Here is a 285,158-nt window from a genome sequence, read left to right as displayed (position 1 = left end):
AGTAAATTTTATTTTTATTTTATGTATATGAGGGTTTGGCTGCATGTGTATCACGTGAGTGCCTGCTACCCATGGAGGCCAGAAGAGGGTGTCAGATCCCCTGGAACTGGAATTGCAGTGAGCCATCATGTGGGTGCTAGGAATTAAACCCGGCTCCTCAGGAAGAATAGCCAGTGCTCTTCATCACCAAGTCATCTCTCCAGCCCCTCAATATTTTTTTATACAGGAGGAGGACTGGCTAAGGTAATGTAGAGCTGGCACTCACCTTCCAGGTATGGCCACACCCACTGTCCCTGGAGTAGGCAATGAGTGTCTGCAGGACCCAGCAAGGGTAGTGTGGTAGCCATACTTCTGCTGCTGTTCACAGGTTGCGGGCTGGCAGCATTGCAAGTCTGTGTTTGCCTGGGCATGGCATGGGGATGGGTGCGAACTGCTCATACTTGCTTGGTCCAAGGTCACACACCTGCAAGGTAGCTGGCTCTTTGGGAGAGGGAACTAGGTACCTTGCCTTTGCTGTCACCCATCTGGCAATGATAGGCCCAGACTCTGAGGAAAGGAACAGGCTGTTTAGTAGGTTTGCCATGGGCCACAAGAGTCGCATAGGGCAATGCTCAGAACCTGTCTGTGTGCCCGATATTGCCTCTACTGGCACTGGGAACTCTGTTTGGAAGCCCAGATATTATTATAGAGGCCAATTACAGCCATTTTCTAGCTCAGACCTCTAGGGCAGGGAGGATGAAGGGAACTGAAGGGAAAGGCCCTGGGAAGTGCTTCTGCCTTTGTGCCAAAGTAGGACATGGAACTGAAGCGTTGCCTTGGACTCAGAAGGCTGGACCTAGTCTGAGCTCTGTCTGCCACAGTCAGGGTCAATGGTTATGGCTAAATCCGAGTCTTAGGGCTTCTTGGATACTCAGAGGGATGGAAACAGCGTTCTAAAAGGGGTGGGGTGGTGCATGGCTATCGCCCCAGGACTTGCGTGGTAGACGTGAAAGAAAATACTCGCTCTACCTACAGCATCCTCGAATTACAAAGATGAGGTAATGTGGCCTGGGGGTGTGGCTCGGTGGTGGAATACTTGCTTAGTGTCTGCAAAGCCCTGGAGTCCTGGCACCACCACACAAAAAGGAAAGGCTTTTTAAAAAGAATTACACTTATTGATTCTGCATGCATGTGGGTATGGGTGTGCACACACCACAGAGAGTGTGCAGAGGGCAGAGGAAAGCTTGCAAGGTTTGGTTCTCTCCTTTCACCAGGTGGGCCCTGGGATCTGGCCTGGCCCAGAAGGCTTGGTGGTAACTCTCACCAGCATAGCCTTTTGATTTTTGTGACAGTCTCATGTACCCAAGGCTGCCCTCAAACTCTCTAGATAGCCAAGGGAGACCTTGGATTCCCGACCCTCTCTGCCTACACTTCCCAAGTACTAGAATTACAGGCACGTGCCATTGTGCCAGGCTACAAAGCCATTTTAAAAAGTGATATGTATTGGGTACAATCAACAAAAGCATGCTTTAGCTGGAAGCTAACAGAGTTGAGACGACAGTGGGATCTTGGAGCCAGACTACCTAAGTTCAATGCCAGCTCTGTCGCTTTATGGTAGTGTGGCCTTTGCAAAGCCGTTAGCCCCCCTGGAGCCTCAGTTTCTCACTCGTTAGCTGAGCCTGATTAATTCCTATCCCACAGAGTTGCATTAAAGAGACAATGTCCATGGGAGGCTCTCTGCCTAGAAAGGATTACAAAGACACAGGGACACTTTGTGCTCTAGCCTCATGGCCCTGTGGTATATAAGGTTGACTCCAGGTTCAACCTATGTGCAGGGAGTTAACAGACAGGTGGGAAGCATTCCACCCACTTGAGGTGCCTTCTGCTAAAGAACCCCCCAGGTCCAAGGCTGAAGACTGTCCTGGTGTGATGGTCGAGCTGGGGAAATCCGCTTCTCCTAGCAGATGGCAACGACGGCCAAGGACAAGCTCGGGCACATCATCCTCCCGCGAGCCATTTGCTAACACAACAGCCCGCCTGTGTGTGAAGTGCCCTGGGCACAGGCGGGACGCTGCTGGCAGAGACCCACTTATGTGATATGGGAAGGTGAGATGGAGTGTCAAATGGGCTTGGAGAATGAGCAGAGCCCAGAAAAATAGAAGCAGGGGAGTCACAGCTTGCTGCAATCAGGGATCCCGGAGCTGCAAATGCATACAGAGGGGTCCTGAGCAGTTAGAGGGCAGAGGGGGACTCAGGAGGCGTTGGCCCTTCTAGCCCTTCAAAGAAGCTGTTCCAGATTCCCAGGTCTCCTTGCCAGCCAGCGTCTAATGATTACCTGCACCAGAGAACACAGGTATTATTACCCCACTCAGATAAGTACTGAGATTCAGGGGTTAGCGAGGTAATTGGTGTTGAGAGAGGAACCGGCCTGCATTGCTGAGGTCAGGGGATGGTGCCTGCCTAGCCATCACCCAGCCCTGGCACAGATCCAGAGTGCTGAAAATGGCAGACTCCGACACCAGACCCAGCTGCTGCCTTCTTTCCATCAGACTGCTAGGAACTCATTGGAAACAAACGGGAGTCTATTCAAGTACGCAAATCTGAATGGCAAGAAGCAGAAGAGGAGAAAGGTACCAAGCATTAGGGTGCAGGGCCAATTTCCCACAGTCTAGTATGGGCCCACTGTTACCTCATGGCATAAAAGAAGGCATTCCTTAGGAAATTAGGGTGTCTGGTCTAGAGTAACAGAGGAAGGTGTGGTACTGCCCTCGAGTGGCGACTTCCACTATGTGCCTAGCACAATGCTAAGAGCACAGAGTCCTAGCGACTGGGCTCAGTTCTCAGGGGCTTGCAATCCAGAAGGGAGAAGGTAGCACAGAGCAAAATCTTGGGCAGTGAACAAATGCTAAATTCCTTGGTGAGACCATCGCTGCCTTTGCCTCCTCGTTCTTCAGTCTTTCCTTCTGAGTAAGTCTTTGGAGAGCTCCTCCCAGCCCATACTGTATTGTCCACTGCTAGTCTCCATCAGTGCCCTCTGTTAGTGAGCAAACATGCATCTGCTTAGTCAGTACTGACTTGTGTGCCGCCTGTCTCAGGAACTCCACCGGGCAAGAGACTGAACCATGCTTGATTCACCAACATTTTCCTCACCTACCACACGTGATAAAACATGCCAAAAACACTGTTAAAAGGATAGATACATGGTGAGATGAAGAGTAAAAGCAAGAGAGATCTAGAGAGCTTAGGAAAGAAGTGTGCAAAGAAGTGACCTATAAGAATAGGGAGGAACATCTGGGCAGTGGTGGCACACGCCTTTAATCCCAGCACCCAGGAGGTAGAGGCAGGTGGACTTCTTGAGTTCCAGGCCAGTGAGTTTCAGAACATCCAGGGTTACCAAATAAATTGTTTCAAAAAAAAAAAAAACTAAATTAAAACTAAAACAAAAAAAACCAACAAACAAAACAGAATAGGCAGGACCAACTTTAATCCCAGCACTTAAGAGATGGAGGCAGGAGGATCTCTGTGAATTGCAGAAATGGCTCAGTGCACTTGCAGATCTGACTTTGGTTCCCAGCACCTATATGGTGGTGACTCTAATTCCAGGGGATCTGATGCCCTCTTCTGGCCTCCACTGTATCTGGTATGCACACGGTGAATATATTACATTCAGGCAAATACACATACATACATAAGTTAGTCTTTCAAAAAATTATTTATTTATTTACTTATTTATTGTGTATATAGTGCTCTGCCTGCATGTATGTCTGCAGGCCGGAAGAGAGCACCAGATCTTTCTATACATGGTTGGGAATCACTATGTGTGTGCTGGGAATTGAACTCAGGACCTCTGAAAGAGAAGTCAGTGCTCTTAGCTGCTGAGCCATCTCTCCAGCCCCATTAAGTTAGCCTTTAAAGAGATGGGGAGTAGGAGGAAAGTTGCAGAACATTCTAACCAACAGAGAAAAGTGCATAAACACAGAGTGTCTTTCACAATAACAAGCTGACTGGCCCCTTCCCGGCTACTGACTTCAACATTCAATGGCCAGAAGGGCAGCGAGGCCAAAGACCCCCCTCGGAGGACAGGCAATGAGAGACAGCTAGAGAGGGCACGCAACAGCACAACAGCTCACACAAGGCCTGTGATATAGTGAAGCATCTGAGCTCAACAGAGCAGGAAGACAGGGAGGGAAGGATGAGCCAGCCACATGTGAAGGTTCCTCATTGTCTACCACGGTGGTTTCTGGCCTGCGGTTACGGAGCACCAATGGGACCACCACGATGAGGCGGTGACAAGTTTATTTAATGAAATCGAGAACAGTGGCAAGCAGCTCATCTTGGGCAGGTCCAGAACACTGTGACTATACAGTGTTCTGAAAAACGGCCGCACTGCGCGGCTTGCAGCTTCTCTGAAGTTCTTTGGGTTCCAACCCACAACGGCCGAGTCTAACACAAATTTTACCCCATTTTGTATGTGATTCACGTGCACTTCAAAATCTAAGAAAAGGTGTTCTGGCTGAACTTACTCATCTAAACCTTCTGGGAACTTTTGTTGTTGTTGTTTATTTTTTATTTAATTTTATATCATGCACCTTAGTGTTTTGTCTGTGTCAGGTTCCCTGGAACTGGAGTTGCAGACAGTTGTGAGCTGCCATGTGAGTGCTGGGAATTGAACCCAGGTCCTCTGGAAGAGCAGCCAGTGCTCTTAATTGCTGAGCCATCTCTCCAGCCCCTTGGGAACTTTTACATCTATGGCTGTCAACCCATACCAGTTAAGACAGAAACTTTGGGTAATGGATTCTTGCCACTAAATTTCTAGAAAGTATCCCAGGTAACTAGCATGTTTTCCAAGCTTTCCTGTTCATGCCACCTGGGTGCTTGCTGAAGAACCAGGTGGCTCCTACGGGAGCAAAGCCTTCCGAGGGTTTAGGGATCAGATTCAAAGTGTCTCCTGGGTGCAGAACATGAAGGCTCCAGCAGATGGTCCTAGACCCATGCACATACAGACAGCAACAAGTGAACTCAGGGGGGTGAAAGAAAAAGAAAAGAGAAGAGAAGAAAAAAGAAAAAAAAGGGCAGATGAAGTTGGAAGGGAAGGTGGTAGGGGAATTGTAGGAGAGGGAATGGGAGGTGGATTTAATCAAAACACATGATATGCGTGCATGAAATTCTCAAGCAATGAAGCAGGGGACTTAAAAATGGGCTGGAAACATAGCTCAGCTGGCAGAGTGCTTGCCTAGAATGCACAAAGCCCTGGGCTCAATCCCTAACATGAACGAACTGATGATAGAACATGCCAGCCGAGATTACAGGCATGTGCCACCATGCCCAGTTTCACTCAGTTCAGAGAATCAAACCCAGGGCTTTGTGAATTCTGGGCAAGGGATCTACCTGCAGAGCTACACCCCAGCCCTACTCTGTACATTTCTTCCCCTCCACACCGCATGCCAAGCACCGTGTTAGACATCAGAAACAATTGGGCATTGTCACTTCCCAGAAGAAACCCACACCCAGCCAGGTGACAGATGGTTAATGCTGGGAAGCGCTGTGAGCAGCCACAGGAGGTGGGATGAGCTCAGCCTGGGGAAGGTCAGGATCCTTTCCTAAGAGGCAGTGCTCTCACAAAGTCGGGAGTTAGCCACAAAATGAGTTTAAAAGCACAACATTTATAAAGACAAAGCTGAGGTATGATGAGTGCCGGGAGTGCGTATACAGGTGAGGTGTTTATCACACCTGAAATTTCCATAATAGAGCAGGAGGGCTGAGAAATGACACACAATATGGATGAACCTGGAGACACACTTCTAGGTGAAATAAGCCAGCCACAAAAGAGCAGACACTGTAAGATTCTACTCACACGAGTTCCTAGTCAATTCAGAGAAACAGAAAATAAAAAAAAGTGGTTGCCAGGGACTGGGAGGAGGAGGAAATGGAGAACTGGCATTCACTGGGCAGACTTTAAGTTTGAGATTGTGACTGTTCAACACGCATAGCTCTGTGCATAAAGCACTCTACAGAAAAGTGTGCAGGCGTAACCCGTTGGCATAGAGGCAAGGAATTGCTGTCTGTGCACAGGGGACACCTGGAAGGAGACTCGATGATCTATGACGACTTCTCCTTCGGGGCTGGAGAAGAACTAGGTCTTTATTTGTATTTCAAGCAGATATGTACAGTTTTGTGGACTTTAAAAATAAGTATATGAAGCTAGGTGTGATGGCCACGCCTTCAATCCCAGAACTTGGGAGGGAGAGGCAGAGGGAGAGGCTGGTGGATCTCTGAGTTTGAGGCCAGCTTTGTCTACAGAGGGAGTTTCCCGGGGCCGGCCAGGGCTACACAGAGAAACCCTGCCTTGAAAACACAAAAATGAGCATACTGGGGGCTGGAAAGATGGCTCAGCAGTCTAGAGCATTTGTTGCCCTTGCAGAGGAACTGGATTCAATTCCCAGCTTCCACAACCATCCTCGCAACCATTCTCACTCCAGTCCAGAGGATCCAGTGCCCCTTTAGGCCTGCACAGGCACCAGGCACTCACGGATCATATATACGCAGAGGCAAAAAGTTCATACACAAAAACAAGTATAAAGTGCTGCTTTAAAATGAAAAATACAACAGAATACATCTGTCCCACAGATCATGCTGTTGACATATGAGTGTCTTGCATTCTCTGGCAAGAGCTGAGACCATAGCAGTGTCTGATTCGCCTTTGGCCCCATCCAGCACTCAGCAGGCACTCAATGCTAACGTGTTAAAGGCTTGATCAAATTATACAATGTTCTCTTTCCCCAAGCACTCAAAGAAGGCGAAGAAATTAATAGTAAGCAAAAACGGCAAGCGGAGAATATGGTCCTCAAGGCTTCCTTCACACAATCCCCTCGAGGCTGGAGATGGCTCAGCGGCTACAAGCGCCTGCTGCTCTTACAGAGGTCACAAGTGGGGTTCTGAGCACACAAATCAGTGAATCACAACTGCCTGTAACTTCAGCTCCGGGGGATCCAGCACCCTCTTCTGGCTTCTGCAGGTACACACACACACACACACACACACACACACACACACACACGGCACACGCACACGCACACACACACGCACATACACATGTAGTGGGAGGCTTTGCCGGGATTGGCTGTGGTTGTGTACCACTTTGGTTCTAGCACCCACACTGTGTGGTTCACAACTTAAAATCCATTAATTCCGGCTCCAGGGGATTGGTGCCCTTTCCTGGCCTCCACAGGCCCTGATATGCACTTTTACACAAGTGTGCCAGACACTCACACAGACACATACACATTAAAAAAAAATTCTTTAAATGGAAAGGAAAAGGGGTGGAGGGAAGAAGGCTGGTGTGCCTTTGCGGGGGGGGGGGGGAGAGGCTGGGGCCTAAGGCTCGACAAATGATCTTACCTCATCATATCCCAAGATTGCCGCATAGAAATTGTTTGTCATGAGGGCCATGTTCTTCTTTAGGAGATAGGAATTAATCTACAAAAACAAAGGTAAGAAAGTAAGGAAAAGCATGATGTCCTTAGCTGTCACAGGTGTGAAAGAGAAAGGGACTCAGTTTAAGCTGCCAGTCCATTTCAAGTCCCCAGCTGTCAGGATTTTCCACAATGAAACTGTCACTTCATTCAGGTTTTGATTCAAAACTATGTTCATTTTAATGACTCAACCTTCAAATACACAAGCGCTTTGCGTTAGTGCTGATCAGCACAAAGGATTAGAAACAGTCTGAGTACTGGACCACACAGCCCAGCATAGAAAAACAGGCCCACTCCTGTAACCCCTAGCGTTGTGTGTATGCAAGTATGCATGTTCAAGTTCAAGGTCATAACAAGGTCATACAGCCTGGACCAAATGCCACCTTGTCCCGAAAACAACAGAAGGGCCACTGAGATGGTTTGGCAGGCAAAGGTGCTTGCTACCAAGTCTGACAACTTAAGAGTTCGAGCCCCAGGACCCACACAATGGAAGGAGAAAAGTGACATCTACAGGTTGTTCTCTGACCTCCATATGCACACACACATCAGTAGGTAAATGTAATTTAAATTATTATTGTCTTATTAATATGTATATGTATGTAAAATACCTGAATGAAGTTACCTAAGGGAGGAAGGATTCATTTTGGTTCACAGTTCTAAGAGGACACAGTCCACTGAGCAATGGAAGATGTGGCTGTAGGCAAATGGTGGGGAGTGAGGCTGCTAGTTCACATCTTGGTGGGTTGGGAAGCAGAAAGCTTGGAGTAAAGGTGAGGCCCTACTGTACTCCTCAAAGTCTGGTCCCCTGCAATACTCCCCCCCTCCAGGTAGCTGCCATTTCAAGGGTTCCACAGCCTAACAGGTCCATCACCTAGAAACTAAGTGTCTAGACACATGAGCCTGTAGGGGGACAGTTTACATTCAAAGTATAACACATAATAAATCAAAGACCGAGTGACTTTTATCTTGGGGTTCATAACTGGTCTCTGGAGGTCAAAAAAGGCAAAAGAGTTTAGGTTTAGACTCAGAAAACCCGGATTCAAGTCCTAACTCCGGTATATATTTTGGATGCGGTCTTGAGCAAGCCAAGCTCTCTGAGGCTGTTTTGTCTTCTTAAATGCCCTGCACACAAAAACTGTTTTCAAGAGCACAGAAGTCCGTTTGCATTCATTCATTAAGTTAACAGCATACCCTGGAAGTCTTGGTAAATGGCAGCTAACTCTGCAAACACACGGAACTGTGAGTAAGACCTGCCTTGTTTACACAAAACTAAAACCAAAAGCAGTCCCAGTGCTTTACAGTCATGAACAATGTTCAGCAGTGAAGAGAAATTGTGAGGTTCGAGGCTGGAAAATATGAGATTGCTGGTAGCTGGGCGTGTAAGCCATGACCTTTCCTCCCCACCTTCAAGCCAGGCCACATTAGCCACTGCTCCTTTGTGCTTCCCCCCTGGGTATACAGTATGGTTGGAGCTGCTTATACATGTCTTTCCCACCAGTCTGGGAGCTACTCAAGCTTGGGTCAAAAGAAACAGGACTGAATCATTTTGGCACCCAAACACCTGGTCCAGGACAGGGGCTAAGACAGGCATAACATAATAAATCCGTGCAAGGTCACCACCCAGGGCTGGGGATGTAGCTTAGGGCTGAGTACTTTCCTAGCATGTGTGAGGCCGAGGGTTCAGCACCCCAAACAAACAAACAAAAGCAAAAAAGCAAGGGCCACTCATAGCATGCCCTCTCCAGTGACACAAATTCTTTTGTTTTTGCTAAAGAAGCACCTTCCCTGTTTCTGGAATTCCAGAAATATATACCACTGTATTTCTTCTTACTGCTTCATCTAGTGTGCCGCGGTGAGACTCAGAACAGGCCAGAGCTAGGAGTTCCTTCTGTCACGTGAGGACAAGAGGTCAGCTAGCCCTCTTAACACACTTGGGTTCTTCCTTACTTAGGGACTAGTTGTTCTTCTAAATGTGCAAGACGACCAGAGCCAAAAAAGCATGCCAGGGGCATCTAACATAAGGCAAGGCACCACTCCTAGGAAAACATTTACTCAAGCTGATCAGACGGCAGAGTTAGCTTACGTTCCGCATCATGCCAACTAGCGTTGAAGCTGAAAGGGCCTTCGGGGATCACCTGGACCAGTGACCCCCAGGAAATAAATGGTGAAATGAGGCTAGAACACGGAAAGACAGACCCAAGGCTACACAGCAAGCTACCATCAGAGCGGGGTTGAAGCGGAGCAAACAGTCCCACTTCACCACCTAAAGGGTATTGCCAAAGATCCCCCAAATATTATTCTGCAAAGCTTGGTTTTGTTCTCCAGAGAGGCCCAGATAGGGACAAATGCATCATCTCATGGGAAGATGGCTGGCTGCTAAGTGTCTGGGGAGAGCGAAATACAGCCAGGAGCTCACTGGTAGCCAGGTTCTACTCCAGTGCCCTCCTGTGAGCTCCCCATCACTTCTACAGAGAGAGGGCAAATCGCCACAGCTAGGAATGGCTTTCTAATGTCACCACCCAGGCTAGACTAGCTCACGAGAAGGTCTCTTTCTGGAAGCCAGTGCAAGCTTCTCCTGCAGCACAGGGTCACTATGTATATGTCTATGTATATGTCATATGTCATGGTGAAATGACAGCACAGAGTCACTAGGCTCACCTCACTAGGTCCTCGATGCTAGAGCTTCCCTCTGCCGAACCCCAATTCTCCTCCACCCCCTTCACTTAAGCATTTATCTGCTGGTGTGCGGGGTCCCTGTCTCCCCAATGCTGGATCACCCTAGATGGAGCATGTTGCTTATGAATACACGGATCCCCCCGCAGAAGATGGTGTTGGGCTGTTTGCTCATTAAAATCTTATCCTTGTCCATAATGCTTTGCTTTTTATAAAAACCCATACATACTGAGCCACCACATGGGAAAGGCTCCTTTATGTCAGTTACTCATAGTTTCCCATTTATTTAAGCTATTAAAATTCATGCAGATATTTTATAAGCCATCAGGATTCGATGACTGCTATTACTGAATGTTTAATAATAAACTAAACAGAAGAAATCAGAGGGTTAAATGATGACTGCAATTCCTGTAATGACTTAATTAAATTTTTATTGAGTACATAAACTATGATGTCACTTCTAGCCAACCATGGCCCTGCTTTCGCAGCATGTCACAGGGTGGGAGCGCTCAATAGGAGGCTAGGCTAAATGAGCAGCAGGTCTCTGCTCAAGTGGGGGAGGGAGCAAGGCTCATGTAACACACTCAATAAATTATCTGTTCATTTTTAAACAAAGTCCATGAGTTATAATATATTTGCCATGCACTTTTTATGACATAATAAAAATGTTACCTTAAGGATTACTTAACACATACTACAAATGTTACAGCAGAGGCAGGCACAAGGGGCAAAGAAAACAAACATGAACAGGCCAGGGACGGGTCCCGGAGTTTATGTCCCCGGGGGAACAGCACAGTATATTAAAAGGGGAATGCAAAAAACAGGGGGTGCAAGTGTTCGGGGTTACTAATCAGCAGGTTAATGAATGAGACAGCCGACAGGGAGCACGGGCAAGAAGGGATCTCACGGGCACACGCTTAATTAATGGGAGTATTCTCAGGAAGAGATGTGAGCTGTAGAGATGGCAGTTCATCCGAGGCCAGTTCTCTGCCCCGTCCCCTTCTCACTGCTGCAGCCCTTAAAGATGTTTACGCTTAACAGAGGACGAGACTGTGGTGCAGAGACTGACCGAGACCTTGGTTTAGCCTCCTGAGCACTGGAAGGGACTTCAGGATATTTTTCCTAGGTTATTTTTTTGACCCCACTCCCTTTGGTCTTCCCATGTTCATTTTAGGCCTTGATCGGAGTCAACCTTGCCACTTCTACGGCTGTGTCGTGCTCCCTTGTTCTTAGCCACACTAGCAGAAGTCCTTTTTGTGTTTACTAGTGGAAGGGATGCTGGTCTTGCCTCCAAAATACTTCTCCCCAATCTACAGGTACCATGAATGATTCAAGGTTGAGAACAGGTCACATAATTAGCTAAGTGTGCCACCAGCTTTATGCATATCAGCCCAACTCATCCTTCCTGATGAACTCTGAGAGGGGACCATTTTATCTCCATTTTTAAAATTCCAGTTTTGCTTACTGAGATCTCAATATTTAAAATCTAACTGGATAATGTATGAAAAGCAAGGTACATGGTTGGCAATGAGAACCGCAAAACCAGCAGCCTTAATTCCTGAATGGTCACATAGCAGACATTTCCTTAGGGTTGCTAAGAAGGAAATCAAGCAAGAAAAGACACGAGGTATGGCGGTACATGCTTTGTAATCCCAGTTCCTCGGAGGCTTTGGATTGCAGCTCGTTTGACAAGCTGCAAGCGTGGTCCCAAGAGAGGTGTCAGCGCTGGCTTGGTAAAGTCTGTGTTAACAATGGCCCTGCAGGGCAGAGCTCAAAAGGAATTGACTGGGAAGGTTTCCGTTTAAAATCTGTGCTGATAATGACTGATGGGAAAGGATTTCTACACATTACATCTAGTTTGAGGATGTCTTCATGTTTAGGTCGTCTCTGTACCTTATAGTCAGAACTCTGTCCACTTGTGGCTCCTCCAACCTAACTGACACTGTTGCATGAAGAATCAGACAAACAAAGCAAAGGTTGTTTGCTTCTGGACTCCGGATGTAGGGGTAAAATTGGAAACAACTCAAAATTAGTGGAGAAATTGTCACAAGAACAAGACAAGATTTGACAAGGTCAAAGCAGGGTCATTTGCCAAAATAAATAAGTAATGGAAGGAAAAGTTTGAGTGAGCAGAAACCAGAGTCAGGGCAAATCTCTGATCATAGAATAGCAAGCCAGAAATATGAATGAGGGCGGTGGTGCAGGCCTGTAACCCAAGTAATGTTGACACAAGAAGCTGAGGCGGAGAATCACTAGTTCAAGGGCTGCCTGTGCTACAGAGTGAGTTCAAGACCAGCCTGAGCAACTTTACTGTCTGTCTCCAAATAAAACACAGGCCAGGACAGTAGCACAGTAGGGCTCTGGGTTCAATATTCAGAACCACAAAAAAGAAAAAAACCAAACTCACGTTGGATGGTTAATCTTCGTGTCACTTGCCTGGATTTATAATCATCTTGTAGTTTCTGGGTAAGCTGAACTAAGGAGAGAAGACCCTTCTTGAACGTGTGTGTGCAGGTCCTGAATGTGCATGTGCATATGTGTGCACTTGCATGGGTGAGGTGTGTGTGTACGCATGTGCACACATGCCATACCCTGGGCTGGGGTCCAGGACCACAGGAAGGAGAAAGCAAGCCAAGCGCCACATACACCATCTTTTCCTAATTGCAGGTGCATAGACTGGTCATCTGGCTCCGGCTGCCATGCCTTCTTCACCTTTTTTACTAAGTTGCTTTGGTTGGGTATTCTCACAGCAAAAATGAAAGCAGCTAATACACTCCCAAACCCAGAAATATGACAACATAACCATAATTAGACAAATTCCTAAGAAAGCTACTATTACTCGAGTTAGACAGACAGCTCAGTGAATAAGAGCCTGGCGGGTCCTTTGGAGGACCTGGGTCTGAGTCTAGCTCATACTGTTAACGCCAATCTCAGGGGATGTGGTGCTCTCTTCTGTACTCCACAGGCACCAAGAACGCACAAATACACATGCAGGCAAAATACCCAAACAAATGAAATATTATTAAACTAATTATTATAAAAGAAAAAAGTTTTACTATCAGGTAAAGATAAACTTTTAGGGTTTTAGCAAGTTTTTTTTTTTAGCTTATCATACTTAAGAATGAATTTTATGGAAAAACCAGAGAAATATCAGTGACGAACAGATGCAGTGACAAAAGCTAAAACTGACAACTGGCTAGGGCACTGGAATGTGAGCAACAGAATCACTCAGCAGTTATTTCACAGACTGTCAGGGATGCTCCTTCATCATCCTATCTGAGGTGATGTTCTCTCTTGCTCACCTTTCCTTAGGTCCAAGAATCTACTTTGCTTTCAAAGTAGAAACACTGCAGATCCTGGAACCCTGGCCCCCCTTCAGGGATAGGCACACAGGCCAAGCGAATTTATCAAATTCTTTTTTCTAGGAACAAAAATAAAACTCTGCTATAGTTCATTGACCCGAAAGCTGCATAAGCTCCAGTCACAAGGTCCGTTGGCTGCGCGGAGTCTTTCCTTCCTGGGGTCTGTTGTTAGAACCCCAACGTCACCTTCCAGGGAATTCGCTTAAATGAGCCGAGGCTGGCGCTCAGTTGCTCATAATCTACGAGCATCATTTACCAACTCATTAAAACCAGGTGACTGGGCCGGGTTGGTGGTGGCACACACCTTTAATCCCAGCAGTCGGGAGGCAAAGGCAGGTGGGTCTCTGTGAGTCTGAGGCCAGCCTGGTATACAGAGCGAGTTCCAGGACAGGCTGGAACTCAGAGTTATACACAGAGAAACCCTGTCTTGAACCCCCCCCCCCAAAGAAACAAACCAAACCAAACAAACAAACAAATCAGATGACGAGGCATTTGTTGTCTCCTCCATCGCTGGCACTTGCTGGAGCTGCACCAGGAGCTCTCTCCAGACACCCGAGGTCACACAGAGCTTCTGTGAGAGAAGGACTCTCACGACTGTCAGCCACTCACGCACACAAAAAAGCCTGGAACTCTGGGAGGGCGCTATCAGTCTTTTACCTTTGCCTGCTCTCCAACAGAGAGAGCCACAAAAATGGCGTGAAGCTTCGCAAGCAGCGCTGGCTCATTCTTTCAGGTTTAGGAGAGAGTTTGTGCCCTGCTCACAAGCACTAGTGGAGAAACGTCTTGGGCAGGCTTTGGGGTTCTGCTGTGAAATACCGAGTTAGGAAACTGAAAACCGTTTACCGAGGATCACTATTCACAGTGATCAAGGTAGAACCGGTAATAAGCGAGACAACGACCTGAAGAGGAAGCAACAAATGACTCCATTCCCTTCTATACGGATGGCTAGAATTCAAAATACAAAGAAAAGAAGGTAAGTAGGAACCCTCACAAGAGAATGTGAATTGGTGCAACCACTGTGGAGAAGAGTTTGAGAGTTTCTCTAAAGGCTAAATATTGAACTACAGTGTGACCCAGCAAGTAAATCTACAAAGGAATGCAAACATGGACTGGACACACTTAAAATACCACATAAAATACGGCAATGGTGGTGTGGGGGCCGGAGGGCTTCTGAGATGTGCCATTCATCACACTATACTTCCGAGAGTGTGTGCAGGCATGCGCAGACAGGAAGGGTGGGCATGCAGGGCCACAGGGAGGAGAGCAAGGACAGCGTTTTCAAAGCAAAGTAGACCAGGTTGGCCTCAAACTCAGTGAACCTTCTGTCTGCCTCCTGAGGGCTGGGCTTAGTGTTGTTGTTGTTTTGTTTTCTGAGACAGAGTTTCTCTGTGTAACCCTGGCTGTCCTGGAACTCACTCTGTAGACCAGGCTGGCCTCAGACTCACAGAGATCCACCTGCCTCTGCCTCCCACGTACTGGGATTAAAGGTGTGCGCCACCACCACCCAGTGAGGACTGGGGTTTTAAAGGCATGTGGTCACACGTTCACCTTCAGAGTAAAGTCTGTAACAACAACGAAAAACTATATTGGGGGGCTGACAAGATGGTTGAGAGGGGAAAAGCTCTTGCCACCAAACTGTCATCTGACTTTCATGTGTGCCATGATGCCATGATGCATGTGGTATGCATGGGTGTGCATGTGTGTGCGCGTGTGCGTGCAAACAAAACCTCATAGGGGGCAGAAGCAGAAACGCAAAGTCTTTATTATCTGTAAATGGCCCTGAATGCCACACCAAGACAGGAAGCTGCATGGATACGTTTATTTTTTTTATATTAATTAATTTATTTATTATGTATACAATATTCTGTCTGTGTGTATGCCTGCAGGCCAGAAGAGGGCACCAGACCCCATTACAGATGGTTGTGAGCCACCACGTGGTGGCTGGGAATTGAACTAAGGACCTTTGGAAGAGGAGGCAATGCTCTTAACCTCTGAGCCATCTCTCCAGCCCCTGGATACATTTATTTTCTCACGGTATGGACAATAGAGTTGGGCAGATGACAAGAGGCAGAAATTACAGAGGCCACTGTGTACCAGCCCAGGTGAATAAGGACCTCAGTCAATGTAAGCTGAAGCAGGAAGATAAAGGGAGGCCCTGAAGAGCAATGTCAGGCTGGGTGTAGTGGCACATGCCTATAATCTGAGCACTCGGGAGGCAGAGACAGGGGTATCCGAAATTCAAAGTTAGCCTCTGCTACATAATGAGTTCAAGGCTAGCTCAGGCTAGGTGAGATCCCACCTCAAAGGAGGAGGGTCTGTATAGTACAGGATCAACCGGATCAGGTTATCGATCAGTGAGGCAGGAAGGGTGAGGCCATAGCTTGCAGGAGGGAAGGGAGATGAAAGGCAACCACCAAACAGAGCCACACACTGGTGACTTTCCAACCCTGGCAGCACTAGGTGTAGACAGCCAGCCTTGCAGGGTTCTAGCGATCACTGTGCCCTTAATGTCTTCTATGCTGTGGTAATGGAAAATCTTACTTGGATAAGATGTAATGTGAGCAAGATGTGTATTTAGCTTGAGCCCAGCAGGCGTCTCCAGGGGAGTAGGGGTACAGCACAGCTTTAGGAGCCTGAGCTTCCTGTTCAGTCATTTGTTCGCTGTCCGTCCATAGATGTCATTCCTCTGGTCCTCTGTATCCAATCTGTGGCCACAAGACCTGGTGACTGTCAGCCAGAAGATGCTAACACACGTGGGTTTCCAGAGACATGCACAGACTCCTAATTGTACCCTGGGCCTCATGACTACGTTTATGAGTACAGAAAGCTATAGGCACAACTTTGCTTCCTTAATGATTTTCTATTAAACATGGACTGACACAGTGCAGTGGAAAACTACAAGACGCTGGCTGCCTATCGCAGTTAGTCACTCCAAATACACAAATGTGCTCTAGTAGGTAAAACAGTCAACAATTCAGCCACCTCTTAGCTAAGAAAGCCAAGCTAATGGGTGGTGGGGCCAAAACAGCGTGGAGGACCTAAAGGGTGTGCTGAGGTCACTGGCCTCAGCTCTTGTCCCGCTCAGCAACCCTCAGGTCCACGACACTGCACAGCAGTGCTTGCTTAGAGGGGCCACTACCCAGCCCCTTGTCACGCTAACAAGGTCCTAGCTGCATCATCCAACTGCCCTGCCTTCCTCTTCAGGTAGTGAAGTGGGGATGTCCCCAGTGAACAGAGTTACACAGTTTAACTGGTGACTCCACCTGGGCCCAGACTAGAGTCTACAGACTAAACAGTAAAGCAGACATTTCCATTGGCCACAGCATGTTTCTTTTTTACCACTGTGTCCTTATTGTTTACCAAAGTTCAGAGTTAACATTTTCCAAGTGACCAACCCAGTGGTAATCTGAGAAAGAGGTCATTGCCCAATGGAGAGATGAGGAAACAAAGACTTGTCCAGTTATCGCAGCCCAACTTGTTTGTGAGGGACAAGGTCTCACTGCATTGCTCCAGAACTGCTGGGCTCAGGTGCTGCTCTTGCCTGAGTCTCTCTTATTTTGGCACAATGTTTCTTTTAAGGGTCATTCAACTGATGGCTTATAGACTCCTATAGCAGCCTGGAGAAGGCTAAACTGGATCAAGTGTACAAATAAGATCACTTCCACTCAGAGTGGCCTAGAGGAACAAGCTGTGGATGTCCTTAAAATGGAGCTGGCACCTGGTCTTGTGAGTTCTGCGAGCAGTTCTCTCTCTCTCTCTCTCTCTCTCTCTCTAAAGAGTATTGTTGTCTTTTTAAAAAAATTATATCGCTATTTAATTTTATTGTATGAATGTTTTGCCTACATGTGCGTCTGTTGGCCATGTATGTACCTGGCTTCTGAGGAGGTCAGAAGGTCTCAGATCCCCTGGAGCAGGAATTACAGTGAACCGCTGTGTTGGTGCTGAGAACTGAGCCCAGGTCCTCTGCCAGGGCAGCTAGTGCTCTTAACCTGTGAACCATCCCTCCAATCCCTCCAGTTCCTTTTTTTTTTCTTTTTAGTAAGCAAAATGTTCTTTAAAGGGTATTTTATTCAAAGGAAGAAAACACCTTGAAAAGAATGCTTTGTCTCATAAGGAAATCTCTTCGGTGGTCTGCATTCAAGACAACAGAGAAATTACACTGTTATCTGAGCAAAGTTCCAGCAGCCCAGTTCCCTGCTCTGTTCAATCTGGAAACAAACATCACTGCAGGCCTCAGTTTTTCATCAAAACTATGTCTAACTGCCTTCTCTCATATTACAATAATTCTCATATTAACATGTGGGTAAAATATTTAACAATAAGTAATGAAATAATGATTTCCCAGCCCTGTGCCAAGGGCCTCACATGTGGCAGATCCTCCTCTCGACTCTCACAACACTATAGTTAGGGTATCGCTGTCTTCTTTTTCACAGGTGGGAAACTGAAGCACAGAGATTATGCACCTTGACCACATGGCTAGGGGCAGCATACGAGCAATCCAGTCCAGCTTGTGAAACGCCACTCTCAACCACTCTGTGATGTGCCTCAGGAAGGAAGTTTCAAAGCCAACCTATTGGCTTACCTGGAGGAGGCTTTGCCTCTCTCACCCGCCCATCCTCCCTTCATTCACACTCTGTCTACTTGCCGCAAAAGCAAAACCAAACAGCAGGTGAGCTCGTATCTCTCTTGTTTATCTATTTAGTTTGGAACTTAACCAGGAGAGAGCAATTTATCTTCCTAGCATTAAACAGCTTGTAAACCCTGTATGGTCACTTTTCCCTGAAAAGCTCTTAGCCAACAGTATTCAAGGGTTAGCACATGGTAAGGAACGAACAAAGGTTTTCCTACAGTAATAAATAAAACTTTCTTTTCTTTTTTCTTTTGTCTTTTTGAGACAGGGCCTCATACAGCACAGGCTGTTGTGGAATTCAACAGCAGTGGAGACTCCATCTCGCAAGTGATGGGGTCACAGGTGTTTGTCACCATGCCCAGCTGTGTGGGAGAAAGTAATGATGTCGGCCAGGAGGGGCAGCAAGGAGAAAGAGCACTGACTGCTACGGGGGCAATGTCAGGCGTCTTCCTGGCTGCTCTCCACCTCTTCTGTTCTGCTTTGTTTGGTTTTTAGATTTATTTATTTTATGTGCACTGGTGTTTTGTTTGCATCTATATCTGTGTGAGGGGATCAGATGCTCTGGAACTGGACTTACAGACAGTTATGAGCTCCATATGGGTGCTGGGAATTGAACCCGGGTCCTCTGGAAGAGCAGTTGGCTCTTAACCACTGCCAGCCCCTGCTTTGCTTTTTTTGAGACAGGGTCCCTTGCTTACTGGCTTGGCAACATTGGCTGGTCAGCAAACCTCGGGGACCTGCCTCTTCCTCCCTGGTGTCAGGATTGTGGAGACTTCCCTACGTCCACCTTTTTACATGGATGCAGGGATTTAAGCTGGGGTCCTTACACTTGTGTGACAAGGGCTTTACTGACTGAACCAGTCCAAGAGAACTCTTCATGGTGGTGGAGGCTTCTGGAACAGAGAGGGACGGAGTCTAGGGAGCCAAGGCCTCCACAAGCTCCACAGGCCCCTACATGTTCCAAGCTAGATGAGACAGGGCAAGGCCGGCCCTCCTTTCCCCAGAGAGAGGCTTCTTTTGGCAAGCGATTCACTTGGGGACTAAAGCACAGCAGACAATACACAGCTCCAGGCTCTGAAAGAGAAAGCTGTGCATCTCTACTCAGAATGCCAAAGACAATGGTTTATTTGAAATCCCAAGAATCTAGCAAAGGGCTGGCCTAGCTTGCAAAAGGGAGTGGGCATACAGAAAGCCACTAGACACTCGGGAGGAGTCATCCTTTATCCCCGGCCCCAGCCACTCACGAGCCCGTGGCCTAGAAAAGGAGCGGCAGATAGTTTACACCTTTAATTATTCCAATAGAAACGTGTCTCCTGGGAGCAGCCAGGGGTCAAAAGTCCAGCACCAAAACTGTATATCTTTATTAAGTCTTGAGCAAAAAAGCATTACAGCAGACAGTTATTAAAAGAAAAAAAAAAAAGCCCCGGTGACCAGCCGAGTAGGAGGTGTCAGAAAACTCACTCCAGATAATTTATTCCCTGAGAACCACAGAGGGCTTTCCCAAGAACAGCAAAAGCACCGTTAATTTCCCCAGGACCCTCCCTTTCAAAGAGCTCCAAACACCACACATTTCATATTAAATTGTCCTCAAAGGCTCCAAAAGAAGGGGTTACTATTTCCCTAAGTACAGATGTCGAAACTGAAGCCTTCATGCCCACCATGCCCTGCCCAGGCCACGCTAAGGGAGTGAGGCTGCTTGTGCCTGATCCAGGCCTCCTGGTAGAGGGTTACAAAGGCCAAAAATACCACCTCCATCCCCCACAAAGATGAAAAACGGGCTCTCTATCCTCCAGAGTCCAGTAGTGCCCGGCAGATGCACATATATCCCCGTATGATTATGTGGAATGCTACTGAAAAGGCCCACACGCAGCCTGAGAGCTGGTAAGCGCCCACTTACCAGTGCCTAACACATTCCGAGCACTGTACTACGTTATATTACGTCGTCCAGCAATGTGTGACCAATGCAAGAGGAACGGAGGCAAGAAGAGTAAAGAGATTTGCTGAGGGACCTTAGGCTACCTGGGGCAGAGACATGATTAGAACCCAGATCCATCCAGTGAGGAAGTCCTGGAGCTGCAAAGTGACTGATTAGGAAACTAGAAACTGACCTGTGGGCTTTTCAGCACGCACACAGAGAGGGGTGCCCTGCATGGGGGGGCCTGTTGCCAGGTCCAGAACACAGATGCATACATTAATAGAGTCTTTCCATCGTGGGGACAGCTCCAGTGTCTTTCCAAAGGGAACAGAACACTCTCTGGGCAAAGAAGATCTGAGAAGTCCTGAGCCCTTCTTGTTCTTTTGTGGGCACTGTAATGGACCAAGAATGTCTTCAAACGGGTGGCCAGCTGTAAAGGCCTCTGCTCGGAGACAGACTCCTGCTGGGGCAGGGCCCTTTGTTGGCCATCCCTGAAGAAGGGCACAGGGTGGTGACAGCGCTGCAGGATTTGCCTAATAGCTGTAAGCTCCACCAAGAAAGAAGTGGCAGACTTGGAGGAAAGAGAGCAGCAGGCCACAGTCCCCAAGCCAGAAAGACTACTGAAAACCATGGCCAGTCATGAGGACTGGCTGAATCCTAATAACAGGGAGACAGATGAAGGAAGGAGTTTTAAAACCATAATCTCAACCTAACAAAACCCTAGGTGGAACCAGCCCGCACTTAACACCAGCAGCTTGCTCTGCAATCTTAGGATCCGTTCGTATAGCCATCAGCATACACTATGACTCATTCGCTCGCTCTATTATCACTTCTGTTGTACCTACTTCCAGGAGAAGTTCGACTTAACTTAAAATGCCTAGAGGATAGCTAAAAGGACAGAGGTCTTGAAGCAGACAGATCTGGCCTGTGACTCTAGTGGCCACAGGCACATGGTTTCTCGTCTGCCTTGGCTCAGCTCAGCTGTAAGCCACGGATGGATTCAAGGCTACCCAAGCTCGTCTGCAGGATAAGAGACCACAATGACTGCAAACTGCCCGGCAAACGGTATACATCTAACAAAACAAACGCCAAAGAGGTAAGGAAAAGAGTGTGCAAGAGAAAGGGACCAGTGACCAGTCCAATCCACGTATCTAAATAAGGGAAGCTCTGGATTCCTGGGAGTCACAGGAAAAGCGAAGCAGGATTATTACGCCGTTCTTGTCGTTAATGAAGGAAGCCTGTAACTCATCAGGACAGAGAAAGTGCGGAGGTTCTGTACTCTCAAGTAAATGCAAATGTGTGTGCATATTCCCACATGCACACAGACACACACACACACATACCCCTTCTCTCCAGCAGGAAGAGGGTGAATGGCTCCCCAGAGCCCTGCTGCCCCTCTGACACCACACAGCTGTTGCCGCTAGTGAAGTACTGCAATAGTTAAAACATTTTTGTGCCAATATTTTAAGAGTGCAGAAGGTTCCAAATTACATGTAAAATAAACAATGCCAGACTGTGAAAACTCTTGGCTACAACGCTCTCTGATGTTAACAAGAGTTCCTTTATTACTGTAACCTTTCAGAAGAGAATAAAAACCATTTCTCTGCCCTAGTTTTGCCCTCCAGTAAAAGTGGAGGGAGCAGTGACCATGGAAAGAGCTGTACAGTGACCCCTCCTGAAGGCTGGGGGCTGGGAAGGGGCAACTGAAAACAAAGCCTTCCATATAGATTTCTTTTCCAAAGTAAAAAAAAAAAAAAGCTTTTTTTTTTTTTGAGGGTGTGTATGCATATGTAGAGGTCAGTGAACAACTTGCAGAGAACTTAGGTTCTCTCCTTCCACCATGTGGGTCCCAAGGACAGAACTCAGGTCGTTAAGGCTGGTAGCCAGTGCCTTTATTCACTGACCCATTTCACCAACCCTGCCTTCCATATATTTTCTAGCCAGTTGTTAAACATTTAGTTTGGGCTGTGGATCATATTGTACAAGTCACATTGCTAACTTTTGTATGTGACATGAAGAGGCACAACAGAGCCTTTGGGGAAGCCCAAACCAAGCTAATACTATGAAGAAAATTAAGATCTAACCAAGACTCCTCAAACATTCAGTGACTCTCCTTACTCAGAAACTGAGTCTGATGTGCTCTCAAAACAAAGAAGAGGCCAGATGTGGTGGTGCACATCTGTAGTCCCAGCACTGGAAAGGCAGAGGTGGCAGATTGCTCTAAGTTTGAGGCCAGCCTGGTCCACGTAGAGTCCAGGTCAGCCAGGCCTACAGAAAGAGACCCTTTCTCAAGACAAATAAAACCCCAAACAAGGAAGAGGGTTTGTGTGTGGCCAGTACTCAGGACAAAACACAGTAGTGTACAGACCCTGAGTCAGTGAGTGTGTAAATATCAGACAGAGGGATCAAAACAGCTGGATAAAGGGAAGTTGCTTTCCCCGCCACAGGAAAAGAAGGAAGGACAACAAATGAAGTCAAACACTGCCCTCTCAGGCCACTCTGCAACACTAACTCACCCAAATGTCATCTGAGCGGTCTCCTCTGGCATTCTCATAACCATTGTAATTTCTCGGTATTATAACTGTGTTTATGTTTGTCCTCTGCCAGACTAGGAAGTCTTAGTCATTCTTTTATCTCTGTGTTAACATAGTAGCTGGAAGCTAGCAGGTCACAATACAATCAATAGATAAGGAAAATTTTGTGTTTGATAAACTGCTGTTGAAAACAACAACAACAAAAAGCAGAACATAAGCTCTGGGCCACAACACAGGCAAGCTTTGTAGTCCTCTCAAAAGCAGAAGGTTGGGTCTGGAAAAGAATGTAGAGATTACCTAACTCACCTCAGAGACTCGAGGGGACCGGACTTACTCAGGCTGTACGCGGACAGTGACCAGGCTGGCTAGACCGCCCTCCTTCAACCGCACCCACACCACCCCTTCATTAGCCTGAAATGGTAGTATACATGTTCATTTGCTGGGAGGATGAGAAACATGATTAAAACAGCATATTCTGGGAACGCAATCTCATTATAAGTAAATGGGGTCACAGCAAGGGTTCAAAGGCCAAGAGGAACGAGTGTGTGTACTATTCTTGAAGAGGACCCAAGATCAAGTCCCGGCACCACAGCCATCTGTGACTACAGTTGCAAGGGCATCCGACACCCTCTTCTGGCCTCTTTTGGCACTGCACTTAAATGTACACAAACACAGACACATAATTCAAACTAAAAAATAATATATAAACAAACTATGGATATCATGCTAGGAATTGATTCACTTGATATAACAGTATTGGGTTCCCACTAAAGCTGTCAGACAGTTAGCACTGGAACAAGTTAATTCCAAGAAAACAGAAACATGTTCAGACAAAAACTCAGCCCAAATGTCCAATGTGAACAACTGTCCAAAAACAGAAAAAGCAAAGCATGCTACAACACAAACGGACCTTGAAAACATACTCAGTACAAAGAGGCAAACGTCAAAGGCTGCATATTACATTACATTCTGCCGACAGTGTGCTGAGATGAAAAGCTCAGAATTGGTGCACCCGAAGACACAAAGACGGCAAAGGGGCGGTGGGGGAGGGGCAGAGAATGATGCCTATGAGCACAGGGGTTCTTTCTGAGGTGAGGGGAACATTCTGGAATTAGACAGTGCTGCGGGCATGTAACACTGTGAGTTAAGTAAAACCACTACCTATTCATTGTGCATGCGTGTAGTGAGCATGTGCCACAGCTACATGTGGCTTGCAGAGGTCAGAGGCTGACTTGTGGGAGTCAGTTCTCTCCTTCTCCTACACGTGTGCCCAGGGTCAATGCTCAGATCATCAGGCTCAGTGGCTGAGCCACCTCATCAGCTAAAAAAAAAACCACATTCAAAATGTTGAATGTTGGAAGAATTGTGCATCCATTTTTTTGTTTAATGAAAAAATGGGGGGCTGGAGAGATGGCTCAGTGGTTAAGAGCATTGCCTGCTCTTCCAAAGGTCCTGAGTTCAATTCCCAGCAACCACATGGTGGCTCACAACCATCTGTAAAGAGGTCTGGCGCCCTCTTCTGGCCTTCAGGCATACAGACAGAATATTGTATACATAATAAATAAATATTTAAAAAAAAAAAAAAAGAAAAATGGAATTCCTCCTTCTAGGAGTTAACAACCTAATGGGAGGAGACAGGAGCAGTGATGCATAAGGATGCATCAGGACCAGTTGCTCCAGTGCCATGTGACGTGAGTTCTGGAAGTCAGAGAAGGAAGCAAATGATAGTGGTCATCTTGAAGCCAACCTAAAGCTGTAACTGTCAACAGTGGCCTTGTCAGGTGGCACAAGCAGTGATCAGGGAAGGGCCAAGCTGGGGGTGGGGAAGCTCCTGCTTGTGACCATGGCACTTGGGAAGCCGTGAGACATTGGAGGTTAAGTACGGTAAGTTTCCGGGTTTCCATGCAGACTTCGTTGCTGTGGAACAATGGTCTGTACCCTGTCACTTGTACTTTAAATAAATGCTGATTGGCCAGTAGCCAGGCAGGAAGTAAAGGCGAAGCAAGGAGAACAGGAGAATTCTGTTGGTTGTTACCTAAATGGAGAACAGTCTTCCAGAAGACTCCTGAGACCTCATTCCTGGAACCTGTGGATGTTACTTTACACGGTAGATAGATAGATAGATAGATAGATAGATAGATAGATAGATAGATAGATAGATAGATAAATCTGTAGGCCTGATTAAGACTTTGAAGATGTAGAATCAGTTGAAATATCTGGAAAGGCCCTAAATGCAATTCCATACATCCTTCCAAGAGATTAGGCTAAGGGAGATTTGAACCAGAGAGATGAGACCAGAGGTAGACTGGAGATGCAGCCACCGTCAGGGGATGTTGGCAGTCAGCAAGGCTAGAAGGGGAAGAAATAGATCCTCCCCCAGAACCACCAGAAGGAGCACAGGTCAAGCAACATTTTGATCTCAGCCCAGAGAAATTGGTGTTTTCTCTTCTAGGTCCTAGAGTCTAGGACTATGAGAGAATAAATTTGTTGTTTCAGGCTACCAAGTTTGTGATAATAGCTGCTACCAGAAACAAATACACTCTTTTCCCTGGTCTCTAGTTTCCTAGTCTGTAATATGAGGGTGGGATGCTATCTTGCAGATAGACAGGTTTAAGAGGGCAAAGCCAGACAGCTCTCATAAAGTGCCCGGTGAAGAGAAAGTGCTGAAGGAATGCGGCTGCCACCACTGCACAGGTTCTCAACCATCACGTGGTGTGAGCCCATACCTAACCCCCGACCCCAGCAAAAAAAGCTCTAAGAACCGACAAGCAGACAGCCTGGGTTCCCCAGTCAGTTTCTGATTTAGACTCATCTCTCTGGCTCTCCTTTAGGTAAAAGACAGGGTCAGATCAGGGGCACCAGTTTTGAAACATAAGGGTGGCTTGCTTTAAAAATAAAAATCCTGTTGGGCCCTGTATTAGCTACTTATTACTGTGATAAAGCAGTGACCAACTCAACTTAAGGAAGAAACTGGGCTTATGTGTCCACGATGGCGGGGTAGAGGCAGCAGGCAGCAGGCACAGTGGCTGGATTAGCTGAGGGCTCACATCCTGAACATCCTGATCCGCAAAGAGGGAGCAAACCTGGAATGGCAGGTGCTTTGAAACATCAAAGACTGCCCATAATGACATACTTCCTCCAGTAAGGCCACACCTCCTAAACTACCCAAACAGTGCCACCAACCAGGGACCAAGTATTCAAACATCTGAGCAAACAAGGGACAGACTCAGTTACACTACCACAGGCCCTACTCACAGAGTTTCTCATTCAGCTGACTCTTAAAAAATCCCCAAGTGATGTTGAGGCTTCGGGTATAGGAATAAAAATCTCAGACTCTTTGGGCTAGTTAGTTCAAAATTCCTTTTTAGGTGGAAGTCTAAGATTCCCAGGGACTCAGGCAATAACCCACGGCTGCACACGCTGAAACAGCCAGGGATGAACTCCTTCCCCTAAAGAGGGAAGGTCCGGCAGGGCGACTATGAAGAACATGGTGCAGGTTAGTTTTTAACTTTCCAACTGTGTAGAACAAGAAGTTTGACCCTCTTATCCAGCAGGCTGGCCCCATTTTAATTTATCTTAATCCCACCTTTCTGCTTCTCCACCAGACCCCTCCCCGCATGCCCTCCTCTAGAAACACATCTAGGTGTCTCTTGAATTCATTTATTGGCCTTGCCAGGAGCAGCATAATGCTGCTTTTGTTAGTCTCCTGGCCCAGCCCTCAAGCCGTGCTCAGCCTCCGAGTTCTGCTCCTCTTAAAAAAAACATAACTGAGGAGTCTCTGGAAAAGAACCGTGAGATCAACCGAGGCAAATTCACAAGATGGAGAGACACTCAACGTTAATGCGGGAAGAACAGAGTCTCACCAGCACTGGCATCAGCTGCACCTGCTTTCTGTCCCCTTAGTCTCTATTAGTTCCGAGTAGGAAATCTCTGCGGTACTGGATTAGAAATTCCACATAAAAAGGGATTTCAGGCTTGAGTCTTTCTAAGAAGCGGGTATTTCCAGATTCAAGAAAAGCCCTTGGTCTCTGGTAACAAGACAGATGGAGAGATGGAATTTTGGGGCTGGTATCAGGGAATACCAGGAAGAGGAACGCCACAACTGTGGTCCTCATGCTTCTGTGTGCTACCTGGATGATCTGGGGCAAACCACTGAACACTGCTAAACCTTAGTTTCCTCACCATGAAATGGGAAGAAACTGATCTGGATCCGGGGCATTTGAGCAGCAATATACACAGTCTTCGTGGATTGGAAAATCAGGGTTACAGTATCTCCCAGGCTCATACCTGCCAGTCTGAGTCTGAGGCCCAATTTCCTATAAAGTAGATCCAGAGCATAACCACAGAACTCAAGAGGCAGGGTGGGGAGAGAATAGTGGACCTCTTGCTGGTGACGCTGCTGGTAGGGAGAAGAGCCACAAGGGAAAAGAAAAACGCAGGTGTGATCAGAGATGATTGCTAACCAGATGGTACTGGTAATATCCATCATAACCAGACGGTACTGGTACGATCCATCATAACCAGACGGTACTGGTACGATCCATCATAACCAGATGGTACTGGCACGATCCATCATCTGCGTTCGGCAGCAAGCACACTGCTGCACAGAGCACCAGGGACACCAGGGTCATTAGCCCACCTAATGTGGGTTACTTGTACAAATCCATATGGCACACCACAGAATGTTCTAGCTCATAAATTTGTACAAGGGGTGCTATGGAGATGGCTTAGCAGGTTAAGACCACTGGCTGCTCTTGAGGAGGACCTGGGTTCAATTCCCAGCACCCACATGGAGGCTCACAAGCATCCACAGCTCCAGGTCCAGGGGATCTGATGGCCTCTTCTGGCGTTCTCAGGCAACAGGCACACACAGGTAAAATATATTTAAAATAAATTTTAAAAATCTAAATTTTTTTTTAAAAGATCTGTATAGGGAGCCGGGCGGTGGTGGCGCTCGCCTTTAATCCCAGCACTTGGGAGGCAGAGGCAGGCGGATTTCTATGAGTTCGAGACCAGCCTGGTCTACAAGAGCTAGTTCCAGGACAGGCTCCAAAACCACAGAGAAACCCTGTCTCGAAAAAACAAACAAACAAACAAAAAAATATCTGTATAGGGGCCAGGAGATGACTCAGTCAGTAAAGTGCTTGCCATTCAAGCCAAAGGGCCTGAGTTTGGATTCCCAGCACCTACATTTAGATTTAAACATTTTTTTTATTTTGTTAAATCATTTGATAAGCTGCTGATATCAACACATTCTAAGGAATCTAGAAGGAAATAATATATTTTAATTTTTAAAAACTGCAAAGAAAATATTTAAACAATTTAATATTTTAGAAACATCTAAACAGTTCAATGTTTTATTTTTAAAAAAAAGACAGCACTCAGGAGACAGAGGCAGGAGGATCTCTGTGAGTTTGAGGCCAGCCTGATCTATGCAGGGAGTTCCAAGACAGCCACGGCTACAAATGAGACTGTCTCAAAAGAAAAGAACACATTGGCTTATTATGTACCTACAAAAGGCTCTATACACACCACCAAGATGTTTAAATTTGTCCCGTGTGACAAGAGCACACAGAGCTTTCCAGCATAAAGGGGACACAATCAGTTGGATGCAGGGCTTAGGACGAAGGCCTCTGGCAATCATAGGTAGGAAGGCTGCCTGGAATGGGAATAGCCAAGAATTCCTTCAGAAGTGACTGCAATAAAGCAGGGCTGATGTCTGAAGTGAAGCAGCGGATCAGTGAGACCGAGACCAGAGGTATGGGAAACATGTAACCGACAAGCCGACTAGACGCAGAGAATGAGGTAGAAATCGAGGATGACTAAGAATTCTCCTTAGGAGGCTCAACTGATGGTGGTGACATAAGATGCGAGGCAGGAAGGATGGTTTCATGAGCTATTTGTCCTCTGACTTATTTGTAAGGGGCACTGGCAGCTCCTGAAAGGTGAGCTGGAAAATGACTCCGGCTGGCTATATCCGTCGTGAGCACGTGCGCCATGCGCTCACCTCTAGCCATGTTATGACCATGGAGCAGGGGATATCAAATGAAACCAGGCAAAAGAAACAAGGACCAGAGGGGGAGCCTGTTCCCCTGAGAGGAGAGCTAAGCGAGGAGCATTTAGCGTGAGGAGCGTTAGAGGAAGGGGGGCTTTGTGGAGTGCGAGCACCCTGAAGCAGCCGAGCACCTCCCCCCATGTGTGTCTATCATGGCCTCCATGTAGGAGACAGTTCTCTCCTTCTACCTTGTGGGTCTCGGGGTTAGAACTCAAATTGTCTGGCTTGGCACCAAGTGTCCTTGCTTGCTGAGCCATCTTCTCACTGATTCCCAGCAAGGGCTTTGGAAAAAAATGGGATAAAGTCACTGTTCCTTCTATAAATTCTATGAGGTAGGGGCATCCAGATAAATACATGTAATTAAAAGGAAGGGGGAAGAAAGAACCTATTTTGGTGCACTGAGAACAGCAAAGGGATGATTCATGTTTTCCCAGTTGGTGAAGAGCCTGTTGCTGAATGTCTCAATAGACAGAGTTCCCTTGCTTGCTTGCTTTCTTCCCTTTCTTTCTTTTTTTCTTTTTCAGTTTTTGGTTTTTTGAGACAAGTTTTCTCTGTGTAGCCTTGGCTATCTTGAAACTCACTCTGTAGACCAGGCTGTCTTCCAACTCAGAGATCCGCCTGTCTCTGCCTCCCAAGTGCTGGGATTAAAGGTGTGCGCCACCACCACCCAGCTTAGATTCTGCTTCTGATGCTTTAGAAATACTAAGAGCCCAGGAACTCTCAATCTGTAACTGAATGGAAATCTAGCACTAGAGATAAACAACCAAGAGCACAGGGAGCCTCACGCTGCAATTCATTTCAAAGACAGAAATTCTTTTGAGGACCCTGGTAAAATCAAGTAGGACGGTTCAGGCAGAGCCTGGTGGTACAAGCTCCTCCAGAGGCTGAGGCAGGAGGACCAAAGTTCAAGGTCTGTCTGGGCTATGGAAGAAGTTTAAGGCCAATCTGGGCAACACAGCAAGGCCCTGTTATAAAAACAAAAAGCAAAAAGGAAAGCTGGGGACCTAGATAGACTCATTTAACATGCTTGAGGTACTAGATCGGATCCCTAGCACTGAGGGGTGGAGAGTGAACCAGAGAGCCACTTAGAAGGAAAAGTGACAGCCATCAGACTAGTGCTCTGGGTGCAGGAGCCAAGCGGGTTGGCCACTGTCTGGACAGCTCCATGAATGCCCCCTGTTGACTTAGGACTGGAGGCTGAAACTCATGTGGACAGAGAATGTGCCTCCAGGGGACACCCTCTGTGGATTCAGCTCAAATTCATGAACCAACCCCCAATTAAAAAAAAAAAAAACTACTTTGCCATCTAAGAATTTAACTTTGGGGCTGGAGAGATGGCTCGACAGTTAAGAGTGCCCTTGCTCTTCCAAAGGACCTGGGTTCAGTTCCCAGCATCCTGTCAGGTGGCTCACAACCACCCGGAACTGCAGCTTCAGGGAATCTGACACTCTCTTCTGGTCTCTGTGGACACACCTGGCACACTAACCCCCAACTCACACACAAACTCTTAAAATCTAAAATTTTTTCTTAATATCTACCCTAATATCTAGTACCCAACTCCAATAGTTCAGGCCATTTGAAAACCTTCAAGGGAGTTACTGATATGGAAGAACAAACACATATTCTGATTTTCATGGCCTCCAGCCCAAAGCATTCCTTATTCACACTCACGTCATTCATATCTATGGTTTAAAAAAATTATCTTTAACACAGCTCCTTCAAAACCTTTGACACCGAGTTTTAATCCTGACCTGGAGATGCAAAGCACAGCAGAGTAAAACAGGAGTTCAAGATATTTCTTCTTTTTTTTTAAGCACTAGGGATTGCACTTAACTCCACATGGTGCTAAGCAAACATCCTACCACTGAGTGTCCTCTCTCTCCATCCCTGGGCCTCTCTGGAGATCTTTATGGAAGATGGGGGAGGAGAGTTCCAGAAAATCTAAAAGCCTTGTTAATATCCAAATCCCACTTTTGAAGCATAAAATGCCCTACTATAAGCTGGGCTTAAAAAAAAAAACCCAATCAATTCCATTAGAAAATAGAAAAGCACAGAAAATACAAACATAAAAGTTGACAGTAGGAGTCGGGTAAGATGGCTCAGCAGTAAGAGCCCTTGCTGCCATGCCTGATGACCTACCTGCTCAGTTCCCCAGGACCTACGTGCACAGTGGGAGAGCGGAGTCCTGCAGGTTGTCCTCTGCCCTCCACACACACCCTGTGGTGGGCATGTGCACACCTGTACACATATGCATGGGTGCTCATGCAAATAAATGTAACTTTAAAAAAACAACAGTAATCATTTTTTTCTCCCCAAAACTAACACAGGAGACAAACATCCTCAGACCACAAAGGGTATCTTCGCACCCCATTTTCCTCAATACCTATCCCAGGCCTCCAGAACTGTCTGCTTTCTTTCTTCAGATAGTTACCATCCAGCCAACAGGTAATTATAAGCACTCTGGAGACTACAAAGAGGGATACATGTGGTCGTGAACCTCTGGGATTCATCTAGAAGATAGTCAACATGCATGGACAACTATGACATAAGAGAGAAAGAATAAAAGCCCAAAGAAGGCTACATAAATTATTAAGGTACTTGCAGCAAGGGAGAACTGGACTAACCCCATTCCTGTAAAGGCGCTGGAGATGGAGTATGTGGACAGTCTAAGTGTCCACACCGAATGGAGAGAAGACACAAGACAGGAACTACAAGAATGGAATGTGAGTCTCACTGAGTGCTCAGGAAATGCCAGGCATGTGTGCTAGAAGCTTCCCGCACTTAAGGTGCAAAAACACCGCAGGGAGTGAGTGGAGCAGTAGACACAGAGAGGACTTTGCAATGCAGGACGCTGGGACTGATGAGCAAAGCAGAAGAGAGCAGTGTGTGCCAGGGCTCTCTACCAGCTCTCCCCTCTGTACCACGAGAGCAGAGGACCCGGTAGCGAAAGGAGGTTCCTTCCTACTTTGGAATACCACTGGCAAGAAGACATCTATCGAAGCCTTCCTGGGACGACCTGAGTGTAGGGGCCACTGATGAGAATGAACTAATTCCTTAACTACAGCCTATCCCCGCCTCTTCCCACCTTGGCCTGGAAAGTGTAAACCTGCTCATTGTAAGCCATAAGGAGGCATGGCTGGCAGAGCAGAAATGACAGGAAGTCATTTCACCAGCCTAAGGTTACCATTAACACTCTGAGCCACTGCCTTGAGCTAATTCTTGTTTGTTTTTGAAGTTTGGTTGAAATGTCACAAATGGAAAATTTCAGTAAAGCACCCAGTTAGCCCCAAGACTGGACACACCTGGTGCGGACCCGGCAAAAGAAACGACTTCATTAGTAGGAGAGGCAAGGGCGAAATTTACCTCTGAAATCCGCCTGCAGCAGGAGAAAGCACTGAGGCCAAAGGGCTGTCTGTTTTTACAGCTGTGTCAAGTCCTGGTTCTCCTCCCAACACTCAGGAGCGGGCGAGGGCCCAACGAGAAATGGTCTCCAGCTCCTCAGCTGCAGCTCGGCCCACAAAGGTTTTTAAGAACCAGTTAATGAAATAAAACAAGACCAGATGAGGTGGGATAATGAACTCTATTTCCACAGCTAATTTATATGTTTAAATCCCAAATATTGAAATATTGGTGCTTTTTTTTCCTTTTAAAAAGTCGGAACACTAAATTATCGATGTGATTTTTGTAACCTCAAATTTAATAGTTGCTTTTTGTCCTGGCTGCACCAATGACACACGCGTCTGTGCCGTGTGCCACCACAGCTGGGCTCTGAGAAGCCGATGAAAGGCAAAATTTCCCCTTGTATGAGACCAGAACTCCAATACCAAATGAGCTCTTGATTGGAATTCTAGTTTCAAAGGAATTCTTGATTAAAATTTCTGACTCGTCATCAGTTTGCAAGAGACACTTTTGGCTCTCGATCTTTGCCACACCCATCCACTCAAAGTAATGGCTTCTAAGAATTCTTTGGCATGAGAAAAACCACCACAACATTGACTGGCTTTTACTTTTTTCTGTGACTTTCCTTACAGAGGTATACCTGGAACGCCAAATAACACAGAAAGATTTGCAAATTACCACCTTCAAATTTGGATGTTTTTCAAAGCTGAAAAGAAACTCGGCAGCCATGCAGTCAGCGCCTTGGACCTGCTTCTGTGTCCACTGGAGCGCGGGAAGTCAAGACTGGTCCACTGCGGGAGAACCAGGCCAGGCTCTATCCATGCCATCTACTGCCTTTCCCAAGCCACGTGTCCCAGTGCTGAGGCTGTACGCTAAAACTGAGAGCCCCCATACCTGCACACTCTCAAAACACATGGGGTCAATACACACTGCCTTTCCTATAGAAAAGCTGCCTGTTTACACCACCAAGTTAGGAAGGAGAGTGTCAAATATAATAAAAAGCAACAACAGTAATTACCCAATTCTTCTAAATTTCTATTTTTAAAACACCATCTTTCATTTATAGTTTTGTAACTAAGCCAGAGCTTGGGCATTTCTCTACTTGAAGGCAATTTAGGAGCCTATATTAGGGGAACCACCGACACTGACAGCCCTATTAACACAGGCATAACCTGGAAGTTGTTGGAAGAGTAGACACCCTGAACTGGATGTGGTGGTGGATACCTGGAATCCCAGAACTTGGGATATGGAAGCAAAACGAGGATGACCAGAGATCCAAGGTCATCCTTGGCTATACAGTGAGGTCAAGGTCAGTCTGGGTTACACGAGATCCTGTGGGGAAAGAGACGAGAGAGGAAAACTTCTCAGGACCGAGGACACAGCTCAGCTGAGGAGTGCTTGTCTAACACCCTGGGTTCATTCCCAGCACAAAGAAAAACGGGATAATGGTGCACACCTACAATCTCAGCATCTGGGAGGTTAAAGGTCATAATGGGTTACACAGTGAGTTCAAGGCCAGCCTGGGATGCTCCAGAAAAGAGAGACAGAGAGAAAGGAAAGAAGAAATGGAGGGAGGTAAGGAAGGAGGAAAAGCAGAGTCCCTGTCCCTGTCAGAAACTCACTGAATCACAAGTGTACTCTTTCAAGGTCACCAGATCAACTGTAGGTACGCTACACCACCTTCGAGGATGGCACACCATCTACACCACCTTAGAGGATGGCACACCATCTACACCACCTTAGAGGATGGCACACCATCTACACCACCTTAGAGGATGGCACACCATCTACACCACCTTAGAGGATAGGATGGCACACCATCTACACCACCTTAGAGGATGGCACACCATCTACACCACCTTAGAGGATGGCACACCATCTACACCACCTTAGAGGATGGCACACCATCTACAACAATCCAAACGCACAAACAGAGGAGAAAAAATTAAAAGACTCCTGTAAGACTGTACCAGAGAGGAATGAATCAAGTACTATTTATCTAATAAGTTACCTTAAAACAGGGTATACTAGCATCATGCTGCACACCTTTAATCCCAGCACTTGAGAGGCAACATAGGTGAATCTCTACAAGTTAAGAGGCCAGCCTGGTCTACATAGTAAGTTCTAGGCCAGTTAGAGTTATCTAAGGAGAACTTGTCTCAAACAAACAAACAAACAAACAGAATATAGCAGAAGCTGAAGTTTACTTTATGCTCCCATTCAACTCATCCTACTTATCCATTTGATGTCACCAAAAATAGAATAAGACAGTTTCCTGCTTTCACAAAGCTTACGATGGAGGAGGAGGGAGATTACACACAAAGCACACGGAGCAGGCGCAAAGTGCCAGCTGCTGTTATGTATGGACGAGAAAAATCAGTGGGAGCGGGTGTAATTAAAAAATTCCTGTGGTCCAGAAGTCAGCGATTTCTGGATTATTAGGCTATTTAGGACAGGACAGCTGTGGCTCACATGGTTCTAGTGGCCCCACTGCCAGCAGAGATCAGTCAACAAGAGATAAGCCAAACAGGTTCATGTAATGGAAGAGCCACTAAGGCTAAAGCAACACCTGGCAGTCTGCGCAGGCTTTGGCTAGCCAGAGGGTATTACTGGCCATCACTAAGAGGGTGGGTTGAGATGCCAACTCCAGCCTAAGTCCAATGTGTGCTGCCACAGAACTGAGTAGTAAACACTTGAGAACGTAGAAAATCCAGCTGAATGAGTCGCTTAGTCTGCTGACCGCCCTCTCAACTGCAAAGAAAGCCAGCAGGCACGACGGTGGGAGAAAGGAAACAAGATCCAAGGAGGACAGCCACAAAAACAGCTCAGTAAGGCACCCGAGGGATGGCTCAGTGGTTAAGAGCACCACTTGTTCTTGAAGAGTACCTGGGTTTAGTTCCCAGCACCCACAGAGTGGCTCACAACTGTGTAATTAAAGGCATTAGGGGGTCCGGCACTCTCGTCTGACTACCTTGGGCTCCTGCATCTATGTGGCACACATACATTCACCCAGGAATATATACACATGAAAGAGAGAGAGCTCATGACTTCAAGACGGGATGATAAAACGTACAACTGATGTTTCATTTTCTCAGAATGAGCAGAAATGCCAATGTCATACTGTCCCCACAGGGTGTCATGTAAATGTCCATAAAGATACTTAAAGGCAAACCCATGTTTACGGTGCGTCCTACACAACAGTTACTTCAAAGACCTAAGAAAACCCTCAACCCAGGATCCCAAAAGGAAGCCATCACCTACATACAAGGTATAAGTCTCAAAGATTGCAATTTAACACAAAGAAAAAGTACATGGGGTTGAGACAATAGCGTAAGAGTGTGTGACAACGGGCACAATAAAGGTCAGCTGTGACCGAACACCCGTGCAGCAGGGAAAGACTTCCAAAACAATGCTGGGCAAAGAGAGAGATGCATGAGAGTACATAAACAATGAGATCATGGATAATAAAACACACACACGCCTAAAACCAAGTACCACATATTTTCTAAAGGTATCAGTCATTTTACACACACACACATGCACACGCACACACACATACACACACACACACATGCACACAAATGTTAAGTTCTATATTCTCCTCTCTCAGGCTAATTACTGAATTTACTAAGAGATTTATTTTCAATGGGTATTTTCCCACAATCTTCTAGATTGCCAGTGACCAAAGTTTTCTTTAGTTCCTAGGACCACAGGCCCCATACCAGATCTTCCCCTAAGGACTAACTGAGAGAGTCAGGTATGGTGGTGCAAGTTTATAATCCTAGCATTTAGGAAGTGGGGGCAGGAGGATCAGGAGTTCAAAGCCACCCTTCACTATACAGCAAATCCATGGCCAGCATACAGGAGTCCAGGTCTCAAAAAATCAAAACCAATCAAGCAATCAACCAAAGAACTTAAAAAGGGAACTAACTCAACACTGAAATAATGGCAAAGACAGCGAGCATCCTTAAACTAGACTAACATCTGTTTCCCCATCCCACCCTCCCTATCACCATATCCTATCTTCTTCTGTATACAAGACATCCTCATACCAACCAACCACAGTAATGTGCACAGACTCATCAAGTATCCATGGTATGTCAGGCTCCCAAGAGGCAAAAAAAGAGACCAAAGCTCAACTGCCTTGTTGACATTAGGCAACACGGCACAGAGATCTCAAAGCAGAGCCATCCTGAAGAGAGCGCTCAGACTCAGCACAGACATTCTTTCATCACGGCTGTCCAGCACTGGCCTCTGCAGCCAAGCTTACCCCCATCACTCTGCCTCGCTGCTCCACGTCTTCCCACATAAAGTGAACTATGATCCGGCACATGTATTTTCCAGTGCGGCCTTCCTGCTTCATTCGGACCAGACACATCCTGAGTGGAAGCAAAAGAGAGTCACTGGAGGAGCGCATTTCTATTGCATAGCTCACAGAAGAGGGATTTTAGCACCGCACACCGAGTCAGCATTCAGGAGTGACTTCATGGTCTCTAACACAGCTGTATCACAGCACTATATATATATATATATACATATATATATATATATATATATATATATATATATTCCATCTGAAGTGTGCAGTTGAAAAAAGCTTGCTCTGGGCAGTGGTGGCACACACCTTTAATCCCAGTACTCAGGAAGCAGAGGCAGGTGGACCTCTGTGAGTTCCAGGACAGCCTGGTCTACATAGCTAGTTCCAGGACAGATGGGGCTACACAGAGAAACTCTGTCTCAAGAAAAAAACAAAAACAAATAATAATAATAATAATAATAATAATAATAATAATAAAACCTTGCATATTATAATTGGATCCTTCCTGGATATTACATAAGATAATGTAAGCGCTATGAACCATGAAGACAGGGATACCTCGAAAGCCTCCCTCACACATGGAAGAAATCATAGGTGGTTGTTAGAAGATAATCAAGCCTGAATTCTCCATTCAATTGAGAATTATTGTTCGCTACTATAGAATTTTTTCAACATGGGCAAAAGAATTTTCCGGTCAGTATAGTAGCCACTAGCTACTAGTAACTACTTTAAATATGGTTACTCCAAGGATTTCAAAGATATAGTAAGGAAAAGAATCACATTTCAAATATTGCTGTCACATTGAATTTGTTTTCATATACATTTAAATAATAACTATTACTGATTAATTTCAGGGGTTGGGAGATGGCTTGGTAGGTAAGAGCACTTGATCTACAAACATAAAGAGTGGAATTATAATCCCAGCACCCACATAAAAGGAAACATGTGGTTGGGCATCCCTGTAACTGTCACATTAGGGGCTGGACATAGGTGGGCATGGCTGTGGCTGTAACACTGGGGGCTAGAGACAGGTGGACGTGCCTGTAACTGTAACATTGGAGGTTGGAGACAGGTGGGTATGCCTGTAACTGTAACATTGGAGGTTGGAGACAGGTGGGTATGCCTGTAACTGTAACATTGGAGGTTGGAGACAGGTGGACATGGACGTAACTGGGGGCTGGAAACAGGTGGCTCCTGAGAGTTTCCTGGTCAGCCAACTTAGCCCAAACAGTGAGCTTCAGGTACAGAACAATAGAAACATAACATCTTCATCTGCCCTCCCACATAGTACATGTACCACCTGCACCCCCTACCACCCTCCCACATACATACATACCCCACATATTAAAAATTAACATTCTTTTCAAAACCACTTTCACGTGTTTTTACTTTAAAATATAACTAGAAATGTGGAAAATTTTCTGTTACATTTGCAGCTTGCCTTTTACTTTTCTTGACTAATATCTGTTTGGCGTATAGATCACTGAGAATACTACAATCACATAGACCAGGCTGGTCTCGAACTCACAGAGATCCACCTGCCTCTGCCTCCCAAGTGCTGGGATTAAAGGTGTGCGCCACCACCGCCTGACCAACATTTTTATAATTATCAAATTGTTCTCCCACTAGATGTAAATTCCATTGAAGGCAAAGATCAAGTTTGTTTTTGTTTATTTGTTTTGTTACTGTTGTTGTTTTGAGACAGGGTCTCAGTATGTAGCTCTGACTCTCCCAAACTCATTCTATAGACCAGGCAGGCCTCAAACTCAAAAGACCAACCTGCCTCTGCCTCCTGAGTGCTAGGACTAAAGGTGAACACCACCACACCCAGCAAGAATTGTGCTATTTTTACTAATTTAAAAATATTTTATTTAGGAGTTAGGAGAGATGGTTCAATGGTTAAGAGCACATACTACTCTTCCAGAGGACCCAAGTTTGGTTCCCAGCACCCACATCACAACTACTTATAATTCAAGCTCCAGGGGATCTGAGGCTTCTGGCTTTCTCATATACCAACACTCACATGTACAAATCCACACACAGATGCACATGCATATACATAATTAAAAATAAAAGTATTTTAAAAATATTATATTTAATTATACAAAAGAATATAACCAAAGTTACTAACTGATTTTTCAAAGTGGTTCCTAATGCTATTCTTTTACTTACTTAATTATTTATTTTGGTTTTCTGAGATAGCGTTTCTCTGTGTAAGCACTCTCGCTTGTCCTGAAACTAGCTCTCACAGACCAGGCTGGCCTCAAACTCACAGAGATCTGCCTGCCAACGTTGAGTGGCTCACAGTGGCCTGTAACTGTAGCTCCAAGGGATCTTACGCCCTCTTCTGGCTTCCTTGGACACACACACACACAAATAAATCTTTAGGAAAAAAAACTAGCCAGGAGTAGTGGCATCTGTCTTAAGTCCCAGCAGAGAATCTCTGTAAGTTCAAGGCCAGCCTAGTCTACAGATCAAGATCCTGTCTTAAAGAAAAGAAAAGAAAGTCAGTGAATAGGTTTCTGTTTAGAGCAGACTATGAGGACACACAGATGCACATCCAGTACACAGGAGAGAGGCAAGGGGATTGCAAATACAAGGCCAGCTCAAGCCACAGAGCAGGACCCTGTCTCACTACGTTCCTCTGTAAAAGAAGAATCTACAAGCAACAATGGAATGATTCTATCTGACTTGCCTCAACATCTCTGTGAATGACTAAACTGGAAAAAGAAAACATACTTATCAAATGGGCAGATGACAAGCTGGGCAAGAGAACAAATATGCTACATGACCCAACCATGAACCAAAAATACCTCCACAAGTCTGTCTCAATGGGCTGCACCTTACAAGAATTGGAATAGGAAAAAAAAATTTTTAAAAATTCACTGGAGTCCAGGAGACAAAACTCCAGAGGTCCATAATATACGAATCACACCCACCAACATAAAAAGCCTTTAAAAATGAAGGCAATAGAACATGGTCAATGCAGGTCAAGAGGATAATGATGCTGACCCCAAATGAGTGTGCTTTTAGATACAACTGAAATATGTCTCCATGTGCAAAGCAAGACTCTAAATCTGCTTGGAATAGCAGCATCTACTGGTTCTAATCTTGAGCATCAGACCTAAAGAGACGAGGTTGCAGTCATATTAAAGAGTAAGTTCTGTTCCACTGCACAGCAGGGAGACTAAGAACAATAATATCATATATTAGAAAGTGGCTAGAAGAAAGAATTTTAAATATTCTTACTTAACAGAAACGATATGAGATGATGGGTACGTTAATGACCCTGGTTTGATTATAACACGATGTATGTACGTGTCAAAATATTGTATAATCTATAAATATGTAATAACAATGGGCCAATTAAAAATAAAATCAAAATTAAGAAGATGAGGAAGAGAAAAAAGATGAGCAAGGAGGCTGGCAAAGTGGATCATCAGTAAAAGTACTTACCAAAGAACCCTGAGGGCCTGCCCAGCAGGGAAGTACCTAAAGATTTAAGTCTTTGAAAAGACAACTTCAAAATGTAGAAAACTGGCTTGTTCACATAAGGAGAATAAATGTTTGGTGAACATGATGCTTATTTTAATATTATCTATAGGCAGTTGTGAGCAGCCCAAGTTGAGTGCTGGGAAACAAATTCAGGTCCTTTGTAAAAGTTGTAGCTCCCTTAACCACCGAGCATCTCCAGATCCCGAGCAGTACCTCCCTTAACCACCGAGCATCTCCAGACCCCGAGCAGTACCTCCCTGTTAACCACCGAGCATCTCTGGACCCTGAGCAGTATCTCCCTTAACCACGGAGCATCTCCAGACCCCGAGCAGTACCTCCCTTAACCACCGAGCATCTCTGGACCCCAAGCAGTATCTCAACCACCGAGCATCTCTGGACCCTGAGCAGTACCTCCCTTAACTACCAAGCATCTCTAGACCCCGAGGAGTATCTCCCTTAACCACCGAGCATCTCTGGACCCCGAGCAGTACCTCCCTTAACCACTGAGCATCTCCAGACCCCGAGCAGTACCTCCCTTAACCACTGAGCATCTCTGGACCCCGAGCAGTACCTCCCTTAACCACTGAGCATCTCCAGACCCCTGAGCAGTACCTCCCTTAACCACCGAGCATCTCCAGACCCCAAGGAGTATCTCCCTTAACCACTGAGCATCTCTAGACCCCGAGGAGCATCTCCCTTAACCACTGAGCATCTCTGGACCCCGAGCAGTATCTCCCGTAACCACCGAGCATCTCTGGACCCCAAGCAGTATCTCAACCACCGAGCATCTCTGGACCCTGAGCAGTACCTCCCTTAACTACCAAGCATCTCTAGACCCCGAGGAGTATCTCCCTTAACCACCGAGCATCTCTGGACCCCGAGCAATACCTCCCTTAACCACTGAGCATCTCTGGACCCCGAGCAGTATCTCCCTTAACCACTGAGCATCTCCAGACCCCTGAGCAGTACCTCCCTTAACCACCGAGCATCTCAGGACCCCGAGCATGCAGCTTCATCGCTGATCTCAAGCAGATTTATTGATATTTTCATTCTAATTTTTAGCCTCTGAACCCAAATATAAGACTTTGAGACAATAATGAAAAAGACTGGACTACAGTATACAATAGAGAGCATATTTCAAAGTAGAAACGCACTGAGGAACGTTTTACAGCACCTTCTTTATAAGACTTTTCTAAAAGTTAATTAAATTGTTCTTGCCAGCCTCTCACCTGAAAAGACGCAATGTATTTTGATGCTTAAGTGTCATAGGAGGCCAATTCATCAACAGCAATAGTGAGGTAATGGAATTCTTCATTTATTTGAAAATTCTGTAGTCTGTTAATACACCTGCCCTCTGGGGTTTAAAACACACAGATTTTTTCAGACCATAAACTTTCTAACTATATCAACATGAAGGGAGGCATCTGGGATTTCACAGCACGGCCTGTTCTATAGCTATTATAAGACAATGGTCAGCTCAATGGTCATCTGGGCTAAAAAGGAATATGACATGAAGGTACTCTCAAGCTGACGGACAGTTTACCCAATGAATAGAAACTGAGCTCCTCCTGTATGTAGGTGATGGTTGAATGACTAGGTATTACAGTGATGGCAGACATGAGTCTGGCTTTCAAGCCATGTGTCTCCTAGGAGAAGCAAAACAAAGCACATATAAACAACAACAAAAAAGGACTGGCAAGATGGCTCAGTGGGTAAGGGCACTTGCTCAAGCCTGACTCCCTTGAACCCACATGGTAGAAGGGGAGAATCAACTCCCAAGAGCTGTCCTCTGAACTACATGCACACCATGGCACATATGCACAGATGTGTACATACATATACAGAATAAATAGATAAAAACATGTAAAACAAAAGAAGGCAGTATCAAGAAAAATAAACGTTGGAGATTGAAGGATTACTTTGGGATGTATGGGATCTGAGAAAGTTTGATGGGAAAGGAAACATATCTGAGGCTTGGAAGGATGGGTTGAAATGAGACAGAAAAAAGGGCAAAAGGGCTTTCCAGAAGACAGAACGAGAAGAGCAAAGGCAGGGCCATGGAAGAAGTCAGCGCATGTTAAAAGAACAATGACTACTAAAGTTGTGATGAGGTAGGGTATGAAGCAGGAAAGTGAAGCCAGAGGAATCCTGAGTGGCTTTGAAATGTCAGGCTCAGAAAAGTCTGAGCCATTCTGGGCTCAGCAGCCAATGACGAGCCACTGGGAAGAAAAGATGTAACGAGATCACCATGTTGGCACTCAGAGCAGGTGAGTCATTGAGAAGCTAGCTCTTCCTCCAGTCTTAGCCTGCCTGCAACTACACATCTACATCACCAAGGCTGGAGAGTGAGAAAGTGGAGGAAGTCTTTCTTCTGTGCAACCGAGGTCACTGTCTGGAAATACCAGACTGCCCTGCCTTTTGAAAGAAATATAAACAGTGGTGTTTGTTAGACACCGCTATCTAACTTTGGTGTTCCCAAAAGTTTAGGAAATAATTTAGTTCAAAAAAACTCCTAAAATACTGCATTAAATTAGTTCAGTGGATACGTGGCCGATGCAAAGCATTTTATGATATAAAGTTCAACAGCAAATATCTACTTAGAAAACCAAGAGTCAGTTTTCCTCTCAGCAAATGTACTAAAGGCTCCTGTGTTGTCAGGAAAATGGAAGATTATTTATTAAAAATAAAAAAAAGTCTAAAATCCAAAATGAAAAAAGCACATTGGAAGGGAAAGATGCCTAAACTGATACAAACCTACCTAGAAAATCAAAAACCACTCTTGAAAAGGAAGAAACTAAATTCTACTAAAGATAAATACAGACCCAGGCATGATGTTGCAAGCCTGTAACTCAGGCACTGGAGAGACTGAGGCAAACACATAGTAACACCCGAAATTTGAGGGCAGTCTAGGGTGCACAGGGAAAACCCTGCCTCAAAAAGCAAAAAGGTAGATGAACCTCCAACCACACTCCAAGAAACCAAATAATGGTAAAGAGAACAGAATAAAACTACCAAGCATGATTCAAAGACAAAAATACAAGTTGGGAAGTAAAAGCAAAATTAATCAAACAAATTCGAAATGGCTCATCTAAGACTAAATGGATCCTAGGACCTGCAATAAAACAAAGCTAACGTGCCCGACCTGCACTGTACATACAAGTCATTATGAGCTAGTCAACTTCCAGAATACTACCTTTACACAAAAGAACCAACAGCTCAACTCTGCTGCTTAGCTGACCCTGAGTGTATGCATTCCTCATACTCAATGTTCATGTTGACGGTTTTTTGTTTTTTAGACAGAGTTGTTTGTTTGGCTGGTTGGTTGGTTTGGCTTGGTTTTTTTGAGACAGAGTTTCTCTGTGTAAGTTCCTGTCTGTTCTAGAACTTACTCTGTCGACCAGGCTAACCTTGAAGTCACAGAGATCCACCTGCTTCTGCCCCCCCCCCCCCAGTGATAGAATTAAAGGCGTGTGCCTCCAGGCTTCTTAGACAGGGTTTACACAGCTCAGGCTAGTCTTGAACTTCTTGATCCTGTACCACCACACCCAGATCTTATGCTAAATGTTCAAAAGGGCTCTCTGAGGAAGGAAAGCCTGAAGACCAAAACAAAAAATACCTTTATGAATGCAAAGTAAACATTTTTAAAAGGTAATAATAAAAATTCTTGTATTAATTAATCACTTGCTTCACAAGTTCTTAGAGCACCCACTGTGAACACGGGCTGACCGAGTGTGAGACACACCGCTCTACAGCAATCCTCCATGCTCCTGCTGTGAACACGGGCTGACCGAGTGTGAGACACACCGCTCTACAGCAATCCTCCATGCTCCTGCTGTGAACACGGGCTGACCGAGTGTGAGACACACTGCTCTACAGCAATCCTCCATGCTCCTCCCACTGTGAACACTGGCTGACGGAGTGTGAGACACACCGCTCTACAGCAATCCTCCATGCTCCTCCCGTAGTTGCTGATGTTCTCAAACCCACAATTTATTATTGAGGTTTTAAGCTTCAGCACTATCCTGTCTCTCAGTGATTCCAGTGGCCCATAAATAATCCTGACTCTTTTACATATAAGGAAGGCAAATAACCCAGCTAGCAAAGTAAAGAAGAAAAAAAAAGAAGTGCTCAAGCCTTCCTGACGGCTCCCCAATCTCTGTAAAAGGCCAGCCCAGAGAGGCCAAAGGAAGAAAAGCTCACTGAGCAGGATAAAAGACTAAAGGCGCTGACTGTTAAGTTCTGCAATGCAAGACTTGATGCATCCTGACTCATCATCTCCCTTTATCTACACAATTGTGCATCTCATAAGCTCTTTGCATTTCACAGAAAACAAAGATGCTTAAGTAACTTAAGGTTGGAAAAGAGAGGAGCTGAACATAGCTAGAGCTTCCCCCAAGCCAGTGTCTCTACATCACTCCCTCAATTCAGTGCCGGTCCAGCACCAGCAGTCTCTTCCTGCCAGCACGACATCCCCCGTCTGCACAGTCAAAAGCAACAAGAGCCTCTCCTCTCAAACCATGGAACAAGGCCACAGCTCTTCTTGGCATCCATCTAGAGGGCAGGATTCTTGGGATTCTTGATGCTGGCTTCCTGCCACACTTGGGCAAAACAGCCTGTTTCACTCATCCATGTTTAGGATTTGCCCCTGTTTGACCACACAAGCTGCTTTTCGGGGGATCTGATCCTGAATTCATATTAGTGGCATGTGAGCAGGTCGGTCACTCTGGCTGCAATGAAAGAAACTCAAAGGGAACTTTCATAGAGCTTACTCGCTTTACTTCAGCATCAGCTGGGCTCGTGCCCCTTAGATTGCTGATGAATGGTTTATTTATTGGTGAGCCGGCACACTGACCTCTTCCTAGAGCTATCTCTACCAATTTCCTAAACTTCCTTCCTGTGAAGTCTAAGCCTTCTAGGGGAAGCATAGGAGCCACCAGACTTTTGTCTGTGGCAAAAGACAAGTGGGGCAAAATGCTTCCCGAAACCATCTCACCTGCCGTGAACTACCACTAAGCATACAACATATAACTAGAATCCATTGTAAAGACCAAGGTCTTGGCTGGCAAGTACCAGGGCGCTAAAGATAAAAGGCAGTTGCATGGGCCTTTGGTTTGAACAGAAACAAAACACAGCAATCTACACTTGAGGATGTGTGAACAGAGACTCTGGTTGAGGGTAGGCGAAAGAAGATGTGCTCATGGTCAGGGCACACCATATATAGCAGGTCTCAAGCCACCGGAACCCAGCAAAAGTCAGGATGCCCTACAGCTACACGAAAACTGCAAGGGTGGCTTTAGAGCCCCCTGCAAACGCTGCCAGTGCTTGCCAGGCTGTTGTCTGGCTGCACTGTGATGGGGGCAGAATGCTCTCCAAACCCTTTCCCTGCACTGTGGTGGGGACAGAATGCTCTCCAAACCCTTTCCCTGCACTGTGGTGGGGACAGAATGCTCTCCAAACCCTTTCCCACCCACAGTTTAGTTTCTTGTCTTCCTTAGAAGTCTTCTTATCTGACTTCTCAAATGTTCATTCCCTACCTTTCTTTGGAACTTGAAACTTTACAGGTTACTTCTTCCTCTTCTCTCTGCTCAGGCCACCCTCTGGCTCCGGACCCAAGAAGGCCAACAACCGCTGTCCTTAACCATCTACCACAACCAGGGCTTTACCAGGACACAGACACAGAATGCCAAGAAAAGCAGTGCTCGCTGTGTTCTGTCGTCAACAGGTGATTTCTATTGCTGTTCATATTCAGAACATGAGATCCATCCCCTTGGGACAGTAAGGGATCAACCATTAACACAGTCAGCTCTGTCTGTCTCAGATTCTCACTGCTGATGCGGCACATGAAGTGACCTGTTGTAAAATCACCGAAACTACCTCTCCTTGTGTAAGACAAGGGGTTTACCTACATATGAGGTTTTTGAAACTGCCTACTGGGTTACCACAAAGCTACATTTGGGTTCCTTTTCTGCAGGTATGTTATACAGATAAGGAGTGACCAGGTCATTCCCACATCCTTCAGTCTACGTAGCAATCCGCTCACGCATTTACACAGTATGGCTGAGGATGAGATTTACTGTGTGTGTGTGCGCACGTGCACAGGGTTTGGCATTAAGAGTGCATACCAATCTTGCAGAGGACCTCAGTTACAGAAGTTCAAAAAAATTTACAATGAAATAACAAACGATGAGATTTATAACTTGAATCTAATTTAAACATTATAAAATGATGGGGGCAGGGAGAGAGGTTGAGACTAGAGAGATGGCTCAGCAGGTTAGCACCATGTACAGACAGACACACACATATATTGGTTTGGTTTTTTGTTGTTGTTGTTTACACAGACAAGGTTTCTTTGTGTAGCCCTGGCTGTCCTGGAAATTGCTCTGAAGGCCAGGCTAGCTTCAAACTCAAAGATCCACCTACTTCTGCCTCCAGAGTGCTGGGATTAAAGATGTGCACCATACCCGCCCAGCTTGGGTACTGTCTTAGTTAGTGTTTCTATATCTGTGAAGAGACACCATGAAGGAAAACATTTAATTGAGGTGGAAGCTTAGAGTTTCAGTGGTTTGGTCCATTATCATCACGGCAGTGTGCAGGCAAACATGGTGCAGGAGGATTCTACATCTTGATAGGCAAGAAACACTAAGTGGTCTCAGACACTGGATGTGGCTTGAGCATATATGAGACCTCAGAGCCCACCACCACAGTGACACATTTCTCCAAAAAGGCCACACCTACTCCAACAAAGCCACACCTCCTAATAGTGCCATTCCCTTGGGAGTCATTTTCTTTCAAACCACTACAGTTATTATAATATTATTAAGACAAAGAGTAATAAAGCAGGACATCCAACACTCTCTTTTGGCTTCTGCACACAAAAGCACGTGCAGACAGACACAAACACATGCACAAATGCAAATTATATAATGTACATATCTATGTATCAAAATATTACACAGCACTCCATTAATATGTATAATTTTTATGTTTAAGTACCCATAAATTTTCAAAACCTTAAAATGTGAGCAGGGCAGTGATGGTTCACGCCTTTAATCCCAGCACTTGGGAGGCAGAGGCAGGCGGATCTCTGTGAGTTTGAGGCCAGCCTGGTCTACAAGAGCTAGTTCCAGGACAGGCTCCAAAGCTACAGAGAAACCCTATCTCAAAAAAAAAAATTTAAAATAGGAAGAAAAAGCAAAGGGTCACAGAACTGCCTTCAGAGGAAGGAAAGGCTTATGGTGAAAATAATGGCTTAATCAGGTATGGAGGGAAGAACAAGAGTCTGTACAACAGTAAGAAGGATAAACACCTGAGACTCCACAGAAGAGCAGCAGACAACAGAAGTAAAAGCATCTTTACTGCTGGCTGCATCTCATAGCACATGAACAGCACACTAAGAAACTTGAGAGCCGAGGTGGGAATCCAGCAATGAAATGAATTCAGCGGCAGAAACCTTCAACTTCTGTTTAAAATTAGCTCAAATAGAACAGAAGTATCAGATATTTACTGATATTGTAAAGACAAGATTTATTTAATGTTTGCATCCAATACAAGCATGCACACTGGGTTACAAAGTAAAACTCGTTTGTTTCTGTTAGGTCAGGGTCAAGGGTTTGAGCTCAGTAACTAATGACTACTGACCAGGTTAAACAAATGAAGGACACAGCAAGAGAAGCTCCCAGGTTTCTGGTACAGGAACCTGAATGGACTCACAGTGGATGGCTGCACTTAAATTAGGAGGGCTGCTTTACTAAGCCCGTGTCGGGATGCTGGGTATCTCCAACAGCATCTTTTTCAGCAGCTACACTCAATACTGACCTTGTTAAACAAAGCCAATGGACACATGATCAGTGCCACTGCAAGCCCACTGAACAGACAACTAACAAAGGTCTTCTAGAAAAAGAGGGGTCTGTAGTCTTAAATCTCAACCCACCGAGAAACTATGGCACCAGAAAGAGCATACAGAAGTATAACATCATCAGTAAACACACAGGACTGTTCAGTATCCTGTTCCTGTCCCAACTACAATAAGGATCCATTACCTCCCGGACCCAGGCTACTTTCATGTCCTAGGAGTCTGTCTGGCTTTGTTTTGTCTTTCTTTGTGACTCCCCTCCTCTTTCACAGTTCTTATTCCAAGAACTGTTTCAATTCTTATTTCTCCAATGGCTCGGCTTACTGTGCTCTCTGAATTTGAGATTGGCTGTCCTTCAATTTATACTCTTGAATCTTCAGGAAGAGAGAACAGGACTAGAAGATAGAAGAGTCTTACTTTTCTATAGACTTGGGGTGGATCCGTCCCTCTCCCAGCTGTTCTACCCCTTAGGAGAGGGGGTTCCTGATTCTGGGAAGATTACTGCACAACTGGGCCCAAAACTACTTCTTTTGTTTGTCTGCTTTTTGTTTTTATTTTTGTAAACAAGGTTTCTCTGTGTTGCCCTGGCTGTCCTGAAACTTACTCTGTAGACCAAGCTGGCCTTGAACTCACAGAGATCTGCCTGCCTCTGCCTCCCAAACACCGGAATTAAAGGTGCTTGACAATGATGCCGCTGACACCACCTGGCTTTTTATTTCCCATAACTACCTTTCTGGTGACCTTCAGACTACATTCCTCTACAAACCTGCCCCCCAACACTTCAGCCACTGGCTGCTTTCAAGAACTTGATGTTCTGTAGGTGGTCTTTCCCTCCGGTTGCCCTTCAATGTACTTTCCCTTCAGGATGTCCCTCAAACGTTACCTCTGCCCTACGCCATCCTCACTTCCACCTTTGTGCTTCCACAGCATCCCTTCGGGCTTTGCGGCAAACGTTTCATCATCATCTGTTTCAGACAACAGCACTCAAAAGTCCGTTTCCACCACGATGTCTTGAATGTGTGGACCGTACCATAGCCTTCTCTCCAGTACCCCATGGTCCCGAACACACAGTAGGTCCTTGACAAGGATTTACTGGTTCAATAAAAAGGCGGCGGCTGAGCCCTTCACGGATCATGGCAATTATAGCACAGAAGGGGCCAGGCAGTGGTGGCCCATGTCTTTAATCCCCCCAGCACTCAGGAGGCAGAGGCAGGTTGATCTCTGTGAGTTTGAGGCCAGCCTGGCCTACATCTACAAAGCAAATTCCAAGATAGCCAAAGCTATACAGAGAGACCCTGTCTCAAAAAACTTTAAAAAAAAAAAAAAGAGCAAGGAAGAGACTAGATAAAGACAAAGAATAGATGGTCCCCATTTTCTACCTAGCTGGTGGTGGTACACCCCACTCCTCACTTAGCTGCTGGTGGGAAACTCCATTCCTCTGAAAACTTAACTTCAGCAAGAAAGGTCGGGTAGACGTTTGGAAAGTTTAAAGAAATATAAATAATTTCAAGGCTCTCCCCGCTATTAGTCAAGGACTGACCTTGGGATGTGGTCACAGGGATTAGATATTTCATGTTGCCGTCCACTCTCTCTACCACTCTGATGCCTCCAGCTCTACGGGCAATAACGAGTCTTTCATACAGGCTCTGAATATTACCTTTGAGCTCCTCTGGGAACAGCTTCGCTGTCTCTCAACCCTCCCACCTTTCCAATGAACAATTCTCCCATACAGTCCTCAGCTCTTAAAAAAGTACTTTCCCTCTCAGCGTATCCAGTTTCCCTCTCTGCACCCCCACCATGGACACCAGAGGCAGACAGTGTGCCTTCTTAGCTGCCTGACAAGGAGCCATGGTATGTATCTCAGAGTACAGAGTTAGGAAGGGATAACGCTTGCAGCGCCCTCTTCAGTCCTGTAGGCATCGTTTACATTGTCCCAGAACTTAGGAGCCCCGTTTGTAACTGCCCATTTATGAGTCCTATCTCCCTCACTAAAACGAGGCTTCTTGAGAACTAGCCCTAGTTCCCAGCAGAGGCCCAGGACACAGTGTGCCATCTATAAACTACTGGTTTAGAGGGTTTAAAAAAAAAATCCATAAAATAAACTGCCCCTTCAGGCTCCTTAGCCAAGCGCAGTGACGATGTGAATTTGGAAGAAGAAACGCTTCAGAGGTGATCATAACTAAAACATCTTTATATAATAGCCAGGTCTGTGATGTAAGCTCAGCTAAAGACAGTCTCAAACAAGGGCCCTTTGACAGACAGCCATTCCCACGTAGTGAACCCACTTCTCTGGAGTTGACTTTCTCCAGACCCGGTAGCTCGCCCACCCCCACTTCAGCGATCCCTAGATTCCCTTTGACCTTTAATGCTGTGTAAGAGTGGATGAAAAATGGATTTTTTTTTAGGCTGCTTTACACTGAAGAAAAAATATACTGTTTAAGGTGTTAAATATTTCCACATGCAACAAATCTGGCTTGACTCTAACCTGTGCGCACACTTAGAGGCACAGGCATAAATGTCAGTGGTATAATTTGTTATAGGTTTCTAATGACCAGAGATGGAAATGACCACGGAGTCTCACAATTCAAACCACTTTTACGTAAACGTGAACTTTCCTAAAACAGCCAAGGGAGAAAACTTTCCACCCTACCTCAGAGAGTCTCTTAGAGATACTGATAGTGTATTATTCCTGGGGTTACGTGTTCTTTGAAAAAAAATATATTACAAATATTAGTTTCTTTTTGGGTTTATGCTTTGACCTTTAATAAAAATATGCTTCAAGGCACCAGTTATGAAAATGAAAGGAGCAGGTTTTCATGCTTGAACAAGTGTGACGTCATAGACTCAGACCTGAGGACATCTGTGCCTTACAACGCACGTGCACACACACATACACACACACACACACACACACAGGCATTTGGTGACCTCACTTAAAATGGCTCACTTACCAGACGTGAAGCAGGGTTATAAGAAACCATGAGTTGAATGTATCAGGCATCTGACACCCTAGAAAATGACAATAAAGTGTAAATACGAGAAGGTATAGAAGAGGCACGCTGTGTTAGCCCCTGGTGGGAATCTGTCAACTAAAATGAAAGGCGGTACAATATTCCTGACTATGCTTTGCAGAAAAGATCAGCAAAAGCACAATGGAAGACCATGGGCTAGAGCACGCAGCCAGACAACCTTCCAATTCCAGTCTTGGGCAAACTGCGCCTTCCCTCTGAGTCTCAAATCTCCCTCTCTCTCTCTCTCTCTCTCTCTCTCTCTCTCTCTCTCTCATTTTACAGAATGTGGCAGAGATGATTTCTTATGGCTCTAAGCTAGTTTCCCTTTCTAGGCTTGAAGTATATAAAGAGCTAAGTGAATACAGCTCCCCTGCTCCCTCAGCACCAACTGAGCCCAACTGAAAAGGTTAAGCCCTTCTGGTCTCCCTTTCCAATTTTTGTTTGTCTGTCGGATTTTGTTTTTTGAGACAGGGTTTCTCTGTGTAGCCCTGACTGTCTCTGGAACTTGCTCTGTAGATCAGGTTGGCCTCAGACTCACAGAGATCCAGCTGCTTCTGCCTCCCAAGTGCTGGGATTAAAGGTGTGTGCCACCACTGCCCGGTTATTTTCCAATTTTTTAAAAGACAAGCCACTGTGGTATGGCCATGAGTGTGCCAAATGATCTACTCAAATAACCAGGAGGGATAAAAGTAGAACTCTTAGGAGCTAGGGCTGAATCAGGAAGTGAGCTGCACCCACTGAAAGGCCAGTCCTTGGTTACAGGGACAACACTCACTGAACAGGACCTCTTAATTTCAGATCCTGAACATCAGATCTCAGCTCAGACATCCATGCCTCTCCATTCTCAGATTTCTACAAAATCCTTCAGTTGGCTGAGGGATCCCCACTACGTGTACCCTCCTTATCACATGACAAAGAGAAAAGTTTGACAAGGAGTAGGAAGGATAAAAGGGAGAAAATTAGTGGGGAGCATAAGCCCTTATGGTAGGACCAATCTTTTGGAGCAATGACTCAAAACGAAGAATTAAGGCATGGTAGCACCTGCCTAGATTCCAACACACATCCCATGATCTTGTGAGGCAGCAGGGTTGCAAAATCCAAGCTAGCGAGGGCTATATATAATCTGCATGCAAAACAAAAAACTCAAAAGTATCCCCTGCCAATCAACATTCAGGGAGGTAATGGTTAACAATGACAATCACTAGGAGTGAAAACCCACGGCAGGACCCCAGGAAACTATAACCCACACTAATAAGGGAGCCCTAGCTGGGCTCCTAACACACCAGATATAACAAGTGCTTCACAGCCATTAGCTCAGTGCATCTGTCCAACAACCCTAGTAGGTTGGTATTCATATATCCCTAACTGACAGTGTCATCAAGACAATTGCTCAGGCTCCAAAACCACAACACTAAGAACGAGACACATGGGATTAAATTCAGACTTTCTTGATTCTCTGTGCAGCGGGCGGACTGCTACTTCAGTACCTCTCTAATGCTAAGATGTGGACACTCTGAGAAAGGGCTGTGCTCCACGCCTGGCCTACCGCTAATCATCTTAATACAGTATTCCTCCCAACCCTTACTTTCTCTGGGAAAGAAGCACTAGCGCCTACTCTAGGGGTAACGAGGGAGAGTCAAAAAGGTCAAGTAACCACGGGCAAGCCACCACGTTAAACCAGTGGCAAGGCTGGGGTTTGAATCCAGGTCTGTCACAAAGGACACCAAAAAACTCGGGTGAGCTTACTGGGTGGTGCCTAGCAGCTGTCAAGTGGACTTCCTCTCTGAGCCCAGCAGGAGGGAGCTGGAGGCTGGCCTCACCAGCCATCCAGCTATTAAGACCAATGCCATCTGAGAACGAGCCAGCTGCTCCCTGTCTAGAACAAGAATAGCCCCGAGAAACTCTCAAGCCCAGATCTCAAGTTGGGTCTTTTTTTGAATGTTACAACAAAACATTTAAAAAAAAAGTTTTCTTGGAAGTCTGTCTTTCAGTCTGGAGAATGAAATCTGGCTGCTTCAGCAGGACAGGCTGCCCAACTGCACCTCTACATCAAAGATTCCCAGCAGCCTCCAGGAGCCTGTCCAGTTTCCTCAGAGGTGGAACCAGTTCTTGGGCTGGAAAGCACAGACAAACAGGTCAGCAGCTGGCCCTGGGTCACAGTTTTCTCTTCTGGGGGTCAGCTCAGGGCTGATGAGAAAAGAGCTGGCACATGAGCAAGTCCCTGTGCCCACGGAGGTCAGAACAGAAACCCACAGAGTAAACCTCAAAAATATCAAACCAGCGACTGAATGTTGACTATGAGCAACACAAAAATACAATTCTTAGCTCAACGAAATGTGTTTATAAACTGCAGGGCTAAACCCTGGGACACTCCGTCATGATCACACTCTTGCTCCAATACACACGCAGCATATTCTTTTCTGAGGCTAGACTCTTGACACCAGGTTCAGTAAAACAAAATAATTCCATTACTGTCATCGGAGAGTCCTACTATCATATTTTAATATGAGGTCAGACTACTTAATTTAATTAATTTAGTTTAATTTAAGTGGATCTAGGTAAAGTTTCTGAATTTCTCAGAGGCCCAGTCTCCTTCTGTCTATATGTCAGTGAGCAGAACAAGAACCTTAGAGTTTCTATGATGATAAACAAGAGACCAACGACCTGTAAAAGCTTAGTAAAGCCAGGTATGGTGGGACAAGACTTTAGCCTCAGCACCAGCCCTTGGGAGGCAAAAGAAGGTAGATGTCTGTGAGTTAGAAACCATCCGACATACGTAGACATAGTGAGTTCTAGGCCAACCAGAGCTATGGTGATAGTGAGATCCTCTGGGGGAAAAAGCTTAACAAACAAAATGATTGCCATTTAAAATAGCAACTCAATATTCATCATTGTTGTTTCCACTGAATCAAATAAGAGGATCCGAATTATCTTTGAAAAACATCATCAGTTAAAATTGTGTCACAAAGTAGAAACCTCAACTACTGACTCCGAATTTCTTCCTTAAGGAGCCCCTCCTCTCCAAATAATCAGTGTCTTAGAGGGAAAAAGAGTCACAGACGAGAATGCAGCCATGTTCATTACGACAGGCAAGGGTATTACCAGAGCATGCCAGAAACAGCAGCTGCCAAAGTGTCTGGCCACACAGAAGCACCGAGAGTTCTAGATCTCAGCCTTAAACACGCTGGCTCTGAGGTGACTCGGGCCTATGCCTGGCAGCTTAGGGAGGACTGTCCAAGAAGCTGAAGGCCCAGCATGCTGTGACCCAACAACTCGCTCACACACGGTGGTCGAGAAGCGCCATCAGCCTCCTTTCGCTGGGGAAACATGGCACCAGACGTCCACGCTTTCTGTCCTCAGGACTCTCACAATCAAGACCTATACCAAAGATCTAAATGGCCCGGCCACTTTAAGGTATAATCTTAGGAAGCAATACATAAATTCCCTCATTTTACTCCAGTCCCCACTAACCTCCTTAGAATACAAACCACAAGAAAGTCAGCCTCATTATCGTACAGATATTTTTTTAATCTCTTGCCTCCAAATGGTACTTTCCAAACCTGCTCTTTGTTCACTAGCCACTTTGGTTTAATTCTAAGATGTAAACCTAGCCCCCCCAAAAAAGAAAGATAAAGAGCCACAGCAGAACAAATAAAATTAAAAAACATAGGTTGGTTTGTTTGTGACAGGGTTTCACAACATAGGCCTGGCTAGCCTACTCAGTGTATAGAACAAGTTTACCTTAAGTTTACAGCAATCCTCATGCCCCTGTCTTCTGAGTACTGGAATTACAGGCATGTGCCCCTATGCCAGCTTAGCTATCGGTCTTTATGGTGTTTTTTGTTTTGAAAGATGGTCTTTTTATGCAGTCTTGGCTGGCCTGGAGCTCGCTATGTGGAACAGACTGGCCTGAACTCAGAGATCTGCCCGTCTCTGCCTCCCAAGTGCTAACACGCCTGGCCTGTGCCATAGGTTTTAATAGGCAACTGCTTAATTAAGTCTTAAAAAATCTAAAGGGAGGGGCTGGAGAGATGGCTCAGAGGTTAAGAGCATTGCCTGCTATTCCAAAGGTCCCGAGTTCAATTCCCAGCAACCACATGGTGGCTCACAACCATCTGTAATGGGGTCTGGTGCCCTCTTCTGACCTGCAGGCATACACACAGACGGAATATTGTAAACATAATATATATATATATATTTAAAATATATATATATTTTAAAAAAAGAAAATCTAAAGGGAGAGTGTGATCACTAGAAAACTCACTGCCCCTTTTCCTGAAGGACAAAGTCGGGAAAAACTCACCAAGATATGTATAAACATCATTGTCCAATACTAACACAACACCTCACAAAGGGAACTCTCATCAAAATAAAATAAATCCGAGTTATAAAGCTGCATTACAGTTCCCAGTCTGTGGTTACGTTCCCTCGCACAAAGCATGCTACAGTGGGAAAACCCCAGAGGTGTAAGCCAGACAACACAGGTGCCGGGCTTGGCCAGGCAACCTCGGGCAAGTCACTGAGATGCTCTAAGCCTCAACTGTTCCTAAACACAAAACAAAAATAAACAATAATACAAGCACTTACTATCCCACAAGACTGTGAAATTCCTAAAGGGGACAAACATGACAGACAACAAATGTGCGTTAACAATATGTAATTATAACTTTCTGAAGTTTTTCTTAAATTGGTAATCTGCAAGCTATGCTTGAAATATATTCATATTAACTATCTATGTAATAACAGTCTTTTTTGTTTTGTTTTTTGAGACAGGGTTTCTCTACGTAGCCCTGGCTGTCCTGGAACTTGCTATGTAGGCCAAGGTGGCCTCGAACTCACAGAGATTCGCCTGTTTCTGCCTCTCAAGGACTGGGATTAAAAGCATGTGCCACCACTGCCCAGCATAATAACAGTCTTTAACTTGAATGTATAGTATTAATAAAACTCAAGAACCTTCAGCAGGATGTTGAGAAATATTATTTTTAGATGTGTTACATTTGTTTATGCTGTGAAACATTTGTTTAATGATGCAAAGATGTGTTGCATTCTTTTATGCTACATTTGTTTAATTCTGTGATTCTTTGCCTGTCTAAAATACCTAATGGTCTAATAAAGAGCTGAATGGACAAACGCAAGGCAGGAGAAAGGATAGGCAGGGCTGGCAGACAGAATAAACAGAATGAGAAATCTGGCAAGAAAGAGAAGGACATCAGAGGCCAGCCCCCAGTCCCCAGCCCCCCAACTGCTCCCCAGCCCCCCAGCCAGTCAACAAGTAAGAGTAAAGATATACAGCAGTAAGAAAAGAAAAAAGCCCAGAGGAGTCGAGATAATTTAAGTTAAGAAAAGCTGGCAAGAAAGAAGTCAAGCTAAGGCTGGGCATTTATAACTAAGAATAAGCCTCCGTGTGCAATTTATTTGGGAGCTGGGTGGCGGCCCCCACAAAAGAGCCAAAAGAGTAAGGAGGGAAAAAAACAGCAACGTTTTGGCTTTCCAAATGGGATTAGAGTGAAAGAAAATCCAGCAACAGTAGGGGCCTAGAGAGATGTGTCAGCGGTTAAAAGCTTTACTGCTCTTACAGAAGACTCACGTTCCCAGCACCCACAGGGCAGCTCACAACTGTTTGGAACTGCAGTTCTAAGGTTTCCAATGCCCCTTCTGGCCTCTGTGGGCACAGACTGCATGTGGTACACATACACACATACATATCAAACACTCATACATATAAACTAAAACTTTAAAAAAGAGGAACCTTTAATGAGTGAAAACAAGTAAGCATTCATGTAAAATAATTATAATAAATATGAACCAAGTATTAAATATCTGATGATAAACTTTAGTTTTTTCTTTTGTGTGTATGTTATATTTATGTGTATGGTATATGCACATGAGTGTTTGAGTGTACACATACATGTGCATACAGAGTGCAGAAGTGTAAACAGGGGTTTCTCTGTCTAGTCCTGCCCCGCAACCATTTCTAAATAATCACTCAGAGGCTTAATATTAACTATAAACTTCTTGGCCTATAGTTCAGGGCTATTATAACTACATCTTACATTCAAATTAACCCATTTCTATTAACCTATGCATTGCCACATGATCATGGCTTTTACTGGTCTGATGGCATCTTGCTTCTTTCTTTTTCCCTGTATTCAGTTTGGCTTTCCCATCTAGCTATATTCTACCTTGCTATAGGCCAGAGAGTTATTATCAACTAATGGAAGCAACATATATCCAGAGTACAGAAGGGTTATCCCACAGCACAGAGACTATCAAGTGTCTTCCCCTATGGCTCTCTACCTTATTCCTTTGACAGGGAGAGCTCACTATTCTGAATGACCAGCAAGCTCCCAGGATCTACAAGTTGTCATCTCCCTCCCCCAGTGCCGAGCTTACAGGCTTCCCTGGCTACTGCATCCTTGCATGGCCCAAGGGACTTGACCTGTCTGGGGGGTAGTGAAATAATGAAGAAAAGACAGACACATGGACACAGACAAAAATGCTGAGTTCAGTTGGACTGGAGTCTTAGAGAGATCACAACACTCCAATAGCCCAGCTTGCTTATTACATAGATTTAGCAGAGACGGGTTACAGCGTACAGCGGAACAAGGAAGTAGAGTTTAAGGCAAGAGTGGCTAATTATAGTGGGAATAGTGTCTGCATCGGAGCAGCCATTAAGGAAGATATGGCGGACATTTTCTACACACAATGTTAACACTTACACTTGGACCCCCAAGGAAAGCTCTGCCACTCCCCTGAGCCTCATCCTATGAGGCTTTGTCATCTTCCCATCAGTCTGAGACTACGAGGTCCTTAACATGGCCGTGCCCATCTCAACGACACACATTCCCTGAGAACTTCACTCACTCAGGGTTTCCTCCACTCCTGACAAGGGGCCATGCACAGTTTTTCCAATGGGTGCCGATTCAAACTCAGGCCCTTATGCTTGCACAGCAAGGGATCTTACTCCCCGAGCCATCTCCCTAGCCTTGAGGATAAGGCTTCTATGAGAAGATATGGTGGAGAAGACCATTATTCTCATCTGTAAGATCCCTGGAACTGTAAGCATAGACAACAAGATAAGGTGGACATGTTAATTTAGTGTGTTTGTTTTTCAGACTGTTTTTGTTTTACATGCATGGGTGTTTTACCTACATGTATGTCTATGTATCACACGCGTGCTATGCACACAAAGGCCAGAATTGGAGTTACAAACGATTGGGAGCCATCATGTGACTGCTGCGAACCAAACTTAGGTCCTCTGGAGGAACAGCCGGTGCTCTGAATTTCTGAGCATCTCTCCAGCTCCAGATACCGCTCTTTGTTTGCATGTTTGCCTGTTTGGGGAGGTTGTTTTTTAATGTTACTTCCTAAATTAAAATTATACTAAAAAAATCAAGTAAACTAATAAAATAAGAAGGGCAGGGTGAGATGTACATGGATTTAAGAAAGAAACTCAATATTTCTTTATTGTTTGAAGAAAGTATTTTTTTATTTTGGACTAATTTCTTGTATGATAAGGAATAGTTTTGGACTGGCAAGATGGCTCAGGAGATAAGATGTTTGCCACCAACCTGACAACCTGAATATGATCCCAGAACCCACATGGTAGAGAGAACTAGCATTCATAAGTTGACCTCTGACCTCTACATGGGCCCCACGGTATATATGCTTATACATATGTGCAAACACACACACACATACATTACAGCAATAAATGTTTTTAATTAAATAATAAAAGAATTCCTTGTTTACAAAGAAGCAGGGAAACTGTCTTTTCTGATGAACAAGAAAATAGAAAATAGGGACTGGAGAGATGGCTCAGAGGTTAAGAGCACTGACTGCTCTTCCAGAGGTCCTGAGTTCAATTCCCAGCAACCACCTGTAATGCGATCTGGTGCCCTCTTTTGTTCTGCAGGTGTACATGGAGGCAAAATACTGTATACATGATTGATAAATAAATAAATAAATCTTTAAAAAAAAGAAAAAGAAAATAGAAAATAAAAAATAAATTAGAATTATAACTCAGTATAGCATTTTAAGTCCCTAATATTAATATGCTGAAATAGTGAAGTAGCCAAAACAACTTATATTTGAGTTTTAAGTGACCAAAATAGTTATTAAGAAATCAAAACTGCATAATAAACGCTCTTTGCTAACTTCACTGAGTACAGATATTTGCTGCAAGAGAAAGCATCAGCTATACGAACTTGTTAGGCGCCAGGCTCTTTAAGGGGACAGCTGTTGCTGTAAGTGCCCATAGTGCAGGTTCCCTTCTACAGTCTGGGGACTTATTTTTCCAATGACCTTACAAATACTTATTTTAGCTAACCATGCTAATTAATAATTATAATTTACAGTAAAATCCTTCTGGAAAACAATTTATCAATGGGCTGTAAGTAATAAAATCGTATAAACTTTTGAGACCAACAGCCCTCTAATAAAAAAGAATCACAGTTGTGGAATATTTGTACACGTGTGAAGAAGTGTTGCTATGACTGGTGTAATAAAAAGCTAATCAACCAATAGCTAGGCAGGTGGTATAGGTGGGACTTCTGGGCAGAGAGATGAAGAGGAGATAATCGAGATGCTGAATCAATCAGACACACAGAATGGGAGAGAGGTAAAACTCATGTGGTAGAACATAGATTAATTAAAAATATAAGTTAATTTAAGTTATAAGAGCTAGTGAGACAAGCCTAAGTTTTCATAATTAATAAGTGAACTGGCAACCCGAAGGAAAAGTCAGACTACAAATCGTGAAATTTATTTCAATATTAACTAAAACAGTCAAAATAGAAACGACTGACAAAAAGTCCATGTCAAAATGCTAAGAGAGGGCACAGTAACACAAGCCTGTAAACCCAGCCCTTCAGAGACAGACAGAGGATCAAGAATGCAAGGTCACCCTTAGGTGCACAGCCAGGAGAGAATATCTCAAGGGCTGGGAGGTGACTCAGTCTGTGAAGTGCTTGCCATGCAAGCATGATCCCTAGAACCTATATAAAAATACGGGGTTCAGTGGCCTGTGCTTGTGATCCCAGCGATGGGGAGGCAGAGACAGGAGGCTCACTGGAGCTCACCAATCATCAAGTGTGGCCTAACTAGAGAGCTCCAAGCCAATAAAGGGCCCTGTCTCAAAGGAGGTAGACAGTGTTTCAGGGGATAACTGCACGGTAGACCTCTGCGCTATACACACATGGATAAACATGTACAACATACCCACACAAAACAAATGTTTAAAAAAACTTAAAACACACAGGCACAAAAATGAACAGAAAAGCTGAGAGTCACTTACTCAGAAAGAACTCCTCGAAGTCCGTCTTCTCCACACAGCTCGTGTACATGCGTAGGGCTGCAATCTTAATCTTCTAGACAAAGAGAACAAAACCAAACTCAAGACAGGACCAAGAGGATGTGCTAGCATCGTTACATATGGACTGCATGCAGATCTCATGGTTCTTGAGCTAGCAGGAGGGGTACAAACCTATCTGCGGGCAGGGTACTTTATTTTGTTTTGGGGACAAGACCTCAAGCAGCCCATGTTAACTGGGAACTGGCTTTGTAGTTCAGCTCCCCATCTCTACCTTTAAAAATAAATAAATAAAACTTGAAAAATTTTAAGCCCCTGAAATCCTTTAATTTTTGCTGAGGGGTTCTACTAATTAGTCTATGATTGTGGGGGAGGGGAGCATGTATTTTCTTCAGACTCACAGAATCTGTGTACACAAACAAAATTCTCTAATAAATATGAAAGACTTCCACTATGCCTCAAAGCATTAAAATGAAGTACTCAGCCTACAGTATTATGGAATTTCTTCGTGGGCTGGAAAAGGCTCAGCGGTTAAGAGCACTCACTACTCTGCTCTTGCATAGGACCATCACCCACACTGAGGTTCACAGTCCTCAGTAATTCCCGTCCAGGAGATCCGATGTCCTATTCTGGCCTCCAGAGGCAACAGGCATTCATGTGGTACATATACATACATACACACAAGCAAAATGTTCATACACATAAGAATAAATCAAGCTTTTAAAAGAAAAGTTTTAATTCCCTCGGATCTTAATGAGTGGAGCTGTTACTAAGCTCTGTGCTAACGTATTGTGTTTAATTGTGATCTTAGTGAGTGGAGCTGTTACTAAGCTCTGTGCTAACGTATTGTATTTTGTGTATGGAAACTACGTCTTGAGATCATATCTAAAAACTAAAAAAAGCACTTTTCTGTTTTGTTTTTTGGGTTTTTTTTGTTTTGTTTTGTTTTGGTTTGGTTTGGTTTTTTTCAAGAAAGGGTTTCTCTGTTGCTTGTCCTGGAACTAGCTCTTGTACACCAGGGTGGTCTCGAACTCACAGAGATCCACCTGCCTCTGCCTCCCAAGTGCTGGGATTAAAGGTATGCGCCACCACCGCCTGGCTTAAAAACCACTTCTTAAAGAGTTAACTTAGTCTGAAGAACAGGTGCATGAATGACTTTCAAAGCTAAATAAACCAGTTTATCAACAAAAAAACTTATACAGGTTTCTTTTTCTTTCTTAAAATGACAGGGCAAGCTGAACAGTGGCCCACACCTTCCCAGCTCTCAAAGAGTTCAAGGTCAGTCTTATCTACAGAGCAGGTTCCAAGCCAGTCTGGACTACAGTGTGAGAAGCAGTCTCAAAAACAAAGCAAAACAAACAAACAAAAAGAAAATAACTAAAACAGGGGCTGGAGAGATGGCTCAGCAATTAAGAGCACTGGCTGCTCCTGCAAAGGACCCAGGTTCAATTCCCAGCACCCACATGGAGGCTCACAACCACCTGTAACTCCAGTTCCAGGGTATCCAATGCCCTCTTCTGGCCTCCACAGGCACCAGGCACACAAGTGGTGCACAGAAACACAATCATACACACAGACAGGTGAGTATTTATATACATAACAAAAATAAGAGAAACAAAAGCAAAACAAAGAGAAAAATTAAACAGGTATGCTGGCTCATACTTGAATGTCCAGCACTTGGGAGGCTGAGATGGATCAGAAGTTCAAATTTATCTACATGATATCCTATCTCCAAAATAAAAAACAATAGAGCCCATCAAGAGTTCAGATACAAAACAGCACAATCAAAGAGATTTATGCAGAAATGCAAAGTTAAACCCAATACTGCCAAATTGCAGAAGAGAGGAGAGAGGAGGAGCTGCCTTTCAAAGTGCATCAAGAACTATGATTCAGCCAAGCCTGTCAGCACACACCATTATTCCCAGCAGAGGCAGTGGATTTCTATGAGTTCAAGGTCACCCTTGTCTACAAGAGAGAGAGAGAGAGAGAAAGAAAGAAAGAAAAAAAAGAAACAAAAAAAAAAAAACCAAGTTCAATTTTACTAATTTTTACTAAAATTCCTAGTTACTTAATTTTTGCCTCTCCCACCACGCTTGTAGTTCCCTTCTGGATCTTCTGTATGAACTCCTCTCAGGTCACAACTCATCATTCTGCCCTAGGAAAGGCAGCCTTGTCTCCAGGCCCAGGGCTCCAAACACATCCATGCAAAAGCACTTATTACAAATAATGGCTGCTTGACCAGACTAGCCAGCATCACCACACAATGCTCACACCGTGGCAATCAGAAACATTTTACAGGTCTTCGCTTTTCTTGTAGCAAAGCCAAACCTTTATTCTTGGGTGAGCCACTTTCCTGGACAAATCTCTGAAGCCAGTCCCTGAGGACTATCATGTAGGGACTGGAAATAACAGCTGGAAAGACGCTCTTTGAGAACCGCGCTAATGCGAGTGAGGGAAGGAGGCAGACTAAATTTCCACTCGGTCAATACAAGCTGTTCCGGTCCTTGGATGGCTTCATGTTTATTTCACTCTCGCTTAAGAAGACCTTGCCATGTTACTTGGCTATGACAGGAACACCTAGGCCTGCTCTCCCACCTGCTGGGTCATGTGTACCCTCCTGCAAGATGAGGAGTGGACGGAGGGAGAAGACTGCGCTGAGGGCTGTTGAGCTGCACAGGAATTTTTTTTTTTTTTTGGTCACTTGAACCTCCTTCCTATTCTGTGCTGGAATTCTCTTTATGACATTCTTGATTCATGTTCAACAAACTGAGCCCCTATTCAAACAAAAACAACCTTGTAAGGCTGCCTATAAGACTTTCATTACCCACTACTCTGAGGACCGCAGGTAACACGTCTTCATCCATTTTTCGTTGATTTGCCCCTCAGTACTGCGAGACTCACAGTGCCTTCTCCTTTCTATACTAAGCATTCTATTTCTTTCAACTATTCTTCTATTTTTTTTTGGTGGGGGGAGGTCTGTGTTCCCCAAGCTAGTCTAAAACTATCTATGCAGACCAGGCTGGCCTCAAACTCACAGAGATCTGCCCGTCTTTGCCACACAAATGCTAGAATTAAAGACCTATGGTTCGAGACCAGCCTGGTCTACAGAGCTAGTTCCAGGACAGGCTCCAAAGCCACAGAGAAACCCTGTCTCGAAAAACCAAAAAAAAAAAAAAAAAAAAGACCTATGCCACCATTCCTGGTTTTCTTCAAGTGCCCTTTAGTTCTTACATGATACTGCTATAGAAGCAATAGGGAACGGCTATTTCAGAGCTGGCCACGGTGGGGCACATCTATAATTACTTTCACACTTGAGAATCAGAGGCAGGCAGATCTCTGTGTTCAGCCTGATCTACATAGCAAGTTCCAGGCCAGTCAGGGCAACACAGAAACACCCTGCTTCAAACAAAACAAAACAAAGAAAAAATGTTATTTCAGAATGCTCAGCTAAGTAAGGAAAAGCTACATTTGACATCTTAAATATATCCTAGGGACACTGCTCTATGATTGACTAGCCTGAGAAAGACCCCAAGCTAGATCCTAGCAGCAATAAAACCTAAACATGATTCTGTAGGAATCTACATATGAAAACATTCAAGAAAAATACAGAGAAGGCAGGTCATAAGCAGCAGTAGACATGTAAACATTTTGTTCTCTTACCAAATCCATGTGAAAATACAAACAACGCATTTTCCCGGTGTAAGCCAACGCAAATGTCTGGCCACACTTCTGAGTTAACAGTGCTAAAAAGGGCTCACCTATACGCCTTCTAAAATGGAAGGTCCTAACTATGCTTTCCCACCAAAATCATACCAGAATGTCATACTGGTATGTGATATTTTCATGTGACGGATTTTAAAATAAAGGCTATAAAAACTGCCACATCATAAAAGAGTTTTTTAATACAAGCATTTAGTTAAGGTAACAAAGAGAACCAAGAAAAATCAGAAGTTAACTCAGCTCTAAAAGTAAGAATTCTCTCACTGGTCTCATAATCCTTCAAATGGTGGCCAATTTGCCCTCTGGAATCATTTAAAAACAGAAGAAAAACATAAGACTAGACAAAGCATATGGAAGCAACCAAGCGGAACCCAATCACTAAGAGATGAATAACACAGCTACTTTCCCTCTATTCTTTCCTGCTTCCACTGCACTCTTCATTTTTTCTTTTGGGGGTGAGCGGACAGGCAGAGGAGCGCACGCCTTTATTCCCAGCCCTTGGGGAGGCAGAGGGAGGAGGATCTCTGAGTTTGAGGCCATTTTTGTCTAGAACTCACAGAGATCCATTTAGATTAAAGGCATGTGTCACCACTCCTGACTTAATTTCTACTTTCAAACAACACATATTTTTTTATATTACAAATGTCATAATCACAACTTCTTTTTCAATAGAGGGGAGGGCCAACAAGATGGCTCAGAGAATAAAGGCGTTTGCCACCAAGATTTCTGATCTATGCCCAGGACCCACACGGTGGAAGGAGAGGACTGTCTTATGACCTCCGTAATTCTCCAGGGCACACATGCAGCTGTATATATACACACATGCTCATGCGCACATGCACACACACACACACATGAACACATGCACGTACAAATAAATGTAATTTTAAAAATTATAAATGGGCCAGAGGTGGTGGCGCACACCTTTAATTCCAGTACTTGGGAGGCAGAGGCAGGTAGATCTCTGAGTTTGAGAACAGCCTGGTCTAAAGAGCTACTTCCAAGACAGTCAGGACTACAAAGAGAAACGCTGCCAGGAAAAAAAAAAACAATAAAAAATATATGGAGGAACATCTAGGCAGGATAGTTTACACCTATAATCCCAACAACTGGGGAGCTGAGGCTGAGGACTGCTATGGGTCCTAGGACAGCCTGGGCGACAGGATGATGTCATGTCTCAATAGAAAAAAAAAACTAAAATTTAAGACAGAGAGAAAGGGTCTAGTTAGTAATCAAATATATCAACAAATCATCAACTGTTAAGAATTTTACACACATTAAAAAAAAAAAAAACTTTAACCAAAATAACTATTTCCTTGAAGATTTAGGAGAGACTGCAGGATCACTTAGCATTTGTAGCCTCTTCGTATACTGGAAAGCTTTTATCAACAAAGTGTGCAATCATGGGGACATCTCAGAATCTGTGTACAAAAGCTTGCAGACAGAAACCTGTGTTTGCTGTTATGAAAATTGCTGAAAAAATGAACTAACTTTAGAAAGCAAATGTAGCCAGGCAATGTTGCACTCCTGCAATTCCAACACGTTGTGGGGCAGAAGCATAGGGATCTCTGTGAGCTCGAGGCCAGCCTGGCCCACCAGAGTGAGTTCCAGGAGAGCCAGGGCTACACAGAGAAACCCTGTCTTGGAATGCGCCCCACCGGATTGCCCTTTAAACTCATCTAGATGATTTTCCCATGTCATAAAGCAAGGGCCTGAAAACTTCTGCCTCGTTGCCCTGACAACAACTACAGACACTTCCAAGGAATTGGGCTGAAGGAGTACTTTGGTCTTACCTATACATAAATCTGACTAGAGGGTAGAGGGATGGATGCATTCTGAAGAAATTCTCAAAAGAATGTATGAATTTCTCAAAGCAGAAGCTTTAAAATAAATCTGTGAGCCACAGGAAGGACACAGACCCAAAGGAACATAGAAGTCTTTACCCATTTACTGTACTTCAAAGGTCCAGTGAACCCCATGGCTTCTATTATCTTCGTGAAGGGACCAACCTTCTCCTCAACAGGCTTCGGGAAATCTTGGGTAGTAGGAAGCTACTTAACCAAAGAGAAAAAAGTCAAAATTAGTTACAAGAAATTTTCTAAACAGAATGCTGTTATTTATTCATTCTAAGGACATTTTTATGGCTTATATTTCTTTTTACTTTGATTTTTTTTTTTCTGCCTGATCTCTTGATTTCTTTTTAATGATTTTGGGGACTTTGCTTGCTTTCTTGCTTGCTTTGAGTGTCCTGTTCTGTTTTAGTTCAGTCCTAGAGATCAAACCCAGGGATTCACACAAGCTAGGCAAGTGCTCCCTCACTGAGCCAGACTCAGAGCCCTCACCTAGGTACGCAGGTACCTAACAGACATAAAGCAGGACACACCCATCTCAGTAACCACATACCTGTGGTCCCGTGACTAGGAAAGGTTGGACTAGAGGCATTAAGAGTAAAGGAGACATGAGAAAGAGTGAGATGGCCCAGAGGCTACCCTGGCTGCTCTTCCAGAGGACGTGGGTCAATCCCAGCACCCCCACTAAAGCTAACAACTGTCTGTAACTCTAGCTCTAAGGGATCTGATGCCTTCTGTCCTCTGAGAGCACCAGGCTCACACATGGTACACAGACATACAGGCAGGTAAAACAGAAGGGAACGGGATAGGGGTGGGGGAAGGGAATGAGGGGAGGGGACAAGGAAAGAAAGAAGAGAAAGGGGGGAGAAAGGACAGAGAAAGGAGGAAGGAAAGGGGAAAAAAAATCCCAGGAAACTCTGCTCCAGTGCCTCAATAAGGAAAGGTAGCTATTCCATCCAATAAGAAATCCTTGCACGGTTTATGACTGTCTTAAACCTGTACAAGGTCCATAAAAATTGTTTTTCTCTAAAACAATTTTTAATTTCTAGACAAGGGCCTACAGTGGAAGAAGCAGAATACAAGCTCACAAGCTAGGCTTCACAGTCAACTAGCTTGTCACTTACCACCCTCTGTAAACTTCAGAAAATCCCTTCAAACCCCCGAACCTCACCTTCCAGTCACATAAGCCAGGCTACAGCAGAGGACACACTCACTGTACACTCACGTAAGCCAGGCTACAGCAGAGCACACACTCACTGTACACTCACGTAAGCCAGGCTACAGCAGAGGACACACTCACATAAGCCAGGCTACAGCAGAGGACACACTCACATAAGCCAGGCTACAGCAGAGGACACACTCACATAAGCCAGGCTACAGCAGAGGACACACTCACATAAGCCAGGCTACAGCAGAGGACACACTCACATAAGCCAGGCTACAGCAGAGGACACACTCACTGTACACTCACGTAAGCCAGGCTACAGCAGAGCACACACTCACTGTACACTCACGTAAGCCAGGCTACAGCAGAGGACACACTCACGTAAGCCAGGCTACAGCAGAGGACACACTCACTGTACACTCACGTAAGCCAGGCTACAGCAGAGCACACACTCACTGTACACTCACGTAAGCTAGGCTACAGCAGAGGACACACTCACATAAGCCAGGCTACAGCAGAGGACACACTCACTGTACACTCACGTAAGCCAGGCTACAGCAGAGGACACACTCACATAAGCCAGGCTACAGCAGAGGACACACTCACGTAAGCCAGGCTACAGCAGAGGACACACTCACTGTACACTCACGTAAGCCAGGCTATAGCAGAGGACACACTCACATAAGCCAGGCTACAGCAGAGCACACACTCACCTTACTTGTGATGTGGTATTTCCGACTCTGTTGTGTGCCCACCCCAGCAGTTTGTTCTGGTTCTATCCAGATTCGAGACGGGCTCATCTGTGGGCTCTGGAGGAGGAACAGACAGATGTAGTGACATTGAGCATTACATATCAAAGCTAGCCAAACGGGAGCTGCTCTGGCGGTTTGACCCAACCTTGCCTGCCCAGCTACCGCTGAAAGACCACTGAGAGGACCAAAGATCAGCAGTCAGAGTGGTGTCTGGTACATGGCAGGTGCTCAACAAATATCTATTAAATACATGAAGCTGGATGTAATGGCTCACACGTGCAATCTCTGGAAGGCTGAGGCAGGAGAACTGTCATGAGTTCAGTACCAGTCCAGAACACAGCGAGAGACAGTCCCAAACAAAATAAAACCCCCAAATTCATTAATTCTTGAAGAAATAAAAGGATTCAGCCCTAGGAATATCACCTGAATCTGAGTCAACTCAGAGAAATCAAAATGTAATAGGAGAGAGAACTGCAGTAGTTTCCATGTAAATTCTGACAACACTTGATGTGTGGAGGAGGGAGCATCAATTTAAAGTTTAAAACTTGCTACTGCTGGCAGGCAACTCTCTATGAGATTGAGGCTAGCCTGGTCTACAGAATGAATTCCAGGATAGCCAGGGCTACATCAAGAAACTCTGTCTCAAGAGAAAAAAAATAAATAAAAAAATAAAAAAAACTTGGGGCAGCCAGGCCATGGTGGCACACGCCTTTAATCCCAGCACATGGGAGGCAGAGGCAGGTGGGTCTCTGCCAATTTGAGGCCAACCTGGTATACACTATGAGTTCCAGGACAGCCAGGGCTACACAGAGAAACCCTGTCTCAAAAAAATCGAAAAACCAAAAACGACAACAACAACAAAAAACTTGGGGTTGGAGGGATGGCTGCTCTTCTGGAGGACCCAGGTTCAATTCCTAGCACCCACATGGAAGCTCACAACTGTCTGTAACTCCAGCTCCAGAAAATCCAACAACCTCACACAGGCACACAAACAGACAATACACCCAAAAGCTCAGTGCCCATTGACAACTTGCTGCACTTCGGACACAGTGAGGCTTGAATGGGGAAAGTGTGGGAAGTGCATCTCACAAACAGGTATTTAAACAAATCACAGTCACCACCAGGTCACACTGCCTCTAACAACAGTGTGGTACTACAGCAGCCAATTATGACCACTGACCAGGGCTACGCTAAATGCAACCCAAATTCCCTCCTTAATCCACCTACAACTGTTTGGCTAGTGTTGCTATAATCAAGAATATAGTCTGGGAAATAAACTTCTCAGGAGAAGCTATACATAAGCACTACACGAATGGAGACAGAAATATCCAGTGAGGGGCAGTAAATTAAGGTATAAGCACTTGCAAAATCAAATAATTAAGGATTTTGCAAAATCAAATAATTAAGGATTGAACCCAGAGCCTTGTAATTGTAAGGCAACCATTTTGCCTCTGGATTTAATTTTCAAAATCTGATTTTTTTTTTTTTTTGACGACTTGGGGTCTTGCAATTTTGTCCAGCCTGTGCTACGACACCCCACTGATATTTTACTTTACTTCTTTTAAATTATTTTTAGGGTGAGTCTCATGCAAACCATACTAGCCTCTAATTCACCATGTAGCTGAGGCTGGCCTCTTCCTACCTCTGCTTCCCAAGTGCTGAGATTACAGTATTTTGCTGTTATTGAGAAAGGGTCTCACTAGGCACTCTGGTTGTCCTGGCCTTGAACTAAGTGGAATCTGCCTGCCTCTCTGTCCTGGGATTAGAGACACAGGCCACCACACCTGGTTTAAGCAGAAAGCACAGGGTTCCCATACACACTGTTCTCCTTTTCCACACAGCCTCTGCCACGTCAGCATCCTCCCCCCCCACAAAGCACTAATTTATTAGAATGACCCTATCCACCCAAAGTCCATAGTTTATACTAGCGATTAACATGAAAAACACGGTATTTTAAAAATTTTTAATTTTAAAAACATAGGTAAAATCACAAACAGAACATGAATGATGTGGGTAAATCTAGGATGTAACAAACAGAAATGAAGGGTTATTTGGTTAAATTGGAATTGTGGGTAGCAGATTAGGGATGTACCTCAACAGTAGAACACTGCCTAAAATGGACAAGACCGTGGGTCTGATCTCCTATACCAGAAAAGAGGGTGGGCAAGGAGGGAAAGGAAGAATGAATGGGTAAGTTTGGGAATTCAGTGTACAAATTCCCAGTAATTTTTTAACTGTCTTAAATTAACTAAAAGGGAGGGGGTAGGAGCTGGGCATGGAGGCACATGACTTTAACTTAATCCCAGGACTGAGGAGACAAAGGCGGGTGGATCTCTGAGTTTGAGGCCAATCTGGTCTACAGAGTGAGTTCTACCCAGGACAGTCTCAGGACAGAGAGTTAGTCCTTCAATTCTGGTTTATTCCAAAAAGAGGAGGGATAGATGGGATTAACAATGATCTTACTGTTTCATCTTAATAAAGGAAAAATAGTTCCTCATTGTGGAATGGTACTGTCCGTATTTCTTTCCAAACAAGGACATTAAACGATTAGTCAGAGCTCCTCTGCAGTCCCGGGACACTTATGCTTTGATTCTCAAGTACCAAGCAGGCTTTGTGAAATACAGACTAAACACAGGACACCTCCCATGACATCACATACATCAGCGTAATGGCCCATCTAGAACACAAAGCACTTAAACTGCCTCCAAGAATGCCGCGTAGCCTGAGCGAGTGTGCTGGGCCTCTCTGCTGGTGTTAGCTCAGACACCTTTCTCTGTGCCCAGAGCTCCACAGCTGTCATATTTCCCTCCACCGTACTTCACTCAACTGCGAAGCACCAGGGCAACACCCCTCTGCTCATCCATAAACACACAAGTACTTTGCAGGCCACCCTCCTTGCCTTTGCTTCTTTCAAAAGGGCCTTTGAACACCTTGATTTTTCATCTTTTCAAACTGAAGAGACAGCAACAAACAAAATTGCCCAAAACAGCTCAAGTATTACTTTGTCAAAGAGACCTTTCTCTTCTTTTGGTTTTTGTTTTCTTGGATAGTTTCCTTTTGCTTTGTTCTGAGGCAGGGTCTCATGTGGTCTAGGCTTCCCCTGCACCACTCTGTAGCGGAGGAAAATCTTGGTTCCTCCAGCTTCCACCTCGCGGGAGCTGAAAGGACAGTGCCCAACTTCCTGAGGTGCTGGGATCCAATGCAGGACTTGGGACACGATGGACAAGCACCAACTGAGCTTCACCCCAGTCCTTGAAGAGGCCTTCCCTAACTACCTTATCAAAAACCACTCCTTCACAACCCATTATTCTCTCCAAACAGTAGCCAAGTCACCTCCTCCACGGTACTCATTATATGCTCAATTAAATATTCACGTATTTGTTTTTTTTCCATCACCACAGTCAAAAAAACACAAGATGGTAAGAACTGCACCTCTCATCAGCGCGTGGCACGTGGGAGACACGTAAATAGTTGCTGAAACAAATCTTCTTTTGCACAATGTTTAATCACCCACCCCCATCATCTTTGACCACATAGATACCACAGACACACGCTTCATTTATCCGAGCTCCATTAAATGCTCAAGATAAACTAGCCCTCATACAAGTTTTGGGATAGAAGTCAGTCTGTGTCCTCTGGGAGCTCATAGTCTTACAAAGCAAAGAAAACAAAAAGGAATTTAACATAAAAAAGCCAGAACCAAGAACCACAATGAAAATGTCACTCACCAGAAGCAAAACACCCCAGTGTCAGGAAGGATGGGGGGCACCCAGAACACTTAGTGACACAAGGCTCATGTGAGGACAAAGAGCAAGCACCACTGGAAAATGTATTTGGTCACATCTAGTTAAGATTAATGGCCAGCAAGCAAGGCTCAGGAAGTCTACATCCTTACCTCAACAGAAGTGTGTGCATGCGCTCACAGGTGCAGTGTCAGGTAAAGCCCCCAAGGAGACACACCCCAAACCAGCAGAAGAGCTTATGAATCAAGGCATGGCCATATAACGAAATACTGTGCACTTAAGCCCCAGGACCAAAAAAGTAAATATGAGAATTGTCAACCATCACTACAAAGAACAGATTTATTAAATCTCTCAAACAAGGCTGAATGACAGCGGACGAGAGACTGCACAAAGGGTGTTTGAAGGGCAAAAGAATCTATAGGACACAAGATAAAGCTTTGTTAACCTTGGTGTGGGTGGTGACGAAAGGGAATCAAGGAGACTTTTGCAAATCTTTTTGTTTTGTTTTGCTTCTGTTTCTCTGTGTGACACTCCTAGCTGTCCTAGAACTGGCTTTGTAGACCAGGCAGGCCTTGAACTCAAAGAGATCTTCCTGCCTTTGCCTCGGGAATGCAGGGATTAAAGGTGTGTGCCACCACTATACAGCAAGACTTCTGCCATCTTGGGAATGTGCTGTTTTGCTGCAGGACAGTCTCCTGTAGCCCAGGCTGGCCTCAGGTGCACTATGTAGCTGAAGATAACCTTCCGAGCCTCCTGCTTCCACTTCCCAAGTGCTAGGACTAGTGGCATGAGACACCACACCTGGTTTATGTGCCACTGTGAACTGAGCACAGAGGTCATGAATGTTAGTCACTCTACCAGCTGACTTACGTGCTCAGCTCTTGTTCTACCCTTGACCTGGATGCTGGGTACAGTTACACTGTAATAATTCACTGAGCTGTACACTCGTGATTTGTGCCTATTCTTCCATTTCTCTCTCTCTCTCTCTCTCTCTCTCTTGGATTTTCGAGACAGGGTTTCACTGTAGTTTTTTTAGAGCCTGTCCTGGAACTAGCTCATGTAGACCAGGCTGGCCTCAAACTCACGGAGATCCACCTGCCTCTGCCTCCCGGCACTCAGCCAAGGTGGGAGCAGGCAAAGCAGCAGCAGTTCAAGGTCATCCTCACCTTGGTGGTAATTTAAGACCAGGCTGGGACACAGGAGTCAACAAATAATATTTAAGTAAATAGTTAAAACAATCACCACCCAAAGGTCTTGAAAGTGAAGAGGCTGCCGTGATGGGAAGGAGGGGTGGGACAGAGACAGCCTCAAACAGTTCTCGAATGCTGCGGGCACATGTGTCTCACTGGTCAGCAAAACTGTAAGCTCCACCAGGGCACAGCCCACTCACACTCCTTTTATTCTCTGCCCCAGCGCTCAACACCATTCTGGGCATGGAATCAGTACTCAATAAAACTAGGTAGAGTTTTTATTCTTCAGCTTTGTTCAAAGAGAAGGACAACCTGGAGGAGGTCCAAAAAAGAACCACAGACTGATCAAAGGGAGGAATAAAAGGTCCTGGAGGAAAGGTTAAAATGAACTCAAGTTGTTTGGCTTGGAGAAAAAGCAACCGGAGAATTAAGGAGTAACTTAGAACAACACGGGGCTGGAAGCCATTGCAGGGGTCTCCCAGGCCAAGGTTTGCACTTCATAGATGAGGAGACTGAGATCAAGGGAGAGGGTGTAACTTGGGGAAGGTAGCTTAGGGAATTTTTTTTTATTTTTGCTTTATAGTGAGGATTAAATTTACTCAAGCAGTATGAGTTTATATGGTAATAAAAATAGCAACTACAGACTGGGTGTGGCGTCACACACCTCTAATCCCAGCACCGAAGAGGCAGAGGCAGGCGGAGCTCTGAGTTGAAGGTTAGCCTGGCCTATAAAGTAAGATCCTGTTTCAATAAATAAATCCTCAGTCACTAAATGTAAGACAGAAAGAGGAAATCAACACAGGCAATACCACTGAAATGATTATTAGTAAGAACCATCAAGAGGATCATATCTAGCTGTCCAATTTGGACACATATCCAAAAGCCGGATCTCAGACCTTTGCACACCAGTGTCTCCATAAAGTTATTCACAAAAAACAAGAGATGGAAGCAATCCAAACATCCAATGAATCACGTGGATAAAAAAGTATGGGATACTATGCAATGGAACATTAGGCCAGGCCTCACAAGAAGAAATCTTGTCACATGCTACAATATGAATGGACAAAGAAGATCTTAAGTTAAGTGAAGCGAGATGATTGCACTTATATTCGATAATTAGGGTGATCAAACTCCCTATTAAAAATAAGGAAAAAGTCTGCTGGATGTGGTGGTGCACTCTCCTGATCTCGGTACTGGGAGGCAAGAGGAGCTTAGTCAAGGCCAGCCTGGTCTATAGAGCTAGATCTGGGAATGCTAAGAAAATTAGAAAATTAGAGCCTATAATGCCAAAAAAGGAAATAATTTACAATTTATGTATTTACAATTTCAATAACAAAAATAAAAACTATCTAAACATGAATAGCATCTGTTCCAGTAAATGAAAAGGCACCAGATATAATTCTATGTATATTTTATATTTGTTAAGGTACTATTTCTTTTTTTTTTTCCAGTGCTAAAGACTGAACCCAGTCTCTCATGCATGCAAAGAACCGACCTATACCCCAGCCCTGGCAGAACACTATGGAAAAAATTAATATGCACACATTTCCATAAAGACTGGAAGGGAACCAGCAGAGATGAAAACACTGACATTTTCAGATTTGAAGTCCCAGGTGATTTTTATTTTCTTTATCACTAAAGTATCATATAATTAAGCAGGATGGGGATGCACGCCTTTAATGCTAGTACTTGGGAGGAAGAGGAAGGCGGATCTCTGTGAGTTCAAGGGCAGCCTGGTCTAGAGTGAGGTCCAGGACAGTCAGGGCTACACAGAAACCCTATCTCAAAAACCAAACTAACAAAAATTGTATGACTTAAAAAGAATTAAGAAACTAAAATCCTTTAAAGAGGCTCCAACATGGTCTACTAAATCCACGTAAAACCTGAGAAAGCTTAAAAAGGAATTCTAGACACACACACACAAAAAAAAAAAAAATTAAGAATTTTCTCGGGTGGACTCTGCTTGCTAAAAGCAAGCAGAGGCACGATTCTTTTAAGAGAAAGTTTCCTGACTCAGTGGTAGCAGCAAAAACTGTGCAGTTTCAAAACAGTGGCTTCCTGGTTCCTCAGAGCAAATGGCTCTGACTCTTTCGGGAGGTTCGACAACAGAACACTTGAATGGGGTTTGTAGGCTCAGGTGATTGTATGCACGCTTGGGGTTAGGAGGAAAGTAGTCAGGCAGTGGGATCAGGTCTGCTAGGATTGCACAGGCAGGAGAGTATGGTGGATTCCCACCACCATACACTTCTAGAAATATTCCAGGCCGTGCACTGTGCTACATGGCAGATTTAGCTTTTACTCAGATAAAAAGGGTTTATATGCTGCACACTGCTTCCCAGAGTTGAGATGGTGAGGATGGCTCCCACTCGGCAGTCTCAGAGGCAGTGAACCATATTAGTCTGGGCGGAGCAAGCAGGCAGGGCCATGTTTGCCCTAGGAATGCCCTCGTTTAGGTTTTTAAGAAGCACTTAGCATTTTAAGAAGCTGTCCTAGTCAGAAAAATATTACAGATAAGCAATAAGGACAGATTCAGACATAAAAAGCCTCTAAATAAGACACAGTATATATTTTTTTTAAGTATGTAGGCTTGGGAGAGAGAAGAAAAAGAGTATTAAGAGTTATAAAAAGAAGTACATATTTAAAAAAAAAATAAAACAGTCTTTAAAGAGACAGAGTACAGACAATCATAGATTAAAGGAGTAAAGACAATAAAATTAATAATAAAAAGTAATAGACTAAAAACAAGCCACATAAAGATGGAATATACATAGAGTCTGGCTTATGTATATTATCGTGTTTTCTTTTAATTATTTGGCTGTGAAGGAACTAAGTACAAAGAGACACTTCATTGTATGGGCTGCTAAAGATAAATCAACATAAAGGTATCTTGACTTCAAAATTTGGGTCTAAGGATTTGTTGCTTTGGAAAAGAGGTTCTGCTTTTGTTTCCACAGAATATGAGAACCTGTGTATTAATACTAGACTAATGTGGTTTGACACCCCTTGCAAAGGCTGCCATGAACATCTACCAAAAATACTTCACCCAACAAAAAGCAGGAAGCAGTTTGGAGAGAACTACACCCAAATTCCCAAATACTGTTTATAAATGTTGGTTTATATTTAAAGAGGGATATGCTATAGAGATTTACATTGGTATAAATCTTGGTTTATTGATACAAATTTAAGGTCATTTTGTTATATGTACATTTCTGCTCTTGATTAAGGTATTGTGTTTGTACAGCTCATTTAAAAATTATGCACAATTTTTAAAGTATAAGTGTAAAATTAAATATAAATACATTAAAATTAAATTACATATAAATTAAAATGTAATGTATAATTAAGAAATATAAGTTAAGTGGAGACAGAGTGGGCTCTCTTTTTGTGGTGGTGGCCAGTTTGCTGAAAATGAACTCTGCTTGAAGGTATACTGCACTCCTTGATTAATACATTCCAAGGCTCACCAAACTAGAGAAATACATTGAAGTGACTGTGACTCTGAATTAGACCAGACTGCTGGAGGCAGGAAAGCTGGCTGTAAAGTGTCAATAATGGGCAGGCAGGTGGAATGTCATTCTTTACAACTGCAGTTCTAAAACAGCTCGTGTATTCATCCATGGAATTGCTACCAAGTGTCTCACAGACAGACTTCGGATCAATCTGTAAGGAACTGACATCAGAGGTGACTGCTTTGAAACTGATAAAGCAAGTTGCTCAACAATGGAACATTTCTCTTTTAGTAAAAAATTAATTAATTAATAAAAAGAAATATAAGTTAATAGATAATCACTTATAATAGTCAACTTTCTAGTCATGATAGTTAGGTTTTCTTTTTTTTTTTGTTTTTTTTGTTTTTTTTAAGATTTATTTATTATGTATACAGTATTCTCAGTACTCTGCCTGCAGGCCAGAAGAGGGCACCAGATCTCATTCCAGATGGTTGTGAGCCACCATGTGGTTGCTGGGAATTGAACTCAGGACCTTTGGAAGAGCAGGTGGTGCTCTTAACCACTGAGCCATCTCTCCAGCCCCCGATAGTTAGGTTTTCTAGAAATATAGAGATATACTTCAGTTAGATATTCTTCAAATCTTTCAGAGACCTTCAGAATGTGGCATTTAAAATGTTTTAATAACTTAGGACTTTTCATGACATGAGACACATCTGCTCCTGGCAGCACCAATTACTTCAACAGGATGATGGGCATCGAAGAGGATACTTATAGAGTTTGTTAGCCATTTGGTCAAGAAACTGTTCTTGCCGGGACTGCTTGATGTTATGCTGTATGAACTGGAAATGCAGGACCCACAGAGACATGACTACTAAACTTGCCTAAAGGTGAGACGATTCTTCGGGGTTCCTGCTACACAAAAAAGTCTGTCAGACATTCTGCAGGACACAGAAGAAAGTAACTGATGGACGTTGGCATTACAAGGCAGAACAGATCTTCAAATTTCCTGCTTCATGCAAAAGTCTGCTAGATACTATAGCTCTGTATGCTGAAGATGGATGCCCCAATGATACAGAAGAAGTTTGGGTGACTGTCCAGGCAGCACGATGTCTCTGTCAACTATAGAGTTTTAGAAGTTGCTGACAATGCACTTCCTGTTTACTTAGGTAATATGATATCCTTCTAGAGTCTTTGCTAAGAGTTGAAAAATAGATATAGTTTTCTTTAGTTACGATAAAAGATAAAGTAGATATAAATATTGCAACTGTAATTCTTGCTTGATACCTGTTTTGTTATATGTAATTTTACTATGTTAAAGTAAAAACCTTCTTTTTTATTTAAACAGAAGAGAGGAAATGATGTGGAAAGTCCTTCTGTATATGTGTTGCTTTAACTGGTTAATAAAGAAACTGCCTCGGCCTGTTGATAGGGCAGAGTAGAACTAAGTGGGAAAAACTAAACTGAATGCTGGGAGAAAGAAGGTGGAGTGAAGGAGGAGCCATGGAGCTGCCAGCTGGAACCTTGTCGGTAGGCCACAAGCCTCATGGTAAAATAAAAACTAATAGAAATAGGTTAATTTAAATAAATTAAAAAAAAAAGAAATAGGTTAATTTAAGATATGAGTTAGCCAGAAAGACACTTAAGCTATTGGCTAAACATTATTGCAAATAATAAAGTTTCTATGTGGTTATTTTGGGGCTGAGCAGCCGGGAACTAATTGGTGGTCTCATACAACAGTCCAGGGTTCAAGACATCACAACAAACCATCTGTCAAAGGTAAACTAAGGCCTTAAATAACCGTGCCTTGGACTTTAAGTTCATAAAGAAAAAGAAGTATGAGAGCTGGAGAGATGGCTCAGTAGTTAAGAGCACTGACTACTCTTCTAGAGGTCCTGAGTTTAATTCCCAGCAACCACATGGTGACTCACAACCATCTGTCATTAGATCTGATGTCCTCTTCTGGTGTGCAGGCACACATAATAAATAAATAAATTCTAAAAAACAAAGAAAGAAAAAGAGAAAAAAAAGAAAAGGAAATATTTTGTCACCCAAAGAAAAGTAGCATAAAATAACTCTACAATGAATAACTGGAAAAGGTCCCTAACAGTAAAAAAACCATCAGGCTGTGACATGGTATCCCAAGCTAAGTTCTTGAACCAACACCATAGAGACCCAGAGGGGTCTCACGGGCTTTTCCATCAGTGTGGTTTGCACATAAATAAGGTTTCATACCAACCAAAAGAACAAACTTTACCTGGGAAGTGCTGGAGAGAGTCCTGTCCCACTGTCTTGGGGTAGGAGATACTGATACCAGGTGGCTGCATATTGGAACCCACTGGGAGATGCTAGTCTGGTTCCTCTAGAAAAGAAAAATGCTATCAGGAATCGTGGAATACACCTAGGTGGAGAATCTTCTAAGGCCAGTCAGACTGACATAGGAAATTCCAGGCCAACCTGGGCTACATAGTGAGACCTTTTTCTCAAAAGGGTTCGGGGAGAAGAAATACATATTCCGCCTTCAAGTTTGGGTCCTAGCAAGAGCTCCTAAACCTCCTGGGATTCAGATATGAGTGTCTTGTCCTTCCTAACAAGTACTTTCAAACTTTATGCCGATGACTTGACTCTAAGGACAGGACTGGTTGGGTGAAGAAACCAATCTCTTAAAGCTTACAATTGCCAGAGTGCCACTGAGTAAGCTAAGTATATTGTTACTATCCTATTCATACAAAAAAAAAATGTGTATCAACAACTCCCCCAATGTTACCAAGTTAATAAATGACAGCTTTAGTATTAATACTGGAACCCAGGTAGCTACCTCCAGAACCCATGCACATTTTTTTAAAGATTTATTTATTTATTATGTATACAACATTCTGCCTCCATGTATGCCCACATGCCAGAAGAGGGCACCGGATCTCATTACAGATGGTTGTGAGCCACTATGCGGTTGCTGGGAATTGAACTCACAACCTCTGGAAGAACAGCCAGTGCTCTTAACCACTGAGCCATCTCTCCAGCCCCAACCCAGGCACATTTAAGAAACCAAAAGAGAACAGTTTACCTTGAAGTCCTTCTAATTCAAATCTGGAGGTAGAACTATTAGTAAAGTTTCAAACCAATTAAAACAGCATATTGGGGGTGAGGGGGTACTGGGGTGGCACTAAAGAGACAATTCAGTGGTTCAGAGCACTGGGTGTTCAAACACTTCTAGGGGTCGATTCTCAGCACCCACATGGTGGCTCAGAACAGCCTGTAACTCCAGTTCCAGGAGATCTAATGCCCTCTTCTGGCCTCTGCTGGCACTTGTACTCCCCCATGTACTTACACATGAATATTTAAAAAAAAAATCTTAAAAAAATATATCATATTTGAGCTGGCACTATGACTTGCTGCCATGCCTCCTGAGTGGGGTACCCTAGCCCCTTTGGCGGAAGCAGAGCTAACCCCTTTGAGTACTCTTCTGACCTCTCCACCATGGTGTGCATGCTCACAAACATGAAATTAAGCACGTAAGCAAATAAATATAATAAGGTCTAGAGTCATCCTTTAAAAAATTAAAATTAGCCGGGTGATGGTGGCGCACGCCTTTAATCCCAGCACTCAGGAGGCAGAGGCTGGGGATCTCTGTGAGTTCGAGGCCAGCCTGGTCTACAAGAGCTAGTTCCAGGACAGGCTCCAGAGCGACAGAAAAACCCTGTCTTGAAAAAACAAAACAAAAAAAAAATTAAAATAAATTTAAAAAAGGCAGGCATTGATGGTACATGTCTTTAATCCCAGCACTAAGGCAGCAAAGGCAGGCAGATCTCTGTGAGTTCAAGCCTGGTCTACAGAGTGAGTTCCAGGACAGCTAGAGCTACACAGAGAAATCCTGTCTTGAAAAACAATAAAGAATGTGTAAACTACAAACAGAACTTCCAAAAACTATTCCTTCAGAATAAAATGAAAGGATGCTAAATGGGCTGACAAGCTGGCTTAATGGTTAGAAGCACTTGTTCTTGCAGAGAAACTGGGTTCAGTTCCCAGCGCTCACATGGCAGCTCATGGCTGGCTGTAATTCTGGTCCCAGACTTCCACTCCTAGCACCATATAAACCAGACATAGTGGAGCACGCCTATAATCCCAGCACTGGAGAGGCGAAGGAGGATCTGAGTTGTAGGTTATACCCAAGTTCAAGTTCAGCCTGAGGCACTTAAGACACTGTCTCAAAAGAGAAGAAATCATCACCATAGAAACATAGTTCTTATTAATTCTTGACCAAATCTAACAAAATCACTAATTTTAAAAATTTGGGGCCAGTGAGATGACTCACTGGGAAAGGGCAACCAGAAGGCCTGAATTTTAGCCCCGGGACACACAAGTTAGGAGACAACACCCACAGTTGTCATTTGACCTCCCCCTCCAGGGCAGCGTGAGTGCAGTCACACACACACACAAATAAATCAGACCTCTGAGGTCAAGGTTAACCTAGTTTAAAGGGCAAGTTGTAGCCAAACCTACACAGAGAAACTCTGTCTCGAAAAACCAAAAAAGGGAACAGAGGAAGGAAGGAAGGAAGGAAGGGAGGGAGGGAGGGAGGGAGGAAAGAAAGAGAAAGAGAAAAGAGAAAAAAAAGAAAAAGAAAATCTGAGGCACCAGGCAGTGGTGGCACACGAATATAATCCTAGTACTCAGGAGGCAGAGGCAGGAGGATCGCTAAGATCAAGGCCAGCCTGGTCTACAGAACAAGTTCCAGGACGGCCAAAGCTACACACACACACACACACACACACACACACACACACGACTCAAAAAAAAAAAAAAACAAGAATGAAAATCTGAGGCTCAGAGAAGTCAGATGCTTACTCAAGATTCCGCCTATTGCAGGTGGTGGAACCAAAACTCCCCTGCTACTTTCCAGATCCTTAAGAGGTTCACTTGTGCGGATTTGTGAAGGCCTTTCCAATTGCAGTGCCCAAGCCAAATCCCCCACCCAACCCTGTGAGCAATAAACACCTACTACAGATTTCCACTTTGAACTAGCCCTAGGAGAATTATCATAGTGCATCAAGCTCTGTTACAATGTACAAGAAAACCTAAAGAGATTTTCTTTTGTTTTTGTTTGTTTTGTTTTTCAAGACAGGATTTCTCTGTGTAACAGTCCTGGCTGTCCTGAAACTTGCTTTGTAGTTCAAGCCTGCACCTGCCTCTGCCTCCCAAGTGCTGTGATTAAAGGTGGGCACCACCACAGCCTGGCTCTAAAGAGATCTTCTTTATTTAACATTGCATTTTTGTTCCAAGAAAGATAAATAGGAAATAAAGAAGCCCAACTAATAGAGGGCAGTTGAGAGGTGGGTTTTGTGGATGCTGTTAACAAAGAAGAAATGAGCCTGTAATAATTCCTATGCTCAGGAACAAGAAATTTAAGAGAGCTGGGCACAAATTTCCAAGGCAAATCAAGGTGTACATTTCAGGTCTCCAGCCCAATAAATTTTTGTTTTCTATTTCCCCAAATTATCTGTCTCCAAAACTAATTTAGGGCTCAACAGTAAATTCCTTATCTAGCATGCGTGAGACCTTGGGTTTAACCCTCAACATACACACACAATTTCTAATAGAACAATTGCCATTCCCTCAGCCATTCTCAGATCTTAATTCAGCTTCTGTCTCAGCATCTGGAATTACTTCAGCAAATGAATCCTTCTAAGGCAACAGGAAGACACCTCAAACTAAATTTCCTGAGCAGCAACTTTGCACTTTGCTAGGGCGGCAAGGAATGCAAGTAGAGAATGTGGTTATTCACATATAAATTACTAAAAACATATAAAATAACAATTCAAAAGATAGCCAAAGGCGGGACTGCTACATCAAACAGTGCCTTGACCACGTTTTGCAAATACCTGACGAAAATTACAAACTGGCCCATGCCTTGGTGACTAGGAACTCTGTTGTCATGTTCTTGAACCGTACTGGAGTCAGGAATGACTTTCTCAAGAGGATTTAAGGCCAAATCTCAGGAGGGACGTGAGCTCCCCATAAAGATTAGAAGGAGTCTAGAAATCTTTCTTTTTCTTCATTCATTCATTCAACCAGTGTTACGTTGTACCAAATATTATCTGTACTAGACAGTGAAAGTTCCAGGGCCGTTTCTCCTGAAGCTTTTGCTCTGATAACTATGCATTCCACCGAACTATACGAGAATTCATTTAAAGTCTCTGAAACAAACCTAAAAAAAAAGCCCGTCATACAGTTCATGAACCGGGCAAGGGGCTAGAGATTGAAACACAAAAAGACTCACAGAGACAGAGACACAGGTCATCCTTGAAACAGGAATGCCCCCCAAGAATGCCCCCTTTATTGTGTCCAGGGGCAGCTTAGACAGGGACAGCCACGCCCCAGGCAAACGCACCAGAAACCATTCCCCGGCCATCAGGAACTCCTGAGGGTCTCATGCTCAGAGCAACTGTAGGCACTCAGATAGGGAAAAACAAGTTGTTTACGAGAAATTCTGGATCTTGGAGGTTCGCAGCTCCCAACAGACAAGGAGACCCATGTCATTTTTCACGTGGACCTGGAACCCCCAGTATCTCATACTCAAGGTCACATTGTGACAGGCGTGGACTAGACGCCCCCCAGTCCCCCGCGACTCCAGTAAGTGCTCCCCGCGCTCTTCTCCCAGAGAGTGATCCTCATCGCATAAAGATCCGAGGTCACTACCTTCTAAAAAAAAAGCGGAGAAGCCAAGGCCAAATGAGGGAAAGAAGAGTGGGAAACTGTGGAAAGGCGGCCACGCAACCGAGCTGTGGCACAGACTCCCCCACTTCTCCCCTGCTCTCCCGCCCCGCCCTCTCCAATCCCAACCTGGAGACGGGTGAGCGTCTATATAAAAGTATTCCTGCACTCACAAGGGCTCGCACCAGCAACGCCATGTTCCCCCGCGATCATTTCCGGGTGAAGGGTGGGCTTCCGGAATCCCGGTTGTCACCACCCCCTCAGGACGCTGCCCTCTTGCTAAAGGTAGTCGGGCGCCCGCAGCGCAGGCGTAGACGTCGCACTGCGCACCCGCGGTTTTCCCGCCCTGGATCTGAATGGGTTCCAGGGCGCGCGTCTCCTCGCGGGTCTTATGTCCCGGCTGTGCGTCACAAGGGTTCAAGTTCTTCCCCCACACCGCCTCCTGGACCCCGGCCCCACATCCCACTCACCCTTCGGTAACCCCTTGACAGCCCTTCCTTCCCTGACTCCACCCTCAGGAGACGACCAGGCTGCAGGGGACAGGACCTCGGGCGTCCCAGTAGTTTAAAAAAGCCCAGAAGTCTGAGAACCTAAGAGCACAGTCCTGGTAAGCCTGGAAAGGAGGTTGTCACTTGCCAGACCTGACGCCAGGCAGAAGAGGGACTTGGGGCTCGTGGTTGGCTAATTAAAAGGAGCGTCTTTGAATATTGATAGGAAAAAATTAGTGAAAGAATAGCCTGGCGGTGATGGCCCACGCCTTTTATTCTAGCACTCGGGAGGCAGAGGCTAGCGGATCTCTTGAGTTCAGGGCCAGCCTGGTCCTCATTGGGGCTACTCAGAGAAACCCTGTCTGGGGCGTGGAGGCAGAATTAGTAAATGAATAGACCCGGAGGCGAAGAGCTAGCGGTTCAAGCACTTCCTCTCCACTCTGTCAATATAGAGCCACTGAGTGTTCCGTATGTACTGGACACCGTCCCGTGCCTGGTAACGCTGTGGCTCTCATGAGCTGGTGGGGGAAAGTACGGGTAGGTTTGTCCAGGCAACTCCTAAGAAAAATAAAAACTGATAAATAGCTAGTAAAAACAATAATACGTGCAACTACTTGCCCTACTTCGCCAGGAAAAGCCTATCTGAGGAAGTGACATAGAAAATGGGATTCGGGATGATACTTTTTTTTCTTTTAAACAAAATTTCTTGTAGCCCAGGCTGACCTCAGGCTCTCTATACCGGAGGCTGGCCTTGAAGTCCTGACCCTCCCCTGCCTCTGCCTCCCAAGTGCTAGGATTACAGGCTATGAATGACACTGTGCCCAGCCGGCAAATTTGCTTTGGTTTTTGGAGCAGGTCTCACTATGTAGCTGTGGCAAGCCTGGAACTCACTGAGAACCAACTACCCCTGCCTCCCGACTGCCTCCACATCTGGCAAAATTCTGTATATTTATCAAGTTTGTTTTTAAATGTTTACATGCAGAATGACTAAATTAAGTTTATGACAGGGCAATACAAAGCAAAGTTTCCTCCATCTTGTTTTCAGTCTTTTTGTTTTTTGAGACAGGGTTTCTCTGTGTGACAGCCCTCCCTGTCCTGGAACTCACTTTGTAGACCAAACTGGCCTGCAACACACAGAGATATGCCTTCCTCTACCTCCCAAGTGTTGGGAGTAAAGGCCTAAGCCACCACTCCCTGCAATCCATCTTGTATTCTTGCTGAGACCATTTCAGGTTTAACTATAATTTGATCTCCTAGGACTGTACAGTAAATGCTTTATATGCACTAAACTATCTTACTGGCCTCACTATATTGTTTGTTTGTTTTTTGAGTCAGGGTCTCTCTGTGTAGCCCTGGCTCTCCTAAAATTGTCTATGTAAACCAGGCTGTTCTCAAACTCACAGAGATCCTTCTGCCATTGCCTCCCTGGTGCTGGGATTAAAGGTATGCACCATTACTACCAAGTCTCTCTCTCTCTCTCTTTCTCTCTTTCTTAGATTCATTTATTTATTATGTACGTAATTGTCTGTATGCATGTTTACCTGCAAGCCAGAAGAAGGTATCAAATCTCATTATAGATGGTTGTGAACCACCATATCGTTGCTGAGAATTAAACTCAGGACCTCTGGAAGAACAATCAATGCTCTTAACCTCTGAGCCATCTCTCCAGCCCTGAACCTGAAGGTTACTAATTTGGCTAGACTGGCTGGCTAAAATGCTCCAGTGGAGACTGTGTATGATTGGTTTTCACATGGATGCTCGAGTCCAAACTCGGGTCTGTGCTAACTCCCCAGCCACCTTACCCAGGCCATTCTTCCAGGTCTTCTGTATGTATAGATATATTTTTTCTCTTAGAAAATGTACCAGTTTTCCTTAGTTATGATAAAAGATAAAGTAGATATAAATATTAATTCTTATATTAATAAGAATAATAATAATAAGTAATTCTTGCTTGATACCTGTTTTGTTATATATAATTTTACTATGTTAAAGTGAAAACCTTTTTTATTTAAACAGAAAAGGGGAAATGGTGTGGGAGGTCCTTCTGTATATGTATTGCTTTTATTGGTTAATGAATAAAGAAACTGGCTTGGCCTGATAGGGCAGAGTAGAGATAGGTGGGAAAACTAAAGTGAATGCTGGGAGAAGGAAGGCGGAGTGAATTGCTGCCAGAAACAGAATGCCAGAACCTTGCCAGTAGACCACGAGCCTTGTGCTAAAATATAAAATAATGGAAATGGGTTAAATTAATATGTAACAGCTAACCAATAAGAAGTTAGAGCTAATAGGCTAAGCAGTGATTTAATTAATACAGTATCTGTATTTTGGAAGTCTGCGTGACCGGGAAACAAACAAGCAACCTCTCCTACAACAAAAGTCTTACAGATTCAACACAATGCCCATCAAAATCCCAGCAAAATTCTTCACAGAGCTCAAAAGAATGGTACTCAACTTTATATGGAAAAGTAAAAAACTCAGGATAGCTAAAATAATCCTGTATAATAACAGAACTCTGGAAGTATCACAATCCCTGACTTCAAACTCTACTACAGAGCTAAAGTACTGAAAACAGCCTGGTACTGGCATAAGAACAGACAGGAGGACCGATGGAACCAAATAGAAGACCCGGATATCAATCACTCATCTTCAAACACCTTATTTTTGACAAGGAAGCAAAAAATATCAAATGGAAAAGAGAAAGCATATTTAACAAGTGGTGCTGGCATAACTGGATATCATCAACATGCAGAAGAATGAAAATAGACCCATATCTATCACCATGCACAAAACTCAAGTCCAAATGGATCAAAGACCTCAACATAAAGCCAGTCACACTGAACCTTATAGAAGAGAAAGTAGGAAGTACACTTGAATGCATTGGCACAGGAGACCACTTCCTAAATAGAACCCCAGCAGCACAGACACTAAGAGAAACAATAAATGGGACCTTCTGAAACTGAAAAGCTTCTGTAAAGCAAAGGACATGGTCAACAAGACAAAAAACAGCCTACAGAATAGGAAAAGATCTTCACTAACCCCACATCAGACAGAGGTCTGATCTCCAAAATATACAAAGAACTCAAGAAATTGGACACCAAAAGATCACATAATCCAATAAAAAAATGGAGTACAGACCTAAACAGAGAACTCTCAGCAGAGGAATCTAAAATGGCTGAAAGACACTTAAGGAAATGTTCAACATCCTTAGTTGTCAGAGAAATGCAAATCAAAACAACTCTGAGATTCCATCTTAACACCTGTAAGAATGGCCAAGATCAAAAACACTGATGACAACTTATGCTGGAAAGGTTGTGCGGAAAAGCGAACACTCCTGCATTGCTGGTGGGAATGTTAAGTTGGTACAACCCCTTTGGATGTCAGTGTGGTGATTTCTCAGAAAATTAGGAAACAACCTTTCTCAAGACCCAATAATACCACTTTGGGGTATATATCCAAAGGATGCACAATTGTGCCACAAAGACATGTGCTCAACCATGTTCATAGCAGCTTTGTTTGTCATAGCCAGAACCTGGAAACAACCTAAATGCCCCTTGACCGAAGAATGGATAAGGAAAATGTGGTATATTTACACAATGGAGTATACACAGCAGAAAAAAATAATGACAGCTTGAATTTTGCAGGAAAATGGATGGAGCTAGAAAACATTATTTTGAGTGAGGTATCCCAGACACAGAAAGACAATTATCACATGTACTCACTCACAGGTGGTTTTTAAACATAAAGCAAAGAAAACCAGCCTACAAACCACAAACCCAGAGAATTTAGACAACAATGCGGACACTAAGAGAGACTTACATAGATCTAATCTACAAGGAAAGTAGAAAGTAGAAAAAGACAATATCTCCTGAGTAAATTGGGAGCATGGAGATCTTGAGGGAGGGTTGAACAGGGGAGGGGAAAGGCAAGGAGGGGAGCAGAGAAAAATGTAGAGCTCAAAAATCAATAAAACAAAACAAAACCTCAAAGGTCTCTAAAACAAAACCAGGTATAGTGACATATAATAGATAATGAGCACTTTTTTTGTCCACTTTTATTTTTTCTTTTTCTTGCAGGGTTAGGGTACAATCCCAGAGTCTTGCACATGCTAGACAAGCCAGTATACCTCTGAACTATGAACTGTCCCAGTCCTGAAGTTCTTATATCATACTTGTTATAGCATTCAGGAAGCCATATTACATTCCATCAATTCCATAGCCTTCACAGCCACCTACAATGTCGTGTTCTTCCCATCTGAAGTTGGTGAAACCACGTTTTTCATATCCCATACTTACTGATGGAGTTGGTATCATGGATTTAAATGGATAGAGCGTTTCTTACTTTTCTATTTCATCTACTCTCTTCAAGCCTTCCTTATCCCAACATGATTTAGGTTCTTTGTTTTCTTTTTCACTCATGCATGAACCTTAAGAACATTATAAGTATGAAACTTCCCATAAAGAGTTAAATACAGGAACCTGGCACATGGAAAGCCTTTGATAAACACATGCAATACTTCTATCATTATCCTAGCAATCAGTATAGCGTCTGTGCCTGATTAGACCTTTGGCAACTGTTCATTAGTCAATGAATGAATGACTAGATCAAAGAGTCATTCATTGATGAAATTGCTTAGTACCCTCATATTCTGAATGTAAGGGTTTATAATTTTTCAAGACCTTTACATTTATATATTGGTTTTTCAAGATAGGATTTTTCTGTGCAACAGTCCTAGCTGTCCTGGAACTCACTTTGTAAATTAGGCTGACCTCAAATTCACAGAGATCTGCCTGCCTCTGCCTTCCAAGTGCTAGGACTAAAGGCATACACCACCACTGCCCAATGATTTATATGTTTTATTTCATGTTTCTGAGTGTTTCCCTGTGTGTAGGTATGTGTGGCACATGGATGGATGGTGCCCACAGAGACCAGAAAGGATGCTGGCTCCTCTGGACCTGGAGTTACTGGTGATTGTGAGCTGCTGTGTGGGTATAGGGAACCAAACATAGTAGGCCTTCTACAGGAACAGCAAGTGCTTTTAACAACTGACTCATCTCTCAAGCCCCAGATTTGTAACTTTTATATTGTCCATTGTTTTACAGTCAAGGAAACTGAGGCTTGGAGAGGTTAACTAACTTAGCCTGGACCACTTAGCTGGAACTCGCCGATTCCCGCTTGTGTGACTAGCCCAGCCCTACTGTGCTTCCTTACGTGTGTGCTCAAATCAGGAGAGCCAGCTGAGTCGGAATGAGAGCTGTAAGTCTTCCCAAGGTTATATGTCCCAGCCCTGGAGACGCTGTTCCTCCTGTTGTGACCCTGGGACACAGGATGTGGAAAGGGCCCAGCGATCAGGAGCAGAGTGCTGGAAGCCTCCCTTCTTTCCTCCCCTCTGGGCCTCTCATGTTTCCTGCCCTAAACTCTGCTCCGCTATTTTTCCCAAGGAACTAACAGCATGGCGTGTCCCTAAGGAGAGATAGTTTTGGGGCCAGGGAGTCAAGCCAGGGAGGTGACTCCATTGCTAGCCAAGACAGGGGTCAGTGGACTCAGGGGCCCAGAAGAGTGGGTATAGGAATGAGGAGATCTACAGGAGACATGTGGTTGCCACTCTGCCACTCCTCTGGGAAAAAAAAACAAACAGAAGTCAATGGTCCTCTTAGGAGCTAGATGTGGTGGCGCACACCTTTAATCCCAGCACTAGGGAGGCAGAGAGGCAGGTGGATCTCTGTGAGTTCGAGGCCAGCCTGGTCAACATTGAGAGTTCCAGGACAACCAGTGCTACACTGTGAGGACTACACACACACAGCTGCCACTTGGGGCGGGGGAGCTCCCACACACACCTAGTCCTCATACTACTTATTATTAGGACAATCTGAGTGACAATAAAGGCAAACTCTAGTGCTTACTGAGTGCCATCTTCACGCCACTCACTCTACTAGGTTGAGTGTCTTTCATGTTCTCACAGCTCGCTTCATGAAATAGGTAATCAATATGATGTTTACCACCTCCCTTTCTATTTCATTTCCCTCTTTTTGCCATTTACTTCTCTCCTTTCTCAAATGAGGACTCAAGTCGAACCAAGTGGTACATACCTGCAATCTCAGAAGAGTAAGGACCAGCCTCGGATACATAGTGAGTCATGGGGCAGCCTGGCCACATGGCAGTACCCATGTCTTGTTCAAAGCCTGTAACTTTTTCTTAAAATGTACTTTTGTTTGCATGCATGTGCGTGTGCATGCACACTCATTATATGCATCATCAGTTGTGTATGAGGGTACCCACAGAGGCCAGAAGAGGCCTCATATCCCCTGGAGCCGGAATCACAGGTGCTTATTACCTCCTGATGTGGGTGCTGGGAACTGAACTCGGGTCCTCAGCAAGGACAGCAAGCACTCCAAACTGCTGAGCCCTTTCTGCAGCCCCCAAGGCCTTTAACTGACAGAAGACAAAACTGAAGTTTGAAACTACACAGGTCTTTGAACCCTTCAGAGCTGGGGGACTATGGAGTAGAATAGAAGCCCTATGCTGTTGGGGGGGGGGGTTATGTCTTTATGTGCATATGAGCATCCAAGTACACATGTACGTATGTGTGTATGTGTGCTATGTGTATTCATGTAGAGGCCACAGGTTGATGTCAGGTGTCTTCCTCAACTGCTCTCCACCTTGTGTTTTGAGATAAGGTCTCCCACACTGAACCTGGAGCTCAAAGATTTGGCTAGGCTGGCTGGCCAGCACGCTCCAGGGATCTGCTATCTCTGCCTCTCAAGCAGTGGGATTACAACCCGGGGAATAAATACTTGGGGTGGCCAATGCCACACTGGGATTACGGTACTGCTGTTGTCTGATTTTTATGTGGGTGCTGGGAATCAAAACGCAGGTCCTCACACTGTATGGTAAGTACTCTATCAATGAGTCATCACCTGAGCCCAGAAAGTTCTCTACTCTTTGAGCAAGAATGCAGTACATAGGAATGCAGCTTCCCGTGGCTGTGGGCAGTGTGGTGCTGGGAAGGAGAGCTCCCCAAAGAGGCCATTGCCCTGATCTGAAGGTGGAGACGGAAGGACTCTTGCCACTCCTGGTGGCCAGACAGGATCCCTAGGGCTGAATGTAGGGGCCACAAAGTCTGGATTGTTCCTTTGAGAAAAAGAACTCCAGGGCAGGCTGGAGTGAGAAAGAAAGCTTCAGGGGTGTCCAGCCAGCACTATGACCATTCACTCAAAGCCGAGTCCTTCAACAGGAAGAGCTCTGTGAGTCGGGTTACCCTCTGCTGGCACTAAGGCACGGAGAACTTTTCAAGAAACAAAAGATACACAACCCAGGAAATAAGTACTTGAGAGGGGCCAGTGCCACCTGTGACCCCTTCGTGCTGTCTCTCTCTGCCAGTGGGTTCGAGCCACCTCGCTCCTACACTGCTCTCTCTGTATCCACTGCTGTCTCCTTGGCCTCACTGGCACCTTCCTCTGGGCTTGTTCTCCTCTCACACACCAGGCCTCTGTCTGCTGTGGCAGCTCTTTTGTTTACTTCCAGAGCTCCTGGGCTCACTACTAGCCAAGCACAACGAAGCCAAGCCAGAGAGAACTCAGTTCCAGACTCAATCTGGCCCCTCTGGGACAGGTAATGGCCTCCAAACCAAGGAGGCAGCTCAAACGAAGGCTGCCCCCTGCACTGGGCTCTTGCTTCAGGTCCTGACAACCCAAAGGGAAAGGACACAAGACCTGCCCATTGTTGGGCAGAGATCCCTACTCTTGAGACAGCTTTGGCTGGCAGCCCTGGGAATCAAAGCCCCAGCTGGAGGGAGGTGGGGAAAATTCTGAGGCCCTCTGGGTGGGAACCAGAGTCTCCTGGCTCTTGTGTCTCTCTGTAGCCAGGTAGAATCTGGCCTTGAGCCCTCCACTCTGGGATCCAGGTGCCTCAATTTCCCTACCAGCGGACTGTCCTCTCTGAAAGTTCACATCCCATACCTCCCCAAAGATTCTAGCAAAGGGAAGGAAGTGAGCATTTACTGTGGGCCAAGTTCCAAGCAGGAAGCATTGTGGGGCTGGGCCTGGCATTGTCTGTCTGAGGTCAGCAGGGAGATGAGTGACTCGTGTGTAATTATGACTTGTAGAATGTAAAGAGAGGAGCTGCGGGAACAGCGAAGTGCTGTGGTCGGTCACACAGAGCAAGAGAGCAGCAGTGGGGTCGCAAGCCGGACCATACTGGACCATGCCAGAACAATGGTGAATGGCAGAAAGGAGATGCCGCCATAGGGAGGAGGAGACCCTTGGCGGGCAGGGGAATAAAGTGAGGCTCAGTCAACTCCGTGATTCTGGAAACAGGGAGCCTGGACTGGGCAGGTGCTGGTGAACGAGGTGGAGACGAATTTAAAGGCAATCAAGCTCCTTCCCTCTCCTAAGGCTTCATTCTGGAGACAGCAAACTGACTAAGGAATGTAAAACTCTTATTTTCTGCTAGGCCCCAATGGAACAGAAGGAGCTGGGGACCAATAGGCCTTTGGAAGGATCAGGAATGGGGTAAGAGGTGAGCACTGGCCCTGACCAGCTGTACTCTGCCCCATCTGCTTCAGTTCCCAGGCGTGGGGGTGGGGTCCAAGACAGAGAAACAGTTTTTACCTGAGGCAACCTACCTTCCCGCTCAGGGTCAGCAACTCTTTAAGGGGTCTGGGTCCCCTGGAGTAAACAAGAAATCTGCCACAACGTTAGGAATGAGGATTCAGCTTTTTATCTCAGCAATGTACATTTCAGTCTGACAATCTAATAGGCTCATACTCTTCGCCCCTACACTTCATCCCTACCCATGTCCCCTGCTCGACCAGCCCGGACAGTGAGCATCTCCTCTGCCCTAAGGGTGGAAAGTCACAGGCACAAAGGTGACTCAAGGAGGGGATAGCGCTGTGACTGTCCCATGAAGGGCTTAGGATAGCACCAGCTCCTCTGGAGAGTCTGGAGACAGAGGAGGCCCAGGCAGGGGAGATGGAGACCGAGCCTCATTTCCTGGGTCTCAGTCCCACTCAGTCTGTTCTTTGGGCCCCATTGCTGCCTGTCAGAGAAGCAGAAGGGCAGGAATCCTCAGGTGAGGGACTCGTTAGCCCAGACCACACCCAGAGAGAAGGCCTGCTGAAATCCCCTTTCTTGCAGGTTTTCAGGATACTTCCGGCTGCAGCTTCACAACCCCTCTGTGATTCCGGGGGCATGTGGAGGGGTTCTCTCTGGATGCACCACCCTGTAAGACAGAGGGCCAGTGCTGCTACCTGCAGCCACAAGATTCTACGACCATGTCCTCGTACTGTTTATACACCACGTTGTTGGCGGAGTCAATGAAGAGTATGCTAATGGGACTCAGCCGTGTGGGCACACAACAGGTGGGTGGTGTGGACTCGGGGTCCATGGAATTCATGAGGGTCTGGATGACCGCGTGGTTTGTGGGTTCCAAGTGGGAGCGCAAGGGGAACTCACACAGTCCTTCGCAATGGAAGGCCTCATACTCAAGGGGCGCAATGATCCAGTCGTCCCAGCCCATGTCCTTGAAGTTGACATGCAAAGCCTTACGGCTGCAGCGAGCCTTGAGGTTCTTGCTGGGTCGTTTGCCCTGGCGGTTGGCCAGCGGGGCCCGCCGTTTCCGCCGCTGGCTAAACAGGTATTCATACACAGTCTTGTCATCCTGGCCAGAACGGGCCTTAATCTCGTTAAAGAATAGGTCCCGTTTCTTCGTACGACCAAATACCAGGAACAGGGCCTTCTCGTGGACCTGTCGGGCAGCGCGTTCAAAGCCCAGGCCACGGAGGTCCACAGCCCGGCCCCGTTCCCAGGCCTCCAGCTCCAGGCACAGCTGCGCTGAGTTCTTAAAATTTCGGAAGAGTTTCCAGATGTCGAACACCTCCCAGCCAGACCCATCCAGGCCTGGCACGGAGCGCACATCCAGCAAGGCTGCAGGCTGCCGGCCGCTGGGGCAGCTGGACAGCTTCAGCTGGGCAGCCCGCCCGCTACTGGGGACCGCTGGCTTGGCCATGTCCAAGGGCTTCTTCCGTAAGATCCGCAGTTCAGCCCCCAACAGCCCATCCTTCTCCAGAGCACTGATGTCAAACACATACCTCTGCTTCCTGACCACAGGGCCTCGATCATCTGGAGAAAACAGCCAACAGTCAATGTCTGTCACTTCCTGGAGACAGCCTGCCACCTCTGGGCCTCCAGGGAGGACCTAACTTTCTCCCACTCAAAAGAGATTTCTTTAACCTCTTCCCCACTATGGCCAAAGCCAACACCCAAATCACCAAGAGCCCTTTTCCAAATGGAGGTAGGTGTGGCGCTTTGTGTGATCTGAGTGTCCCTGCTGCGTGCTGATGATATATATATATATATGTTAGAGTCACAGCCTAGAACTGCCTTCTCCCAGTGCCCACCCCATCCACGAGCCAGCGTGATGGTCTCCCATGTGGAAGACAGGTAGCATGTGCATGTGATACCCCCTCTTCCAGAGGAGGAGCCGGAAGCGCCGAGTAAATGAGGGGACTCATTCAGTGTCATCTGGCTAGGGGGACATGGAAAGAGAACTGTAGCCTAGAACTTCAACACTCTGAGCTTCTTCCACCTTAAGGATCTTAGCCTTCTTGTACGAGTGGGCGAGGCACAGAGCTGGGGATTAAACCGATGTAGGTAACACAACAAATTAATAGCAAGGCCAATCTGAAACTCAACTTCCCTAGTTCCCAGCCTAACAATTTTGTGTGCATGAGTGTTCCAGTGTGTGTGTGTGTGTGTGTGTGTGTGTGTGTGTGTGCGTGTGTGTGTGTATGTGTGCAATTGGGCTCATGAGTGAGTATAAGGTAATACATATGCTATTGGCATAAGTAAGTACAGTCAGGCTTCTATGAATACTTGAAAAATGTTATATATGTGTATGCATGTATGTGATTCATTTACCAGGCTCTCTCTCTCTCTCTCTCCTCTCTCTCTCTCTCTCTCTCTCTCTCTCTCTCTCTCTGTGTGTGTGTGTGTGTGTGTGTGTGTGTAAAACTCAGTGGTATCTCTGAATCAGCATGCCCTCCTTCCTAAATGCCAATATGCCATTAGGGAATATTCAAATATTGCTCTAGAAAGTAACTAATTAGGCCTTTAAACTCTCTCCATCTCCCCCTCCCCAAACCCCCTTAGTGCTGGGGGAGGACACAAGGACTTATTTTATGAGCCCTAGAGGGGTCACAGCTTTCCCTGGCTGGGCAGGCAGCCAGGCCACCTCCCCCACCTCTGCCAGACCTGCTGCCTCTGTACCTCCCCCACCCCTGTCATTCCCCTACAGACCAGCTCTAATGAGGAGCCTCTCCCATTCTCTGGCCCCTCCCCCACCCTGCCAGCCAAAGTCCCAGGACTCAGAACCAGAGCCTCTGAACTGCAAGGCACCTCACTAACTGCCAGCGGCCCAGCTAGCTCTGCACTGTGCGAACCTGAGGCTCTACGAAGGGAAGGGATTTGCTGAGAACACACAGCAAGTTGAGAGGAAGCGTTGAGCCCGTAACACTAGGTGGGCAGACCTCCAGAGAAGCAAGAAAGACAAGTGTTCTCCCAGGTTACTGATGAACGCTGCATATTAGGATAGGACGCGAGGCGTTCGCATTCACAGGGCTCGGATATCACCCAAGCCGATGCCCGTGCAGTAGACATACAGGAAAACAGACCCCAGGGAAGAAGGGACTTCTAGGGTCACAGTGTGAGTTAGTCCCTAGGTCAGCTGCGACTCCAAGATGATAGACACGCTTTGGGTCTTCACATATCCTACCCTTTGCCACCTCTCTGAGGGTAAAGTTGAAGACCCACAGGGACCTAAAGTTGCTTTCTCTTTGCTATCTGAGGAAAATCTGGGGTGTAAAAACTTTAGTGTTGCAACCCACACCAAAGTGTGACCCAGTAATCAAGAGTGGATCTTGGAGTCTAGTGTCCAGCTGCAGATCTTAGCTCCTCTCTGTACTCTCGTGCCTATTTGGCATGGTGATCCCTAGGCGCTCCTAGTACCGCGCTTGTATAAACTCCAGACTCCCACCCTAGACTGGAGCTACACACTGACCCCACCTGCACACGCCAGGACTTTGCAGGTCCTGGGTCTGTACAAATGCCCCTCCCTGCCACCCCACCCCCTCACCTTGCCCTTTGTCAATAAAGCTGGTGATGGTGTTGGCCAGGCCAGCCTCCAACTTCACGCTGCTGTTGCGTCCCTTTCTGTCAGCATCGGACAGCGTCCTGTACAGCGAGAGCATGTATTCATGGGGTGTGATGGGGGGTGGGCGGAACGGCTCCTTGGGCTCTCGAGGGGTCCCAGGCTCCCTGGTCTTCTTCAGCAGGAAGGAGCTGGGGGCAGATCCTGTTTTTGAGGATGCTTTGCCCCCAGGAAGCTGTCCTTTTGGGGTTACAGTCCGTGCTGCAGGCTGCCTAGTCTGAGGAAGGGGTCCTGACTTGGTTTCAGGCCCACCTGATCTGGGGGGCATTTTTCTGGGCTCATCCTTCTTGGCCTGTGTCTGCCCAGAGCTTCCCTTTGCCCTGGCATTGGTGGCCCCCCCACCATAGCTGTGACCCCCTGGCCTAAAGATGTTCCGGGCCAAGGGTGGCCTCTCCTTGGCCTCTGCTTTGGCCAACCCTGGCCTGGCCCCTGGGGGTCTCTGGCCTAAGTCGGGGGCACCCAACACAGTGCAGATCAATTCCAGGTCCAGCCAAGCCAGGTGCCAAAGCAAAAAAGTAAGGAGTTTGGGGAGTCTCATCCTCTGGCCAACCGCTGACTGACACCACAGAAAAAGGCAGCGAAGGTGTCTCTGGCTTGGCAGGAAAAAACACGGAAGGAGTGGGTCTTCTGGAGCAGCGGCGGCGGCAGCAGCAGTAACAGCAGCAGGCAGGGCTTTCTCCTCAGTCTGAGCGTCTTGAAGTCCGCCGGGCGTGTGTCTGTATCCAGTCCCATAGTGGAAATGCTCCCGTATCCAGACGTGCACCGTCTCCAGTCAGCAGCTGAAAATAACTCGTTCTTGAAAGGAGAAAGCCGACCGCCCCCTTTCTCCCGCACAACTGACTGAGGGCTTGAAGGAGGCTTGTATAAGGCTGAGGGATTTTTCCAAGAAGGAAGAATGGCGTAATGCTGCCTGTGCGCTCCAGTTTTTTTTTCCTCTAATTTTGAATCCTTTCCAGTGAAAATACTTATACACACACACACACACACACACACACAAACCTGCAGGTGCTCCGAAAAATCTTTTACAAACCTGAACTCAGGAATTGGAAACGGAATTCCAACCCAAACCAATTTAATTACTCTCTGATGTCATGCTGTCTAAATTCATTTAAGTGCGATATATTTATGTGAAAAAAATCACCGCTGCCCTTCGGAGGCCACGGCTCACGGGGGCTCTTGGCTCAGAGCCCCACAGCGGGACTCAGGCTTAGGGGGCCTCCCCATCCCAGAGCAGACTCAGGGGTCTTCACCTCCACCTCCCTGAGTAGCCCACCCCTCCATCCTGAGCAGAGATGCTGAGCGAGCGAGTTGCAGCAATCTGCAGGCATTGCGTATGTGAGCTAGGTTTTCAGTGAAGTCCTCGTCCTAGGAGTTGTCTGTAAAACAGTTTCAATCCCTCTGTCTAGTCTGGGACCCGGAGTGTGTGTGTGTGGGGGGGGGGGGGGCAGCACAGATGGCAGCATTTACCCATAGTTTCTTTTATTTTAATAAACTTGTGACCCAAAAACAGAAAAAAAAAACAGTGCCCACTCTATCACCCCCACCAAATGCCATTGGCTAAGCACTGCCATCCTGTAGCCCCCTTGGCTGAAAACAGGTCCAGGATGTGTGTGTACTCAGCCTTTGCCCAGGCAAAGACCGCCAGTTTTCTTAGAAGAAACTGGCTGAGACCAGAGGCAGTAGCCCCAGCCTAAGGCAGCAGCGACCCCTGCAGGAAGTTAGAAAAGCGAGTTCTCATGGGCTGCTTAGAAAACTGAATACTTGCCCAACTCCATTGTGCCCCTCTCCTTCCTTTTCCTCTTTAGACAAGGTCTCATGTAACCCAAGCTGGCCTCAGATTCACTGTGTGTCCAAGGCTGGCCTTGAACTCCTGATCCTACACCTACCAGATCCTGAGATTACAGGCTTGTATCACCACCTGGCTTCAAGGGTTTCCATAAAGTACCTTGCTAAAGTACGTAAACACCCTTCCTTTGGAGAATCCGTTGTTCTCCATGAGCAACTTACTCAGGGTCATGGAGCAGGGGGAGCAGCTTCTGTGGAAGAGCTTCACACACTGAGTATAGCGGTGATAGGGATCAAATCACAGGCCTCTCAAGCATAGTAGGGAGACTCTATGCTGCAGACCCCCTGCCCCCCGAGTCCAGAGTCTTTTCCTTTCCTTTTTTTGAGAGAGAGTCTCCAGCAGTGTGAAAGTTAGCTGAGGCTGCCCTTGAAGTCCTGATCCCCCTACCTCCTTGGTTACAGTGCGGGATTAGAGAACTGTACCACCTATTCTAGCCACCCTTATTAATCCTCCACTCTTGAAGCTGACCTAACAGATCCGTTCATATGCTAAAGTTGGTTTCTCTAAACTCTCTGCTGGAGACTGGGCGTATAAGTCAGTAGTCCGGAGCATGGTTAGTGTGCACAAAGCCCTCACCAGGACAACAAGCAAAGTCTTCACTCTGAATCTCTGAGTGGCTGCAAAACTTTTTTCCTTTTAAAAGTATTTATTTTGTTTCTGTGTATGTGTGGAAAGAGGATGCCAGAGGAGACCAGAAAAGGCTATTTTGGCCTCTGGAGGTGGAGTGACTGGCAGCTGTACGCCACCCGGACATGGGTGCTGGGAGCAGAATTCTGTCCTCCCAAAGCAGAAAGCATTATTCTCTCCCAGTGTTGCATCCGGTTCACTTACTCTGCCACTCCAGGCCACTGACAGCTCGTAGGTCTGAAGACGCCCACTTCAAAGGACCGAGGCACCGCCTGCTCTCCTCAGGGAGTTAGGAGGACGCTTGAACTCATTACATCCCTCGGGCCATCCAGGCCCATCTCTCTTTGCTTCTGACTTGTCTTCTTTTATGGTCCTCTCCGGCATCTTCTCCGACAGTCCTCCGTCCTCCTTACCCTTTTACCTGCTACAATTCCCTTAGAAGTGACTTCTTGGTCTCCAGGCTCTCTCCATCCCAGCCCCGCCCCTACCTAAAGCCTGCCCACAGAACAAGAGCCGACCCATGCGCCAGCTGTTACACAAAGGCATCCTTTACTCCCCAGGAAAGGCACGAAGCTTCCCAACAGCCATCACATGCCTGCTGCTCTCCAAGTTCAAATCCACCGAAGTTTAGCCTCTGCCCCATCTCCAACGCAGGTCAGCCTTTCCAGTCTGTGTGCTTTTTTTCATAGTTTTGTTTTAACTGAATTCCTTATGCCTATCATAATTTATGTACATATCTGTCTATCCCATTAGATTATAACTACACTGTACCATATTTGTCTTTCAATTATTCCCAGGGCTTGGCACAGAGCCCAGCACATAGCAGATTCCTAGTGTGTGTTGTATGAATGACTCGCAGAATGGTCCTTTTAAAGAAACACTATCATTTTTTTCTATTATTTCTTTTTAAAAATTAGAATAATGAATGGGTTTCATTATGGTATTTTCATACGTGCATAATATTACACTTTGGTCAATTCACTCTCCTATCACCTCCCCTAACCTAGACCCCTTCTTCCAGCCACGTACCCTGTCTACTTTCCCGTTATCTCTCTTTATATTTAAATATATAACTTCTGCATAGGAAAGGAAATAATACGATGTTCGCGTCCCTCCCCCCGCCCTCGTTAGCTTCCTGTTCCCACGTCTCCCCATCGGTCCCTTCATCCTCCCAGTAGCACTCACTGGTCTTTCTTCTTCTTTCAGGCCATATGGATAAATCTAGATGCTAATGTAGGAAAAGGCATGTGCTATTTGTTTTGCTGAGTCCAAAAAGCCATCATTTTAAAACATATCCTGCCTTTTCTCCTGGACTTTGAGTCCCTGAAAGGGAGAGATGCTGTCGCTGTCTTGCCACTAAGTATTCTCTAAGCTCTATCCACTGGATGAACGAGTCGATGCAGACACCCCGTATGTGGTTTGATAAAGACTGAGGGTTCTGCAGACAGACCCGGATTGGAATCATGGTGGCTCTGCTATTGGTGCATTATGTGATCTAGAGCCTTCCAAAGGCCCTGCCGCTCAGAACGGGGGTAATAATGACAGGGCTGTCCCACAAAGAGCTCTTGTGGGTGAACATGGGATGAACTATTAAAAACCAGAGAAGATGGCTGGAGAGTTGGCTCAGTGGGTTAAAGGTGCCTGCCACCAAGCTGACAACCTGAGTTTGATCCCCAGATCCCACAAGAAGAGGGGAGAACAGATCCAATCTCACAAGATGTCCCACACTTCTCTGAACACAAACACACATACACCTAAAATAAATACTACGCAATCTAAAAACTAAACAAACTATCTTTTCTCATTTTACATACCAATTTCAGTTCCCACTCCTCCTCCCCACCCCCATGTACTCTTCAGTGAGGGTAAGGCTTCCCTTGGGGAGTCAACAAAGTCTAGCACATTGCTTTGAGGCAGGACTAAGGCCCTCCCCACTATGTCTAGGCTGAGCAAGGTATCCCTCCAGAAAGAATAGGTTCCAAAAAGCCAGTACAAGCAGTAGGGATAAAGCCTGGTCCCACTGCCAGTGGCCTCATAATCTGCCCCAGCCATGAAACTGTCATCTACATTCAGAGGGCCTAGTTTGGTCCTGTGCTGGTTCCTTCCCTGTCAGACCAGAGTTGGTAAGCTCCCATTAGCTCAGGTCAGCTGTTTCAGTGGGTGTCCTCATCCTGGTCTTGACCTCTTTGTTCATATTCCCACTCCTCCAACTCTTCAACTGGACTTTTGGGGCTTACTGTGCGATTTTTTAAAACTCCAATAAATGTTAATAACAGCTACCCCTTACTTCACAACCATGCCCCACTCTGAACAACTTTTGCTGAAGGTCTTTTTAGCTTCATTCCTTTGTTTTACAGATAAATAGATTAGTAGTTTAAGTTACTTTAAAAAAAATTATTTCTTCGTGTGTTCGTGCACACACGCATGTGTGTTTGGTGCCCTTGGAGGCCAGAAGAGGGCACTGGCTTCCCTGGAGCTCAGTTTGTAGGCATCTGTGAGACCGATGAGAACTGAACTCAGGCCCACTGCAAAAGCAGTAAGTGCTCCTAACTGCTGAGCCGCTCTTCAGCCCAACTTTAAAACTTAGTTGGTGTATTATGTATGTGCATGCGTGGGCACACGAGCCCCACCACACACAAGTTGTTTGTGGAACCCCTCTTCTCCTTTGGCCTTTGCTTGGGTTCAGGATTGAATTTAGGTCAAGCTTTTGTGGCAAGCTCCTTCAACCCCCCACACAAGTTGTCTCACTACCCCAAGTGACTTTTGAAGTACAGTTCCAGCTTTTCTGTTTGTTTGTTGGTTTTCTTTTTGTGTGTGGTTTTTTTGTTGTTTATTTTTTTTTTGTTTTGTTTTGATTTTTGAGACAGGGTTTCTCCGTAGCTTTTGGTTCCTGTCCTGGAACTAGCTCTTGTAGTCCAGGCTAGCCTCGAACTCACAGAGATCCGCCTGCCTCTGCCTCCCAAGTGCTGGGACTAAAGGCATGTGCCACAACTGCCTGGCTTGTTTTGTTTTTTTCAAGATAGAGTTTCTCTGTGTAGCTGTCCTGGAAGTCACTCTGTAGACCAGGTTGGTCTTGAACTCGGAAATCCACCTGCCTCTGCTTCTGGAGTGCTAGAATTAAAGGTGTGCGCCCCCACCTGGCAAACTTGATACCTGCCTCTGCTTCTGGAGTGCTAGAATTAAAGGTGTGCGCCCCCACCTGGCAAGCTTGAGCTTTGCTTCTCCTACTGAGATTGCATGTGTGCACACCACACCCATCCCTTCCCCAATATTTTAAAATTACATGTAAAATTCTTATTTCTCTCCTTTTCTTTCCCTTCCTTCCTTCCTTCCTTCCTTTCTTTTTTATTTTTTGAGACCAGATCTCACTATGTAGCACTGGCCGCCCTGTAACTCACTATGTAGACCAGCTTGGTGTTCTATCTTAGAAAGATCCACCTGCCTCTGCCTCCTGAGCACTGGGATCAAGGTCTAGCTTAAACTTTCCTCTCTATTTGCATGTAGTGGCCCATGGAGGTCAGAGGACAACCTGAGGAGGGATCAGGCTCTCTCCTTCCACCACGCGGGTCTCCAGGATCAAACACAGATCTTCGGATTGGCAGCAGCATCTTTATCCACTGAGCCATTCCAGGGGCCCTTCCCAACACGTTCTACCTAGAATCTCACTCCAGAATGAATGTGAACATAAGTGATAAGGTGGTGTGGTAGGGAATTCAACTTACAGCCAAGGGCTCACCCAGGGGTCTGTAACTTGGAGGACATGGAGGAGTCTCCGACAGGGGCTATTGTCTGAGGACCAGGAGAATCCCAGGAGTTGGGTAGGAGCAAGGGGAAAAAAAAACAAAAAAAACCCTCTGAATGTGGAAGGCCCTCTCCAGGGAGGAGCCCAGAGTTCCTGCCTGGCTCTTACTATAAAGGTGACTAATCACTTTGGTCCCCTCTGGTAATTGCAACCAGATGCTGCTGCTGGCTACGCTTCAGTCCCGACATGTTTAATTACTGGGACACAGAGTCTCTGGGTCCCCTGTGGCTCCCTCCCTCCCCCATTCCTGTCAGCAATATTAATGTCAAACCCAAGGTAGAGGATGGGAGCCCTGGGAAGCCACTGGCATGGAAATAATCTTTACAGGCCCCTCCACTATGCAAAGCCTTTAACGTCTTTAAATATCTCCCCATCCATTATCTCATTGGCACCTCACAAAACATCCTTATAAAGCCAGTAAGCCAAAGTATTACTAGACAGGCAAAGGGCGAACTGAAGAATAATAATCCCTTGTTTCAGGCTTCGGAAGTTTCAAAGGCATTTCATATTCCTTATGTTCTCAGCCTCCTGAGAGCTCGAGTCAAACCAACACAGCCCTGTAGCTGAGAGATGGACACGGGGACGGGAGAGCACAATTTGTGTCCCAGGTCTGCCACTTGCCGGTTGATCGCTTTTGTGTGTTCATCTGTCTATTCGCTTAATTATGAGCGCCTGTTATATAGCAATGAACAAGACATCAAAGTTTACGTTCAAACTCTGGTGAACGAGACAAATAAATGCACGGTCTGGGGGGATCCTAAGTGAGGGGCAGGAAATAGAACAGTTGAGATCGGGTCTGCTCTGGCAAGGAGAGTCTCGCTGAAAGGTGGCATTTCAGCAGAGACCCAGGTACCGAGGCCTACTGAGGCCTGGGAGGTGACCGTTCCAGATGCAGAGTGCAGAGAGTGCCAAGGCCCCAAGGTAAGACTGTGCTGGGCACAAGTGAGAAACCGAGGAAAGCTGGTGTTGCTGAAGCAGACGCAGCCAGGGGGTGAGTCACGTGGGAGAGCAAGTCAGACATGTCAGAACCATATCAGGGTGGCTTTGTAAGTCATCAGCAGTGAGTTCTGTTTTATTTGTAGTTCACTGGAGAATCTAGAGAAGAATTTAAGGCAGGATGTCACATAATAACTAATATGAAGCTACCAACCTTCAAATAAACCCCAGCGTCTCCATTCACCAACTGCATGATCTCAATTAAATTATTGTTATAATCTTTTAACAGATTTATTTATTTACTTATTATGAATACAGTGTTCTGCCCGCATATAGGCTTGTATGCCAGAAGAGGGCACCAGATCTCATTACAGATGGTTGTGAGCCACCGTGTGGCTGCTGGGAATTGAACTCAGAACCTCTGGGAGAACAGTCAGTGCTCTTAACATCTGAGCCATCTATCTGGCCCTCAGTTAAATTATTTAATCTCACTGTCCCTCAGTTTAGTAATATTATATGACAAAAATAATAATTAAAATATTTGGGGGGGGGTGGAGAAATAACTCAGCAGTTAAGAATGAGTATTGTCCTCCCAAAGAACCTGCATTCAGTTCCCAGCAACAACACGGGGTGCTTCATAAGTACCTATAACTCCAGCTCCAGAGGATCTGACACTCTTCTCTTGACTCCTCGGCTCATGCATTTAAACATGAACACACCACATAGAGACACACATATATACATAATTATAAATAAAATAAGTATTTTTTTAAAAAATGAAGTATGGCTGAACATGGTGGTATGTGCCTTTAATCCCAGTACTCAAGAGGCAGAGAGGCAGGTGGATCTCTGAGTTCAAGGTCAGCCTGGTCTATGTAGGAAGTTCCAGGATAGCAGCCAGGGCTACACAGAGAAAACATGTCTCAAAAACAAAAACAAGAAAATAATAAAGGAGGGAAGGACAGGAGGAAGAAGAGAAGGAAGTGTGGTGTGTGGTGCATGTGGCGACATCACACTTACATGTTATCAGTGGTCAAAGGGGTCAGAATCTGGGGCCTGTGTTCGTATGATCTTAGCATTTTTTTCTTAAGACAGAGTTTCTCTGTGTGTCCTGGAACTCGCTTTGTAGACCAGGCTGGCCTCGAACTCACAGAGGTCCACCTGCCTCTGTCTCCAGAGTACTGAGATTAAAGGTGTGCACCACCACCACCCGGTTGGAAGCACTTTCTTAATTGATGTGCCCTCCTCCGAGAGGATTTTAGATTGTGTCAATTTGATATAAAACTATCCAGCACATTCCCTATCACCACACAAACTGGTGTGTAGCCCTGGCTGCTCTGGAGCTTGCTATGTAGACCAGGCTGGTCTCAGATTTCCAGCAATTTGTCTGACTCTGTCTCCTGAGTGCTGGGATCAAAGTTGTATATTACCACACCCTGTGGTTCTTGACTTCTTACTCAAGGAGCTGAGATAAAGGCTCACAGCAGCTGCAAATGCAGCAAGAAAACTGTTTCAAACCAAGCATTAGAATAGGCCAAATACAGTGTCCAGAGTGATAGCTGGGGAGCTCTGAGATGGCTTAGTGATTAGTAAATTACCTGCTGAGCAAGCCCGAGTGCAGTGATACTTCGTTTGTAATCTAACAAATAAAGCTTGCCTGAAGATCAGAGTGCTGACCTAAGCCACTGTTTAGCCATGAAGGCCAGGCAATGGTGGCACACACTTTTAATCCCAGTACTTGAGAGATAGAGGCAGATGGATCTCTGTAAATTCAAGGCCATCCTAGGCTACAGGACATTTAATCTGTCTAAAAGAGAAACAGCTCACACAAAGATGGTCCCAGCACTTAGGATCACGTGCCTTTAATCCCAGCACTAGGGAGTTGGAGACAGGAGTGATAAGGCTGGGAGGAGAGAGGAATATAAGGTGGGAGGAGACAGGAGCTCATCCAGCATGCAGTCTGAGGATGTGCAGAGATAGGATCGCCCCTTCAGTCTGAGGATTCAGTAGAGGTAAAAGGTCCCCCTAGTGGCTGGCTGCACTGCTTCTCTGATCTCTCAGCTTTCACCCCCTAATTTCTGACTCCAAGTTTCTATTATTAAGACCAATTAGAATTCATACTACACCTGATAACTTGAGTTTGATTTCCAAAAACCTGCATAAATGTGAAAAGAGAGAACTGACTCCAACAAATTGTTCCGTGTCCTCCATATGGGCAGCTTAACACTCGAGCTCCCACCAACAACCGTATACACACACAGGTGTTATTCAAAGCCAGTGCACAGCAGGCTATATAAGACCTTGTCTCAAAAGAAAAGAGGGGGAGGGAAGGGAAGGAGGGAGAAGAGGGAGGGACAGAGAATGGCTCAGTGGTTAAGAACACTTACTGTTCTTTCAGAGGACCTGAGTTCTGTTCTAGGATATCCAGGTGCTGCCCAAGCTCCTATTGACTAATTCTTTTTTTTTTTTTTTTTTTTTTTGGTTTTTGGAGACAGGGTTTCTCTCTGGCTTTGGAGCCTGTCCTGGAACTAGCTTTGTAGACCAGGCTGGTCTCGAACTCACAGAGATCCACCTGCCTCTGCCTCCCGAGTGCTGGGATCAAAGGCGTGCGCCACCACCGCCCGGCCTTGACTAATTCTTTAAGGGATCTGGTGTCCTCTTCTGGCTTCCAAGGGTACTACACACGGGTAGTAGATGTACATAGACACACATGCATGCACACACAACCTTAACAACAAAAAAAATCAAATTATCCTGGCATAGTAGTGTGAGACAAGAGGATCCCAAACTGGAGAAGAGTCTATATAGTTGACATAGTGTTTTAAAGAAGGACAAAAAAAAATCCTACACCACCCCTCCAAGCTCTTAAAGCCTGAGGGGTAAAAGTTAGGCACCTGGAAACTTTCTTACTGTTTGGTTTATTTGAGAAAGGATATTGTGTATCCCAGACTGATCTCAAAATCACCATATTCAGCTTCTTGCAATTCTTGAACTCAGAAACCTCAGATTCTTGCTGAATATTCCATTTTTACCTCCCATCCCTACCATCCTCCTGCCATTCTTACCTCCCTTCATCTAAACTCGGGAAGCATTCAGGTCTAGGACACAAGGAGAACGCCGAGGCAGATCGTCCTTTGGAAGTAAAAGATTTAATACAAGAGTTATCTACGCCATGGACATATAGACAGCAGTATAGCAGGCCTCTAAGGAGAGCTCGGGCACACTATGTAGAGTGAGAGGGTCCCTAAGGTCTCAGAGGAAAGGAGGTTTCATAGCAGAAGCTGGCAGTTGGGATGTCTGTGATTCCTAGTGGCATGGGGGAGAAAGAGATGGGGAAGTGAGGAGGAGTACATCTAGTTGAGGTGTACCCATTGTATAAGTCAGGGCAAGTGTCACCACCGGCAACCTGGTCTGTGAACTTCCTTGGGGAGGTGAGAATGAACCAGTCAGACTCCTGGGATCAGGGCGACTGGTGAGTCTGTTTACAGACCCACAGACAGCAGGGATCCCGGAACCAACCACGAAGATGGAAACCGAGAGTGTTGTAGATAGGCACTAACCAGAGCACCATATGGTCAGGGATTCTGATGATTCTGTCTCTCAAATCAGGCATGGTGGTGCAAGCCTGTAATCCAAGCACTTGGGAAGAAGCAGAGGCAGGAAGATCATGACCTTAAGGTCAGCTTGAACTACATACTAAGACTATGTCTAAACAATAAAGCAAACGGGCTGGTGAGATGGCTCAGTGGGTAAAAGCGCATGCCACATAGCATGATGACTTTAATTCAATCCCTGGGACCCACAAAGAGCTGGATGTAGTGGCTAGAGTATGTAATCTCAGCACTCTCCACAAAGCTAGGAAGAGGAGACAGGAATCACTGCAAGCTCCCAGCCAGAGAGCCCACAATACACAGTACAGCAGCAGAGACACAAGAGACTCCGTCTCAGCGAGAAGAATGAGAGAATGAACCCCAGGAAAGCTGTGCTCTGACCTCTAAACAAACACCACAATATGCACCCAATTCCACCGCTGCACACATGCACACACATAAAGTAACTTAAAAATATACAGGCAAGTAAATTCTACCTTCCACATTACATATAAGAACCCTAGTAGAGGGGCTAGAGAGATGGATGAGGTTAAGAGCACTGGCTGCTCTTCTAGAGGTCCTGAATTCAAATCCTAGCAACCACAGGGGTGGCTCATAACCATCTATAACGAGATCTGGTGCCCTCTTCAGGTGCCCTCTTCTGGCGTGCAGGTATACATGCAAGCAGAACACTGTATACATTAGAAGAAGCAGAAGCAGAAGAAGAAGAGGAGAAGGAGGAGGAGGAGGAGGAGGAGGAGGAGGAGGAGAAATACCCAAATAGAAAGAAGCGTAAAACAAAAATACCAAGAACCCTTGTAGAGGGCAACAAGATGGCTCACAGATAAAGGCATTTTTTGTCAAGCCCGACATCCCAAGTTCAATTCCTGGAACCCATATAAAAGGAGAGAATTAACTCCTGGAAATTGTCAATAAATAAATAAATGTAAAACAAAACATAAAGCAAAGCAAAACAAATTCCAAACCCCAAGAACCCCATTTGCAGTTGATACGTAACAGATAAGAAGTTTAATAACTTATTCGCTGGGCAGTGGTGGCACACACCTGTAACACCCGATTTGGTGTTACACCCTCGGTACAGTTCACACGCCACTGTACCGAACGCGAGTAGAGCAAGGGCCTGGAGATTGAAAAGAACACACAGAGAGACCAGGGTCATCCTAAAGGAGATCAGCCGAAGGCCAGTTTTTCAGCATTGGAAGAGTCCTTATCTACCTAACTGCAGCACAAGGATCTCCGCCCAGGTAGGTGGGAAATTACCATATTAACAATGGAGTAAATGCCCTGTAACTAACCACCAGGCGGGGCAGGAATAGCACAGAAACACACAGGAAGCTTAGTTAGGTGATCATAAACTGTCCCCGCGAATGCACCCCAGGAATGAGGGAGACCAGGGCCCTACACACACCTTTAATCTCAGCACTCAAGAGGTAGAGGCAGGAGAATCACTGTGAATTCAAGACCAGCCTGGTCTACAGAGCAAGTTCCAGGACAGCCAGGGCTACATACTAAGCTCCTACCCCCAGAAAAGAAAAAAAAAAAAAAAAAAAAACTTTTTTTTTTTTAAAGTTTGGATAACCACAGTTTGGACAATCTGAATTTATGTAAAGCCAGATGTGGCAGCACAAATGGAAATCCAAAAGAATCCACAGAGAAATGAGAGACAGAAGCAGTGTGGGGAGGGGGGACGACGACAGGAGAGTCCCCAGAAACTTGCTGGCCAGCTAGTGGTGAGCCAGAGACCCTGTCACAAGACAGAGAAGATGTGGACTGACACCCAAGGTTGCTCTCTGACCTCCACAGCTGTGACACAGAGCAGTGCTCACACACCAACACACACAGACACACATAAATGCACATCTGAAAAAAACAGGGTTTCTCTCTGTGAAAGTGAGTTCTAGGACAGTCAGGGCTACACAGAGAAACCCTGTCTCAAAGAAAAAAGAATAGAAGAAAGAAAGAAACAAGATGGGTGGCTGTAGAGTCAGTTTTGGGCCTGCACGGAGGCGAATTCACAGAGATTTAGTTTAGGATGTAAAGGAAGACACACAGTTTACCTGAGGGGACCAGGGTTGGTTTTCTTTTATATCCATTTCTCTCTTTCTTTCCTCTCATTCCTCCTCCCCAGTCTGGCTACTGAGACTCTAGGTCCAATTTAATTTTATTTGGTGTCCCAAATGTTCCTTGCAGTTTGCAGGATGCCCAAAGGCTGATGTGCCTACTGTGTGCCTACCAATCCCCGAGGGACAGGGTCACCCATGATTTTACATCAGCAACTCCACTTTCTGCTCTGGCCCAGGTAGTTCCCGGTGGTATCACTTTATTGTATTTTCATAGAATTTCCAACAGGTTGTTAACACATTGTGTTATCATCTGATAGCAAAACATAACAACTGTCCAATAAAGAGCCTGCTGCGTAAATGGATAAAATAGTAAGGACATGAATGATCCCCCTTTACAAGGGTCAATGATTAATGATTACTGTTCAGTATTGATTTTCTACTTCAATGACCCCTTTTAGTGTTATATTTTGGTGATTGAAACCTATGTCTATTCCCTAAAGTAGGCTGGCAGTTTGCTGATGGATTTTCTGTTTTAATTTTTGGTTATTGAAACAGGATCTCACATAGTCCAGGCTCCTTTGAAACTCTTTATGTAGCTGAGAGTGACTCTGAGTGGCTGGGAATGACTTTGAACTTCTGATCTTCTTGCCTGCACTTCTCACATGCTGGGATACAGGACTGTCCACCATGCCCAGTTCCATCAGACCCAGGGCTTCACGAATGCTAGGCAGGCACAATAAACTGAGCCACACTCCCAGCACCTGCTGGTGGACTTTCGTCTCAGTAATTTTTTAATCCTAAGGATGATTTGACTTACTCAGGTCAATGGATACTTATTAAAAAACACTGTTTGGTCGGAAGGGTCACCTCAGCTCCCCAGCACCCCTTTACACAAAAAGTCTGGATTGTTTGCCTGGGGACTTCACCCCAGCTTCTGGCATAAGAGTTGTCTCTGTCCAAACCCCACCTCTGAGAAAGCCTGCCAAAAAGTGACCCCTCCCCATGGAGGGGCACAAAAACCCGGCCAAATGATGACCCCTCCCCAGGGAAGATCGGGACCACTTCCACAGGCTATTTAAACTGCTCCCCCAAAGAATGAACATGTGGTCTCCGGGTTCCCTGTGGTCTCCCCTTCTCTTTCTTCCTCTCTCCATGTTTTCCTGGGGCCACTCGAGAGTATTGTCATCCATTAAATATGGGCATCTTTTAATTCGGTCTGATTTGGTCTGATTGGGATTATTTGAGTCAGCGGAGAGATCTGTTAGCTAAGAAAATATTTAACACACACTTGTCAAACTATATAAGAAACCCTCAGAATAACTCATGCTCATAACTTCATGAAGCTTAAATTTCATAGGGGAAAAGTATGAAAATAGTAAGTCAGCAAATAAAAAATAGAATTACTATAAAAGAAACAAAGAACCATGATGGAAAATATAGGGTCTTACTTTTCAAAAATTATTTTAGCCGGGCGGTGGTGGCGCATGCCTTTAATCCCAGCACTCGGGAGGCAGAGGCAGGCGGATCTCTGTGAGTTCGAGACCAGCCTGGTCTACAAGAGCTAGTTCCAGGACAGACTCCAAAACCACAGAGAAACCCTGTCTCAAAAAACCAAAAAAAAAAATTATTTTATTAGGGCTTGTGTGTGTGTGTGTGCGTGCTCACACATGCAGAGGTGCACATGTGACTTGACATATGTGCAGAGGTCAGAAGGCAACTTTTGGGAGTCAGTACCTTCTTCTACCATAGGCGCCCAGGACACAGATGTTCAAGCTTATGTAGGCTCAACTCTTATCCATCTCAGCTGCTCGAATTTCACAGCAGAAATCATGCTGAGGGAACCTTTAGAAAAGGAGACAGCCTGGTAGTGCACGCCTTTAATGCTAGCACTCGGGAGGCAGAGGCAGGCAGATCTCTGTGAGTGAGTTCAAGGCTAGCCTGGTCTACAGAGCGAGTTCCAGGACAGCCAGGGCTACATAGTAAAATACTATATGAATGAATGCCAGTTAAGCCAACAGCTGAGAGAAAGAGGGGGGAGTAGTGGTTTAGGTCAAGGGCAAAATATATTAAAAGGCCTAGAGGTAGAAAAGATCGGGTATGTCTAACAGGTTGGTTTGTTTATCTTCATTCCAAATGCAGCAATGGAGAACATGCTTCCACGGGGCTTGAGGGATTGCTTTTCTGGGATGAGTCCTCACCAATTCTTTGCAGCTCTCTCTTGGTCGAAGGTGCCTCTTCTTCCTGCTCTACACAGCTTGTTTTTCAGAACCATTTGGTTTTTCGCTACTTCACCCCCTCCCCAATAACCATTAAAGGGCCTGCAAGATAGCTCAGAAGGTAAAGGCATTTACCACAGAGCCGGATGACCCCAGCTTGCTCTCTGGAACCCACAGACTGAAAGGAGAAAACCGACTCTAGCACTGTCTTTTCTGGCCTTCGCATGTGTACATTCATACACATATACACATAAAACAATTAAATCCAATGTAATAAACAGGGTTGAGCTGGACAGTGTGGACACACGCCTTTAATCCCAGTACTCAGGAGGCATAGGCAGGTGGATCCCAGAGTTCGAGGCCAGCCTGAACTACAGAGTGAGTTACAGAACAGCCAGGACTCCCAGGGCGTTGGTGGTGTACGCCTTTAATCCCAGCACTTGGGAGGCAGAGGCAAGTGGATCTCTGTGAGTTCAAGCCCAGCCTGGTCTATAAGAGCTAGTTCCAGTACAGGCTCAAAACAAAATAAAAAAACAGCCAGGACTCAAAGGAAAAACCCTAAATCAAAATCAAAAAAAATACCAAAACAAAACAAAAAAACCCAGACAAGCAAAAGGTTCTTTTTTTTTTTAAATTTATTTATTTATTAAAGATTTCTGTCTCTTCCCAGCCACCGCCTCCCATTTCCCTCCCCCTCCCCTAATTAAGTCCCCCCCCCTCAGCCCGAAAAGCAATCAGGGTTCCCTGTCCTGTGGGAAGTCCAAGGAACCCCCCACCTCCATCCAGGTCTAGTAAGGTGAGCATCCAAACTGCCTAGGCTCCTACAAAGCCAGTACGTGCAGTAGGATCAGAAACCCAGTGCCATTGTTCTTGAGTTCTCAGTAGTCCTCATTGTCCATTATGTTCAGAGAGTCCGGTTTTATCCCAGGCTTTTCCAGACCCAGGCCAGCTGGTCTTGGTGAGTTCCCAGTAGAACATCCCCATTGTCTCAGTGTGTGGGTGCACCCCTCACGGACCTGAGTTCCTTGCTCGTGCTCTCTCTCCTTCTGCTCCTGATTTGGACCTTGAGAATTCAGTCCTGTGCTCCAATGTGGGTCTCTGTCTCTGTCTCCTTTCATCGCTTGCTGAAGGTTAATATTCAGGAGGATGCCTATATGTTTTTCTTTGGGTTCTCCTTATTTAGCTTCTCTAGGATCACTAATTATAGGCTCAATGTCCTTGGTTTATGGCTAGAAACCAAATATGAGTGAGTACATCCCATGTTCCTCTTTTTGTGTCTGGCTTACCTCACTCAGGATAGTGTTTTCTATTTCCATCCATTTGTATGCAAAATTCAAGAAGTCCTTGTTTCTTACTGCTGAATAATACTCTAATATGTATATATTCCATACTTTCTTCATCCATTCTTCCATTGAAGGGCATCTAGGTTGTTTCCAGGTTCTGGCTATGACAAACAATGCTGCTATGAACATAGTAGAGCATATACTTTTGTTGTATGATAAGGCCTCTCTTGGGTATATTCCCAAGAGTGGTATTGCTGGGTCCAGTAGGTTGATCCCGAATTTCCTGAGAAACCGCCACACTGCTTTCCAAAGTGGTTGCACAAGTTTGCATTCCCACCAGCAATGGATGAGTGTACCCCTTTCTCCACAACCTCTCCAACAAAGGCTATCATTGGTGTTTTTGATTTTCGCCATTCTGACAGGTGTAAGATGGTATCTTAAAGTTGTCTTGATTTGCATTTCCCTGATCGCTAAGGAAGTTGAGCATGACCTTAAGTGTCTTTTGGCCATTTGAAGTTCTTCTGTTGAGAATTCTCTGTTCACCTCAATGCCCCATTTTATAATTGGGTTGGTTAGCCTGAACAAAAGGTTCTTATATAAGAGATTAGAATAGATGGCATCACAGATGCTTGTCCCCAAGCATGGACCTTCGTTCCAACAAAATCACTCAAATCACATAAAAAGCTGTGAGGTGCTTAACGGAGTCCCTTTGTGTGTTCTCTCTCCGTTTCTCAAGACAGGGTTTCTCTGTGTAGCCCTGGCTGTCCTAGAACTCTCTGTAGACCAGGCTGACCTCCAACCAGAGATCTGCCTACCTCTGCCTCCTGAGTGCTGGGATTAAGCGTGTGCCACCACCGCCCAGCCGACTTCTGTTGAGTACACACAGTTTGTACACTGGTTCTCTCAACACTTGCTGTTGTGCCAGCCCTTGTACTGGATGCTAGAGTCAGAGATGCTCAAAGATGGCCCTGTATCCTCAAGGTCAGTCTCATGTAGTGCCCATAGAGAAAAATCATCTGGTTTTTTGTTTTGTTTTTTTTCCAGACCTTTGTCTCGACTAAAACTAGAGACAACCAGGAGTCAGACAAATGAAATTTCTACGCTAAGAAAAAAGCGGAAAGCAGACGTCTAGAGGCAGTCATAACTGGACAAACTGCAGCCCTCCTGGCATTTAAACCGTTCCAGCAAAGCAATACTGTGCAAAGGCTTGTGGAGTACCGAGTATTCCAAACGACACTAAGTTGTTTGTAGATGCTGTGTTGCCCGAGGCTGCGTGGAGGACCCGGAAAGATGGAAAGTTGAGTCGCTCGCCCAGACTTAACCACAACTAGACCCTCTCACGCAGTCACTACTGTTAGTGCAACAGTGCGCAGGTGCCCCTAGATCTTGGTTTTACGCGTGCGCGTTATTTAACTCTGAAGCCGCGGGCGGAAGTCGGAGAGCGGGTGTTTCTTCTCCCCTCTGAACGTTCAGTGCTAGAATCCAGACACTGTGGCTGTGTCTATTTCTGGAGAGCGCTCGTGTGTCTCACTATACCCCCTTTTCCTTTTTGAGACTCTTTAGGAAGTTGGCTGCCAGTACCTAATATGGCGAGAGGCGCAGCCTCGGCGCGCCGGCTCCCGGCGCTCGGCTCCGCTGGGCCGTCCCCCAAGAAAGGGCGGGAGTTTGGGGGGCGGGGCCTGGCCGCCGGGCTGAGGGCCGCCCCGGGCCTGGCCGCCGGGTTGCTGTTTCGCTTCTGCGGTTGCTGAGGAGCACTCGGGGATTCCCGGGGACCGGCGCTGCAGAGGTGGGTCTGGGGCAGGCGGGAGGTGCCGAGTCTAACGGTCCAGAGCCCGGGTGCCCGCGGGAATCTCGCCTGGGCAGCGGCTGGGCAGGGGTCCAGGCCTGCCTGCCTGAGCTCCCTGCTGCAGCCACAGCTCCGGAGAACTGCACCCCAGGGTGGCCCACAGCCGTAGCCAGGGCTAACCGGCTAAGACGCTGCGTTCCCTGCAGATCTCACTTCATGCTCCCCCGAGCTTCGCAGCGCCCTGTGCCCCTTAGGCTTTGCACGTGATCTACCCCTTGAAAGTCCGGTCCCAGTCCTCTGCTCCCTCTCAGATTCCTAATTCCTCAGGACCCAGCTCGAAGACCACTTCCTCACTTCTTCAGAATCTTTCCTAGAGGCCTGCTCCAGGCACAGCTAATCTCGATTCTTGGGTTTTGCCATCTTTGCTCAAGTCAATGTTCTTCCCCTGGCTCATGTTTGGGGCTTGTTTATTAGAAGTCATGTCTTTTTTTCAGCTCTGTGTCCCACGATGATAGTAAAGTTACTGAATGGTCACAAGATGACAGCTCTGCTAAATGCGTTACCTGCAAAGGCCCCGTTAATTCACGCAGCGATCTACGATGTGGGTTCCATTTGTTCACATTTTATGCATGAAGAAATAAGCCCTCATAAATCAAGTTAGAGCTAGAATCTGCCAATGTAAATGATTGATAACTTAACTAGATTGTCTTTGAGTTGCTGTTTTTACTTTAGCCAGTAAGATACGGAGGCCAGGGTTAAAATTCACATTTTACTAAAAGGGCTTTTGTAATGGGAATTGGACCTAGGGTCTTTTGCGTGCTGACCAGTGTTCTGCCACTGAGCTAATCCAAGCCCTCTTTTTACTTTTTTATTTTGAGACAAGGTGTTACCAATTTACCAAGGCTTGATTTGAACTTGATGTCGTCTTGTCTTGGCCTCCTTAGAAGCTGAGATTTCAGGTCTTGGACATCCAAGGCCAGGCGCTGAGAAGGCTTATAAAGGAGAATTGATCTTACCAGATCAATAGAATTCATAACAAAAATAATCAAGATGAGATCTGGGTTGTCCTACTGATACACTGACAGCCCGTGTTCTTCCAGGAACATTCTTCTGTACTTTGCTCCTTCAACTCCAGAAAGCTTTAGACATGGATGCCATCGCTTCCTGCCCCATTGGGAAATGCTCCGTGGGGCTGTGATTTTAATTTTTGGCTTTGACAGCTAATGAGATGAGTGTAGAATCTGGAATCAGATTAGAATTTGGTTTCTACTTTGCCACTAACTAGTTGTGTTTCTTCCTTAAAAAAAAAAAAAAGGTGTGTGTGTGTGTGGAGTTGTGCCCTGATGTACACAGGGAGGCTAGAAGACAGCTTTGAGGAGTTGGGGCCTCCTTCCACCTTCATGGGGGGTCACACTCGAGTCATCAGGCCTCCCTTTCCCTGCTGAGCCATGCTCCCATTTCACTTTCCATCTAAAAATCATATTCACTTTTAATTTTGTATGTGGGGTGCACGTGAACTCTGAGGCCTTAGATCTGGAGCTGGAGTTAGAGGCAGCTGTCAGCTGCCCAGAGTGGGCGATGAAAATTGGATTTGGATCCCCTGCAAGATCAATATGGCTCTTAACCAAAGAACCATCTCCTGCCGGGCGGTGGTGGCGCACGCCTTTAATCCCAGCACTCGGGAGGCAGAGGCAGGCGGATCTCTGTGAGTTCGAGACCAGCCTGGTCTACAAGAGCTAGTTCCAGGACAGGCTCCAAAACCACAGAGAAACCCTGTCTCGAAAAACCAAAAAAAAAAAAAAAAAAAAAAAAAAGAACCATCTCCTTCATACTTCCGTATTTTGTTTTGTTTTGCTTTGTTTCATTGTTTGTTTGTTTTTTGAGACAGTGTCTCCACGTAGCTCTGGCTGTCCTGGAACTCATTCTTGTAGACCTGACTGGCCTCAAACTTAGAAATCCACCTGTTTCTGCCTCATGAGTGCTGAGATTAAAGACATGGGCTATGATACCCGCTCACACTAACATTTTTTAAAACACTGGTTTTCCTCCATTCTTTCTTCTTCTTCTTCTTCTTCTTCTTCTTCTTCTTCTTCTTCTTCTTCAGGATTTTATTTATTTTTATTTTGTATGTATGAGTGCTTTGCCTACATGTATGTATGCGCACCATCTGTGTGCCTGGTGCCATCAGAAGTCAGAAGAGGACCTCAAGCCCTCTGGAGCTGGACTTGCAGATGGTTGTTAGTCACTAGTGAGTGTTAAGAATGGAACCCAGCTCTTCAAGAACAAGTCTTCCTAATTGTGGAGCCCTGAATCTTAGTTTTCTTGATTGTAAAATGAGGATAGTAATTTTTTTTTTCAAGACAAGGTTTCTTTGTATCACAGCTCTGGCTATCCTGAAACTCATTTTGTAGCCAGGGTGACCTCAAATTCTCAGAGATGCTCCTGCCTCTGCCTCACAAGTGCTGGCATTAAAGGATGATCCACCACTGCCCAGCTGAGACAGTAATCCTATACTGCTAAGGTTTTTTGTTTGTTTGTTTGTTTTTGGTGTTTGTGTTCTTTTTTTTGATAATGAAGGTTGCAACTGATTATTTTGAGAGTTAAACACTGTACACACTATACATGATCTTACTTTTGCTTTATGAATGGTTATGGAGCTGCCAACACTTTGTAAAACATGAGGATCATGTTACTTAATGTTAGCTATCAGCCAGTCAGGTTTATTGGGCACTTCATACACACCAGGTCTATTTTAGGAGCTTGGAATACAGCATTTAGTGAAGTGATGTTAGCTGGGGTGACGGTACACATTTGTAATCTAAGTACTTGGAAGGCAGAAACTAGATTCACGAGTTCTAGGTCAGCCTGAGCCACTGTAGCAAGACACCGTCTCAAGCAAAGAGAAAACAGTATTCCTGTACTGGCGGGGTTTACATTTTGTAAGTTGTTGCACATAATAATTAGAGGCTGCTAGACATGGTAAGTAGAATTGCCAGTGCTTGTGTCTGGGAGTGGTGTCACTTTACACGACACAGCTTACTAAAAAAGTGACAGTTGATCGGAGACCTGGTTAGAGGTTTCACTAATACATGAGCGCGGCTCCTGCTGTGTTCTAAGCACAGGAGGGTGGCTGGCTATGTGGTCGGAGGCATGGCCAAGGAGGTGAGAGAGGATTAATTCATTTGGCTAAGATGGGTCAATTAGGACTCTACGGACGATTATAAAGATCTTTAACTGTAGTTGACTGTTACCTAGGGTTTGGGGGGTTTTGTTTTTTGAGACAGGGGGTCTATGTGTAGCCCAGGCTGCCTTCAAACTTACTACGTAGTCCATGGAAGACTCTAACTTTGACACTCCTTCTGCCTCAACCTCACAAGTGCCAGGATTTTAGGCATGTCCCACCATGCTTGGCTGCTTATGTTTTGTTTGTTTGTTTTATTTTGTGTGCTTGTGTGTGTGCAAGTGTGTGCTACAGTTCTCGGGTAGAGGTTAGAGAACAACTTTATGGGGCAATTCTCTCCTTCCACTCTGGGTTCTGTGGACTGAATTCAGGCCGTCGGGATGGTAACAAGTACTTTTACTCCCCGAGACACCTCAGCAGCCCTGTTGTGTTTTTAAAAGGATCCTGTAACTGTTCTGTTGAGGAAAAGCAAAACAAGACAGACTTTAGGAGGTATCACGAGCACCGAGGAAGCTTTGGCCGTGCTCCAGTTACAAGGAATTATCCTGAGTTTGGTATTAAGGGGCAGTTGTTTATGGTCTCACACAGCCACTGTGGGTCGGAAGTTGGAGCAGATTAGCTAGTGTTTCTGGCTTAGGAGACACAGGCAAGGCTGACAGTGATCTGAGGTTTCAACCAGAGGCTGGAAAATCTGCTTCCAAGATGCCTCACTCACAAGGCTGTTGGCAGAACTCCCAATGCTTTCTCCTGGGCCTCCTCAGAGGTACTTGTGTGTCCTCAGGACAGAGCAGGTTTTTCTCCAGAGAGTTGTTCAGAAGAGTAAGCGAGCAACAAGCCACAGTGCCTTCTGTGAGCTCATCTCAGAAGGCATTTCTACTTAAACATTCTTTTGTTTGTTTGTTTGTTTGGTTGGTTGGTTGGTTGGTTGATTTTCAAGACAGGGTTTCTCTGTAGCTTTGGAGCCTGTCCCAGAACTAGCTCTTGTAGACCAGGCTAGCTTCAAAATCAGAGAGATCCGCCTGCCTCTGCCTCCCAAGTGCTGGGATTAAAGGTGTGCACTACAACTACCCGGCATTACTTAAACATTTTTTAAAGATTTATTTTATTATTTTACGTGTATGGATGTTTTGCCTGCACGTATGTATGCGCATTACATATATGTCCTCAGAAGTCAGAAAAGGGTGTTGGAGCCCCGGGCGCTGGAGTTACAGATGGTAACTCCACCATCTGGGGGCTGAGACTGAACGCTGGTCTTCTGCAAGAACATCAAGTGCTCTTGGCTGATGAGCCACTGTCTAGTGTTAGTCGTTTCTACTTTAGTCATACTACACTCAAAGAGAAAAGTTGGTTTCCCATTTTAATTTTAGACTTGATTTGATGTAACCAGGTTAACCTTGAACTCACTATATAACTGAAAATGACTTTAACCACTAGATCCTTCTGCTTGACCTCCTGACTGCCCAAGCTGTACTACAGCCAAATTAGGCTCCTCTCATTTTCGGTGGTGGTAGTGGTGAGGATAGTAGTTGGGTGGGTTTTTTTTTGTTGTTGTTGTTTTCTTTTTCTGTTCTTGTTTTATGTGTGTAGTGTATGTGCAGGTGCATATCCACGTTCACTGTGCAGGAGCAGAGATTAATATTGAGTGTCTCCCCTGATTTTATTCCACCTTATATGTTGAGTCAGGGTCTTGTATTTGAATGCAGAACGCACCAATTTTAGCTAATGGAGATAGTCGTCAGTGCTACCTAGGAAGTGAGTGTATAGAGAGACTCAGGGCTGAGCCCTGGAACCCTCAGTCTTATTTATTTATTTATTTATTTATTTATTTATTTATTGTGTATACAACATTCTGCCTCCATGTATGCCCACACACTAGAAGAGGGCACCAGATCTCATTACAGATGGTTGTGAGCCACCATGTGGTTGCTGGGAATTGAACTCAGGACCTCTGGAAGAGCAGCCGGTGCTCTTAATCACTGAGCCATCTCTCCAGCCCCAACCCTCAGTCTTTAGATGATGGAGAGGCAGGAGATCTCGGGTCATGGCCTTGATTGTTAGTAGCCTGGTTATTCAGAAGAGCCAGAAAGGCTTATTGTGTGTGCGTCCTTTCGATCATGAATGTTGGCATCTGTTTTTGAATTTTTTAAATTTTTATGGAATAGTAGCACACACCTATAATTACAACACTTGGGAGGTAGAGGCAGGAGAGTCAGGAGTTTGAAGTCATCTTCAGCTACATACAAGTTTCAGGCCAACTTGGGCTGTATGAAACCCTATCTAAAAATAAAAGAAAGAAGAAGAGAAAAAGAGAGAGAGAAAGAGCCTGCAGGACACTAAATTTATAACCGTTGGACTAAGGTTGAGGCCTGCCGAGAGTGGGGCCCATACACGTTTCTTTAGTGTGTATGACTGACAACTGGCTGTGGCTAAAGTGAACTGGACAGTTGTTACTGTTGAGACACTCACACTTTGGTAGCAAAGACAGACAATTGCTGATGGCAAAGACGGGCAGACAGTGGTGGTGCACTCCTTTAATCCCAGCACGTGGGAGACAACCAGGGCCAATCAGAGAAAGCCTGTCTCAAAAGGTAGCATAGACATTAGAACACCTATTTTTGAATACAGTTAAATGTGTATGTGAGCAGGAGACTGTGAGTGTGTATGTGCACACATACACATGTATAACTGTCAAAATTTGACGTCTTCAAGGCTTCATCTGGGTGGGCAGGTAGGAGGTAGACTGAGCCATGACGTACTCATATTCTGGTACATGAAAAAGATTTGGCGTTCTAGAAACTTTTGTGTGTGCACATGCCACATTGAATTTAATTGTTGTGTCTTCGCCTTTGCCAAACTGACAGCACCTTCACGATTGATTCTACAGATTGCTGTGGGCCATGTGTCGGACAGAGGGTGCAGTGGCATAGCCGGGGCTCTTAGCTTCAGGTTGGGTCCCAAAGGCACACATGGAAGCGGGAGTCCTCTGACAGTGCCCATCATAGCTCCTCTTAAAGGGTAGGGTCCATCCTAGTCTTTTCAAAGTTCTGAAGAGGGGACTGGAGAGGTGGCTCGTTGGTTAAGAGCACTTGCTGATCTTGCAGAGGACACGGTTTTAGTTCCCAGTACCCACATGGTAGCTCACAACCATCTGTAACTCCAGTTCCTGGGTATTGATGTTCTTTTTGGCCTCTTCAGGTACCAAGACCACACATGATGCATATAAGTGCATTCTGGCAAAACACTCAACGCACATAAAAATAAATATTTAAAAAGGAAGCTCTGAGGAGTCCTGTAATAAAGGAACTTATTTACTTCATTCAGCCAGATTCACCCCACTTAATGTTTGCTGAGTAATTTTGAGAAACCTAGCCTTTTCGATTTTCTTGTATGTTTTGGTCTCTAGCTCAAGAGGAGATCTAAGACACATAGATCAATGGTTAGACTCCCTGCTGCAAGCAATCTGTAGCCACATAGGAACTGTGAGTCTGTTCTCGGATGCTCGCATGGAGACAGGAAGCCCCAGGTTGAACATGAAGCCCCAGCCATTGCAGCTGGTGCTAGAGGAGCAGGTGCTGGCACTGCAGCAGCAAATGGCAGAGAACCAGGCCGCCTCCTGGAGGAAGCTGAAGAACTCCCAAGATGCCCAGAAGAGGCAAGCCACCCTTGTGAGAAAGCTGCAAGCCAAGGTGAGGCAGCTGCCCCTCTGGGGAAGGGAAAACAAAGCCCCACACCAAGTTAAGTGCCAGAGTGGGGTGAGGGCTGGATGAGGGAGAGACCGTGGAGGGGAATGGACCAAACATCCTGGTGAGAAGGGCCCAGATATTCACCTTTCAACCATAGCCTCTCCTCTGATGGTCACACTATGCCAGGAAGTTGGTTTGTGTTCCTTTCAATCTGACATTCACAATAATTAGTTGTCTAGGTTTGTTCTGTTAGACTAGAGCAATGGCCCTCAGCCTTTCTAATGCTGAAACCCTTTTAATACAGCTCCTCGTGTTGTGGCGACCCCAACCATAAACTTGTTTTCTATGCTACTTCATAACTGTATTTTTGCAAATATCTGTGTTTTCTGATGGTCTTAGGTGACCTTTGTGAAAGGGTTGTTTGACTCTGTCACGGGGGTCACGACCCACAGGATGAGACCTGCTAGTCTAGAACTAAGCCCAAACTCAGTCTACAAGGCATATAGAAAATAAGTGTGAGTGAATACGGAAACAAGGGGTCACTGTTGGGTATCCTTGTCTATCACTCTTCACGCTATTGTGTATTGTATGCATATGTCTGTGTAAGTGTATCGTGTGTGTTGATGCCCTTGGGGGCTGGAGTTACAGGCAGTTGTGAGCCATGCATGGTGCTGGGTGCTGGGCACCAAATTTGGATCCTCTGAAAGAACAGCAAGCTTTTTTTTTTTAATATTTATTTATTTATTATGTATACAACATTCTGCCTCCATGTATGCCCGCACGCCAGAACAGGGCACCAGATCTCAGTACAGATGGTTGTGAGCCACCATGTGGTTGCTGGGAATTGAACTCAGGACCTCTGGAAGAGCAGCCAGTACTCTTAACCTCTGAGCCATCTCTCCAGCCCCCAACAGCAAGCTTTTAAGCACTGATCTGTCTTCAACCTCCACCACATTTTTAGGACAGGGTCTCTCTCTGAACTGGAGCTCATAGATTCTGCAGGCCGGCTGGCCAGGGAGCTCCAGGGAATCTGCTGCCTCAGCACTGGGATGGTGGCTTTTTATGCTGGGGATCTGAACTTGGGTCTTGATGCTTGCACAGTAAGCATTTTACTTTTGATTTATTTATTTATTTTACTTTTGAGTTAGGGTTTCTCTGTGTAGCTTTGGATGCCCTAGAACTAACTCTGTAGACCAGGCTGGCCTCAAACTCAGAGATCCACCTGCCTCTGCCTCCTGAGCTGGAATTAAAGGCGTGTGCCACCACCAACAGGCACATTTTACTGACCAAGCTATCTCACCAGCCCCTTGGAAATATTGATTTCAAAAAAGAAAAAAGTCCTTGTGTAAGTGGGGGAGTGTAAGCATGCACACACCTGACACGGGTCGAGGTCAGGGGCCATCTCCAGGTGTCCACCATGCTTCTACCCTGCTGAGAGAGGGTCTCTTTGTTTGCCACAGTGTGCCTCAGGTGAACTATCCAGTGAGCTCCGGAGATGCTCCTGTCTCTGCCTCCTGTCTTGCCAAAGGAGTGCTCGCCCAGAGACACACACTACACATCTGGCTGTACTTGAGTTCCGGGGATCTGAGTTCAGGCGTTAGGATGCTTGCACAGCAAGTGCTTCCCCACGGAGCCACCTCCCCGGAAAGTATTATTTAAACACTCAGCTGGATACTGTTAAGATACTTCACCGTCACCACCCGCTTCCCGTGTTCACAGCAGATTTGCCCACGAACCCTGGAGCCTTGGCTTGTGTTGTTTACACACGTGCTCAGGGCCTGCTCTTTTTGCTTTAGGTTTTACAGTACCGGAGCTGGTGTCAAGAGCTGGAGAAGCGCCTAGAAGCCACCGGAGTAAGTGAGGTTGAGTTCTGGACTTCCCCTGAGAAATTCCATCCCATGGTTTTCCTTTTATAAATGCAGATTCTGGGGACTTAACATAGTCGAATGGGCATGTAGACTCATAAGGGAAATTCATTTTTCACCCAGCAGGGGTCAGTGTTTATACGTTAGGAAGATGCACGCCTCTGCATGCCTCTAAGTGTGCCTGCAGTAGAGGGATATGTTTGTTCCCTGGGTAGGACTGGCTTTGAAAGACCCTTATGTCACTCTCTGTTCCAGCTTTCTTAGGCTTCTCCTCATTCCCTCTAGTAAACGTCTCAGAAGAAGGAAAACCAGAATGTGTTGAGCACCTTCTGTGCAGGCCAGGGCACCACTAGGCATTTTGTATTGTGTCACGGGGCTTGCAGACTCTCTGAGAAGAATGACAGCCACCTTCGCTTTGTGGTCTGGAGACGATGAGTAACTTCCCGAGGTCCAAATCAGTGGACTAGAAGTTAGGGCCATAGTGAAACATGCAGCTTACGCTCCTCGGGTTAGGTGCCGTTTGCCATAAGTTCCATCTTTTAGGGCTGGGGATTGGTTCACTCTGGAGAAGGAGTGCAGTGTGTTTGCTTTCATGACAGTGACTGAGAAAAGAAGCAAATTGCTCCCAAGAGAAAGAATAAGAAAGGAAGTGGGCTGCTGTCGAAGAAGGCATCAGGGAATTGTCTTGGGTGATGTTTTTGTGTGGTATTCTAAGGCCTGTCTCTGTCTCTTAAGGGACTGATCCCTCAGCGGTGGGAAGGTGCAGAAGAGCCAAACCTGGAACAGCTGCTGGTCCGGCTGGAGGAGGAGCAGCAGAGGTGATGGACCCCAGCCTTCCTGAGCTGACTGGTCATGCAGAGGGTGGAAAGGCTGACCATGTGGTGGAAAATGCTGGGCGTGGTGGTTCATGTGGGTAGTAGGGCAGGCAGAAAGCAAAAAGAGAGGGAGGGAGGAAAAGGGCGCTTGGGAACCTTGTGTTCTGAGGGCAAACAGGATTCCAGTCCTCTGGTTCCTGGTGATGGAAAGTTGTGTTCACTGTCTTAATCCCAGGAGCGAGGGTGGGACCAGACCTTTATTTCGTCCTTGCTCTTCTCAATTCCCAGTGCAGGTGTGAGAGTCTAGTGGAAGTGAACACGGAGCTTCGGCTGCACATGGAGAAAGCCGATGTGGTGAATAAGGCCCTTCAGGAAGATGTGGAGAAATTGACAGTGGACTGGAGTCGGGCCCGGGACGAGCTAGTGAGGAAAGAGAGCCAGTGGCGGATGGAGCAGGAGGTACGGGAAACAGGAGTGGTGTGTGCACTCTGGGTGCTATTCTAGGCAGCGCTGGAAAGGGTTAACTCTTAGACCTGGGTGGAAACTGATCTGTCATTGTTCCAGCCTCTGCTTAGCCTGCCCAGGCTGACAGCTGTGCCCTGTTTCAGCTTTCTTCCTAGTTCTGCCTACTCTGGGCTTTGCTGGCAGGTAGCAGAACACTCAGCTCTTGCAAACGCGAGTAGCCTAGCTTTCAAATGAATCTGAAAACTTACTGATTGCCCTTGTCTGGAGGTCTGCCTAGCTAGATGCTAAAAAGGTAGCTGCTGGATTAAATGGAAGAGAAAACATAGTTATGGACCTTGGGAAATTTTTCAGTCACAGCTATAGACGGCAAATGTTTCCTGAACCCTTGCTGGGTGCTGGGTCTGGGTGATTTACATGTATTAGATACCCAGTTCTCCTGCCAATGGTAATAACTCCCATTTGCCAAGCTGCCACTGCATGTCCTTTTCTGTTCTGGCCAAGTGGAAGGCCATTTTTCACACAGGGCCCTTTAACCTCTTGAACCTCACTGCCAACTTTAGCAAGCCCTTTGGTGTAGCCTGAATGTAGACACCCATTCATAAGCTGTCTCCTCGAAGTCCTTCCCTTCCGTCACCTTCACGCAGCAGCCATAAAGAATCTAGGACTCTTGTGTTGCTGCAGGGTCCCCTGCCCTTGGGTATGACTTGGGGTTTCTGAACACAGTTCTTCAAGGGCTATTTGAAAGGTGAACATGGCCGTCTGCTCAGTCTGTGGCGTGAGGTGGTGACCTTCCGACGTCACTTCCTGAAAATGAAGTCAGCTACTGACAGGTCAGTATGGGAATGAGAAGAGCTGAGCTGGACATAAGGCAGCAGGCTCTGTAGGAGAGGATCTGGGGGCAGTAGGCATGGGCTAAGAGGGTGAGCTGCTGTTACTAGATACAGATGACCCTCTCAGACCTGCCCCTTAGGCTTGCTGGGCCTTGTGGCCCAGCTCTCTCCCTTGCTTCCTTGGAGTCTTCATTGTTCCTTCCTGTGCTCAGAGATCTGACAGAGCTAAAGGCTGAACATGCCAGGCTTTCGGGGTCCCTGCTGACCTGTTGTCTGCGCATGACCGTGAGAGCTCAGTCTCGTGAATCCAGTGGCTCTGGGAGAACCGAGGAGAGTGAGCCGGCCCAGCTGCTACTGCTAGTAGCTAAGACCCAGGCGCTGGAGAAGGAAGCCCACGAGAAGAGCCAGGAGTTGAGACAGCTGAAGAGCCAAGGGGATCTGGAGAAGGCTGAGCTCCGGGACCGGTATGGCATCACGTGGTCCCAGGACGAATTTACTGAGGGAAAGCTGACTCCCTAAAGAGTTGTGGGTAGGCAGAAAAGATGTCAAGAACACACCCACCCTGAGAGGGGAAGGAAATGTGACCTCTGAGTCCCATTAGGAACCCAGTGTCTCAGTTGGGGTCTGTTACTGTCCCCCAGCTACCTTGCAGCTCAGTCCCTCTCCTGATAGTTTGTGCTGCTAGCTGTTCTCTGCCGACAGCATCTCCCCGCAGCCATGCTCCTCCACATGCTGTCTCCTCGTGTATGGCCTGAGGTTGGGATGCCTCCCTTCTTCCCTCTGCCTTGCCCTTTAAGGTGGAGTTCAATGTCCCCTCTCCTGTGACTTCTCTGACTTCAGTAGCTTTTAGTCCTGTGAGTTTTTTGGCTTGCCTGTTACAGCACTAATCTTCACTGTATCTCTTTAGTTCCTTTATTTCTTTGTATCCCTTCTTTCTTTTGGTGGTGGTGGGTGGGTAGCTTAGTTGTCTTTCTTGTGTTGGGGATTGAACTCGGGGCCTTGCATATCAAACTCTCTACCATTGAGCTATATCCTACCTTGGCTATTTTAACTTTTGGATTATAATAAGTTGGGGTTTTTAAAATAATAAGAAGGGAAGACATGAGTAAAGTGCCACTGACTATCAAGGCACAGTCTGTGTGTCATGGCTAGGGTTCTGTCCCTATCTATTGGTGGGACATAAGTTGGTGTGTACATAAACTGGGGACAATTTTGTTTTCTTTTTGCTTTTGGAAACATTAAGAACAAAGATCATATCTTACTAAGTTTGTATCTTTAATGTTTTGTACTTTATCTCTCATATAATAGATAATTATTTGTTGAATGACACAATATTTAAATAAAAGACAATAGAGTGATCTAGGCCCCCAGAGGTGATTCATGATTCATAATAAAATTATTAAGGTTTAAAATTTTCTTTTAGCCAGGTGTGGTAGTCATTACTTTTATTGTTTTTTGTTTTGTTTTGTTTTTGTTTTTGTTTTTGTTTTTTGTCCCAAGAAAGGGTTTCTCTGTGTAGCCCTGGCTGTCCTGGAACTCAGTCTATAGACCAGGCTGACCTCGAACTCAGAGACCTCCTGAGTTCTGGGATTAAAGGCACATGCCACTACTGCCTGACTGGTAGTTGTCACTTTTAATCCCAGCTCTTTAGAGTTATAAGCTGGCTTGAACTCTCTATAAGCCTGGTCTACACAGCAAATTCGAGGCCAACCAGGGCTATGTAGTGAGAGCTTGCCTCCAAAGTGAATAAATGAATGAGTGAATGAATAGATAAATAAAGACTCCTAGGTAACATTAATTTAAGACATATTTGTTAGCCAGGTGTCATGGCTCATGCCTACGATCCTAGTGCTCAGGAGGCTGAGGCAGGCGGATTTCTAGTTCAGGATTATCCTAGACTACATAGAGAATTTCAGGCAAGACTGGGCTACATAGTTAACAAAAACAAAGAGGAAAGAAAGGCATGAGTGTAATACTGCTCCCAAAGCTCTGAGATGCATTGTTAAATGATAGAGCTGCTGATAATTTTGCTGGGCATCATTAGCTATATTGTCTCCCAAGTCATCTGTCCTTTTTCCCTATCAGAGTCAAAACCTTGGGCTGGAGGGACCTTGGGACTATCCCCTGTGGTGTCAATTCTGATGTTCTTATTGGCTTCAGGGTGCTTGACTTCACAATCAAGCAAGGCCTGGAATGGCCTAGGCCAGGGCTTTCCTTCAGCTCTCGGGCCCACAAACGCGTGTTCCAGTCTTGAGATGTGGTAAATCCCTGCATGTGTCTGAGTGGCTTTTGGCTTTCCCCACCAGATCAGAACTCTAGAGTCAGATGTTATTCAGGGAGTAAAAGGACTGGGCATGCCCAAGGGATTCTGGGAGCTGCAGTGGGAGTGTCCGTGTGGGGCTGAGGTGTGTTACGTGTGACTTTGCCCGTGTCCTTGGGCTATCCAGGAGACAGTGCTATGCCTCTTTCCTCAGAGTAACAGAGCTCTCTGCTCTGCTGACCCAGTCTCAGAAGCAGAATGAAGATTATGAGAAGATGGTGAAGGGTCTGAGAGAGACGATGGAGATCCTGGTATGTGATCCTGGGTTGCAAAGGAGCTGCGTGGGTTGACAGGTTCCTTGTCCTTTGTGGACAGTAGTGAATGGCGCCCGTTAGATGGTCCTTGATGAATCCTCCAAAGCTGGAAAGTGAACTTTGGCCAAATCTGAAAATTAGTTAACTCATTCATTTTCCTGTTCAGTAAAACAACTGTCCACTATCCTGACTGTAATCCTGGGGAAACACAGTGGCATAGATATGAAATGTGTCCTGTCTGAGAGAGACTTGTCATAGTGAATTTGAGGCCAGTGTGAGCTACACGAGACCCTAAGGAAAGCTGAAGGGGTGGGAATGAGCAAGGTATCAAGGAAGGGATCTGTGGAGAGCTGAAAAACCAAGTCACATGGGAGACTGCTTACCCTGGAGCAAGGTAGGCTTACTGCCTTCACGTCTCTGAAAGGAGAGTCGATGGCGGAAAGCCATTCATGTTCTCCAGCGTAGAGCCATCACCAGCGGTGGAGGTTGCAGATGAGGTCGTAGGTTTTGGCTCAAGCTGGAGCTGTCACTGGAGTGGTGTGTGTCTTATGAAGAGTGTGGTTGTGCTCACTGACTTAAACGTCTGTCAGGATGTCACAGAAGTGCTGCTCCACCATGGGATGGCAGAGTCCCTGACTCAATTCCGAGTTGCCTTTCATCTCAGCACGTTTTCTGGTCATCGACTTTTGGCAGCTCTGCACCCCTATCCACATGTGTTCCCCTAGTCTCATCTGTGTTGGAGTCCACTAGAAGGCTGACTTGTGCCCCTTTAATTCCTTCTTAACAGGAATGTGCCAACACAGACATCCACAGGACTCAAGTAACAGAATGAGTTACATCAGAGTGCAGAGTTCTGGTTTTCCAAGGCTGTTGTAGTATTTCCCGCTGATAGAACAAGAACTTTAATCCAGGCAGTCATTTAGATTTCTGATCATTTATTCTGAGCCTTTTATTGCCATATTACATTGTTTTCAGACTCCTTGGGAAAGTGTGGTTGACGAAATAGAATATGTCTTGATGGATTTGTGGACAAGAATGGTGAATTCTCCTTGCAGAGTTTGGCTCTCAGACTCTCTTCTGTTCCTTTACCAGGAGACAAACCACGCAGAGCTAATGGAGCAAGAGGCCTCTCTCAGTAGGAGTGCTCAAGAGGAAAAGCTGTCTCTACAGCATGTGATCAAGGCTATAACTCAGGCGCTTGTGAGTGCTCTGTACCTGGACAGGGCCCCCTTCCCCGTGTCCTCTCTGCACCTGGACAGTGCCCCCTTCCCCATGTCCTCTCTGCACCTGGACAGTGCCCCCTTCCCCGTATCCTCTCTGCACCTGGACAGTGCCCCCTTCCCCGTGTCCTCTCTGCACCTGGACAGTGCCCCCTTCCCCGTGTCCTCTCTGCACCTGGACAGTGCCCCCTTCCCCGTGTCCTCTCTGCACCTGGACAGTGCCCCCTTCCCCGTATCCTCTCTGCACCTGGACAGTGCCCCCTTCCCCGTGTCCTCTCTGCACCTGGACAGTGCCCCCTCCCCCGTGTCCTCTCTGCACCTGGACAGTGCCCCCTTCCCCGTGTCCTCTCTGCACCTGGACAGTGCCCCCTCCCCCGTGTCCTCTCTGCACCTGGACAGTGCCCCCTCCCCCGTGTCCTCTCTGCACCTGGACAGTGCCCCCTTCCCCGTGTCCTCTCTGCACCTGGACAGTGCCCCCTTCCCCGTGTCCTCTCTGCACCTGGACAGTGCCCCCTTCCCCGTGTCCTCTCTGCACCTGGACAGCGCCCCCTTCCCCGTGTCCTCTCTGCACCTGGACAGTGCCCCCTTCCCCGTGTCCTCTCTGCTGCCTTGATTTCTAGACTGAGGTTTGGTTTGAGGGTCATCATGTAGGATAAGTTCTCTCAGGGACTTGAAGATTGGGACCCTGAGTATAGGTAAGCATTCATGTCCTGACCCTGTGTAGTGGAAAGGTCCTCTATCTTGTTTCTTGTTCTGGTTCTTAGGCCATAGGCTGAATTCTGTCTTTGTCATTGCAACAGCATTTTCTTTCCCTTCCCCTCACTTACTGCCCATAGACGATTGTAGTCTTATTGCTTGGGTGACCAAACATGAAGAGTTGAAGAGACCAGTCATTTTTTGCTCTTAGGGTTCCTGCCTCAGGAATAGGACCTGCAAAGGAAACCTTCAGGCTCCTCTGATCTGTAATGCAAGTCTCTTGGTGACACGTGGTTGCATTTCAGGCCTCAGTGGAAGAAGAGGACACTATGACCCAAAGCTCAGATCATGAGGGCTCATTGCAGTTGGACTGTAGCGGCTTCTCCCCGTTTGATCTCCAGGACCCAGACAAGGCTCTTACTCTGGTGCGCTCGGTGCTGACTCGGAGACAGCAGGCTGTACAGGTGAGAAGCTCCAGAGCTGCTCCTCGGCCCCAGGGACAGGTGCCCAGGGCATGTCTCTCGAGTCTGGAGTATCCCTTTCGGCTGGCACTCATACTGTGTTCGGTTGCACACTAATTTCTCTGTTTGCCCAGTGGTGCCTGTGACCTACAGGTGTCTGTATTGTCCACACCAGTTGCATGTATCTTTGAGTGCTACTAAGCAGAGTCCTGGGAGAGTGTAAATGTCCCCAACTCCAAGCAGCCCTTGCTGTCCCTTATGCTACTCTGTCTGAAGATGGTGGTCTCCAAGACTCTAGAGCCACAGAACCCAGGAACCCTTGGTTCTTTGACATCTCACTTGGCCACATTTCTGATCTCAGCTGGCTGTTGTTACTGTTTCCGGTCCCCTTGCCTTGGAGTCACTTGTTTGGTGTTGGTTCTTTGCTCTGCATCCCGTTTCTGTGGCTCTCCTTTCACAGGACCTCAGGCAGCAGCTTTCAGGCTGCCAGGAGACGATGAGCTTGTTGCAGCAGCAGCACAATCAGTGGAAGGAGGAGGGCAAAGCCCTGAGAGAAAAGCTACACAAGCTCACTGGAGAGCGGGATGCTCTGGCAGGGCAGACTGTGGACCTTCAGGGAGAGGTGGACTCTCTCAGCAAGTGAGTGAGCAGGCTGCTTGTTCCTCCCTTTCGTGTCTGGTTTTTGGAAAGCAAAGCCTTCGTAATTTTATTTTATTCCATGTCTGGTTTTACTGATGGTTTTGCAGGGCTGGGAATCAAACCCCGATCCTTAGTCTTGTTAGGAAAGCACTCTTATGACTGAACTGCATTCTTAGTTCTTAAGTGTCTAGTTCTAGTCCTCATTTAGCCACTTACCCAGCACTGTCCTGTCTTTGTCCCTGGATCCATTAATGATGCTTAAGGCTGCTTTAGTTTTTATTCTATCTTTTGTGGGAAAACCTTTTTGTGTTGGTGTCTTTAAAATCATATAATAAATGGTTTTCTGCTTGAAAAAAGCATTATATATTTTTATAAATGTTAAGAAACAAGCTTCTCTCACCTTTTGCTCTACTAGGTCTTTTTCCACCAGGATCTTTGATCCCCAGGCCTGGACATCTCCGATCTGTATTTCAGGGAGCGAGAACTGCTGCAGAAGGCCAGGGCAGAGCTGCAGCAGCAGCTGGAGGTGCTGGAGCAGGAAGCGTGGCGGCTGCGGAGAGCCAATGTGGAACTGCAGCTGCAGGGGGACTCTGCTCAGGGGGAGAAGCAGGAGCAGCAGGAGGAGCTGCATATGGCTGTCCGCGAGAAGGAACGTCTGTGAGTGTGACTGGGCCCCTGTCACCAGGGCCTGGCCTTCCTTACCCTATCCTTCTCTTAGGAAGTCGAGTGCACGTGGTTCACCTTAGCTCACTACTTCCTCCTTTGTAGGGAGCTGAGGTGGAAAGTCATCAGATGCTGCTGAGTCCCTGTAGGGTATGGGGCTGTGAGGGCCACAAAAACGAGTAAAGATGCTGGCCATGGTCTCGAGGATCTTGAAATCTAATGAGAAGTCGGACAGGCAGACAGCCATGACATGAAAGCTAGAAGACATACGCCGCACAAGAGCTCGAGCTTGGTGTTTTGGAAGAACAGGAGCAATAGTTAATATCGAGAGCCGGGACAACTTTATGGAGGAGGGGTAGACTTTGAGCAGGGCCCTGACCTGTTTTAATTTGTAGGAAAAAGGACCAAGGGGACAGAATAGCAAAGAAAAGGAATAGGAGTTGCGGTGTGTTCAGAGTTAGCTGGCTGTGGAAAGGTAAGACCGCTGGGAAGTGATAGGAAAGTCACTGGTCAGGAAGGGAAGCCAGGGTCATGACCCCAGCTAACCTGTAAAGTCCACTAGGTGATGCTGCAGAAAGGAACTGTAGAGCAGGACAAAGGCTTGGTGCAGATTATGGCTTTGCAGCCAGGATGGATTATTCTCTTGGCAAAATAGAGATGATATTTGAAGAGTTACTGGAAAAATGGGCAATACTTCACAAAATGCTAGCATAAGCTGTCAAGATGGCTCACAGTGAGTTCAGTCACTGACCCCATAGATTGTCCTTTGACCTCCATGTGTGCATTGTGGTTCCCTCCTCACACACAAGTAAATTTAATTAATTTCTTGTTTGTTTGAGACAGGGTCTCATCTGTAGTCCAGGCCAACTGTGAACTCATTTTTTAATGCCAGCAGAGCCCTGGTAGCAGCTCGTTCCTTGGCGTGGTCCCTTCCTGTGCCTTATTCCTTGCGTCTAGTTAGTAAACAGTGGAAGCTTGAGGAAGCTCGAAGGTCTGCCAAAGGGTAGGGTCATGCCGCATGTTCTGCACTGAGGGCACAGCAGACAATCCACACAGATACATATGTGTTTAAAATGTGATCTATCCTGGGTAGTGGTGGCGCATGCGTTTAATCCCAGCACTCGGGAAGGAGAGACAAGTGGGTCTCTGTGACTTCAAGTCAAACTTGGTCTACAGAGTGAGTTCTAGGATAGGCTCCAATGCTACAGAGAAACCCTGTCTCAGAAACAACAACAAAAAAATGTAATCTATCTGACTCGATATATAGTTAGATAATCAAAAGTTAAAGCTGTTTAAAAAGATACCAGGGTATATTGGCTCACACTTACAATCCCAACACTTGGGAAGATTGCTCTGAGTTCAAAGCCAGCTTGGGCTGCAGAGCAAGACCCTGTCACAATAAACAACAAAAATCCCACCTATTTAAGAAGATGCACATAGGGAGGTCTCCATCTTTGCTCGTTCCATCCTCCTCTCCTGTCTTCTGTTGGTCACCGGTTCAGTTAATTTCGTGTTTGTCTTTTTTTTTTTTAATTTTTTTATGGTTTATTTAAGACATTGGTGTGAAGTGTCAGATCCCCTGGAACTGGATCTTCAGACAGTTGTGAGCTGCCATGTGGGTGCTGGGAATTGAACCCAGGACCTCTGGAAGAGCAGTCAGTGCTCTTAACCACTAAGTCATCTCTCCAGCCCCTCGTGTTGGTCTTTCCAGTCCACTTCGTGCAGATAGTCTGCTTCCTCTCACTTTTGTACGAAAGGCAGTACACTAACACTGCTATGCGCTTTGCTCTTCTCACCTGCTGTGTCATTGAGAGCTTTCCTTATTAGTTTTTAGAAGATAATTCCCCATTTTTTTAATAGAAAAAATAATTAGACTCCCATGTCCTGTTGGGACACAAACACTCCCATACACTCCGTAACTCCCTCTCCTTCCTTCTTAGTCAGGAGACGCTGGTGAGCATGGAAGCCAAACAGTCAGAATCACTCAGTGAGCTGATTACTCTTCGAGAAGCCCTGGAGTCAAGCCGCCTAGAAGGAGAGTTACTGAGGCAAGAGCGAGTGGAAGTGACTGCAGCCTTGGCCAGGGTATGTCGGCCTTCTCCCTTGGAAAGTCGTGTTCCCAGTAGAAGGGCTGGATGGCTCATTTTTCACCCTTCAGACTTCAAATCTTCATCTATTTCTCTTCAATCGCTAGTGTGCTTCTGGGTCCTCCCCCTCCCAACATGCCCTCTACATGACATTCAGTCAGTTTTGTCAATGTGGTTGTGAGTCTCTTAAAGTTGCCCTGTGCGGGCTGGAGGCGCATACTGCTCTTGCAGAGGACCTGAGTCCACTTCCCAGCATCCACATCAGGCGCTCACAGCTGCCTGTCACTCCAGGAGACTCTGATGTCCTCTTCTCAACGTCATGGACATAACACTCATATTTATACATTTATTCATTCACAAGAAAAGAGACACAGAGACATATATAAACATGATTTAAAAATATAAGTCTTTATCAGAGTGGTGGTGGTGCATGCCTTTAATCCCAGCACTCAGAAGGTAGAGACAGTTGGATCTCTGTGAGTTCGAGCCAGCCTGATCTGCAGAGCGAGTTCTAGGACAGGCTCCAAAGCTACACAGAGAAATCCTGTCTTGAAAAAACAACCAACCAAACAAACAAGCTAATTAATTAATTAAAAAATATGTATATATGTCTTTAAAAAAATCAATGGCTTCTCAACTCTAGTACCACATTCAACACCCTTTGACATCTGCTTCAACTATTTCTGGCCTACCTGCGCGAGCCCCCCACACTCCAGGTATCCTTTCTCTTGCACAAAGCATCAGCTGCACTCTCGGGTCACCTTCCTTCATGACTAATACACTGGATACACGTTTCCGTCACCTTGACTCCCAAGCACCATCTCCCTGTCACTGTTCTTTGTCCCAAGCATTTTCTGCTCTCCCAAACTGAATGAATGCCTCCTTTGAGTTCTCAGTTGTGCTTATACTTTCTGTACTGTCGTGACAATTGTAGTTTGCACAGCTTTCTGTGTTTCTGTGCTGTGAGTGCCTTTCTCGTGAATAGATGGATGGATGGATGAATGAATGAATACCTTGTTTAGAATGGAAGGGAAGAGGTGGATGATATTTTACAAATGAAAGCAGGTATTGGGAGTGTGTACGGTTTACTGTTCTGTGAAAACTGAAAGCAGAAAGTACTAACCCTTTTGTTTTAGGCAGAACAGTCCATTGCAGATCTGTCAGCTTCCGAGAACAGCCTGAAGGCGGAGGTAGCTGATCTTAGAGCTGCAGCTGCCAAGCTTGGGGCCTTAAATGAGGCTTTGGCTTTAGATAAAGTGGGACTGAACCAGCAGCTTCTCCAGGTGAGCAAAGATTTGATTCCAGGAGGGGCTGGGCCTTACCTGATGATTAGCCATTAGCCCAAGTGCCCCCAAATCACCTCTGTTGGTTAAAAATTTAACCTCTCATTTTAGTAGGGAAAACTTCTTGTTTCCCGTTCTCCTGAGACCCAGAAATGTCCTTATTCTGGGTGTTTTGTTTGTTTGTTGAGACCCTGTTTCATGCTACCAAGGCTGTTCTGATCCTCCATCACTTCCCAAGTGTGGGGATCACAGACCTGCACCGCTACCCGGTGTTACTCTGAATTTTTTGGAAGCAAGAGTTCGCCTTTTCAATCTTAATCCCAGCATCAGGCCCATATGGTGCCTAGAATATAAACACCAGATCAAATGGCTGGGTCTCCCCTTCTCTTAAAAGCACTCTGTGCAGAGCTGCAGAAGCGCGGGGGAGCGAACTGTACCCACTTAGCTTTGGTGTGCTGCACTCCCTTCTCTTTCTGGCCAGTAGTTGGAGCAGGAGAACCAGTCTGTGTGCGGCAGAGTGGAGGCGGCTGAGCACCTGAGAAGTGCTCTGCAGGTGGACCTGGCGGAGGCAGAAAGGCGCAGGGAAGCCCTGTGGGAGACGAAAACTCAGCTGCAGGCTCAGCTGCAGAAGGCGGAGGAGACAGGGGCTGAACTACAGGCAGAACTGAAGAGTGTCCGAGAAGAAAAGGAAGAACTTAAAGAGAAGTTAAGCGAGGTGAGAGGACATCGTATTGTCAATGTACTGTCCCCACAGTGTGAAACACGCTCACTGTCAGCAGAAGGAGTGACTTAGTGTGAGTGAGGTATCAGAGTCCTTCACTGATCCCCCACTCCCTATTCCTGCATGGTCTTCCCTATAGTCTTCATACTCGGTTCAAACATCTACAGCTCTCATGCTGTGATTATTTGTTTGCTGTCCTAAAGGCCAGCTCTATTGTTTACTTGTTTATTTATTTTCGTCTTTTGAGACAGTCTAACTCTGCAGTCCTTACTGGCCTGGAGCTCGTTATGTAGACCAGGCAGGTTGCAGTGTCCACCTGCCTCTGCCTCCTGAGTGCTAAGATTATTAGCTACCATGTCCAGCTAAGGCTGTGTCTCTCTGTCTTTTTCTTGGTTTGGTTTTTGGCCCTCCCTAGTGGGAAAGCATGCCAGCAGATGTCTATATGGTGGCCAGGGTTTGTGGCAGCTACTTGCTTGCATCTTAGCCACCAGGAGGCAGAGAAGGGGAAATGAAGTGTCTGCTGGGCTTTTTCCTGTTGCCCTTTTAATTGAGTCTGAGACTCCACCCATGGGATGGTGCCATCCATATTCAGGTGGTTTTCCCTCTATTAATGCCCTCACAGACACACCCAGTGGTGTATCTCCTAGGTGAGTCTATGGTGGTCACGCACTTATATTTCTGGGTCTTCAGTCAGTTGTGAGCTGCCATGTGGGTGCTGGGAATTGAACCCAGGGCCTCTGGAAGAGAAGTCAGTTCTCTTAACTACTGAGCCATCTCTCCAGCCCTCTCCTAGGTGATTCTAAATCACCAAACTGACAATGAAAGTTAATGATGACAGTCTTGCTTTTCCTACCAAACCTCTCATTGTCCTAATACTTGAACATAATCCTTTCTTAAGAGTCCCTTCTCAGGGGCTGGAGAGATGGCTCAGAGGTTAAGAGCATTGACTGCTCTGCCAGAGGTCCTGAGTTCAATTCCCAGCAACCACATGGTGGCTCACAACCATCTATAATGAGATCTGGTGCCCTCTTCTGGGGAATAGGTATGCATGCAGGCAGAACACTGTATACATAATAAACAAACAAATAAATAAATAACTTTAAAGAGTCCCTTCTCAGATATTAATCAGGTTCTTGGTGTATATATGGGTTCTGCTGTCCTCAGCACAGAGTCTCACTCATAGGAGAGCATCCTTTTTGCCCTAGGCCTCTTGATCAAGGAAATAAACAAACACCAGTTATTCCTGAGTCAGCAATGTTCAGTGCTGAGTCCAGAATCTTCAAAAACCCCTCGCGCTGACCTGATGGCAGCAGCCCTGGGGTTCTGCCTCACTCTGTAGCTCATCGTTTTCCTCAGGTACATCACCAGCAAGAAGCAGCTACAGCTCAGCTAGAGCAGCTGCATCAGGATGCAGAGCGACAGGAAGAAACACTTGCTAGAGCAGTCCTGGAGAAAGAGGCCCTCGTACGGGAGAGGGCAGCTCTTGAGGTGCGCCTGCAGGCTGTGGAGCGGGACCGACATGACCTCACTGAACAAGTTCTGGGGCTCAGGTAGGGTCCACACTTAGCTCAGGCAAGCACAGAGAGCGTTGCAAGGCTAAGCAGAGCTCCCTGTCCTAAGAGTATGAATTCTCAATGAGCTGTAGACATGCAGTTGCCCCCATAACTTCTTGTAGCCTGTCCTGCTCCAGTCCCTCCTAAGAAAGGGTAAGGGGCTTGATGGGTTAGAACTCTTCCTAATTCCCAAATCTCAGGTCAGCCAAGGAACAGCTGGAGAGCAATCTTTTTGAAGCCCAACAGCAAAATTCTGTCATCGAGGTCACCAAGGGTCAATTGGAGATCCAGATTCAAACTATTACTCAAGCCAAGGAAGTCATTCAAGGTGAGAGCCCACTGGGATGGAGAGTATTGTTAGGTAAACAGAGTGGGGCAGAGGCTCAGAGGTGGTCTTGCCTGGCATCCTAGGGGAAGTGAAGTGCCTGAAACTGGAACTGGATGCCGAGAGGAGCCGGGCAGAGCAGGAGCGGGATGCAGTAGCCAGGCAGCTGGCCCAAGCTGAACAAGAGGGGCAGGCCGCTCTGGAGCGACAGAAGGTGGCCCATGAGGAGGAGGTGAACAGGCTCCAAGAGAAATGGGTAGGTGACGGACGTGGTTGGGGATAGGAGAGGCAGACGTGGCCCCCCTTCAGTGAGTCTGCCCTCTGATGTCTCTTGGTCCAGTTACTACTGCTTAGAAGAATGAAATTTGATCACCAAAGTATAAAATCCAGTTTTAGAATCCTCAATCCCAGAATACCTGTCTCTGTCTCTACTTCAGCGTCTCTTTTCTGAGACAGGGTACCTCCTCGTGGCCTAGTGGGCCTCAGACTTGAACAACTTCTAGCTATTAAGTAAATTAACATGAAAAATACTAAGACTGGTTCTTGGCATAGTGTGAGCCCTGTATCTATCTGTCTGTCTGTCTGTCTGTCTCTCTCTCTCTCTCTCTCTCTCTCTATGTGTGTTGCTTGTTTGTTTGATTGGTATGTATAAAGAATTAAGCGTGGACCATGGAAGTAGCCATAGCAGAGCCCAACTATAATCCCAGCTTTCAGAAGACAGGAGGCTTGTGGGTTTGTGGGTTCAAGGCTATCTGTGTTACCAAGGGATACCCTTTTTCAAAATGCAAAGAAACTTCCAGAAGTGATGGAGCACTCCTTTAATCCTAGCACTGGGGAGGCAGAGGCAGGTGGATCTCTGAGTTTGAGGCCAGCCTGGTTACAGAGTGAGTTCCAGGACAGGATTGCCTAGTGAGTCCCGCTCTAAAACTTTATTTAAGTTTGGGCTGGAGAGATGGCTCAGAGGTTAAGATCTCTGCTGCTCTTCCAGAGGTCCTGAGTTCAATTCTCAGCAACCACATGGTGGCTCACAACCACGTATAGTGAGATCTGGTGCCCTGTTATGGCATAAAGGCAGGACACTGTATACATAAACAATAAATCTTTAAGAAAATTATAATTTAAATTTAAAAAAAAGTTGTAAGAGAGCAATCTTCCTTTTAATCATCAGGAAGATTGTAAAGCCAGACAGTCAGAAGCGGGGATTATCTAAGTGTGGAAAGGAAAAGAGAAGGGACCACCATGACAGTTAGTCCTTCCAGGGAAACTGAGGCCATTAGCTCGTGAGAGGTTTATAATATCTTTTACTTTGGAGTTTTTAGTGGGTATTATGCTTGGTTCTTAGTAGAGGAACCTTGTAGACACTGTTCAACAATTGTTTTCAAGGCACATAATTCTAGAAGTGGGCGAACTTTTGCCTGCCATTTGCTAGCAAACCCGCCTTAAAGTCAAGGCGCTAGAGAGGTTCCTAGCACCCACTTCAGGTGATTCACAGTTGTCTGAAAGCCAGCTCTAGAGGTCCTAAAGCCTTCCCCGGCCCCTGCGCACACACACTTACATGGCATGCGTACACACAGAAAAATAAATACTTAAAGGCAAGTAACCAATAGTCAAAAGCCATATGTGGTACTTAGAGCATGTCTGTAATCCAGAACCCAGGAGGCAGTTCCTGTTCTTCAGTGGACCCATGTTTGGTTCCCAGCACCTACAAGATCAAGCCAGTTAAAAATCCCAGCGTGGAGGAGGTTGGGGCTCCTAAGGCCAAACTTCCAGCTTAGGGATTACTAGCACTTGATGGCTTTGAAAGTTGGTTCTCCTTCCAGTGTGGATTCTGAGGGTGGGACTCGAGTCCTCAAGCGGATGCAGCCAGTTCTTTTACTTTCTGAGCCATCTTGCTGTCCCAGAATGTGGCACTTTGAATAGCAAAATATTCTGGTCATAGTCTAACCAGCAGTGATAGACTACTGCTTCCTGTTTTGACATCACAGAATGGAGCAAATAGCTTAATTTTGTTCTAGGTTTTTTTAAGCATTTGTTACCATTAAAATTCATCTTTCATATATGTTTGCAGTTGGCTTTCTGAACCCAAATGTAAGGTTTGTCATTTACGATGGTTCTGTGATTGATATTCTATACTACTGTTCTACTTTTTTTGTTTTTGTTTAGTTTTTTTGAGAACAGGAATTATTTGTGTAACAGCCTGACTATCCTGGAACGCACTATGTAGACCAAGCTGACCTCGAACTCACGGAGTTCCACCTACCTCTGCCTCCTGAATGCTGGGATTAAAGGCGTGCGCCACCACTGTCTGGCCTATACATCATTTTTTAAAACACAAATCTCACTTGACCCTTGAGTTTTAGTGAGACTGATAAGGCAGGGATCACCAAGCCTCCCTTCAGAAATGTTCAGCTGTCCCTAAGTCACATGAGGCAGTGCAGAGATTTGAACTCCAAACAAGCTCTCCTGCCTCCTCTGCTCACCCTCTGCTTCTAACTGTGGCTTCCTTCACATGGTCAGGAGAAAGAGCGCTCCTTGCTTCAGCAGGAGTTGGATAAGACCCTGGAGACCCTAGAGAGGGAGAGAACAGAGCTGGAAGCGAGGCTGAGAGAGCAACAGACAGAAACCGAAGCTCTCCACGCCCAGAGGGAAGAGGAGCGAACCCAGGCTGACAGCGCCCTGTACCAAGTAAGCAGCTGGACTATTAGGATTGCCACCTGTGATTTCCCCAGTCTTCCCACTTTCCCGTTCCTAACAGCAGGCTTCAGCGGGGCTTCCTGAAGAGAGTGTAGCTACTGCTGCGCTGCTCATGAGTGGGCTAGTAGTAGTTAGCTGCAGCAGGCAGTATGTCATACTTCCTGAGGGAGGGCCAGCGTTTACCACATCCTGTGTGCTTGCAAACCAGTGGCAATCTTGGCACTTCCTGGTTCTATGTAAATGGTCTTAGACTTTCCTTTGCTCTGAGCCCCCATCCTATTTGTTGGAAGAACTTGGAACAGGTGTGATAGGCTTATGGCCTCCCAGGTCAGCATGATAATCCGGAGCCTTGAAACCCTTGCCCTTCCTGCCTGTCCACAGATGCAGCTGGAAACAGAGAAGGAGAGAGTGTCCCTCCTGGAGACGCTGCTGCAGACCCAGAAGGAGCTGGCAGATGCTACTCAGCAGTTGGAGAGGCTGAGGCAGGACATGAAGGTTCAGAAGTTACAGGAGCAGGTATGGAAGGTGTTCCTGGGTCTGGTCCTTCTGCCTCCTCCTAAACGCCAGGATTACGGGTGTGAACCACAAAACCCAGTTTTACGTATTGTTTAGGATCAAACCTCAGGGCTTACTAGGAGGAGGCGGTTTTAGTTGTTTTTTTTTTGTTGTTGTTCTGTGTATATGTGTATATGCGTGTGCATATGGCATGACATGCATGTAGGAGTTGGTTCCTTCCTTCCACCATATAGGACCCTGGCATTGACCTCAGGCTATTGCACTTGGCAGCAAGCACCTGTACCCACTGAGGGTAGTTTTTGAAGGACACAATATGCACATGATTTCACTGTCATAGGGCCCTGTAATAGACAGAAAGGGGCTTGGGAAATTCAAGGACAAAAAGATGTGCATGGCTCTAGTGGACAAACTTGGGGATAGTACAGGAGAGAGGGGAGGGGATGAGAGGGGCCTCTCTAGCCATAGCAGGAGCTCGGGTTTTGTTTTGAGGCCAGTGGAAAACTGGTGACTGGTATTTTAAGAGCAGGGAGAACACGTGATATTTTTTTTTTTAAGATTTATTTATTTTTATGTTATGTGTATGAGTGCTGTACTTGCATGTATGTATATATATACCATGTGCATGCCTGGTACTTGCAGAGGCCAGAAGAGAATGTCAGATCCCCTGTAACTGGAGTTACAGACAGTTAAGAGCCTCCATGTGGGTACTGGGAATTGAACCTAGGTATTCTACAAGAGAAAAGTACTCTTAACCAGTGACCATTTCTCCAATCCCCATGATACATCATTTTATATATTTCTATATACATATTTAAGTATTTATTCTTTTATTATCATTATCTTTCTGTAGTTCTGGGGATCAAGCCTGGAGCCTTGTACATGTTAGGCAAATGTTCAGCTACTAAATTACAATGCCAGCCTAGAATATATTTTTGAGGCATGGTCTCTGTATTATGTATCTGCCACCTGCCTCTGCCTCTCTAGTGCTGGCATTAAAGGCATGTGCCACCATGCCTAGTCAGGATATCTTTTAATACAGTACTTGACTAAATGGAAGTATGTGCACGCATGTATGCAATTAAATGGAAGGAGGGGTTTGTTTAGGAGGCTGTTAGGGGGTCTGGGTTAGTGTCAGTCACAAACTTGGGCTGAGCCCATACAGTCATGTGGAAGGAGAAATAGGGTGTGAAAATAGAGGGGGAAACTATGAATTGCTAGTTCCTGCCTCAGCTTTGCCAACTCAATAGGAGCGAACGGTGTTCATACACCGCAGATCTGGGGAGCCAGCTCCTGTGGAAGCTTTTCTGCACTCACTGAACCTTTCTCCTTTGCAGGAGACCACCAGCATGCTGCAGACCCAGCTCCAGGGAGCAAAGCAGGAGCTGAAGGAGGCTGCCCAGCAGCACAGGGAGGAGTGTGCCGCCTTCCAGAAGGACAGGGTAGATCTGCAGAAGCAGGTCTGTCCTTTCTACCTGCCCCACAGCCCTTCCCAGCACAGTCAACCCCTGCAGGTCAAGGACAGGCTACAGAAATAAGTGCAAGAGTTGAAGGGTGTTCAGAGCTGAGCATATGCCTCTCAGAGTTCTGGGATTGTATTATTAGCACTCCTTATCCACAGATTCTACCAACGGCCAACTGAAAATATTGGGAGGACATTGTACTGTAAATATACAGACCTTTTCTTATTCACTAAGTAATGTTTACATAGTGTTTACATTGCATTAGGTACTGTTTACATTGTATTCAATATGATAAGTAATATGGAGATTATTTAAAATATATAGGAGAATGTGAATAGGTTATAATCAAACACTATATAGTTTAATCCCAGCACTTAAGAGGTTGAGGCAGGAGAACTGTTGAGTTTGAAGTCAACCCAAACTGCATCGTGGGTCTCTGTCTCTAAAACAAGAACAGGCTAGGAAGCTGACTCAGTTGATTTGATATAGTGCCTGCCGCATGTACATAGGGGTCTGAGTTCAGATTCCCAGCCCCCATGTGAAAAGCTGGGTGCAGTGGCATGTGCTGAAAATACTGGGACTGAAGAGGCAGAGACAGGGTTCCCTGGAGTCCACCTACCATCAGGTTTAGGAAGAGGAAAACCCTGCCTCTAAAAAGAAGGGTGGGAATGATAGAGGAAGACTCACATTAACCTCTACCTCCATACACACACACATTTGCACATATGCACACGCGCACACACACACACACACACACACACACACACACACACCATATTTACAGAGCAAAGATACCGCTATATTTAATGGTTTATATAAACTTCTGCAAACTTGGATATCCAGAGGAGATGTCACAGGATACTGGGACCACTGTTATCTTTGGAGTGACCATAAGCAGACTTCTTAAGACAAGCCAGTGTCAGCTGTCCTTCCTGTCCTCACCTAAACCTGTATTACCACATGACTTTTGCTTCTCAGAGTCCAATAGCAGAGGATGTTCTGAGTTTTTATTTTTAAAAAAAGTATGTGTGTGTGTGTACGGTCACTGTGGTCTTGCCCATCACTTTGCCTTTTGGTATAGTTGTGTTCAGCCAAGATTCTTATTTGTGTCTGCATTTATATAGCATTTATAAGGCTGTGGAGACCAATAGGCTGAAGGGTCTGGGAGAAGAGAATGATTAAGAACGGGGTATGAGCCGGGCGGTGGTGGCGCATGCCTTTAATCCCAGCACTTGGGAGGCAGAGGCAGGCGGATCTCTGTGAGTTCGAGACCAGCCTGGTCTACAAGAGCTAGTTCCAGGACAGGCTCCAAAACCACAGAGAAACCCTGTCTTGAAAAACAAAACAAAACAAAAAAAAAAAAAAAAGAACGGGGTATGAAGCCAGCTTTTGGTGGCACCTTTGATCCCAGCACTCAGGAGGCAGAGGCAGGTGGATCTCTGAGTTTCAGGACGGCCTGATCTACAGAGCAAGTTCCAGGACAGCCAGACTATAAAGAGAAATCCTGTCTTTTTTTTTAAAAAAAAAAAAAAAAAAAAAAGGAAAGGAAAAGAATGGTGTGTGTGTGCATGCGTGCAGTTAGATAGTTCAGAACTATTGTCTACCAATTGTCTACTGACCTCCACTAGCATATCGTAGCATGTGTTTGAGTGTTTGCATACACAGTAAATGTTAAAAGAAAACAAGGTAGTGTAGGGACCAGTGAAATCTCCGGAATGTGGAGACAGGCCTCTGACTGGTGTAGGAGCCTAAAGCCCTAGGTGGAATCGTCTTCCCACCTGGCTCCCTGAGCTTTGCCATCTCAGCCTCTTGCTCATAACCTTCCAGGTAGAGGACTTGAAGTCTCAGCTGGTAACCCAGGATGACTCCCACAGACTGGTGAGACAGGAGATTCAAGAGAAGGTGAAAGAAGCTCAGGAGTGTAGTCGGATTCAGAAGGAACTGGAGAAAGAAAAAGCCAGGTAGGCTGGAAAGCCAGAGGGGTGGCTTGCCTTCCACACGGTGGTCACAGTGGCATTGGCTCTTCTGCACAAGGTTCCCTCCCCATGCCTCACTCTGGCTACACTTGGAGCCGTCGAGAGTGGACATGGTCTCTGCTTTAAATCTTACGCTTGTTTTATTTCATACATGTTTAGAGAAGACCTTTTATACACCATTGTCTATGACAATGTGGACCCTACCCCAATAGAAGTTATGTTCTATGGGGAAATTTTTAATCGAATAATTTTTTAAATAAGTTGTTACAGATTATTACATATGGTATGGAGGAAAGAGATAAGGTGCTACTAGAAAGAGAGAGAAAATTGCTTTAGAAAGGTATATGGAAAAAATCTTTCCCTGGAAATTTCATTTGAACTAAATGTGAAACCAGACATGGTGATGCACAGCTTTATCCACACAGGAGGCAGAGGCAGGCAGATCTCTGAGGCTGGCCACGGGTACAAAGTGAGTACTAGGACACCCTGAGCTACACAGAGAAACCCTATCTTAAAAAACAACAAAAAATTTTAAAAAATAAAAATAAATTGAATACTAGGGTTGGCGAGAAGGTTCAGCTGGTAAGGATGCTTGCTGCCAAGCCTGTGACCTGAGTCTGGTCTACAGGAGCCACACGATGGAAAGAGAGGACCCGCTCCTGAGAGTTGTCCTTTGACCTCCATATGCCCCCTCAACACACACAGTAAATAAACAAACAGAATGCTAAACAATGAAACAGAGCCACCCCTGCAATCAAAGAGAGTTCTGTTCAGGAAGAGCAGAAGGCCTGAGGCAAACACAAGCATTCAGTGTTTGGTGAAGCCACAGTGTGGTATGACCACGTTTGCTAAAGTCCATGGGAAGGAGCTTGTAGGCTACATTTAGCAAGAAACTGTAAGGATTTCAAGTAAGGAAACCAACATAGTCAGACTTCCAATGTGTTGGAAGAGACTGAAATGGCCTGAAACATGGAGCGGCATGAGCCCATTCAGAATGGGAAGCAGCATACACTCGGTGCCCCAGGGATCCGAGAAGGAAGGGATGATCTCTTTAATAGTGACAACTGTGTCCTAAAAACAAGTCAGGAGGCTGGTGTAGGTGTCCAAATGAGAGTTGGCAAGAAAGCAGAAGGGAAGGGAAGAAGAGAAGAGCTTAAGAAACATTATGGGGTTAATCCAATTATATACAGTTATAGATTGGATGTGGGTAGGATGAAGAGGAAACTGGAATGGTCATGGCTTCCATGCTGTGACTGTAAATGAAAGAGCCATTCCTAGAGCCAGGGGACAGAGAGAGATGATTGGGTCGGGGATTGAAAGCACAGAGGGATGGGAACATAGTGAATTTGAAATATGTGCATATATTTATCAGATATATATTTGAAATATGTGTATAATTTATCAGAGAAGAGTAAATTTGAGTGAAATGAGTCCTCATTTGTATGAAGTTCCTAGGAGCCCTTAGAGCCCTTAGTAGGTGTTAACTAGACAGTTTTTACTGACCCTCCGGTGAGCACTGCTGTTTGTGTTTAACAAGCCATGCCCATGCTCTCACCCCTACCTCTCTAACCTGTGTTTTCAGCCTGGCGCTGTCGCTGGTGGAAAAGGAAGGAAGGCTCCTGGTTTTACAAGAAGCCGACTCTGTTCGACAGCAGGAGCTAAGTTCCCTGCGCCAGGACATACAGGAGGCCCAGGAAGGGCAGAGAGAGCTCAGTGTACAGGTACCCCACTGAGCCCTGCTCTTAGAGGGGCTGGTTTTTTTTTTTTTTTTTTGTCCTAAGAACGGGATAGGCTAGGGACCTCAGCGTCCCCACCAGTAGGGGAAAAGTGAGGCTGGGCAGGCCAGTTGGGAACCTGACCCTACAGATAGATGAGCTATGTCCTCTGTGGGGAACCTGACATCTTGAACAGAACGTTCCCAGAATACCCAAGTGGGCCGAATTCTTGCACAATCACTTGCAAATGTGCTTTATCTGGCTGGCAAAATACAACAGGGGGGACTTGGAGGGCATCAGCAAATACCCCACCCAGATCGGGTAAACACCAGCAAGATGACTTCCATTCTCAATTTGCTCACTGAGACCCAAACCTGAGCCTGGAGGAGAGATGGAATTGGGAAGGAGAGAGAAGGGACTCGGGTCTGCCATCATGCAGTCTGACTAGCCCGTGCTGAGGTCTCAGCGCAGAGTTATAATCACTGCAGGGGCTGGCATATCTGTTTTCCTGGGAACATGGCCAGGGCCTGTTAGTATAGCCTGAGCCCTTGTGTCGAGTGTTGGTCACCCCCAGTTGTCAGAACTACTCATTTCAGGGCCCTTGCTACCTGCCGCAGAGCTGGGCCCAATGGACTCCTCCCTATCCGGGGTCAAGTGCGGGAGGATTGAGGAAAGGGTGCCACTTGCTTGCTCAGGGAGTCTACTTCCTCTGGCAGGTGGGACTACTGAGGCAGGAGGTGAAGGAAAAGGAGGCAAACTTTGTAGCCCGGGAAGCACAGCTGCTGGAGGAGCTGGAGGCCTCACGCATCACAGAGCAGCAGCTGCGTTCTTCTTTGTGGGCCCAGGAGGCCAAGGCAACCCAACTGCAGCTGCAGCTGCACAGTACTGAGAGCCAGCTGGAGGTACTGGCTGCAGAACGGCAGCCAGAGAAGCAGGCCCAGGCCCAGCTGGCTAGCCTCTACTCTGTTCTGCAGCAGACCCTGGGGTCTGCATGTGAGGGCCGGCCTGAGCTGAGTGGCGGGGGCGACTCTGCTCCTTCACTGTGGGGCCCTGAGAAAGGTGAGGAAGCCAGATGACAGCTAAGTCTTGTGGGCCGAAGCCCGGGGAAGGGAAGGGAATGTAGTTCCTCTTGTAAAATAGCATCAAGGTTAAGGTGGCAAATGCTGCAGCTGCTTCCAGGTAGCCTGAATCCCGGTCTGTCTGGTAGCAGGCAAACCATTTAACCTGACTGAACTTGATTTTCCTTGACTATAAAATGGAAGTGTTAAAAGTCCTACCTTAGAATTTTTTTTTTTTTTTTCGAGACAGGGTTTCTCTGTGGCTTTGGAGCCTGTCCTGGAACTAGCTCTGTAGACCAGGCTGGTCTCGAACTCACAGAGATCCGCCTGCCTCTGCCTCCCAAGTGCTGGGATTAAAGGCGTGCGCCACCACCGCCCGGCTAGGATTATAAACATAAAGAGCTAGGCCAAATGTGGGGTGCCTGCCTGGAACCCTAGCACTCAGGGCTCTGTAGGATTCTAAGTGCTCCCAGCCTGAGCTCCGTAGTGAGTTGCTGGGTGTCATGGTGCCTGCTCAGGTGGGGGTTGGAATAGGAGGATTAAGAGTGCAGAGTCATCCTCAAGTACTTAGTAAATTTCAGGCCAGCCTGGGCTCCATAAATCCTGTCTTTAAAACATGATAGAAGGGCTGGAGAGATGGCTCAGAGGTTAGGAGCATTGCCTGCTCTTCCAAAGATACTGCATTCAATTCCCAGCAACCACATGGTGGCTCACAACCATCTGTAATGAGGTCTGGTGCCCTCTTCTGGCCTGCAGCCATACACACAGACAGAATATTGTATACATAATAAATAAATAAATATTTTTTTAAAAAAAAACATGATAGAAAATTTTCAGCTTGCACTTGAAAGCATAGCGGCCAACAGCCAGCATTATCTAACACAGCAGTTCTCGGCCTGTGGGGGTTGAATGACCTTTCACTAGGGTCAAATACCAGACATCCTGCATATCAGATATTTACATCACAGTTCATAACAGTAGTAAAATTATAGTTATGAAGTAGCAACGAAACAATTGTATGGTTGGGGTCACCACGAGATGAAGAGCTGTATTAAATGGTCGCAGCATCAGGAAGGTTGAGAACCACTGGGCTAATGGAAAGTGTACGAACGAACCACCAAAAGGGATGCTTTGGAGAGAGGGGAGCCAGCAGGAAGGCCAAGGCCCTGTCTGGAGAGGGACAACTGCCTCTTATTGTGGCAGCCAGGTGAGAAGTATTTTCCTCTTTTCCTCAGATCAGAATGGAGCCAGGAGACTCTTTAAGAGAGGGCCCCTCCTGACCGCCCTGTCAGCCGAGGCTGTAGCATTGGCTCTCGAGAAGCTTCATCAAGACCTGTGGAAGGCTCAGCAGGCCCGGGTATGTCCTCGGATTTCCTCCTTCCTTTTCTTGACTTTCCCCGCGATGCTCAAAACAGACTGGTAACATGGAGGAAGATGGGTCAAAGGGTGCTGCTCATCCTGAGCTCTGCCTCTGTCACTCTGTGGGTTGCTTACTGCCTGACAGACGTAACTGAAGCATCTGGGTTTCTGGAGCCTTGTTTTCCCTTGGAAAGTGGGTGGATGATGCTTCCCTTCCCCTGCTGCCTCTGCCCTCACACAGCACTCCACACCCCACTGCTGGGAGTAGGGGTCTTAAAGGAGCCCTATGCACTGTAAACCCTTCAACACAACACATGGGTTTTATTTTGTATCATTTCTCTGTAGCAATAAGGGTGGCAGGGCTGCGTCCCCCACACCCGGCCGCCCACATGGCTAGCTTATGCCCAAAATAACAACACACAAACTGTATTCATTTAAACACTGCTTGGCCCATTCTCTTCTAGGCTAATTCTCACATATTAATTTAGCCCATTTCTAATCATCTGTGTATGGCACCCCAAGGTGCGCTTACCAGGAAGATTCTAGCCTAGTCCATCCTGGGTTGGAGCTTCATCCCGGGAGCGGGGCATGGCATCTCTCTCTGAAGCGTCTGCTCCTGAGAGAGCTGTGTAGTCTGACCTCACTTCCTCTTCCTCCCAGCATTCTGTTCTGTCTACTCCTCCCACCTATCTTTCAATCAATAAAATGGGCCAAGGCAGTTCCTTTATTAGCCAATGACCTTCCTCCATCATTTCCCCTTTTTTGGTTTAAACCAAAAAAAAAAAAAAAGGCTTTAACTTTAACATAGCAAAATTACGTATAACAAAACAGTTATCAAGTAAAAGTTACAATAATCTTTATCATAACTAAGGAAAACTATAACTATAACTAACTATTCTTAACTCCATCAAAGACTCCAGAAAGATACACTACTACCTAAGCAAACAAGAAAAAAGCAACTTGGGCTGGAGAGATGGCTCAGTGGTTAAGAGCATTGCCTGCTCTTCCAAAGGTCCTGAGTTCAATTCCCGGCAACCACATGGTGGCTCACAACCATCTGTAAAGAGGTCTGGTGCCCTCTTCTGGCCTGCAGACATACACACAGACAGAATATTGTATACTTAATAAATAAATAAATAAATATTTAAAAAAAAAAAAAGAAAAGAAAAAAGCAACTTTTAAAACTCTAGAAATGACAGAGACATCTCGCTGCCTGGACAGTCACCCAAAGTTCCTCTGTATCGTTGGGGCATCCATCTTCAGCCTTCGGGCCCATGGTATCCAGCAGACATTTCCATAAAGCAGGAAAATTCAAAGTCAGTTTAGTCACTATCTGTTGTGTCCTGCAGAATGTCTCGCAGACTCTTTCATGAATCAGGAACCCGGAAAGATCATCTCACCTTAGGCAAGTTCAGTAGTCCTCTCTCTGCGGGTTCTCTGTGTCCAGTTTATGCAGTAGTCCAGGCAAGAGCAGTTTCTTGCCCAAATGGCTATCAAACTCTATAAGGTGCCTCTTCGATGCCCATCTTCCTCTTGAAGTACATTGGTGCTGCCAGGAGCAGAGTGTCTCATTGTCATGAAAAGTCCTCAGTTATTAAAACATTAAATGTCCTATTCTGTAATCTTTGAAAGACATGAAGAATGTCTATCTAAAATATATCTCTGTATATCTAGAAAATCTAATTAACATGACTACAAGCTTTACTATTATCGATGGTTATCCATTAACAACCTATATTTCTTAATTATACAGTACATATTTAAATGAACTACACAATCACAATACCTTAATCAAAATCAGAAACACTTATACATAACAAAATTGACCTTAAATCTCTATCAATAAAGCAAAATCTATACTAATACAAATTATTCATATCTATATCATATCCCCCTTTAAATGTAAAAGAACGTTTATAAACCATATTTGGGAACATGGGCGCAGTTTTTTCTCTCCAAACTGCTTCCTGCTGAATGGGGGCGTCGTTAATTAGGTCTTTCACGGTATAACCTGTGTGCTAGTTTCATCTCAGTTGGCAGTTGAGCGAAGCAATTTTTTGAAGGTGTTCACACCAACCCTTCAGGAGGGCGTGGTCCATCATACCAAATCGGAATAGAAGAAATGAACAGCGTCTCATCCTCTGTGAAAACAAAATAAGAAACTCCTTTCCAAAGTATCATATCCTTAGATCCAAATTCAAAATATCTATGTTGGATTAGTTCAGCAGCATTTATAAATAAATATCTTTTAGCATCTGTTTCTCCTTCCTCAGCATTTAAACAATTCAAAGAGAGCATAATAGCATACAGTATCAAAATTCTCTGTCTATTTTCCATCTTTGTACAGCTTTGTTTTAACCTCTATTTTGTTTATTTTTACTTTTAACTTTTTGCTTTTTGAGACAGGTTCTCTGTATCTTTGACCTGAAGTAACTCTGTAGACCAGGCTGTCTTTGAACTCTCAGAGATCCGCCTGTCTCTGCCTCCCAGGCATTCGGGATTAAAGGTGTACACTACTACACCTTGTACTCACAGAGAACTGTTTGTCTCTGCCTTCTAGGCACTGGGATTAAAGGCGTGTGCTACCACACGCAACAACTCTCTTTCTTTTTTTGTTTTTTACTTTAAGAACTTCAACTTTTAGTCTGCATATATTTTTAACACACTGTAAACCATTTAAAAATTTTCTTTGTCTTTGAATCTCTCTTTACTGTATATCTCTCTTTTTCTGACCACAAGAGCCTTTAATTTACCAAGCAGTATCAGTAGGATTAAAGGCGTGGCTTTGCCAGCTAGATCCAGTCCATTCCTTAGCTTTCCAGCCTCATGGCTGAGGTACCGGCTGTAGGCATGTTTACTGCAACAACTCTATGGCATTTCAAGGTCCCTGCCAGCAAGTGAGCTACAACAGACAACACTCAAGTCCTCTCTCGGTAGCCGGCCCTCCTGCCTCAAACAGTCAGTTTGCCCTGGCAGGATGGCCCAGAAAGCCGGCATTTTTAAACGGCGCAGCTTTTTTCCTGCTACGGCTGAAAACCGAAAAGCATGCGTTCAGCTTTTCGTCAACACCGTTTAAGTGTTTCGTGGCAGGACCTCTTAATGAGCTGCAGGCTTTGCAGCTAAAGCTGAGTCAGGAAGCCTCTCTTAGATGAGGCACTTGCTTGCCTCTGGCAAGCAGAGTAGACCCGAGAACACAGCGAGTCTAGTTGCCATCAAACAAATTGTAGCACTTTACTCCAAATGCTCTATTCAAAAGCTCTGTCTCCTGTAGGAGCCAGACAGAGATCGCAATGGCGGCACAGCCCCAGGAAGTCGCGCTTTAAAATGACACAGCATTTTTTCTGCTACTGTTGCCGAATCAGGAAATCTCTCTACAGCATGCCACCAACAAACAGCAAAAATCTGTGTTAAACTCTCTCTCCCTTATTTTTAAGCCTTCTCAGGTTTTTTAAGTGGGTTTAGTCCATCACATTGGGCGTCAAAATGTAGCAATAAGGGTGGCAGGGCTGCGTCCCCCACACCCGGCCGCCCACATGGCTAGCTTATGCCCAAAATAACAACACACAAACTGTATTCATTTAAACACTGCTTGGCCCATTCTCTTCTAGGCTAATTCTCACATATTAATTTAGCCCATTTCTAATCATCTGTGTATGGCACCCCAAGGTGCGCTTACCAGGAAGATTCTAGCCTAGTCCATCCTGGGTCGGAGCTTCATCCCGGGAGCGGGGCATGGCGTCTCTCTCTGAGGCATCTGCTCCTGAGAGAGCTGTGTAGTCTGACCTCACTTCCTCTTCCTCCCAGCGTTCTGTTCTGTCTACTCCTCCCACCTATCTTTCAATTAATAAAATGGGCCAAGGCAGTTCCTTTATTAGCCAATGACCTTCCTCCATCATTTCTCGTCCAAGAATTTATGCATAGTACCAAGTCCTCTGAGAAGTCAGGTAAGCTGGGAGCATTGGAATTTGAAGTCAATGTTTACAAGAACATTCTAGACATAAGACTGAGCTAACTCCACCTCACTGTGCCTGCTAGTCAGTACTGAGAACTACCTGTGCACCAGCCACTCAGAGCTGCTGATACAGAATGTAAAGACCCAGCCCGCCTTCAAGAAGCCCTCCATGGGGAGCCCAGGCTTCACTCTGCCATGGAGCCAACAGAAGGACTGGCTCAGACATGGCTAGAGCATGTCAGGGGAGAGGTGACCGTGTTCTGAACTGTGAGGAGTTCCTAAGAGAGAAGGAGTGGCTGGAATAGGACACTGAGCAGTTACTTCAAAAGAAATAATTCAGGTGGGGTGGCAGAGGCCTGTGGTCCCAGCATTTGGGAGGCTGAGGCAGGAGGATGATCAGGCATTCAAGACAAGCCTAGACTTTGTGGTCACTTTAAGACCAGCCTGGGCTACGTGAGACTGTCTGAAATAATGACAAAACATAGGCCCAGGGGGTGCCCCTCAGGTTCACTCCGCCTTCAGGGGACTAAATAAATGCAGAAGGGTTTTGAGCAGTGGTTCTCAACCTGTGGGTCACAACCTTTTTGGGTGTTGAACGACCCTTTCACAGGGGTCAGATAGCAGATATTTATGTTACAATTCATAACAGTAGCAAAATTACAGTTATGAAGTAGCAACAAAATAATTTTATGGTTGGGGATCACCGTAACAAGAGGAACCATATTTAAGGGTCACAGTTTAGCAAGCTTAAGAACTGGTTTAGAGAGTAGGGTCATGGTGGCAGAGACTGCAGAGTATAGACAGTTTGAGCTCTACAGAGCAGGAGCTCAACCCCACCCTTCCTTTCCCAGGATGACCTGAGGGACCAGATCCTGAAGCTGACACAGCACCTGGCTGATACGGAGGCCCAGAAGAGCCAGGCCCACTCAGAGTTGCAGGAGCTGAAAAGACAGCTCTCACAGAGCCGGGAAGGTGAGATGCTCAGGGCAGCAGCATGACAGGAGGCAAGAGCAGGTGGTGACAGGGACAGGAGACTAGCTAAGGCACCTGTGAGGGGCGGTGAGCTTCTTCAACTCTAGTTCCCCTTTGCTTGGCCTTTGTGGGCATTCTGGAAAAAGGAGTTAGAAGGAACAGATCTGGGAATCTGATAGAAGTTGCTGCTTCGGCCGCTGTTAGTCTCTGCAGGGAGTTGTTTTTGGTTTTGCTTTTTAGTTTTTAAAATTACATTTATTGTGTGGTGTGCCATGGCACACTTGGAGGTCAGAGGGCAATTTATGGAAACCAGCTCTCTTCTACCTCACAGATTCCCCAGGCATCCTGCCCAAGTAGTCAGGTATAGTAGTGAGAACTTTTCCCTTCTGAGCCATCTCAGCCCATGCAAAGATTTTTTTTCTTTTCAAGCACAAAATCCTGGTGACCCTGGGCCGGAACTATCAGACCATAAAATTGTGTTTCTCATCATTTATCCATGTTTCTTATTTTTATCATTTCCCACTATGCCCTCAAAATTAGCCTTTGAGGACTAAAGGATTATTGTGAGAATAATTTACGTACTGTGAGAAAGGCCAGGCAGGGGAATCAGGAAGAACATGCTGTCCTGTCCCTCTGCCACAGACTTGGAGGGGTGGGTACCACCTGGAAAGGAAAGGAGCCTCAAGACTGTTCCCTCTTGACGTCCTATTGCAGAAGGAAATAGCTGAGCCTTTTTAGGGTTCTCTGAGGTCTGTACACACCACTGACCTGGGGTGTCTTCAGACTCAAACGCCTCTAGGAACCACCTACAAACTCATATGATTTGGGATTAGAAGTGGCCTTTGCTGTCATGACCACTGCCTCTCGTATCTAGAGAATGGATCTGAGGATCCCTGGGTGTTGAGGATAGGAAGTGTAGGACGGTTGGCAGGCCGTGCTGTGCCAGGGCTCACGGCTGACACGGTGCGAGGCTGGAAGCAGCTGCTGATAGACAGGCAAAGGCACAGGACACTGGGTGTCATTTTTTTCTCCTTGGCCGTGTTCCCCTGGGCTTCTGATCGCTGTCCTCCATCTGGTCTACACCCTTGTGTTCTCCCACCTGCGCCCATGCACCTGACTCCAGCACCTCTGCTCTTTTCAAAGAGAAATCCAAGTGGGAAGGGAAACAGAGCTCCCTGGAGTCTGAGCTGAGAGACCTGCACGAGACTGTGGCATCCTTACAGAGTCGCCTGCGGCAGGCAGAGCTGCAGAAAATGGAAGCTCAGGTAAAGTGCTGACCTGGGGAAGAGTGCCTCAGGAGTTGTGTTTAGAGTTCACAATCCTGCCTCTCAGACCCACCTTGGCCTGTGCTCACATGCCTGGCTTCCTTCAGCAAATCTCAAGGTTCCCTGACGCCTCCCACCTTCCCATTATGAAGATCATAGTGACCTTCATCTAATTACTTTTTCTGAATCAAGATTAGACTCTTTTTTTTTAAAATATTTATTTATTTATTATGTATATAATATTCTGTCTACATGTATGCCTGCAGACCAGAAGAGGGCACCAGACCTCACTACAGATGGTTGTGCGCCACCATGTGGTTGCTGGGAATTGAACTCAGGACCTTCGGAAGAGCAGGCAATACTCTTAACCACTGAGCCATCGCTCCAGCTCCAAGATTAGACTCTTATTCCTATTCCTTGCTCTGGAAGATCAGGGTCTAGAAAGCCTCTTTGCACCAAGCTATCTCCCCTGGACACAAAGGAGCCCTGAAAGATGGTAGGGACACTCCTGTATAGGATCTGCTTAAGTGGAACACATCACTTCAGTCCTTGCTAAGACCTGGTCACTGATGGTGCCATAAAATAAAAGGCCAATATCAGAGTGACAGTATCAAAAAAATAATCTTGGCCAGGCAGTGGTGGCACACATCTTTAATCTCTGCACAGATGCAAGCACATAGGCAGGCAGATCTCTGAGTTCGAGGCCAGCCTGGTCTGCAAAATGAGTTCCAGGATAGCCAGGCCTACACTGAGAAACCCTGTCTCAAAAGACCAAAATAAAAAGGAAATCATCTTGTCTTAAAGCATTTTGCCTCTTGTTTCCAGAATGAACAAGAGTTGCTTCAGGCGTCCAAGGAGAAGCTGACTGCCCAGGTTGAACATCTGCAAACATGTGTCGCAGAAGCCCGGGCTCAGGCAAGTGCAGCCGGTGTCCTGGAAGAAGATCTGCGAACGGCTCGCTCAGCACTGAAACTGAAAAACGAGGAGGTCGAGAGTGAGCGGGAGAGAGTCCAGGCTTTGCAAGAGCAGGGCGAGCTAAAAGTGGCCCAGGGGAAGGCTTTGCAGGAGAATCTAGCCCTGCTGGCCCAGACTCTGTCTAACAGAGAACGGGAGGTGGAGACGTTGCAGGCTGAGATCCAGGACTTGGAGAAGCAGCGGGAAATGCAGAAGGCAGCTCTGGAGCTGCTCTCCCTGGACCTGAAGCAGCGAAGTCAAGAGGTAGACCTGCAACAAGAACAGATTCAGGAGCTGGAGAAGTGCAGGTCTGTGTTAGAACACCTGCCCATGGCTGTCCAGGAGCGGGAGCAGAAGCTGTGCCTGCAGCGGGACCAGATCAGAGAACTGGAGAAAGACCGGGAGACCCAGAGGGGTGTCTTGGAACATCATCTCCTGGAACTGGAGAAGAAGGCTCAAGTGATTGAGTCCCAGAGGGGGCAGATCCAGGATCTGAAAAAGCAGCTGGTGACACTGGAATGCCTGGCCCTGGAACTGGAGGAAAGCCACCACAAAGTGGAGGGCCAGCAGCAAGTGATTGCGGAGCTGGAGGACCAGAGGGAAATGCAGAGGGTGGCTCTAACCCACCTTACCCTGGACCTGGAAGAAAAGAGCCAGGAGCTGCAGGCACAAAGCACCAAGCTCCATGATCTGGAGAACCACGGCACTCATCTGGCGAGAGAGCTGCAGGAGAGGGACCAGGAGGTGAAGGCTCAGCGCCAGCAGATTAAGGAACTGCAGAAACAGAAAGAGCAACTGACTCAAGACCTAGAGAGGAAGGGCCAGGAGCTGATGCTGCAGAAGGAGAGGATCCAGGTTCTGGAAGATCAGAGGACGCTGCAGACCAAGATCTTGGAGGAGGACCTGGAACAAATCAAGCATTCCTTGAGAGAGCGCGGGCAGGAGCTGGCCTCCCAGCGGCAGCTGATGCACGAGCGGGCAGACAATGGGAAGAGCCCTAGTAAAGCCCAGCGTGGGAGCCTGGAGCACTTGAAGCTGATTCTACGTGATAAGGAGAAGGAGGTTGAGTGCCAGCACGAGCGCATCCAGGAACTGCAGGAACACACCGGCCAGCTGGAGCAGCAGCTCCAAGGCCTGCACAGGAAGATGGGCGAGACTAGCCTGCTCCTGACCCATCGAGAACAGGAGATAGCGAGCCTGCAGCGGCACCTCCAGGAAGCCAAGGACCAAGGGGAGCTGAAAGAGCAGGCACTTCATGGTCAGCTGGAGGAGGCCCAGAGAGCTCTGACCCAGAAGGACCAAGAACTGGAGGCCCTTCGGCAAGAACAGCAGCAGACCCGGGATCAGGAGGAAAGCATGAAGCAAAGGGCAAGTGCTCTGCAGGCGTCGCTGGAGCAGGCCCAGGTGACACTGAAGGAGCGCCAGGGGGAGCTCGACGATCACAGGGAACAGGTGCAAAGGCTCCAGGAAGAGCTGGCAGCGGAGGGACGGCAGGTGCGGGCCCTGGAGGAGGTGCTGGGAGACCTAAGGGCTGAGTCTCTGGAGCACGAGAAAGCTGTGCTGGCCCTTCAACAGCGATGTGCTGAACAGGCACAGGAGCATGAGGCCGAAGCCAGGACCCTGCAGGACAGCTGGCTGCAGGCCCAGGCCACACTTACAGAACAAGAACAAGAGCTAGCAGCTCTGCGAGCAGAAAATCAGTATTCCCGTCATCAGGAGGAGGCTGCCTGGGGCCAGGCAGAAGCTCTGCAAGAGGCCCTCAGCAAGACCCAGGCTGCCCTGCAGGACAAAGAGCAGAGTCTCCTTGAGCAGGCTGAATTGAGCTGCACTCTGGAGGCCAGCACTACCACCTTGCAAGCTACCCTGGACACCTGCCAGGCACGTGCCCGGCAGCTGGAGGAGGCCCTGAGGAAGCGAGAAGGTGAGATCCAGGCCCAGGCTTTCCAACACCAAGAGGTTATGCAGCAGCTCCAACAGGCCCTTTCCCAGAAGGAAGAAGAGCTGAGGCAGCAGGAGGAGCAGGGGCAGCTGCTGGAAAAGGCTCTGGCCCAGAGAAGTCAAGAAAATGGGATCCAAGAGAAGCAAGGTCTGGAACGAGAAAGAGAAGAGGAGGCAGGGGACATTGTGGAAAGCCTAAGGGAACTACAGCTGACTCTAGCCCAAAAGGAAGAAGAAATTTTGATGCTGAGGGAGGCCCAGCAAAGGCAGAGTCTGGACGCTTCTTCCCCAAGCCTCAGAGCCTTCCCAGCAGAGAAGCCAGCTTCACTATCGCCCCCAACGCAACAGGAGCTGGAGCGGCTGCAGAATGCCCTGAGGCAGACAGAAGCGAGGGAGATCGAATGGAGGGAGAAGGCTCAGAACTTGGCACTGTCCCTGGCCCAGAGCAAGGCCAGCATCAGCAGTCTGCAGGAGATAGCCATGTTCCTACAAACCTCTGTCCTAGAGAGGGAGTCAGAACAGCAACGGCTACAGGTGAGTCACTGTGTGGAGAGACAGGCAGGGGGCAGAGTTTGTTAGCTGATTGCCTGCCTGTGGTACCTCAGACTGTGAGAAGGAGGTGGTGAGCCCTTCTATACCTCAGCTGGCAGAACAGATGAGCGACTGTAATCAGTGAGGACCATGCCGGATAGAGGAATTTCAGTGTGCTCTGAGCATGCTTCAGGGACACCCAGGCTTCCCAAGGGTGGCACCAAATGGCTTTCTGGTAAAAGTGGTGTTTAAGGTTAAGTTGGAAGGAACTGGAAGGGAACTAGCCAGGAACAGTGCAGGAGCAGCCCACGAAGATGAAGAAAAGTGGGACTGAGGACGGTGAACTCGGTTTGAAAGTAGAGCGAGGCACCGAGGGGACACAGGGACATTCAGCAGGCAGCTCAGTGAAGGGCCTGTAGGTCAGAGTGAGATGAGCGCCTGCAGAGTGTGGAGCTGGGCCTGTGATAGGAAGGGGTGAACTTGAAAGTAGGTGGTTGATTACAGACAGTGCTTCTCAACCTGTGGGTCCAGACCCCTTTGAGATCAAACAACCCTTTCACAGGGTTGCCCTAGACCATCAGAAATATCAGTGTTATGATTCATAAAATTATAGTTTTGAAGTAGCAATAAATCAATTTATTGTTGCAGGTCACCATATGAGGAACAGTCTTTTTTTTTTTTTATTGAGCTCTATATTTTTCTCTGCTCCCCTCCCTGCCTCTCCCTTCCCCCCTTCAGCCCTCCCGCAAGGTCCCCATGCTCCCAATTTACTCAGGAGATCTTGTCTTTTTCTACTTTCTACTTCCCATGTAGATTAGATCTATGTAGTGTCCGCATTGTTGTCTAAGTTCTCTGGGATTGTGGTTTGTAGGCTGGCTTTCTTTGCTTTATATTTAAAAACCACCTATGAGTGAGTACATGTGATAATTGTCTTTCTGTGTCTGGGTTACCTCACTTAAAATAATGTTTTCTAGCTCCATCCATTTTCCTGCAAAATTCAAGATGTCATTTTTTTCTTCTGTGTAGTACTTCATTGTGTAAATGTACCACATTTTCCTTATCCATTCTTCATGAAGATCTTTAGCCATTCTGTAGGCTGTCGTTTTGTCTTGTTGATCGTGTCCTTTGCTTTACAGAAGCTTCTCAGTTTCAGTAGGTCCCATTTATTGTTTCTCTCAGTGTTTGTGCTGCTGGGGTTCTATTTAGGAAGTGGTCTCCTGTGCCACTGTATTCAAGTGTACTTCCCACTTTCTCTTCTATAAGGTTCAATGTGGGTGGCTTTATGTTGAGGTCTTTGATCCATTTGGACTTGAGTTTTGTGCATGGTGATAGATATGGGTCTATTTTCATTCTTCTGCATGTTGATATCCAGTTATGCCAGCACCACTTGTTAAATATGCTTTCTCTTTTCCATTTGATATTTTTTTGCTTCTTTATCAAAGATCAGGTGTTCGAAAATGTGTGGATTGATATCTGGGTCTTCTATTTGGTTCCATTGGTTCTCCTGTCTGTTCTTATGCCAGTACCAGGCTGTTTTCAGTGCTGTAGCTCTGTAGTAGAGTTTGAAGTCATGGATTGTGATGCCTCCAGAAGTTCTTTTATTGTTCAGGATTGTTTTGGCTATCCTAGGTTTTTCGCTTTTCCATATGAAGTTGAGTACCATTCTTTCGAGGTCTTTGAAGAATTTTGCTGGGATTTTAATGGGCATTGTGTTGGATCTGTAGATTGCTTTTGGTTAAGATTGGCTTTTTGTTGTTGTTTGTTTGTTTGTTTTTGTTTTTCAAGACAGGTTTCTCTGTGTTGCTTTGTTGCTTGTCCTGGAACTAGCTCTTGTAGACCAGGCTGGCCTCGACCTCACAGAGCTCCGTCTACCTCTGCCTTCTGAGGGCTGGGGCTGAAGGTGTGGGCTCCCACTGCCTGGCTGTTGTTGTTAATGTGTTTGTACATATTTGTATGAGTGTGTGCTATGTGAATGTGCTATAGGTGGGTGTGTGTATGTGTAGGAGTGTGTGTGTGTGTAGGAGTGTGTGTGTGTGTGTGTGTGTGTGTGTGTGTGTGTGTATGTGTAGGTGCCTATGGAGGCCAGAAGAGGGCATTGGAGTCTGTGGAGCTAGAGTTAAAGACAATTGTGAGCTATGCCACAATTGGTGCTGGGAACCAAACTTGGATCCTCTGGAAAAGCAGCAGGTTCTCTTTACCACTTAGCATTTTACATATTTAAACATTTTTACATGCCAGGTTCCATTGTCCTCAGTTTTCACTACCCTCGAAGGAACTGATACTATGTCCATTTTATCGTTGAAAAATGGCAGTCAGGGACTTGAGCTTGTTCAAAGTCAGACATCTGGTTGAAGTGGTTAGCTCTGACAATCTGAGGAGGGCTCAGGGTTAGACCATGTGGCTCTTCCTTTCCCTGTGAGCTTATCTCTCTCTCTCTCTCTCTCTCTCTCTCTCTCTCTCTCTCTCTCTCTCACACACACACACACACACACACACACACACTCCCAAATCTGTCTTCCATCTTGAACATGGTCTGTTTATGAAGAGGATAGAGAAGGAGACAACTTGGATATGGGTTTGGCATAGAGTGGTTTTTGTCCTTGGCTCTGAACCTCAGGAGGAGTTGGTGCTCAGCAGACAGGCTCTGGAGGAGCAGCAGTCATGTGGCCCACGCTCAGCCAGCAGAGCAGACCAGGGGCCCAAAGCTGGACAAAACACACAGCCTGGAGAGGTGAGCTGGGCCCAGTGGTGCAGGAGGAGCCCGTCAGCAGCTTGTTCCCTCCTTTAGGAATGGGCCTCTGACCCCAAGCTGACAAATTGGTCCCTTTGCCCTCCATCTCTTCTCCCTGTCTGTCAGGCTGCCTGGATGAACATCCTGGGTCTCCCCTGCAGGTAGCTGTGGCTGAGCCTAGTCCTGGGGCGGAGGAGAAGGAGCAGTGGACACAAAGGCTGGAGCGTCTGCAGCAAGCAGTGGCGCAGCTGGAGTTTGACCGGAGCAAGCTGCAACACCACAACACACAGCTGCGGACTGCACTAGAGCAGGTCAGGAGCGTTTGCAGTCCCCCTCTGGGGCCCCAAATCTCCATTTCTTGTGCCCGTTTTTGAGTTTTATTAAGTTACAGCCGTGTTTGTGGAGCCTGCTGACCATGCTGAAGAGCAGATTAGCTGTGACAGTGGGAACAGCCCACGAACAACCCACACAGCCAGCCTGAGAGCCAGCCAGCCTCCTCTCTCTGTACCAGGAGCACTTCTGTATATCCTACCTTATGCCCCCCAGCCCAGGAGTCTCACTGCCCATGGCTTCCAGCTCTCCGCACTCACCCCTGCACATGTGCTGACTCCAAATCAAGATGTGTTTCTCTCTTGCATATTGGCAGGTGGAGCGAGAACGGAGGAAGCTGAAGAAGGAGTCCATACGTGCATCCCGAGCGGGGTCACTGGAGATGAGAGAAGCGATGGCTTCATCCCCTACACAGCAGGTTACCTGCTTTTCTTACCTGCCTCTTTCTTCCTGCCCCTATAGAGACTCAACCCTCTGTAGTGCATATCCCAGACCAGTGTAGACGTAGAGACAGCCACTCGAATCTAGAGAGCGCCCCCGCCTCCAGCTTGACTCTGTCCTCGGTCTGTCCTTGCCTTAGGAGGAGGTCTGACATCAGTGGTAACTGCAGTCAGGAACAGTGGGTTCAGATCCACTCACTCCCTGAGCAGTGCCTTAGGTTCTCCGGTTACCCAGAGTCCCCGGCGTCCAGTGGCTGTGTCGTGCTTTCCAGCCCAGGGCTTTGACCACAGCTCCACATCTACAAGCCCCTTAGTTCTAAGTTTACGTTAGGATTCTGATATGCCCTGGCACAGAGCCCATTTTCAGGGAAGGGTAAGCTGTTCCTGTCAGCATGGGCCGAGGAACTGCTTCTCCTCCTGAACATCTCCAGCTTCACCCCACTTTTAATGAACATTTCCCAAGGGCAGATACTTTCTTCGCCTTCATCCCAAGGCTGCCACAAAACAGATCCACCATGAATCCTTAATGTTAAATAAAAAGGTTCCTCACAGAAGATGCTGCCCATGCTGCTGCCATTGCCCTCTAGGGCCTCCCCTATGGAGCCATGCCCATATGCTTCATTCAGTTCAGGTACTCCTGGCCCTCAGGATGTTGCCACCTCCCGGGAGTGGGATGAGTTGAGCGCTGCCTGCTCAACAGATAGGCCCCTGGAAGCCTTGCTGGCCTTGGGCCAGGGGCAGAGGTGGGTGCTGTGGAAACTCCAGAGCAGACAGCCCATTCTGATAGGTCTGTTTTTATCTCCCTCAGGATGGAAGAGGAGGTCAGAGGGGTTCCTCGGATAGCATGCATATGGTTGAACTTCAGAGAGAGGTATGTTCTGGAAGGATCCATCTTCTATTCCCCCTTTCCCTCACTGTGCTCAGGCAGCAAATTTTGTGTCTGTATTTCCAGCTGAGAGGGAGAGTCTTCGACCCCAGAGAACTTTATCTCCATAGGAGGCAAATGTGATCCAGTCTCAGCTTCTCCTGCAGGGTGGCGGAAAGTCTGGGGCAGCCTCCAGGTCCGTCCTCACAGAGGGAGAGGAGACACAGAGGGTCAGGGCAGCCTCCAGGTCCGTCCTCACAGAGGGAGAGGAGACACAGAGGGTCTGGGGCAGAACAGGACAGGAAACATTGAGGCCTGGCCCTCAGCTATAGGCAGGCAGGACTTGGACAGTAGCAGAGGGACTCAGACATGGCCAGGCAAGCTGCCACATCCAGGAAACTAATGCCTCCTGCCTCCTATACCTTACCTAAAGGTCCCACATTCCTCTTTCTCCTCCCTCCTCCTCTCCACACCTTTCTCCTACCCCACCTAGGAGTAATGAAGAGATAGGATTCCTGAGCCTCTCTCAAAATCAGTATTTACTGTCGGCAGGCTGAGTCCAGCTGGACCTGGGCTGTGCTTTGTAGTTACATTTCTATGAAGCCCCTGACTCAGAGTCTGAGACAAGCCTTGGGACTTGCTTTTTTCCTGGTGTGTCTCTCAGAGCTGCCCTCTAAGGCCCTCCCCTCACCTTAGTTCTGGATGGTCCTCAAAGTCCGGTCACTTCACCGTTCCCATTCCCGTCTGAGGCATGGGAAGTTTAGTTGGAGATTCTCAACCTTGGCAGTATCTTAGAGCCACATTGGGGAGGAGTTTTGGAAAAACACTGATACTGGGGCCTCACCCCATTCTAGTTAAGTTGGAATATTTCCTCCCAAAGATGTGATGGAACTTGTGCCTGATCCAAGTGTTCAGTGGTTGATTAGGTTGTGGTTATGCCTGAGTACACACATTATTGAAATCATCAAAATTAAAACTCTGGGTATTTGAGCAAATGTAAATTTCCCTTGGTTGATGTTAGTGAGGGGCTGGAGAGATGGCTCAGTGGTTAAGAGGATCTAGGTTCAGCTGCCATCGCCAACATGGTAGCTCACAACCATCCCCAACTCCAATTTCAGGGCATCTGGTGCGCTTTTCTGGCCTGTAGGCACCAGATACACATGGTGCACATACATACGTGCGGGCAAAACAGTCATACAGTTTTTTTTTTAAAAAAAAAAAAGTAAATCTTGCCGGGTGGTGGTGGCGCACACCTTTATTCCCAGCACTCGGGAGGCAGAGGCAGGTGGATCTCTGTGAGTTCGAGACCAGCCTGGTCTACAAGAGCTAGTTCCAGGACAGGCTCCAAAGCCACAGAGAAACCCTGTCTCAAAAAACCAAAAAAAAAAAAAAAAAAGTAAATCTTTTAAAAATTAAAGAAAATAAAGTTGTTGAGTTTAATTATGCTGTAGCGCCCCATGTCATCTGTTGTCCTAGTTCACGATAAAATACCCTGATGACAGCCATGGACAGGAAAAGGGTTTGTTTTAGCTCTCACTTCCAGGTACCAGTCCATTGTAGCAGGGAAGTAGAGGCCGCCGGAAGTCAAAGCAGGTAGTGGCATCACAGTGAGCAGCCAGGGTGAATGCATGCATGCCTACTGCTTAGCTTACTACAGTGCAGGACCATAGCCAGGGAATGGTACCACCAGCATGATTTATGTAGGTAAGGCAGTCCCTTACAGACATGTCACAGGCCACCCTGATGTACGCAGTCCCTCACTGAGGTCTTCTCAGGTGCTAGATTGTGTTGACATTAAACCAGCCATCATAACTGGAGTCAGCATTGAGAATCACTGGATTTGGAGTCCATGGAACCCTTCTCCTAACACCAGAGCCTGATTCTGAGATTCATATACACGTTGGTTCCAGCGTGGAGCCGGAAGAGCACAGAGCAGAAGGGCCAGGACAGCTTCAGAGCCTTCAACTGCTCTCCTTCTTGGTTTTCCTGTCCACTAGGTAGCCCTGCTGCGAGCCCAGCTGGCATTGGAGCGGAAGCAGAGGCAGGAGTACATTGCGCGATCGGTGCAGACCAGCCGTGAGCTGGCAGGCCTCCATCACAGCCTGTCTCACTCCCTTCTCACAGTGGCCCAGGCCCCCGAGGCCACTGTTCTGGAGGCTGAGACCCGGAAGCTGGATGAGTCCCTGAGTCAGAGTCTGACATCCCCAGGGCCAGCCCTGCTACATCCCAGTCTGAACACTGTTCACACTACACCCAGGTAGCAGCCACAGCCAGGGGGCGCACATCAGATGACTGCAGAGGGGGGTCACAGCTTCCTGCAACAGCTGCGGGTTTGCCAAAGGCAAGATTTAGCTCTTACCCAGCTAGGAGGCCCAGGTCAGCTGATAGTCCCAGGAAGAAAATGGGAACCCTCCAGGCTGTAGGGGGTTGCAGCTCACATGGGAATGAGGCAAATCACATTTGCTTGCTAACCTACTGTTACCCAAGAAGTGCCTTGCCCTGCCCATGGGCATCTGTTGTCTTTCCCTGTTGAAGCAACCACAGTCTGTACTAAGCCTGAAGGCCCCGTTGGCACCAGCAGCATGTGGGTGTTCTGTCCTGGGCAGGAGCATCCTGAATGCATTGAGTGTAAGGAGTGTTCACTGCCTTCTTGGCTTCAGTGTCTCCCCCATCTTCCCCTTCACCAATAAATTCCAGGTCTCTGCATCTGTCCTGGGCTGCTGTCTCCACTTCTGTAACTGAGCGGAAGCAGGACATCAGGGGAATTAAGAAACATACTGCGCCGGGCAGTGGTGGCGCACACCTTTAATCCCAGGGAGGCAGAGGCAGGCGAATCTCTGTGAGTTCGAGATCTGCCGGGTCTACAAGAACTAGTTCCAGGACAGACTCCAAAGCAGCACAGAGAAACCCTGTCTTGGGGGCAGGGGCAGGGACAGGGGCTGGGGGAGAGAAACATACTGCATGAGATGCTGTCTAGCTGGGAAGGTTACAGAAGCCAAGCCTGGTCCAGCCTCAGGGGTGACTGATGAGAACCATGTAACAAGTCTGGTGAGATGCTTGGCACTTGCTGCCAATTCCTGACAACCTGAGTTCTATCCCGTCCTACACGATGGGAAGGAAAGTTACCCTCTGACCTCCACACATGTGCAATAGCACATACATGCCCATACATGTGCACGTACATGTAAATAATAAACAGAAGGAGAACCAGGTACACGTTAACAGTTTAGACAGTCCTGCATATGAGCAGAAGTCCTGTGGGAATTCTGAGGGAACGAGGGAGGCGCCCGAGAGTGCTGCTGAGCACACTGGTGGGGCTGGTCTATCTGTGTCTGTCTGTGTCTATCTGTGTCTGTCTGCCTATCTGTGTCTGTCTGTGTCTATCTGTGTCTGTCTGTGTCTATCTGTGTCTCTCTGCCTATCTGTGTCTGTCTGTGTCTGTCTGCCTGTCTGTGTCTGTCTGTGTCTGTCTGCCTATCTGTGTCTTGTCTGTGTCTGTCTGTGTCTATCTGTGTGTGTCTGTGTCTACCTGTGTCTATCTGTGTCTGTCTGCCTATCTGTGTCTGTCTGTGTCTGTCTGTGTCTGTCTGCCTATCTGTGTCTATCTGTGTCTGTCTGTGTCTATCTGTGTCTCTCTGCCTATCTGTGTCTGTCTGTGTCTATCTGTGTCTGTCTGTGTCTGTCTGCCTGTCTGTGTCTGTCTGTGTCTGTCTGCCTATCTGTGTCTTGTCTGTGTCTGTCTGTGTCTATCTGTGTGTGTCTGTGTCTACCTGTGTCTATCTGTGTCTGTCTGCCTATCTGTGTCTGTCTGTGTCTGTCTGTGTCTGTCTGCCTATCTGTGTCTGTCTGTGTCTATCTGTGTCTGTCTGTGTCTACCTGTGTCTATCTGTGTCTGTCTGCCTATCTGTGTCTGTCTGTGTCTATCTGTGTCTGTCTGTGTCTATCTGTGTCTGTCTGTGTCTACCTGTGTCTGTCTGCCTAATCTGTGTCTGTCTGTGTCTACCTGTGTCTGTCTGCCTATCTGTGTCTGTCTGTGTCTGTCTGTGTCTGTCTGTGTCTACCTGTGTCTGTGTCTGTCTGTGTCTACCTGTGTCTGTGTATGTGTCTATCTGTGTCTGTCTGTGTCTGTCTGTGGCAGAGGGTGGGACCAAGGTTAGAACCGGATTACAGCAGGCTTCTAGCTGCAACCCAGACAGTGAGTGTGTAACTGTTAACTCGATTCGTGAAATAACCAGGCCAGCTTGGTGATAAACAATTATATTTTTACTTATTATAAGGGGAAACTCATGCCACGAGAATGGGAAGTCCAAGCTCTTCTGTGTCCTGCAGGAATCACCCAGAGAGAGCGAGCACCTGGTCCATCCCAGTTTTTCTTCCTGGGCTGCAGGTAGCCATGCCTTAATTAGGTTCCACTTCTTAGAGGTGATCGGTTAACAAAGCTTCCCCCATCACCAGTCTTCTGTGCGTGAGCTGAGCACGCTGTGCATGTGCTCACACGCTTTGTATTTTTGACAATGAAGGCCTACATGTGAGTGCCTGTCCACACACACACCTACACACATGCAGGCAGGACCTTCGCGGCAGGGAGGGGGGGTGGGGGGGGCGGCTTTGGTCTGATTACCATAATGAAACCACTTACTTTGCTGTTCAGATTCAAATCCAGAGAGGGAGGCCACTTGCCCTGGCTATCCAGCTAGCTGCCCATGTTATAGTTGTACCCTGGCTAGCCTGAGTCCCTGCCCACTGCAGATCAGAGCCGCATCCTCTGTGCCTTATCCTGTCTCGTGCCTCTGAGGAAATCAGACCATCTCCCAAAATCTACAGTTGAGAAAAAACTGGAGATGGTGAAATTCCAGGAAGCTCTTGAGACCTAAGAAAATCCCTCAGACATCCCCATCAAGGCAGCAGAGATCCCCACATTCTTCCCTCCTCCTCAAGAACTCCCCGTACCTCCATGTTGAGAATGTCTAGCCTATCCCCACACTACCACCTGGTGCACCAGATCAGCAAGCTCTGGGAACCCCTGCTACCTCCAAGAACCCTGGTATTCCTGGGACAGGTGAAGGGTCCTGGGGTTTGGCTCCTTACACCTTCCTCAGAGCTGCGGGTAGTGCCCTGACTTATCCTGGGAACAAGGCAGAAACTGACAGAACCTGGGGCAAGCCTGACCTGGCCTACTACCTTCTTAGTAACTACTGAAATCCATGTTGATACTGCTGCGGCCAGAGTCGCCAGCATGACACAGGGTACACAGAGGAAATCAAAAAGGTGCACGAGGGGCCTGGGAATCACTTCTAATAGCTCCTTCCACACTTTTCCAAGCTCGCTTACTGAGCTCATGTCCTGGTAGCAGCAGAAAGAGAAGTTGGGGTTCTAGCACCAGCCATCAGTTCTGGGGGTGGGGGGTGAGCCCAGGGGCCAAGATTGGAGAGGGGAGAAGCACACAGAAGCCAAAGGATGGGGGATGAACTGGGCCTGGGGAGGAAAGTGAACAGCTCAGGGCCCAGTGCTGTCCACTGACCAGCCACCAGAGAGCTTGGTCCTCCTCAGGTACCCCACGGTCTTCTCATAACATGCCTCAAAACAGGTCCATCCTCCAACTGTATGGTGGCAGGTGGGGCAGTTGGGGGTCCTTGAAGGGCAGCCATGCTCCCCGAATTTGAAGCACAGCCAGTTACAGTGCCGTGGTACCATGTATGTCCATTCCTGCTGGGGTGCTGTTTCATGTGTCCAGTCCAGGTAGGGAGCCCTCAGCCACAAGACTCCATGGCTGGCCCAGACAAGGGCTCATGTGGCAGGCAGCAGACTGGCTTCTCGTCCTGGAAAGACATGGGGCTGAGGCCATGGACAGCACCAGCATTCCTCCACGCTGGCTCCAGCATCACCTTCCCCTCCTGTCCATTTTCCTGCCCCCAGGGAGTGCTCTGACTGGGCCTAGAGGGAAGATGTTGGAACAGACAGAGAGAGCATAGTTTTCTGCTGAGTGCACTCTGCAGAAGGGAAGCCTGGCTGTCAGTGAAGGGGAAATGAAGGTGCCTAACTGGGTACACTCGTGTGTGTGTGTGCATGTATGATAGAAATACATTTTATATATATATATATATATATATATATATATATATATATATATATATATGTATGAAGATGTTATAATGAAACCTATTATTGTGGATAACCAATATATGCTAACAAAAACATTTAAGCGCTCGGTGTGGCAGTACATGCTTGTAATCACAGCTCCCGGGAGGAAAAGGCAAGCAAATCTCTGTGAATACAAAACCAGCTAAGGCTACACAGTGACACCTTGTCTAAAATAAAATAAAACTTTGCTGGACAGTGGTGGCTCATGCCTTTAATCCCAGTACTTTAGAGACAGAGGCAGGTGGATCTCTGAATTCGAGGCTAGCCTGCTCTACAAAGTGAGTTCCAGGCCAGCCAGGGCTGCATAAGGAAACCCCTTCTCGAGAAAGAAAAAAAAAAACTTTGAAAAAAATCTTTAGGTGGAAGGGAAACCATTCACTATTATGGGTATATAACCACTAGACAGCATAACATGGGATTCCTAAAGCGAGATTTATGACCCAAAGCAGAAATTCTAAATCAAAACCTTTAAGCTTAGGGCTTAAGAAAGAGCTCAGCATGGTTGACCCTGGTTCAGTCCCTGGAACACACACACTGGATGGCTCACAACTGCCCCTAAGTCTAGCAGGGGATCCAATGCGCTCTGCTATCACCTGCTTCATAGAAACACATGCAGATACACGTACACAAAAATAAACCTTCAAAATAAAAACCTCCCATGAGATGCCGTGAGGCTGAGACCGGTGGTGTCCAGGAGTTCTGGGCCAGCCTGGACAGCACAAGAAGACCCTGTTTCAAAATAAAACTCAGGATCACTTCGTTTTAGTCAGCACAGCTGGATTAAGCCGAAGTCATTCCTCTACAGCCAGTGGGTCACAAGAGAATGCGAATAAGGGCTGGCTTACTCTCCACTCTATAGCCTAGGCCTGGAGGGGTGGAAAGGGTCGGTGAACTGCCCACGTTCTATACAATGATTTAGGATAACCCAGAAAGCACTGAGAGTAACGCTGGGGAGCTTTTGAGTTAAGAACCCAGGGTACTTTGAGGTCCAGTAGAACTGGGTTCCATTATTGATCAATTTGCACTTGAGAAAAATGAAAGCTAACTCCCACTTTCTTTTAAAAATAAGTTTTAAAAATATATTTACTTATTTGTATGTGGCCATGGGAGTGCCACGGCATTCGTGTGGAGGTCAGGAGGACATTTTGCAGGAATCAGGTCTCTCCTTCGGCCATGTGGGTCCTGGGGATCAAACTCAGGTGATCAAGATTGGCAGCAAGCGCCTTCACCCGCTGAGCCAACTCGCCACTTCTCAGGGCGGAGATTCTCGAGCCTTAACCGCGTTGGAAACACCTCGGAGCCACTTTTGGACTTTCCGATACGGTCGACGGGGGACAATTATTTGCACTTGGAACCAATTCGAACTGATGCTGCTGCAGCTACTGCAGGAGAATTGTCAGTAGCGCTGAACTAGCAGGTCGTAAGGTCCGACGAGAAGCGCTTAACACTGGGACAGTCGCTCAAGCTCCGTCCTCCCTGTTCTCGGCCCGCCCACCTCCGGGCCCTGCCCAATCCTCGCCAGGGAGCGGGACAACGCCCACAGGCCACACAGCCTGTAAGAAGGCGGGTAAGGGTGGCGCCCTCGTAGGCACTGCCGCGTCTGCGCGAGACAGCGAGGGGCGTGGCCCAAACCCCAGGCCGGAAGCGGGAGGCTAAAGGGGCGGGCCGGCTAGTGTCCCCTTTCCGGGCGGTCCCCATGGAGGCGCTGGGGAAGCTGAAGCAGTTCGATGCCTACCCCAAGACTCTGGAGGACTTCCGGATCAAGACCTGCGGGGGCGCCACGGGTAAGTCTCGGAGCGGGAGGGGTGGTGGAGAGGGAGCTGTCCCCGCGTTTGGCCCGGGCTCCCGGACTCTCCCTGGCCTGCTGGAGGCTGAGGGGTGGGACACAGGCCATTCCAAATCTCGCTCCCGCCTTGCAGTGACCATAGTCAGTGGCCTTCTCATGCTCCTGCTGTTCCTGTCCGAGTTGCAGTATTATCTCACCACTGAGGTAAGGGGCGTGCCCTAGAACGTGGGCGGGGCTTGGCGTTCTAAGGGTAGGACCCTTAAAGCGGGGTAGGGGGTAAGGCCCAATCTGACTGAGAGGGCGTCGCTGCAGGTGCATCCTGAGCTTTATGTGGACAAGTCTCGGGGAGATAAACTGAAGATCAACATCGATGTTCTTTTCCCGCACATGCCTTGTGCTTGTGAGTACCTGATTGTGGGTGGGAGTTGGACTCTTGGGTGTACCAGGTGGGCGTCCAGATTTACACTTAGATCCCGGAATGGGTGCCAGGTCATCCTCATGCCCCTAGTTCAGTTCTTCCACGAGATACTTCTTTCCTATCAAAGCTCCGATCTCCAGGTCCCTGGAGTCATACATAGTACCTCTCTCTTTCAAGATCTGAGCATCGATGCCATGGACGTGGCCGGGGAGCAGCAGCTGGATGTGGAGCACAACCTGTTCAAGAAACGACTAGATAAGGATGGAATCCCCGTGAGCTCAGAGGCGGAACGTCACGGTAACCAAGGTGGGGGTGGTGTGGGCAGGTCTCCAATCCTAGAGCTGGACACACACACACCGTCATCCAGAAGTGGACTGTTGCAGGCTCAGTGACACATTAGACAGAAGTCAGCTGGCTTGTCTAGGGTTCTTCAGCTGTTAAGAATCAAGACTGTTGAATCATGTTTCTTGTATTGGCACATTGAGTGGAATACCTTAGGGACTGGAGAGATGGCTCGGTGGTTATGAGCAGAACACTTTACTTGGTTTTCATACTCTCAAGATTGAGCAGGGGTCTTCCATATATAGAAGCTTGTCATGTGTTTGCTTTCCCAATGCATTGGCTAAAGGGCTTTCCCCCTTTGCAGTGCACGTGGCCTAAGGTTAAGGGTTTAAGTTCTTAAGTAGAATTTCCTGGGTTCAGATCCAGCGCCGTCCTGCATGCGGTCTCTGAGCATCAGCAATAAAGTAGTAAACTGTAGTATCTCATACAAGAGAGAAAGGCTCAGATGCGGGCAGGCGGTTCCCCACTTAGGATGTTCTGACTTTGTGAGGGTGTGAAAGCACCCATACAACCTTTCTGCTCCTCTTTCAGTAAAGGAGTCAGGAAGTTATTTGCAATACTTAGTACTTTGTTAGGAAATAGCCTCTGTGTCAGATGGGTTTGCCCAGCTGTAAGCTGTGTGTGTATCTGAGCATGTCTTAGGCGGGCTAGATTAAGCTATGACGTTCAGTATCTTAGATGTATTAAGTGCATTTTTTTGGGATATGATAGTTTATCCATATGTAACCCCCATCGTAAGTTGGGGATCACCAGTAATGTGTATGAAAGACCTTGGATAGCTAGCTCACTTTCACTTTCTGTTTCTAAGCAGCTGTCTCCATTACCCTCAGGTATATTTCTTTTTTTTTTTTTTTTGAACTCACAGAGATCCACCTGCCTCTGCCTCCTGAGTCCTGGGATTAAAGGTGTGCGCCACCATGCCCAGCTTCAACCCATTTTCACAATCTTATAGGAATGCAGTGAGACCTGGTAGAGTTACCTGTAGCAGCTGTGCTAGCTGAGTCCTACCTGTTCCTTATTAGCGCTCGGCGTATGTAAAGCGCTTAACTCCTGACCATCATACGTGTTGTATAAATATTAGATTTTGGTTTTCCTTTGGTTTTTTCCACCCCAGTGGTCAAAGGACTTGTGATGTCACTGTGTCTACTCATGTTGTTTGTGCTTTGCCTCTGCCCTCTCCTCAGAACTTGGGAAAGTCGAGGTGACAGTGTTTGACCCAGACTCGCTGGACCCCAACCGCTGTGAGAGCTGCTACGGGGCTGAATCAGAAGATATCAAGTGAGTGGAGCCCCGGGAAGGGAGTGGGTTCTCATTAGTCTTTCTGCTCAGCCTGGAAAGTCGGACTAAGAGTTTAGAGGGGTTAGGGTGTATGCCCTGTCACTGATCCTGGTTCAAATGATGAGGGCTAATAAGCAGGCCTGCCCTGACAGCTGTGGACCTCGGCAGACGGCAGGAGTGGTTGATTGTTGCTTCTCAGCCTGGAGAAGCAGCTCAAAGGAGATTCTGGAGTCTAGCTGCCAGCCTCTCAGTGCTTGTCCTCAGGCCAGGCCACATCACTTCTCCATCTGTTAATAAAGGAGGAGAGGAACACGTTCCTTGCAGTGGTCACGTAAGGATCGAGTGTATGTTATAGGTAAAGCCCTTAAGTACAAGGCCAAAGCTATGCTATTAAGCCTCTGTGCTAACAGCTGTGTGGTTTCCCCAGCCCTGACTTTTTTTTTTTTAAGATTTATTTATTGATTATGTATACAGAATTCCCAGTACTCTGCCTGTAGGCAAGAAGAGGACACCAGATTTCATTACAGATGGTTGTGAGCCACCATGTGGTTGGTGGGAATTGAACTCAGGACCTTTGGAAGAGCAGCCAGTGCTCTTAACCACTGAGCCATCTCTCCAGCCCCCCCCCCCCTTTTTTTTGTTTTTCAAGTCAGGGTTTCTCCGTGCCTTTCTGAGCCTGTCCTGGAACTAGGTCTTGTAGACCAGGTTGGCCTTGAACTCACAGAGATCCGCTTGCCTCTGCCTCGTGAGTGCTGGGATTAAAGGCATAGTGCCGCCACCACCCGACTTGATTTTTTTTTTTTTTTAGGGAAGAAATTGGGGGAAGTAAGGCTTGTGTTACAGTCAGTGGCAAACAAGCACAAGGCCCTGGAATCCACAGGCCTACACACACAGACAATAATAATAGTAGTAGTATGTGGAGCTGAAAGTTTGCATTTTAACCATCTTTGTGTGACAGTTCATTGGCATTAAGGACATCCAGTGCCTTTTCTCCTACGACAGGTCACAGCCCCAAGCAGCTTAGGGGTGTGCTCTGAATGTTCTGCTCACAGTGAGGAGACAGAGAGAAGCCTTGGCGGTCAGGGAGGAGGCTGACAGAGCCTCAGCAGCAGACAAACTGTTGGGGCTTTCCTTCCCAGAGTGCCAGCCTGGCCTCGCTCTCATCCCTCCTCCTTCCCTGCAGGTGCTGTAACAGTTGCGAGGATGTGCGGGAAGCGTACCGCCGTCGAGGCTGGGCCTTCAAGAACCCAGACACCATTGAGCAGTGTCGCCGAGAAGGCTTCAGCCAGAAGATGCAGGAGCAGAAGAATGAAGGCTGCCAGGTGTATGGCTTCTTGGAAGTCAACAAGGTACCAGGAGGGAAAAAGGCGAGGTGGCTGGACCAAGCCAGGCTGGGAGGACTCCACAGCTGAAGTGGAGAGTGAGAGGACATGTCCCTACAGGTGGCTGGAAACTTCCACTTTGCCCCAGGGAAGAGCTTCCAACAGTCCCATGTACACGGTGAGTGGTCCAGAACCAGCCTGGTGTCTAGCTGTCGGGTTCCCTCGTGCAGGTTGGCGTGCCCCTCGCTAGGCCAGTGTTCTTTAGGAGAGCAGTCAGCACAGTTGTGAGGAGTTTGGGGGCAGGGCTGTGCTCCGTCGGTAGAGAGCTCACCTGTCGTGCATGAAGCCCTGGATTTGACCCCCAGCCTGTGTGGTACAGGAGTGGGTGGTAGCACAGAGCCCAGGTTAATTGGTGGACCCCCCTCCCCAGTCAGGTGACTGCAGGTGAGGCTTTGGTTATGCAGAGCCGGATTGGAAGTCAGGTTCCGTACATTGAGCTGTGTTTATGCGTGCGTTCCTTAGATATCTGGTCATCACCCCCTGGGTACCATATGTTAGTCTAGATAGAAATATACAGCAGTCCATAAAGTCCCTGCACTCAGAATATTCACACAGACATCTGGGGATGGTCCACATACCTATAATCTCAGCACTTGGGAGGTAGAGACAGAAGGGGCAGTTCAAGGTCATCATCACTTACAGAGCAGATTTGAGACTAGCCTTAGCTACATGAGACCCTGCTTCAGCACCCTCTCTCCACAAAAAAGAAAAAAGGAAAAAAAAAACAATTATAAAATTCATGATATATCCTCTACTATTAAGTAATGTGGCCAAACTTTGCTTTGCCTGTTTAACAGAGAAATTCCCAGGACAGCCAGGGCTACACAGAGAAACCCTGTCTTGAAAAGCCACAAGGAAAAAGTAGTGTGGACCAAGTCAAGCATGGTGGTGCTCACCTTTAATTCTAGCAGTTGGCAGGCAGAGACAGACAGATCTCTGAGTTTGAGACCAGCCTGGTCTACATGGTTAGTTTTGGGCTAGCCAGGACTACATAGTGAGACCTGGTCTCAAAATTAAATAAATAAACAATAATGTGGACGAAAACAAGGCAGACTAGAGCTGAGGGACAAGTGTGTCTGCCGTTGTAGTTACGGTGACTTAGGAAAGACTATGGGTTACTCCTGCACACAGTGGAGGAGCATAGCAAGGAGAGAGAAGAACACCCATAGGTCCTGAAGGCCTGAGTGCGCTTGGCAAGTGCCTGGAGCAGTAAGAAAGGGGTTTCCAGGAACAGAGTGAGCAGAAGAGCGTGCTTGACTCAGGGTGAGAGGACACCCTCGTAGCGCAAGAGGCCCCAGGCTTCTGTGCTGTGTGAGATGCCAGGAAGGGTTTTCAGGGGGGGTGATCTGATTTCTCCTTAAAGGTAAAGTCAAACATGGTGGCGAGAACCTTTGATCTCAACACTCAAAAGCAGAGGCAGGGGGATCTCTGGTTCCAAGACAGCCTGAATCTACAGGCTACAAGGTCTACATAGCAAGACCTTGTCTCCAGAAGAGAAAGCTGAAGGCACATGGTAGGCAGCACTTGATGGCGTGTGCTGGAGGAGAGAGGACAGGACAGGAGAGGTCAGTGAGGAGGTCTTGATGGCAAGGCTGGAGGAGAGAGGACAGGACAGGAGAGGTCAGTGAGGAGGTTGGCAGTGAGCAGTCCTGGTGGAGCGATGGTGGTGGAGCTGGAGAAGAACTGGGTTCTAGTTGTGTCACAGGTGGAGCTCGGAAGCAGCTGATAGATGTGACAGAGAGGACAGAGGAGGCCAAGATAACTTCAGAGCTCATGCCCAAATAGTGGGAAGACTGGAACTCCCTTTTAGGAGACACGAGGAAGGCTCTGTAGAGCAATAGAATGACCATTTAGGAGACAAGGAGGACTCAGGGTGGTGCGCTTGTTTGAAGGTGTGAGTACAGAGAGATCCTCAGCTTCTGACACTTCAGACCAATAGGATTCTCATTCCGTAGGCCCTCGGGATATGAAGTAAGCGTTTGCCTGGAGTTCGAGGACAGAGACTAGCCAGGAGATAGACGTTGAGCCTCCCACAGATTTAAGGCTATGAGACTCCATGAATTCCCCGTGCAGGTGAAGTTTGTTGGAGAAGGGAACTCAGGGCTCTTGCATTAGAGGCCAGCGGTGTGGGGACTGAGGAGGAAACTGTAAGGCCGGCTGGTAAGATGGGAGCTTGAGCAAGGAGCGCGGCATCCTGAGAGCCAGGGGTGGGTGCTTCTGGATGCCGAGCAACAGCCGAGTGTGGGATGTTAGTGTAGTGGTCTCTGGTGGCCCGTGGAATGTGGGATGTTAGTGTAGTGGTCTCTGGTGGCCCTGGTAGGACACGGCCACGACTAGAGATGCGGAGAAGTGTTGGAGGATTGTGCTGGACAGATGTCATCGTTGCCATTGTCAGTCTAGAGCACTGGCTCTCAGCCTTCCTAACGCTGTGACCTTTAATACAGTTCCCTAACCATAAAGTTATTTTTGTTGCTACTTCATAACTGTCATTTTGCTACTGTTATGAATATATCTGTGTTTGGGTTGTTTGTTTTAGTTTTTCGAGACAGGGTTTCTCTGTGTAGCCCTAGTTGTCCTGGAACTAGCTCTTGTAGACCAGGCTGGCCTAAAACTCAGAGATCCACCTGCCTCTGCCTCCCAAGTGCTAGGGTTAAAGGCATGCGCCACCACCGCCCGGCTTAATATTTGTGATTGTTTTTTTTTTTTAATATTTATTTATTCATTATGTATACAATATTCTGTGTGTATGACTGCAGGCCAGAAGAGGGCACCAGATCTCATTACAGATGGTTGTCAGCCACCATGTGGTTGCTGGGAATTGAACTCAGGACCTTTGGAAGGGCAGGCAAAGCTCTTAACCGCTGAGCCATCTCTCCAGTCCCCTATCTGTGGTTTCTAATGGTTTTAGGCAATCCCTGTGAAAGGGTTGTTCAGCCCCAGAAGGGATCGCAAACCTCAGGTTGAGAATGACTGGTGTAGAGGGTAGCAGCAGACCGGTGACTAGGGAGTGGGGACACAGCTGAGGAGGACAGTACGTGTAGGCACTGGTGTGCTGGCTGTCACCTGTGGAAAGGGCAGAAGTGATGCTAGAGATAGCACCATTGTCCGTGCCGCAGCGGCTCTGACAGGGGAGCGGACTCCAGACATAGCAGGGGAGCAGGGCAATCGGAGACAGGGCAATGTCTCTTCTGGCTGCTCTAGCATAGGACGCAAGGTCATTAGCTGAAGGCTGAGGAGAGGGGAGTGGTGTGCTGGAGATCAGAGAGAGGCAACACCCATGGGGCTTTCTGGGTTTGGTGTTGCTCTCTGCTGCAAAGACAAGGGAGTCAGAAGTGTATAAAGAGGCCGTCATAGAGCTGGGCCGTGGGAAGAAAGCGAGGACTTGGGGTTTGGGGGCGGAGTGGAAGCCAGTGAGGAAGCATGACAGACTACCACAGGTACTGGAGGGAGGGGAGGAAGAGGAAGAATTTAGCAAGCCAGGAGTTGGAGCTTGGGCACTGTGGTTGCAGCTAGAGGGCACGTAGCTACTGCTAATGACAACAGCTGATAGTCTGGGAGGGCTGTCTAGGAACTGGGAGGGCAGGATGTTGGAAGGCTCGCCGTGTGTGTGACTTGGATACCATAAAGGATGGACAGCTAGTTGCTGAAACTGTCCTGGGGATGCCTGGTAGAATTTCATGTTTAACAAGTAGGAACTTTGAGAAGATCAGGGGACAGCGATCTGAAAATGGCAGTAAGGAGCTAGAGGGACCAAGTATGGGAGATCAAGTCGTAACTGAGATGATAGCATGGAGCTGGTGCCTGGAAGAGAAAGCCAGGCCATGGGTGAGGTGGAAGAGTGAAGGGCCTAGGTGGAGGCTGAGACAAGTGTTGCTGCTACCTGGTGGGTTGTAGGTGGGGTGGGAGTTAGGGTCACATTAGGGGACAGCTACTGGGTACGAGGGGTCCAAAGGACGAGCAGGACCTGGTGGTCCTGAGCTGCTCCACATGACTGAGCAGGCATGGGGTCCTACAGTTTCTTGTGTAGTCTGTGCCTGCAGTGGGGGAAAGGCACATGGAGAGGTAGGTGACTTGGAGGACCCTGCAGGCTCTGCAATCCCCGCCCCACCTTTACTCTGGAATTTGCCGAGTAGAGTGGATTTCCTGAGACTCTAGGAAGACATCCGTGTCATTGTGTAAAGCTGTGGGCTCCAGGCCTTGTGCACACTCGGGAGGTGGGGCTGGTGGGCAGCAGCACCTCTGCACCTCTGCACCTCTGCCTAGGTCTGTATTCGGGCCACGAGCCCCAGGGCAGCTGACTCTGAGTACAAGGATGCTCATTCACAAGCTGCAGTGGCCTGTGGCCAGGCATCTGCATGAGTCCGCAGTTCTAAGATCCTTGCTGACTGCAGGGTGACTGATGGGGTGTATACCATCTCGTGAGGCTGACCAGTAGCCACCTCTTTTAGGTCCTCAGGACAGCCCTTTGCAGAGAACACGGGCCAAGTGCTTTGCCCAGGTCACACAGCTAGGAGGCTCTCAGGCTGGCTATTTTAGTACTTAAGCCCTTTTTTATGCCTTTTTGGCCCTGGAAGAGGCCTTTTAGCTGGGGCTAGACCCTCATGCCGAAGCAGGACTATCTGTCCTCCCTCTTCCCATGGGTCTCGCTCCATAGATGTCACTGTGAAGCTCTGAATCTCTGTTCTCTTCCTCCTCTCTCCTCCCTCCCCTATGCTGCAGTTCATGCTGTGGAGAGTAAGTGGCCCTGCCCCCAGGGAGGCCCTCCCCCCACTTCTAAGGCAGCCTGCCCTCTTGGAATGGGAGGGAGATTTGGATGGGTCTGGGATGGAGCCTTCTCTGACCTGGCTGCTGGGTGACTCACCCCTAGGATGAGCCTTTGATGTGGGGTTCCTTACAGCGGGCAGTTGGGACTAGAAGGAGGGAAGAAATTGCTGGTTCAGGGAACCCATGAGACTCCCTTTGGGGAATTTTGAGGGTAGAAGCAAGGGAGTCCCGGGATTTGTCATTAACTCTGGTTAGGGAAAGCCCTGTCAATGGGTTTTGTTTCCTGAAATAAAAGCCCAGCTTGGAGTCAGTGCCTGGAGCTCCCTGTCTGTTCCGGGAGAGAGATTTGTGTTCCTGTCCACCCCAGTGGGAGGCTCTGAACTCTCACCCAGATCCAGGCAGGCCCTGGCCAGCTGTGCTGAAGCAGGACCAGAGGTACCAGGCTATGGGTGACCGGGGTCAGAGAGGAGATAGGTGCGTCATACCCCACAGGGAGGAGGACGGCCTGAGACAAGACCCAGGAGTAGCCAGGAACCTGGACCTGCCTGCTGGTGACTCTTTCTTCTTCTTTCCTAGTTCATGACTTGCAGAGCTTCGGCCTTGACAATGTACGTACTGGGCGGAAACCATGGAGGGCGGATGGCATGGAGACTGGGCCCTGCTCATGTCTGAAATGGGGAGAAATCACTCTGTTCTGCTGGTGTGCAGACTGAGGGCAGAGACAGTTGTATAGATGCATCCTCAACAGAGGGAAGCTCGGAGCAAAGCCAGGGTGAAGTGTGACATTTCTAGGAAACCACCAGGGTGGAGATAGATGGCCAAGGCTGGCACAGTTGGCAGGGCCAGAGACCCTGGGACTGGAGCCACACTAGGGAGTCCGCACTTTCAGCAGAGAGGGCAGCTGTTGGCTCTCCTTATCCAGGGGTGTGACTCAGCCAGATTTTCATTTCTAACTGTCCCTCAGGAAAGCTGGCAAATGGGGGCTTCTGGCTTAGGACTCCATCCCTTGAGGCACCTGGGTAGGACCAGAACCTGCTGTGCACTCGCTGGCTGTGAAGCTCTACCTTAAGCCCTCTAGCCCCAGGAACGTGTGGGCTGAGGAGGGAGCCCTCAGTAAAAACAGATGCCTGGTGTAGGCATTTCTTCCATTACAGCCATGGCCTCTCCCACCCTCCCCTCTGCCCAGCTGTGCTACGGGCTCAGGCAGCCCTCTCTGCTAGTCTAGACAGCTGTGCGTGGGTTGCGTGCTGTCAGGCCTCAGACACTGATGTTGCTTACAGATCAACATGACCCACTACATCAAGCACCTGTCATTCGGGGAGGACTACCCAGGCATTGTGAACCCCCTGGACCACACCAATGTCACTGCACCCCAAGGTACTGTCCTGGGAGGTAGCCCCCTCTGTCACAAAAGTCCTGCCTGGCACCTATGCCCTGTGGTTTCTTCTCCTCACAGCCTCCATGATGTTCCAGTACTTTGTGAAGGTGGTACCCACGGTGTACATGAAAGTGGATGGGGAGGTGAGTCGCGAGTAGAGCTGTCCACCTTTGTGGTTCCTCCAGCTGGGAGTGAGGTAGTGCGCTCACTCCCGTGTGATGGACGCAAAGCCGAGGCTCCAGGGCTAGTGATGCCCTCACTGAGATACAGGACAGACACTATTTGGTCTTCCTGCTTCCCACACTGCCTGCAGACAATCCTTGGGTGCCTACTGACCCCCATTGTCTGTGCTGGCATGGGGCTTGGCCAAGCCTCCCTGGGCCTGCTCGGTCTGTGGTCTGTGGAGCAGCGTGTCTGTGGAGTGGCATGGCAGGGCTGAGGGGAAGTGAGTCTCAGCCTTAGGGTACTGCCTACAAGAGTTTCTTCTCATCCCTGGACCACCTGAAAGCATCCATCAGTTGGAGGGAGGACAGATAAAAACCGTAAGATGGTGACCGGAAGGAAAACCAGGATAGCCAGAGGGGCCTGGGTGGCCCGCAGGCCTCGCGATGCTGGTTACCAGTGTGAAGCTGCTTCTGTCCCTTCATACAGTCTCGGCCTGACAAGGCTCAGCACAGCCCTGAGTCAGCTTGTAACTTCACTCTGCCTCTGCTTCTGTTCCTACCACAGGTGCTGAGGACAAACCAGTTTTCTGTGACCAGACATGAGAAGGTTGCTAATGGGCTGCTGGGGGACCAGGGCCTGCCAGGGGTCTTCGTGCTCTATGAACTCTCCCCCATGATGGTGAAGCTGACAGAAAAGCACAGGTGAGGGCAGGGAGTGGGAGCAGCCAAGACTCTGGGCCTGAGAGTAGGGTGCTGACCACGCCCTCCTGTTTTCCTGCAGGTCCTTCACCCACTTCCTAACAGGTGTGTGCGCCATCATTGGGGGCATGTTTACAGGTAAGTCCCAAGGTGCCTGTTTGGGCAGTGGGGGCCCCAAGCTTCCCAGTGCTGTGGATTTGGTCAGGTGTTCCCCTGCTGAGTGACATCCTCAGCAATGTCCCAGGCTTTGGTTGGGGAAGAGGGTACCTTCAGGGCCAGTGAAAATGCTAGCCTAGCCCGGCAGACGGCAGTGCGCGCGTGGTCTCTCCCCAGTGGCTGGGCTCATCGACTCGCTCATCTACCACTCCACCCGAGCCATCCAGAAGAAAATCGATCTAGGGAAGACAACGTAGTCCCCATCCTTCCCCGTCGTTCCTGTCCTCTGTCCCGTGTGATTATCCCGCAGCCTCTTTCCCTGCCCCATGCCTCCTCTCCAGCGTCAGCCCGGGGTGATAAATGTTGTGATAGTAATGTTGGTCTCAGTGTGGTTCTTGGGATCTGGCTGAAACCTACAACAGCCCCTCCTTGTGGTCATCTGCGGAAGTCCATCATGACTGACAGGCTGGGGCGAGCCCTTTGGGAGTCCCACACGTGCATCCCGTTTAATATGGCTACACAGCCATGTCCTCAGTCCCTTTTCTTCTGTGACCAGACAGACCTTTCTAGGGTAAATATCTTGTGAAGTAGAAGACACCAGTGCCATTATCCCAGAACTTCGAGTCCAGGCTAGAGTGTCCCTTTTGCAGTGATGGACAGCTAAAGCAGAGGGCCATGCGGTTCTGCTCCACCGATGTTTCTGCTCTTCGCCGAGCTCCGTAGTGTCTCGCACTGAGAGATTAGCGTGGACCTTTACAAAGTCCTTACGGGAACAACACTGAAGCAAGGCGGAGGAAGCTGGGACTGCCGTTCTGGAGCACAACCAGCACAACCCTTAGCTCAGGACCTAACCAGGGCTTCTTATTAGAGCCCTTATCTCTGTGTTTTTTTTTTTGTTTGTTTGTTTTGTTTTGTTTTGTTTTGTTTGGTTTGGTTTTTCAAGATAGGGTTTCTCTATAGCTTTGGAGCCTGTCCTGGAACCAGCTCTTGTAGACCAGGCTGGCCTCGAACTCACAGAGATCCGCCTGCCTCTGCTTCCCGAGTGCTGGGATTAAAGGCGTACGCCACCACCACCACCACCCCCACCCCACCCCCCACCCCCGGCGAGCCCTTATCTCTGTGTTGAGAATCATGATCCAGAGGCCTCAGTGCTCCACAGCCCAGGGAGCCAAGACAGTGGGCAGCAGGCAGTTCATCAGAGCATGTTCCCCTAAAGCTGTGGCAGGAAGCCAAGTACAGCAATGACAGCAGAGCCTTGGGGGTGCCTGAGGGCCAGGTGATTTGATTGTCCAGAGTTGTTCATCACCAAGCAGTCGGGGGTGTTGACCCGGGACTATTTCCCTTGTTAACTTGGGGTCCTTCTGGTAACCCACCTATCCTCTCAGCCTCTGTGGTTCAGGAGCAATATTGGTCTACCCCATGCTCTTAGGAAGGTCACCATCTGAGTACGCCAGCCACCAGCACCCATGGTAAGCCAGGCCCCTCCGGAGGAGGGAGGCAAGGGAGCTAGCTGCACAGTGATCTCCAGTTCCAGGGGGCCCTGCCTATCATAAACTACCCTCTGTGGGCAGCAGGGCTAAGCTAGGAGGCAGTAACAGCCAGTGATACATTTAAGACCTGTAACAAGCTACCTGAAGCCAGCCAACCAAGCCAATAATTTCCCTTTTTTGCTTAAGCCAATTTGGGTTGAGATTTCTTTCTTTTTCATATATATACAAAAAGCTTAGTTCCAGGACAGGAACCAAAAGCTACGGAGAAACCCTGTCTCGAAAAATCAAAAAAAAAAAAAAAAAAAAGCTTTAGTAGGCATCCTTGCTCTCGGGGTTGGCAAAAAGTTAACGGAACAAAATGCTTAGATGTCATGGAAGGCAGCACCATGAGCAGACAGAGGGACCCAGGCTCTGGCAGGAATACAAAGCAGGCTGTTGAGGGGCTGATCCAGATGACACAGCCCACTCAGCCATTAGGGCTTGTTCTTCCCCGGGGTCGCATGTGGGCCGTCTTCCATCCCTGTGCATTCTAGCAAATCCCTGAGAGCATTTGACCTTTACCACCTACAAAGACCAGGTCCGCAAAGACCTGGGTCTGCAGTGAGGTTTATTAAACTCAAGTACTGGACCCTAGAGCTCATGTTGGAAGAAAGGACTTCTGGAGCAGGGTTGGAAGATTGGCACCCTGAGGTGTGTCCCTGGTCCCTTGGACTAGTGTTTGAAGATGACCTCACTGATCTGTCCAGGGATTGTGTAGAAGACGAGGAGGAGAAAGACAGTGATGAGCGCCAGCAGCAGAAGCAGCACCAGGATGCGCCAGTAACGGCGCCAGATGAAGAAGACAAAAGTCTTCAGGGGGTTCACGAACCAGTTGAAGGAGGTTTTGGGGCGGCTGTTGGGGAAGGGTAGAGTCACATAACCAGGAAACCCCTGCCAGCGACCCCACCTCCCTAAGCTCGCACTACTTACTTGGGCTTCTCCAGAGGCTCGGGCTCTTTTCTTCCCTTCCCAACTGGCCGGTTCTCTGCCTCCTCTACAGTCAGCAGTTCAAATTCCGCCTCAACCTTCCCCTAGAAGACGGTGAGGCTGTCAGTGGACACAGTCCAGCCCTGAGCCAGCCTTAGCCACTACGCTACGCACCGTGAGGATGTAGACGTTGCCACCGGTGTCTGTGAACTCCAGGTCCTCTGGCCGTCCCTTCCTCCTCCTCTTCTGTTTCTTGCGACCCTGAGCTTCTCGGGCCTCTCGCTCCACATCTTCCACTTCCTTCATCTTCACTACTGGCCACCAGCCCCGCAATCGACGACAGCGAAACAGATTGCACCTCGGCCCAGCCCCACCAAGGGCTAGTCGAACAGAACAGTGCTCAGGGTCCCGGGCCCCCCTCACCATGTCTGGTAGCTGCAACTCCAGGGAGCCTGTGAGAGCACAATTCCCGAGGTGAGGGGTCAAAGAGGCAGCTCCCGAGTGTTGCCAAGTACCAAAAGGGAAAATACCGTGGTCAGGCCACAGCTATAGACTTCCTAACCAGTCAGCACCAGCCTGTCAGGTCCCAACCGAGGGACCATACTGCCAAAGCATCAAAGGCCACAAGAGAGGAGTTTGGGGGGAGGGGGAGAAGGGTGGGAGGAGGCGGATACTTTTTTTTCCTTTTATCAATAAAAAAAAAAAAAGCCACAACGGGAATGCAGAGTGACTCCAGAAGGATCCCGGGGAAAGACTTGAGCAGAGAGGAGGTTACTACATCATGCTCCCTGAACACCATGGTCAGGTAGAAAGCAATGGTTCAAGCCTGGGGTCTAAAATCATAGGACTCAAAGTTGAGTCGGAGTAGGAACCAAGGGACAGAAAAAACAGTGGAGGCAAGGAAAACGAGGACAAATCAAATGTAGGCTTGAGGCTAGGGAAGCTAAGTACCAAGGAAGTCGTTGGCGGAGATGCGGTCGTAGTCCCAAACCTGCATCACCAGCACAGCTGGCTGCCGGAACTCAGCCTCCTCCAGGGCGAAGGGTCCGGGCTTGCGCCGGACGCTCACCTCCCGCTCCGTAGGCAGGTAGTCAAAGCGAAACACGAAGCGCCAATTGAAGTTGCCCTCTCCAGTCAGGGAGTTGAAGTGGACGTCTGTCTCCTGTTTGTCATGCTCCAGCCCCTTTATCCAGCTACGTGAGAAAGGACACAGCCCAGGGCAAGATGGGCATTGGGGCTGGAGCCGCACCCACAACTCAGCTCCTGGCGCACAGAAGGCCTGGACACAGGGTCCCCATTTACAGTTCCCTTAGGACAACTGTTTGGACAGCCTACCTTTTCACATAGATGTCGCTTGACATCTCTCCTGTGAGCGGATTCACGTCATCCAGAACCACATCTTCCGTGTTCCAGATGACAACTCTGAGCTCATAACTGGGGACACAGTGGTTTCTGACTGTTGAGAAGGGTCCTGGGAGTGTCCGGCCTAACACACTACAGCCCCTGGTTTGGTTCCCCAGCAACTCTTAGACTGAGGTGGTGGCACACAGGACTGTAATCCCAACTGCTCCAGAGGTGGCAGCAGGAGCATCAGAGCTCAAGTTCATCTCTGAGGCTACATGAAACCTTGTCCTCAAACCATAACAGCCAGAAAATCTTTGATCATTGTTCAGTTGGTAGAGTGCTTGCCTAGTATGCATGAAGTCCTGGGTTCAGTCTCTAGCACACATGCATGGCAAGTGGTACATGCCTGTAATCCCAGCTATGGAGGGGGAGAGGCAGGAGGATCGAGAGAGTTCAAAGGCCATCCACCGCTGCACACCTAGTTAAGGACCTGCGGGGGCTACATGAGGCCTCCTCGTCACGAAAGACAAGAAGTGGAGGTAGTGTTGTGCGAACAGAAGGGAACTGGGTCAGATGTCACTGACCACGCCCCACTACAGCAATGGCAGCACCAGGCATCCCAGTTTTCCCTCTGACTCTGCCCAGCCACGCTGTCAGTCTATACGGTTCTGGTGAGATAGGCGTCTACCCGACTCTAGATTTGGGAGAACCACCCAGAACTGGCCAATCTGTGGTGTTCCAGCCTTGCCCATGGTGACAGCTTCAGAGAGGAGCATCTAACCCCCAGCAGACAATAGGAGGTGGCTCTCAGTTTTTGTCTAATAGGATTGGGTTTTATTTCTGCTCAGAAGGCCTAGCTGGTAAGAGATGAACCTGAAACTCTCAGAGGCTACTTTGTTCTACACTGCAAAAGGCTCTCGGAATGGCTGGAGATGACTCAGTGAAAAGAGCACTTGTTACTCTTCCCCAGGACTCAGGTTCAGTTCCTGGGATCCACAGTGTGGCTTATAACTATCTGTGGCTCCAGTTTAAAGGGATCTGGCGCCATCTACTGACCTGTGCAGGCCCTAAGCTTGAATGCATACAAGCATGCAGGCAAAAGAGCCATGCACGTGAAAAGAAAAAAAAAAAAAAAAAGGATCCTCCCTGAGAGGGACAGAGCCCTAGGTGGAAAAGGACATGTCTGACAGTCGCCAGGCATCTGGACCAGTGTCTGAGTGACGACACCCTCACAGAACTGCACTCGGGCTAGCTTGGGCTAGCTGGGGCAGGAACAGGGTGTACTGAAAGATACAGACGCCCAGAACTCACACCTGCCCATGAGCCTAAGTCAGAAGTCTTGGCTCAGTGGGGGCTCAGATTTTCAGAGAATAGAAGGGTCAAAATTCTTTCACCTGATTGGCTGCCGAGGCTTGATGTCAACTGGGGGTGGGGCAGGCACATCACTGGGGAAGATGTCAATCCACATATGAAGGGATCCCTAAGAGCACAAAAGCAGGCTGCAGGGTCTTGTTAGAAGAACCCCTTCCCCTACAGCCTTGAATCTGGTGGCTGCCCTGTCCCCAGGGGGAGAAGAGCCAGGGGCAGGAGTTACTGGGCAGACTGGGCAGATTTGGGAGTATTTAGATGAAGGCAGAGTCTGAAATGAGGGTCCCACAGCCAAGACTAGGTTTGGGTTCAGGGTGAGAAAACTGAGGTCAAGGGTAGGATGTGGTCTTGAGGCCCGAACCTTAGTGAGTGAGGAGGGAGGCCTGACCCTCATTGGCTCAGGGCTGGGGACCCCGTGGGACCAGAATTGGAGATAATAGGGTGTACAGCCCATGACAGGTTATCACTGACACCAGGAGCCAGGGTTAGCAGCAGTGTAGAGTGTGGCTTGGGAAAAGGGTCTCAGGAGTCATGTCCTTCACCTGCAGCAGCCCTGGGCTGCGGGGATGGTACAGGGGCCGTATTTCCACATGTTCGGGTACCAGCTGGATCCCGAGTCCTGGCATCTCCTGCCAATGCCGCAGCACGAGCAATGCTTGAGCCTCTTCAGAAGCCTCGTTTCTCACCTTGGGATCTCTGCTGTCTGAAACAGGGATGTAGCTGAGGCTAATGCTACACTCAATAAAGCCTGTGGCCTCTGCCAGGCATGGCGGCTCACACCTTTAATCCCAGCAGAGGCGGGAGGATCTCCAGGAGTTTGAGGCAAGCCTGGTCTACATAATGAGTTTCAGGAACAGAGCTATGTAGAGACCTCCTTAACAGCTATGTTCCCCCAACTCCCATCCCCACACCCCCAAAAATAACCCGTGGCCTGGGAGAGCAAGTCCACCATTCACAAAAAGCAAGAGCTGGGGGAGGTGCTGCTGCTAAAGCTACTACCGGTAAAGAGCCAGCCGTCACGATTGCTCAGATCCTGTTTAGAGACCAGACCACCAGCTGCTTGAAGTCTGAGCTCAATTCCATAACCACAGACTATATAGATCTCTGTAACCTGTGCACTGAGAGGTTTACTACCTAAGATCATTTTCTCCCTGCATCGAGGAACTGTGCCCTTAGCCAAATTCACAAACATCCCTGTGCCTGCTGCCATCAGTGGGCTCTCCTGGGCATACTAGCCTGGCACCTGCTGTATCCTGTGTCTTGGTCTGTCTCCCTGGTACTCTCTGTGGCCTGCCCAGCAGAGAGGGTCTGGTACCTGAAGGCAGGGCCTCAGACGGTGTCAGGAAGACTCTGTTGCCCACCTTGACAGCCCCAACTCGGTATTCTGGGGCAGGGAGGCCACAGCGCTGGCACAACCCCGCCAGAATCTGTGAAGGCCGGAAGGCATCGCGCCAGGCATTGTACCCATCCCTGCAGGCAGAAGAGGACAATACATGAACTAGAGCAGTGTATGGGCACAGTGGGCACAGTGGGGCTCAAAGAGGTCACATGACTTAGTACCAAAACCTCAGTACCCAAGCTCAAGTCTTGGCTACTGAGCTGAGATGACTTGCAAGGGATGAGAGACGTTTCCCTTCTGTAAGAACTGTAGCTTGGATACAAGAATGGGGCGGTGACAGTTGGGGAGATGCGATTGTTCAGCATGTAAAGGGTTTGTTGCATAAACATGAGGACCTGAGTTCAAATCCCCACAGCCCACATAAAAGTTGACACGTAGGGCAAGTATTCGTAATCCCAGTGCTCCCATGGGAGATGAAGGTGGAGACAGGAGATGCAGCCAGCTCATAAACCAGGTAGCCTGGCTCACAACAGTGATGAGACTCTCCCTCAAGATGGATGGAGAGCCGGGTGGTGGTGGTGCACGCCTTTAATCCCAGCACTCGGGAGGCAGAGGCAGGCGGATCTCTGTGAGTTCGAGGCCAGCCTGGTCTACAAAGGGAGTACCAGGACAGGCTCCAAAAGCTACAGAGAAACCCTGTCTTGAAAAAAAGATGGATGGAGAAGGGCTGGAGAGATGGCTCAGTGGTTAAGAGCATTGCTTGATCTTCCAAAGGTCCTGAGTTCAATTCCCACCAACCGCATGGTGGCTCACAACCATGTGTAATGAGGACTGGTGCCCTCTTCTGGTGTGCGGGCATACACACAGACAGAATATTGTATACATAATAAATAAATAAAAATTAAAAAAAAAAGATGGACAGAGAAGAGTAATGCCCAAGTCTGTCCTCAGACCCTCACATGCATGTTGTGGAACACGTGTCCCCAAATACTACTCGTGAAACATTCAAAATATAATAAGATTAAACACATTCTAAAGGGAACTGTGAACTTGAATGTGTTCGCTTCAGGAATGGGCCCTGCCAGACTCACACATCATACTGGGAGGCCAGCCCACAGTTGGCTCTGTGGTGGCTATAGAATCTATTTTCCAGGTCAATGTGGGTCTCCCCAATGAGGTCATCAGAGCCCACGAGGTCATGATCAAATATGGCCACAGTCAGCTCTGGCTCGGCTGGAAGAGAGACGTTCAACTCCAGCACCCTGGGCAGAAAAGAAAAGTGGCTAAGGACAGCTCCACGCCCTCCAGGGGGACCTGGGGTAGTGGTGTCCAGTTCCCCACCATCATCAAGTCAGCAGCCTGGGCAAGAGCCTGTGGAGCCCCATACCCCCCCCCCCTGCCCTCAAGCCCAGGGTCCAGCCTCACTCTCCAAAGACGGGGTGGAGTTGCTTGGGGATGTAGCGTTCCTTAGTGTCCCGCTGTTCCTTGCCAGCGCTCACCACCACATAGGGGTCTGCCTTGCCGTTGGGGTCCGCGGGAGTCAGGTTGGTAGCCTAGGGGGTAGAATTGAAATCAGTGGATTCAGGAGAAATACCATCCTTGAAACCAAAGCCCTTGTCGGACCCGATCACAGGATTTTGCAAGGTGCTGGAGGTCAAACCAGGGATTCCTCCGCACTGGTCAAGCACTCTATTGACTGAGCCACATCACCGCCCCGGCTTCTTCTCTGTTACAGTGTGAGAGCCATCAGCAGTATGAGGTGTGTTTAGAAATCACTGGGGAATCAGAGAAGCAGGTGGCACTAGGGCCCGTCTTCCCCAGTCAGCTGCTGGTGCCTATCCAACATTAACAGTTCAGCCAGGGATTGGAAAGTTAGAAAAACCTACTCTGCCACGCAAGCCATAGAATGCGCCAATAGGATGCTGTTTAGGGAGGGGACGATACCAGACATTGGGAAGACTGTACTGCCCTAAAGAGTGTAGTCAATGAGAACTGGAGGCTGGGGATGGAGGGCAGAGAAACGTGATAAGGGGTATAAAACTCACTACTTTTGCCAAATTGGCATGCCAGTCACTTTGCCTTTTGTCCAGGTTGGGGCCTGGCTTCCAAACTGGAAAATAAATCTGTCTTGTTTTGCTACACTGAGTCTCCAGGACTTTTATTATGAAGTGAAGGTCAGTGTTTCTCGCCTACATAAAAGAATACACTACTCATCTTCCTTCTCACTTTCCTATCTGGAAATTATTCAAGGACACAGAGATCTTCATTATTCATTTTTCAGCTGTATAATACTCTGTTGTTCACCCATTGTGTGACTGGGCACTTGTTTTTGTTTTTTTGTTTGTTTGTTTGTTTGTTTTGATTTTTTGAGACAGGGTTTCTCCGTAGCTTTTGGTTCCTGTCCTGGAACTAGCTCTCGTAGACCAGGCTGGCCTCGAACTCACAGAGATCCACCTGCCTCTGCCTCCCGAGTGCTGGGATTAAAGGCGTGCACCACCAACGCCCGGCTCTGGGCACTTGTTTTTACGGTAACTTTTTATTTTTAGAAATATGTGAGCCGGGCGGTGGTGGCGCACGCCTTTAATCCCAGCACTCGGGAGGCAGAGGCAGGTGGATCTCTGTGAGTTCGAGGCCAGCCTGGTCTACGAGAGCTAGTTCCAGGACAGGCTCCAAAGCTACAGAGAAACCCTGTCTCGGAAAAAAAAAAAAAAAAAAAAAAAAAAAAGAAAAAGAAATATGTGGGGTTTTTTTTCCTTCAAACTGTCCAGTCACCCCTTTTTCAGGACTGGAGATCAAACCCAGGATCCCCTGAATGCTAGGCAAAGGCTCTACCATACAGCCACATCCTCAGCTGCCTCTTTTCAAGTATTCCTGTGTGTGTGTGTGTGTGTGTGCGCGTGCGCGTGCGTGTGCATGTGTGTACACGCCTTCCTCAATCACTACCTTGTTTTTTGAGATTTGGTCTCTCACTGAACCAGGAGCTCACTGATCCAGCCATGCTAACTGGCAACAAATCTCAGTGGCCATCCTGACCTCACCTTCTCTGTGCCAGAATTATGGGTGTACACTGCCAAGCCCAACATTTTGCATAAGTGCCGGGGACGCAAAAGTCTTCACGCTGGCACAGCAAACACTTTACCAACTGAGTCATCTCCCAGTTCAATGCACTTCTGAGACAGTGTCAAATAGCGCAGGCTGCCCTCAAACTTGCTTTGTGGCAGAGGATGACTTTGAACTCCCGACCTTCTTGTCTTCACCTCCTGAGTACTGGGACTGCAGGCACGTGCACACCAGCTTTGTGTGATTGTGGAGTTTAAATTCAGGGCTTTGTGTATGTTGGGAAAGCTATGGCTCTAGTTCTGGACTGGCCTTGAACTCAGTCCTACCTTAGCCTCATGTGTGCACACATGAGGAGGTCCAAGATGACTCCGCAACCTCAGGTGTTGGTCCTCTGTGGCCATTTTTTTTTTCTGGTTTTGTTGCTGTTGTTTTTTGGTTTGTTTTTTGTTTTTGAGATGGCATCTCTCACAGGGGACTGGAACCAGCTAGATCGGCTAGCCTGGCTGACCAATGAGCCCAACTGACCTCTCTCCACCTCTCCAGCCATGGGATTACAGACGTGATCAGCCATACCAACTTGTTTGGCTCTTTATTTTTGCTTCCTTGTTTTTGGTTGGTTGACTCCTCTGACTTGGTAAAGGTTTTTGATTTAATTTTATTTTATGTGTATGGGTATTTTGCCTGCATGTATGTCTATGTAACACATGCATGTTTCAGGCGGCAGCCAGGCCAGGAGAGTGTCAGATCCTCTGGAACAGGAGTTCCAGATGCTCATGAGCTCCTGTAGGGTGCTGGGAATCCATCCCGGTCCTTTGGAAGAGCAGCCAGTGCTCATAACTGCTGAGCCATCTCTCGGGCTCTGGTTTGGTATTTTGATCCTCCTGCCTCCACTTCCCAAATTTTGGGATTACTGATGTGTACTACACCCAGTTATGGTTTGGGGTTGTTTGTTGTTTTTATTGATTTTTTTTGTTTTTGGTTTCACTATGTAGTCCAGGCTGGCTTCAAATTCACAGTAATCTTCCTAGCTCAGCTTCCTGAGAGCTGTGATTACAAATATGATCCTAAAATTGCTGTTTCCTCTGCCTAGTGCTGGGGATGGACCCCAAGGCTCAAGTGTTCTGAGCCAAACTTCAGCTCTCAGAACTGAGTTTTCTGAATTGAACAGATAATATAAATCTCAGTCTTAAATTGATGTGGGGGAGTCACACTAAAGACGCATTCCCCAGGAAGGCCCTGTTTCCTAAAATGGCTTCTTTTCCCTGCGGGCGAGCTGCCTCTCAGCAGCTTTCAAGGAGGTCCCGCTTCATGCAGGGTCTGGTTTCCATCCCTTCCTTTGCTCAGACTCTAAGAACCCAAGGTCAAGGTTCAGGTGTGGACAGTGTTGAGCTGTGGCCAGTGGTTGTCTTGAAACTACAGCCTCCTTGCTCAACGAAAAGGGAAATTCCCCTTTCGTCAATGCTTTGTGTTCATTAAAAAGACGTCTAACGTCTAACGTGTCTAGACGTACAAAGGCATCTATCTCAGAGCACCCTGTCTACCATAGTGCTAGACGACACAGTCAGGATGAGTTCACTACCTAGCCTTACCCTAGGAGGGTCAGATGGTAATGCAGAGTGTCTCTTCCAGTGATGCCTTAGAATCCCTAAGTCAGGTCATAGCATCTGCTCCAGTGACAGGGAGAGAGGGACAGAAACCTGCTTGTTCCCCATTTCTTCCCAAGACTCCTTTAAGAAACTTCCAGGGCTCTGCTGTCTGCATGACAGCCATACAATGGAAGGAGTTACAGGGCATTTGACCAAAAGGCATTCTGGGATTGGAGATTCCACACTACACCTTTTAGCCGCACCGTCCCTAGACCAAAGATGTGCGTAAGTCTTGCCACAGACAAGCTTTGTGAGGAGAAGAGGTACCCTGAAGGAGCGGCCTACCTCTGTTGCCATGGGGATGAGCCAGGAACTGAGGACACTCACCTTCACGACATACACTCTAACCAGAAGCTTGATGGGCCGGTTCTGGGGGATCCCCCTGGAGATCTGAGGCTCCAAGAAAGATGCTGCCTCTGACTCAGGGTAAATGAGGAAGGAGCCCTGAGGTGGAGGAGACAATTACATTAGATTTATATGTGAGTGCTTTGCCTGCATGTACATCTGTGAGCTTGGTCCCCGAGGTCAGAAGAGGGTGTCAGATTCCCCAGAACTGGAGTTAGGGAAGCACGCTGTGGTGCTGGGAATGGTCCTCAGCAAGAGCAGCCAGTGTTAACTGAGGAGCCACCTCTCCAGCCTGTAAGCTTTTCCAGTCCCTTCTCAGCCTCTCCTTCTTCCCCGAAGTATACCTTGAACTTGCCCACAAAGTGTCCAGATCCTTCCTCTCCATCTCCAGCCTGGCCGCCTTGCCCTTTGTACAGGGGGAACACATTCAGCCAGTCTTCAAAGTGGTTGAACTCCTCCTCTAAGGAGTTGTTGTAGATCTGAAAGGTGAGGGGTCTCAGTGACAACTCTGTACCCCAAGTCCAAGGGGCACCCTTCTCCCCAACACCCCATCACCTTCAAGGTAGCGATTGCTTTTTTCTGAGGTCCAGAAACTTTGGTATCAGTTCTCCCCTGCTCCTGGGCCTCCCTGTCCGCAGAAATGAGGTGGGTTCCGTCTGAAAACAGCAGTGAGGTAAGAACTGTGGGGACAGCCGGGCGGTGGTGGCGCACGCCTTCAATCCCAGCACTCAGAGGCAGAGGCAGGTGGGTCTCTGTGAGTTCGAGGCCAGCCTGGTCTACAGAGTGAGTTCCAGGACAGGCTACAAAGCCACACAGAGAAAACATCTCAGGGTGGGGGAAGAGAGAAAGAGAGAGAGAGAGAGAGAGAGAGAGAGAGAGAGAGAGAGAATATATGAATGTGAGTATGGGGATAGACCGAGAGCAAAAAGTCGCATCTCTCACCTGGGTCCCCAGCGTCCTCCATCTCATCCTCATCGAAGTTGGACTGAAATCAAAAGGCAGGTCAGAGACCCCCTCCCCTCCTTGGCCCACCCTCCCTCCAGCTACGCAATCACTTCTTTGTTAAAGTGGCCTTTACTGTCCAGTCCTGTGCTGTTGTAGTCAATCACCGCCACCCACTTAGGGTCACTGAGCCCTTGAAATGAGGTCAGTCTACACTGCAAGGTGCTGGGAGTTGAAACACATACCAGACTTCCTGGGAGATATAAAATAGCTTATTAATTTTTATGATAATTACTGGTTGGAACCTTATTTCATATATGTTAATAAAACATTATTAAAATTATTCTTATTTTCCCTTTTATTTTTTAATGTGGCTATTAATAAAATTTTTTTTAAAAAGCTGAGACAGAGTCTCATGTTGGTATAAGCTGGCTTTGAACTCCTGACCCTTCTGTTACTACCTTCCAGGTGCTCACTGGTGGGTGCTGAAGAGCTAGAATTCTGCACTCATTTTTTTATTTGTTTGTTTGTTTTTTTTTTTTAATTTTTTTTTTAATATTTATTTATTATGTATACAATATTCTGTCTGTGTGTATGCCTGAAGGCCAGAAGAGGGCACCAGACCTCATTAAAGATGGTTGTGAGCCACCATGTGGTTGCTGGGAATTGAACTCAGGACCTTTGGAAGAGCAGCCAATGCTCTTAACCTCTGAGCCATCTCTCCAGCCCCTATTTGTTTGTTTTTGAGCCAGGTCTCAGTTTGTGTCCCTGCCTGGCCTGGAACTAGCTATGTAGACCAGGCTGGCCTCGAACTCACAGGGATGGAATACAGGGATTAAGGATATGCACCATGCTGGGTTCACATTCTATTTTGTTAGACAACAGAGCGCTGGGAGGCAGAAGTACTAATGTCCAACTACTGAAATTATGCGAAAGAGAAGAGATGGCTGCAACCAAGAGCTCTGGAGCACACAGGGTCTGCTGGATGAGACTCCCCCGTCCTTTGCCCCTCCATTCCTGCGAGGCCCTGCTCCACCCACCTGCCCCTGGAGCTCCTGCAGCGAGGCGTAGTACTTGGACCACCAGTCCATCTCTTCTGGATCTGGGATGTCCTCCTCCAGCTCGGGGCCTTGACCCAGGAGCCCTAAGGTGAGCTTCAGAGGAGCCTAAGGTAGAGAGGCCCTTGCTGCTCTCAGCCAGTCCACCACAGACCCTGACACCCCTCTCTAGCCTCGGGAATCCCATCACCTTCAGGATCCGGCTGGATAGTCCTGCTTCAGCCCCGAAGGGGTCTCGAGACTGCTTTCCTGGGAGCAGGGAAGAGAGCCCATGAGTTTAGGCCAGTAGACACCAGACTCCAAGCCCCACTGGGTCTTCCACTGGAGCCACTGCACCAGGGCCCAGAGGGGCTTTGATCTGTGGCTCCTACAGAGAAAGACCCCTAACCTTGAGGGCCCTTTGGCACCAGGTCTCTTGTATCCTCCTCTGGTTCCTCCTCCTCAGGGGGATCCTCATGACCCTGGAGTGTGAACTGCAGCATGTTGGAGACAATATGGGAACCCACAAGGACAGTCCGGCCAAAGGCCCGGCGCTCAATCACCAGGATGCTGAGTGGGGGCTGCAGGTATGACTGTTCTGGCAAGTCCTAGAGACAGGAAAACGGGAAGTGATTCCCAGCCCCGGGAAGGAGGAAAGGAGCTCAAAGTGGTGGGGAACAGGGCATTCTGGGCTCAGCTCCGCCCCACTGTCAGTCGCTAGTGGCCTTCTGACTCTGTGCCCCAGCTGAAGAGGGGACACAGCCCTGGACTCACGGACTGTTTTAAGTACGGTGACTCAGCTGATATGAAGGGACTTTGTCACCTATGAAGTGTGACCAGAAACACAGGTTAGCGTTTTTCCTAGAGGATGAACGCTCAACCTGCAGATAGAGTCAGAACCATTAAAATATGTATGGATTTGACCAAGTGATTGCCTAACTATCCCTGGCACCCAAGGGGGACAAAGAAAGTGATGATACCACTAGTTAGGTCACTGACTCATTATATACAAAGAGGAAAAATAGAGCTACATCAGAGAAAAGCTTCTACCTTTCCCTGGAATTAAATTATTATTAGTTTTTAAAAAGTTTTAACTAGAGTCTTTGATACCCAAGGTGTGGTGGCACACACCTGTAATTCCAGTATTTGGGAGTCATGGGATGCATGACAAGTTTGAGGTCAGCTTGAGTTACATAGTGGGTCTTTGCCACTAAATATCAGGAACAGGATTGACTGTTTGGTTATGTGTTTAATTTTTGCAGTTCCTTATATTTCCTAGATATTAACCCCCATCTTGAGTAGATAGCTTGCAAAGATTTAAAAGAAAGAAAGAAGGAAAGAAAGAAAGAAAGAAAGAAAGAAAGAAAGAAAGAAAGAAAGGGCTAACAACAACAGAAACGTGAACGGCTATTTTGCCGGAATGTATGTCTGTGTAGCATGTGCATGCAGTGCCCAAAAAGGCCAGAAGAGGGCACTGGATTCCCTAGAACTGGAGTCCTAGTCAGTTGCTGAATCCAGGTCCTCTGAAAAAGTAGTCAGTGCTCTTAACTGCATAGCCATCTCTGCAGCCTCACAATAAAGTGTTCATCATTCTATGCCTACTGTCCACATGGTTGAAGGAAGATGGGACGTCCACATGTCCCACACGTGTGTATCCACAATGCATCCACAGTGCACACGTGAGAACACAAACACAATTTTAAAATGTAATGCGTTAAAAAAAAAAAAAAAGAAATTCTGGCAAGGATGTGGGGAAAGAGAAACCCTTGATGCTGGTAGGAATGCAAATGGGTACAGCCTCTACCCAGCCTCTATGGAAGCCAGTATGGAGATTTATCAAAAAGCTACAGTGCTGGCAAAATGGCCGAGTGGGCAAAGAGCAGTTGCTGTGTATTGATGATGGCTGAGACGCATGCAAAGGTGGAGGGGGAACTAACTCACAAAGTTGTCCTTGGCCTCCACCTGAGAGGGGAGGGGAGGGGAGGAGAGAAGAGAGGGCAGGAGAGAATAGAAAGGGAGGAAAATACTGCTTTGGACCTAAGCATGGGCTCACAGCTGTAATCCCAGTATACACAAAAGGCTACAGCAAGAAGATCTAAAGTTCTGCATAGTGAGAGCCTGGCTCAAACAGTAAATGAGTAACAAGAGAATAGAATAACATAAATAATTTGTGCATGGTAGCAGACATATTTAATCCCAACACTCAGGAGGCAGCGTTTGAGGCCTGCCTGGCCACATTGTGAGTTCCGGGTCAGTCAGGGCTACCATGTCTCAAAATAAAATAAACAAAACCAAAAGAACAAATTTGATGAGACCCTAAATTGTATTGCCAGAATTTGACCCCCAAACCCATCAATCATAATAGAGACCACACAGGGTGAGAAACAACCCAGTGGTGGGTGCTAGTCTCCACATGAGGGACAGTCCAGTGGGGTGCTGGTCTCCACGTGAGGGACAGTCCAGTGGGGTGCTGGTCTCCATGTGAGGGACAGTCCAGTGGGGTGCTAGTCTCCACGTGAGGGACAGTTCATTGTGGGGTGCTAGTCTCCACGTGAGGGAAAGCCAGTGGGGTGCTAAGGTCTCCACGTGAGGGACAGTTCATTGTGGGGTGCTAGTCTCCACGTGAGGGACAGTCCAGTGGGGTGCTGGTCTCCACGTGAGGGACAGTCCAGTGGGGTGCTGGTCTCCACGCGAGGGACAGTCCAGAGTGGGGTGCTAGTCTCCACGTGAGGGACAGTCCAGAGTGGGGTGCTAAGGTCTCCACGTGAGGGACAGTTCATTGTGAGGTGCTAATCTTCACGTGGAAGGTTCTGACTTCAGCACCTACCGCTCAAAAATCATTATTAAACTAAATCATTTTTTAAAATATACCGTATTTTTCATGCTTTAAATATTTATTTTAAACTATGTGTTTGTGTGTACATTTGTGTCTCTGTGGGGCATGTACACAAGACAGGTGCCCAGAGAGGTCAGCAGTGTCAGAGACCCTGTAGCTGCACTGATGTGGCTGCTAGGGACCTGTTTCCTCTGGAAGAGCAGCACTGGCTTTTAGTGGCTGAGCCGTCTCTGAAGCCCCAGAGTGTATTTCCCTTCTCATGCCTGTATTTCAGAGACTGGAGGGATTTTCTCTTATTTATCATTCATGACTTTGGCTAATCCTTCCATTCAACAGAGCCAAGAGAATGCTGCCGGTCTACAGGTTAATCCAGAGGTCAGGGAACCACAGCCATGTTCACGGCTCTCACTGCCAGCTTTTGTAGGTTTTATCAGAACACAGTCGTGGTCATTTCTACTCTGTCTATTGCTGTTTCCCTATAGCAGCGAAGCTGAACAGTTGCAGATAAGATCCCCAAACAGTTAGTCTTTAATGGAGAACGCTGCTCCTGATCAGTGCAGCACAGCCACGTGGACCTCACTACCTACTGCCCGCTCCACGCCTCTGCCCACAGCCCGTGTCCCAGCCTCTCCTCACCTGGTCCTCACTACCTACTGCCCGCTCCACGCCTCTGCCCACAGCCTGTGTCCCCGCCCCTCCTCACCACTGTCACATGCTGGACAAGTTCTGTGAAGTTAGGGTTCTCGCGGTAGCTGGCCAGAACTTCAGACTCCACGCGTCTCCCGGCCACTTCTAGAACAACCTGGGGCCTTTCCACCTCAAACAGGTGCACACGACCCAGGCCTCGCAGACCCCAGAACAGCACCTAAGGTTGGGAAGGGGGAGACTAAAGGGCTTGAAGCTGACATGGAGCCTCCAGGCTTGGGGAAGGGAAAGGAGGCCTTGCGTGCTTGTCTTTACCTCAATACGGAACTCCCTGAGCACAGGGCGCACGTGTGGAGGCAGGGCCAGGTGTCCCGAGATGGGCTGAACTAGGGATGACAGGTCCTGGGGCTCCACATCGCTAGGCACTGAGGGCTATAAGAAAAAACAAATCAGAATTCACGTCAAAACAGAGAAAGCCTAGGCTTAGGGATGGGTCATGGGTTTCTGTGGTGAGTTAAAAAAAAAAAATGGCCCCTAAAGAGAATGGCACTAATGAGAGGTGTGGCCTTGCTGTTGGAGGAGGTGTGTCACTGTGGAAGTGGACTTCAAGGTCTTCTATGCTTAAGCTACACCCAGTGAACAGTTCACTTCCTGTGGCCTGTGAGTTAAGAAGTAAGGACTCTCAGCTCCAGCACCACATCTGCCTGCATGCTGCCATGTCTCACCATGACGATAATGGACTAAAGCTCTGAAACTGTAAGGCACCCCATGAAATGTTTTCCTTTTTAAGAGCTGCCATGGTCATGGTGTCTCTTCACAGCATTGGAAACCCTCGCTAAGACAGTCTCTGTGAAGACTGTGCAGAGATGCAGGGCAGCCAGACAAGGCTGGATGTATAGGAAGGATTTCCCAGAAAGCAGACGTGTGTACAGAAAGTAGTGCGGGAACCTGAGGCATTCACGAAGGATAAACCCACGATGAACAGCAGTCTAGATTGTCTAGGGGTCGAATCCTGGCAAGATAAGCCTTGGATATGTCGATCTATAATTGTGGGGTCACCCCAAGAGAACCCTAGAGACACATTCTCTTGGGAAAGAGACTAGATGGTTACCCTTGGACACCCTGAGACTGCATGGTCTGATGAATAAGAATGTGTACATCCTGCTAGCCAGACCAGAGCACTCGAACCTCGAAGTGGCCACTGTAGTCCAGTTCAATGAGTTCAAAGGTAGCAATGACTTCTCCAGCCGTCTGTGATCCCTTCCTCAGCGGGAAGAACTGTAGCTCCGGGCGCTGATATGGGTCCTCTATCAGCTTTACCTTTGGGGCTGCAAGTGCCCTGCCCAGGAACACAGAAGGACCCTGTGGGAGCAAAGCAGGGAGGAAATAAAGGCGATATAACTGGTTGTGGTGGCTACATCTTTAATCCCAGCCCTTAGGAAACAAAGATGGTAACCTCTATGAGTTTCAGGCCAGCCAGGACTACATAGCGAGACCCTATCTCAAAAATAAATGTTGGGGGATGAAATGCACGGAAGTTAAAGGGGAGGCCTCAAGACAGTAGGGATGAAGAGGCTGGAAATGGGGTGCAGGGAGGGGACACACTTACAAACTTGTTGTGGTCAAAGACGTTGATGACCACTAGTGGAGGCTCCTCCTGCAAGTGTTCCCGCCTGCCATCTACAATCAGCTGGTCAAACACCAGGAGTTCATCCCACAGGGGGCTCAGTGTCTGCTCTAAGACCTTGAGAACCATGCAGAAAAAGAGATAAAGGCAGATCAGAAGGGGACCTCCTACACACGCCAGCAGACAGTCAAAGAGATACTTTAACTGCTTGCTACCGAAGGCATTGGTGTCCAGCTCTGGTGTCTCCCTGTGGTCATCTGCCATCCTCCTGCCGTAGCCCTAAAGTCAACACCAGGAAACAATGGTTTCCTGTTCTCCACTGTCTGAGTCAGAACCTGGTCCTACCTAGTGCCCTGTGCTGGACACCCAAAATGGAAAGAGAAACTTAGGGCCTTGGATAAGAGTGCTCCCCTCCGTCTGTGCCCCGGCCTGGCGCTCACCCGTGTGGTCTGGCACTGGGTAGAGATGAGGACACGTGCAAAGGGGTCCGAGAGGCCACTGTCATCTGCTGCCAGCACACCCCGGGCCTGGTACAGGTGAGCCCGCAGCTGGAAGTAACTAAAGTCTGGGATGAGGAAAAGGAAGGGGCCATGCTTGTTCAGGGGACCACTGGAGTTTCCCAACCCATGAGCCCCCATGGAGGACAAATAGCAAGGTTGACTGTCCCCTGGCCCTCTACTCACCGTCCCGGTAGAGGCTGTGAGGCAGCCCAGCTGAGGGTTCGGGCAGAAGATCTGGGGGCAGCTCAGAGGTGCAGGCCTTGGCTTGCTTGGCCAGTCCCAGCCACAGAAAGAGCTCCAGCTTGGCACAGACCTCCCCAGGGGCGGCCCCAGGTGCCTGTGCAGGATGGAGGCATGTTGGGCCTCCCAAAGCATTCCCCAAATCTCTCTGCCAAATGGTAACCCAAGCTCCCCAGTACAGGAAACAGGCCCTCTGTTTCTATCTTTCTTCATTCCCTCCATCCCAACACACACCTCACACTACCCTACTTCCTATACCCACAGCTCTAACCCCAGATTCTTAATATGTCCTCTCTCCTTTGTCCCCTCTATCCTCAACACATTTAAATTCTCTGTCCTTTACTTCAAAGGTCACTGGTGTAGGATTCCCCGTCTGTATGCTATGAATATATTTTATTGCCATTGGTTAATAAAGAATCTGCCTCGGCCTATGGTAGGGCAGAATATAGATAGGTGGGAAAACTAAACTGAATGCAGGGAGAAAGAAGGCAGAGCCAGAGAGACGCCATGTAACCACTTAAGAAGCAAGAGGTAACAAACCATGAGCCTCGTGGTAAAATATAAAATAATAGAAATAGGTTAATTTAAGATGTAAAAGCTAGCTAGAAATACACATGAGCCATCAGCCAAACAGTTGTAATTAATATAGGGTTTTTTTTTTTTTTTTTAGTTTTTCAAGACAGGGTTTCTCTGTAGCTTTGGGGCCTGTCCTGGCACTAGCTCTTGTAGACCAGGCTGGACTCGAACTCACAGAGATCCACCTGCCTCTGCCTCCCGAGTGCTGGGATTAAAGGCGTGCGCCACCACCGCCCGGCTAATATAGTTTTTGTGTGATTATTTTGTGTGGCCAGGAAATGAAAAGGCAGTTTCCATATGCAGGTCACAGCTTCTCTTTGTTAGAAACCTGCTTGAGTATCTTTTCCAGACACAGCTCATTTGGAAATTTTCTGTCTGTAATCCAGTTCTGCTTACAAGAATGGTCACTCTCCTTCCTCATTACCCTGTCTGTGTGTCAGCCTCGTTAGCCAAAGGGCCAGCATAGGCCCAGGGCAGACAAGTTTGCTGTTCAGCTGACCTGGACAAAGCCATAACCTCCTTTTGTCCTTTTGGACAGTGGGAAACAGTCAGGGAGCTCCTGCTTGGGAGCCACAGGCCACCACCTCTGATGCCCTGACCTGCTTATGACCCCCATTCTGTCACCAGCACCTCCACCCCAGACCCGCCTCACTGTGAGTAGAAGGCTCTGGATCTTCCCACAGTCCCGGCCTCGCTCCTCCTCAACCACGGAGAACAGCACATCCTGGGCAGGGATGCGGGCATAGGCCACACGGCGCTGGCCGCTGAACATCCAGACCAGCACATCAGGGAGGGGTGGCTGCGGCTGCAAGCGGAGGGCAGGGTTACCTGGGAGTTTGGAGCTGATACTCCCTGGGCCTTAAGCTTAGGCTGTATGGGTAGTTCAAATGGCCTGGCTTTCCTGAACCCCTGGCCCTGTGGTCACCTGCTCCTTGACCGCTCCTCCTGGAAGCACCAGGGGGCACCTCAGACTCTAAGACCACCTAATGTTTCCACACAGCATTCTGCATTCTGCCCGCATCATTTTGAAGTCTACAGTTCAACAGTGTTAAGGGCATTCACAGTTGTGCTGACAGCCGTGCATCTCCAGAACTCTTATCATCTCACAAAGCAGAAACTCAGCACCCACTGGACACGAACTTCCCATTTCCAACTGAGGGTCCAGTTCCCGATACCCGCAACGAAAACAATAATACAACACGTAACAACAAAGCTATGACTGGCGAGCAGGCTCAGGGCTGAGGACCTGGATTCTGTCTCCAGCACCCACATGGTGGCTCACATTCATCTGTAGCTCCAGTCCCAAGGGATCTGATGCCCTCTTGTGACCACAGACACCAAGCATGACCATGGTGCAAAAAAAACATACACACAGGCAAAGGATTCATACACGTAAAATTAATAAACTTTTTAAAAAAACAGTGAAACTAGACAGAATGCATATTCATATCCTCAAATGTCATTTGACAAAGGGAGGTTTTCATTACAAATTTTAAAGATGGGACAGGGGTGTGACTCAGTCAGTGGTAAAGCATGCTTACCATGAAACAAAGGAAAGGAAAGAGAGGGTGGGAGGGAAGGAGAGACAGATGGAGGGAAGAAGAGAGAGAGGGAGGGAAGGGGAAAAGAGGGAAAGAGAAAAAGAGGGAGGGAATGAGAGAGAGGGAGGGAAGGAGAGAGAGGGAGGGAAGGAGAGAGAGGGAGGGAAGGAGAGAGAGAGAGAGAAGGAGAAGAGGGAAGGAGGGAAAGCAGAGGATGGAAGGGAAGGGAGATTAATTTTGTTCTAAGATTCAGTTTAGTGACATTTCTCTCCTGCTCCTCCCTCCCATGCTGGGTTCCACCTGCCCAAACCTCCTAGCCCTGGGCATTTGCGCATGTGGGCATCCATCCTCTCTATCACACCAAATTCCAGCTATCAAATGTGCTTGGATTCCTACTGCAGCTTAACCAGCTGTGCCACAACGGAAGTCAGCCTCCATTATCTGCCTGTAAATGGCGCAGACCCTGCGCCCAAGGGGATAACTCAAGCAGGTGCTCGGCGCAGAACGTGTCCCAAAGCACTGTTTCTCCTCATCCATCCCAGCAGCTAGCCACTGTACCAAACAAATGAGGTCACATCCACGGCAAGTCGGTCAACTGTCCTTCAAACTCTGGATCCTGATTGATCCCTCACTTCCTCACCCTGACTTCCACATGAAGCAGGCAACATATTGGTACCAGACAAAAGACAACTGCCCCACATGTCCAAAGGTCTCCAGAACTAGAGGAGGGGGAGTTAATGTAGAGTAGGAAAGTGTGGTGGGCAAGACATCACCTCCTGAGTCAGGAAATGCAGTTTTGCCAGGAGCTTCTTGGCCAGGGACAACTTCCTTTGCATGTTGCTCTGCCTCAGGCCCCGTAAAAGCTGCAATCCTTGCTTTGCCATAAGATTCTGGAAGGGCAGGAAGAGAATATGAGTAGAAGAACTCAGCTAGGTGCCCTATTTCCTTCCCGTCCCCAGCCTGTACCAGGCTGTGTGACAGTAGTTTCCCTCGGCATCGATCCAGGGCGTTGGGTCGAGTCATCGTCCTGCGCTCAGCACCAAGGCAAAACTGTCTGCAGAGAGAAGCCAGTGACCAGATCAGGATGCCAGAATCACTTCCCTCAGGAAGTGCCTCCTATTTCCTGACCCTTACAGGCCTTCCTCAGAGAGCCTCATGCCCAAATGGCCAAGCGTAGGCTGGTGTTTGAACCCTGCGGCAGCCAATATTTAACATCTGCTGCCCTGGTTACTTCAGTTATGGCCACAGATCCTAGCCTGCCTACCCTCTGCGCGTTAGTTAGAAATGTCCACCAGTCCTGCCCCTCCACCCAAGGCCTACAGTGTCAGGCCCTACTTGTTTACCTTCTGGGAGAGTCCTATGCCCGCACTAAGTCAGAGAAGAATGGCTTTAGTCTCCACCAGCCCATCTAGAAGCTAACTGGACTTCCAGGTGAGGTGGTATATGACACCTTTAATTTCAGCACTTGGGAGGCAGAGATACATGGATCTCTGTGGGTCTGAGGCCAGCCTGCTCTACATAGAGAGTTCCAGAACAGCCAGGGGCTACATAGTGAGACCCTGTCTCAAAAAAAAAAAAAAAAAAAAAAAAAAAAAAAAAAAAAGAAAAGAAAGAAAGAAAGAAAGAAAAAAGAAAAAAAAAGAGCTGGAACATACCAACACCACACAAAATGCATGATTTCCAATGACCTCCTCCAACCAATACACACCAAAGCTGTGCTGTTGAGATGGCACAGGGGAAAGGACGCTGGTTGCCAAGCCTAACAATATGAGAAACCAACTCCTACAAATTGTCCTCTAAATTCCTTATCCTAGCATGGTATGAATGCACATGTATGCACACATACACACAAATGCATGCAATTAAAAATAAAATCTTTTTTTAAAAATGCAATTAAGGGTGTTTTTAAAAAACACATAGAAGTCAAACTTTCAATTGCTCTGTCATATTTTACCTTAATCTATTAGCAAATTATTTACATTCTTTCTTAAAAATCCAGAACCAGTGCTAGGAGATGGTGGTGCACACCTTTAATCCCAGCACTCAGGAGGCAGAGGGAGGCAGATCTCTGTGAGTTCAAGGCCAACCTGGTATACAAGAGCTAGTTCCAGGACAGGCTCCAAAGATCCAGAGAAACCCTGTCTCAGGGGAAGGGAGGAAGGTCTACCCCTAAGAAATCATGTATAAGCCCTGTATCAGTTCAGTTTGGAGCTGCGGTTTTCCACCCTGGCAGAGGCAGCCACTCTCCTGGATTCCTCCAATGGAATAAATCTCTTGATAAGGCTTGTGGTAACAACTTTCCCCAAGTGGAACAAAGATGTAGCAGCTCTTGCATCTGGAGCAGAGCAGAACTGACACATTTCTGCCATGAAACTACCTTAGCACGCAGAGCTCTAACAATTTTAACTGGAGCAGAGCAGAGCAGAGCTGTAACGCTTAGGCTGGGGAAACTTTCCTGTGCTGGAGCAGAATTGTTGTACTGCGGGGAAGAATTGTTATACTCGGGGGAAGCTGAGAGAACAGAGCAGAACTGTGACAACCCAGCTGGAGCAGAGTTGTTACACTTGCATTAGGGAGACCTTTCCTGGAGCCAGGATTGTAAAACTTTGCTGGGAAAACAGTCTCCCACTGGGACAGAGCTGTAGGTAATCCCTGGCTTCAGACTGCCAGGATAACTTTCCCTTCTGAGCTGTAACACTTGCAAGTAATCCTTTGCTTCCAACTGCCAGGATACCTTTCCATCCAGGGCTGTAATATTTCCATCATAGAGAGAACTTGCCTCAGGAAAAAAAATCCAGAATCAGGATAGGTATATGACTCAGCAATAGAATACATACTTAGCATGAATGAGGCTGAGTTTAATGTCCAGCACTACATGCATGTAATATGGTTGTATACACTAGCATCTGGCATCTGACCTCTTCTCCCTACTTCCTGCAGAATCACCTGGGCTAAGTGGTCATCATTTCCCACTCAGGCCGTCACTTCCTCACTGCACGGCTGCTGTTCTCACCCTCACGCCACAGAACATTCTCAGAAGCACCCAGAATGTTGTCAACCGTTTTCCATCTATTTTGTTCTACTGCAGCTGCTTCTCATCTAAGGGCAAAACACCAAACTCTAAAAATGGCCTAAAAGGTTCGGCACACCTGGTCCATTATCTCCATCCTCATTAAACACACCTTGCCCAGTGAAGAACAACCCGACTCACACTGGCCTCTTTGCTCCTCCATAAATCACAGAGAGTAACACATCTTTGTGCACACAGATAAGCTCTGAGGAAGCCAGGGAAAGTCAAACACATCACTTATCTCTTCAGCGGAATGAGGTTCTCAGCTGTAGTTTACAATCTGGTGATCCCTTGCTGTCTGATGCGCCAGGCTCTGTCTGTATCTCCTAGAATTTATATTTTACTTATCCCAGCCCTTTCCCCACTAAGACCTTGAGCATTGCTTGTAAGCCTTAAAACCCACCCTCATGAAAGATGTTACTTGTACTTTACAATAGCCTAAGTCACTTCTGTGTTATCTTAGGGCCAGACCAATCCTGATACCCACAGGCATGTTTATCCCAGTCAATCTCCCTAGATCCAAAATCTTGGGCACTCTCTCTGAGCCAACAGTACCCATCTTTATGAAAGAGGCCAGATGTACTTTGTAAACAATCTCATTGTAAACATGCCTTTTTAAAAATTTTCTTTTTCCAATTTTAAATTTATTTTATGAACATTAGTGTTTTGCCTGCATGTATATTTTTGTGTGGGAGTGTTGGGTCCCATGAAACTGGCATTACAGACAGTTGTGAGCTGCCATATGGGTGCTGGAAACTGAAAAGCAGTCAGTGCTCTTAAACTCAAAACCAACTCTCCAACCCCCCCCACACACACACACACTTTTTTTTTTCAAGACAGGATTTCTCTGTATAACCCTGGCTTTCCTGAAATTAGCACTGAAATCCAGGCTGGCTTTGAACTCACAGAGATCTCCTGTTTCTGCCTCCCAAGTGCTGGGATTACAGGTGTGCACTACCACTGTCCAGCTTAGGTTGGGTAAATTTATCTGGAATGACCCGCTAGAACTGTGGGTAGCACTGTCTCGTGGGCTGAGGTCCTGGGTTGAATAAAATGGAGAAGGTGAGCTGAGCCCCACGCGTTTGTCACCCCTGCTTCCTGACTGTAGATGCTGTTGGTCACCTGTGTCCTGCTCTTGCTAGAATGCCTTCCCTGCTGCAATGAATTGTACCCCCAACACTGTACCCCCAAAATAAATTCTTCTTTAAGTCATTTTGGAGAAATATTTTTTCACAGCAATGAGAAAAGTCACAGACACTGGACTAAGATCTGTGACTGAACATGTTTTTTTCCTCTTGTACATCTAGCCATGCTCTGCAAATGCCAACTGTAAACGCTTGGCTGTTTATGTTTTTTTTTTCTATAGACAATGACCTTGTGTATGTAACACTGGTCTCAAACTGAGGCTGACCTTGAACTTCTGATCCTCCTGCCTCTCCTTCCCAAGTGCTGGGGTTACAAACATGCACCACCATGCCTGGTTTCTGCAGTGCTGCGGATTGAACCCGGGGATCTGTGCATGCTGGGCAGGTGAGCTGCATGCCCAGCCTCCTTTGAATCTGTTTACCTCATTTCCATTGCACGGTTCCGTTCATCTCCTATCTCCTAAACTATTACTATTACAACGCCTTCTTTTTTTTTTTAATATTTATTTATTTATTATGTATACAGTATACAATATTCTGTCTGTGTGTATGTCTGCAGACCAGAAGAGGGCAGCAGACCTCATTACAGATGGTTGTGAGCCACCATGTGGTTGCCGGGAATTGAACTCATGACCTTTGGAAGAGCAGGCAATGCTCTTAACCACTGAGCCATCTCTCCAGCCCTACAACGCCTTCTTTAGCAATCCTGTCTTCTCTCACACCATCTCTCTCCCACTCATCCTTTCTAAAGTTATAAATTAGAATTTCAAGACCTTCAGTGGCTCCCTCCTGACACCCAGAGAAGAAACCATGGTCACTGCCATGGCATAGCAAGTGCCAGAAGTGTTTGCTGAATGAAGAGAAAACTCTTGAGAAAAGTGTCAGATAGGGGCTCAAGCGTCTGGGGCAAGTTATCAAATTCCTAGCAGTGTGGGTGAAAGGTGAAAACGACTAGAACTTGTTCATGTGGTTAGAACAACAACTAGTCAAACTGGGAAAGGACTAGTTAAGAATGAGGAGAGTCGGATGACAGCAGAACTAGTTAATGCAGGAGGTGAAGGAAGATTAAATCAGCATTACAGAGGGGCAACTGGGGAAGCAATGAGTCAGGAAGGACCAACAAATGGGCGCAGAAGCTGGCCAGGTATAGGCTGGATGGATGAGGGTAAGGTTTTCCCTTCTCAGGATATAGGAGAGGAGAGGAGCCTTATAAGACTGTAAGAGCCCAACACCCCGTGATCTCTATCACTCTCCATTGATACGGACACTTCTCGTTCTCTTTCATCTGTAGGTGCTGGGTAAATGCAGCTTGGTCTAGACAGCCACCTTGAGTCTCTTGCCCATCCCGAGACTGGCCAGGGATTGGCAGCCCCCGGGACTGACTCAGCTCAGCTCACCTGCTCCCAGCCACCAGCTCTTCCAGAGTCTGCTTGAGTCGTGTGCAGGCACCCAGCCTGGACCTGCGCTGCATCTTCTCAGCCTCCCGCAGGCCCTGGTCCTGTGTGGGTTCCAGCAGAAGTCAGGCTTGGGGGTCCCTGGCCCATACCCCACCCATTCATACCACTGGTCGGTTTCTCTAGCCCTTCTGTCTCCACTCCCGTCCATCACTCCACCCACCCCTCTCCAAGCTCCCACAATTTTGTTCCCCTCAGTTTGCCTAGAAACTCTGAGCCTTGTCCACCCATTTCCTGGTCCTACACCAACAAGGTGTGAGCTTCACCCCGTTCGTGTCTATTTTGGAGCCTTCCAAAGCTGAGTCTTGGGTGCCCTGTGGCTAGGCCTTTCCCTTCTGGGGCCACCTTGCTCTCACCAGCCTCTCCGCTACTTTGCGCACACTATTGCTGCAATGCAGGCGCCAAGTGTAATCCTCCCAGCGGCTCCATACATGCAGACAAGGCTTTCGGTGACGCAGAGGCAAGCAGAGGTATGGCCTGGGCCAAACAGAGAGAAGGGAGGGGTTTGGGGGCATCCTGAGTGCTTGGGGGCTCGTCTATACCCTCTGACAAGTCACTCAGATCACTCACCCATTGGCATCCACAGGCTCAGGCCACTGAGCAGGTGTCCCCAGCAGCTCTTCCTCCTCCTGCCCTGACCCTCTGTCCTCAGATCCCAGGAGAGGTTGAGCTTCCAGTGTGCTATCTTTAGTTTCGACAGTCCTTGACCTTTGGCCCAATTGCTCCTCTCTGCGTCCAGCATGACCTGGCCCCACAGAGGATCAAAGGTCAGAACTGAGGGTTAGATGCATTTCTCCTCCGCAGCCTCTCCCTCTGTAAGAGAACCCACCACTATCCCTGAAGCTGACCATTCCTCCTGTAGTCTAAAGACTGAAACAAGAGGGCCCACTCTCAATCCCATGACCTTCAGTGCCCATCTAGGTCACACACCAATAGAAATCTCCAAGCTGATGGGCTGCTTGGCCAGCGAAGGATCAATCATGGTGGCCTCAAAGACCACTGCAAAGAGTAGGAAATCTTCACAGGATGCCAGGGCATTCTAGGAACGAGAATTAGATCAGCTACCGCCCTCCCAAGGAGCAGTCGGCTCTTCACAATGCCCACAGAAAGATTCCAACTAAGGTCCCGGGGGCTCTGGGAGTGTCGTACCTCCCCCTTGGCCCCTGATAGCTCCCCCATATACTGGTCCAGGGGACTGATTCTCCCTGGCCCACTCCCTCTATATACGCCATGTATCACATCAGCACACATGTGCACATACACTAAATTCATATCCACGTTCCCAAACTGGAAACAGCATCATGATGTATCTAATGCTCAGAAGGGGATTTACGGGCCCAGAGCTGAGGGTCACCACCACCAACCCCCACCTCTGGCAGAGGCAGCAACTCCTCCACCTCCACCTCCATTGCACTGGGAATCTCAGGTGCATCCCCACTGGCGCCGGCATCCACAGGCTGCAGAACGGCAGCCGGTGTCTGATCCTGCTTGGTTTTCTTTTTTTTCTTCTTTCCAGCGAGTCGGGATAATCTGGAACCCTGTGTGGTCTGGGGGGACTTTGGTTCAACTCTGCCTTCCAACACCTCCATGGACACAGCTACCAGAAGTCGGCCCCGGAACCAAATGCCTTCCCCAATGCCTTCGTTGAGACTTTGAAGACCATCCCGGAACCTGCCACTGGGGAGCGAGCCATAGAGGGGCACCCAGGCTGGACCGAAAGTGGGCTTAAACCCCGCTGTGGAGGACAAGAACAGGTTTTGGAGGGGAGAACAGGGTAAATGAAGACTGCTCTGGACTGTATACCTTTGTATCCTCCAGGTGGGGGAGGGGGCGAGGGAGAAGGGCACGGACCTGTGACAAACAGTAGCAGACCGAGGACTTCTCTGGGCTTTAGGGAGAGCTGAGGCTGGGGCTGAACTACTTATGTGGTAATTGGGGTGCTGGATGGTGGATATTGAAGCCTCAGATTTCAGAGTGGTCCTTATACAGCAAGGCTTGACTGGAGCTGCCACTGTGTTTAAGCTTGTAAAACCAGGGGCGGGGTCATGGTCGGAAGGAGGAGCCTGGCTTAGAACAGTTCCTTCTGGGGAATAGATGGTTATGCCTAGGGGGCCTGTGTTCTAAGGATGGTCTTTGTTCTGAGGGGCTGATGTGAGCTAGGGCAGACGGTGCCCCACACGGGCCAGTCATGCTCACCCGCGCGGCCAGAGTTCGAGATCTGCCTCAGGTCCAGCACGTGCGTGGCGAGTGCCACATCCAGGAGCGGCGCGTCGTCACGCAGCTGCAGACGAAGGCCGTGCGTTAGTGGCGGGAAGAGTTCCATAAAGCTCAACTGCTCATTCCACTCGGGAGCCGCTTCTTCTCCACGCACCGAAGTCTCACCCTGAAGGAAAGTCGGGTGGAAGGGGTCAGTGAGGGTCCCAGAAGATGGTTCTGTAATGACCTGAGTTTGGTCCCCAGGTCCTACACGGTTGACCCTGCAGGTTGTCCTCTGATCTCCATACGTGTGCATGGCACTCAGTGCACCCTCACACATACACAGAACAAATTATAAAGGCTGGAGAGATGGCTCGGTGGTTAGTTAAGAATGACTGCTTTTCCAGGGAGCGTTTTTTTTTTTTTTTGTTTATTTGTTTGTTTGTTGGCTCCTAGTCCGCACATGGAGCAGTTCCAGTTCACAAGCATCTGTGACTCCAGCTGCAGGGGTCTGACACCCTCTTCAGGTCTTGGTGGGCACCTGTACTCAAGTGCACAGAACACCACACCGATAGCCCTGCGTGCACATAACTAAGAATAAAAATAGCCAGGCGCTGTGGCGCATGCCTGTAATCCTACCAAGTGGATCTCTGAATTCCAGGCCAGGTAGGGCTACATAGCAAAACCGTGTCTCAAAATGAGTAAATAAAGATATCTTTTCTTTTTTTCTTTCTCTCTTTTTCTCTTTCTTATTCTTTCAAAACGGGGTTTCTCTATAGCTTTGGTGCCTATCCTGAAACTAGCCTTTAGACCAGGCTGGCCTCAAACTCACAGAGATTGGCTTGTCTCTGCCTCCCAAGTGCTGGGATTAAAGACATGTGCCGCCACCGCCCCGCAAATGAAAATATCTTTAACAAATAATTTTTTTTAAAAACTCGAGGTGTAGCATAGGGGGACAGGAGTCACTTACCTGCTGTCCCAGGAAGCTCACCCGCACATAGGGGTCCAGGAGAACGTGCTGGTCATGCAGGGCACGGGCCAGACTGCCTAGCAGCCCCGTATGCACTGTGGGAAGACCCTCTGCACGATACACGCGTACCCGCAGGCGAGCCCATGGCCTTTCAGCCTGCACTCCGCGGGGCAGGAGTAGATTCCTAGGAAAAGCCCACGCTGAGGAGTAAAGCTGGAGCCTGAGCCCCTTTGATCCTCTGACCCCACCCCCAGGCCAGGCCTCCTCCGGTTCTCCATTCCCACCGCACCCCAGCTCACTTCTCAATATCTGAACTGGTCCCGGGGCATGGGGGTGGCAGTGGAAGGGGAAGGTCCCCACGTGCCCTCACAGACAAGGTGATCTTGACGAAGCCCTTGGTCCCCGAGCGGATGTCACGGGGGTCATGCAGAGGAGCCCACTTTTGATGGAAGTGCCCATCTAAGGACAGAGGGATGGAACGAGGAGTGAGTCCACATTGGACATTGGACAATGGCTGGGGTTTGGGTCGAAGCAGCCTGTCCCCATAGAGAGAATAGCCCGAGTATGTGAAAAGCCAGTCTTTACAAGAGGTGGCTGTTCTCAGAAGTTAGTGCACTAGCGACAGCATGGGTGAGTGACCAGAGTTCAGTTTCTGGAGTCTTCGTGCGTTGTGAATGAGTTTGAGTGAGAGGAGGGTTCAGTACCTGGCTGGTCCAAGGCCACGCCCAGATCCATCCTGAAGGTGCCTATCCTGGTGGCCATAAAAGGGAGAGTCTGCGAGTGGAAAGCCTGGGGAGAGACGAGTTAGTCCTGGAGCTTTGGCCCCTTACTCCCTGCCCCTTCTTTGAGTCTCTATAGCCCTGGCAGGGCCTTGAACTCCTGGCGCTCTTTCTGCCTCAGCCACCTACATACTCAGCTGGGCATTGCCCCTTTCTTGACACAGTCCTCTTTCCCACTCACAGTGATCTCCAGCAGCAAGTCTTGTAGGTGGAGCCGAGTCTTATGAAATTCGAACAAGAAGTACTGGGTTGAGTGAGAAAAGAGAAGGGAGGGAAGGTTAGGTGGAGGGGCTCATTCAGCTGGCCCCGAAATCGCGCAAAGAAATGCGGGTCCCTTTCCTAAAAGGTGCCTGCACACTCTTCAGTCACAGAACCGCGCGTCTTTGCACCCAGGCCCCGCCCTCTCCAGGGACGAGGTCTGTCTGGATCACCCCCCCCCCCCCATTATCTCAGGCTCGCCCTCTTCCTTGATCGTGCTCACCTCGTTGTAGAAGGGGCAATTGGTTCCACGCTGTGTTGTGGTCACGCGGCGCTGATCCCCCAAGCGCACAGCCACGTAGGGGTTAATATTGACTCCCACTAGTTTCTGGGCCTCAAGTACAGTGACCCCGACCTAGGTAAGGAATGCAAAAGAGGGAGGAGAATAAGACCTGCCTGGATAAGGGGAGAACCCTGGGAGGTTCCACGAGGCTTAGAATAAGGCACAAGAGCCATACCTGGAAGTCCTGGGCTCTGCACACCTGGAAGGGATCCCCACGGGGCAGGCCCAGGGTGCGGCTATAGAGAAGCGTAGGGTCACCGTTACTTCACCTTCCTCACCCGCCCACACACGCAGTTGCCTGCTGCTGGCATGTGGCCTCTGCACCATGAGCTTTTGGAGTCTAAGTCCTCTCAGATTACTGTGCTCTACCTTCATCTCAGGCCTACATCCAGAGTTTGACTCAGTCTTGGAGCTCTGAACCCGTTTGCTTGCTCAAAGTTGGTTGAGATCTGCTAGGTGCCAGCACTGTTCTAAGAGATCTCACACTGACAAAACCTATCTTAATCAAATTTCTTTACAAACTGGTGTGAGTCACTATAACTGACTTTGACTATGACCGTGTCTGGGCCTATAAGGAAATGACCCTTGATGCCAGAGTATCCACCTTTCCCCCATTCCCCCGTGTGGATGGGCGTGGCCATTTGTGTGTGAGGAAGACTGACTCACTGACTGGGCATGAGAACACTTTCTTTACCTTTTGAGGGGGCTGAACACCACTCCAGAAATATCCACGTCAGGCTCGTCCTCCCCCTCCAGCTCCAGCTCCAGCTCATTCTCTTCGTCATCCTCTGTTCCTAGGCTTCGAGCTAGCTTCCGGCCCAGAGCCACTGCCCGACGCTCCAGCCTGGCCTCCCCGGGCCTGATGGGAAAAGCCCTCAAAGGTCATGCCTAGCCTGTCACCTGTTGCTGGGCCTCCCTTGTTTCTGCTTATTTTAGGATTGACCTTTGACCTTCAGATTGACCACCCACACACACTTATTCTGGGACTAATTCTTTTCTTTTCTTTCCTTTTCTCTTCTTTGAGACAGGATTTCTTTGTGTAACAGCCCTGGCAGTTTTGGGACTCCCTTTGTAGACCAGGCTGGCCTTGAACTCACAGAGATCCACCTGGGATTAAAGGTATATGCTATCACATCATTCTAATTTCAGAACCTCTGACCTTATAATTAAATCTCAGACCCTGGAACTGACTCCATGACACTGGTTCTCAACCCCCGGACTGACCCCTGTGGCTCGCAGTCAGCTCCCACATACTTACTCCAACTCCTGGAAGCCCACATTGGGGATGATCAGTTCTGAGCTGGGAGGGGAAACAGAGAGGGTGAGACCTGCCTGTGAGAACCCGCTCAGGGTCACAGTGCCCAGCAGACCCAGAGAGGAGGTGAATGCTCCTTTTTTCTCTTCAGGGCCAGTTGCTTAAGTTTCTAGAAGATTACCTGTCTCGAATGGGTGTCCCAAAGTCCTCCTCTGCCCAGGTTCCAGCAGCTCCCTCAGGGGGCTGATACTTTAAGTCAAGCTCCACCTGGATCTGAAAGAGATAGGGTGTCCATGGGTCCCCTCAAACTGACATGGGGCTAAGAGAGTACTAGGACAATGCCTTACACGCCCTCTGCAAACAGAGACCCTTTGGGCAATGTCTGTAGTAATGTGTTCCTCTCTAACTATCGATAATGTCAGCATTCCCAATCTTCTGCATCTGGTAGCTGCTAAAAGAGGTGGAGTCGGTTTTAATGACATGACCCCTGGTAGGTCAGCTACACACCAAGGCAGGCCCCACTCCTAAGAGTAGTTGGGCAACGCAAACTGAACTATCGTCAGGGGATGAAAAAAAGAAAAAGAAAACTCACAGTGGGTTGGGAAGGGGTGAGGGTGGACAGGAGACACATGAGAAGAGCTGGGAATGAATATGATCAAAATACAATGTATTAAGTTCTCATAGAATTAATAAAGAATATTATTTTTAAAGTATCCACAACCTCCTTGAGAACTAAGGGCAACGGTCCGGGGAGATGGCTTAGTAGTTCAAGGCTGCTTGCTGGCAACCTGAGTTTGATGACCAGCACCTACATGGGGAGGAGGAGAACCGACCCCCTACTTCTACACATATGCTCACTCACACGTTAAAAAAATAATGTTTGATTGGGTGGTGGTGGCGCACACCTTTAATCCCAGCACTCAAGAAGCAGAGGCAGTTGGATCTCTGGGTTCAGAAGCCAGCCTAGTCTACAGAGTGAGTTCAAGGACAACCAGGCTACACAGAGAAACCCTGTCTCAGAAAACCAAAATAACTAACTAAATAAATAATTTTTTTTAATTTTTTATTTTTTTAAAAATAAATGTTTAAGGGACTAGAGAGATGGTTCATCTGTTAAAAGCACTGGTCTAGGTTCAATTCCCAGGACAAACATGGTGACTCACAAACCTCTATAATGGGATCTGATTTTCTCTTCTGGCATGCAGGTATACATGTAGACAGGGCACTCATATACATAAAGTACATGAATAAATTACTCTTAAAAATAATGCTTAAAATAATTTTTTGAGACAACATTTTAGTGTGGTCTGGAAGTCACTATGTAAACCAAGCTGGCCTGGAGCTCAGAGAGACCCCCCTGCCCCTGCCCCTGCCCCTGCCCCTGCCCCTGCCCCTGCCCCTGCCCCTGCCTCTGCTGGGATTATGGGTGTGCACTATCTCGTCAGTTATTAATAAAAAAGGAAATAAGTGAAAGGGACTGAAGGCTGAGGATCCAGCTCAGTTGGCAGAGAACTTGCCTAGCATTCAGAAAGACTTGGGTATTGGACTCAGCAGCACTGAAAACAAACAAATCTAAGCCTGGAAACTACAAAACAAACACTTAATAAACAGCAACAAAATTCAATTTCAATGTGCAAGTTACCTCTTGAGCCTATTCTTTCTCTGTTCTTGGCCTTCACAGCTCTGCATGGCTGGTCCCTGACAACTCTTGCAGCTTCATCTCATTCTATGTTTCTGTCCTGCTCAGCACCCCAACTAAGCCCCCCATCAGCACACAGGGATTTTACATAATCAGGCTTCTCTGTCTGAACTCTCTCATTCCTACCTAGTTAGCACCTATAACCTTCAGTTCTGAACTCAAGCATTGTTTCCCCAGAGAAACTCTTCTGACCTCCCCATCTAGGTCACAAACTGGTTATACTCTCATTGACTCTTATCTGTAGTGATATTTTGTTTGTAAACTAATAAATAAAGCTTGCCTGAAGATCAGAGTGCAGAGCTAAGCCACTAGAGACCAGGCAGTGGTGGCACACACCTTTAATCCCAGCAATCAGGAGACAGAGGCCATTGGATCTCTGTGAGTTCAAGGCCACTCTGGGCCCTGAATTAAATCTGGGCCCTGAGATTAAATCTGTCTAAAAGAGAAACAGAGCTCACACAAAAGTGGTCCCAGCACTTGGGATCCCATACCTTTAATCCCAACCCTAGGGGGGTAGAGACCGGAGTGACGTGGCTGGGTGGAGAGAGGAATGTAAGGCAGAAGGAGACAGAGTTCAGATGCAGTCTGAGCTTTTGTAGAGAGATAGATTGTTTGAGGATTCAGTCTGAGCATGCAGTCTGAGGAGTCATAAAGACAGGATCACCACTTTGGTCTGAGCATTGGTAGAGCTAAGTGGTTGGCTGCTCTGCTGCTCTGCTGCTGCTCTGATCCTTCAACTTTCAGACCCTGATATCTGACTCTCTGAGTTTCTATAATTAAGAATAATTAGAATTGCCAGGCAGTGGTGGCACATGCCTTTAATCCCAGCACTCGGGAAGCAGAGGCAGGCGGATCTCTGTGAGTTCAAGGCCAGTCTGGTCTACAAGAGCTAGTTCCAGGACAGGCTCCAAAGCTACAGAGAAACCCTGTTTCAAAAAAAAAAAACAAAAACCAAATAATAATAATAATAATAATTAGAATTTGTGCTACACTTACCAGCCCTTCTGTAACACCCACCAACAGCAAATTCACTTCTGCCTACATGGAAGCTCAGCTACTGAGCTTCACAAAAGCAAATCTCTGTTTGGGTTTGCTTACCGTTGAATCCCTATTGCTCAACATCATCCTTGAACTTAACCAATGATTGAATTTAAAAATATAAAAATAAAAACATAAGTCTGGCTCTCCATTATGTAAATGAGGAAACAACTTAGAGGTGCTGAACTCTTCTAGGCTCTCCAGTGGGAAGTGGCAGGTCTGAGATTCAAAGCCAAGTCTACCTCTTCTAAGGATAGGCAGCCTTCCATGAAATACCAGGAAAATCCTACTGGGTACATCATTGTCCATAAGAAAAAAAAGTGAGTCTACCCCAAATCCAAGGAGCAACAGTACACACCCTTTGGGACTCAGAAATAGCCTGCTTCTGGCTCATGTAGGGTTCGGGCAGGGGCTACTGGAAGGGAGCCTAAGCTGGGGTGCTTGTTACCCCTGCTATCTGGCTCAAATTTTCCCCTCAATTAAATCGAACCCTCTGTCTGGAGAAGTCCCAGGCTTGCTGATGGTGGGCTGGTGGCACTTACTGGGGACACCCGGAGTTTCTCGTCCACTAGGGCTTCCCTCAGCACCAAGTGCCCAGCACTTTGCAACTGCTGCAGGGAGATCACCAGGGTCCCAAGGGGCCTAGAAGAAAGGCGTAGAGCTGAAGAGTGAACCAGGTGGTGACACCATTCCCTGGCTTCCTCCAGCTCTGTTTACCTGGGGCTGAACATGCGGCTACAGTTGACCACCTGTACAGATAGACTCTCCCCAGCCAGTGGAGATCCATAGTGGGGCCAACGAAACAGCTGGAGACAGAGAGACACTCATAACCCAATGCTGGGCTGACCCTGGCAGAGTCTACTCCCAACAGTCCAAACATGAGGCTACCTCTAGAACTGATCTCCCAAGCCTGGAACAACCCCCACCCAACATGGAGTTGACTTCAGTCTAGGGCTGATTTGGGACTCGCTGCCAATCAAGAATTATTCCCGCTAGGGTTGAGACTGACGTCTCAAACCAGGTCAGATCTTTCAAGTCTGAGATTCATACCATTTCTGGAGACCACACCTTCCAAGCCCAGGAATGACCCCTTGTGCCCCAGTATGGAGCCCCCCCCCCAAAAAAAAGTACTGTCTTCTTTCCAGCTAGGAACTGGCTATACAGACCTCACCAACATCTGCTTCTCGGCCACAGTGAATTTTCCTTGTTTTCTGGGTAAAGCCTGCTCAAAAATGAAACTAGTTATTTATCAGCCCCTCCATAGACACAAATCATTTACCTCATCCACCCATGGGCCAGTGTCTAGTTCCCCAGCCAGGCTTAAAGAAAAGTAGAAAACAGGGAAAGAAGCCGGGGAGGAGGGAGACAGGTTATAGGGATAGCAAGGATTTAAGTTGGAGTCTAGGGAATAAAAATGCAAGGCTCCCCAATTCTAAAGACCCTCAGACCATCCATGCAAGTCTCACCCCGAAAGCAGAGCTTCACTTGTCTGTCATGGATGCCCGGCAGCCCTGCTATGTGCCTCACACACACGGTCAGAGCCATGGCTGCCGAGCCTCTGGCTCTCGGTCTGCCTGCTTGCCCTTCTGCCCACCTGTGTTGTCCATGACTCACTGGCTCACCCAGCAGGTTCAGCAATCCCTTCCCTTTAGTCAAACACACAGGGGGCAGGCCTGGAGGTCACGGGTGGGGAAGCACTGAGACCTGAGAGGTAGGGAAGGAGGTCATGGGTGGGAAGGATTGAGGGCTGAGGGGTGGGATACGGTCCCTGTTGTCAGCACAAAACTCTGCCTGTACCTACCATCTGCAGGATGGCAAGGAGCTTCAGCCTGTATCTCATCTTTATGGGGTGAAAGACCGCAGCTTAGCTGCTGTAATGCCATTTTGCAAGGCTTTCACACAAACAAATGCAAGTTCAAGGTAAAGTCGGTACTCCTAGGCGGCCAAAACAGGATATCTGTAGTCAGACACCAGGCCTAGGAGGGGAACGAACAGTTCTGGGAAAAACTACATGTACCCTAGATAGGGCCAAGTCTGTTATTATTATCAGACCTTCATGTCTCCGGGAAACTTGTCCCCTAAATGAACTCATCGCCTCATTCGAACTGACCAATGAGATCCCTGTAACCATGCATTACTTCTGTATGCCTGCTTTTGCCACCCTTTTCCTATAAAAAGACCTTCTCCCAGCTTGCAGGCGTGCAAGTCCTCCGAAAGGACTTTGCCGCCCACAGGTACCTGTGCCCACCCAATAAACCTCTGGCTAATTGCAGCCAGTGGTCTCAACTGTTCCTTGGGTTAGGGGTCTCCTCCTGAGGGAAGGACCACTCTGAGGGTCTTTCAGGGGTGGGACCTGGGATAGGGTACACAAATGGAGAAAACGGGAATCTTAGGGTGGTCCCTGCTAGCCTATGAAACTTCAAGGACATTGCCTTGGTTTTCTGTCTATGGCTGTGATAAAATGCCGTGACCATAAGTAACTGAGGGCGATGTCTTAGGGTTATCATTGCTGTGATGAAACACTATGACCAAAAGCAGTTTGGGGAGTAATTAAGAAAATTCCCAACAGGTTTGCCTAAACCCAATCTTACAGAGGCTTTCTATTCTCATACGACTTTAGCTTTTGTCAAGTTGACATAAAACTAGTCAGAACGATTGACCCTTGTCAACTTGACACACGATTGCAACAATATTTAATAATAATCTTTGTTCATCCCCAAGATCTCATATTAATAAGTAATACAATATAAAATATATTGGAAATTTAAGTCTCATGGGTTTTTGTTTTGGGGGGATTTTTTGAGACAGGGTTTCTCTGTGTAACTCTCACTGTCCTGGAACTCACTCTGTAGACCAGGTTGGCCTTGAACTCACAGAGATCTTCCTGCCTCTACCTCTCAAGTGCTGGGATTAAAGGCTGTGCTACCACTGCCTGGCTAAAAGTCCCACAGCTCACAGTCTCTATAAATTCAAACACTTTAAAAATTCAGGCATTGTAGGGGGAGACTGCTTGTTCATTCCCAACCACCCAGACCATGAAATAATCACACTGAAACTATGTTAACTGCAATACTGTTTGGCCAATAGCTTAAGCATATTTCTAGCTAGCTCTAACATCTTAAATTAACCCATAACTATTAATCCGTGTATCTCCACACGGCTGTGGCTTACCGGCAAGGCTTGGGCGTGTCCATCTTCAGTGGCTACATGGCTCTGCCTACTCTCTCTATCTCTTCCAGCCTGGCTTCACTCTGCTAAACCACTGGCCGAAAGCAGCTTCTTTATTAACCAATGGCAATAAAATATATTCACAGCATACATCATCTCCCACATCAAGGCCTTTTTAAAATACCAGTTTCTAAAAATCAAGTCTCTATAAAACTCAAAACTCTCTTTAAAAATTCAAAGTCCCTCAACTGTGGGCTACTGTAAAATAAAAAATTAATTACACTTCCTCACTTCAAGAAGGAGAAACCAGGGTACAGTCACAGTCTGAAAAAGCAAAATCAGACTTCTGGGACTCACAATCTTTTGGGCTCCTCCAAAGAACTTGCCACAGCACACGTAGTTTGTCTTGTAGGCTCAGGCAGGCTCCACTCCGTAACTGCTGCTGTCCTTGGTGGTCATCCCATGGTACTGGCATTGCCAATACCATGTTCTTGGGGTATCTTGCTGCAACTGGACTGCACTTTCAGCAATAGCGTCTCTTATGCTCTCTTCATGGCACCAAGCTTCAGTTTCTCTCTTTGACCCCTCCAACCCTGGGTCTGTTGCTGGGTCCGCTACTGCGGCTGTACCTTCACCAGCGAGCGTTCCTGGCCTCTCACAGCTGCTCTCCATGACCCCCTCGAGCCTTCAAAATCACTACCACCTGAGAGACTCTTACAAATAACCAAGTTCAGCTGCCAGCATGAGGTATAACCTAGGCTCCTCCTAGAACACTTCTTGTGTGTTGACCCTGCAGAAATAATTCCCAGAAGATTTCACCTCAGTAGTGCTGGGATCTTCTAATTTCTCAGTTCCAGCTGACCAGTGTCAATTGTCAAAGGAAAGCAATATTTTCCTATTAGAGGTTTTGGAATCTTTTTGTTAATCATAGTCAATTCTTCATCCCTAGCTTACCAGACACCACAGAGTCTTAATTCAAAATATGCAATGGCCCCAATAGAATCTTTAAGTGACTCTCAAACTTCCCTCTGGAACTTCACAAGCCAGGACTTCATAATCTATATTTCTCTCAAATTCCTGTCTTCCAAGTTCCTATAGAACTATTCATCCCGTTCTGAACACCCAATGGCTGTTTTAGAACAGTGTTCCAAAGTTATTCCACAGTCCTCCGAAAAACACATGGTCAGGATTGTCAAAGCAATACCCCCGTCCACAGTACCAGTTTCTGTCTTCGTTAGGGTTAACTGCTGTTATGAACCACCTTGACACAAGGCAACTTGGGGAGGGAAGGGTTTATTTGACTTTCATATCCTAAGTCACCACTCCATAACTGCTGCTGTCCTTGATGGTCATCCCATGGTATTGGCATCCCCAAAATGTTGGGGTTTCTTGAGGGAAACCAAGGCAGGAACTCAAACTGGGTAGGAACCTGAGGCTGGAGCTTCATGCAGAGGCCATGGAAGCTCCAGTTAAGCCTGCTTTTTTTTTTTTAATAGGACCTAGGACCACTAGTCCAGGGTTATCCTTGCCCACAGTAGACTGGGCTCCCCGCTATCAGTCACTAATTAAGACACCCTACAGGTGTAGGCACGCCTGTATACCTGCCTACACCCAAATCTTATGTGGAATTTTCTCAGCTGATGAACCTTCTTCTCATATGACCCTTCTAAATCAATCTTTAATCAAGAAAATGCCCTACAGGCTTGCTTACAGGCCAGTGTGACTGGGACATTTTCTCAATTGCAGTTCCTTCTTCTAAGATGACCCTAGTTTGTGTCAGGTTGACATACATAAATAAAAAAAATTTTTTTGTTTGTTTTTGGTTTGGTTTGGTTTGGGGGTTTTTTTTGGGGGGGGGCGAGTTGAGACAGAGTTTCTCTGTATAGCCCTGGCTGTCCTGGAACTCACTATATAATCAGACTAGCCTTTAATTCAGATATCCACCTGTGTCAGGCGGTAGTGGCGCATGCCTTTAATCCCAGCACACTTGAAAGGCAGAGGCAGATGGATCTTTGTGAGTTTGAGGCCAACCTGATCTACAGAGTGGGTTCCAGGACATGATCCAAAACTACAAGAAAACGTGTCTTGAAAAACAAGATATAAAAAATAAAAACAAAAAAGCAAAAACAAACAAACAAAAATATCCACCTGCTCCTGCCTCCCTCATGCTAGTATTAAAGGTGTGTGCCACCACACCTGGCTCAACCCTTTCTTCTGTCCTGGGGCTAAGCATGGAACACACAGTTGTAATTCCAATAGTTGGGAGACTGAAGCAGGAGAATTTCTCATTCAAGGTCAACTTGAGCTGCACAGTGAGACCTAGTTTCACAAAGATACACTGTCTGGATGAACCCCTTGTCCCCAGTGTTACATTTGTCGAATTAATGAGAGGTTGAATGCATCCCTAGCCTACATATAGTAGTTGTATTTTGTGCGTCTTAACCAGAAGGCATGCATGTGTAGGTCAGAAGACAGCCTGCAGGAGTGACTGTTCTTCTTCCACCACGTGGGGCCTGGCAAGCAAACGCAGGTCATCGGTCAGACTTGGCAAGAAGTTTTTCCTCGCTGGTCCATCTCCCTGGCCCAGTTATTCCCTTCCTTTTTTTTTTTTTTTGTTTTGTTTGTTTGTTTGATTTTTCAAGACAGAGTTTCTCTGTGGCGTTGGAACCTGTCCTGGAACTTGCTCTGTAGACCAAGCTCGCTGTTTTGTTTCTTGAGACAGGGTTTCTCTGTGTAGCTCTGGCTGTCCTGGAACTCGCTTGTAGACCAGGCTGGCCTTGAACTCAGAGATCTACCAGCCTCTGCCTCCCAAGTGCTGAGATTAAAGATGTGCACCACCACCATCCAGACTCCCAATTATTCCTTTTAATTACTTCCTATGTGCAGAACTTTTGTTGAGTTCTTACACATGGAGAGATGCAGACAAGGAAAGGTGAAATACATGTGCTCCTAAGCCTGAAAAGAACATACCACAGTTACTTTCACAGTAGGAAAGAGTTGGGACTGGGGAATCTCTGAGGAGGGATGACAGAGCCCTTTGCTGAAGAGGGAGTCTTTAAAACAGGATCTGAGACAGAAACTGGGACCCATGGTCAGCATTTAGGGAGTGGGAAGGATTGGTGTGCCCTAGGACTTGTAATTTGGTCAGCTTGACTGAAATGCAAGGAATGTACAGGGCAGCAATGATAGATAAGATTGGACCATCCGAAGAACTGGGTCTTGTTATACACCTCAAGCTCTATAACATGGCTCCTCCTTGAGTAAGCTTTTATGTCCCACTAATGGCATCAGGAAGAACTGGGGATGTCGCTCAGGTAGTAGAATACTTGCCTAGCACGCAGGAGGCCATAGGTTTAATCCCAAATTACTCTAACCTCAGAATTTAGGAGATGGAGGCAGAAGGATGGAAGGTTCAAGGTCATCATGACATAGTGAGTTTGAGGCAATCCTGGGCTACAGGAGATCCTGCCCCTAAAATCTAAAAACCACTCAAAACAAACAAAAAAGCTAAACAACCACCATGGAACTCCATACTTGGCAAGAAAGGTTGCTTTTTAACTTAATCTTTTTGAGAATTTCATACATGGTATTTATATCATTTCCAGATACCCCTCCCTCTCCAACTCCTCCTGTGCCCCAACACTCCCTCCCTCTCAAAGTCATGACCTCTTCTATACTAATTAGAGCATGTGCACACACACCCTACCGAGCCCATTTAGTGTAGCTCTTGTTTACATGTGCTTAGGACTGACCTCTTGGGATAACCTATCAGTATGTTTGCCTCTGGAAAACTGATTCTCCCTCTCTCACCAGACACTGTTTGTCTGTAGTGCTTCACCTAGAGGTGGAGCCTTAAGAAATTCCCCTAACCAGGTTGGCATGTCTGCTGTTATTATGTGGGCCTTGTTGAGATGACCATATTGTTGAGATTTCATGGGCGAAGCATGTCCGGCTCTTACAATCCTCCTGATCCTTCTTCCCATGTTTCCTAAGCCTTGGGTGTTAGGGGTTGCATTGTAGATGTGGGGGGGGGGGTCTCTGTGATCCCCAGGGCCAGCAGAGGGTCACTCAAGTGAGGCAAGAGGGATTCAACAAGACTCAGTAGTTAGTTCAAACTTCTAGAGTCTCACCCTGGGCAGTTTACTTTAGGCGTGTTTCAGCAGAGCACAATTTTGAAAAAGGATTCCTCATGGTAATTACTTCATCCCATGCATACAATAAATCTTAAGGCTTGACTACATCAACACTCTTTGTAAAGTCCATGTGGCCTCTTCTGTAAAGATGAGTTCTAGTGACTGAGAAACAATGCTCAAGAGAAGGGCTTGGGGAAGATGACTGAGACAAACACAAGAGTCTGGAGGAGTCAGGAGTGACCTGGCCATACAGAGACCACAAAAGTCACCAGGCTATACAGCACATCCAGTCCCAGTCTTCTGGGTGGGAAGCAGGTTATACATCTCTTCCTTTGAGAGACAACCCCATCGCTTAACATTCCTGGTTCCCTTACTGCTTACCTGTGAGCACAAGGACCTCTGTGTCCCCTACACAGGTATAACCTCGGGGCCGACAATACACAGTCACCCATTCTCTGGATTTTGACCAGTTGTGAATCTCTGCCATAGCCTCTGTGTGCTGCAAAAAGAAGCTGCTTTGGTGAGGAGTGAGAGCTGCACTTCCCTGCGGGTATCAGTGCTTAGAATACAACTAGAAACTTTATTGACTGAGGAAAACGGTAACAGTAGATTCCCCTCTAGAGTCTATAACCCCTTCAGCCACATAGAGTTGGCCACGTTTACACCTGGCATGAATTCCCTCCTACTGAGTGGGTCTTCAGTCCAACTGAATAGCTATTGGTGACCCTTGAGATAATAGTGCCACTACTGTACTACTGGGGACATTTCACCAGCTGGTCATTGTTCGGGTTCGTTGGCTTTACAGATGGATAGACTGTGAAAGTAGATAGGTAGATTGTTACATCGCATCTCCCCATGTAATAGCTGTGATACTATGAGAGCTAGGCCTTAAGGAGGGGCCTTCTGGAAAAGTTACAGCTCGATTCTTCCAAGTTCTGCATCCAAAGCATATGGTGTTTGCAGCAATAGATTCTTACCTTCAAGTTCTGGGAGGCAACCAAGGGCCACTGTTGCAGGAAGGAGAGAGCCGCTTGTTGGTCCCGGCCGCCCGGCTAACTTACTCCCGAAATCATCACACAGAAACTGTATTCATTAAATCACTGCTTGGCCCATTAGCTCTAACTTCTTATTGGCTAACTCTTATATATTAATTTAACCCATTTATATTCATCTGTGTATCACCATGTGGCAGTGGCTTAGCAGCAAGGTTCATAGCGTCCTATCTCTGGCGGCTCCATGGCGGCTCTCTGACTCTGCCTCCTTTCTCCCAGCATTCAGTTCCCTCTTCCATGCCTACCTAAGTTTTGCCCTATCAACAGGCCAAGGCAGTTTCTTTATTCATTAATGAAAGAAACACCTAGACAGAAGGACCTCCTACACCAGGCCACAGCAATAGCTTATTGTTGCTGGAATGAGAAATACTTCCCATTCCTCAGCTTACACACTGGGTGCAGGGCTGATGGCACTGTTTGGGGAGGCTTAGGAGGTGTGGTCTTGTTAGAAGAAGTCTGTCACTTGAAGTCAAGCTTTGGGAATTTAGAGACTTGCACCATTTCCACTTTGTTCTCTACTTTGTGTTTGCAGTTCAAGCTAAGAGCTTTCAGCCCAGCTGGTTGGTGATGGTGCACACCTTTAATCCCAGTACTCAGGAGGTAGAAGAGGGTGGGATCTCTGTGAGTTTGCGGACATCCTAGTATACGTAACAGGTTCCAGGCCAGCCAGAGCTACAGACACCCTGTCCCAAAAATAAAGTGTACAGCCGGGTGGTAGTGGCGCACGTCTTTAATCCCAGCACTAAGGAAGCAGAGGCAGAGGCAGAGGCAGAGGCAGAAGGATCTCTGTAAGATAGCAGACATCAACCTCCGGTCCCACACACGAAGCCATAAAAAAAGCAGGCGTCCGCTCGGCTGCCAGTGACGTCACGCGGCTCTGTGACGTGTTCCTCTGTGACGGCAGCAGTGGGCAGAGTCGGCCGCGCCGCTTGGGGCTCAGGCAGGATCTGACCCCCGTGGCGCGCGGCAGCGGAGGGAGGGCCGAGGGCTTTGGCTGCAGCGACTTCGGCTTCCCCTGGGAAGTCCCAGGGCAGGATGCGGCGGAGCCCCCGCTCAGGCTCGGCCGCATCCTCTCACAATCCCGCACCCGACTTCTTCAGCGAGAACAGCAATAGTTCCCACAGCGTGACTTCGGGGGACAGCAATGGGCGCCGGTCCGCTGGGCCGGAGCTCGAGCAGCCCGAGGGCAGAAGGGCCCGGGGCTCGAGCTGTGGTGAGCCCGCCATAAGCCCAGGAGTGCCCGGAGGAGACACCTGGGCAGGAAGCTCTCTGCCGAAGCCTGCGCCTCGGAGCCACAATGGCCAGACCGCCTGTGGCGCGGCAACCGTGAGGGGCGGGGCCTCGGGTGCGGGCGGGGTCGAGCCCGGGGGCGAGAGGGCGGGACGGCCTCGCGGGGCGGGGCGGGGCCCGGCGCGGACTAGGGTGCAGTTCCCATCTCGCCCCTGAAGGGGGCGCGCTCCTTGCGAGTCCCTGAGGGGCGGGGCACGGTGCCACGGCCGGTCCCGGGAGGGGGCGGAGGCGATCCAGTGTTTGGGCCTGGCTGAGGAGGCGCCGCAGCACCAGCGCGAGTGGCATCCTGGACCCGAGCCCCGCCGCACTGAGACTCAGGCATGGGGGTGCGGCGGGAGCGAGGCCTGTTAGAGAGGCTGCCCAGCTGTTAAGCACTAGGTTGAGGAGCCTGCGCCCGGGCCCCGGGGGAAGTGCGGGACTGCGGTGCCCAAGACCTCAATGGAGCCCTGCGCTCCCGCAGAACCGGGTGAATCTCCTGAAGTCTTGGAGGAGCAACTCAACCTTCTCCCGGCCCTGGATCTGAGGCAGGAGATGCCTCCCACGCGGATGTCCAAGAGCTTCCTGAGTACGAGCCAGGACAGCCCCATTCTCTCGAATCTGGCACTCGGAACCCCAGTTCTCCTCCCGAGCCCGGGTCCCAGAATCCAGCCCGATCCCCTCTGACCTGGCACTCGGAACCCCAGTTCTGCCCAAGCCTGAGCCCAAGAGTCCAGCTTCGGCTCGTTTTCCCAGCCCACCCTCACCTCCTGAGTCCCAGGACCTTGCCCCTGGCCCTTCCCGAGCCTTTGTGAACCTGCACCACCTCATCCACGTGGCTTGCCCTCTCTGAGAGGTTTCTCCTGTCCCCGTCCCCAGGCCTCCTCTTTCAGGTGCTGAGTGTATTGTTATCAGTGGCAGGAGACGCGCTGGTCAGTGTGTACAGGTCAGAGGAAGAATGGGCAGGGATGGCTCAGGGAAGGGCAGCAGGGCTGGGTCCAACCAAGGCTAGAACCCTGGGGTCGAGGCTAGGGTGGGTTAGGGCCTCAGGCTTCCATCCTGGTTCTTCAGGGAAGTCTGCTCCATCCGCTTCCTGTTCAGTTCTTTGTCGCTCCTGAGCATCTTTCTGGCAGGTGAGGAGCTTCAACTCCCTGGGGCCCCAGCTCTGCAGGTTTGCAGCCAAATTCAGCTCACATGTCCCTGTGCTCCTCGGCCCACTCTAGTGACCCCGCTTGGTCTCGTCTCTCACTGTCAGTCCTTCTGCAGCCCCAGCCCCAAACTCCCTTGCTTTCCTCCTGGTTCCCTTATATCAGCGGATGCCCCGTTCTCTTTTTCTAGTATTCTGGTGGGGTCTCCTGTACCTGGTCCCCATTTTGGAGAATGTGAGTTGGAGAGACTGTCTCCAGGCGGAGTGGAGGTTGTGGGGAGGGCATCACTGGGTTGCTGGGAGGGGCAGTGTAGGAAGCACTGAGTGCAATCCCCAGAGGCCAACCCAGAATGGGAGGGAAAGGGTAGTAAATCTCAAAAAGGGAGGTTCTGGGAGTCTAGCCACACCTTGCTGATTTGGGAGAAGAAGGTTGCTTATTCGTCCCTCCCTCAACAGGAGCCTCAGGAGACGCTGACTCTAAGGTGAAAAGGGGCAGATGGGGTGGGAGCTGGACAGCTCTGCAAATCTCTCTTTGGGGGCCTTCAGAAAGGCGTGCACGGGGATGGGTAGCTAACACATGGCACCTGCCTCCCCAATCCAGCCAATACCACCAGCGCGTGCACTCCCAGAGCCAGCAGCTGCAGCAGCTGCAGAAGGAGCTGAATAATCTTCACAAGGAGGTGTCCAGCGTGCGCGCAGCCCACAGTGAGGTGAGTCCCCTCCACGGGGACTCGGGGACAGAGCTGCGCTTTGGAACTGGCACATCCTGGGTCCTGAGATGAATCTTCACCCCCGATACCCACTGTGGGGACTCTTTCCCAAGGCCCTTAAGGTCCTATCTGAATATTGTGTTACCGAGAAGCAGGGCCACTGCAACCCTCCTGTTCCACCCTCTACCTTTAGAGAGTGGCCAAGCTTGTGTTCCAGAGGCTGAATGAGGACTTCGTGCGGAAACCCGACTATGCACTGAGCTCTGTGGGTAAGACGTAGTAGACACGTGGAAAGAAGCAGACTCTGGAACCTAGATAATGGCATTGATGAGAAAGCCAGGGAGTCCCTAAAAGTGACTTCTGCCCACCCAGGAGCCTCTATCGACCTGGAGAAGACGTCCAGTGACTATGAAGACACCAACACTGCCTACTTCTGGAATCGCTTGAGCTTCTGGAACTATGCTCGCCCACCCTCAGTCATACTGGAGGTGGGCCTGGAACCAGGGTGCTGGGGATGGTGCCAAAGGGCAAGAGCCGGGAGAGAGGACTGGAACTGAGGTCAGTTTGGCTTCAGAAGGTGCCCCACTGGAGGCAGGGGCTGGCATGGTGTGGGAAGGTTCCTGCCAAGCCAAGGATGTCGTTAAACTGAAGAGAACTGAAGTGCTGGGGACTCAGCATTGCCTCACGTGGACAGGCAAGAACCAAGGCAGAAGGCAGAGCTCTGGGCTGAGCAGCAGCCCTAGGACAGGGTCTTGCTCTGCAGCTCAGGCTGCCCTCCAGTTCTCAGTACTGTCTGGTCTTGGATTTGTCATGTGTTCTGATAGTCTGTCTAAACCCCTGCAGCCAGATGTGTTCCCTGGAAACTGCTGGGCCTTTGAAGGTGACCAAGGTCAGGTGGTGATCCGACTGCCAGGCCATGTGCAGCTAAGCGACATCACCCTACAGCATCCTCCACCCACTGTGGCACACACTGGAGGAGCCAGCAGTGCACCCCGGGACTTTGCAGTCTTTGTGAGTGGGGTGGGGACCAGGAGGTGGAGCGTCTGCTTAGGAAACCCTAGACGGTGGTGAGAACTATTGCCAGTGCGTGTCATTGTTTGCTCATCTGTAAACTGGACATAACGCATGTGGGCCGCTACAGGCTGTAATGAGCATCACCATATCCAGATAGTAAGTAGGCTTGGCTTTCTAAGCTCTATATATATTATTTCATTGCTTCTGCAAAACCTATGAAGTACTGTTGTTTCCTCCCATCTGAGGGGGAATGATCGTGGTCTAAAAGGAGCGATTACAAGCTCAGTCACATTACTTTTTAAAAAAGATTTAAGTGTGAGTGGTTTTGCCTGTGTGTAAGTAGTGCATCACACACATGCCTAGTGCCCCAGAAAGTCAGAAGATACTGGTAGGTTCTCTAAACTAGAGTTAAGCACTGTGAGCTAGAAGATACTGGTAGGTTCTCTGAACTGGAGTTAAGCACTGTGAGCTGCCATGTGGGTCCTTGGCAAGAGCCATCTTTCCTGCCCTGCTAACAACTTTCTAGTAGCCTGGTTGGTTTGCTTAAGACAGGGCCTTCTGTGCAGCCCAGGTTGACCTTAAACTCACTCCTGCCTTAGCATCCCTGGTGCTAGGCTATCCTGGCTGTTACATTCCACACTACACATGCTATGTTAGAGCATGAACCAGAGCACAGGTAGCTGTGGATGTGTAGACGGCCCTGAACAAAGCTGTCCCTTGCTTCCTCTGTATCTCACTGTTCCTCCATACACTCTTCCCCTCCAGGGGCTCCAAGCTGATGATGAGACGGAAGTGTTCTTGGGAAAATTCACCTTTGATGTGCAGAAATCTGAAATTCAAACTTTCCACCTACAGGTGTGTTTTTCTCTGGGGGTGGGGCAATAGACGTTGGTGGGAAGGACAGTCTTGAGAGCAGTTGTTGGCATGACCCGTTTGTCTCCCCAGAATGACCCTCCATCAGCCTTCCCCAAGGTGAAGATTCAGATTCGAAGCAACTGGGGCCATCCCCGTTTCACATGCTTATATCGAGTCCGTGCCCACGGCGTGCGGATCTCGGAGTGGGCAGACAGTGCTACAGGGGTCACTGGGGGACCCAATTAAAAATGCTGATGGTTGAGATTTGTGCATCAGTGCTGGGAGGTCACCTTTGGGGGCAAGCTCTGGTTGCCTGGGGCAGGTCAGTATGGCACAACACGGCCCTCAACACATCCTTTTCTCAAGTCCAGAGTCACATAGTAGCAGCAGGTGGTGCCTACAGTGTCTACCATGTGCAAGAGAAAGTGTTGTGGACATTCCACACTGTACACAGTGCAGCTTGATCCTTGGTACAGGGACGGAAACTCGGGCAGCAACTCGCTCCACTCATACTCGGGAAAAGGAGCCCAAGAACGGGGCCTCCCTCACGAGGCTCCTCAGCTGGAGAGCTCTCAGCAGCTGAAGCCATGCTTATGCTCAGTCCCTACCCCCAATTCCTGGAAATGTCCTCAGTTCTTGCTACGTACAGATTTAGAGGGAAACTCTCCTCTGGCAAACAGCGGAAAGCTAAGACCTGGAAATTTCTAGGACACCTTTTGAGCAAAGCTGATCTGCACTTGGTAGCCTTCATACAGCTGGTCATTTCTAGGGCCTTGGGTGTAGGCCATGTGATGTTCATCAGATCTAATAGTCTTCACTGTAATGGCTAAAAGAACTGGCCAGGGTGGTGGGAAGTGCAAACAGGCAGTCAAATAATTAGAGTTCCTACGGGAGGAGAAAAGAGACTAGCATGAGCAAAGAGAAGCATTATTTATCTTGGCTGTTGGGATCCTTCCTCCTGACATGTGAGGCAGAACGCTTCCCCACCTGTTTAAATTAGGGTGATAGTATTTTGTCATTGGAAGACATTGGAAGTGCCCACACCAAGTGTTCTGAAAACCTAAGGTTTGGGGGCTGGACAGATGGCAGTGGATAAGAGCCCTGGCTGCCCTTCCAGAGAACCTGAGTTTGATTCCCAGCAACCACACAGTGGCTTGCAACCTAATGTAACTCCAGTTCTAGGGAAGGTGGTGCCTCTTAGGGCATTCTCAGGCACTAGGTACATGTACACTCAAGCAGGCAAAGCACTCAAAAGTTCAACAAAAAAAGCTAAGGTTAGGGCTGGTGAGATGTCTCAGTAGGGGAAGCCTACCATGCCTGGCAATCAGAACTTAATCCCTGGGGCCCACATGGTGGAAGAAAACTCCACGAAGTTATCCTATGACCTCCACATGCTGTAGCACTTTCACACAAAAATTTTAAATGAAATAAAAAAAAAAAAAAAAACTAAGGGTCATTAAGATGACTCAAGTGGATGAAAGGGGCTTGCCACCAAGTCTTAGGACCTGAATTTGGTCTCTGAGACCCATAATAGCTAGCCAAGTCCCACAGTTGGCTTTTGACATCCATGTGTACCATGGAACATACAAAATAAATGTACTAGAAACAAATTAAAATGAAGGTTACAGATAGAACTAAGGGCTGGCCATGGCCTTTAATTTTGATACTCAGGAGGCAAAAGTAGGGGGATTTCTATGAGTTTGAGCCCAGTTGGTTCAGTGCTATATAGACTGTTGAAAAAACAAAACACCCAGACTGGGCATAGTAGTGCACACCTTTAATTCAGCACTTGGGAGGCGGGGACAGGTGGACTGACAGAGCTAGCAGAGCATCAGTTTGCCTAGTCTGCAAGACGCCGTGGTCTTGGTTTCAGTTCTCAGTACACATACACAGAGGACAGTTTAACCACAGGAGGCAAAACCCTTAAGACTTTGCATACATTTTCCTCCCAATCTATGTAGCCCAGGTTGGCATAAAATTCATAAAGTTCAAGGCAATACTCATGCCTTAGGCACTCCAATGCTAGGAATGTAGACATGAACCACCTCACTAAGCTTCTGTTTATACTTTTCATACATGTATGTTGAGTGTGCATACTACTCTAGAATGGAGGTCAGAGGAAAACTTTGTAGAGTTAATTTTCTCCTTCCACCTTTCCATGGATCCTATAAATAGAATTCAGGTTGTTAGCCTTGTGCAGCAAGCACTTACTCCAATCAGCAATCTTAGAAGGTTCTCTTTTTTTTTTTAATATTTTATTTATTTATTATGTTTACAATATTCTGGCTGTGTGTATGTCTGCAGGCCAGAAGAGGGCACCAGATCTCATTACAGATGGTTGTGAGCCACCATGTGGTTGCTGGGAATTGAACTCAGAACCATTGGAAGAGCAGGCAATGCTCTTAACCTCTAAGCCATCTCTCCAGCCCCCTCTTAGAAGGTTCTCTATGGTTTTTTAAAACAGGGTCTTTTGTTTTTGTTTTGTTTTTTCGAGACAGGGTTTCTCTGTAGCTTTGGAGCCTGTCCTAGAACTAGCTCTTGTAGACAGGCTGGTCTAGAACTCACAGAGATCCACCTGCCTCTGCTTCCCAAGTGCCGGGATTAAAGGTGTGCGCCACCACCACCCAGCTTAAACAGAGTCTTATGTAGCGGAAGATGTCCTTAACTCTACAGCTCCCAAAATATATCCAAAGATGAGCTAAGTGGTAGAGCCCAACGCTAGCATGACTTAGGCCCTAGGCAAATTCCCAGCACCAAAAACAAAACAAAACAAATGTAGCCACTGAGGGAGTGTTTATTGATAAACGGATACATTTTTAAAAGCAGATTAGCATATATAAAAATAAAATTTTCACATTGAATATAAAAATATGAAACAGTAACAACTGAGGGGAAAATACTGTTAACAACAGAATGAAGACTGACACACACAGCCCATCAAGAGGCTACTGAGAATAAAGTCAAGGTAGGAATGACACCTAGCCATATGTAGGTATGGAAATAAATTCAAACTAAAAATGTGAGATCTGGGGAAGAAGGTGACTTGGAAAAGGAGACAAGGCAGTTGTAATAGGCATCCAAAATAAATGCAAACCAGATACAAAGAGTATATGTGATATTTTAAAGTTCTTTTGTCTGATCTGAAACTCCTAGTATAGAATGAGTCCACATCAAACCTGCAGCCGTCCACCTGCCTTGACTCCAATGTTGGCATCACAGCCATAACACCAATCATTGTTCCCATTATCTCCCCTCCTCCTTGCCCAGAGACTGGGTTTCTCTGTGTAACAGTCCTCGCTTTGTAGACCAGGTTGGTTGGCCTCAACTCAAAAAGTTGAGTGCCACTGCCTCACGAGTGCTGAGGTTAAAGGTGTGCACCACTTGCCCAGGCAACTATTTTTATGTGATACTGATATTTTGAAACCATTTTTTCCTTTTTTTTTTTTTTTTTTGGACACAGGGTTTCTCTTGCTCTCTTGCTGTCCTGGAACTTGCTCTGTAGAACAAGCTGACCTCAAACTCAAAAGATCCACCTGCCTCTGCCTCCTGAGTGCTGGGATTAAATGTATGTGCCACCACACCCAGTTTTTAAACAATGTTTTATCAAATTAGAAAACAAATTTTAAAATACTTCTGCTTCCTGGGTGCTGGGATTCAAGTTGTACACAACCATGACTGACTGGCAGATTGGGTGAAATTTTAATTCTGCACTTAAAAGTTCCCTTCCTCCCTGCAAAAGAAAATCTGTTTTTTTTTCCAAACCAGGCACCAAGTGTACCATAGTTTCATCTACTCCATTAGCTAAGGAAGGAGAATCTCTTGAATCCAAAGAGTCTGAAGTCAGCCTGGGCAATGTGGTTAAGACGTGTCCCTCCTATAAAGTTTTTACAAAATGAATATATATGTTAAATCTCTAATATAAAAAAGCTACTAAGCCGTACATAGTGGGGCATACTTATAATCCTAGCACTCAGGAGGTGGAGGTAAGAGGACCAGAAATTCAAGACATCTTTGACTACACACGTAGGCCCAGGCCAGCCTGAACTTACATGAGACCTTAACTCAAAAAAAAAATAAAAAATAAAAAAAAAAGCAAAACAAAAAAAAAATAGGACTATGAACCAGGCACAGTAGCACATCCCAGCGTCCGTGAGGTTAAGGCAGATGGTGAACTGCAGGCCATCCTGGGCTACACAAGTGTTCCCAAAGAACAGGGGAACAAACCTAGCACAGGAGGTCTAGTAGCCCTCACTCTCTCAGCTTCGCCACCTCTAACACCTTCCATCTTGATCATGTTCCGAGCTCAGCTACACCCAGAGGAAGGGACAACCACATGCTTACTTTATATACCATCTTTGTTTTCAAAGTTAGTCTCTGGGGTGATTAGACCCAATTTGCTTGGATAGGGTTATCAGACTTTCACTAAACAAGGCCAAGGCCAACAAAGACTCGGGTCAAAGTAAGCAAGGCTGTCTATACCAGTGTGTAACCCCGAGAAAGGGGTGATCTTTATACTAGTCTTTCCTGAATGAGATGGGTCCAGGGCAGGTAGGTTGGTCAAGAGCAGCAATAGCAGAAGCAAGTATAAACGTATCAGCTATACGGTAAAAATGTGCAGGGTTGGTCCACGGCCTAAAGGACTGAGTGGGCTAAAGTTTGAAACAGACTGATAATAGCCTACTCTCCAAGGGAACCTATGTCTGGGGAGGCTGTGCAGGGCCCTTGGCTGGAGCTGGAGGTGCCTTCAATGGGGCCCAACCTTGGGCTCTGAAGTAGGAAACCAGCTGAGTAGGCACTTCTGCAAGTACAGTCTGTGCTAATGTCTCCCGTGGAGCCTGTCAGGAGAAGAAAGGCAAAGTCAATGAGAGCCTGTAAGTGTCCACATCTTACCTGAAATTCAACCTTGCCAGACTTTGATGAAAAGGCTTTTATCTACCCGGCCTCAACCCCACGTCCACCGTCCTGCAAACTCCTCTACTCACATTCTGAAATCGTCGATAAGGCACAAACTGCACTATGTCACGGACAGCTGCTTCTCCACGGCGTGAACGAAGAGGGCCACCATCAGCATCCAGTTGTTCCATGAGCTCAAAGTCAGCACCGCCCACGCCCACAATGATCACGGACATGGGCAGCTTTGAGGCTTGCACCACAGCCTCACATGTGGCCTCCACGTCTGTCACAGCGCCATCAGTCAAAAGCAACAGTACGAAGTATTGCTGGAGACAAGTTCATAGACTGAGACAAATTCTCTTTCCCAAGCCCTCCCAGGCACACATCCCCACTGATTAGATGCTCTCATTACACACATCGCCACCCTGGTGCCACAGCTACCCACAGCTCGCTCTTACCGAGGCAGTCCTCTGCTGCGCAGCTTGGGCTGCAAACCTAGCCACGTGGTTGATGATGGGTGCAAAGTTGGTAGGGCCATAGAGACGAACTTGGGGCAGTGCTTGACGGTAGGCATCTACAATACCTTGGATACCTACAAGGAACAGCAGAAAATTCTATAAAGTTGTAGACCTTTGACCTCACAGGAATAAGTTAGACCTGATATCTTCCCATCTAGGCCCAGAAGATGTAGAAACCTAGAAGTATTTCATCCTTGCCACCCAGGACATGGCTCCACCCAACAAATGAAACTAAAGGGCAAAGAAGACAGGAGGGCAAAGAAGACAGGACTTGATAGAATATTTTGAATTAATTAACTCCCCAAATGAGAGTTATTTTCTGAGCTGGGCGGCGGTGGTGCACACCTTTGAACCCAGCCCCAAGGAGGCAGAAGCAGGTGAATCCTGAATTGGAGTCTAGCCTGGTCTACAGGGTGAGTTCCAGGACAGTCAGGACTATACAGAGAAACTGACTTAAAAAAACAGTTATTTTCTGAACTGGGGAAGTAGTTTAGCCTGGTTGTGTTAGTACTTTGGAACTGAGGATTGCTATGAGGATCAAGAGAGCCAGCAAGAGAGCTCATTCAGCAGGTAAAGGAGCTTGGTGTGCAAGCCCAGTGATCTGAGCTCCATCCGCAGAACTACATAGAGATAGAGGGGGACAACTGACCCCACAAGGCAAGACCCACCTGTCTTGCCCTCCCAAACACTGGGGTTAAAGGAGTAAACCAGCATGCCTGGCCTGGGTCACAAATTTGAGGCTAGCTTACACAGCTCTAGGCCATCCCAGCCATGGTACAGAGAGATACTGTCTCAAGAAGGGGGGAAAAAAGTAGTTTGGGAGGCAGAGGCAGGTGGATCTCTGTGACTCTGAGACCAGCCTGGTCCCTAAGATCTAGTTCCAGGACAAGCTCCAAAGCTACAGAGAAACGCTATCTCAAAAAAACAGAATAATAGGGGGCTGGAGAGATGGCTCAGTGGTTAAGAGCATTGCCTGCTCTTCCAAAGGTCATGAGTTCAATTCCCAGCGGCCACATGGTGGCTCACAACCATCTGTAATGAGATTTAGTGCCCTCTTCTGGCCTGCGGACATACACACACAGAATATTGTATACATAATAAATAAATAAATATTAAAAAAAAACAGAATAATAAAAATAAGTAAGATGATCAGATGAGGTCAAGTCAAATTTTTCAAGTTAACTAAGTGTTCTCGTGGAAGTGCCGGGAAGGCCCAAATCTTGGGTCTTTTTTTAAAGATACATTTTTAAAGATTTATTTATGTGCACTGGTGTTTTGATATGAGGATGTCAGATCCCCTGGAACTGGAGTTACAGACAACTATGAGCTGACATGTGGGTGCTGGGAACTGAACTCAGGTCCTCTGGAAGAGCAGTCAGTGCTCTTAACTGCTGAGCCATCTCTCCAGCCCCAGATTTGGGGTCTTTATGAAAAAACTTGGCACGTTCACATAAACATCTCCCTAAACTAGGAATGTGGCTAGTGGTAGAGTGCTTACTCGTATACATAAAGCTCTGGACTATGCTGGGCGGTGGTGGTGCACACCTTTAATCCCAGCACTCGGGAGGCAAAGGCAGGCGGATCTCTGTGAGTTCGAGACCAGCCTGGTCTACAAAGCTAGTTCCAGGACAGGCTCCAAAGCCACAGAGAAACCCTGCCTCGAGAAACAAAAAAAAAAAAAAAAAAAAGCTCTGGACTGCATCCTGAGCACAGTCAGGTCAATGGTAGCCCATCCAGGCGTTTCCATGCTTTCATTTGAGACCAAGTTGCCCAGGCAGACTTTGAACTTTTGATTCTCTTGCCGCAGCCTCCCGAGTAGCTGGAAATATAGGGCTTTGCCAGTAGGCCCATAAAATTTTACTTATATTTTAAAACCAAAGCACACACAATGGTAAGAACTTGCCCCAAATCATCTCAGTAATAAGGTGAATTGACTCCACCGGGCCAGCTCTAACCTCCACTCCTCTCTCCCAGTCTTCTCTACCCACGGAAGCTCACTCCTCAGGTGTGGGACTGCTTCACACTGGAGAATGGGGGATTACCTGTGCAGTAGGGATTACTGGGATTGAAGTTCAAGGCAAATTCATGTGAGACCTGAGGACAAGAACGAAAATGACTCAGCCAGGTGTGGCTTCCAAACCTCCACTATTAGCCCACAGGAGATTAAGACTAAGACTAGAAGGTTGCAATTTTAAACCAGCCTGAAGTATACAGTGAGACCTATCAGAAAAAGAGAAAAACAAAAAAGGCTGAGTATAGGAGTGCACACTTTTAATCCCAACACAGAGAAGTGCCAGGATCTCTATATACTTAGATCAACCTGAACAAACAAACACACACCAAAAAAATAAATGAAAAGAAAAAAAGAGACTTTTTCTACCTTCCCCTACATTTTAGCAACCTGAATGTCATCACCCCACCCCCCAACGCACAACATGTTTTAGCCCCTGACAGGACCTATGTAGACCAGGCTGGTCTTGAACCCCAAGCCACCTGCCTCCCAAATGCTGAGATAAAAGATGAGTCACAACTCCCAGCAAAGATGTCATTTATTTTTGTTTGGAGACAGGGTTTCACTGTGTATCTCTGGGTATTCTGGAACTCACTATGAAGACCAGGCTGGCCTTGAATTCACAGAGATTGGCCTGCCTCTGCCTGCTGAGCCCTGGGACTACACTACCATGACCAGCTAATATTTTATTTTTTATTTATATTTATGTTTGTGTGTGTGCATGCCCAAAGCCATCAGAAGAATGCAATTGGGTGCCCTTTGAAGCTAAGATACAGGTAGCTAACCATCTTATGTGGGTGTTAGGAACTGAACTTTGGTCCTCTGGAAGAACAAGGATTCAACAGCTGAGCCATCTCTCCGGGTACCCCCAGCCCCTTCTGTGCCAAGAAATAGCATACTCTTGAGCGACCCAAGTGCAATAGAGTGCATGTTTAGCATGGTTCAAGCCCCAAAATTATAAAATCCAAACAAGGGCATTCATATCTATGGCAGGAATCCCACAGAAGCAATCTGGCCCTGCGCTTGCCTGCAAGAACAAACCCCTGGATCTCTCCTTAAGCTAGATACCAAGCAATAAATAAATTTACCACAGACTCTGGAGTTAGGATCTTGATATAAAAAACAATAGAGAAAAGGAAGAAGAGGGCTTACCTGCCAGTTAGGGGGTACCTGGGCCCCAAATCCAAATGCTGGAAACAGCTTGTCTCTGGAGGGCAGGGAATTAGAAAAGAAGCAGTGAGGGTCTTGAGTCTAGAGGCTGAAGTGTGTGAAGGGCATGGGAGGGGCTTGAGTCTAGAGGCTGAAATGTGTAAAGGGTATGGGAGGGGCCAGAACAGAAACTCACGAGTCGTAGTCTTGAACCACACTGCCCACACTCCACAGTGCTGTCAGGTATTCATTGACTCCTGACGGGCTCAGATAGTGCAGGGAGTCAGGTGAGGATGGGTCTCCATTGGAGCCAGTGAAGTCCACGCCCACCTTGAAAGAAAGCAAGAATGGAGGCAAAGGCTACTTTAGCCTAAGGCCTGTTCACCTGCCCCTAGGATGCAAACTTTACTTACGGTAAAGTTGATTTGGCAGCCTCCCATCACATAGTCCAGGAAGGAATACTCTGTTTCTACCTGCAGATGAAACCAGGGTTAAGCTGTGGCTAATAGGGGCTAGCCTCATGGAGTCCAAGGCTCAGAACTCAAGAGCCTGGGTCACATGGTCTATCATCTTACCCGGCAAGTCTTGACATAGACAATTCCAGAGTTCTTGTAGCTTTTCTTTTTCTGCTGCTTCTCAGGGTGGATACATTCAAATTCAGCCTGGGGGCGGGGGGAGCAGGAAACCGCCACTGCATCATCAGCTGAACTCTCCAGACTTCCCCCTGGGCAGTGGCCTTCTAGGCACACTGAAGCCCCGTCAACAGTCAACACTTACCGGGACTGCTTGAAGTTGGGCCAAGGTGGTGTGGAAGGTACCAATGAGATCATGTGACCCGTCACTGTCATAGTCTGAGCAGCGTACCTGGGGAAGGGGGGGATCTATATATAAAAGAGACACAGGGCAAGCAAGAAGTCCCTTCCCAGGATCTGTTCCCTTGATCCGTCTATTTTTTTTAATTTATTTATTTATTATGTATACAATATTCTGTCTGTGTGTGTCTGCAGACCAGAAGAGGGCACCAGACCTCATTACAGATGGTTGTGAGCCACCATGTGGTTGCTGGGAATTGAACTCATGACCTTTGGAAGAGCAGGCAATGCTCTTAACCACTGAGCCATCTCTCCAGCCCCTTGATCTGTCTATTAAGGTAAACTCCTCACCTGGATGGGTGTGTCGGGATCCCCACCACAGAAATGCTGAAGAGGAACTGAGAAGCGCTTCCATATCGGGTTCAGGTTGTTCTTGATTACCTGGGGTAGAGGGTAGTGAGCTCTGGCCTGGCCCATGAAGATCTCCCACCCTCTCCGACCCATCAAAAGTCTTCCTCCCTCGGCTCCCAAACCTGCTAATCACAACCCCTGGAGATTCTCTCATATGCCAGCCCAACCGATACCAGGAGTCACACCTCAGATCTGTATGCCAGGTGCCACTTTCCATCACCTTGGCGAAAGAACTCCAAGAATGGATCAGATTTTCCTAGGAAGTCCTGCCGATGGCAAAGAGACCCCAGTTATAGGACTCAGGAAGACAGCCAGTGTCAGCCCTCAGCCCCTTAATTCTTGGATCCCCAGGTCCTCTTTCCAGACACACCTTCTTATCCAGGTTCCTAGCTTCCACCTCCATGGTTACTACACGGCTGTCCTTTAACTCCTGGGCTGAAACCTAGGTAGGGAGGACTTTATCACCTCATGAATTATTCATTCCATAAGCTGCTCCCCATCCAGGGTTCATTCCTTACTGTAATGGTTCCCCGCCCGGCAGGCTTCCCCGGCTTCAACATCAAGGGGAGAGTCAGAGTCCGACTGGACACGATCTGGGAAAAATGAGGCGAGAGAGGCTTCAGCACCTCAGACAGGGTTTGGTCCTGCGTGGCTGGCACACCCGGGCTCCAAGGTCTCATAGCACACTCAGTCCCTGGCCCTGCCTACGTACCTGACCTAGGGAACACTCAGCTCCCCCTAGGAAGTCATCGTCCCCCAGCTCTGGTGTCTTGTTGTCTATGTCATAGATTCCAAAGCGTAGCTTTTGGACAGTCTCAAAGTGGTACTCAATCTGCAGAGTCTTGGAGAATGCAGGGCTTGAGCAGTTCCGGACCCGCTCAGTCCGGCAAAGCTGTGAGAAGAGGCCACTAAGCATCAGTTACAAAGCTGTTACCCCAAACATACTCCTGCCCTCCCTCAATGACCTTAACCTTCAAGTCCATCTCACCTCAGCCCAGGTGCCCCCTCCCACATCCTGTAAAAGGACACAGAGTGGGTCAGATTTGGAGCCGATGTCCTTGTCAATGAGATGGTCACAGGAAATGGACAGCTGAACCAAGGTCACACAGTGGGCCATCTGGGGGAAAAGAGCTGGGTCAAACATCAGGGCCTCTTCCATCTTTCACTGACTCTAATTCCCAACCTGAGAAAACCTCAGGTTTCACACAGGCAGCCTCTCAACACCCCTGAACCCTAAGTGAGTTCAACAGCACGGGACATAAACTCTGGCTCCAAATTAACCCTTATTCTAAGTGGCTTTAGAATAAAAGTCAACAAAGCGGTGCAGACCCGGAACTCGGAGCCTATGATATGCAGAGCATAATCAATCCCACTGTGGTCTTAGCGCCAGACCTGAGGTCAGAATTAGGCCCCATTTCAATCCCAACAGCCTCCAGTGGGGTCATTACCTAGACACCGCTCCCCCAAACCCTCTGCAGATAATGATCCGCTCCCACTCTGGGCAAAACAGTCACGTAAGGGATAACGGCACAGCCTGCCATCACAGCACCCAGGAAGTAGAGGCAGGACTGCTCTAAGTCCAAGGGCCACCTCAGAAAGCATAGAGTTCCCTGTCTCAAAACTCAAACAGACAAAAAATGCAAAGTTATGGCTCACACTGTAATTCTATCTCCGGGAGACCAAACAAAAGAAACAAGAGTTCCAGGTCAGCCTGAGCTACACAGTGAGTAGGAAGCCATCCTGGGTTACATGAGATCCTGATTCAAAAGCAAACAAAAGGGCTTGAGAAGTGCCTCAGCAGTTAAGAGAATACTTTGCTCTTGTAGAGGCCTGAGTTCAATTCCCAGCACCCATGTTGGGTGGCTCACACCTGCCCACAACTCCAGCCTCTGGCCCATACATTGAGTCCACAGACACATACACAGTAATTTAAAACAAAAATGTCAACAACAAAATCCTCCGATGTCACACTCTGAAGCACCATTCGTAGAACACACACAAGCTGCACACTGGTCTGATGGACGATCTAACCTGAGCTATCAGTGCTGCTCGCTCATTCCGGCCTTTGCCTTCCTCAGGCCCACCGGATTCCGATTTTATCAGCCACATGACTGTTTCCTCTCCTGTGGGGTTCCTACTTGCCATCACATCTATGACGTAGGGAGTCTTGGCACTCTAAATTCCAGCCCTCCCACCACGGACACATCACAGGCTCCATCACTAATGTCACACTGGTACCCACCTTACTAGACATATTTTAGTTATATGATCAGTCTCTAGCACTAAAACGTAAACTGAAGGAAAATTTATCTGTTTTTGTACTGCTCTACCCTAAGCACCAAGATATGCCTGTTGCATGAAATCCAAAAGGCCATTTCCAGAACCAAGTCTCAGACTGACTGGCCTCTTGTCTCCAAATTCAAGCAGCCCCAAACCTCTCCAGTCCACCTATTCCTCCATGACAATCATCACCACCTTGCATGGATCGCCAGAGCGACTACAGTGTGGTCCCTCCTATAGCCCATGATGATCCACAGGTAACACACACTGTCTAGATAGATCAGCTGTACACGATTCCCCACTGGACATGCCTCAGCAGCACAGCTTTCTACCTAGCAGTACTTCCTCACTGTCTCCAGCCTCAGACACCCCTCCTCCCAAACTGCATCATCTCACGCTGGTCCCTAAGTCTTCAGTTGGTTGTTTTATGGTATCGGAACTGCCTAGGCCCTTGTGCACGCCAGGCAGTCAGCCGCTGCTGAGCTACATCTCTAGCTCTAGTCTCCCACCAGAATATCCACAGTGGTTATTTTTAGTCACACACAGCACTTGAGCTCAAATGAATGATGAAAACCCCACTACTCTTCATCCAAAAGTCTGTAGCGAACTAAGCAAGTGTGTGTGCTCTCACTCCCACCGGGTAGGCCTCCTGCTTCCCCAGGTTCCACATTCCAGCTGGCTGTGACAGATTAAGGTCTGAAAGCAGTTGGTAGCCGCAACTACTCTCATCGGCAGGTCCGGTGTTCTAAGGTTGCTACTGCAAGAGGCTGCAGAATTCCAGTTTTCCCGATGGTTCCCTTAGGGGTTCAACAGACCACAGCTTTGTGCCGCACAGTATCTGAATTCCTTGTCTGCCACCTCAGGTTCTCAGAAGCAGTGTTCGCTATTCATTTCACTGTTGTGTTAACACCACGGAGACCCCAAACACTCAAGGTAATGCAAAGGTGCATCAGCCAGGTGGTGCCAGGCTCACTACCAAACACACAGGAATGCTCAACGGCGGCTCAACCAAATAGAACTGTCTGTCTGCATCAACAGAAAGCACTAGATTATCAAGTCAGCAAGAATATAGCCCACTTTGAAACATATGCTCCTCAGGGAAGTGTATATTCAACAGATCGGAATACTCGCACATAGTAATATACACAGGCAAACAGAAGTTATGTACACTCTCCCCTCCCCCTTTATATGTTGAGACAGGGTCTCATGTAATCCAGGCTGGCCTCCAATGGACTTTGCAGATGAGAATGACCTTAAATTCTAGATCCTCCTACTTTCCCTTGTAAGTGCTTGGATTTTAGGCATGCGTCTCTATGCCTGGGTTATTATAACCTATACACTTCTGTATAGTTCTTGATGTTAGACATTTGAAGGCACTTAATAGCTTCACACCCAACCCCAACACACCTTGAGTATCGCTAATTCGAAGTTCCAGCTCAAGAACTTCAAGCCATCACATTCCTTACCCTCACAGGTGTCTCCTCCTTGCTTCTGCCTCACTTAGCCAATTTCTGCAGTCAACAAACCCTGTATAACTGCCAATGGCCATTAGATTCAACACCAAACTCTCCAGCAACTATTTTGTTCTACTCCTGAGGGAGAATTGTTATAGGATTGAGAACTGGTGCAGTAGTTAACCCTGCACTCTCTAGCTCAAATTATAAGGCCTTTCTTAGCTACTTCCCTCAGCCCCACCTTTAGGACAGACAGAACGTGAGAACCAATATCCTAATGAACATCTTCTCATCCACAGCTCTGGTCTGATGTGATTGCCCTTAGGAATTCTAGCCCCATAGAATGTCATCATCTTTGGCTAAGTGTAGTGGTTTCCTTATGAGCCTTTCTGCAACCACACAGCCACTTGTGTTTATTAGCTAAATAAAAACCAGACAGTGCCATTTCCCTGAGATAGCTTCCCAATACATTCAACATAAAATCATTTAATATAAAAACCCTAAGTTTGAGAACAAGAGAGATGGCTCACTGGTTAAGAGCCCTGTTTCCAGAGGGCCAGAGTTGAGTTCCCAGGACCTACGCTGTTCACACAGGCAGTTCAGACACCTGTGACACCTGCTTCAAGGACTCCAACGCCCTCTTCTGGCCTCCACAGGCACTACAAACACATGCACAAACCACCAACATTCATGGCTGGCAAGATGGCTTACTGGGTGATGGTGCTTGCCATCATACCTAAGCTTGGTCCCTGACCCACAGGGATTTAATCCATGTGTAAATAGGCATCTAGCCACCCAAGCGTGTTCCTACAGGGCTGCCCTTTCTAATCAACAGTGTCAATTCTATTCTCCAGCTCAGGGCCTTTGTCCCATGTCTCTACCCTGGACAGTAAGCTGTGTAATAGCAGTAACCCTGCCTACTTTGTATCTCTTGTACCTACTGGTACTAGACACTCAGCGAATATTCACTAACTGCATTATTGCTGAAACAACAGCAGGAAAACTGTCTTTTGCTCCCCTTTCCATTTAATTGTGGGCGCCTCCAAACTATCACAAAGCATTATTTCTATATGTCCCGAACTAGTACTCAATGCATAAAGCTGCTGCTTGGCTATCTGCTGAACTAATGGGAACTCATAACTTCAGGTCCCTTTCATTTGAATTAATGTACAGCAATAAGCCTTCCCTTTCCTGCTTTTAATAACTGAATTGTGAAATTTTAGCATGGAGGGCTAAGATGTTGCCTAGTGAAGAGCTCAGAGTTTTGCCTAGTGTACACACATCTCTGGTTTCAACCTCCAACACTAAAAATAAACTAAAACAAAAACCAAACCATAAGACAAAATTTCAATACACGGCTCCTACAATTCTACTTTAATAAAAACCAATTTAAATAAATAGGCAAAAGATCTGAAGATGTTTTATAAAACATAAATAAGAAATAAGCTTAGAAATGATCCACACTGTAAATGACTAGAGAAATGCAAAATAAAACAATGGGGCAAGCCAGTGATGGCACAAGCCTTTATCTCAACACTTGGGAGGCAGAAGCAGAGGCAGACAGATCTCTGTGAGTTCGAGGCCAGCCTGGCCTACAGAGCTAGTCCTAAGACAGCCAGAGCTACACAGAGAAACCATGTCTCAAAAAAACCAAACCCAAACAAAAGACAAAAAACCTACAATGGGATAGTTACAAACCCATCAGTGGCTAAATGTAAGACCAACAAGGCTAAATGTTGGCAAAGGATGTAAGATTCTTGGAGATGGTGAAAGTATTAAATGTGCCACGCTGGGAAACAGCCTGGCAAGTGTGTCAGAAAGTCAGATATACACCTGTCCAAGTGCAATTCCACTGGCAGGTTCTAACCCAGAAGAAATTAAAGCATTGTGTCCAAAGCTTGACTAAAAATGCTCAGAGCAGATCTGCTTATTATTATTATTATTTTTTTTTTTGGTTTTTCGAGACAGGGTTTCTCTGTGGTTTTGGAGCCTTTCCTGGAACTAGCTCTTGTAGACCAGGCTGGTCTCGAACTCACAGAGATCCGCCTGCCTCTGCCTCCCAAGTGCTGGGATTAAAGGCGTGCGCCACCACCGCCCGGCCCAGATCTGCTTATTTTAACCTAAAACCTGAAACATTCCTAGCATCGATGAGGATGGATAGTTATGTTTACAGAAAACCAATCAGCACAAAACAGATTATTAATAACTGAAATCTGGATAAATCTGAAGGATAAAATATACTGATTTTATTCATTAGTTTTAAAATAGGCAAAAACTGCCGAAGGTCATGGCACACGTCTTTAATGCCAGCACTGCTGAGTGTTGGCAGAGGCAGGTGGATTATGTGAGTTCGAGGCCAGCCTGGTCTACAGAGTGAATTCCAGGACAGTGAGAGCTACAGAGAAACCCTGCCTTGGCAAACAAATGAAAAAGGAAAGAGGCAAACCAAAACCTAAACTTTGCTGTCCTTCTTCCTCCCTGGGGAGAAGTGGGCATTGAAAAACCATGCAACTACAGGAAGAGAGGGTCACTTGGGCTACAAAGGGTCTGCACTTAATTTCAGCCTTGTTACCGTGGACCCACCGTGTGCAAAGGAGCATATGGGGCTTAACTCTGTGATGTTACTAAGTTGGCATTGCTTCCAGTCTCAATGTCAGGGCTTCCTATGCAACCAAGATTTTCTATTTTTATTTTTTTCTTCTCACAGACATGCCCTTTTCTTTCTTATTGGAATATTGCTGTGTAGAAAAAAAAAACCTTAAGAATTTGCTGTTTTCACTGAGAATCATGTCTACCATCCCATCATCTGGGAGCAGAGGACAGAAAACTAGGAGCTTACAGTCACCTTGGGTCATGAGACTATCTCAGGAATATGGAAACAAAAATTCATAGCCTTGTACACCCGACACTTGTAGCACTCTTCCTCTGAGCTGCTTTGCCAGCCTCCACCCAACATGACTTATGTGGCCCTTACTGGCCTCAACTGTCAATTCTTCATCTCAAGTACTGGGATTACAGAAAAACCACAAATCACCTGATAGCTAATACACTTTTTGAGCCAAATTTCCTTGAAATTATCTGTAATTGATGGGGTTATCAATTTCTCAAGTCTTCTAAGTCTGTTTGGGAATCTGTGGTTAAAATTCCTGGTGCATTTGACCATGGTTTATTATTCCTAAACAGCTACACAGAACTTGTTTTGAGACAGCATCTTTTCAGATGGCTTAGGTTGGCCTTAAATTCACTACCTTCCTGCCTTTGGTTTCAGCGTGCTGGGATTACAGTCTTGCCACCATGCCCCATCAACAGCGACACACTTTATCCAGACTCATGTTTCATACAGGAGGCTTGCGTTTCAACCCTCTTAAACACCACAGTGAGGTGACTTGGGTACAGGAAAGTAAGAGATTTTATCACTTAAGAGGTTTGGCTTATGCTTCCTAGATCTTTGGGTACAGAATTCCTGCTCAATATAGGATAAGCCAAGGACCTTCAGAAAGTATTTAAATTCACCGGTCTAATGTTAAAGCCACCAAAGAGAGGTGAGTTTTCTGATCCCTCTGACAGCTCTCCTCTTTCCAGTGGACTAGTACAAAGCTACAGATGGGAACACCTAGAAGGTAGAGCTCCCACCTTCTCTGCCTTGTTCACGGTCACTAGGGGGTCTCATTCCTTTTTACTTTTTGTTATTTTCTACTCCCACTGCCGGCCTCAGAGCTTTCTAAGCCCTGTACAGTTCTATGTCCTCACTTAAACATGCATTTTCCAAGCAGTGCATGTCTGCAGTCCAGGACAGAAGGTCCGAGTCCACCCTGAGCTCACATAAAGATAATGTGTCTCAAAACAAATGAAACCCTCTATCTCACTTTTATATCTGCAACATCATGACCATCTAACACACATTCTGTGACCCCAGGCAGAGGAGAGGCAGAATTTGGCTGTGGCCATGTGGTTTAGGGAGGATTAGAACACAAATATTTGGACTCCTAAATCCTCCTCAGAACTTTGTTTTTTGAAACAGGATCTCATCATGTGGCCCTGACTAGCCTGTAATCTGCTATATTGGTCAGACTGGCCTCACACTTGCACAGAGCCTCCCGCCTTTTCCTCCCAAGGATTGGGATTAAAGGTGTGAGCTTTCGTGCCTGGCCTAGAACTTTCTGGATTATAGTAAAACTCCCTTCTCTCCTGGGGGAGAAAAGAACATTTGTATATTCACTACCAATCTGATGGAGAAAAAAGTATGGACCTCCCAACAGTGATTAGGCTCTAATAACTGTTCTCACCTCTTCCTACCCATCAGACGCTATTGTACCAGATGATGTCCTACCTATATAGTTTGGGCAAAATGATCAAACCTTAGGTTCCTCATCTGTAAGGGAGTTAGGAACTAGCTCTAAAGATTAAATAATATGTGCAAGTTTCCTAATATACAGTACTTATAACCTGGCTGGAATTATCAGCATGCTAGCCACCACCATCTTCCAAGCCTAACTCATGCATGCTGCCTTACCCAAGCTCCCAACAGCGGCACTCAACTTCTCTGGAGGTGCTGTATCTAACCTAAAATTATGGGCAACTGCATTCTTCCGATGGCTCTCCACCTCCTTGCCTACTGTGAAACTTTTTGCAGCAAGATCTGATATACCCCACAATGCCTCTAACTTACAAGAAAGCCAAAGCTGGCCCATATCTTTCTGCCTCCACCTCCCAAATGCTTAATTATAGGTCACAAATTCTGCTAGTATACCTTGGCTAGACATCACGAACCTATAGACAACAGAAACTCAAAACACTTGAGAGAAGCTGGCATCACTGTAGTGGACCAATATTATGTGAGCAGGTGGCCCTGGTAGGTTTAAGGAAAGACTAAATACCTAAGACTCTCCTGTTTTTTCCTTGGGAGATAAGTTATCTGCATACCACTGGAGACAGGGATTCTCTTCACAAATACAAAATTCATGTGCCCTTATTTTTTAATGATGTTCTTTTCTATGCATTAACAGGCTCCAGCTGCTTTTCATAAACCCAAAAACAAACTTTTTCTTCCTGGGTTCTACTGTAACTAACTCAGCACCAGATGGTTAAAACTCACTTCTCAGTCCTTTAAGCTCAGGAGTTACATGAGCCTCTTCAAACCCAAGAGCTTAACCAGGCAACCTTGCAATCCCTGTCTTCCTTTTTCTACCCAAGGTCATGGTACAGGTAGCAACGGCTACAAGCAGGTCAGTGTGAGCGGCAGCAGCATTCCTTCAGACAACCCAGTCCAGCTCACACCTCTGTTGCCTACCTTGGCAAGATGGAGCAGCTCACAGATGCTGGATGAGTCTTGGAGGCCAATCAGGAAATCCTCCAGAGGCTCCCGAACGAAGCACCACCACCCGCTGAATAGCCCTTCCCCGTGAACCAACCAAACAAGACTATACCCACCGCCACTTTTCTTCCCTTCTCATGTCCTCAAGGGATATGGAGAAGGCAGCTGTTTTCTTACCCCTGCAACTCTAATTTCCGGATTCTCCAAATTTAAATCAGCAGCTCCAAAGACATCTCATAGGTCACAAACTGAACCAAATAATTTCTTTTTAAGACAGTCTGTAGAGGAGGCTGGCCTATTATTCTAGATCCCTCTTGCCTCAGTCTCCTGTGTGCTGTTATTAATGGTGTGCCTCATCATGTCCAAGTCCTTACTATAAAGTGCCATTCTTGAGTCATATGTATCTTAGGACTAATAAAACTGTGTTCACAAATTAAAATTTTAAAGTGAGATTCCTTCTGAAGCATGTATTTCTAAGAAACCTATGTGCCACACAGAAAACCAAAGTGGGAAAATTCAGCAGTTTCCCACCTTGTACTGGGATGACCACTCATCCAACTGCAAAACCGGTGAAGACTACCCCAAAGCCAAACATCTCACCTGTGCCGGACCATTCACAGAAAAAAAAAAAATAGTAAGACCTAGCTGAGAGAACTGGATATGGAGGAACTCAACTACCTTAGCATTGAGTTCCTCTTCACCCAGAGACTCTGAACACATACTATACCAAACTTCATCTGCCCACTTCAAAAAACCTGCCTGGTCAGTACCTGAGGACGAGTTAGCAGGTAGCGCTTTTGTTTCTCCATGCTTACTTGGAGTTAGGGAACTAAAATTATGGAGCATTTCTGATTTGGGGCACATCATACTGCTAGCGACTTCAGTCCCCCTCCCCCGGATCCAGGAGAAACAGGCAACACTTGCTATCTATGAAGTAATCGAGCATCCATGAGAATTCCACTCATAGTTAGACAGGTTCAAAGCTCATACCTGTAATCCCAACACGGAGGAAGATTATTTTATTGCCAGCTTGGGCTACAAAGTAAATTGAAAAACCTCTATCTATAAAATGGGAGTGGTGGCCCGCGCACTTGGGAGGCAGAGGCAGGCGGGTATCTGAGTTCAAGGCCAGCCTGGTCTGCAAGAGTTAGTTCCAGGATAGGCTCCAAAGCTACAGAGAAACCCTGTCCCAAAAAGACAGTAATAATTAATTAATTAAATAAAATGAGAGTGGTGATGGCACCTCTAGGGACTTAGTGACCAATAATAAGGGTCCTTCATTTGGTAGGATGCCTACAATGTATTTTCTCCTTTAACACTCACAAATGAGTTAAGTGTGCCTTTGGGTCTTGGTGCAGCACCACTTCTGCTCCTCGTTGGCTCACGGGGCACTCACAACTTAAATGACAACATGGTGTTTCCACCACACAGAAAAGGGAAGGGTCACACAAAGGCTAAATCAAAATCACTTTAGTTCCATGCTTTTATCTTCTCAGATTTCAAAAGAAATGGAGTAGCTGGGTTCACAGAACCATAGATGCTTATAACTGGACAGGGTAATCTAAATCCCCTTTTATAAACAGAGGCCAAAGAACACATTTGCCATGGGTCACAAGAACTGATGGTACCAAAGGGGATTCCTCTGTCCCATACTATATCACTATTCACATCCTGTAATCCAGTCCAATCTTAGATCAAGGTAACCACTAAAATCTTCCTATTGTGTCTCCAAGGCCTCTTTTCCATGGCCTTCATTAACTAGCCTTATACATAGGGGCAAAGGACATCCACCATAATCTCCTTATTACTGGAACAGGAACAGGGGATTTGCTGGACCCCACATTCACAGGATCTCAAAGGGTGAATCTGAAACAGCAAATGCAAATACTAAGACAAACGTGTGATAAAATTCACCTCAGAAAGGAGACTTGCAGCAGCTACCTTCAACGGTAGTCATTTCTGTCTCTATCCTACCCTGTTACAATTTAACATATTCAATGCCTGTTATACATGGGGTGTTGTGAGGTAATCCCTGACCATCTCTGAGCATCACAAGGGTACTGCCAAAAACCACTGTCTCACCAGTGTGCATACAAGTTGAGCAGCACAGCAAACTAAGGGAGAGCATGCTTCCATACTCCTCACTGGAGCAATGCACTTGGGTGGAATATATGGAGGTTCTTAAGGATTCTTCTATAAAACGCCTGTCTGGAAAACTAAAATTTCCAATGGGGAAGCTATAGTATAACCATGAGTTAGTTTCACATGTGTTAACTGTCTGACCATCTTTATGGACTGGCCAGGAAAGCCTTTACACAGTTCCTGTGTTACATTCAGTTCCAAGTACAACTAAGCACTTATATGTATGAATTTAAGAATCTAATCTCTTAAGAAACAGGCATTTTTCGTTTGCCTTCCCACCATTAAGACCTGTTGTGTTCGGCACACAACTGCCCAAAAATGTGTTAGGACGACATATGGTCAAGTTATAGCTACATGAAAATCTAAGTGTATGAAGCTGAGTTCCCCCATCAAAGGAACGAAGAGGAATCTACTGTAGTAAATAGCCACCTGAGCAAGTTTATAGCCAAGAGGCATTGATGGTCCCACAGATCATAAGGCTGAAGGGAATAACATGCTGTGCCAGCCACCTGGCCCCATTTGCAACCTAACATTGTGGCAAAAGGGAGAGGTCTAATTCAAAAAGGAGCAAGACATTAGGCAATCAGTAGCCAAATGATTTGTTATGTAGAAGACTGTTCAAACAGCAAAACTTTTTTTTCTTTTCTCCCTTGAGATGAGTGAGGTCTCACTGTGTAGCCCTACCTGGCTTGAAGTCACTATGTAAACCAGGCTGATCCAGAGTGCTGGGATTAGAAGCATATGTAATGACTAGCCTTTCTTAAGTGTGAACCATTTAACCGCTAGTATGTAGCAGCACAACGTGGTTACTGTTGGTACGGTCACATGTAACCATCCTGAGCAAAAAGCTCAAAGTAAACACTCTCTACTTGTCAGGAAACTACATTCTACTGAGACCCATCATCTGGCTTCCAGATGATTTACTATGTGAGTAGGAAAAGAAAAAACTGATGGTGGCGGGAGAGATTGAACATCAAGGCAACTCGTGGGGTGAATTAGGTTGTTGCTATGCCTCTGTACTTGTTTTACCTCCTTTCAGATTAGGAAAAGAGACTAAAAAATTAATTGTTCCCTAGGCCAGAGTGTAGATGTCTGACAGGGAGCAGTATCAGCCTTGTCATTCATCACTTCTCTACAACTCATCTGCTAAATTTTATGTCCTGACTTTCTTTGGAGGGAGGTTCCGGAGCTCAAGAGAAATCAAAGAACTTGATTAGTGAGATTCTCTCCCCTAATATACTGCCTCAGTGTTTTTGAAGTGCTATCCTGTACCTGGGGCTGGACTGTTTACATCAGGATCATTTCTCCTGGACTCTTCAGTAGCAGGGCTGATATTTAATAGTATGTTGTCTTGACTGTTTGTGACTTATGCTGATCCAGAAAAGCCATACTTAATGATGCTTTTGACTTTCAGACATACAACGTAGCTCAAAACACCACAAATAAGTCCAGAAGAACACACTAATAATTACCATTTAATAGATTAACTTGCTTATGTTGCTGAACATAAGGATCTTCACTGAACTGTGCCTTCTGCAAAGGTACTACCACAGTACTCTTCAAACTATCTTACATTAAGCCTTCATGAGCTTTCAGAGTTTATACTAAAAAAACAAAATCTTTGGCCAGGAGTGGTAGCACAGCCTTTAATGCCAGTTCTTGGGAGGCAGAGGCAGGGAATAATCTCTGAGTTTGAGGCCAGCCTGGTCTACAAAACAGAGTTCCAGGACAGTCAGAGAAACTTTGCCCCCCCCCCACCCCAAAAAGTATCTAAATTTAGATCCTATATTTTCTAAAATCTATTTTGGGTAGAGTAATGCTGGGCATACATATACCTAACTTATTTCTTTTCTTGTGTAAAATGTTAGATAGCAGAAAACAATGAATTACAGAAGTGACCTCTCTTGAGTCCACCCCTTTCAGATGGTAAAGCTACACTGTGTATGTGGGGGTGGCGGATCCCACTTAATCATCTTTCAAATGCTTACTCAACATTGATCAGTTTTTAAGATTCAGACAAGGTGGCCTATGTCTGTTGCTCAGTTACTCCAAAAGCTGAGGTCGAAGAGTGCTTTAACGCATCTAAGTTAGCCTAGGCAGTATAATGATACCCTAGCTCTGTAATAGTCAGTTGCTACCTGGGATTATGTATTAGTCTAAGCTCATCTAAAGCAGGACATTGTAGCTCAGTGGTAGGCTGTCTGCTCAGACTTTTTTTAAAAATACTTATTTATTTATTTATTATGTATACAATATTCTGTCTGTGTGTTTGCAGACCAGAAGAGGGCACCAGACCCCATTACAGATGGTTGTGAGCCACCATGTGGTTGCCGGAAATTGAACTCATGACCTTTGGAAGAGCAGGCAATGCTCTTAACCACTGAGCCATCTCTCCAGCCCCCTCAGACTTTCTTAAACAACAGAAAATTCAAATACAAGCTAAAGTCTTATGTAATAAAGATAAAAATTACAAGCATTTTCCAAGAACTGTGGTTTCAGGGAACAGCCCACTAACTTTTGCAATTCTAACCCATCCTTTAAAAAAATAAACCAGCCGTCTATGACAACTTCCTTTCCTAATTCTCGTAAGTTGAACAAATATGAAAGGGATGAAAACCCAAAACAGCGATGTCACGAAGCAGCAAGTGACTTGGCTCCCCTTTCTTCCCCGCCTTAAACCCATCACAAAGAAATACAAAAGCAAAGCTTTAAGCAGTGAAATAAAGAATCTACTCCGAGAATTTCTTTTACTTTTCCATTGCAACCATTATTTAAAAATGAGAGTTCAGAGACCCCTTGGAGACTCCTGATGAGGAGTATCTGGTCCTCAAGTTTTCCAAATCCACATAACGAAGCCATTAGCTAGCAAAGCACACACAATAAAATGAAATTCCGATACCACAGATTTGACCTAGAATCAAGTTTCCTCCCTGCCATCCCAAAGCATCCTCTTCTTCCCACACTTCAGCATTAGACAAGAACACACAACAATTTTTACCTCTAAAATAACCAAATCCACATTTCCAAAGGCACAAATATGTCATTTGTTAAACACAAAAATCCAAAAAGCGGTATTACAGCTCAAAGACATACTTTGTGCAGTTAAAGCATTAAAAGCATCAGCCTTTATTTTGTGACAAGTTTATTGAACAGTATCCAAGACTTCTTCTTTATAAGTGAAAAACTGCTAAACGATGCCACAGTAGTAGGTGCTGGCATGGTGTGTCACACCGACAGCCTCTCGGCTGCACTGGTTTCTAAATTGGACTATAGAACTGCCAATAAAACAGCTGAAGGAAAAAATTTACACATGGCAATTGTGAGTGGGAAAAGTACTCAAAAGTGATCACCACCAGAATCTCTTCCCAAAACGGATTTTTTACACATTCTTAACTCATTTTCCAGTGCTTTTAGACTGAGTGCACTTTATTTTCACATACTTGTACAATCACAGGTCCATCAAGATGGAGATTGAGTAAGCTTTTGTGTTTCCTTTTTTTGTGCAAGGTGACCATTTTCACCCAAATTGGGTAAGCTTGCTTACTTCTATATATATATATATATACAAACTCCTATCATCAAACAGGTCAAAACTGATCTTAACTACACTGAGTATTACTATCAGTAAGTTTGACATTTCCTAATGCAGGAACGATATTTCACTTAACACTGTTGGATTAAAACAAAACCCAAAACAGCCACTAATAATTGTACATCCAAACTAGTATAATCACAAAAAAACACCTCCAAATTATGCTTATGAACTAAATCTGTCACTGAAGTTCAAGAAAATTTACAAATTTGCTTATTTATAAAATACATTTGTAGGTTTTGCTAATCCTTTAAAAGCAAAAGGAAAAAAAAACCAAACACCAACAGAACTTAGGAAAAAAATAAACCTAATGGAAAATATTCTCATCCATTAATATCAAAGACACCGAAAACAGACAATAGAATTTACACGTGAAATTGAGAATACCTGGGTAGTGTTTACAAACACTCTTTGAGCAGAGCTTTACAAAGCCTTCATGCCATACAAACGAAAAGATTATGTAAATTCAAGTCTATACCAAACCTAGTTCTGGAGAAAATTTGTCGAGAGGTATAAATAGTTTCATAAAACACATTTTCATGGTTATTAAAACAAAAACTGAAACTTCAATGCCCAGAACAAGATAAAACAATATACTTAGCAATTAGGTCTGTTAATAATCTCATAGATAGATACACAAACTGAAGTTCCAGAGGGCAGAGCATTTAATTACATTTCACAACAAACACTGTTGTGACCCAAGCGAATGCAGAACACAGTTCTCTCTGATTTCTACACCAACACTATTTTCTTAATTTATTTAATGAACAGTGAGATCCAAGTTTTTCTTTTTAGCATTTATCTAAAATGTAGAAATAACAATAGGTGCAATTGAGTGTATGAAATATTTAATAAATGTGTAGGAATATACAACCAAAATAGTGAGAAAGAATAAAAGAATGTCACCTTCCAACAACCAATTTTTCTAAAAGAAAGTCAGCTTTCCAATGGAAAATAACCAGGAGTTGAAATAAGATGCCCCAAGTAGTTCTGAAGTGTTCACATTCTGTCTTTGGAATGAGAAATGATTACTTAACAAAAAACATCACATATAAACATATTGCTTTTTGAGACAGTTATCTATCTGTTGAATAAATTGTATCTGTGAGTTACTAAGTGATTCACAATGCAGCCACTTCTTTTCAAAGTCTGCATAATCCGTTCCCTAAACAAAAACTCCATACTATTGCCCTCCAAGACTACAGCAGTGAATAGGTTTTCCACACTTTATCACACAAGGGACTGTTGCCACTCATAACTCGAGAGTTAACGACGAAACTGTATTTCAGTGTTCCACTACCCTAGAACACCACAAAGGCACTACATATAGACATACATACATGTTTGTGTGTGGTATATGTATATGTATGTGTGTGTACATATACATATATGTATATACAAGAAATGTCTCTTTTTAAAAGCAAATGCAGACTTGTAAATAATGTTGATGTATTTCAAATCAAAGCAAGGTCTGTGAAAGATTTAATTTATTTTCCATGATTATTCATTAATCTTCAATTCTGTATATTAATATAAAAGTTTTCAAGCATTTTAAATAAAGAAAAACCCCTAAAGGCCCTTAAGTGTAAATAAACAAGATGTAATGAACCAAATACTTTTATGAAAAGGACATTTAGCCAACCAAAGTCTATGTGATCCCCTACTTTGGTGCCCTGATTGCCAAAAGGAAAGAAAATGAAAACGCAAGGAGTCATCTCAGTTCTCTCCTCTGACAGCTGTACTCTGCATAAGAATATTTGTGAACAGGCTCGTGATCAAACAACTACACCAAAAGCCTCCAAATTGACAGAATTAAGCACACACCAACCTACAGTCCACCTTAGGGATCTTACATTCTACAACAATAATAATGCTAACAAACTACCAACTTCAACTTCAGTTTTAAATTCCAAGATAGACTGCTCTTTCTTATGGACCCCTTTGTTCCAAATGTCACCTAAAATTGGGACAAAAGCAATTTGCTAAATTAGTCCATCACAATAAGGACTTCAAATCAAACACCTAAACACTGATTACTAAAGTGGTTTCTGGTTTCCCTTACCATCCAAACAATATAAACAATTTTAAACTTACTAAACTAATAAAACTTAGCGTTCAAACCAAAAAAGGCCAGTAGAGGACTCCATAGTTTATTTTTATGGTAAAAGTCATTCCACACAATCATAAGTGTGACATTAGAAATCAAAGTTCAGGGTTATATAGCACAAACCAAGTGTGGAGTTTTTATATTAGAAATTAATTAAAAACCAACGAAGTAGTTGTACTCATTACAAGTGAGTCAATTAGGCAAATAGCGGCAACATCTGAAGCAGGACTATCTATACAGCAAGAACCCTCAAGAAGCAATAAAGGTACATACAATGAATCCAGATACAGAGACTTTATTCAATTTTAAAAGAAAATGTAGGTTGTAGACAAAGCTTTGACCCTATAACAAAGCAAATATGTCCAACTTTAAATCAAATTGCAAAACTTCCAGTTGTCAGTAACTGGCAAGAGCACCCTCCATGAGCTCTACTCTTGTTTCTATCTTCTTCATCCCATGTGGTATAAAAGAAGCCAATCTAGATTCCTTGATAAGCTTTATAAGATCAACAAGTTTTAGAAATGGTTTCTACTGGTATGCCCAAATTATTTTTGGTGTTCCCTCCAGATAGCTTTACTGTAACAAACTGCAATGTTTATTCTGTGGGTTGTAAACAGCCAACCAAGCTCTGTGTTATAGAAACCAATCTATCTGCAATAGAAACAATCCACAGGTTCTAACCTGGAAATACTAGGAAAACAATCTGGATGCATTAATCACAGCAACATGAAGATATACCCTAAAGAACTGATGTGAACGGCTACCCTAAAACAAGCTTTACCTTTCTCGAACCTATAGGCCTATCATTTAAGTCAATGACGGCAGCAGTGGCTTCATCCCGCGATTCAAAGGCCACCATGGCTTCACCTGTAGGCATACCTTTTTCATTGTATTTTAAACATACTGAACCTGGGATTACCTGATAACCATAAAAGAAATCTAAAATTTCATCAATAGATACAGTAAAGGGCATGTTCTGCACCTTAATTATTGTAGGTCCTGGTTTTCCAGAGCTAGCTGCAAAGCCAGGGGGACCCCCGATATGTATTGGGCCAGGCCCAGGCCCAGGCCCAAATGCTGGAGGCCCGCTCAAATGCCCAGGAACGTTTCCAAGACCAGGGGGTCCACTTCCAAAACCAGGAGGAGCACTTAAACTACCAGGGCCATTTCCAAAATTCTGAGGGATCCCCCCAAATCCTGACGGCCCACTTAAATTATTTGGTGCACCTCCAAAACCTGGAACTTCCAGTCCTAGGCCAGGCAAACCACTGTTTCCAACTGAAGGCATAACAGGCCTAACATCACCAAAGGCACCTCCTAATCCTGGAGGGGGAAGTGGTGGTCCAAAGGCATTCGGCCCACCAAAATTACCAGGGAAGTTAAATGGCGGCCCATTATTGGCCTCCTTCGATCCTACAGTCAAGAAGACATGCTCTTCTCCTCCTGCAGTGGGAATGCCAGCACCGGGCATAGCAGGACCAGGTATTGCGGCACCAGGCATTGCGGGACCGGGTATTGCGGGACCAGGCATTGCAGGACCAGGCATTGCAGGACCAGGCATTGCGGGACCGGGTATTGCTGGTCCGGGTATTGCTGGACCGGGCATTGCGGGACCAGGTATTCCGGCACCAGGTATTCCAGCACCAGGTATTCCGGCACCAGGTATTCCGGCACCGGGTATTCCAGCGCTGGGCATCCCAGCACCAGGCATTCCAGCAGTGGGCATACCCGCATTAGGCATTCCAGCACCTGGCATTCCGGCACCAGGTATCCCAGCACCGGGTATTCCAGCAGTGGGAATTCCAGCAGCAGGCATCCCTGTACTAGGCATCACTGGTACTGCAGGATTACCTGGAACAGGAATCTTTAAGCCCTTTTTTCCTTGGGCTGGGGGATTTTTCTCAATCTCTCGCATATCTTCTAGGGTAACTATATGAACAAAAGCTTCTCTCCCATTCAGCTTTTTACGGTGTAAGTGTTCAGATTTACGAGCATCATCTTCAGTTTTAAACTGAACCAGTGCTTGCCCTAGACCTTGCCCATTATTATCAACAAGAACATGTACAGCATTCTCATCCACTGGGATTCCTTCTAGGAACTGAAGAACGTCCATCTTGGTAATGCTGAATGGAATGTTTGTTATATGGGCACAGACTTTGGCAGAACTGACATCCCCCTCTGGATTTAACACTATTTCCCTCTGGTCATAGCTGAAGTTCTGAAGTCGTTTTCGAATCATATCTATCTTTTCTAGCATACCTTTCTTAGTAATTGGATGAACTTGGATAAAGCGGTTGCCCATGTATTGTTTATGACGGCACAGTGCAGCCTTATAGTCAGCATCATTCCTGAATTCTACAAAGCCTTCACCAGTTGCTTTGCCATTGGGTCCATAAGCTATATAAATACTATCTTCCACAATATCCAACTTCTTAAAAAAATCAATGACATGTTTGTTTTCGGCTTCAAAAGGTAGCCCTTTTAAGTAAACACAAAAACCAGCCTCGTGTGGTGATCTTGACCGTGACCTTTTCTGCCCACTGGGCGATTTTGACCTTGGAAGTGTCTGTGGAGGGGGATGGGCTTGTCCAGAAGACCCCATACTTTGTTTAAAAGTGATATGACCTCCAGCAGCTACCCACTGTCTCTCTGTGGCAGGACTGACTTCCACATAGCGTTGAATCATCAGCATTCTGTTCCGTTTCAAAGCTTCAAATGTATCTTGAGGTGAGAGAAACTTAACCAATCCATTCCCATTATTTCGACCTACGTGATCTTTTAACAAATGTACTGCATCAACTCGAAGCCCGTGGAAAAACTCTCTGACATCATTTTCCATTGCAGAAAAAGGCATTCCATGCACACTCACATACAGATCATCAGGGTTGATGGGAAGTGACTTCACGTTGCTTTGAGAGTTCATCTGGATAGGGTTAACAGGATTTAATGGACCCAGAAACACAGGGTTCAGATTATTGTTCAGACTCATAGGTGCTCCAGAGCCATTCATTCCAGCAGGTAGAGGTGCCACAGGTGGTGGATTCAAGGGTGGCATGCCTGACATGGGTGGCAATGGGTTAATAGGTGGCACCGAAGGGACTGGGGGAATGGGAGGCACAGGAGGCACAGGAGGCAATGTTGGTACTGGAGGAGGAACTGGTATTGGGGGAATGGATGGCAGCGGTGGCAAAGATGGCATCGCTGGAATTGGAGGAATTGGTGGTGGTGGGACCGTGTTCATTGGAGAAGCTGTACTCGGAATGGTTGAGCTGAATGTTGGACTCCCAAACGAAGTCCCCATACTTGGAGGAGCAGTTCCTACGCTGGCTGTGGAAAATGTCTGTATGTTTTTGCTGCTCTCATGAACAGAAGTGGTAGCAGTAACTACACTTGGCGAAGGATTATTAAAGTTGGGTGCTGTTGCTGGCAAGTTTACCCTGCTGCTCATCCCTGAGCTAGGTGGTGGTCCTGATCTACTAGCATTTGCTGGTGGTATATCTAAGTTGGCAGTTTCAAAACGCCTACGACTCAGTTCAATCATATTCTGCATTTCTGTTTTACTACTCAATAACAGTGTTACTTTTGACCCTTTAATTGTACCACCTGTGCGCATCATACCAAGCCTTGCATCTTCATCAGTGGCAAAAACGATGAAAGCCTCACCCAGTTCACCCCCTACAATATGCACGCCCCCATCAGGGATGGTCAATCCAGAGAAGAAGTGGCGAATGTCCATGGTCCCCGCCACAATTGGGAGACCTTGCAAGCGGATGACCACAGCCATGCTGCGCTGAAACCACACACACCTGCAGATGAGAAAAGGCAACGGCCATGTCAGACTCCTTTTTATTATACCAAGTTTTTAGGTGCAAGAATGACCAGCTACCATATTATCCCACAAACATTCCCTCAAGCTATCACAATGTCTTTAATTTAAACCATTGAAAGATCTGAACAATTGCAATAAAGAGGTTCAGTCCAAGACTCAAAAGATTCAAGAAAAACTATAGAATAAAGTCACCATAAACATTCAGAGCACTAAACTTTCAGTGAGATTTAGAAGAAATGCATAAAAATCTATAGGGGGAAATCATACAAAGGATGCATCAAAAATTAATACTTAAAACTGATTCAGGGGCTGGAGAGATGGCTCAGTGGTTAAGAGCACTGACTGTTCTTCCAGAGGTCCTGAGTTCAATTCCCAGCAACCACATGGTGGCTCACAACCATCTGTAAAGAGGTCTGGTGCCCTCTTCCGGCACCAGAATATTGTATATAATAAATAAATAAATAAATATTTAAAAAAAAAAAAAAAATAAAATAAAACTGATTCAGCCTCTTCCTTTAAAACATTACAATTTCATAGTTATAAGAATGATTCTTTATAAGGCTCAATCTCAAAACCCAAAAGAAACAGAAAACTGGAATGTTCCTGGATTACAAGCACCTAACAATAAAGTAGGTTCATATCTCAAATGAAAGACATATCTCAAATGTGAAAAGCATTCACAAGGACTTGAGTTCAATCCTTAGCACCAGAAATCACAAATGATAACAGATTCCATATTTCGTAGTAAAACACTGAATTTGTTTTATAGTTTTATTAAAACAAAGAACTATCTGGGGTTGCAGAGATTATTCAGTAGGTAAGAGAGCACTTTCTGTATGTACAATTCTAAGAACATGAGTTCTAGCCCGGCATCCACAAAGTGTGGCTGTACACATTTGAAACTGCCTAGAATCCCCAACTGTCAGTCTAGTTCCAGGTATAGTAAGAGATATCTATCTATCAAAAGAATAAGGCAGGGGTTGGAGAGATGGCTCAGAGGTTAAGAGCATTGCCTGCTCTTCCAAAGGACCTGAGTTCAATTCCCAGCAACCACATGGTGGCTCACAACCATCTGTAATGGGGTCTGGTGCCCTCTTCTGGCCTGCAGGCATACAGACAGAATACTGTATACATAATAAATAAATAAATATTTAAAAAAAAAAGAATAAGGCAAAGAACAATGGAGTACCTGACATCATCTTTCAGCAATTACCCTGTACATACAGGCTTATTTATGTGCACATGTGTACACGCACATGTGTGCATGAATGCACAAACACTATCTGAATTTACTATAAGCAAAGTTAATACATATTAAGAATCCAAAGAAATACTAAATATAATAGCAAAAATCTGAGTTAGCCTGTATTTATTACCCTAAAGTGGAACCTATCACACCATTATTCACCATGGCTATTTAACCAAATCTCAGGTCCAGTGAGTGATTCTACCAAATTTTGCATTGAACAACAACTTTAAGCCAGGCAGTGGTGGCACACACCTTTAATCCTAGCACTTGGAAGGCAGAAGCAGGAGGACCTCTGTGAGTTTGAAGCTAATTTGAGTCTACAGAGTGAGTTCCAGGACTGGCTCCATAGCTACTAAAAAACCCTGTCTAGAAAAACCAAAAAAAAAAAAAAAAAAAAAAACTTTAAATCTTTAAAAACAAACAAACAAACACCTAGGGCCAGACAGATGGATCTGCCTCTAATCCCAGCACTTGAGAGGTAGATTTCTGTGGGATTGAAGCCATTCTGCTCTACATAAGAGTTTCAGGCCAGTGAGGGCTTCAACGTGAGATTCAGTTTCAAAGAAACAAACAAAATAGATCCGTTGGTAGAATGTTTGCCTAGCACTCATAAAAGTTCTGGGATCCATCCCCAATTCCCCAAAAGCTCAGTATGGTGGTGGATGCAAATTATCCCAGTATTTGAGAGGTTGAGGCAGGAGGATCTTGAATCCCAGAGCAGTATCATAGATTACATATTAATGTACAATTCACGACTAGGGCCTCTGACCCAACTTAACAACTCCTGTTGAATCTCTTGTTGCTCACTGATCTCCTAGCAAAACTTGACTCAAAAAAATAAATAAGGAGGATAGGGAAGGGGCTCGGTGAGATGGTTCAGCTTGCTACCAATATTGAAGACTTGAGTTCCATCCCCAGGAGATGAATTAAGGGAGAGAATCAACTTAGACACACACACAAGTAAATAATTGTAAAATAATAATAATAATAATAATAATGAGGTTCAGCTGGAGAAATGGATCAGCAGTTAAGAGTGTTCACTGCTCTTACTGAGAAACTGAGGCCCAGCACCCTCACAGTAGCTCACAACCACCTCTAACTTGGTTCCAGGAGATCTGATGCTTGCTTCTGTCCTCCATAAGCACCAGAAACAATGCGGTACACATATATACATAACAATATTCACATACATAAAGTAATTCTTTAATAATAGTAATAGGGCAGCACTTGAGAGGCAGAAGCAGACAAATTTGGCTATGGTGGCCTACACTTTTAATCCCAGCATCCTGGAGTCACAGGCAAGCAGATATCTGTAAATCTGAGGCCAGCTTGGTCTACAGTGAGTTCCAGGACAGTCAGAGATAAATAGTGAGATACTGTAGCCAAAAAAAAAAAAAAAAAAAAAAAAAAGTAGTGTAGCAACAATATGGGCTGGAAATGTAGCTTAGTTGGTAGAGTGCTTGCTTGGCATCCATGAGGATTTTGGTTCAGTCCCATCACCTCATTAACTGGGTACTGAGTATGGAGGCATATACCTGCAATCCTAGCATGGGAGAGTTAGTCACAAGAGGATCAGTCTAAAGTCATACTTGACTACTTGGCTACACAGCCAATTTAAGGTCAGCCTGAGCTACATGAAACCGCTTCAAAATAATAAGGGGACTGGAGAGATGGTTCAGTGATTAAGATCACATGTTCCTATAAAGGACCCATGTTTAATTCCCAGCATCTATGTAGTATAGTAGCTCACAAACACATAGTTCAGGGGTTTCAACTCCTTCTGTCCTTGCTAGGTGCATACACATACACGTAGGCAACCATTCATACCCATTTATTTTAAAATAGGGGTAGAAAGATAGCTGAGAAGCTCAAACTGCTCTTCTAAGGAACCAGAGCTCAGTTCCAAGGAGGAATACAGCTGCTTTTTAACTTCAGCCACAGGGGCTCTCATTCATCTGGCTTGCACAAGTACCTGCACTCATGTGTACAAAGCCAAAGACATACGTAATTTAAATCTTTTTAAAAATTTTTTATTTTTTAAATAAAAGTTTCACCCAAGTTTTAATCTGGTATCAAGACTTTCAAATATTTATTTGGTGTAGGAGGTTCTTCTGTCTATGTGTTGCTTTCATTGGTTGAATAAAGAAACTGCCTTGGCCTTGATAGGGCAGCCCTTAGATAGGCAAGTAGACAGAAGTGAATGCTGGGAAGAAGAACAGACAGTGAGACGCCATGAAGCTCCTGCCTGAGACTGACGTTGGTTATAATCTTTCCCAGTAATCGACAACCTCATAGTGTTATACAGATTATTAGAAATGGGTTGAATCAAGATGTGAGTTAGCCAATAAGAGGCTAAAACTAATGGGCCAGGCAGTGTTTAAATGAATAGTTTCTGTGTGATTATTTCGGATGTAAGCTAGCGGTGGGGTCTAGGACCAAAAGCAGGCCCTCTTTCCATTCAACATTTATTGACTGATTGTTCCTGTTGCCATTGTGGTACCTGGTAGCATTAGCATTTCAATATTTTGGTTTTTTTAGTTGTTTTGTTTTTCAGACAGGGTTTCTCTGTGTAGCTTTGGGAGCTCTCCTGGAACTCACTCTGTAGACCAGGCTGGCTTCAAACTCACAGAGCCACCTGTCTCTGCCTCTAGAATGTTGGGATTAAAGGCATGCGCCACTATCGCCTGGCTGCATTTAAGTTTTAATGTTTTCTACTTTAGTAAAAGAATGGGAATCAAAATTTGGGGATTAGAAAAATGATAATTTGAAACTAATGTTTAAATATAATCCTATTAAACTGGTTCTGAGACCTCAGGCAAATTTTAATTGTATGAGACCTGGTTTAATTACTTATCATGTAAGAACATTAGAAAGGACAAGGTTGCCTGCTATAAGTTCTAAGGCTTATGCAAACCAATGGAAGGAATTCTTCAATGTACAAACCCTAATTTAATGTAATAAAATCTAATTGAATCACAATATTATAATTACTATACAAAATAGAAATATATTCTTTGGTTTTGATAGGTTTTTTTCCTATTTGTTTCTACACACACACACACACACACACACACACACACACTCACTCACTTATCTTCTCTGTTTACTTTGAGATATGGTCTTATCAAGTAGCCTCAGAAAACCTGGAACTCCATAAGGAGACCAGGCTGTACTCCATCTCACAGAGATCCACCTGCCTCTGCCTCTACCTCCTAGGTGCTGGGATCAAAAGGTATACCATCATTCCTCGTTATATGTTCTATTTTAAAACTTTTTGAACAACCAAAACCACAAAAATCCACCTCACTGTTTACTATTATCTGAAGAAATTTCAAAACTCAAACAAACATAATCAAACAGGATATTTAGAATCACATTCTATTTGTAGACAGTTAAGAGTCACTGACCTTTGCATCTTAGGACACAAGCAAAACCAACACAATGAAATGATGACAAATTCTGCCTGTTAACTTCTTACTGGTTTGTCTGGCCTCTTGTCTCTTTGACTACGCAAGTATGACTTCCTTTTTTGAGATAGGGTCTCTTACACTGGCTGTATAAACAGATGACCCTGAACTTCTGGATGCTCCTACCTTCATCTCCTCAGTGCTGAGATGTGCTACCTAATACCCAGTTTAAGTGATACAGGGAATTTAGCCAAGTTGTGCTTGCTAAGCAAATACTTCACCAAACTGACTTATTCCCCTAGTTCTCACACAATTATACAAAGATAAAAAGCAATCTTCAAATTTAATCAAGAATGATAGACTAGCAGAGAGAAAATATTCTATGAGACCATCAGAAAGCACTGAAAACGGGTGTGGTGAGTAAAGTTTTTCAGGTATGGACCTCAAGAGTTAACAAGAGGGCTGGTAAGATGGCTCAGGTAGAAAAAACCTGAATTTAATCCCTGGGATCTACATGGTAGAAAGGGACAACTGACTGACCCATATGTGTCACTGCAAGCACCAGCACACGCAAGCACACACACAACTAAAAAAGAAATAAATATCACCAATAGACTTTCTCAATTATCTATTTAGTAGGTAATATGAAAGTTTATCAGACCATTTCCAAATAACTGAGACAAGTTTACATTTCTTTTTTTTTCTTTTTTTTTTTTATATTTATTTATTTATTATGCATACAATATTCTGTCTGTGTGTATGTCTGCAGGCCAGAAGAGGGCACCAGACCTCATTACAGATGGTTGTGAGCCACCATGTGGTTGCCGGGAATTGAACTCAGGACCTTTGGAAGAGCAGGCAATGCTCTTAACCACTGAGCCATCTCTCCAGCCCAAGTTTACATTTCTTATTGAGTATGAAACATTTAAGTGCAAATTGTGATGGGACTCTGTTTAATTTCAAAATAAAATGTTCCACCACTTTCTATGGGGAAAACATCATACAGAAGTCAGGTATTCAAAACCTGAGAAACAGATACTTTAGTTTGCAATTAAAGAATAAGATGAGAACTTTATTTTATTTTTTTTTTTTTTTGGTTTTTCGAGACAGGGTTTCTCTGTGGCTTTGGAACCTGTCCTGGAACTAGCTCTGTAGACCAGGCTGGTCTCGAACTCACAGAGATCCGCCTGCCTCTGCCTCCCGAGTGCTGGGATTAAAGGCGTGCGCCACCACCGCCCGGCAGATGAGAACTTCAAATGGTCCCAAGAACACAGATTAAACACAAGCCTAAATGACATTCACAGTAAATTTTTAAGCCATATTAAGTTAATTAAGTCTTCGGTACAATGCATCCACAAAAACATTTCAATTATTAATAACCTGCCTAAAATTGCCAACTGGAAAAGGGGCTGGAGAATCAAACCAAGCAGAGTACAAGACTTGCTCCTAAAGCTATCTGACAAGAAACATTGTTAGGTTCTGAAAAGCATGAAGGGGCATCTGCTACTCTGCTACTAAGTATCTGCATGATAGGAAACCTTAACCTGAACTTGAGTCTAGCTTGTTCCCTTCAACAAAAAGTTAAGTTAAATTCGGCCTGGCTCGGGAGGCAGAGGCAGGCGGACCTCTGTGAGTTCGAGACCAGCCTGGTCTACAGAGCTAGTTCCAGGACAGGCTCCAAAACCACAGAGAAACCCTGTCTCAAAAAAAAAAGAATAAATAAAAAAAAATTAAATTCAATTATAAGCTTTAAAATTCATACTCTGTAAACTATCACCTAACATCTATACCTGTATTTCTAGGGAATATTAATAACCATACCAAGAAGCACTGTATTTACCATCCATCTATAATGCTACAGAGGAGGGCACGAAGCTTACTGTCTAGTAATAAGAAATGCATCCATGTAAATAAAACAGACTCTCAGAGGAAATAAATACTCATTCCACCCTCTCCCCCAGATATGCTTCTAAGTAAACACACATACACATATACATACAAGCACACAGGTTACTACATCTTCTTTCTTATTTCTTGATAAGATATCTCATTTTATTTTGTATAAAAATAAGCCTATTCAAAATCTCTTACCTTGTAAAACAAGAGATGTATTTTCTTAAGAAGTAGAGGCCAAGTCAATCCTGTGGGCAACCAATTAAAACCAACTTTTAGACTGCAATAGAGAATAAATGGAGGCAAAAATCAATGCAGGAAACAAAACACGCACAGGCCACACTGAACTGTACATTATGAAAGAGAGTTAAGTATGAAACCAGCGGAGTACTGCTTAAGAATATATAGGTTTTTTTTAAGAGAGATACCAAAGACCCACACATGTTTAACGTGATACTGCTTTCAAGTCTGAGAACCATTCTATCAAGACTATGCCATCAGGTATTTATACAAAGAATATGCCATATAGCCAAAAATAAATAAATATAAAAATAGTACTAAAGCTCAGCTTCGAATGGTAATTGCTTTTAATCACTTAATGTTTATAATTCAGAAAATTCCATAAGTCTATTATTATATTCAACCTCAACTTATTTTCCTAAGTTTTCATCAAATGTCTAATGAAAAAGCAAATTTACATAGAGCAATTCCTGGACAAACTGTCATCAGGTCGGGGATACTCACAGAAACCACTGCAATTACGCTTTCAAATGTATTACCTTTGCATCAAAATATCACAGATCACAATACAACTGAAATAGAAGTTCTGTCTCTGAGCACTGATTCCACTATATTCAACACATGAGATTTCTTTCAAAATAATTCCAAAAAAGCTTGTTTAAAAAATTGTCTAAAAGCCGGGCGGTGGTGGCACACGCCTTTAATCCCAGCACTTGGGAGGCAGAGGCAGGCAGATCTCTGTGAGTTCGAGACTAGCCTGGTCTACAAGAGCTAGTTCCAGGACAGGCTCCAAACCACAGAGAAACCCTGTCTGGAAAAACCAAAAAAAAAAAAAAAAAAAAAAAAAATTGTCTAAAGCATATCTGTAACCTCAGCATCAGGAGGCAGGACTAAAACACTACTAAGTTTGAGACTAACCTGGGCTACATACTGAGTTATAAGTGCAACCTAAGCCAACAGCAACTCCGTCTCAAAAATATTTCTCCAGCAAATGTCATAGTATATAGTAATACAATAATATTTTCCAAAGCACAGACAGGGTAGAAGGGTACTTATCTTTCAGAATAATTTTTTCCAAACTAGTGAAGCTACTAACAATTCACAAGCAATACATACAACCAATTGACTGTATTTTTTTAATTCAATGTTTTTGTGTATGGCTGTACTTATATATTTATGTATGTGCACCATGTGCACACCTGGCACCTAGAGGCCAGAAGAAGGCTTCAGGTTCCGAGACTGGTGCTACATACAGCTATAATCCGCTATTTGGGTGCTGGAAATCAAACCCAGATCCTCTAGAAGAGGAGCCACTGCTGAGCCCTCTCTTCAGCCCCCTAATTATATTTAAAAGATCATTTAAAATATATTTTAATTAATCTTTTTTGGAGGGGAGAGGGTGAAAGTAGTCCTCGACTGAATAAAACCTAATATATTTTAGGCAAGCCCTTTACCCTGAGCTCTATCCTCAGTTCAATGTTTTATTTCAAATTTCTCAATTTACTGTATGTAAGTATGCATGTAATGTGTGTGCACATGTGTGCATGCCACAGAATGCATGTGAAAATTACACAACTCTGAAAATTGGTTTTCACCTTCTACCATGTGGGCCCCAGGTCTGGAACTCAGATTATCAGGTTTGGATATAAATTGAGTCATTTTATCAGCCCTATTATTTTATTTTACTTTTTAAAATCAGGCTGGTGATCCTTCTGGCTCAAATACACTAATTCATTTTGTTCTGGGAACAAGTCTCAGTTACTTCAACCTAGTCTCAAACTCAGTAAGTAGCTGATCCTCCTGTCTCCACTCAAGTGCTAGATTACAGGTATGTGCCACCAAGACCCACTGAAAGTTTGTTTTGGGGAAAGGTCTCACCCTGTAGCCCATGCTGGAATTATAAAGCATGTGCACCATTTTTTTTAAATAGTGATTAAAAAAAAAAATCTGCGGGGCGGTGGCGGTGCACGCCTTTAATCCCAGCGCTTGGGAGGCAGAGGCAAGTGGATCTCCTGGTTCGAGGCCAGCCTGGTCTACAGAGTGAGTTAGTTCCAGGACAGCCAGGGCTACACAGAGAAACCCTGTTTGGGGGATGTCAGAAGATCTTGGGTTTCAGTACTTGCCTTCCACCTTGAGAAATGGCTTTTTTTTTTTTTCAGCTGTAATACTTCAGACTAGCTGGTCCGTGAACTTCCCAGGACTGTCTCTACCTCCCATCTCCCCATAGGAGCATTGCAGTGACAGATGTCACTACCTCTTTTCTCTTTACATGAACTCTAGGATCCTCATGCTTCCAGATTTATACACTGAACCACAGTTTCAAAGAGCCATCTTTAACTTCAGAGAATAAGAAAACCTACCCACTCTCTCACACTAAGATTACCAAAACTACTTATCTGAATGATACCGCTAAATTATTTGAGAACAAGTAAGCCATACTAGTAATTTTTATCACCAAAAATAAAACAAATTAAAAAAAAATTTTTTTTGGGGGGGGAGGTTTGGAAACAGGGTTTCTCTTTGTAGCTGTGGAGCATGTCCTGGAACTCGCTCTGTAGACCAGGATGGCCTCAAACAGAGATCCACCTGTCTCTGCTCACAGAGTGCTAGGATCCTGAGTTCAAAGCCAGCATAGACTGCATAGGAAATTCAAGTCCAGCACGATATAATGAGAATCCTGTCTCAAAAAAAAAGGGGGGGAGGTGGCGCACGCCTTTAATCCCAGCACTTGGGAGGCAGAGGCAGGAGGATCTCTGTGAGTTCGAGACCAGCCTGGTCTACAAGAGCTAGTTCCAGGACAGGCTCCAAAACCACAGAGAGACCCTGACTCGAAAAACCAAAAAAAAAAGGGGGGGGAGAATAGGAACAAAGCACAAGGTATGGGCCTAGGGCATATCTTCCACATAGTAGGGAACTGAGGTTTCTAATGTTTTTTTTTTTCCCTTTCAGACACAAGACATCCCATGTCTACCCAGAGAAGGATAAATTTAGGTCAGCCAGCTACACCCAAAGGGAACGCCCTATATCTACAAGGTTCCAAGAATTTAATAAGGAAAATTCTTATTACATCAAGAAATGTTGAAAGCCCATCTGATCTCAGCAAATATGTAGTTCAATTTGTGTAATCCAAATTCCACACTATCGGAAGCATCCCTATACCAAGGAGAATTATACACATCAGGGCTTTCAGTTTTTTTTTTCAGTCCTGGAACTCACTTTATAGACCAGGCTGCCTTTCCCGAGTGCTGGGATGAAAGGTGTGTGCCACACCACCCACACATCAGGACTAAATAACAAACTGCAGAACCTTTTTTAATCACAGCTTGTTATTCACAAGTAAGGCAACTGGAAACTGAAAACTGTGGCACTTTTGTTTCAACTCACTTTGTAAAGACCTGTTATATTTATCAGTTCAAAAAACTATTTCTATTATTTTATGTGTATAGACATACCTATATCACACGCGCAAAATACTGGCAGAGGCCAGAAGAGGGTGCCATATCCTCTGGAACTGGTGGTACATATGGCTCTGGGCTACCATTTAAGTTCTGGGAATTGACCCTGGTCTTCTGGAAATATATATATATATATATATATATATATATATATATATATATACTGCTGAACTATCTCTCCAACCCAAAGACCACAAACAACAGAGGTAGCACTGTTTTCTAAGAGTCTGCTTATTCCTATGTGCTAAAATGTCAGCTAGTGCCTAATTGAACACAAGATCAAACTAAAAAAAAAAACTTTTCCCACTCACCCAAAGCTCTGGTAAACTTTGGAAGCACATGAATTTTAATTTTTATGCAAAAAAAAGTATCAGACCATATGTGGCGGTATGTGCCTTTGATCCCAAAGCTCGAAGACAGAGCCAGGTAGATGTCTAGAGTTCGAAGCCAGCCTTGTCTATAGAAGTTGTTCCAGAGGACAGCCAGGGCCATACAGTGTGACCCTGTCTCAAAAAAGATAAAAAAAAAAAAAAAATAGGTATCGTAGCTAGACAATGTGCACATGCAATGTTAGCACTTAGGAGATGGAAAAGACTGAGAGTTTGAGGTTGGTCTGGACTACACAGAGGGACTCTTATAAATATACACATTTTTATATAAAGTATAGGGACAGGCCAAAAGAAAAATGACCCCAGTTTGCCAATGATTCGTTGACATAGTTTAAAAGACCTAAAACAAGCTTGTTTAGTGTATTTTTCACTTCATTTCCTAACAGATGTTGCTTCAATACAGCAGATACCAGATACAAACATAAATATAAGCATTTGCATATTACGACAAGATAAACCTTTTTTTTTCCCAGAGAAAGGTTTCTCTGTAGCTTTGGTACCTGTCCTGGAACTAGCTCTTGTAGACTGGGCTGGCCTCGAACTCACAGATATCCACCTGCTTCTGCCTCCCAAGGGCTGGGATTAAAGACATGTGCCATCACTGCCCGGCTTGACGAAATAAACTTTATTTACCAACTATGCCAATTATTTGAAACTTCAAGGCAAAATGTCCATCAACAAACCTTTCCATTACTAAGATATAAACTAAAAGTTTATAAAGGTATAATACACTAAAACTACAGCTTTTCCACTCTTCATCAGGCATCACTCTTCACAGGAATCAGGGTAAAGCAGAGCTACATACTTAAGATCCAAAAGAAAGAAAAATCCCAATAACCCCTGAATTATTCACCTCAGAGACCAGCAACAAAGTTTCTATTACAATGGGCACAATGTTATCATAGACTCCATGAAACCACACTTCAACCCCTGGAGTTTGTCCCCATCACCAAATAAAACACACTGTTGATCCTGAGACCATTCTTATTATATAATTTTCTGACACTGATAAAAATGTATAATACTAAATTTTCACATGAACGTCCTATCTAGTACTCAGAGGCAGTAAATCAAGACATTTGAAATAAGATGCCCCTCCTACCAAAGAGATTTTAATATTGTTATTATTGATACCAACAAAAAATGTCCTTTTTAATTCATTTATATTTCAAAACAAAAATATTGCTTCTAGCCTAACTAACTACATCTACTTTCACTGTGACTTTAAACTTAAAATTCAGCAAACCAAAGGGTACACAGGTGGTTGGTAGTGAAACCACTAGAACTACAAGTGAAATTCTTTTTTCTGGGTAGTCTCTAACCTAAGACTTTAAGCAAGCATTCATTTTTATGAGTTTTATTCATTAAGAATAAATAAGTAGACTAGGCCTGGTGAGACCAAACAGGCTGCTTTTCCAGAGGACCTATGTTCAATTCCCAGCAACCATCTATAACTCCAGTTCCAGGGGATCTGACACGAGCTCTTATAGCCTGAGTTCAGCAGGCATGAACATGAAACGTAAGACATACATGTAGGCAAAACACCCATACAATTAAACTAAAAGTTAAAAGTATGCTATGAGTTAGATTTTAAACTGGACACTGCATTTTTAGGGAGAGATATCAAAAAGTATACATTGTGTAATCAATTACTAACAACATTTTCAGAAGAAAGCATTTACTCAAACTAAATATTGCCAGCCAACTACTATCCCAGTGAATCCAGACGCTTAACAGTTCAATGTCAGCCTAAGCTACCTAACAAGATTCTATCTCCAATGAGGAACAAACAAAAAACAATCAAATTTCCACAAATCAAACAGTGGCGTGGCTTTCTGCAAACTGGAGTAAGACTGTATCAATGCTGGCACTGGATTCTAGTATCTGACCCACGGTATAATGTACAAGTATAAAAATGAAGTTTTATACCTAAAAATAGTAACCAAGAAGTCAAAAACTTTCAATATGCAGTCGATCAAAACATTCAACATGTCACAAAAGAGTAAAAGAAGCCTAGAGTGTATTGCTAATAGCCTAGAACAATAACCAGTGGTTTCTAAAGCATCACATATTCACCTGACGAATTTGAACATAAAATTGAAATTATGCATTACAAACCCAGAGTGACCAACATTTAATCAAGTATAAGGTGATATAAAAATGCAAAACATTTTGATAAACTACCCAATACACACTAAGCCTTGTGAACTCACCTAAATACAAACATTTCCTTCAAAAATTGCATTAAGATAGTTATGTGAACAGTTCTTCCAACTTTTAATATCCTTAGAAAGATGTCCAGACACAACCACTTTCCACCAAATCCAAAAGTCTCCATCTCGACAAAAGTTACAAATTTCAAAAACAAGTACATCAGTTTTATATTTCTATTAATTTTAATAAATATTTTCGTAGAATTTTTCCAACTGCAAATGCTCTTTAACACTTGCAGTATACGCTGGTTACCAAGGTCTCGAACAATTTTTATTTTTTAAGACTGAGGTTCACCAAAAATTACATTTCACACTTATCCAAGAAGCCTGAAGAAAATCCACTCAATCTCTCCCTTCAGTTGCCAATCCTAGTTTTTCCCGCCAGGTTGTGAAGACTGGCATCAACTTAAAGACCATAAGACGATTCCTGCCAACTGCACACAGCCATCTCCGACTCTAGGCGTCAAGAAGGCTTTAGGACCCAGAATGCTGCAACACAGCCTGGAATTCTCTACACTTTCTACCAGAATGAATGAGTCTTTTGCACCGAATTAACCCTGAGTAGACCACACGGGAGTCCTTCAAATTTTTCACTATAAAATGCACACACGAGCCCACTCGCTTACCAACGGGCACCCAAACCCGCTACCTTACTCTATCCCTCCCCCATCACTAACCTGCACCTCCTAAAGGCCTTCCCCACCTACTTGACGCGGCTGCAAACTAGCGCCACCAACCTTCAGACAGCTACGGCAGCCACCCTCCCTCCTCCCTGTGGCTCCTCCCCAAAGGTGCAGGGAAGGTGCAGCAGGTAACAGCCCCTTCCCTATTTAGGGACCAAGGACCTGCCATGCTTGCTACAACTCTCATGGCTTCCCCACCTCCTCCTTAGCTACAGAGAGGCTCCAGAATCCCCTACACTCCCTAGGAGGCCCCTCCTCAGCGCTGGACGTAGGAAGCACTTCGCTGCAAGCCCCTGCACCTTCAAGTCCTGAAAGTGACCGGTTCCCGGCCTTCCAGGAGAGCTTCCCCCTTAGGTGACCCTAACGTAGTTCCCTTTTGCTGACCTTAGGCCACTGAAAACTCTTTACTTCGGGGCAGAGGTGGGAGAAACCTCGGCCCCGTCTGAAGCCCAGGAAACCTTCCCCATCCTGCCTGCAGGCGTTATCATCGCAACCCCCCCCCCTCGCCCGGGTCGCAGGCCACGGGGCCACCCAGGGCTGGCCGATTGCCCTCAAGACCACCGGGGCGTCCCCGCTACCGCCTCGTCCCCACTTCGGCACGCCGGCTCCACCTCTCGCATCCTCGGAGGCCACAGAGTGTGAGCGGCACCCCAGGACCCCCGCAGCCTCGGAGAGACCCCTTTGTGTAGGGCGCTCGCGGCCGCGGGCTCCGAGGCCTGGGAAGGCCCCGCCCCGGGGCACCAAGGAGGCGGCTCGAGCCCCGCACAGCCCCGCCCGTTCCGGGGCTGCGGGAGTCTTACCGGGGAGAGCTTGCGCGGCACCAGAACCCAGACCCGAGTTACCCCCCGTGCGAGTGCCTCAGCCCCGCGGCCGATAGCCCCAGCCCGAACGGCTTCCCGGAGCCCACTGCAGCCAAGCACCTCCGATGCCGCCTCACAAAATGGCCGCCCGCCCGCTCGGCGACTCCGCGTTCCAGGAGGGGGCGGGGCGCCGCCGACGTCACGGTGGGAGACGCAGGCGCGCTGAGGTGGGGGGGGGGTAGGGGAAACCTCGGACGCTGCAGGTTGTTGTGATGAAGGGGGTCTTTTAATCTCTGGTGCTGGTGGCGTTTGCTCCCTAGCCAGCCCTGAAGCTAGTGTTTAAGGTTCTTTGCAGGGCTTTGTGCAGACTGCCTTAGTTTTTTGAGCATTGTGAAAGGAGCGGAACAGTGCCTACATTGCAGAACTGTCTTGGATTAAACGGACCAATATTGTAACTTTGATTAGGGACTCTGCGACAAAAGCTTGATCCTTTTTTTTTTTAAAAAACTATTGAAAATATTAGGCCTTGGGGCAGGAGAGAAGGCCCAGTGCACCCACATGGCAGCTCACAACTGTCTGAAGATTCAGTTCCAGGGGATCTGACACCCTCACACCAATGCACATAAAATAATAAAAAGTTAAATGAACTATAAAAAATAATTTAAAAGAAAAAGAGCGCTCTTATTGCTCTTCCAGAGGACATTGGGAAGCTCACAACCACCTATAACTCCAGGCACTGAAGATCTGAGGCCTTCCTCTGACTCCCAGGGCTCCTGCACTCCTGTGCACATGCCTTCTCACACAGACATTAACAAAAATAAAATAAATCTAGGAGTGGGGGGAGGGGGAGAAGGGTGGGAAGAGGGGGCGTAGGGTGGGAGGAGGGGGAGGGAAATGGGAGGCTGGGAGGAGGTGGAAACTTGTTTTTTTTTTTTTCTCCTTTTCTCAATAAAAAAAAAAGAAAGAAAAAAAATAAATCTAAAAAGAAGTTAAGAGCCGGGCGGTGGTGGCGCACGCCTTTAATCCCAGCATTCAGGAGGCAGAGGCAGGTGGATCTTTGTGAGTTCGAGACCAGCCTGGTCTACAAGAGCTAGTTCCAGGACAGGCTCCAAAACCACAGAGAAACCCTGTCTCGAAAAACAAAAAAATAAATAAATAAATAAAATAAAATAAAATAAAAGAAGTTAAAAATTATTTCAAGGGCTGGAGAGATGGCTCAGTGGTTGAGAGCACTGGCTGCTCTTCCAGAGGTCTTGAGTTCAATTCTCAGCAACCACATGGTGGCTCACAACCGTCCTCTTTTAGCCTGCAGGAATACATGCAGACACAACATTGTATACATAAATAAATAAATATAACAAATTTTTAAAAAATTATTTCAACCACCAAGCATGGTGACACTCACTCTGAATCACAGCACTTAGGAGACAGAGGCAGGATCACTATGAATTCAAGGCCAGCCTGATCTACAAAGAGTACCAGGACAGTCAGGGGTATTACACAGAAAAACCCTTTCTCGAAAAACAAAAACAAAAAAAAAATATTTCAAAATTTTTTTTTTTTACTATGGTGGCCCAGATAATCCCCAGTGATTTGATTATACAGGTAGTCCTGGGCTGCCCCAGACCCTGTCTCAAGAATATATATATATATATATATATATATATATATATATATATGCTAGGTGTGGTGGCTCATGCCCTTAATCACGGCGCTTCAGAGGCAGAGGCAGGCAGGTGTCTGTAAATTCAATGCCATCCTAATCTACAAAGGGAGTGCCAGGGGTGTGTATTAAGATTTTTCTAGCCGGGCAGTGGTGACTCACGCCTTTAATCCCAGCACTTGGAAGGCAGAGGCTGGCAGACGTCTGTGAGTTCAAGGCCAGCCTGGTCTACACGAACTAGTTCCAAGACAGGTTCCAAAGCTACAGAGAAACCCTGTCTCAAAAAAAAACAAAAAACAAAAAAACAACAAAAAAAAAAAAGATTTTCTTTTCTAGGGCTGGGGATCTAGCAGATGGCAGCATGCATGACTAGCATGCACAAAGCTCTAGGTTTGCCACAGGCACCAAATAACTAGATGTAGTGGTGCTCCCCTGTGACTCCATCACTAGGAGGTGAGGCAGGAGAACTGGTGAGACACTCCTGCTGCAAAGGCTGATGACCAGAGTTTAATCTCTAGGAACCATGTGGAGGGAGAAGCAATTCCTTTTAGCTGTCCTCTGACTGACGCACATGTACTGTGGCGGGAAGGTGCACACACAAGTGCGCACACACTAAACAAAGTGAAAACTTAACACTTTTCTTTCTCATGACTGTCATCCATTGCACAGGAAGTCTGAGGCCATCCTGGGCTACATGAGACCTTGCTTCAAAACAAACAAAATTGAATGAAATTTCAGTTCTGGAATCTTTGTTTAATTTATCCATAAAATACATCTTTTTTAAAAATAATTTAATTTTTTTATTTTTATATGCATTGATTGGTGTTTTTGCCTGAATGTATACCTGTGTGAAGATCCCTGGAACTGGTGTTACTAATAGTTGTGAGCTGCCATGTGGGGGCTGGGAACAGAACCTGGGTACTCTGGAAGAGCAGCCAATGTTCTTAACCACTGAGCCATTTCTCCAACCCCCCATAAAATATATCTTAATATTATTTGGTTACAGAAAAAAAAACAAACCCTCTTCTTGGATTACTATAGACCTAGTCCTCATCAACCCTCATCACTCACCTCCCTTCTCCCTAACTGTACCCTGTGTTTTTTTTTTTTTCTTCTTTTTTGGGGTGGGGTGTTGAATTCTTTTGACACAGGATCTCCTGCCTTTCAGGCTGGCCTGGAACTATGCAGTCAAAGATGTCCTTGGATTTCTGATTCCTTTTCCTCGAACTCCCAAGTGTTAGGGTTAAGGCCTGTATCGACAAACCCAACTTTGTACTTTGTATCTTTTCTTTAAAAACTAGGGACTGGAGGCTGGAGAGATGGCTCAGATGGCACTGCCTGATTTTCCAAAGGTTCTGAGTTCAATTCCTAGAAACCTCATGCCATCTCACAACCATCTGTAATGAGATTTGGTGCCCTCTTCTGGCCTGGAGGCATGCATGTAGGCAGAACACTGTATACATAACAAATAAATACATCTTTAAAAAATGAAGTGTATTATACATACACTGTAAACAAAATAAATAAATCTTTGAAAAAAATGAAAAGAACTGGGTTTCATGTGCTAAATTCTGCCAGAGCTATATTCTCAGCCGTGTATTCTGCACACTAATGAAAATCTCTCTGTCTTGGATCTGGTCTTCACTCAGAAAGAGAAACATCAATTTACTAACAAAATCCGAGCCTAAATTGGGTGGTGTAGGCACACCACGCTTTAATCCCAGTACTTAGGAGGCAGAGGCCTGCCCAGTCTACATAGTGAGTTTCAGAATAGCCAGAGCTGAGGACTACTGAGAACTCAAGAACAATGGCAATGGGTTTTTTGTTTGTTTGTTTTTGTTTGTTTGTTTGGTTTTTCGAGACAGGGTTTCTCTGTGGTTTTGGAGTCTGTCCTGGAACTAGCTCTTGTAGACCAGGCTGGTCTTGAACTCACAGAGATCTGCCTGCCTCTGCCTCCCAAGTGCTGGAATTAAATGGGTTTTTGATCCTACTGCACGTACTGGCTTTGCGAGAGCCTAGGCAGTTTGGATGCTCACCTTACTAGACCTGGATGGAGGTGGGTGGTCCTTGCACTTCCCACAGGTCAGGGAACCCTGATTGCTCTTTGGGCTGATGAGGCAGGGGGACTTGATCAGGGAAGGGAGAGGGAAATGGGAGGCGGTAGCGGGGAGGAGGCAGAAATCTTTAATAAATAAATAAATTAAAAAGAAAAAAAAACAGAATAGCCAGAGCTACACAGAGAAACTCAAAACACAAAACAAACAAATAAACAAACAAAACTCCGAGTCCAAATTCTCACAACCCCATCAACTGTTAGGCATAACGTGCCTATACTGGCAAACTGAAATAAGAGCTGCATTATAAAACCTATAAACCTGCACATTCCATATGCATATGTATATGTGCATGTTTATACCAAACTCACCACTCAGGGGGGCAGAGGCTTGGTCTACATAGCAACTTCCAGGTCAGCCAGACCTGCGTCAAAAATAAAGAAAATGAAACAAAACCCAGCCTTTAAATATAGCCGGGCGGTGGTGGCTCACTCCTTTAATCCCAGCAGTTGGGAGGCAGAGGCAGGTGGATCTCTGTGAGTTCGAGACCAGTCTACAGAGCTAGTTCCAGGACAGGCTCCAAAGCCACAGAGAAAACCTGTCTCGATAAAACCAATATATATATAAATATATATATATATTTATATATATATATTTATATATATAAATATATATATATATATATTTACGTGTGTGCAATGAAGCACAAGTAATAAAAACTCAGAGAAAGAAATCGGGGTTCAACCTGAAGATCCGAAAAACAAAGTAGCCAGCCACTGGCTCTTACCTCCACCTCAGTCCAAAATGTCGATCCTGCCTCCAGGAATCTTAGGATGAGATTGTGTGTTGAGGGCTGTTTCCTCCTGTTTTATAATCCTCTCTAGAGTTGCGATAAAAGGCGTTCACCACCATGATTAAAGGCATGCAACGTCCAGTGTCCATGGCAACAAGTGTGAGTACTAAGATTAAAGATGTGTTTTGCCAGGCGGTGGTGGCGTGGCGCACGCCTTTAATCCCAGCACTCGGGAGGCAGAGGCAGGCGGATCTCTGTGAGTTCGAGACCAGCCTGGTCTACAAGAGCTAGTTCCAGGACAGGCTCCAAAACCACAGAGAAACCCTGTCTCGAAAAACCAAAATAAATAAATAAATAAATAATCCCAGCACTCGGGAGGCAGAGGCAGGCGGACCTCTGTGAGTTCGAGGCCAGGCTGGACTACAGAGCGAGTTCCAGGACAGGCTCCAAAGCCACAGAGAAAACCTGTCTCGATAAAACCAAAATATATATATATATATATATATATATATATATATATATGCATGTATATTTACGTGTGTGCAATAAAGCACAAGTAATAAAAACTCAGAGAAAGAAATCGGGGTTCAACCTGAAGATCCGAAAAACAAAGTAGCCAGCCACTGGCTCTTACCTCCACCTCAGTCCAAAATGGCGATCCTGCCTCCAGGAATCTTAGAATGAGATTGTGTGTTGAGGGCTGTTTCCTCCTGTTTTATAATCCTCTCTAGAGTTGCGATAAAAGGCGGGCACCACCATAATTAAAGGCATGCAACGTCCAGTGTCCATGGCAACAAGTGTGAGTACTATCTAATCTTCAACTCCCTTGGAGACCCAGGAAGGAAATAATATTAAGTGAGCGAGCAGGAAGTGCAAACAAGCAACTTCCAAAAATGTGAGTACTGACTGACTGCCTGGACAGTCACCCAAAAGTTCCTCTGTAACATTGGGGCATCCATCTCCGGCCTACAGGCCCAGAATATCTGACGGACTTTTCTGTAAAGCAGGATGTTTTGTGTCCTGCTTGTCAAACTAGGACAGCATACTGGTTTTGGGGGGCTTTTGTTTGTTTGTTTTTCGAGATAGGCTTTCTCTGTAGCTTTAGAGCCTGTCCTGTCCTGGAACTAGTTCTTCTAGACCAGGCTGGCCTTGAACTCACAGAGATCTGCCTGTCTCTTCCTGGATTAAAAGCGTGCTCCACCACCCGGCAGGACAGCATACTACTAGCAGTTGAGGCTGGGGCATTTTCTTGCCCAGTGGCTTACTATTGCTACAAAGAAAGTAAACGTCATGCAGATTTTCTTCAATGCCTATTTTCTTCTCTGAAGTAGATTGGTGCTGGCAGGAGCAGACGGGTCTTATTGTCATAAAAAATAAGAACCTAAACCAGGCGGTGGTGGCGCACGCCTTTAATCCCAGCACTTGGGAGGCAGAGACAGGTGGATCTCTGTGAGTTCGAGGCCAGCCTGGTCTACAGAGCTAGTTCCAGGACAGGCTCCAAAACCACAGAGAAACCCTGTCTCGAAAAACCAAAAAAAAAAAAAAAAAAAAAAAAAAAAGAACCTGGCCAGGCGGCACACGCCTTTAATCCCAGCACTAAGGAGGCAGAGGCAGATGGATCTCTGTGAGTTTGAAGCCAGCCTGATCTACAAGAGTTAGTTCCAGGACAGGCTCTCCAAAGCTACAGAGAAACCCTGTCTCGAAAAACCAAAAAAAAAAAAAAAAAAAAAAAAAAAAAAGAAAGAAAGAAAAACAAATAAACAAATAAAAGGAAGAAGAAGAAGGAAGAACAACAACAACAATTTAGGGAGCTGGAGAGATGGCTCAGAGGTTAAGAGTACTGGCTGCTCTTCCTGAGGTCTTGAGTTCAATTCCCAGCAACCACATGGTGGCTCACAACCACCTGTGATGAGATCTGGTGGCCTCCTCTGGCCTGCAGCATACATGCAGGCAAAACATGTATAATTAATAATTTTTTAAGAAATAAAGAAGAGCCTAGGTCATTAAAAGATATTAAATGCCATATTCTATAGATCTCTGAAGTGTTTGAAGATGACCTGTCTATCTAAAATATATCTTTGTTTGACCTTGAATACATATCTAGTATGACTACAAGTTTGATTATAGCAGGTGATTAACTATTCACTTAAAGTATATATAGCTATAGATGCTAAGGGAATAGGGATTCAGGCATTAGGTAGTCACTTTACAACTAAGATATCCCACCACACCGTGTGTGTGTGTGTGTGTGTGTGTGTGTGTGTGTGTGTGTGTGCATATGCTCATGTGTGTGCAGGCCAGAAGTTAGCATCAGGTATCTTAGTCCTTCTTTACCTTATTTTTAAAGACAAATCTCTCAGTTCACTGAAGGAGCTTGCCAGTTTGGTTTTTTTTGGCTGGTCTGTAAGCCAAAGGGATTCTATTCTTTCCTCTTCCGCAGTGCTGGGGTGAAAGGCTTAAGCCACCACACTGGCTTTTTGACTTGGGTTCTGGGAGCTAAACTCATGTCATCAAGCTTGTGGGAAAAGCCCAAGAAAGAGGACTGTTGCACCTTGGAGGCCATCCTCATCTATAGAGCAAGATCTCCTTTTAAAAACCAGAGGAGAGGGGCTGGAGAGATGGCTCAGAGGTTAAAAGCATTGCCTGCTCTTCCAAAGGTCCTGAGTTCAATTCCCAGCAACCACATGGTGGCTCACAACCATCTGTAATAAGGTCTGGTGCCCTCTTCTGGCCTGCAGAGATACACATAGACAGAATATTGTATACATAATAAATAAATAAATATTTAAAAAAAATAAAAGAAAAAAAAAACCAGAGGAGAGCTGGGCGGTGGTGGCGCATGCCTTTAATCCCAGCAGTTGGGAGGCAGAGACAGGTGGATCTCTGTGAGTTCGAGGCCAGCCTGGTCTACAGAGCTAGTTCCAGGACAGGCTCCAAAACCACAGAGAAACCCTGTCTCGAAAAACAAAACAAAACAAACACACATACACACACACACACACACACACAAAACAGAGGAGAGTTGTGGGGGATGATTCTACTGGTCAAGGGCTTGTCTGCAAGCATGAAGATGGAGTTGATTCCTATGCAAGTAAATTTTGAAGCAACCACTCTCCAAAGGACGTAAAGCAGGGCCAGACATAGTGGCTGAAGGGACACTGGCTCACTCAAGCATGTCGCTCTGGCTGGCTTTGCCCTTCTTCCCAGTTCCCTCTGTCTCACTACACACTGTTAGATTGCTTTCCAGTAACTAGCCCCCAAGGTCCATTCCCTTATTTGGCCAACCCCTGACTACCAAGATCCAGCTAACAAAGTATTGAATTCCAGCAAGCAAAAGCCCCCTTTGGCGCACCTCATTAACATGCCCAATAAAAATTAAACACCTCATCCTAACATGGGATTTCCTCTTGTACCTTTAATAAACTGCCATTTTCCTATGGGCCTCATCTGTCTCCTCTCTTTCCAGAGGCAATCCCTTGTCCACTGGGACAAATACCTCTGGTCCCTTTCCCTGGTTCCCTTCCTCTTCTCTGTCTTCCTTCATCTCCTTATCCCTGCCTTCTGTCCTGCTGGGGTAAATAAATCTCCTTTGGTCTGAGAACCTGGTCTTGGGGAACCTGAGCCCCCTGATACTTTTCCTCTCAATAGTGCACACCTTTAATCTAGCTGGATACATACATACATAGATACACACATACACACACACATACATACACACATATACATACATAGATACACACATACATACATACATACATACATACATAATACATAGTGAACCAGGGCCAGTGAGATGGTTTAGCAGGTAAAAAACACAAGCTGTAAAGCCTTGATCTGAGTTCAATCACAAAAACCCAGAGGAACTGACTATACAAAACTGTCCTCATGCCGGGCGGTGGTGGCGCACGCCTTTAATCCCTGCATTCGGGAGGCAGAGGCAGGTGGATCTCTGGGAGTTCGAGGACAGCCTGGTCTACAAGAGCTAGTTCCAGGACAGGCACCAAAGCTACAGAGAAACCCTGTCTCGAAAAACCAAAAAAAAAAAAAAAACAAAAAAAACAAAACAAAAAAAAAAAACCAAACAACTGTCCTCAAACCTCCACAAGTGAACCTTAGCTAAACACACACTCACAGAGATCCGCCTGCCTCTGCCTCCCGAGTGCTGGGACACACACACACTTGTATGCACACATATAGGTTTATATAAAATTTCAAAGAAGTTTATTTTGGTGTTTGAAACAGAGACTCACTGTGCAGCCCTGGCTGGCCTGGAATTCAATTTGTAAACCAAGCTGGGTTTGAACCCACTGACATCTGCCTGCCTTTGCTTCCCAATAGCTGGTATTTATTAAAGGCTTGCCCAACCACAACCCAGCTGTTTCTGTTGCTGTTGTTTTGAGACAAGGTATGGTAGGAGCCAGCCATGATAAGCTAAAGAGAAACAGACCACCCAAAGGAAGTTCTTTACTTCTAAACATTATCACCTGGCAGAGTAAGACAGTAATTTAACCTGGTTGCAGGAAGGATCTTAAAGATTACCTGAGCCCCACCCAAGAACAGATCATCCAAAGGAAATGCCTAGCATTCCAACCGCTGTAGATAGGATCACCCTCCAGCACACACTCACCAGGACCCCCTAGACAAATGTCAGCCAATCAGGGGTCCTGAACCTTAGAAATCCTTCACCTCGGGGGCTGGAGAGATGGCTCAGCGCTTAAGAGCAGTGGCTGTTCTTCCCGAGGTCCTGAGGTCAGTACCCGGTAACCTTATGTTGGCTCACTACCACCCATGATGAGATCTGGTGCCCTCTTCTGGCCTGCAGGCAGACATACAGGCAGAACACTGCATACATAATAAATAAATATTAAAAAAAAATCCCTTACCTTCACCTTTACTACTATAAATAAATAAAAAAATAATAAACACAAAAAAGTTTTCAAACAAAAAAAAACCCAACTCTAACTGAGCTCTGGGCTCTCCAGTTATTCCAATACATTGGACATGCAGAGAAACCGAGTTTGCAAACTTATATAAAATGAAGGCTCTTTGCTTTTGCATACGGGACTCGGTCTCCTTGTTGGTTTTGGGGGGACTTTGTGGATCTGGGCATCACAGGTATCATCACATAGTCCTGGGTGGCTTGGAACTTGCTCTGTAGACCAGGTTGGCACTGAAATCAGATTGTCAGCCTCTGCCTCTGAGTACTGTGAAAACAGATATATACCTTCATGTCCCAGTTAAAATCAAAATAAAAAGACTTTTTCCCCCTTTGGTTTTTTGAGATTTTTTTTCTTTTGTTTACAGGACTGAGTACTGAACTCAGAGCCCAAATGCTCTACAAAGGTTTATTATAAAGGTTTAATTTGCTTGTTTGCTTTGAGACAGGTCTCTATAATAGGCAACATTCTCATAAAGGAACAGAACTAATAGAATGAACATGTATAGATTAAAAGGGATTTATTAGAGTGGCCTACAGATTGTGGTCCTGTTAGTACAGTAATGGCTCTTTCTCTGTGTAGTGATATTTTGTTTCTGTTTTAAAAAAATAAAGCTTGCCTGAAAATCAGTGTGCAGAGCTGAGCCATTAGAAGGCCGACTAAAAGCAGTGGCACTCACCTTTAATCCCAGCACTCAAGAGCCAGAGCCTGAGGGACCTCTGTTATTTCAAGGTCACCCTGGGCTTCCCAAGATAGAAGCAGTCTGAAACAGAAACAGAGCTCACACAAAGGTGATCCCAGCAGTTGGGATCACACGCCTTTAATTCCAGCACTAGGGGGTTGGAGACGAGAGTGCTATGGTTGGGTGGAGAGGGACAGAAGGTGGAAGGAGACAGGAGCTCAGGCTAGTCTGAGGCTTGGTGGGGACCGATGCAGTCTGAGGTTTGCTGGAGACCCTTCGGTCTGAACACTGGTAGAGGTAAAAGAACTCTCTAGTGGCTGGCCTCTCCGCTTCTCTCATCTTCAGCATTAACTAACCCCTATTCTGACTCTGGGTTTTTATTATTATTATTTTTTTTTTAAATATTTATTTATTTATTATGTATACAATATTCTTTTTGCGTGAAGGCCAGAAGAGGGCACCAGATCTCATTACAGATGGTTGTGAGCCACCATGTGGTTGCTGGGAATTGAACTCAGGACCTTTGGAAGAGCAGGCAATGCTCTTAACCGCTGAGCCATCTCTCCAGCCCCCCTGGGTTTTTATTATTAAGACCAACTAGAATTCATGCTACCTCCCTGAAAGACCAAGAATCCATGAAACTGAATGCCTTAGTGTGAGAGCTAAAGTTACATTTTAAGTTTTAATTACTATGCCTAAGAGATTTATGAAATAAAATGCTTCTGATCTGTAAGGCCCTGGCCCTGAACAGATAACGCCTGAAATGCTGGAGGCTGTGGTTTATGGGAGATAACACGCCCCGTGTTTTTCATTTCTCTAAACAAGTTTGCTTGACCCATCTGCACCAAAGTGCTCGATCAGCCAGGCGATGGTGGCGCACGCCTTTAATCCCAGCACTTGGGAGGCAGAGGCAGGCGGCGGATCTCTGTGAGTTCGAGACCAGCCTGGTCTACAGAGCTAGTTCCAGGACAGGCTCCAAAGCCACAGAGAAACTCTGCCTCGAAAAAAAAAAAAAAAAAAGCAAACCAAAGTGCTCGATCACGTGTGGGCAGGAGGTTCACAGGATGGAGGTGTATCAGGATGTCTGCTGTGGGCGGGAGGTTCACAGGATGAAGGTATATCAGGATGTCCGCTTGCCCCAGCAATGGACCTGATGGGAAATGCAATGAATTATGGGTTTTCCTCCTTAAGCTGCTACAAACTGTGATTCCAGGCCATTTCCCATGAACCTGGGTGTGGAGTCCATCCATCTGGACAGTATTTAATTAAAACTTGCATCCAATTTGGCTTCAAACTGTGGTGGTAGTCTTATTCTCGATTGGTGGGATTAACATTAGCAGGCTCAGTCTGGGGCTAGAGTCTCAGGGAGGTCCTAGAAGAGTTTGCTGGTCTTCAGTGCACCATGGAATTCCTAAGAGGTTTTTGTTT

The 285,158-nt window shown here is 46.6% G+C and overlaps 8 protein-coding genes across 23 annotated transcripts in view; 3 read left to right on the top strand and 5 right to left on the bottom strand.

Moving 5' to 3' along the window:
• The window catches only part of LOC121460485 (ubiquinol-cytochrome-c reductase complex assembly factor 1), an 87,633-nt gene extending 4,746 nt beyond the window's left edge, over positions 1–82,887 (bottom strand). The window contains exons 1-8 of one of the 2 annotated variants that reach the window (XM_041670919.1): positions 82,756–82,887; positions 78,129–78,233; positions 67,454–67,549; positions 65,669–65,776; positions 59,991–60,063; positions 50,636–50,693; positions 36,290–36,398; positions 7,378–7,455 (exon numbers count right to left, since the gene is read on the bottom strand). In XM_041670919.1, coding sequence (XP_041526853.1) covers positions 7,378–7,455; positions 36,290–36,398; positions 50,636–50,693; positions 59,991–60,063; positions 65,669–65,776; positions 67,454–67,549; positions 78,129–78,233; positions 82,756–82,779 — 651 coding nt within the window. In that variant the 5' untranslated portion in view covers positions 82,780–82,887. Of the gene's footprint in view, positions 1–7,377; positions 7,456–36,289; positions 36,399–50,635; positions 50,694–59,990; positions 60,064–65,668; positions 65,780–67,453; positions 67,550–78,128; positions 78,234–82,755 lie in introns of those variants that run through there. The other variant, XM_041670920.1, reaches the window with a different exon arrangement.
• An 8,889-nt stretch (positions 82,888–91,776) lies between these two features.
• Gdf5 (growth differentiation factor 5) lies at positions 91,777–96,108 on the bottom strand. Its single transcript, XM_041670680.1, has 2 exons — positions 95,197–96,108; positions 91,777–93,185 (listed from the first exon to the last, which is right to left on the bottom strand). Exons 1-2 carry the CDS (start codon positions 95,807–95,809, stop codon positions 92,311–92,313), a joined length of 1,488 nt encoding a protein of 495 aa, XP_041526614.1. The 5' UTR covers positions 95,810–96,108; the 3' UTR covers positions 91,777–92,310.
• A 17,214-nt stretch (positions 96,109–113,322) lies between these two features.
• On the top strand, positions 113,323–163,968 carry Cep250 (centrosomal protein 250). Of its 4 annotated transcripts, none has more exons than XM_041670416.1 (33): positions 113,323–113,441; positions 120,026–120,308; positions 122,102–122,158; positions 122,906–122,988; positions 123,279–123,444; positions 124,174–124,280; positions 124,493–124,744; positions 126,755–126,851; positions 127,947–128,054; positions 129,076–129,234; positions 129,692–129,870; positions 130,345–130,527; positions 132,474–132,618; positions 133,757–133,903; positions 134,388–134,618; positions 135,981–136,174; positions 136,378–136,505; positions 136,589–136,758; positions 139,020–139,187; positions 139,578–139,712; positions 141,047–141,169; positions 143,000–143,133; positions 144,731–144,869; positions 145,580–145,922; positions 147,157–147,278; positions 152,084–152,204; positions 153,348–153,469; positions 154,295–156,895; positions 159,510–159,623; positions 159,785–159,934; positions 160,270–160,371; positions 161,202–161,264; positions 163,256–163,968. In XM_041670416.1, exons 2-33 carry the CDS (start codon positions 120,126–120,128, stop codon positions 163,517–163,519), a joined length of 7,290 nt encoding a protein of 2,429 aa, XP_041526350.1. In that variant the 5' UTR covers positions 113,323–113,441; positions 120,026–120,125; the 3' UTR covers positions 163,520–163,968. The 4 variants fall into 4 exon arrangements, with proteins under 4 accessions (XP_041526350.1, XP_041526348.1, XP_041526351.1 ...); XM_041670414.1 differs by having other exon boundaries at positions 159,438–159,623; XM_041670417.1 differs by lacking the exon at positions 159,510–159,623.
• A 1,571-nt stretch (positions 163,969–165,539) lies between these two features.
• CUNH20orf173 (chromosome unknown C20orf173 homolog) lies at positions 165,540–169,097 on the bottom strand. Its single transcript, XM_041670724.1, is given in 4 exon segments — positions 165,540–166,601; positions 166,780–166,800; positions 166,803–167,044; positions 168,941–169,097. Coding segments are annotated over 4 exon segments (780 nt in total). The 3' UTR covers positions 165,540–166,241.
• Ergic3 (ERGIC and golgi 3) lies at positions 169,043–180,141 on the top strand. 2 transcript variants are annotated; one of them, XM_041670376.1, is made up of 14 exons: positions 169,043–169,183; positions 169,319–169,389; positions 169,498–169,585; positions 169,781–169,900; positions 171,130–171,223; positions 172,407–172,572; positions 172,666–172,723; positions 177,325–177,339; positions 177,946–177,977; positions 178,650–178,746; positions 178,826–178,890; positions 179,477–179,613; positions 179,693–179,748; positions 179,944–180,141. In XM_041670376.1, the coding sequence occupies exons 1-14, from the start codon at positions 169,096–169,098 to the stop codon at positions 180,021–180,023; spliced, it is 1,167 nt and encodes a 388-aa protein (XP_041526310.1). In that variant the 5' UTR covers positions 169,043–169,095; the 3' UTR covers positions 180,024–180,141. The 2 variants fall into 2 exon arrangements, with proteins under 2 accessions (XP_041526310.1, XP_041526311.1); XM_041670377.1 differs by lacking the exon at positions 177,325–177,339.
• Positions 180,142–181,967: 1,826 nt separating this feature from the next.
• On the bottom strand, positions 181,968–216,960 carry LOC121460362 (fer-1-like protein 4). The gene is made up of 45 exons (XM_041670711.1): positions 216,882–216,960; positions 216,582–216,637; positions 216,133–216,221; positions 215,958–216,057; positions 212,860–212,951; positions 212,682–212,723; positions 212,118–212,282; positions 211,599–211,659; positions 211,364–211,495; positions 211,064–211,126; positions 210,808–210,892; positions 210,403–210,562; positions 210,104–210,287; positions 209,134–209,320; positions 208,308–208,672; positions 207,868–207,976; positions 207,508–207,682; positions 207,294–207,414; positions 206,881–206,981; positions 202,235–202,322; positions 202,042–202,158; positions 200,380–200,532; positions 199,095–199,248; positions 198,852–198,976; positions 198,394–198,528; positions 197,973–198,146; positions 197,100–197,216; positions 196,843–197,004; positions 193,713–193,911; positions 193,515–193,573; positions 193,307–193,432; positions 192,267–192,309; positions 191,880–191,980; positions 191,669–191,803; positions 191,307–191,423; positions 187,699–187,826; positions 187,365–187,535; positions 186,250–186,404; positions 185,477–185,637; positions 184,961–185,046; positions 183,558–183,656; positions 183,174–183,415; positions 182,397–182,674; positions 182,226–182,326; positions 181,968–182,148 (listed from the first exon to the last, which is right to left on the bottom strand). Exons 1-45 carry the CDS (start codon positions 216,958–216,960, stop codon positions 181,968–181,970), a joined length of 5,973 nt encoding a protein of 1,990 aa, XP_041526645.1.
• Positions 216,961–224,683: 7,723 nt separating this feature from the next.
• Positions 224,684–229,051, top strand: Spag4 (sperm associated antigen 4). 2 transcript variants are annotated; one of them, XM_041670652.1, is made up of 12 exons: positions 224,684–225,113; positions 225,519–225,623; positions 225,914–225,980; positions 226,106–226,167; positions 226,373–226,416; positions 226,638–226,663; positions 226,783–226,891; positions 227,085–227,160; positions 227,264–227,379; positions 227,735–227,902; positions 228,671–228,760; positions 228,851–229,051. In XM_041670652.1, the coding sequence occupies exons 1-12, from the start codon at positions 224,804–224,806 to the stop codon at positions 229,004–229,006; spliced, it is 1,329 nt and encodes a 442-aa protein (XP_041526586.1). In that variant the 5' UTR covers positions 224,684–224,803; the 3' UTR covers positions 229,007–229,051. The 2 variants fall into 2 exon arrangements, with proteins under 2 accessions (XP_041526586.1, XP_041526587.1); XM_041670653.1 differs by lacking the exons at positions 226,106–226,167; positions 226,373–226,416; positions 226,638–226,663.
• Positions 229,052–232,293: 3,242 nt separating this feature from the next.
• Positions 232,294–273,757, bottom strand: Cpne1 (copine 1). 10 transcript variants are annotated; one of them, XM_041670141.1, is made up of 18 exons: positions 273,602–273,749; positions 266,020–266,101; positions 256,216–259,249; positions 239,543–239,671; positions 239,267–239,446; positions 239,073–239,147; positions 238,925–238,996; positions 238,740–238,820; positions 238,495–238,584; positions 238,109–238,195; positions 237,907–237,993; positions 237,745–237,804; positions 237,528–237,661; positions 237,335–237,389; positions 236,214–236,265; positions 234,112–234,245; positions 233,743–233,979; positions 232,294–233,595 (listed from the first exon to the last, which is right to left on the bottom strand). In XM_041670141.1, exons 3-18 carry the CDS (start codon positions 259,225–259,227, stop codon positions 233,455–233,457), a joined length of 4,626 nt encoding a protein of 1,541 aa, XP_041526075.1. In that variant the 5' UTR covers positions 259,228–259,249; positions 266,020–266,101; positions 273,602–273,749; the 3' UTR covers positions 232,294–233,454. The 10 variants fall into 10 exon arrangements, 9 of the variants coding, with proteins under 9 accessions (XP_041526075.1, XP_041526069.1, XP_041526071.1 ...); XM_041670135.1 differs by lacking the exon at positions 256,216–259,249; XM_041670137.1 differs by lacking the exon at positions 256,216–259,249 and having other exon boundaries at positions 266,020–266,069.
• Positions 273,758–285,158: the final 11,401 nt, after the last annotated feature.

This window comes from Microtus oregoni, unplaced genomic scaffold (assembly GCF_018167655.1).
Source record: "Microtus oregoni isolate MIOR12 unplaced genomic scaffold, Mior012 000020F_ref0000438, whole genome shotgun sequence".
NCBI lineage: Eukaryota > Metazoa > Chordata > Mammalia > Rodentia > Cricetidae > Microtus > Microtus oregoni.
Note: the sequence above shows the minus strand (reverse complement) of the source record. Positions and strands in the feature narration are given on the sequence as shown.

Bases quoted from the DNA above. Each gene is read 5' to 3' on its own strand.
- Spag4 (XM_041670652.1), top strand. From the start codon at position 224,804: ATGCGGCGGAGCCCCCGCTCAGGCTCGGCCGCATCCTCTCACAATCCC. The intron at 225,114-225,518 runs GTGCGGGCGGGG...GCGCTCCCGCAG, and splicing joins CGTGAGGGGCGGGGCCTCGG to AACCGGGTGAATCTCCTGAA. The intron at 225,981-226,105 runs GTCAGAGGAAGA...CTGGTTCTTCAG, and splicing joins GCGCTGGTCAGTGTGTACAG to GGAAGTCTGCTCCATCCGCT.
- Cpne1 (XM_041670141.1), bottom strand. From the start codon at position 259,227: ATGGCTGTGGTCATCCGCTTGCAAGGTCTCCCAATTGTGGCGGGGACC. The intron at 238,997-239,072 runs GTAAGGAATGAA...CTCCCTACCTAG, and splicing joins CCGGGCGGGGAACCATTACA to GTTTCAGCCCAGGAGTTAAA. The intron at 238,821-238,924 runs GTGTGTCTGGAA...TGCCATCGGCAG, and splicing joins CTAGGAACCTGGATAAGAAG to GACTTCCTAGGAAAATCTGA.
- Cep250 (XM_041670414.1), top strand. From the start codon at position 120,126: ATGGAGACAGGAAGCCCCAGGTTGAACATGAAGCCCCAGCCATTGCAG. The intron at 133,904-134,387 runs GTGAGCAAAGAT...TCTGGCCAGTAG, and splicing joins TGAACCAGCAGCTTCTCCAG to TTGGAGCAGGAGAACCAGTC. The intron at 156,896-159,437 runs GTGAGTCACTGT...CTGTTTATGAAG, and splicing joins CAGAACAGCAACGGCTACAG to AGGATAGAGAAGGAGACAAC.
- Ergic3 (XM_041670376.1), top strand. From the start codon at position 169,096: ATGGAGGCGCTGGGGAAGCTGAAGCAGTTCGATGCCTACCCCAAGACT. The intron at 171,224-172,406 runs GTGAGTGGAGCC...CCTTCCCTGCAG, and splicing joins GCTGAATCAGAAGATATCAA to GTGCTGTAACAGTTGCGAGG. The intron at 177,978-178,649 runs GTACGTACTGGG...TGTTGCTTACAG, and splicing joins AGAGCTTCGGCCTTGACAAT to ATCAACATGACCCACTACAT.
- LOC121460362 (XM_041670711.1), bottom strand. From the start codon at position 216,960: ATGGCTCTGACCGTGTGTGTGAGGCACATAGCAGGGCTGCCGGGCATC. The intron at 197,217-197,972 runs GTTCGAGTGCTC...TTTTTCTTATAG, and splicing joins ACTACAGTGGCCACTTCGAG to CCCTCAGTGCCTAGCGATGT. The intron at 183,416-183,557 runs GTAGGCTGTCCA...TTTCTCACGTAG, and splicing joins AGCGACATCTATGTGAAAAG to CTGGATAAAGGGGCTGGAGC.
- Gdf5 (XM_041670680.1), bottom strand. From the start codon at position 95,809: ATGAGACTCCCCAAACTCCTTACTTTTTTGCTTTGGCACCTGGCTTGG. The intron at 93,186-95,196 runs GTGAGGGGGTGG...TGTTTTCTCCAG, and splicing joins CTTTATTGACAAAGGGCAAG to ATGATCGAGGCCCTGTGGTC.